Genomic DNA, 288,358 nt, shown 5'->3' on the forward strand with positions numbered 1-288,358 from the left:
AGCGAGAAAGGTATTTATTTATTTCATTCACAATTTTATATGTGCTTTAAAAAAAGCAGCATTGCTTTTACAAAATGTTAACCCAGGAAGCACACCTTGCTACGAAAAATCTCTCAATATAAAAGGCAGCATTTTAAAAAGTAAAATGCAATATAAACAGTATAATGACAAAAACGCACATACAGAACAGATGGAAGCTCTCCTGCAGCCCTGCCCTCCTCAGTATCTAGGAAAAAGCTCCCTCCAGATTAACCCATCGCCCCGGTTTTCATCCAGCCACTTCCCACAGGGAAATATGGTGGTCACGCCGGTCGCCGAGTTGGTGATCTCCACCCGCTCCACCAGCCAGCCCGGCGCCAGACCGCTGTTGTCATGTTCAATCCGGACTTTTTTTAGCTCCCCCATGTCCAGCGTTTCCAGGTAAAACCTGTTGGTTTTGCCCCGCTCAAAGAGGTTCCTGAACTTCTGCTTCAGCGCCCGCTTTCCCGAGTCCCCGTTCAACCCGAAGATGGTGATGAACACGTTGGCATCGGTCCCTGCGCCCTTTTCAAAGCCTGTGACCACGATGGTCTCGTATTTGACTGGCACCAAGCTCCGGGCTTTGCTGGCAAAGCTCTCAGTGACCTTGGCACACTCGAAGACTTTGTAGTCCCGCCTCTTGTAACGCAGAGGGATTTTCACGTTGCACCTGAAATAATATCTGCCAAAGGAAAATTAGCAGCATGTTAATGGTGTGGACGGCCGTGTTATTGGGTGTGATCAAGGTGTTCAAGGCCAGGTTGGACGGGGCTTGGAGGAACCTGGTCTAGTGGGAGGTGTTCCTGCCCAGGGCAGAGGGTGGCACTGGATGGTCTTTAAGGTCCCTTCCAACCCAAACCACCCTGTGATTCTATGATTCTAAATGTTATGGACATTGCTTCTAAATTGCCATATATAAATGCTTCAGTCCTTTTCCACGTATGTGCTAGCACTAGAGTTTCTCTCTAGAACGACAGCCCTGATTGAACATCGCAACTGCAACGGGCAAACCCAACGTCTCTCTAGACAGCCCCAGACACCCTGCTCATGGGAGGGATGGTGTGGGCCACTTGTCACCTCTTTTGCCTGCGCAATGGCATCTCCATTTACACACCCACCGAGGCAGGACCATCAATCAATCCTGCAGCCAATGCAGCCCAGCGCCGCTGAGTTTAACTGATCTGAGAGCAGGGTCTCATCCCTGCAGCTCTCGAAGGGAGCTCAGCCAATTATCCTCACCGACAGCACAGTAAAGGTTGGGCTAGGAAATAGGGAATAGGAAAGATGGGAGGAGGAGGTTTAAATTTCCCCCTTTCCTCATCTAGATCAGCCAGCCCATCCTTAGCAGGCAAAAAAAAAAAAAAAAAAAAAAAAAGGCATGGAGCACAGAACTGATAGGTACCAGATGCTGAAAGCCCTTGGCTCGGCAGTGCTGCCTGTGGGGATGCGCAGGGAGCACACAGCACGTCCATAAATTACCACGTACCTGGCAGCCGGCCAGAGGCTGGAGCACTCTGCTTTTAATGATGTATTTCATTTCCAATGATGCAGATCATTTCCAAGCGAGGTTTTTTTTTCCCCCTCCTCCCTCCCTCCCTCCCTCCCTCCCTTCCCCCTTCGCCAAACTGCAGCAGGTTTTCCTGGAGGGAGCGTAGCTGGATTGCAGCGCGTGTGCGTAAAATAAACACCTGGAGGAAGGGTTTACTGCAGCTCCAGCAGTGTTTCCAACACTTTTGACGTTTTCCGCAGCCAAAGGAAAGCACTTCTTCCCCTGGGAAGAAGCTTTGTAAATGAGAAATGCTGGTGGGAGCAAAATTTTAGTCTCAGGGACAGAAAAACTGCATGAGGGTGGGGTGGAGGTGTTGCCCGACACTGCAGTTTTATTTCCTGGGCTATGTAATATCTCATGGTCTGGAGTTATAATGGAGCGTGCCAGTTTTCAAGAGGGGCAAGAACAAAAAAGAAGAGGGGCAAGAAGAAAAAAGATGACCTTTCTGGCCCTGGGATTTGCAAGAAAAAGCTCCTAAAAGCAGCCCTTTCACATACTAAGATAAACTATTAAAAGGCAAACAGCCCAGTATAATTCACAACTACTGCTGTAGCAGTCTCATAACTCTTTTAATTTGGTCCTCGGCTAGACTGGGTGGGGTTTTTTGGAATGTTTGGGATCGGGAATACCTGGAGCAAGCGCTTGCTCTAACGGCGCAGTCCGCTCCAGTTGATGGTTTGCAGAGCAAACACCGCTGAGAAGTGCTGCATCTGCAGAGCCGGAGCCCCGCTTCAGTGCAATGACAGGCTTTACCCGTATCTCCTGGCTGCCCTCTTTAATTTAATACAGCTTTAAAAAAGCTGGGGGTTTATGAGAAGACCTCTGGCCCCTTCAAAACATACTACTTGAGCAGTTTCAGAGTGCTCCCAATGAGTTTAGTGCATGGATTTGATTGCACAGCTGGACTTTTAAGGGTTCCAGGCTTTTCCCCACCAGGGGAAAAGAACATGTTTTAGTATGTAATTGACTGAGTTTTCATTCAGCAAATATTATTGTGGCTCTTTTGCTGTCTGATTAATTTGCTAGGAGAGACTCTTAGCTTCTAAAAAAACCCAACCACTTCAAGGATTTCTTCTTAAACACTCAATTGTCTCAGTTGGAACAAACTCCTTATAGTTAAATTCTTTAGCAGCAATGGAAATATCAGAGGGAAGAAAAGAAATCCACAATGAAGTGGTAGATATTTTCTCTCAAGAGGAGTTTATTTTGCAAATGGATGATCTTCTGCGGCTCCTGCCTAGTCCCTGAGCTATCTGCCCCCTGAGTTGTGAACGTCACCCCTTCAAAAGACGGGGCTCAGACCAAAGCCTGTAGGATCTGACGTTCTCGGGGCTTTTCAGACATGTTCATTCTTCAACCACGGCAGATTTCAGTCGTATTCAAACCAGAGTAGCTGAGCTGCATGACCTTTCCAGTGGGCCTTTTGGACCACACCAGAAGGATCTCTCATCCAAACTGGTGTGAAGTGGAGGTTCAGGTTTTGTCTTACTCTCAGCTTTTTTCTCAGAGCTCTTTTTACAAGACTTACCTAAAGGCCAGTGTGTGCAGAGCATCTTACAAACCCCTTAAATTTCAGTCAGTCTAAGTATTTTCCACAAGCGGAGGCATTAATTTGTCATAGCTGCAAGACTGACCCAAGCCAACTTGTTTATAAACTTATTGGCACATGCAAATTCCCTCTCTAACAACTCAGAAATCGCACAGGCGGGTCAGGCTGGGGTGTTCTGTACCCAACACACAGCTTGTCCTTAGCTTTCAGAAAGGGAATAAGATTTGGTAAGCCTTTCCACTATTGCTTAAGTCTGAAGTGCTTCAGGAGGACGCATGCAGAGCTGCTCAGCTTCCCCATGCCCTCCTGGAGCGGCTCCTTGCAGATGTGAAGGCACTTACTTGTTGCAAAGCTCCATCTCCGTCACAATAATCTCTTGGACGTGCCAGAAGACATCAGCTTTTGCAGATGACTTCTTCCCATCTTTTGGGCAGTGACCAACACAGATGGCTGCAATATCACCAACGTTCTTTGAAGAAAACTGAAATGTGTCTGTTGCTCCCCTACAGGAAAGAGGGAGCAGTTTCAGTTAGTACCTTGAAGGCTGGCAGTGACTTGTCTCATACGGACATTAACTAACTTGCACATAGCCACGGAAGATAGAAGATAAGCCTTCATTTAAAGTCATTTGATTTAACCTACAATCATTCAACACAAAGTATAATTTCCATATTTAAATTTAGTATTTTCTCTGATTAAGGGTGACATTAAATTGTTGCCACTAGGACTTTCCAGGATAAACTTGAGCTGTTCCACACACAAAATCAATTTGCCTCATTATAGATAAAGCTAAAGAATGACTAATTTCCCCTCTGGCACTTACTCATTCATCCTTGACAGATACTGTATCTGTTACACATCTACCCACCATAGCTGTTTTAAATTTGCTAGTTCAGCCACCCTTCCTGAAGCTCAGCTTGGAAACAGTTTAGAGAAACAATAGGCCTCTGCCAAACCCTTGTCTGACTCCCTGTCATGTCCCCCGCGTATCTGTTAGGTTTGTCTCCTCGGACTGGTCCTTGTTCCAACCTGCCTCCAAGGATGGGCTGTGAGTGATGCTTTGGAGAGTGGTGTCTTTAACTCCACTGTAGACACCATCAGCGGAAGGTCAGGAGGAAGCTCCCCCCGATCTCTCATGAAATCTCAGCCATTCATACTAGAGTCTACATCAGCTGTCATTTCACCTTCCTTTACAGAGCCGCAAGAAAAACCTTTCCTCCCTGCAAAGCAGCAGAACATCAGCAGTGTCCACGACTTTGAAGAGGTTCCCGTCTCCTAAGGACGTGCTGTGTCCTTAAACAAAGTGGAAAACCCATCTCACATCCGGAGCACTTTGGTCCCGCATGAGAGAAGGAATCACCCCCCCATTACATGGATGCGCCTCCAGCTCGTCTGCGCACGACGCTGATATTCAGCTTTTCCCTCACGCGACAGTGATCTTTCAGCCTTACCCCCCGCCAAGATTCATCTGGAAAGTCAAATCTGAGCAGCTCTGACAACATTTAGCCTCCAACTATTTTTACTTTCTCTCTGATTCCCACTGCCAGTGAGATGCTGTAAAAGGAACTAAAAACACCTCCAGCTTCCTTCTGCTCCTCCCAGCTCAAAAATACACAGCCTCCCCAGGGGCTCGCCAGGAGCCCATTTGTATTTACTAATAGAAAAGGACACAAACACACACACATGCATCATCTACATTTCCTTTTACCAAATGCCTTTTTCTTATAATTTTTAAACCTGCTTTGTGTCTGCCCAGCTGAAACTAATTGTACATCTTCCTTTTGAAGTTCAACAAGACCTCACAAAGTTCAACACGACCAAGTGCAAGGTCCTCCATCTGGGAGGGGCAATCCCAAGCACCGATACGGGCTGGGCAGTGACTGGCTTGAGAGCAGCCCTGAAGAAAAGGACTTGGGGGTGCTGGTGGACGAGAGGCTCAACATGAGCCATCAGTGTGCACTAGCATCCCAGAAAGCCAATCGTATCCTCGGCTGCATCAGGAGAAGCGTGGCCAGCAGGTCGAGGGAGGTGATTCTCCCCCTCTACTCCACTCTCGTGAGACACCACCTGGAGTACTGCGTCCAGTTCTGGAGCCCCTACTACAAGAGAGATATGGACGTGCTGGAATGTGTCCAGAGAAGGGCCACGAGGATGATCAGAGGGCTGCAGCACCTCTCCTATGAGGACAGACTGAGGGAGTAGGGGTTGTTCAGTCTGGAGAAAAGAAGGCTCCAAGGACACCTTCTAGTGGCCTACCAGGATCTTAAGGGGGCCTACAAAAAAGATGGTGAGAGACTTTTTAGGATCTTGGGTAATGGTAGAACTAGAGGGAATGGATCAAAACTAGAGACGGGTCGATTCAGACTGGACGTTAGGAAGAAGTTCTTCCCCATGAGGGTGGTGAGACACTGGAACAGGTTGCCCAGAGAGGTGGTGGAAGCCCCATCCCTGGAAGTTTTTCAGGCCAGGCTGGATGGGGCTCTGAGCAACCTGATCTAGTGGGAGGTGTCCCTGGCCATGGCAGGGGGGTTGGAACTAGATGATCTTTAAGCTCCCTTCCAACCCTAACAATTCTATGATTCTATGATTCTTTTACTCCAGGTGAGAAGCCATTACGCAACTCTGTAGACCATCCTGAAGAAGAGGTGGCGTTTGTGGAAGACACACCACTGGTGGGGAGTCCATCTAGCCCACCATGCAGTCCCACTACCTTTCAAATCTCCTTTTCTTGGAGGAGTTTTCCATAAGGAATTCTTTCGAGCGGCCCATCTTTCCTTCTAAGATGATCCAGATGTTTTCCTTTGTTTCTGCATCCTCTCTGTCGCTTGTTACTGTGACAATCTCATAGGCTTTAAAGCATAATTAACACACACGTTAAACAGAAAAGGAAGAGCAGATGGCCAGAAAAATTTCTTAATTTGGCTGTCACTTTGCTTAAAAACTCTCCTCCTAATATTTATCACAGCACACAAGAAAGCATTTGCAAAATAAGGACGGAACCACACTGAAATCTGTGGGACTTTTGACTTCTACGTGCTGTGGATTTCACGCAGGGATAGAGTACATGAAAAATATGAGTCCTGCTCAATCAGCTAGCAGGAGTAGATGGAGCTGCTCTTGAACAAGCAGTGTCCAGCTCCCTGCTGTGCTAAGCATCCCCTTTTTAACACAGCCCAAATCCTACAGTTTTTGTGCCACCATTCCTAACAGGAATAGTGAGGGTATCCATGTACCCCTCGGGATGTGCTCGGATGCTATGGTGGCATGTAAGTACATAAAATGTTAACCGAAAGGCTGTTTTTTTGCAGGGGCAGAGTGAAATCACACTGAAGTAATGTGATTATTGACTCTCCAGGACTCTCCTGAAGAAGTTCACCGTGGTGCAGGAATTCTGGAGATGCGCTTTGCATATCATCAGTGCAGTTAAATAACTCCTGCTCACCTCATTAGACACCAGTGTAATTACCTTGGACTCGGTGGAATTACCCAGAGCAGGCCCAGGGCTATGGGGTGTTAAGCTTGGCCATCGTGGTCAGCTGGGATACTTGAGCTAGTAGCCCAGAACATGTTAAGGAGGAAGCTGGAGCAATGTTACTTTGAAAGCTTTAAGGACTGAACTTATTTTCCACCTCAAAGACTCAAGCCCATTATTTCTAATGAGACCATAACCACGTGTCCTTATGGCTCACTGTTGGATTGAACCGCTGCAGATGGGCCCCTCTTAAGTTTCAACCCCAAATGAGATTTTTTGCTTCCTCATAAATCCTGATTTGTTTCTTTCTTATCACAGCGTTGCACTTTTGAACTAAGGAGAATCTTAAGTAATTCAACCCTTAAAGCCTGCAAATACAAACACCAATTGCTGGGGAACCCTTAGTGGAGCAGTGTGTCAACTCTAAACTCTAAACTCTTAGTCAACTCTAAACTTACCAGTCCGTTCCTTCAGTTCCAGGATGTCATTATTGGCACAAGCCAGTTCCCTTATGAGCTGGCCATCGTCTTCACCTTTAGCCAACCAGCGATCGCACTGGAAACGAAATGTCTTGTCCATGGCGGAGTCTGTAACGTCAATATATTCCAAGTGCCAACCTGGTGCAATTCCTAGTAAAACAACCAAACAAAAAATATTTTGATATTTACACATAGCTTGGGTAAGAAGGTGAGACACCTCCCCTCGGGAGCACCCGGCTGGTGCTAGAAAATATATGCTTCAGATAATGTCACCAGTGAACATGATGTTGTTCTGATACCAAAAGCAATGATGACCTGCTAAAGACCATAATCTGATCCCTCTTCTAGAGTCAGGCCATGCTTTTCAGGGACTTGCTGGCTTTTGACCAGATATAAGGAAGTTGGAGCGTGGTCCCAGATAAGCCAGATTTCAAGCTCTCTGGGCAAGGGGCCACCTCTTGTCCTTGCCCAGCACTTCACACAAAATGGGGCTGCTGCAATACCAGTAACAGCAGCAGTGAGCAGGGAGAGATGGGTCTGGAGTGCCCCCTCTCAACACACCAACGCAGGGACCGTCCCAGACAAGCACTGGGCTTAGGGACAACAAACCCTTGTTATTAAACAAGACACAGCCGTGTATGCATGGTTTGTGGGTGTCCATCTTGGGAGTGCTAGTGGACGACCAGCTGTGGGGTTTAATGTCTTTCTCTATGGCCCCCCAAACCCTTCATATTTGGATTTGAAGGTCAGAAGGTACATTGCAACTTGCTCTTTTGACCCTGCCAGCAAGGAAATTACCTATGTTAGCCTGATCTTGCCAAGCAACCACAGTGAATTCACTAATGCTGCAACTGGCCATGAACGCAGGACAGACTAAAGGATGGATGCTCTGTCAGGGACCACCAAATCACCTAACTTATGTCTTTGACCCTTCTGAGGAGTCATAGCTTCCTTATAGTTTTCTACTTCCTTTCTTTTTTTTTATTTTCCCCAGTGGAAAAACAACTTGAAAATGAAGAAAAGGGCATTTGGGAACATTTTCCTGATCTCTGTTGAAATAGAAGAAGCCCTTGTTGAGCTTTGGTGGGCAGAAGGTTCTGACAGTTCTACTTACAAGTGCTCTTATTAGTCAAACAGAGAAAGGTTGTGTTCATGATGAGAGATCTCTGCTGACTTATTTACATCCCAGAGACACTAAACAGCTCTTGCGCTTCCAAGAATTCACTGCCATGTGCTTACTTCCTTAGTTTGCAAATATTAATCTTCTTTAGCCCTGAAAAGAAAATGATGGTACCTTTTCGAGTTATGTCAACAAGTCACCCTGCTCCTGTGGACTGCGATCCCTCCACACCATGTGTTGGTAGCTCTCTAACAGCCTCACAGCCATTCTTGTTTTGTACTTTGGCTTCCTGAACTTTCTTCAGGCTAGGAAATCACCTGCTACAAAGCACAGACCTCAACCAAAGACACCACTTGCCCCTTAAATTCCAATTTAGGGGTCACAGAACTGCAAAATCGTTGTGGCTGAAAGACACCTCTGGAGACCTCCTAGTCCAACCCCCTGCTTAGAACAAGGTCAGCTAAAGCAGGCTTCTCAGGGCTGTGACCACTCAGGTTTTGATTATCTCCAAGGATGGACACTCCACAACTTCTCTTGGTAACCTGTGCCAGTGTTTGATTATCTGTGCAGAGAAAAAAGCTTATTTCTTGGGTTTAAATGTAATTTCCTGTATTTCAATTTGTGCCCATTGCCTCTTGTCTTATCACTGGGCACTGCTGAGGAGAGTCCGGCTCCATCTTCTTTATTCCCCCCATCAGATACTTGTACACATCAAGAAAATCCCCCTGAGCGTTGTCTTCTCCAAGGTGAACAGTCACAGCTCTCTCAGCCACTCCTCATACAACAGATGCTCCAATTCATTAGCCATCTTTGAGGCCCTTCTCCAGTACGTTCGTGTCTCTCTTGAACTGGGAGGACAGTGCCATGTGCCAGTGACAAGACCTGTGCAGGACCCAGGCAGGGGAGTTGGATGCACCACCCAAACATGTAAGACCTTCTCCAGGCTCCAGCAGCATAAGAAGGGTATGAAGGGGTTTTGGGCATGAGCTGGTGTGCCATGCCCTCACAGATCCTCACCAGTTTATTGCCTCCTGGGCAGATCTTATCAAGTTCCTCAGGCTCCCACCACTCTCTAACTGGGGCAACTCGCTCTTTGGTGCTGTTTGGAAATTTATTCTAAACATGTTGGCAGTGTCAGCCTTTAATCTTTTTGGCAGGCTCATTTCCATTTAAGTTCAATGAACGTCTCTGCAGCATATTCAGGGGGCTGCTCCGCTTCCATCAAAACTTTAGTTAAAAAAGTACAGGATGAAAGAAAGAAAACTTCCCATCCTTCTCCAGTGAGAGAGACCAATGTCTGCAGACCAGGATAGAATAAATTGGTGATCTTAGTCCTGTTGACAGCAGTGAACAGCATGACTGGGACAGGATCAGAGATAAGCAGTGGTATGAGGAGAGAAACTGAGTGAGACGCAGCCTCACTCCCTCTTCTCCTCCCTCTTTTCTGGCCTGGTCCCACCAGCCGCTCACCAGGAGAGCTGCTGCAAAAAATCTGCTTTTTCATTACAGGGAGAGATGGGCCAGGGCTGACTTTCCAGCACGTGTTGGAGTTGAAGGCCAAGCAAGCACAAATTGCAGCTTTTCCTGGTGTTTCCTGCAAAAGGTGCATTTATCAGCTCTGGGCTATTTAAAGACCAAGCTCTGGGCTCTGTCAGGGGCTCAACACAGGAAAGCAAATACCAACAGGGTGTCCCTTTACAGCACAAGGGTACCTGAAATCAAGGAGATGGCTGGTCGCTCTTAAAAAAGCATTGCTACAGCCTCAAAGCATCCTCCTGCCTGCTTTAAGGAAAAAAATAGTTCTCCTCCCCCTCACTAGAATCGGTCTATCCTTTTTCCTGTTTTTCTTCATGATGATTAGCAATTTTAACTAGACTGGGAACCCTGGAAGCTGTAGGAGTATCCTCTATTGCTTTTCATTTCTCGAGATAAATGATTCACCCCAGGTGAACGGTTATGTGCAGAGCAGCACATCTTCCTGCCCTGTCCATGCCCCCCAGTGCCAGGAGTGGTGTCACACCAAGGCTTTCACTGCCACAGCATTAAACTCTCTGTAAAAGCTGATATGGAATGATTGATGGATGAAATGGATGATGGATGGATGGATGGATGGCATGGAAGGATTGGTTTGGGGCTGAAGAAAGACAAAGTATTGGTTTCCTCTTGTTTCAGTTTGGGAAAAGATATATTTAATATCTTTTTGCATTGATCTAGACAAAAGCACAAAGCCCAGTTATGCACAGAGCCTAAATGTGAGACTTTCCCTCCACTGAGCTGGCTTTGTGTGCCATGGGGGCCCATCAGCGGATGGAGAAAGAAGAAACTGTGTTTGCAGAATCCCTTTTCAGGTCATGAAATCCTGGTTTCGGGATATTACCCTGTTTCCACCTTCTGTTCCTGTGCAGCTTTTTCAGAGCAATGGTCTCAGAGATGTTACAGCACCTAAGAAACATCAGGAAAGGAAACTACATCCCATACAGATGTAACACCAGAGTCATCAAATCCTCAGCACAAGCCGGTTTATGGAGTGGACATCAGTGAAGGAAGAGGAATCACAGAAGTGGTGGGGATGTAACAGGGTGGAAGGACTTTCCTAGGTCCTGTCCACTGCTCACAGAACCTGGCCATGCTGGAGGATCTCTGCAGGGATGGCTCACCAGCCTTTTCCCTGGATGCTGTTGGATGGTGGACCCTGGTCCACTGTGAAAGCCACAGCTGCTCCATCATTTAACTTTCATTGCCTGCCGAAGAGCCAGAGCAGATCTGTCTGTATCTCTGGCACCCTGACCAACAGCACCAGGAGAACAAGGGCTTAGGCACAAATCAGCTACACAAATGCCTTGGAGGGCATCATGGGCTTTCCTGCAGTGTAGTGTACAAACCAGGACCACTACATTTGTCTCCGTTACTCTTTTGGGGCAGAAGGGAAGAAATAGCGCATATCATAGAATCATAGAATGGTTCGGGTTGGAAAGGACCTTAAAGATCATCTCGTTCCAACCCCCCTGCCATGGGCAGGATATCTGAGCAGTCCTTGCTTTATTATGCAGGTCTCGGTCTTCAAAATGGTTTGCCCGCCACTGTGCCTTTGTGGAAGATCCCTTATCACCATAGCAAGTGTTCAACGTTTGTAACAAAAGGTACTTTGCTCCAGGCCTGGTTTGCTGCCACTGAAATCCCCATCAGCAAACCTGCCCTAATAAAACCCGTGGCTGTGCCACGTAGGCTCCTTAATGGTCCGCAGCTGGAAGTGACATTTTCAATAGCGTGGAAAACATTTCAAATGTAATTAGAGGAGAAGAGCTTTGGGGAAAACAGAATCACTTTGCTTGCTTGACTCTGGCAGTTGTATAATTTAGTGTCGTGTAGGGAAATGTATTCTCTTCCCCAAGTGTCCTTATCCAAAAGAGCAGTTATTTATCCCATTTATCCTCTTTTCCAAAAGGGCTGAAGCTGACAACTGGGTGATGCTGGGCGAGGACCCTCTATGTCTGTCTGCAAGGTCTTCATAGGATCATTTTCCCCTTTTCCCAGGCGATGCTAAAAGTCTGTGCTTTCCTGACATTGGACAGACAGGTTGGAGTGTAAGCTCCTTGTCATGTATCTCTGCAGTGATTAGCACAATCGAGTCTGACTTCAGAAGCGGTAGATGTGACACAGATAATGAAGTTACTGCTTCATTTAACTAAAACCCCAATCTGCAGCACAAAAATTTCCCTTAGCCCCTCTTGGGAACAGCCACCGCTTGCCCCAGCCTATATTCACCCCTAAAATATTAAGCTGTTCTGACACATGTGGAAACGTGGGAGGATGGGAGAAAAAGAACGAGAACGAACCGAGTCTGGTGGGTTCTCAACTCACCCACCGGGCACCTGGTCACTGACCTTGGTCTAGTGAATATTAGCTGTTCCTTGCAAAGCGAGAGCTGGTGGGATCCAATCCCTGCTGGCAGAACCACACCCAGGCTTGGATGAGCACACGTCCATGGAAGTTTAAACCGTCTCCACTCTCCAGCCATATTAATCGATTTTCCTTTCTACCCCTTGTCTATCTGCAGCAGATCTTCTTTGGTTTGGTTTTGAAAACGGTTGATGCCTGATCAGGGATAACAGTGGTCATTACTGGTGCTTATGTTCCCACAGGAATAAAAGAAGAATCCCGCTCAGGCCATTGACTGCTGAGGGGCCAGTGAAGAATTGCTGCTGCCCAGCCATTCACAACCATCACCCAGCGCTGATCAGCACCCTAATTGCATATTTATTTTTTTCTTATCACGTTTTCTGAAACATAAAAGTAATGACCATTGCAAAGACAGTTCATCAGCCTTGTGTCTTCTGACATTACTTATCCCCTGCCTGGTTAGACTATCATCCATCCCTAAACCCCACCGCATGAGACATCACCCAGAAAGTGGTGGGAGTTTTGATAGCAGCTTCAGATTGCTAGAAACGGAGCGTTAATTGTGAGGTGTTAAAATTGTAGCATCTAGCTTTGCATCAGTACATCTCAAAACACTTTAAGAAGGTGAATAATTTTTATCCCTAATTTACATAATTGAAAATGAGGTACGGGGATGTGATTTACGCAAGGTCATTCAGCAAGCCAGTGGCAGAATAAAAATAGATCCATTTTGTATATCTCTCCTTTAGGATCATGTTAGTTCACACCGCAACCTTTCTCATCAGAGCAGACAGGCAATGCAAAACCTCTCACAACCTTTGACAAAGGAAAAGCTTAACACTTGGGACAGTTTTAGAAAATGGGTCTCCTGCCCCACCCCACCCCCCTCCGTTGGCTATGCAACTTGCTCAGTCCAGGATTTGACTCGGATCAAAACCACCCCTAAATTACTCTCAGACAAAAAACCCCACTCCCATATCTTACAGATATACTACTCCTGTGCAAAACCACTTCACAGCTCAGAGCGAAGATATAGCAGTTTCTCAGATGATATTCTTGCGATTGAAGCACATTTTATGTTTTAGTGAGGCACACTTCATGCAAAAGCATTTAACAAGGGTGCGGGATAATTTGTCCCCAAGAGGAGCAAAAGAGGCTTGTAGAAAAGAGAAGCTTTTACGGAATCAATAATTATACAGCTACATCTGGCCTTTTGGGCTCTTTCTACTCTGTAATGAATGGTCTGCAGTTACAGGAGATTGGGAGGAAATGAATGACCTGCGCAACGTAAACACTCAAGTCTTCACCTTCTCTCCAAGTCTGATGTTTTGTTTGCTTACATCTTTTCTTTTTTCTACTTTATGTCAGCTCTGGACTGTGAGATCTTTTCTGCGTCTTCTGCTTGTGCTGTAATGCCTGTAGCTCATCTTTGTGATAGGACGCGTGAAACAGGATGATACCATGGATACTAATTTGTTTTTTATCATAAATCTGTGAAGGTAGCGTAAGTGTTTCTTCCTGGCTCTTCTGCTATTCTCATTATGGAGTTGTTTTCCAAAACCAATAGTTGGCTTCTATTGCTCATCCTGGAGGGTTGTTACCCATGTTGGCTCTTTTAATGCTGTATTTAGTGCTTTACACAAAGTGAAGATACTTGGAACAGATTGTGATGCTTATCAGCTGCAACAGACCCCATAAGTCAACTGCTCAGACTGAGGTAGCCTGGCTTGTTCAGTTTAGAGAAGAGAAGGTGCCCTCATCGCAGTCTACAACTTCCTCACCAGGGGCAGCGGAGGGGAGGGTGCTGATCTCCTCTCTCTGGTGACCAGCTGTAGGACATGAGGAAACGGAATGAAGCTGCATTAGGGGAAGTACATATTGGACATTAGGAAAAGGTTCTTCACTAAGACGGTGGTCAGTCACTGGAACAAGCTTCCCCAGGGAAGCGGTCATGGCACCAAGCCTGTCAGAGTTCAAGAGGCATCTGGACAATGCTCTTAGTTGTATGGTTTAGTTTTATGTAGTCCTGAGAGGTGCAAGGGAGTTGGACTCAATGATCCTTATGGGTTCCTTCCAACTCAAGATATTCTGTGATTCTATGACTCTGTAACTGTTGAGCATAAGGAAGAAACCTGCCATTGAAGAGAGAGGAAAATGCATGGCATGTGAGGAGGGCTCTGCAGGCTGGTGCTGGGATCTCCTGAGGGCCTGAAGCCAGATTTGGGCAATCTGAAGGACTAAGGAGCCACGGTGCAGTTGCTGGCATGCTACACCGGTCTGCAGCTTGCATGCCCATTTGTGCTTTATCTAAGGTGTTGACTTCAGTCCACCCAGAAAGATGCAGGAGTTGACGTGGTCTTCCTCTGTACTGAGCCACCAACAAAAACAGGGGGGATGATGGACTCTCCTCTCCTTGGTCAGTTTTACACATCTATTTCTCTTTCTCTCACTTTTTATTTAAAGCAGAAACTATTCAACAAATCTGCCCCACGGATCAACAGAGTTTATGAGGCAACAGTCAAGTGCAGAGAAGAGGGCTTAGAAAAGCCCTTCTCAAGTCTGATAGGTGAACAAATCCTTACAAAGGGCTAAAATGGCAGATCTTTAGGGTTTTTTAACAATTTATGGCCTACAAGTGCCCAAAAGGCTGGAATCATGCCTGCGACTTGCAGAAACATATCTCTGGAAAAGCTGTGTGCTGCAAGTTCAAGGCTTGTGCAATTTAAGATCTGATCTAAGATATTGCTCCTTAAAAAGGTAGTTCATTCAGAGAAAGGAAAGGAAAAACAAGGGTATAGTAAAGTTTTTGACTTGGGTCCGGATCAAGAAAGAGGAATAAAATACTTTCTCCACTGGAAGAGCCACCCATAAGGAGTCAGTGGGGCAGTTAGGCTACTTAAAACTCAATTAGACAATGTCATAGCAGTTGGTGTAATTGAGAGAAGGGCCCTAATGAGGCAACGAAGAAGTTGGGCTGAATAACCTTGGTATTTACTTCTGTCTTGGCTCCTATCATAACACAGAGAAGTCTAGTTTATCCATAATTAGACTCTTCCTGGCTCGCTTTGGCTGATGGCAACTGAGATAATCAAGAATCTGAAATTAATGACTTTAGAAAGATTGCTTATCATCCGGGTTCAAATCTACTCAGGCAGACGAGGGAGCTAAATCCAGATTTCCCATATCTCCTTGTTGCAAGGAGAAAAAGGCAACTACAATTAAAAAAAAAAAAAGGAAAAAAAAGCTTTCTCTAGGTAAATAATTCCATTACTGAGATACTGAGAAACTTTAAGCCATTCTTCCAGAATGGTGATTTAGTCCTTAAACCAGAGAAAAAAATTGAGGCCTATATTTAGAAAGCCAGCATTTCTACAGACCTACAGATACTGATCTTGCATAAATGTAGAAGTAAATGAACTGAGATATGAGAAAATACATAGTGCCTATCTTAGATGAGGACCTGGGGAGTCTGGAAACGATTAAATTTGCTCAGGGAGTCTAAATATATTAGGTCGAAGATCAGTATCTCAAAGTAAACAGGGACAAGATAAAAAGGCATGCGGCAAAACTTAAAACTAAATTTCATTCACAGCAATTCATTGTTACCAGACTCTTGCTGGTGAGCTCTAAACATCTGAAATATCACGAACAAGTTCCTTGAAATCGCAGTTGCGTAGTCTTTAAACTGCCTGTTTTCAAATGAGCACCGACTTCCTCCATAATCAATTTTACTGAAGTCAGAGGAATTAAATGGGGGCTTCATTCCTCCTTTATACCTCATACAGAGATGCCACTCAGCAATTTTTGTGGGGAAAATGTCATTTAAAAGCACTAAAGTGGGACTATAAAACTGACATGCTTTTCCAGAGGAGGCAAATGCTGTGTGTTTGCAATTTAAAGACCTTCTGACAGTCTTTGCCATTGCAATTACTGCCTCTTCAACTCTGAACACCCCACTGCAGTCACATTTCAGTGAAAGGATAAACAAAAGTGGGATGTGAACTGGGAGCGATCCACCAGCAGCAAAACTTCGCCAACGGGGATGGATGCTGAGCTGGGCTTCACGGCAAGTTGCCACCTGGGGCAAGCCATTTAAATGCATTTTATCCTGAAATAGGGGTGGGTTCATTGACTTCTTGCTAGGACGAGGTGATGTCTGAATGGAAAGGAAGCCCTGCGATGGCTAGTAGTTCCCTTAACTAGCCCATAGGTGCTAAAAGCACCTAATGCGAGTCAAAACAGGCTGATGCCGTCATTGAGGCTACTTATTAAGAAAATTAGGAAAAGAACATCAACCATGTTCCAAGAATTCAAGTGAGGAGCAATGGGGTAGGCCAGTGTGAGGTAGAGTCTTCCACAGACCATTGGCAGAGAACCATTTAGTCCAAAAAAGAAAAAAAAACTAAGGAAAGAACAATCAACATCTGGTGCCCCAAAGTAACGGTAAATACAAGCACATTTTTATTTAATACCCAAAGTCCCCCAAGCATCTGACAAAAACCATGCACGACCCTTGACCCCTGACCCCACTACTCCTTTCCAAAAAATAGAGCCAGGAATTTCTAACCAGTGGCACAGCCAATTTATATAAATTATATAGAGAGCACAGGCATATATGCAAAGGCTAGCTATAGCCTGGGATCCCAGCAGTAATAAATACTCTACCCACCCAACAAACTGTCAGGCTGCATTGTGTGAAGTTTGAGATAGGATATGCCTTTCACATGACTAATGCAAGAACAATGAAGACAACATATGTTATGATTTAAACTGCAGTTGTCCTTCCTTCTGGGGGGAAAACCAAGTACATTTTTGCTGAACAAAACCTGAGCTCGTTGTTTGTCCAAGGCTTAACCCTGCAGTCAGCTAGGTCTGGCAAAAGCCCTATTATTTATACATGGAAACCAGTGATATTCAGGAAATAAGGAAAGAGAATATGAGGTTGCAATGTGTATGTATATTCATAAATAGGAAGTACTTTTTCAGGTTCTGGACACATGGTTTACTATTTTAGATGACTTGTGGCAGCTATCTGTGTACATGCTCTTAGCCCCCAGCAAATTTAAACTAATTGAGCCTTTTTTACTGCTTAGCCTAAGGCTAAACTCTGTTCCTTCCCTTTGCCACTAACCAAGAGCATGCAGACAGCAATTGCCATAACTCAGTTGCAACGCGGTAACTCCCCAACCTGTATCAACAACATCATCAGTGGCACGGAGAAGGTGAACCAGGATCACTTGTGCAAGAAGGAAAAGGCCGCAAAACCACCTAGATTAACAGGGTTCGCTTGCCATGCACCAATGAGCAGACCCATGGGACTCATTGCCACGGGATGCCGTGGGTGCTAAATGTCTCCTGGAGAGTTTGGACCAGCACTTGAATGAGAAAATTCACTGCGAATTACTTAACGGGCAAAAGTTATACCCAGTTCAGGAGATGCACCGAGCAAGATACCCATAGCAAGATGCAGAGGATTGGGGAAGGATTACACACGCCTGCTCAGTTCCTCCTCTCCCTCGGGCACCCAACGATGCTGCTGTTGGAAACAGCTGCTGGGCTGGACAGACCCTCGGTCTGACCCAGTTCTCATCATCCTACATCCCAGCCTGTTCACGTGCCTGAACCCTAAGGATCAGCTCCGATCTGGTGGGTGGTTTTCGTTCTGTTAGCATGACCGGGGAGCCACAATGCCCCTTGAGGAAAATGTTCTTTTCGTAGAGGTTTTAGCTGGTAATATATTTGAAAACAAATCTGCAAGTCCACGTTGATTTCTTGCTGCTCTCAGAAGGACACCTGAACCACCCTTCTAACTGCAGAGATGCCTGTTTGCTGAGCTAAAGCTCTAGTGGGTATTTTGATAGCCCTTTCCATTTCGGCATCTACACGGCAGATTCAAAGAATAAGTGTTTTGGCAACTAAAATCAGGTAAAAGCAGCTCCCTTACCGCATTCAGCACTGGCTATATAACACGATATTACAGAGGTTAATCAACTAAATTGTCCTGTGTTGTACAAGCGATAAATACAAGCCCAAAGCTTGCAGTGGCTGGGAATAAACAATCATGTTAGGTGGATGGTTGCATTTCCCATATTTCACAACAGGCAGAGGCTACAGTAAGATTTCTTTTGTTTTCTTTAAAAATAAAAATAAGAAGGCAAACTTCCAGTGGGAGAGTCTGACCCAGAGGTAGAGTCTTTCATTAATATTGCATGAGATGCAGCCTTCCCCAGCTGCCACAACTGGGAGAAATCAAGATGACGAAGGCCAGGACGTGTCCACGCTGACATATAACGCCAGCTCAGCCATAAACTCAGTACAACCAGGTGACCACTGGGTAGTCCTGTTGCCATTCCTCCCAGGACTTCAATAGAATCATAGAATCATAGAATCATTTAGGTTGGAAAAGACCCTTGGGGTCATCGAGTCCAACCATCAACCCCACTCTACAAAGTTCTCCCTTACACCATATCCCTTAACACCACATCTAAACGAGTCTTAAACACATCCAGGGATGGTGACTCCACCACCTCCCTGGGCAGCCTATTCCAGTGTCTGACCACTCTTTCTGTGAAGAATTTTTTCCTAACGTCCAGCCTAAACCTACCCTGCTGCAGCTTGAACCCATTCCCTCTTGTTCTATCACTAATTACCTGTGAGAAGAGACCAGCATCAACCTCTCTACAATGTCCTTTCAAGTAGTTGTAGAGAGTGATGAGCTGAGGAGGCTCCCCTCAGCCTCCTCTTCCTCAAACTAAACAGTCCCAGCTCCTTCAATCGCTCCTCATCAGATTTATTCTCGGGGCCCTTCACCAGCTTCGTTGCCCTCCTCTGCACTCGCTCCAGCACCTCGATATCTCTCTCGTATTGAGGTGCCCAGAACTGGACACAATACTCAAGGTGTGGCCTCACCAGTGCTGAGTACAGGGGGACAATCACCTCCCTCCTTCTGCTGGTCACACTATTTCTAATACAAGCCAGGATGCCATTGGCCCTCTTGGCCACCTGGGCACACTGCTGGCTCGTGTTCAGCCGCTTGTCAATTAGAACCCCCAGGTCCTTTTCTGCCAGGCAGCTCTCCAGCCACACTTCCCCAAGCCCGTAGCGATGCCTGGGGTTGCTGTGGCCCAAGTGCAGGACCTGGCACTTGGCCTCGTTGAAGCTCATACCGTTAGCATTGGCCCATCGGTCCAACCTATCCAAGTCTCTCTGTAGAGCCTCCCTATCCTCATGCAGATCAACACTCCCGCTTAGCTTGGTGTCATCTGCAAACTTGCTGATGATACACTCTATGTCCTTATCAAGGTCATCAATAAAGATGTTAAACAGAAATGGTCCTGACACCGAGCCCTGAGGGACACCACTTGTGACCGGCTGCCAGCTGGATTTAACTCCATTGACCACCACTCTTTGGGATCGCCCATCCAGCCAGTGCTTGATCCAGCCGATCGTATGCTCATCCAGGCCATGAGCAGCCAGTTTTTCCATGAGAATTCTACGGGGGACAGTGTCAAATGCTTTTCAAAAGTCTAGGTAGACAATGTCCACAGCCTTTCCCTCATCCAATAATTGGGTCATCTTGTCATAGAAGGAGATCAGGTTCATCAGGCAGGACCTGCCTTTCATAAACCCATGCTGACTAGGCCTGATCCCTGCTGATCAGGCCTAGTCAGCATGGGTTTATGAAATACTACTGCCCAAACCACCTGGTTTGGTGGGAACCATCAAGCTTCACCTTCAGGCTGCAGCAAGGGCCTGCCGTTAGCAAGCAAGTCATCGTTAATGCAAGGTCCTCTCTTTTAGACGAAGACACGATGGGATGCCAGTGTGAGCGATGCATTTGTTACAAGGTGCTGCACGGTGCCTGAATAACACAAATGACTACGACGGTGGTACCGAGCGCTGCCTGGCTGTTTGTGAAACCAGTCAGGGTGTCCAGCAGCAGGAGACTGTCAGAGTCTCTCTCAGCAGGGCACTGCACACTCACCGGCTGATGTGGTGATTTAAATAAAGACAGACACAGATCTTTATTTCTATCTTCTGAAGCTCACTGTGTTATGCCAGGCTGCATTACCCCATGTGTCAGTGTCAGGCTGCTAGCATTAAATTGCGAGGAAAGTGCCGTACTGTCCTGTGAAAAAGGTACTGCATTAATAGAGTCAGTGTGTTGGGATAACAGGCTGGATGGCTCTGCTTTGGAGGAGCTATCATTATCCGTGCTGCAGCCGTGGCTGTAAGGTCAGGCTGAAGCTGGGGACCCATTAGAGGAGATATTACATTAGCACGGGGGGGAAAAAGGTCTCCTGCGTGAAGCGGGTATGTCTAGACAGGCAAGAAGGCTGGCTTTCCCTGAGTGAAAACATTGTCCCAACCTCTCCCACCCCCTCAAGTCACCACCCTGACCTTTGTTGTCGTGCCAGATCCGCACTTTGCAGAGATCTCCGAGGCTCAGCATGTCCGAGAAGCTGAATTCGTCCATCTGGTTCCTCTCAAACTTGTTAGATTTGTTGGACTCCTTCAGAGCCAAGGTCCCGCTGTCCCCGTTCTCCCCAAACAGGATCAAGGACACGTTGGCATCGGTGCCTGCTCCTGGAAGGAGAGAGAAAGGCACATCATCACGAGTTGACACCCAGCCCCAAATTGCATGGAAATGGAAGCAGCAAAGACAGGCTGGAAGAGGCTGTAGTGATGCTCAGGGTTCTCCGGGCACAGCCAGTGCATTTCAGTGAATTTGTTCAGGATCCTGCAAGGAGAATGCCCCATGCTAGCTAACAAGCCACCCTTCCAGCCTGTTCCCCAAATACAGCTGGAACGCTTCGCCCTTGCATTTGAGGTATGGTGACCATGGTGATAGCAGTACTAACGGGCAGCAGGAGCATCTGCTCCTGATGGACCACTGTGCGTCGCATCGCTTTGAAGAGGGTATCAGTGTTGTGACTCCCATTTTTCTAAGGTAGTTTGGGAAGCAAAGTGACTTACTCAGCAACATCCAGCAATCTATGAAAGAGCGTTAAAGAACATATTTTAATTTTTCTAGCTATAAAGTATTAATACGCGTTGTCCTGGGCTTCCAATTGGGGCCACAGTCCCTTTTCCACACTGTGGTCTTCTCCTGCAGTCCCACAACCTCCTCCAAGCTGTCCTGTGGCACCCAGGACACTTCAGCTGGGGCTTGTCTCGTGCTGCTCTCCCTGTGTTGTATGGCACAGGGATTTGAAAGCCAAATGCAGATCATCCACCAAACCACTACGGCACCTTGTGGCCCACTTTCCCCTCCCACAGGTCTTCCTTCTGTATTCCTGTTTCTCAAAATACTGTCCATGCTGCATTTAATGGAAAAAGCCCTAGTTTCTCATACAACAGTTTGCCCCACCAACTCCCACCTCTTCTCATGTGTATGTTAGGAAAAGAATAATTTCTAAGATGATCTTTATTACCTGACACTGAATTTTGCATGTCCATTACCATCCATATTTTGCTGCAGATGCTCTCTATTTTCCTGACTTTTGGAGAGTTCAAGGCCAAACCATCACCTGCAGTGACCTTACAAACATTTTAGCTGAAAGCATTACAACATTTTTACCTGGCACTATTTATAATCTGACCAAAATTATTGCTTTTTATTTTTGATGCCATAATAAAAAAGCAGATTATAAAAGAAATTTGACTCCACCTGGGCAGACATTCATTGCTTTGTCAGAACAAAAGCCCTTAAATTTTGGAAAATGAAAATGAGATCATCAAACTCAAATCTGTCTTACAAAAAACCTCAGCATCTGCTGCCCTCGGTTAGATAGCCCAGCTTTGAAAACTCTAACTGCCTGCCAAGCCGTTTCTTACACAAGAGTACCGTAAATCCACTTTGTGCCACACGGACAGTACTTCCCACAGCTCCATTCACCATAAAACGCAGAGACAAAGTTGCGGGGAATGAAAACTTTTTGAGAAAGCTACCACTTCTCTGGGATAATTATTTGAACACGGTAATTAGGAATAAATCACAACTCTTCTTACAGAAGAAAAAATGTCAAAAGGAAAAAAAAAAAGAGGAGAAAAAGAGTCATACAGAGAAAAAGCAAAGCAACATTTGGTGTCCACGTGAAAAAATTGCCTATGTTAAATTGGGGCTAATTTTCAGCAGTTCCCTGGGAAGGACTTAAGCAGGAAGAGAAAGCATCAGGGATTCAGGCAGTTCATCTGGCAGTACCTTTTATGACCCTAAAGCTTGCTGAGGTGAGGAACAAAGCAAACTGAAGTCCATTTCCTTACAAGGAGCAGGCTTGCAATTAATGCAAGGTCTCAAAAAAGCACAGAACCAACTGCTTCTTAGCAAAACCTTCCCTGCAGGAAGAAGCTTATGAGGGCCTCATGCCGTGACATTTCCCTCACAAGCAATTAGCAGGAGATGGGAAAGAAGAGAATGGAAATTGCCAAATCAATGTACATTTCACCTATTTGGGTCTCTGATTTTTTTTTTGTTGTTGTTGTTAATTCCTGGAAACTGTCAGGCACATTTAGGAACTGTAACAAATTTGACAAACGAAGAGATGAAGGTACTGTGGTTGCACAAGTCTTAACTGGCAATGAGTGCAATAGCTCACGGGTCGATACTGGGGTCTGCAGCACTGAACTTCATCACCAACACGCTGAACAATGACAGAGTGCATCCTCAGCAGATTTCCCGATAACATCAAATTTGGGGGAGTAACTGACATGCTGAATGGCAGAATTCCAACCCAGATGGACCTTGAGAAACTTGAGGACCGGGCAAGCAGAAATCCCATGAAGTTCAGTAAGGAGAAATGCAAAGTTCTGCGTCTGGGGTGGAACAACTCCCTGCTGGGGAGTTGACAAAGACCCAGAGGTCGTAGCAGTAACATTCACATTCAGGTTGAATCTGAGCTAACAGCAAGTTCTGTGTTCAACACAAATCACGTATTTGGCTACATCAGGAGGAGCGTGGCCAGAAGCTGAAGGGAAGCTCTTATTCCCTGTGCTCAGCACTGAGAAGCTCATACTTTGATCATGTTGCCAGTTTGAGTCCCTGGGTCATGTCAAGACGCTGAGGAGGGTTCAGGAGATGGTTGCCAAGATGGACAGGAGCTGGGGCATGTAACTGTGAGGAGATGCCAAGGGAGGTGAGCTGGGGCAGGTGAAGAAGGGTCCCTTGACCACATGGAGGGGCAGTGATAGCAATGACAGGGTGATACGCTGTGGAGATGTTAGACCATACCACAATGACCCACAGGCACAAATTTCTGGTGAGGTTCAGGTTGGGCATCAGGAAAAAAATATTTCTTAGGAATATGGTACAGGTCTGGATCGGGTGCCTGGGGAGATGGTGGCATCACCATCCCTGGAGGTGTCCAGGACTCGGCTGGGCAGAGTCTTGGCTGGCAACAGTCCTTTGGGCAGGAAGATGGATGAAATAACCTCCAGAGGTCCCTTCCAACAAAAGTGTCTATGACTTTATGATCCTTATTGAGCAGCTGCATCATTTTTAAACAAGCTGTAGGCTTGAGTCACAGCCTTCTGAGGCCAAAGAATGTCCTTCTTTTGACTTAACAGAGACTTGGATAAAGCACTAGGAACTGACATCAACTGTCCTAAATTATGTAATTTGTAGGCTGTAGCTGAGCTGACAACATATTAATTAATCTTATAACAGCAGAGATAAAAACCTCCTGCTTCGTTAATGCTTGAAAAATGAGAAAGCAGTATTTATTATTTCCCCATCTTTCTTGCATTAGCATGTATATGATGCCTGCATACAGAATAGAGAAAGTCTGTGTAAGTCAAAATTAATGGCGAGGACATTTTTGTACAACAGAGTCAGCAGGTGGTCTGTCTCTATTGCAGGTGTGTCTGTGGGTCATACCTTGAAGAAAATGGGATTGTGAGTTATTTCTCTTATAAGATCGAAAGTAAATCAAGATTTTGGTTTTAACCAAAGATTACCCATCTGACTTGGCATGTGTCTGCCGTAACGACCTCTTCTTCCCTTATCTGTGTGCACTCTGAGACCTGCCATCTGACATATTTTTGGTGGCCTCTGGATTTGACCTTTGAAAGAGAAAAGATTTGAGCTTTGCAAGAGAGGAGTCCTTCCCTCATGCAGCCTCTGTACGTTACATGATCATTCCAGTTGAATGACTTCTGGAAAGCCAAACTGTAACTCAAAGGTTTCTTTGATGAACAAGTGAAACAGGACTGTTGTTAAATATATGTGTATGGTGGGGAGGAAATGACTGATGCTTTCTAGTCTGCTGCAGGACATTTTTGGGATTCATTTTCCCTAACTTTAGCCATCTAAGCTAAGTTAATTGTGCTAGCTCTGTCTGAATCTGATGAAGACAGAGTGACAGAGACCATCCAGAGGATCACCCAGACCACCGATTGACTCCTCTCCCAGATGAATTGACCAGGGAGAGTCTAGACTAGACTAGAAGGAGTTAATACCACAAGTATAATTTTTTTGAGCGTGACAAGTAGGTGAGATGAATCCTACCCTACATTTTCTTTTTGTTTGTTTCAATGCCTCTGGTGCACTGGAAAGTTGAAAGCTATTGCAGAGAAAAACTTTATACCTAGAAACAAACACATCTGATCCTATTCACTGTGGAGCATTGTTGCCCCGAGACAATATTAGGGTGGCAGGAGATGATATAACATGTTTAAACTTACCATCAAGGATAAAATGTCTCTTTTCGTGAATTGGTCCAACCAGGAGTAATCGTGGAATACATAATGATCAAAGAGGGGAGATGGTTCATGACTTGTACCCTCTTTAGATAAGCTGGATAAAGTTCAGCATTATGTCAGTGTGCTGTGTGATCTAATCATCAACAGACTCTCTGAAACGTCTCCGTAATCGGCTCTTTCCTACTGGTTGTCGCTGCTCATAATGAAATAAAATGTTTCGTCATTAATACTCGTCATCCTTCATTCAATGGGAAGGGCAGATCTGTCCGCTGTTGCTGTCATCTTCTATTCTCCTCTCGTTTCTATTTCCATTGCTTTTGTGAGTTAGGGCTGGATTTCACAAAAAGGTCACAGAAAGATCTACCATTATACCAGATGGATTGCCAGATATATAAACAAATCTTCCTCTTCCTTTTTTTTTTTTTTTTTTTTTTTTGTATTTCACTACATGTTTTTCAGATGAGCAGCAGGCAGAGCAGATAGATAAAAAATGGTGAGGTGGCACGAAGACACTCTGCCAGGGGAATTTTGATATTCTCGGATCAAACCTCACAAGCTGCATAAATTATGACTGGCGAATCCAGAAAAAAAAAAGAAAAAAGAAAAAAGAAGAAAGAAAAAAGAAAAAAGAAAAAAAGAAAAAAGAAAGAGAGGAGGAGAGGTAGGGATCAGGGGGTGATTATGTGCATTGGTGTGGCAGAATCCCCTTTGAGGGTCAACCTTTCAAACAAGGTGTCTGCAAGATAATGTCTAACTTGCCCCATTTTGGCACCAGGCAGCCTGTATGCAGTTGCAGCTTTCATTCAGCAGCCTGACAGAAGTTCTCATGAAAAGAGGCAGCGATCCCAGGAAATGACATAGAAATCCCATTTCTTGGCTCTTGAAGCTCTGCAGCTTTCTTTATACTCTGTTCCACCTCTTCTATCTGGTGTGCATTTAGGGATGGTTTTTCATGGCCTGAGATAAATGGTCTCAAACCGCTTTGAAAAGGAGGGTGAAGTATTGCTCCTCTCTTGGGCCAAAGTAGATAGTGCTGACTGAAAACCTGGAGTCCACCTGCTTTGACCGTAGCCTTTTTTTCCACCCTGTGTGGATGAACCTGACCTGACCAAAAAGAAAAAGGGGGCTCCTGACCATTGCAACATGGTCTAGCAATAACTTCTGTTAAGGCGTCTTCAGAGGGAGCAACAAGCAGGCAAATCTAGGCTTTGTGTCTAAGTACTTTATGCCCAGTGCTCAGATGAGGATAAATCCCACAGCATAACAGGCATGATGAACAGCCAGCCAAACTGAAGGTCTTCCAGCATAGTAGGGATAAATTATTCTTTTTAAAATGTAATTTCAAATTAAGCAGGAGATATTTTCCATTGTTAAAAATCAAACTTCATACTAGAAAAGTCATAAAATATCCACCATGCACTTGCCTCCAACATCACTGGTTTTAACCTGAAGAGTGTATGTTGTGTCCTCCATCATCTGCTCATCATTTATCACAGCTGGCATCTCACACACAAGACTTCCCTTGGCATTTTTCAGCTTTGACAGCCATTCACCATAGGTAAATGTGGCCACTTCTTGATTAGTCAGGTTCTTCAGGATGATCTGTGAAGACCCAAAATAAGGGAAAAAAACTTCAGCTAAACTTGAACTACCATTTGAACGAGGGCAAAGATCAAACCTATAAAGCGCAGAGTGTGGTAGGACGTGGGTAGAGCTTGGTCATAGCTTCAAAACCTGTACTGAGTCTTTCTGGGCTAAACAGAGCTCTCTGATATGGACAATATTTGCTGTGGTGACTTATCCTGAGAAATGGTCTTCATAATACTGGGCCTTTTCACTCATAGGGCAAAGCATAAGAGGAAACTTGCTCCTCTCACACATGTTATGGATAAAGCTCATCTCTAAGAGAGTCAGACCTTTCCTGGAAGACAGTATGGAATTAAGTCTAAAGAGAGTTATTGAAAACCACACTACTTCTCCTTGAAGTACACAGTATCGTTCTTTTGCCTGCCTCCTGTGCGCAAACTCACAGCTATCATTGTAGAGATAGGCAAACCAACCCCAAACAAGTTAAAGCAACGCACAAGATAAAATTAGGCCAGCAAAACTTAATTCTTCACACTCTTCTCTGTCTGGGAAAAGGTGACAGAACAAACAGTATGCAACAGATATTAGTCACACTATCTAATGTGTCACGGGAAGGAGCTCAGATGCTGTGGTGATAAGAACAGAATAGGAACCTATTTAGAACAAGCCAGTGAGTTCCTCCAACAAACACCTAATAAAACACCCATCCTTATATGTCCTGTTGAATGTGGGCTCTGTGGAGCATCAGCCTACTGGGAGAAAGGCATTACACTTGCCTACAGCAAAAACCTAGCAGTAAGTTCTCACTAAGCTGGGGAAGTTGGAGGGAAGGGAGGAGACAGGGCTGCAAATTACCATTTCTGTTACCATCTAACAGAAATAGAGACCGTACCTGAGTGAAGGAAGCGGTGCATCAAGAAACACTGCCTTGCAAGGTACCTCTCTGCAAAGGCCATGGAAACACGAGCCCAGAGGCATCAGAGGAGTGTGACATGGTGTTAGGAAGAAATGAATCATGGACTCCTGGGAAATGTTAAGTTAAAAGGCACACCTGGAGGTGTCTAGTCCCACCTCCTGCTCCAAGCAGGGCTAACTGCAAGGCCATGTCCAATTGAATTTTGAAAATCCTCAAGGGTGGACATTCCCCTGGCACTGTGGGCCTCTATCCTAGTGCTGCATCACTCTCATTGGGAAGATTTTTTTCCTTATATTCGATCAGGACTTCCCTTGTTGCAACTTGTGTCCATTGCCTCATACCCTTTCACTGTTCACTTCTGAGAAGAGACTGTATCGATGGTCTCCGTAACCTCCCTTTAAGCAGTAGAAGACTGCAATTAGATTCCCCCTTAGCCTTTTCTTCTCAAGGCTTAAAAACTCCATTTACTTTAGCCTTTCCTAGTATGCCATTTGCTTCAGCCCCTTGACTATCTTAGTGACCTTCCGCTGCACTCTCGTATATCAGCCTCAGAAACTTATAAAACTTATCTTGAGATAAAATGCGCTCAAATCCTGTCCTCAAACTGCATGTGTCCCAGTCCATGCACTTCTGTTGACCCCAACCAAGCTTTGCTGGAGCCTTTAGCAGTTCAAAAGAAGAACATTGCTCCAGGTTATAAAAAATGATTTTAAAGAGGGCAGCAGCTACACCGAAGCTGAAGCAGGAGCTGCGCTATTCATGCATTGTACTGTTCCTTGGGTAGGACGCTCATCTGGGGTTTTCTCTCTGCCTGATGCTAAACAGGGATCTGTAACACAGCACCTTCATCCCAGAGGTACAGGACATTTTGGGCTGTTGAAGCTGTCCCACTTTTCTAAAAAGCTGCTTATTCACAGCCGGTGACACTATTGCTTTGTGGTCAGAAAACTGCTCTGTGAGTCAAGAGATGTTGAATCAAATCCTTGCTTTGAACCGAGCAGAAATCAGGTCTCCACCACCCCAGCTGGTGCCCTCTGTGCTGGGGCACAGACCAGAGGGAAGTCTCCTCGCTCAAGGATACGTGAACAATGTCTACGTCCTCGTAGGAGTCCAACCCAGAAACTTTGGCTAAAAATTGCCAATTTGAATTGTGAATCATCTCAGGTTGACTGAAAATGCCCTTTTTTTTTTCTTTCCCTTTGGTGCATAAACTCTTTGCTGGAAAAGGTTCAGCCAGCTCTACCTCTTGCCCTGCTCGGGGATGACAGCGACACTGTTAGCAGCAAAAAGGCCTGAGCAAAGCTTGCAGGGAAATGTCAGGAAAGCAGCGGGGGGTAGGAGCAGATTAGAGTTGCCAGCTGGAGTGCACTCGCAGACGGAGAGATCAGACCTCTCACAAATAGCCAGCCCTTGCCCAACGCTCCAGATGCTGTCTGGGAAAAACTGTCTGGCTACTAAAACCACCGGAGCAAAATGCCCTCTCTTTCCATCCCCAGCCCCTCACCCAGGATGGGTGATTTCACCCGCATATGGCTTCGTGTAAGCAGTTTACACAGGCAGAGCGAGCAGCCTCGGCCATCTCGTTCTGGGGTGGTGCTCCAGAGAGGAGCAGACAGGAGCAAGACATTCCTTTTAGGAGCTTTGTTTGCTCGGGAGAGATCGCAGCAAGGGAGCAGGGAACCTGTGGCAAACACAAGTTGGGGACGTTGCCTACCTTACCTAGCCTGAAACGCTGGGCATCCAGCCCCAGCACATCGTGTTGGCCCTCCCACGGTCAGTGCTCAGAGCTGGCTACCACCAGGCAAGCGACGCATCCCACCCAAGCTGGGGGCCATTCGAGGCATCGCTCCCTCCCTCAGATCTATCTCTCTGCTGACTACAGAGGAGGCCCAAAGAGTTTGGTAGAAGAGGTGAAAGCCGAACGCATCTTTTTTTGCTGACTAAAATAGCACAAAATGAATCCCATCCTACAAGGAGATGTTTGTGGGTGTTGCGCACACACAGGATGATGCACGATTTTGATTTGGATCATGAGGGTCAAGAAAGTCACCTCAGGGAGCTGAGTTGAGGATATTTTTATTTTCTCTCTGTTCCCCTCAGGAAAATTATCTACTGCTTGTCAATGAGACTGCTCCTTTACATTGCTTCTAAACTATCTTTTAGGATACCTAGAACTTGCTGTGGACGTCCTGTGCACTTTTAAGCTCAAACATTATCACTAATTACACATAGGTTTTAACTGGGCTGTAGAACACATGTAGAAATGAAAAGGAAGCGGGAGTGGTACCTATGAATAAAATGTTGGTAATTTGCTTTTTAGCTGAGCAAACATCGTAGCTGACAGGAACTTCAAACCAGCAACTTGAAATTAATTGTGTGCTGTACGCGGTAACAGAAAGGTTTGACACGTCCGATCATTTGATTTACCTCAACCCAGCCTTCTCCCAGCTGCAGTGTAAAACACACTCTGCAGGGGCTCACAGCCCACTAACATGAAAATACATAGGTCCTGGATTGTGTCTTTAAAGACTCAACCGCAGGTTTTTATAACTCTGTTGCATGTCATTAGTCTTAAAACCAGGGTCCTCTGATTGTAAAACAAAAAGACTTTTCCCCATTGTAAAGAACAACAGTCAGCTTCAGCTATAATGAATTGTCTCAAATTCTCTTAATCTCCTTTATATAAAGAAAAAAGAAGCGAATAAAGACCAAGTCCCACATTTGGGATTACTTGTGACGTTTGAATGCAATGCAATTAGTGCTTCATTAAGAGAGCTTCTTATCTGCCTGGCTTTGACAGCACAAAGTAACATTAAAATTCTGAGGGAAGCAACTCTGCAGAATTCAACAGCTTTACAATTCCTGTTATTTCACTCAGAGAGCCCTCATCCCTTCTTATTTCCAGCTTTTCAACTTTGTATCTGAGACACTGGGCAGTGGGTGAAATCATTGTGCGGACTGAGGAACTGGCCATCCCAGGAGGAGGTTTCCAAAGCAGGCATTTAGATAAGTTTCCTAATTAGAAGTCACAATTTTTTTACACTGAGGGTGGTGAGACCTGAGCCCAGGTTGCCCAGAGAGGTGGGAGATGCCCCTTCCCTGGAGACATTCCAGGTCAGGCTGGACGGGGCTCTGAGCAACCTGATCTAGTTGAAGTTGTCCCTGCTCATTGGGTTGGACTAGGTGGCCTTCAAAGGTCCCTTCCAACCCAAGCTATTCTATGATTCGATTTTTCAATTTTTCAGAAACACAGAGCAGTGTCGTGGTAGCTCGACGTGGAAGAACACGAGATTCAGCATCAGGTCAGCGGAAAATATCCAAACTCTGTGCCTCTCCCGGCAGCCGTGAGATCAGCGAGAGTTGCTCAGCTTTAGAGAGCTTTTGGTATGTCTTTCTGTGTACTGCAATAATCAATAATATTCATTCTGGCTCATCACATCACTAATCAAATTTCATCCCCTCTAGAGGCTTAAGTATCAGGGTTTAAAACTTATTGCCACTTTCAGTGCAGTTTGAATCTTTGGCTCCAAGTCCATTACTTCACCGAGATTCTGAATGAAATTTCAATGTATTTTATCTAGTCAGAAAAAAAAAAAAAAAAAGACTACTTCCCTCCTTGTAAATTGAATCTGCTGGCTGTGTACAACATCATTGATAATTCATGCATTTTAATTGGTATTTATGCGCTTCTATTTCTGGTAAACTAAAAGCAGTATACATTATGACCAGCAACGTTTTACAAAAAGACCAAAAGAGAATTAAAAAGATCATTTATTGTTATTTTAATAGAACAAGAAAACTGAGAATATCCTGTAGATAAATGGAGCAACAAATGGTTAATTACGGGGTTGATGGCTTAATCTAGCTTCTCATTTCACTGTGCTAGTTAGCACTAACTGTGAACCATCTGTCTGAGAGTTTAGCACTACCCCCACAAGTATTTCATTATGCAGTTTTAATATGCACTTTTGACAGAAATGGAAATGGGCTCAGATCAGTTTTCATGTCACACCAGGCTACATAAGTTTTCAAGGCTGGAATACAAATCAGAGAACGCAAATCCTTCCTCCCCTCTTCCGGAGCACTCCTGTCCTCCCTCTCTGCCTGGGAATGCAAATGCTATGTTTACCTTTGCAGGGAAGGTGGGAAAGAAAAGTAATAAATAAAGTTCTCTGCGTATCACTGGAGCTAGAAAATCCTCCATGCTCTGTTTCCCTAAGAAAAATAGAAACTATGGGTACATTATCCAAAAGCTTCTAAAATCCTGCTCTCAGAGTTGTGTTCATAGTCTGCCTGTTGCTTCTGTAGAACCACAAAAGGGCTATGAGCTCATCAGATGGGTCCACATGAGAGTCCTTTTTGTCTCCTTCTCTGGGAAGGCCTTGCTTTGGGTGGGACAGTCCACCAGGCTGGACTGGACAGAGCTGGCAACAGGAGCATGGGAAGGTGCTACCTGCCAATAAAGATGTCACTGTCCCTTGCCTTAAACCTATTGCTAATTCACGACTGCAAGATCTGGAACGTCTCTGGATGAATAAGCTTTATTTGATTTCATTTTATATGAATGTGATTTATAAAAGTCGTAAAAAGTATCGGGGAACTGGCAAAGGGAGTTTGACCAAGATAACTGAATCAAATCAGAGAACAGATTGAGTTATTCCTTAGGCACAGAGGGAAAAATTGTGTGTCTGTGGCATATATTCAGAAGATATATGCTGGAGGTCTAATGCTTTGGAAAGCTGCACAAAAGTTGCTGAGAAAAAACTTAGAAGTGACAATGCTCAAGCACAAAAAGATATTGCACCAGAGAAACACTTTTTAGACCATGCTAATGAAGGTGAAGAGCAGATCATCACGTCACTGGAAACCGGTGTCCACCTTGGACAAGTGTTTAGAAACACATTATTTATGGCAAAATGAAGGACAGCTTCAGACTAGTCAAAAAGGATAAAGGACGCAATAAAAAAATCCTACACTGTTCTTTTTGACCGTGGGTTAAGCTACTGGGTCTTAACCTATTCTCATAAAAATGTCAAGATACAGAAATCCAGCAGGATATCTACTCCAGAAAAAGCGTGCTAAATAAACATGGCAGAGATGTGTTCCTCCTTTAATGACATCTGCTGGTGTGGAATCAGCACTTCACTCCACCTCTATCTTAGAAATAAAAATATAGGGACCCGCAACAGGCAAACTACATTTTACTGCCCAAATATAAGTGACGTTTACATGGGGCTGGTGGTTTGGTAGAAATAATAAAGACAAGCACTGTGCTTTTTCTGAGAGAGGACGTCAGGGAAAAATACAATCAACAGAAACGGTAGGAGTCATTCTGCACACTCTATTCAAAATGGAAGAAGAAAACACCACTTTACTTGTAGGAAGAAGAAAAGAAAGAAATCTGGCTGCGTGCTAGAGGGAGAAGGGAAGGGGGGAAGATGTGATGCTTCACCTGAAAGGATGGATTATTTGGAAATGTCCCACCCAGCCCAGGCCCACGCTAGCTGTCCCTGCCTGGCAGAGGAGGGGGGGTCCACTCTCCCATCGGGTCAGAGCATGGCAGGGGTCTGAAGGAGCTGAGGCTGCATCCTGGGGACCAGAAAATACTGCAGGTGTCCTGGGTGGCAAGCCAAGGCTCTTTTGCAGGGAGGTAGAGTGAGATCCAACAGTAAAGCTTTACAGCACAGCTTTTGCCCTTGGAAAGAGGCAAGAAATGAATAAAAGCGAGTCATACAATCATAGAATAGAACCATAGAGTGATTTGGGTTGGAAGGGATCTTTAAAGGCTGTCTGCCACGAGCAGGGGACATCTTCAAGTAGATCAGGTTGCTCAGAGCCCCGTCCAACCTGACCTGGAATGTTTCCAGGGATGGGGCATCTGCCACCTCTCTGGGCAACCTGAGCCAGTGTCTCATCATCCTCAGTGTAAAAAATGTCTTCCTTATATCTATTCTAAACCTACCCTTTTGTAGTTCAAAGCCATTCCCCCTTGTCCTATCACAACAGGCCCAGCGAGCTGCCTTCCTCCTCTTCCTCAAGGGCTGAGAGGCTTCAACACAAGCAGGTTGCAGAGAGACATGCAATGTGAAGTTACCCTTTCCAGGAACCAGTGCGGGCGAGACCCCTTCCCGTCCGTCCGGATCCTCATCTTCCTGAGGGGTGCGATATCGGCGATCTCCATAATGAAACTGTCCTCCTGGCCTCGCTCAAACCTGCAGGGATTGAAAGATTGAGGAGGTTTCCTGCGGCTTTACAACATTGTCGTGTCTCGATCCTCTGTCCACGCTGCAACTCGCACCTTGCCAACAGCCTCAGATTAAAAGTTTATGAGCGCACGTTATTGGACTTGAGCTTTTCTCTCCTGCAATCACTAGCTACTGTGTTTTTGGCAAGACACCTCAGTGCAGGTTTGACAGGGATTCCTCCTCCCCTGGAAAATCAAGCCCATACGAGGCCCCTGGAATCGTTCCAGGCAGCCTGTAGCATCCATTATCACTCTGTTTGTGACCAGAACAATAGAAGCTCACAGTCAGGTTTCTGGACATTGCCTTCCTCCTGGCATCTGCCCACATGCGTGCCCTTAGCCCACCCCATCTAAAAGCCAAAGCAATTTCGCTTAATCTTCTTTCACTAAGACGCAGCACGTAACTTTGCATTTGCTGCGGTGGCAGGCAGTTGCTGCAGCTCAGCTACATACGGCAACCTGACTGCAAGTCGGAGCCCAACGCCTGAGTTTAGTAAGTGCAGGCAAATTGTTTTAGAAAGGGCCTAAAACTGACTGTCCCACACTCCCCTCCTGAATTTGGGGAATTTGGATTTGCAAATTAGCTCCATTATTCGTAAGAAGCAGGATAGGTTTGTGTAATGTCACATGAAAGATCTCACCCTATGCTTGGTTGTTGTATATACGCACAAGGATATGTTGGAACTGCTCATCCATAGCAATCAGCAGAAAGCAGGAAAAAGGGAAAAACTAACATATGCTTATCACAGAATCATAGAATGGTTTAGGTTGGAAGGGACCTTAAAGACCACCTATTTCCAACCCCATGCCCTGGGCAGGGACACCTCCCACAAGACTTGGCTGCTCAAAGCCCCGTCCAACCTGACCTTGAAGAAGACATTACACCGGCTAGGACCGGAGCTACCTTGCCTCCTTCTCAGCATCAATGGTGCTAGGAAGAAAGCCTTGCTTCAGTGCTTCCTCAGGCTCAATATTACTCTATTTAGAGCAAGCGTATCTTCTAGATTCATCCCCAAAATACTCTGGCAGACCTGCTGTGGGCTTGGAGATGGAAAGCCAACCCTTGCAGCCAAATCCAGGGGGTCTACAAAGCACCACCGTGACCATTCTGCTGCTGAGGTTCCTCCTTCTTGCAAACTTCTTTGTGTGAGTTACCTGAGTCTGCTGAGAGGTTTGGAGAGAGCTCTGCAAACTGCGGGCGCTACCATAATATAGACAATCCATAATGATGATATCGCATTCCTGGCAATGTACTACTTAGCCTCCTACAGCTGTGCAGTGCCAGGATCTGGAGAAAAAAAAACCCCACCATTTCTTTACCAACCTCTGCTCAGATTACACCCCGCAGCATGAATGTGATTATCCTCACACCATTATCTGAGCCCGCATAGCTGCAGATGTTAGCAATAGGGATTGGCTCGAGCCTCTCAGTTTTCATCCAGGCATTGCTTTCCCTGCACTCCCAGAGGCATTTGGATGGGGCGTTTTGGTCTCAGTCCATTTCTAGTTATTAAGGGTTATGTTTGCTCTTTGAAAAACTCCCCTCTCTTGTTATTTGTCTTTCTGTGGTACCGGATACCAAGACAGCCTGTCTCGCTGTGAGAAAGAGAATGTGCTTTTGTGCCTGGGCTGGATTGATTTCCACTTCTATTTAAGAAAAAGGTGTGACCCTTCCAGCTTGAATTATCCCATGATCCTATGATCAGTTTTCATTACAATCACTATTACTTACAAAGCTTCATAGAAATCTCTCACTCTGCTCCTTTCCAGACTGAGCAGCTCTAAGCTAAACACTCAGTCAGCAAAATAAACCATTATTTATCTTCAGTAAAAGCCCTGTTTACAGTTTGTAAGGCTGATACTCACCTGCTACTTCCGAGAATTCGTTGTACTAGAAGGAAACAATTGCTAAAGTGACAAGCTGGGTGACCCAAGAGCTCTTTTCTATTCTTAATTTATATGAACATGAACATAAGTCTGAAAAAAATTGAGAAGGGAAGAAGTACCCAGACAAGCTGACTGCTGCTATTCCTTTTCCAGGACACTGAAGCATTTATCTAAGGGATTTCATTAAGCTTTCCTACCCATGCCTGCACTTAGAAATATTTCTATTGCCCAGAGGTCTTGGCAATAACAGTAATGTAGCTAAAATTGCCTTAAATCTGCAGCAGGTTAGAGAGACGGTTCTTCGTAATGCACTAAGATGCTGTGAGTGAATTGGCGCTGGATGGCCCCAATAAAGACGAAGCGCTTTTTAACATTTGGTTGCAGTGGCTCTCACCCATCCCTCGCTGTTGGCCCAAAGGCTGGCGAGATTTCCGTGCGAAACAAGAGCCTGGGGCAGCCCCTGTTGTTAGGAGCTGGATGAAGGCTGGTGGGAGTGGCGTGGAAACAGGCAACGTGTGTACGTGGGGACGTGCCTGTCCTCTGCAGAGGGTGCTAACGACGGGACGAGAGCTCTGTACAGTTGGAGGTCTGACACAGAGCGTCTCCAGCTAGCAGAGATGCGCCAGTACATCCCCAAAGAATAGCACAGCATCCTGGCAATATTAAAATATTAATAGCTGTTTATTACGTGTCCTTCTTCTTTATACAGCCCCAATGAGTTTTCATCACCTTTTGCAGATCTTCTAAAGGCCGAAGACAGCCCAAGCAACTAATAACATACAATGTGGCCTTCCTTTATTGTGTTTCCATATCCTTGTAGCAGAGGTTATCCATCCCACCCATACAGACAAATGTGATGGTTTTTTATAGGCCACATAGTTCAGGGATATCACTTGCCTGGCCAGCTGGAGCGAAACTGCAGTCCCTCTCACGAGGGGTTGGAGATGTCTTGGTCCCCTTTAGAGATTTTTTGTTGATGTACCCTAGTGTGAATTTTGCTTTAATTTTAAATACAAACAGTCGTGGTCCATTTTCCCACCTACTAGAATTAACTGTTGGGCTTAAAACAGTGGTAGACAGATCAGTTCAGGATTGCCTGGGGTCTTGGAAGGAGGATGTCACGGATAGCCAGACACGGTGGCAACCCAAGTGCATTGTCCTGCACATTGGATGTCTCTCTGATGTGGAGCAGGGCCAAGAGCTACTCCTTTCTGCATGAGTCAGGGGTGTTTCTCATGGAGAGTTTAGTCAGCAGCACCTCTGCTAACATTTCTTTTTTTCAGAGCAAACAAGGCTCGTGCTTGTTACTAACTAAACACATGAAGGTTTCAAGCTTAGCTGAACACGCTTGCCCAGACATCCGCTCTGCTATGACAGCTGCAAGTAAAACATCCCCTGAGCAAACGCCTCTACCCAGGGAGCCTTATCTTCAATTATCCAGCCCACACGTGATATACAAAGCCGCAGCGGAGGAACTGCATCGCCAGGAGGCTGGGGGAAGGGCCCAGCATCACCTCAGCAAGCTGAGGTGGAACCACATGGCCAAGTGCTCCAGCCCTCCTGACACTCCATAGATGCTTTGCTGAATAAGATCAGAGGTAGTCAATTATTTACATTTAAAGCTGATGAAGCCCATCTCTAAAAGCTGGTTACTGCCATGTTCATTCTCGCCAAAGCTTTCAGTACCAAGGGAGGTGCTAGAAAGGAACAGGAAAGCTTGAGGAAACGGATCAGTGGTGTGTGGGTTTTTTTGGTTTACAGAAGTGCTGGCGTCAGACTAGGATTACAGTGTTTTCAGCTGTCCCTGCTGAAGAAAACATGAGATTTCACCTTTTTAGTAAAACCAGAGCATGCAGGGCAGCACTCCCCACATCTCTCTGCATGGTAAGGCCACATCACAGAATCACAGAATCTTCGTGGTTGGAAAGGACCCTTAAGATCATCGAGTCCAACCAAACCACCTACAATCTCTGCCACTACAGCATGCCCTGAAGTGCCAAATCTAGACGTTTCTTAAACACCTCCAGGGATGGTGACTCAACCCCCTCCCTGGGCACGCTGTTCCAGTGCCTGACCACTCTTTCCGTAAAGTAATTCTTCCTAATATCTAATCTAAACCTCCCCTGCCGCAACTTCAGACCATTTCCTCTGGTCCTGTCATTATTTACTTGGGAGAAGAGGCCAACACCCACCTCTCTACACCCTCCTTTCAGGTAGCACATCTGGGCAGACAGATGTCACCTTGTGTCCTTTTTGTGCCAGCTGCAGACAAGCCAGCTCCAGATACAAAACCGCACGGTTACATTAACACGGCACAGAGCCTGACCTAAGAAGCCCACTTCTCAGCAGGGCCCTCAGATACCCGCTCAGGCCCTGGCATCATCCCTCCCATGGCTTCTGGACCAAGCTAGATGACATCTGGCCAGCAAAGCAAACGGGAGGAGAGTCAGCACCTTCCCATCACAGCCACTTCCCAAGGCAGGTGTGTGCAAGTTGGTTTGTCTGTCTCTCATTATGCAGTTACTCATGCATTCCCATTAAATAATGTTTAAATTAAATTACTTATTTTTCCACAATTGCAGAAGTTGCACCTGTGGTTTCACGCAATGTCCACAGTTCCTCTTGGAGTGGATGCAGGACTCCACAATCCATATTTTTGTTCGCAATGCTTATCTCCATAGCCACTGAGGAATAGGTTAAACAAAACTTCTACAAATGACAAAGGATGGTTTCCCTGGCTACACAGTGCTCTCCCGTCCTCTGCTCTGCTAAATACATTACAATAACACTTACAAAGGCCCAGTTCTGAATCTATAAACACAATGGGAACTTGTCTTTGTGTTTCAGTGGGAGCACGATCAAGGCCCCAAGTGCTTCTTGACTTGACGCTAGAATCTGTTATTGCTCCACTTCTGACCAACAAAAATGACAAAGTTACTATACCTGTCTCCATTTTTTTCCAGTTGCATCTCCTCAGTGTTCCCGTTGGATCCAAAGACAGTCATGAAAATACTGGCGTCGGTACCACCGCTTTCGATGTCACCAGTCACAACCGTGACTTCATAGAGGATCTGGTGAGGATTTGAAACAATCAGAAGGTCTCATAAGCTGTCCTTAACCTATGCAAAAGCCTGGGCAAAGGGCTAGACAGGCTTTGCAGGAGATCTGCTTCTTTGCCAGAAATGGTTACAACACAGCTTCTTGGTTGCTCGCCACACTGTGGTTCTCATAGCCAAAGCTGGAGGTTGAAACTTGCTACAGGACCTTCCTCTTTGCATGATCTATGACCTTTTCTGCAGATTTTCTCAGCCTAGAGAGACTCAGAGTGAGACATGTTCATTTTGACAACCTTATGCTTGGGGAGCGATGAAGACCAGTTGAACTGCTTCTCCATGGAGTCAAAACGCTCACGTCAATGTGTGGATCACCAACCCTCTGCTACTGCCATCTCCTCCCAGCCACCTCCCAGCACTGCAGACCTCCATACTGCACCAAACTTTTGCCTTTTTTAACAAACTGCTCCCAAAGACACAAGTTTTTCTTTCCCTTGACTTCAAAATATTTCCCCCAAGTGTTCGGTGTCCATCTGGGCAGCATGTTGTCCAACAATAGTAACAGTTTTAAAGTCTATACATCTGAACGCTCCCTACAGCAGAAGAATGCAGCTTTCCTATTTCCCAGCGGGACACACCCCGCAGCATCGAACGCGGAGTGTTCCCACATCTCGCACATTAAAGGTATGCCAATTTGTGACAAGATGTTTTGCATCATTTTCACCTTATTAGCCTAACTTTGTTCTTTTCTCCTGACATGTGAATAATAAGATTCAGAATGAAACATTTCAAAAGCGTGCAAGTCCCAGCGGCTGTCAGCGGCATTAAGACTTTTAGGCCACTGAGATGCTTTCAAGATCGTACCTATGGTAACAAGACCCCTGGATGTAAGAGGTGGAAGAATACCAAGAAACAGCCCCAACAAAACATATTTCAGATAGCGCACTGCTAGGCAAGTTTTATTGGCCTGAATTGTGACTGCCACATAAATAAAGAGTGGAAAGGAATAAAGTCATAGAAAAATTATTTTCCAAGCTTGTTCCATCCTGACTAACCTGTCCATCACATATTCATCCACATACATTTTAAATCATAGCAAAGCATCATATTTGCTATAGGTAGGAGAAGAAAAACCCTTTTACCAATGCATTAAATGTTTTTAATGACCGTGGTGGACATTAACTAGTTTCTCTATGTATGGGGAGGCAAATACTCAATTTAAAGCACAAAGAGGGAATATAAAACCAAGAAGAAAATTAAATTGAAATAGGTATGTATGGCTGTGCAAGAGTCAAGCAAAAGCAAAACAAAAAAGCATTAACTTTCCCAAAGACATTAAACAGGTTAGTCTTCTTTGAACTCTAAGAAAAAAAAAAATAAATGCAGTTTCTGACTATAGCTATTTACGAGGGAACAGTCCCAAATTCCCTCAACTGGGAGACTGATCAGAAAGTCAAATGCACACTTCTGATTTCATGTCTCAAGCATCTCCCCTGATTTCCTTCAAACCTTTCAGCAAGTTTCTGGACCAACATCATAGGAAAAACAATTAGTTAGATGTGTCTATTTTTGGCATGCTTATGAGAATAAATATTCAGGACTGGGCTTTTAAAGGAAGACTGAACATAAGTCTTCATTAACATCCACTTCAATCTATGGGCAAGCCATCAGCTCACCGATAGGAGTTTGGAAGCCTTATCCAGAAGGCTAAACAACTGACGGGAAGTTTTTAAGAGATTAGGTTTTAACCTTGGTATTCAGTCTGAGGGAGTTTTTTTCCCCTCTTAGGTCAATTCTACCACTGAAACCTGCGTTGAGTTGTTGAAGCCTTCACAGATGCTAAAGATGTTATCACATTTCTGTGTGTCTGGGAAACAAGAAAGATTTCAGCAGAACATCTTTAGCTTGGGAATCAAGAGCGGCATAAAGAAAAATTAATGTACTACGAAAGTGTAAACTCACTGTAAATAGAAACACATCTATAGAGATTTTAAATTGCCATACAGGTATTAAACACAGTATTATTGTCCCATTCATCCAGACTGTTATTTCTGTTATAAATCTTACTTCCAAAATCAGCATAGCTCAGCTTTCCAATTTGTACTTGGTTGAAATATGGCATAGCACACATTACTTCAAATTTCATATATAAGGATGAATAGACTATACAGTTTTTTTCATTGCTTATTCAACTTTAATCACTTATTAATTTCAAAGATCGAGCTTACAAATGTCTCCATGTTTCAACAACTTCCAGTTATTATTAGTTTCTAACTGAATTCAGTTTCCCTCTCCTGCATTAGAGAAGATGATATGTAGCTACTCTATGCCGAGATTAAAATATCTCCACTACTCTAATTTAATGAGTTAGAAGTATCTCCTCAAACAAAACATGACGGAGTTAGATCGCACCAAGGTGTTCACCCAGCAGCTGCTCCCACTCTATGGGGTGACGCAGTGGGTGCTCCCGGTGTGGTGACAAAATGAGGACATGCTGAACTGTGTCCCACCTGCTCTGCCCTACCCTGTCCTTCTGCCTGGGCCACGGCTGCATCCAGCCAGTGCTCTAAGTGGTAATGACGCTAAACCAAGTCCTAAAGATTTTGCTAAAGAAATAACAAAGAAACCCTCTGCAAGTAAAAGGCTTAAACCACACGCAGAAGTCAAAGTAGGAGAACTGTTGACACACAACCTATATCAGCACAGGTCCGTGCAACAGCTAAAGATACAGGATGAGCCCAGAGCCTACCTTGAGGCCAATGTTAACACAGTCAGCATCCAGGATGTTGAGGATTCGTGAGGTGAGCCCATCACCTTTGTCTCTGGCCAGCCAGCACTTACAGACAAAGTTATACATGACGCCTTTGGTGGGCACGACGATGGTGAGTTCTTCCAGCAGCCAGCAGCTCTCAGGGGTAGCGCCATCATGCCCCACCTGTGAAAGTCAGCGAGAAAACGCCTGCTGGTGAAAGAGGATTTCTTCGGAGGAGAGACCCCAGCTGGGGGTTTTAACCAGTGATGAATGACTATGACAGTGATGAATGACAGGGCCACGAAGATGATCAGAGGGCTGGAGCACCTATGCTATGAGGACAGGCTGATAGAGCTGGGGTTGTTCAGCGTGGAGAAGAGAAGGCTCCGTGGAGACCTTATAGCAGCCTTCCAGTACCTAAACGGGGCTTACAGGAAGGATGGGGAGGGACTCTTTATCAGGGAGTGTAATGATAGGACACAGGGTAACGGCCTCAAGTTGAGAGAGGGTAGATTTAGATTGGATATCAGGAAAAAATTCTTTACTGTAAGGGTAGTGAGGCACTGGAACAGGTTGCCCAGGGAAGTTGTCAATGCCCCATCCCTGGAGGGGTTCAAGGCCAAGTTGGATGGGGCTTTCAGCAGCCTGGTCTAGTGGGAGGTGTCCCTGCCCATGGCAGGGGTTGGAACTAGAAGATCTTTAGGGTCTCTTCCAACCCAAACCATTCTGTGATTCTGTGACTAAGGGTGTTGACTATGCACGCGCTCACATAAAACACTTGCATGGTGGAATGGAGCAAGCTGTGAAATAGTTTGTGCCATTGCTGCCCAACAGGCAAGACATCAGTGTACGTGGCAGCTGACGTGGGCAGGGAAGCTCAGGTCATCAGCTGCTGAGCATGAGGGAAGTCCCCAAAATAAGCAAGGTAGACTGGACTGACCTACGTGAAAACAAGTCCAGTCTCTTACCACTCTACTTCTGCTCCATTGACTTCTATCTTCTAGATTGCTGATCTCTGTAGACACATCTCTCCAACCCCTTCCACTGCTGTTGCAACACTTAGAAGTGTCTATCCAAAGCTTCATAGCCAAGATGAACGATGCAGCTGGACAAACACCCACATGTATTATTCAAGTACTCCTTGCCTCACAAATCCACGCCCAAGTCAACTATATGTAACAGGCTGTTTCTCTGCTTCCCATCTCCTTAAACTGCAAAAGCTCCAGGTTTGCATAGGAGCCAACAGGTGAAGCTTACATCTGTAGCTGGTTGATTTTCAAGAACAACGTCCTCCAAACTCAAGAATGGTCCATCCTGGAGAGCAGGAAGCCACACAAGGGTGGTAGGAAGCCTGCATGGATGAACAAGGGCCTCCTGACAAAACTTTAATGGAAAAAGGAAGAATACTAGACGTGGCAGTAGGGAGAGGGGACCTGGAGAAATAGAGAAACACTGCCCAAGTGTGCAGAGATGAGGTTAGGAAAGCCAAAGCCCACCTGGAGCTGAACCTGGCAAGGGCCATGAAGAGCAACAAGTGATGGTCCTACAGGTATATCAGCAGCAAGTGGATGCCAATGGTGCAAACTTCTCCAAGAAACTGCATACATCCCTCTTAAAGAACATGGGTAATTCATCCTGGGGCAGACTTATAAGCATAATTATGTATCCCAGCTGCTGTACGAAACTCAGTCAGCTAGTCACGCCAATGAGCGATCTGTACATAAAAGGTTGAATAAGAGAGCTACCTACAGTTCATTACTTTCAGAGCAAGTGTTGTTTGTGTCATCACTAGGAAAATGAGGTCCTTAGCTCTCACTGGTTTTGTTTTTAAAATATCAGTATATTTAGCGTTGCTCAGAAAATAATTTTTAATAACAGGTTCATTGAGGGCAATATATCTGTGGTATCTTTTTTTCCCCCCAAAAACAAGTGATCTTTTTCATCTGACTGTCTCAGACATCACTGCTATTAGGAGTATTATTGCTATACTAATGTCTGTGCAGCTGCAGAAAATTAGAGTTAACCGCTGGAGAAATTCAGGTCTACAATGGATGCATTAATTCTCGGATTCCTAGGGTGTGAGGTGAATGGGAATATAACACTTGCCTTCCCATTCCCTCTCTGCCAGTTTGGCTGCCCTTCTCCCAACCCAAAGCGCCTCAGAGACCTGTTGCAGGATGGTGCAGACGAGGCGGTGGGGAAAGTTCAGGGCGACGGCTCTGCAGCGAAGCAGGGACAGAGCAGCCGGAGGAGAAATCCTGATGAGCCCATTGAAGTCTGCTGCTCTTTTGGGTTTGTTACAGCCACCTCCTAAGGCATCATTCCAAGACTTTGCTAGGTACCTGATTTTCACAGCAACCTTTAACTCCATTGGTATCAGTCACTGGCCGGGAGAACGTATCCTGCACATGCAGTTGCCTTGGGGAACCTGCACACAAGCAGATTTCCAAGGGCTCCAAGAACAACGTTGTAAAGCCTGGGATAAACTCACCAGTGCTGAGTCTTCCTTGTGGCTGGTCTTTTAGAGCAGAGCACTGGAATTTGTCTTACAATTCCAAGCAAATCTTTAGATAGAGCATGCCGATACAGTGAACGACCCAAAGCCGTGGCCACACCAGCAGTGCAGCCTGGACGTTCATACCACTATCACAACAAGTTGTTTGGGCTGAGATTTTCAAACTGGGTTAGAATGACAAAATTCCCAAGGCAGCTAGATTCTTGAGCTGTTTGAAAATCTTTGAAATTCGTTCCCATGGCCCTGAGGGACTGTTGAGTACTTCACATCCCCAAGACTAAGAAACACAATTTGCACTGTGCAACTCACAAACACGTTGAAACCGAACACAACAACAGGGGAAAATGGGAGAGAATTTGAGTGGTAGACAGAAGGAAAAGATGCCAAAAAATGGGGTTTCTTGCTTATTCTGGAAGGTGCGGAGAACATTAGAGAGACCCAAGGGTCTTCCAGGATCAGATCCCTAGTCAGTGAGGGACTGGACTTGCAACGCTTTGCAATCCATCACGCTTTGTGCTTGCTATGGAGGAATGCTCTGAACCAGAGGTGGTTTAGAAACGCAGACCAATGCAGGGCTCTTCTGATCATACCCGTGTCCCTCTGCAGCAACAGCAGTCTAGGAACAGACATGCTCTCACTAATTAGGAGAAGAAATATTAAAACTTGCTTTCAGAACACAGTATAAAGTGCCTATACCCAACAACTTTTATTATTTATTTTCATGTCAGCGTGTCTATTAAAGTACACCAGTACAGTAGTAAATATTATATCTGTGGGCTTACAAGACAGGTATAAATGGGCCCCTTTCAATTTACTTCACGTTCCACTGTTTCTGCCTTCACTATAGCATATTTGCAGCAGGAGAATAACACCAAACTAAAAGTGGCATCACGCTGCAAATCTTACGAACCCAATAAATCCTGCAGTCTGCTGCCTGGGTTATACAGAGGGCTTCTGGAAACTTAATCCCCATGCTGTGCTGTTTTCACATGGTAACTCATATTCACAACTTCTTGCCTTCTTCCAGAAGCAGCCAAATGCCAAATCTGAGCACGAACTGTTCCTTGCTTCTCCCAAGTAGATAACTAGCAATTTTCAGCAATGTCCCTGAACACTGCAATTTTCTACAGGGAAAATATGGACTGATTCCATGGCAACTGCAGCAGACTGGCGCATCGATGTCATCGCTGGGACGTGCATCAGCCAGAAGAGACCTTCCAAGCAGAGGGCACTGCATGAAGGAAGGCAGAAGGCCAGGAGCAGATGGCTCCTCCAGCCACGAGCTGGGGGGTTACAAACTAAAAGGGAAAGATGAGCACAAGGTGAGGCAGCAGACTGGTGAGATCACTGAGGATAGGGGTGAAAGAGGGCTGAAGATCACCACCCAGCTTGAAAGCTATATGTTATTTCTTTTTCTAACTCCCTGCATTTCATTTGCAACCTTTTCTCTTCTTTCCCATTTACAATACTTTTCAAATTATTTGTTGTCCTTGCTGCTGTCTATTTCCAAGCATTTTCTTCTATTTTCTGCTATTCTCTGCCCAGCCCTCACCCTACCTACTGTCACTTTTCCAGCGACCCTCTCTATTTCTTTCTTCATCCAGCCCCTTCTGTCTCTCTGACACTGAGGGGACATACTGACTTTTTCCTCCCTCTCTATCCCAGCCCATGGCTGTTCCCATGTGCACACCGTCTGGAAGAGAAGGATTTATGTACTTGCTTCACTTTCGAAGTTTGACCTAGAGATGGCTAGATAGAACATGCCGCTAATACTCATAATATCCAGGCACTTGGAGTGCATTAAGGAAATGGCTTGATAATAAACTCAAATCTAGTATGGAGACTTTTCAAGGTGCCAGAATCCGTTGCTTGAACAAAAGCTAATGGCAGTGCCTCGGTCTATCAGCTGCTACAACAGGACATACAACTGCAAAGATTTTTTAATTAGTTATGATTTCTCTCTTTATATTTCTTTGACTCATCTCCTTCTGAATACACAAGCATGCACACCGACAGGTAGGTTTACTGCAACTCAGGGCATGGGGTGAAAATAAAATTAAATAGGCTCTTGAAGTCCTTAGATGCTGTGGGTTTCAGCTCTTGGGGGCTGGAGCAGGCTTTTTGGAGTTGAAACTGCCATATGAAATGATGTACACAAATTCACTGGAAGATTCATGTGGAGTTTAAGCTCAGTGATGGAAAGTCTATGCAAATTCCGTCTCCCCAAGCCATAGCAGGAAAAATGGTTCCTGTACTGAAATTTATTTGTGTACGTTACTTATGAACAATGATTAATTTTCTTCTCTAAGCCTGGGTCCTCCAAGCTGTAAAAACAATTTTCATGTTTAACTAGAAAATTATACAAGATGTGTTTCTCACTGCAGACACAATTTATGAAAGCCAACTGGAAGCAGTGTAAAAATCAACTAGGAAAAAGACTGAGAGAGGACTGCGTCCTGGGAAGCTTCACTGCATCTGTCAATAACAGGGCTTGACTACGAAAAACCAGTGCCAGAGATGGGACAAAACCGGGATATATTACAACTTCCTTATAATTAAAAATTATCTTCTGCCTCCTAAGGGTTTTGTGAGCTGTAAAGCGTACTTATTTTCAGGTTCAGACACATGTGAAATCTCATTAGCACATCCCTCATTACATTCCTTTTAGACCCAAGTGCCTTTCCTTCACTGCTAAGAATAACAGGAACATGTGTTTTCTTCGTCCACATATTTCATATATAGTTATGAACACAGTGCTTGCGCTGCATTCACGAAGTACCTCCACTTTTTTGATCTCTCCAACGTCTAGGCCCCAAACAGAGAATTTCTCTACGGAGCCATCTGCAAACTCGTCTTTTTCTTCTGGGAGATCCAGCCACAGCCTCTCCGTCTGCACTTTCTGAGGACCCATGATGATGATGAACACTCGGCTGTCGGTGCTGGAGTCAAACTCCGTGCCCGTCGTGACGGTGATGTGGTACGGGATCACTGCAACAAACAGGGGTTTAATCATCAGAAAACCCACACACGCACGCATTCACACGAGACTTCAGAAAACCAGGGACTCATCCCATCAGAGGCAGCAGTTGCGTATGCTAAATAGGTCCACATCCCATTGGACTCATTCGGAGAAGGGATAACACCATGCTGCATTGGGCCACAAATGTGCATGGGAGACTACCTTCCCGTGCACGCTTGGGACTGAATTCATCAAGGGTTAACTTCCCTGGACAACCCTGCTGGCTGCCAGTCCACATTTCTCCCTCATAGAGAACAGAACAGCAAAGGGCTTGGATCTTTATTTACACCAGGAGACCTTCCTGAAGATGAGACCGAGCACCTAAATCTTAAATAGACTATAAGACCAGAGCGATCTTACGCTCACTGTTCAATAAAGGCAAATAAATCTATGCTGACTCCAAGGTAAACCACCGCTGACTGAATGTCCCAGCACAACTGCAAATGTTCTTTGTGCTTCATTAAAGGATTGCTGTGATCGATGGGGCTGCTCAGGGTTTCAGCATCCCTTTGCAAATCCAGGCAAACTAGGAATAAAGGTAGGTCACACAATATTTTTATATATTGCATAGTAATAGCAATTCAGAGAAAACCCTTCAGGCCAAGGCTTGGGACTTAGCAGGTTTTTCTGTGGTTTTCAGAAATTTCAGTTCAGCTGTTAAAAGGGAGGAAGTGCCAGACTTCTTTTCAAGTGCTTTCCAAAAGCTCATTTGGGTAAGCCGAGCGGGTGGTGCAGAATTAGACGCTGAATACTCGTTTGATTTCTCAGAACATTTGTGCAGAGCTGTTCAAACCGTTCTGACAAGACTCAGAGCTCTGAAACTTGCCTCGTCACAGACCTGAAACTCAGCGTGGCTTCATCATCGCTCTTTTGATTTAAAAAAAAAAAAAAAAAAGTTTATAAACCTTGACAAAAAACGGTTGGCTTTCAAATCATCCGGAATTGACATCTAATTTTGCCTTATGATAACTAACAACATTTTTGGGGTGGGGGTTGTACTAGGAGCTCACATCAAGCTCAGAATATGTGTGCAATATCAGGGAAGGCATGAATTCATGCTGACCAAATCTGTTCTTACCTCTGGAGACAGAGCAGAACCCAAAGAGATTCATTGAGCCCCAGTCTGAGGATTTTGTGTACCAGCACAACACGAACTGAAGATTAGGCAAGACTTTTTCTCCCCTTTCTGATATAATTTACATTTCAGTGTGCACATCAGCATAATGATATGCAGTGCATTCTTCACAAAATAACCATTGGAGCTGCTGCTATTCGCAGGAGAAAGGGTTTAGCTGTAGGCAAGACAGATTTTATAAAAATATGTTGAGGGGTCATGCTTAGAACAGCTCCAGACTCCTCTTTTAAATAAAATATATTTTGAATGGGGGCAAAATTTTCTTTCATACGGTTTTTACCCTGTTCTCCTGTGACAGACTAAGTTCACAGAAGTACCAGCATTTTCAACCGATGTTGCATCCTCAAGCAAAGTACTTGAAACACCTACATGAAAAATGAGAACTGTGAGAAATTGTTATCATTTCCCACTTTAAATAATGGATACAGAGACATAGAGTAGCTTGCTGCCAGGCGGCAGGAAACACTGTTTGCTGTTCTTTCCTTTAAAAACTAGAAAAATGATCCTTTAGTGTGTTTATCTCACCTCTTCATTGTCTCCCTCTTTCTCTGGGACTCCATAGTTCTACTTCTTCAAACATGGGAGAATACAAAACCCGGGGTAGGTGGCCACAGCAGGACACCACAGGTCCTCCAGGCCACGTCCCTTTGCCCCCTGCTTCCTGGAGTCCCTGCTCAGAGTTCAGGCTGTTTGAGGGCATGTGTCCCCCTGACAGGGGGTTGGGTTTCGTTGGGATGTAGACCACATCATCTCCGGCACTGCCTTCCAGCATGGAGCAGGGTTGCCAGTTCAGATCCATGCAGGTACCTAGTCAACAGGACCTTCCTCTGTGCTCCATCCTCACACCACCTCCTGTCCCTCAAAGGTATTCACCATCTGAGCATGGCAGAGTCAGAACTGGGCTGCTCGAACTGTCGCTCCCTTTCCCAGGCACCTCCCAATACCACTTCCCTTAATCAAGTAATTAACAGATGGCCTTTTATCCATCTCAGGAGGTGGCTGTCTGGCTCACAGAGCCCATCTTATCTGACATTCCTTCAAGAGGCAGTTTCCTTAATGAGGCCATGTCACTGCAACAGAGATAGTGGTGATGACAAGCTCCAGGACTCAGAGAAGAAAGACCACCCTGGCACAATGGGGATGATGGGAACTATCCTAGCTCTGCTGGAGAGGGGTTCTCATGGGAGATGCTGATGTTTTACCCATTATTTGTGAAACTACATGGAATGCCAACGTGGCAGATGTTATCCATTGTCTCACCACAGAAGTAATATCAGAAGGAACATGAGAATCACTTATTTCTCGTTTGAGGACAATATGGGATTACAAAAGAAGAGTTGCCCCAAGACACATGGGTTGCAGAGCAGGTTAAGAAATGTCTACTTCACAACTTAAAGGCGTGGGACACGCAACCCAGGTATCACATCGCAACAAGCTACTGGGCCTCAGCTGAGCTGCAGTAATCATTTGTGAGTTCCCTTGGACCATGTCAGTGAAAGCTATCTAAAACTCCTAAGCCAAATTACATCATTTTACACTTGGCTTACCACGGAGGTTTAAGTGTAATTATTTTGCACTTGCTGTGGACTAAGCGCACGTATACAGACAGTGACTGTGACTCAGCTGCTGCCCAGTTACTTGTTACAACACAGTATCTTAACCATACATCCAAAATCTTAATCTAAAGATAAAAGACCCCATGTAGGATGACAACAAACTGTAGATGCAATTTAGATGATGAGATTTTCCTAGAACACAAGGGTGGTTAATCAAAAGGCATATAAATACAGCGAAAAAAGCCTGTGTGGTAATGGAATTATAAGAAAATATCGACGGACTGGGAACGTTTTCCACAAAGGTTACTTCAGCTGATGGACATTGATCTTCCAGGCTTCCTTCACATCCAGGACAGAAATAAAACCTACACAACGTTCCCACTTCATATCAGCAGCAGCTGAGCATGACTAGCCTCTCTGCAGGAAAGCTGGCCTTTCAGACACAGTCCGGCATGTTTCACTTTTTATAAGATGCAATCCAGAAACAGCTGTCTCAGGAACCAGAGCCTAAAGATGAAGCTCTGCACTGGAGCCACCAACTGTTTCCATCTGTTATTTGAGCGGAAAACTCAGTCCAGAGTTTATGGGCTCCCTATCTTTCAGCAACAGCGCTCGCAGACCCTCCTCCCCTGCCCAGTTATAAGACAGACCACTTTCTAGAAAAGAACAAACTCACCTGAGCCCTCTCAGTCGAAGTTTGTTTTCTGAGAGCCGAGAGACCTATCTGTGCTCTTGCTCAGCCCCCCGTATCCCACTCTCCTCCCAACCCAACAGGTGCTGTGATGCAGCTACATGTTGTAAGGAAAAAAAACCTGGAGGGTTCTAAAATAAACCATTTAAATTCATATTAAACAAATATCCTTGGTGATGAGGCACTACTAGCTTGATCCTGAAAAAGGGAGATGGCTTAAGCATGACAAATAAAGTCTCAGGAAATTCAAAGCTTTCTTTAGTAATTCAGATCCAATACGCTACATGAAACATCATCTTGGGTAGGTCAAAGAGATATAGGAGCAAAAACACAACTGATATCAGCAACAAAAGTTACTTTAAGGAATCATGTGGAAAAGAACCTCTGACAATCCAAGGGAGGCTCTTTTGGTGATAGCGTGTCTGACTACGGTCCTTCTCACTGCAAAGGGCTTTGGATCCTTTGAAGGACATTTCAGACAAAATTATACAAAACTTGCATAAATTCTTCCCTTAACTCTATCATACCCCAGCGCTCAGAGGGTACTGTCACTTCTCCCCACTCTGAAGTGCTGTCTGCAATGAAGCTGGTGGAGGAAGAGGAAGAGGGAGTATGATTCTTCAGGTCCGTGGGTTTCTTTCTGGGGAACTCCTATGTATGATGTTGACCAGCTCCTTTTTCACATTGGGTGGTGTGGATACACTCATCTGACTTTAGGCAACATGATTTGGGTATTGCAGCTGGCTGGGAGGCCCCTGTGCCTTTCACCTCACCACAATAGAAAAGAGCGTCCCCTTGAATACCCACCCACCTAACGATATTGTCACATTGTCCAAAGCACCACACTGCCTGGAGAACGTACGTCTGCTGACAATGGAGAAGTTAATTCTGACAAGCTACAGCATCACCAATTTCCACAGGAGAGAAAGAAGAGGGTTGGAAACACTGAAGTTGATATGAACTTCATGGCTTATTTCACTGTTAGGGTCGGAGAGGTACAAGAAAAGCAACAAACACAGAAACACAAGCACCGTTCCAGCCTTTCCCAAAGCGGTCACAACACAAGGCGAAGAGAAGCAATTTGCTGTTCTGCCTCTCCTTGCTCTTCACCAGGACGAATGCAACCTCTCAAGCACTGAAAGCCAAGAGCACATGCATGCATGCAACCAAACACGGCGCTCGCTCACGTGATCCTTCTTCTGCTGCCTTGACCAAGCTGGATTTTTTCTTCTCCTTTAGGTTTGCATTGCTATCCTGACTCGACAGGCTGAGAGACGAGCCATCCAGGCTGTTTCGCTCACCATCATAGCTCTAGTTGGAAGGCACGTATGGGAAGGTAATGAGGTTGGGTGCTCAAGTGTCGTCAGCTCTTCCTAAGTGCCTCCAAGAACATGAGAAGAAATCCCTGTAGTTCCCCAGGTAGCTTTTTGTTCAGTGTAGCTCAAATAAATGTGGCTTGTGATTTACTGCAGGTCATTCATTTACTTCATTGGTAACCTTGACAGGCCATTTTGGATGCGTGTTATAATAAAAGAAAATATAGTGGACCTAATGGACTTTAATAGTGTGTTGTAACTTTCCTCTACTACCTGTGCGAGCAATAGCCACAGAAAAGTCAGATGAGTGGGACAGTGCCGGATTTGCTTATCAAGGCACAGACTGCGGTGTCAGACTAATTAACCTATTACAGGTCAAAGCGCGTAAGAGGGAGAGTACTGCAAAGGTGAATGATACAGAACATCTATTATATTTGAGGAGTTAGTGCAGATGCATTCGGTGTCATTGTCCAATAAATGTGAGGCTCTTACCATACAGCCACGTAATTAAAAAAAGAAGAAAAGTGATTAGGTTTTCCTCATTTTGAATTAATACGAGCAACGGGGTAAGTGTGACCACAAGAATTCCTAGCATTGTCTGCTGCAATTTTATGAGGGAGCATATGGTAATACTCATCCATGGTGTAACTCTTGTTACGTCCATTCTGTTGTATTCAGGATGAGTCTGGCCCAAGTTCATTGATGATAATTTTAGTGGTAACTGTCAATTAAAATGTCACTGCATTTTGCAAAGTGGACTCCTTAAATAAAACGGACTTATAATCAGCTGCTTTATTATGCCTCACTGTATAGAAGCAAGAGGGGTCTATTAATCTTGTTTGATAATTTTAATTAGTGTATGTACCTTGAATTCCAATTAGCTATATTAGCCTGATAAAGCCACAGCAAATGTGCAAGCAGAAAGTGCATTTCACTAAAAAACATTTGGTGCTTCGAGTGGTAGCAAGGAAACTAGGCTTTTTATGTTTGGCATTGGTAGAAGAAGTTGCTGAAAGATAAACCCATCCAGCCCAGCAAGGATGAAGTCAAAGGACCCAATATTTTGACCTGAGGACTTTGAATAGTGGGACCCATATCTAACCTACTTTGTGGGCACTACGAGGACAGCAGCAGGGAAATAGACTCTACTGTGCATCAGCAAGGTATTTGACTCTCAGCTGAAGAGTTTCTCTTAGGCTCCTAGATTTTCCTGTTGAAATTGCATATTAGAGAGCTAGTGATACTGGGCTAAGAGTGGCCATACCTTCGGCGCTTGTCTGAAAATCACAAATTCATTTTGGACAAGCAAAAAAGTTTAAGTCCCTAATGATGTGTCTTGGACTTCAAGCAGATATTCAATCATTTTATGTTTATTACTAGCAGGGGATTGGGATCACAGTGGGTTTGACCCGTAACCGTACCTGTTCATAAAGTGTACGCTCTATCTTTTTGTCCTCTTTCTTTTTAGAGAGCCAGCGCTCACACAGGAAAACAAACGACTCCTCCGTGGTCTCATCCAGGATCTCTACTTTTTCCAGGAACCAGTCAGGGCTGAACATGCTATTGTCGTGACGAATCTTGATCTTGTACAAAATGCCAAGGTCCACAGCCTGTATAGTAAATGTGTCCTCCTGCAGAGTGTTCAATAGCAGTAGCTTCTGTTAACGAGCTCGCAACAGATCATCTACCAGACAAAAGCAAACGGAGACTACAGAGCACAATATGTGTTTAAATTCCGTCTCACGTGATGGTGTTTGGTACACTGAAACTGTTCTGCAGGGAAGTGTTTTGAAGCCTGATTCTGCTATGAGGGGAGCTGCACAAAATATCAATTTCACAACCGATTACAATATTGAATGCCCGGAATTTTACATCCTGTTTTTTAAGTCTAAGTAAGATTTCTCTTTCTAATTGTGCTGGTTTTGGCTGGGGTAGAGTTAGTTTTCTTCATAGTAGCTAGTGTGGGGCTATGTTTTGGATTTGCGCTGGAAATAGTGTTGATAACACAGGGGTGGTTTAGCTGTTGCTGAGTGGTGCTTACACAGAGCCAAGGCCTTTTCTGCTCCTCACACCACCCCACCAGTGAGCAGGCTGGGGGTGCACAAGGAGTTGGGAGGGGACACAGCTGGGACAGCTGACCCCAGCTGACCAAAGGGATATTGCATACCATATGGCATCATGCTCAGCATATAAAGGTGGGGAAGAAGAAGGAAGGGGGGGACATTTGGAGACACAGCATTTGTCTTCCCAAGTCACTATTACGTGTGATGGAGCCCTGCTTTCCTGGAGATGGCTGAACACCTGCCTGCCCATGGGAAGCAGCGAATGAATTCCTTGCTTTGATTTACTTGCACCCACAGATTTTGCTTTACTTATTAAACTGTTTTTATCTCATCCCACAATTTTTATAACTTTTACTCTTCTGATTCTCTCCCCATCCCACTGGGGGGCAGTGAGTGAGTGGCTGTGTGGTGCTTAGTTGCTAGCTGGGGTTAAACCATGACACTAATCCAGTTAGATTTGCACGGACAACGCAGATAAAACAATTTTTGCCATCATTATATCTGAGCATGTCCATATGGGGCTGTGAATATGACTCATGGACTGAGTACAGATTACAACTTTCGGAGTTATTTTTCCAAACACAGCCATAGTTTAGGTCACATCAGTTTATCATGCTCTGCAGTGAATTGTGGTATATACTATGTACGTGCAAATCAGTTGCACAGAGGCTATGGGAATGAGAAACCTCAGGTTTTGTGCACTCTCAAATCTGCAGCTAACAATTCAAGCCAGTTTATATGGAGCAAGCTCATAATTTGTCTATCAGTGACTTCACAGAAACATCTACCCCATTTGCTGCAGTGCCGGTCGGTTGTAATACCCAGTTGACAATCCATACAAAGCACTTTAAGAGGTAATGAACATGGTAAATGGAATCAATCAATTCATCCCTCATAGGAAAACTCAGCCTATAAAGACAGTCATGGACTTGTTAGGTTAAAGACTGCGAAATGGAAAGTGTTATTAACCCATTGCATCTGTACCTTTCCTCTTTCAAACTTGTTGAAGTTTGTTTCAGATTTGCTGAGTTTTCTCTCTCCTGTGTCTCCCAGGTCTCCGTAGATATTTAGGAAAACATTAGCATCTGTTCCAGCACCGTAGATATCTCCGGTGAACACGCTGATCTTGTACGTGTGAACTGCAGAAAGAAACGGAGACGCGATTTCCCACCAGGTGAATTATCAAGGTCTATCTTGTATACTGAATTTACCTAAGAAAATGGTCCCCAAACTTTCTGCTCATCACTCAGTTCTTGTAGGTCTAAAATCCCATATGCTTTAAACTCCCAGGTTTCTGGTAAGGATCCACAGATTGGAGAATCACCGGGCTGAAACTTGCTGACCATCCTTTTCTCCATCTAATCAATGCCTGTGTACTGCTTTGATCACATAGTTCACAGTTAAAAATGCAAGGAACCATTATGGTGATTACTGGATGCAAAGTCGATAGAGGTGAGGGAACTCGGCACCTTTTCATACAGAGGCTCAAGGGACCTACATCTGAGAACAAGTGATTCAGTGTTGTGAATTCTTAATACTCCACTTTCCATAAACAAACTCCAGGGATTCAGATACGCAATTACTACCGGAGTTAATGGCATGTATCTCTATAAATTCCCCAAACAGAAAGAGAACAGGTTTGTGGGTCCTTTTGCTGAGACAATATTTAATTAAGGAAGTTTTGGAGCTGTACTGTTTAAGTACCCTTTCTCTTTAGCTTGCTCAATGACGATCCAATAAAACCTCATCAAATCTTTAGTAATGTGCTTTACTAAACCTGTTAAATACTCCTATTTTGCTGCTCTTTTCCCAATTACATAAGGAAAACAAACAGTTACTGAAAGCATCCTCACCAGGAAAACAATTAGGGGCTGATTACCCTGGTGGCATAGGAGCCTTGGAGAATGCCTCCTTGCAAATACCAGGGCAATGCAAATGAGGAAGAGGCACAAAGTCTTAGTTAGGATTCTTCTTTGTATGTTAACAGCATCAAAGAAAATGTCTATATTGTCTTTTTCTTCTGTACCTATCTTTCCCAGTAAAACAGGGCCTATTCCGCTTCATCGTCCATGACAGATTTCCATTGATTTCCCTAAGAAATGGATCAGGATCATCACCTGAGACCATTCACCAGTCTAGGTGCAATGCCGGGTTTTCTGGTTTACCTCTCCACATTATGTCCTGCAGTGTTACAGCTTCATATTTGAGAGAAAACTGCTACATTAATAATGAAGGAGGCAATGCTGTCCTGGTTCCGGTGGGGATAGGGTTAACTTTTCCTGGTATTCCATGCCATGTGAGCCACGCCCACCCTGAGCTGCCGGGGGAGGGGGCAGGAAGTTGCTGCTTAAAAGCGGGCTGGAGCGGCCCGGGTCCGAGCGGCGAGCGGCAGGGGGAGCGGCGGTTCCGTAATCGCGTTTGTATATTCCCCTATCCGTGTTGTTGTTGTTTGCCTGTTCCCTTTGCTGTTCTATTAAACTGCCTTTGTCTCAACCCAAGAGTCTTGCCTTTTCTTACGATTCTTCCTGTGTTTGGAAGGCACGAGCGAGCGACACGTGGTTCTTTGTTGCCGTCTGAGGCTAAACCACGGCAAATGCATATAGTCTAATTAGTCAATGAATCCCTCTTTGGTTTTTGCCTGCCGGTTCTAGAGACCTTCAGGACTGAAATGTAGTTTACTACTTGAAAGACGATCCTCAGAACACCACAACCTGATTTTCCATTGCTGTCACTTACGCTGTGTCACTGCCCAAGATGTATGAGGACTCATGGAGATGCAGAAGATAAAATTCCCATCCCAGATATTTTATATCTAAAGCAGAAGTTCCCAAACTCTGGCCCTAGCTCCCAGCCAAAAGAAACCTTCAGTTATCCAAAAATCCTGTTCCATAGATTGTAAAACTTGTTTTAAGGCTTTTCCGTTAGAAGGAAAAAATGAGTCATCCAGGTTAGTTAACACATGGTAACTAATGCAAGGCAAAGCAACAGAAGTTAGTAAGTTAAAGAAAATGTCATGCAGGCATCTAGCAGCCATGCCACTGACTAATTGGTATTAAAACTCTCTTTGCCTCTGCGGGAAAAAAATCTCCCATGAGCTACCATGTAGTTCCTAACAGGAGGAAAGAGCACAACTCTCTCCTCTAAGGGCACAGTGCAAAGGCTCCAGCCTTCCTTACAGCAAGGCACCTCTTCCCTTGGCGATGGAAAACACAATAGATATAAATCCCACCCTGATAATGGTGCACTGTAAATGCAAATCAGACTCTGAGAGAAAAGAAACAGGGAGAGAAATTATTTTCTCTGTTGAATCATCTTGTTGCCAGATGTAAAAACCAAGGATGAAAATGGCATCTGAATTCAGTTTGCTCTGCTGAGGAGGTAGGGAGGTTCACGACTTCTCTCAAGGGCAGAAGGAGCTTGGGTGGGAAAAGGAGTCCTAGAGGAAAAAGAGTTAGGAACAGCTGGGCATACAAAGAATCAACAAGTTTAGGATGAAACTTCCGTTCTTAGAACCACAGAATCATAGAATTGTTTAGGTTGGAAGGACCTTTCAGATCATCGAGTCCAACCATCAGCCTAACACTGACAAAACCACCACCAAACCGTGTCGCTCAGCACCAAGTCCACACATCTCTTAAATACCTCCAGGGATGGTGACTCAACCACTGCCCTGGGCAGCCTGTTCCAATGTTTAAGAACCCTTTTGTTGAAGAAATTTTTCCTAATATCCATCCTAAACCTCTCCTGGCACAATTTGAGGCCTTTTCCTCTTGTCCTATCTCCTGTTCCTTGGGAGCAGAGACCGACCCCCCCTGGCTACATCCTCCTTTCAGGGAGCTGTAGAGAGCGAGGAGGTCTCCTCTCAGCCTCCCTTTCTCCAGGTTCTTGTTCAGTTGCTTCGGTCACCAGGAGGGCCAAGCACTGAATGTGAACGCTTTATAAGATGGGCTTAGAGCTGCATAAGTATTTATTCTCCTCCCCAGAGACACTTTAATGAGGTGACGGTGGTTGCCTACAACCAAATTTTTAGAGGATGTCCATATGTACCTGAAGAGCAGCAGGAAAAAAAACTTTGACAGTAAAGAGGAGCATAAATCAGACTGGTAGGGTAGGAAGGGAAGGTGAAGTTGGGCAAAGAAGTAAAGATGTTTGCAGAGCCTGGAAGACAAGATGGAAGAATTTTGTTAGGCATCAGCGGAGACATGCAAACTATATCTGTGTGAAAGGGTGGCTGTGACAGTTTTGTAAATGCCCTATGGGAAAATAATGGCATTATTGCACAGAAGTACTTCAGGTATAAAAGAGGCCAGAGAACAAGAAGGGAAAGAAATGTGAACAGTCGTATCAGCATTGCATTTGCCTGAACCACACATCCACATGTTTTATTTGAAAAAATCAGATTAATAGGTCCCTACCTACTCCTAGGACTATGTTACCTTCTAATGGGTCTTCAACTTCTTCCTCTATCTGCTTGAGTGTCCTGTCCTTCATGAGTTTTTCAGTAAAAATATCAGATGGTACCAGTTCTCTGATAATCTCGCCGTCGTCTTCAGACTTTGCAAGCCATCTTTCACATGGAAATGTGATGGTTTCTGAGCCCTGAAGTAAACAGGACAGAGATAATCTCTTCAAGACAACGTGAACACATGTCAGCATTTCTCCTTTGAAAATACTCTGACTTACAGGCGAGGATTTTTCAACTCATGTATGTATGCATGTGTATGTAGATGCAGAGCTGAAATACTGTACAGAAATATATTTCCTCCAGAAAGAGGACATCTGAGGACTCTGAGAAGAAGCACTGAAAGTGTAGAAGAGAACAGTATTCCCACTGGCTGCGTGAGACTGGCTGCAAGATCCAGTAGATCTCTGCCCTTCCCAGTTTTCGATCTTGCAAATTCCTAATCAGGACCGCACCATTCCCGCCGAAGCCGTGTTTTACTGAGACTCCACAATCCCTCTTCAATCCTTATCCAGGCAGCATTCCCTTTGAAGTCAGTAGGGTTTTTTTTTCTGAGTCAATACTCAGGATTTTGCCCTATAATTCTGTGACTCAGGCTGGTTTCCAGGCAATTCCCATACGTGCATTAAGAGGAGAAAAACAGTGATTTAATTTTTGATCTTTTGTTTTTATTTCACTTTGGTGGAAACAAATATGATTTCTATCATCAAACAAACAAAAACAATAGAACATGTGTTTTCCACTTGGTAAACAAAATCAATCCCAGACTACTCATTAAGAACAGACTCCTGTGAGGCCTCCAAGATGGTAAGAGGCAGGCGGCTTTCTGAGTCCTGGGCACCCCAGGCTATGTCTCCATAAAGAAAGGGGCATGAGCCATCATGCAACTTGCAGAGCCCACAGATGAACTGAAGAAAAAAAAAAAAAAGTTAGTTTTAATCTCACAGTAGCTAAATAAAGGAAGAAAAAGACGGCACTGTCCTTAATGTCAGCTTCATCATTTCTCTCCCAAGTATCACAGGGGCTTTCTTTCTGCTGCTTCCAGTACTCTGTGTGCCACCACTTTCATGTATAACTTAGACATTAATATTGTCCACCTTAATTACTCTCATGTAATTATTTACCAAAGCAATACAGTGTCCTTTCTTCATGATTTTTACTACTTAAATGGCAAAATACTAATACATAGTGAAAGAAGGAAATTGCTCTCACTGTAGCAATATTGAATATAGTTATCGCTGTGTACTGCAGCACTGTTCTGCCCTAAGCTGCCGGATCCTGCCCTCCCTGACGCCGTCACCGGGGAGGAACAGGTTCTGCACCTACCATCAGAGGTGCACTCCAGTCACGGCTAACCTGGAATGAACAGGTTATCGTCCCACCGTGCACAGATCACAGACAAGCTGATCTGCAGGAGCCAAACCCCTCCAAGGATCTTGTGTGATCCAGTGTCTTCGGTCTGCAGCAGAACCATCCTTCGAACCCACATAGCACAAACCTTCTGCTGTCAATAAAACACCATTTCTCCTCCTCTTCGCTGCTCCCTGCGGTGCTGCTGTTTTACCCCAGGCTTGCAACACTTAACTCCATAAGGCGGTTTGGAGCATGACTTGTACAACACAGTGTGAAACAAAACCTGCAGCACTTCAGATCACAGAATCATAGAATCACAGAATGGTTTGGGTTGGAAGGGACCTTAAAGACCACCTCGTTCCAACCCCCCTGCCCTGGGCAGGGACACCTCCCACCACACCAGGTTGCTCCAAGCCCCGTCCAACCTGGCCTTGAACCCCTCCAGGGATGGGGCAGCCACAGCTTCTCTGGGCAACCTGGGCCAGGGGCTCACCACCCTCAGAGTGAAAAATTTCTTCCTAATATCTAAGCTAAACCTCCTCTGTCCCAGTTTGAAGCCATTACCCTTCATCCTATCACTACATGCCCTTGCAAAAAGTCCCTCTCCAGACGATTTCAAGTATTTTACTTTCAAGTGTTATTTGTGCTGTACAAGCAAAACACAGCACCTAATGATTGGCCACATGCCTATTTCTGCCTCCTCACTTCTGCCCGGGCTGTCTGACCACGTAACCTGTATAATCTCACTGTAGCTGAGCCGATTAATAGTGCTTATCAACCCCACCTACGTTCTGGGAAGAGAGGGCTCTCCAGAACGATGCTTCCGTGCTGAAACTCTCTCCTCCCGGCAGAGATCCCACTTCAATCATGTCTCTCGCTGAAGCTTTTAACTGCTCCTAAACATTCATAATGTTGTCTGTACGTGTCATTGATATGAACACTGTTTATTTGGTAATAGGATGTCTAGGGACTTGAGTGCCTGCACAGCGGGGCATAATATGCAGTTACCGCAAGAGTTAATTGTATCATTATTGTTAATCACCATGTCATTGCCACAGTTTTTATTGGAGTTTCCTTGTTAGTGATTGCATTAAGTGACGTAAAGTGCACTATTTTATGTTACCCATGGCAAAATCCTCTTGCAGCTCCGAACAGAATTTGTTTCATTAGAGTCTGAGTCTGGCCCTAAGCTGAAGCAGGGGAAGACAGTGTGCTAAAAGTCAGTGCTTTGCCCTTCTCCGAGTTGTAACAAATGAAATATAATTATCAGATATAATTGACGTGCCAAGACAGAGCTTTATTGGCATGCAACAATCCTAGTTGCCTACCCAAGTGCTTTCAATTTAATCTGAAAAGTTACTGACCTCATTTTTCTTTTGCAGCATTACAGTTACATCTAGACACATCTTAGCAGTCTGATCAGGTAGCACAGCTTTTAGAAGCGTTGGCAGCATATTGCTATCCTGTGGCAGGTCATAATATCCTGCGGCTGATCAGCGGCATCATGCAGTGCTCTACTTTCTTCTTTTTTCCCATGCCATAATCAAAAGATCAGCAGAATTGTAAATCTCTCCGTTTTTAAGTTGTTCATGGTTTTCCTCCCTTCCTCCACCTTCCTGGGTTTCTCGCTGCCTGTCCTTCAAAGCTGCTGTAATGACTGCAGGGGGCGCAGCCCCGAGACCCTTTCTAGGCTAATGGAAGAGTACCCAACATGGAGCTCTCGGGAGCTCCCCAAAGTGCTCCCAAAGTTAAGGGTAGATGTAGAAAGAGGCAGCTCAGGAATCTCTTTTCCCTTGGTTTCCATACCTTTGTGCATCCCTCTCTTCATCTTCCCTAGTCTATGACCAATAACAATATCTCTCAAAACAACGTCATCTTGTTCATTAACTTAATGAAGCTGTATGAGGCAAGGGTTGGTCAATACACAGATAGAGGGTCTGAAAATAAGAGACTGACAAAAAGACGATAACGAGAAACAAGCAAAAGGCTTGTGAAGAGGCTTGTACAGGAGGGTACAGGCTTGAGCATGATGAGGAAGGTTCAAGGAAGGCCTTTGATTTATCATGAGGCAAAGAGACGAAAACATATCCTGGAAATTTTGAAGGAGGAAGCAAGATGAGAAGTAGGTTCACAATGACTGAGCAAGCTGTGTTTACACCAACACTTGATATTAGAAGTCAATTCAGGAGGGGGAAGACCTGAGCATTGAGGTGGAGATGAAAGCTGACATCCCTTCAGAATAAGTGGAGAAAGGACAAGAGCTACTGCTCCAATTCTGAACTGATCCTGAAGAGGTAATCTTCTTCTGATCTTCCCTGCAGCCACACTCATTCCTGTTCCTACAACCAGCATGGCTGAGGAACAGTTTCTTATGTGGACAAGATCAAGATGACCAAGCTGGCTGCAGTGCCTTAATCCTGTTGACATGAGCAACCAAAAGTCCTAGGACCTACTTGATGGTTTTTATATGAGAGAGACTTGCACTGACAGGCATTTTTCATGTCTTAATTGTACTGGCTCCCTGCATTTATTCTTCCAGAATTAAGAGACTGATGAAGTGATTTCTTGTCTATGTTTAGCAACAATCCATTTTATTTTAAAATGGTACACCCACTTCCTTCCCTGTGATTGTTCAAAACAAAACTACACATGAAAATACGAAACTTTGGCCTCTCATGTCACCCAAACCCACCATTATCTAAGTTAGCCTTGGGCACTCTGGTGCAGTGCAGCACAGGGACATCTGCTCAGCCCTGTAATTCTTAGAAATGGGTACAAACTCCGTAATTTCCCCTCTCAGTCCAGCAAGCAAGTCATGACAATGTTGCCTCCAAACCCAGCAGGCAGATTCCTCCTTCACACAAAAGATAAAGGGTTGCAAAGGCCTCCAAAAGGTTGAGGAGCAACACCACTGCTTTGCTCCCCTCCACTGCCAGGAGGAAATAACTCTATTCTAGTCAAAAGGTACAACGAGAACAGCATTTTTTAAAAAGCATTGATTGCAGAGTCTTATAGTCAACATTTGAAGAATAAAACATGGTAATACATGTTTGTTGTCCCCAGGTCCCCAAGCTCTAGCAAGTTCATTAGTGTGCATTGTTCTTTAGGGAGTAATTTTTCACTGTTAATCACAATTTGTATACAGAAGATGCGCTTTGGGAAATGGAAGCGGCTGCTAATGGAAACATATTGCAGAGTGCTGGGATTCGTAGCATACCTTTCCATTTGGCAACAGTCTCCGAATGGCCACACGGTCCAGATGCCATCCCGAGTTCAGTCCTCCACCCTTGTGTCCTATGCGAATCTTTTCAATAATGTCACCAACATCCTCCAGCTACAGAAAAACGACCAAAAAAAATAGCATGAACAACAGGTGGCTTTTGAGACACCACCTCTTTAGCTTCTTCCCTATTTTTCCAGTCTGTATGAAGTCCCACAGGAGCAACTATTAGTGCTGATGCCAATTACACCCTAACTTGCATTTTGGCTAAAGGGTTTCCCTGAACTTCTGTTCCAAAAATTGAAAGAATCTGGCTCTACACAAATTACCCACCATATGAGATAGATTTTGTTGCGCAGCAGCAATCCTGCATCTCAGTCTTCTCTGTATGAGTGGGAATGAAGGTAATTTTTTAGAAATTGCAATGCTGCTGCATCTTAAATTGTTCTTTTGATATCCCTTTCCTTTTTAAACACTTATGTGCATTCTTATAACGCTGCAAGAATAGCTTTGAGGTCAAAATACAGTATTAACTGCCTGGCTTTTTATATTATTTCTCTCCTGTTCCTCTACAGCATCCCAATGCTATTCTGAGCAAGTCAACAGGATCACTATCTTACAAAGCAGTTACTGGGTTTTTATGCCTCACCTTACTATTTTAGTGATTTGTTACTAGTTCATTACTCTTAAGTCACCTTTCTTCCAAAGGCTTGGACAGGAAAAATGATATTTGCTCCTAAGTTCCCGGTAGCTTTTGGTTATTTCAGTGCAAGCGTTTATATAGTTGGCCTTTAAAAAAACAAGGCTGGCTGCAAACCTCCGTTTCATCAGGAGAAGCACACTGAGCTGTCTCTCTGTCCACAGGGTCTTGGAGTCTTTTTTTCCTGGAAACATGAGGAAACTGAACATCTCAATTTGCACCACTGGAGACTACTCCCTTCTTCTCTTCCCAGCTGACAGGATTGCCCCATACCGAAGCAAAGACATTCACAATTTTAGGAGACTCCCCAACTCAGTAAGACTGACTGCACTATTCAAGGAGTTCACACTCCGAACAAATGGGGTTTGACTTCACCAGCCCTGTCCAGACTTTAGACAGCATAAGCATCATTGCGAAATAATAAAACGATCCAAGCTCATTTCTAAAGCTCATGCATGCACACAAGTATACACCAGGGGGAAATCATTTTCTCCTCTTTTGTCCTGTCCAAATACTCATCTTTCAATGAGGCTTTTAGTCAATACATAGCAATAAAGTGTCGCTGGACCAGTAAAGATCCGTGTTAAAGAAGTGGTCTGTACCCTGCTGTAGGCATCTCCAGTAAATCATCACTTGGGACCATAGCTGAGACCAGTCTCTAATCTTTTTTGTCTCTTTTGTAAAATACAAAACGGTAAGGGCACTTAAAAACACTAAAACAAACGGGCAATTCTCAGTTGGTGTTTCCTGAGATCCCCAAATGTTTTTTAAGGTCTGCTGAAGTCCAAATTATGGCTGTACACAAGTAGGTGAAAGAAGAATATATTTTGCTTCATCCCCGCCTCCTGCAGCAAGAGGAACTGGTGAAGAGAGAATGAAGTTTGGGGACAGGTTAATATGATGTAAATCTGGAGAACAAACTGCATTTTCACTCACTTCCTTTAGGAAAAGCACTGATGCTTCAGATTCTACCAAACCTAAAATAAATCTTACGGAATAGAGAAATAACAATAACACTCAGTTTAAGATTTATACCTATGGATTAATGGAACCTCTGTTATGAAGAACTGTGTGGAAACTCCCCCAAAATAAATCTTATTCTTTGTTTTTAAGGAATCACACTGGGGATTTATTTTATGATTCATGCCATATAACAACAATGTGGGCTGGGAGCATTTTAACTTGTTTAAAAGTTTGGTTTAAGATTTGCCTTCAATTATTTTACAAAACCAAACCAAACTCAAAACACAGAGAGGTTCTGTGGTCCTCTACAAAGTCAGTGTTGCTGTTGCATCCAGGGAGGGAAGCTGAGGACATGAGGCAGTTCCAAAAGGTACTGCCTATATATTTTTTGCCTCTCACAAATTCTCAGCAATAAGAATATATTATGAATAGGAACTGCTGAATACCGTAGATGTAAATGAGCTCACTCGTTGATGTGCACTGGTTTACTATTTGCATATAGTTGTGCAAACACTTCAGGAAATACTTCATAAGATCTTTCAAATAGTTAGCCTTGGGTATTCAAAAATCATGGAGTCTGCAGCAAAATAATGGTCTCTCTGTTCCAGGATACAGAGAAAGAGAACACGATGCTTAGGTTGCCATAAAGTTAGAATAAATGAAGATACTTTTCACCCCAAAAGTGCTATGTTAGTAATGAGCACCATGGACCAGCCCCTTCAACATAATCTGCTCAAGTAGGAACATGAAATGATGCAAAGGGACTTGAAACTCAAGGCAACTAGTTTCAGCAGTACTGCAAGCCTTTGGATCCTGTTACCTTTCAAAGTATTGCAAACTGCAAGAGAAAGCAAATATCCAAAAAAATAAGATGAGGGGAGGTGCACATATTGGATCCAGCATGCATGGACACTGATAGCTTCTCTTTCATAGAATCATAGAATGGCTTGGGTTGGGAGGGACCTTAAAGGTCATCCAGTGCCACCCCCCTGCCATGGGCAGGGACACCTCCCACCACACCAGGTTGCTCCAAGCCCCGTCCAGCCTGGCCTTGAACCCCTCCAGGGATGGGGCAGCCACAGCTTCTCTGGGCAACCTGGGCCAGGGTCTCACCACCCTCACAGCAAAGAATTTCTTCCCAATATCTCATCTAAATCTCCCCTCTTCCAGTTTGAGGCCGTTACCCTATGTCCTATCATTACACTCCCTGATAAAGAGTCCCTCCCCATCCTTCCTGTAGGCCCCCTTTAGGTACTGAAAGGCTGCTATAAGGTCTCCCCAGAGCCTTCTCTTCTCCAGGCTGAACAACCCCAACTCTCTCAGCCTGTCCTCACAGCAGAGGGGCTCCAGCCCTCTGATCATCTTCATGGCCCTCCGCTGCACCCACTCCAACAGGTCCATGTCCTTCTTGTGTCGAGGACTCCAAAGCTGGATGCAGTGCTCCAGGTGGGGTCTCACCAGACTGGAGTACAGGGGCAGAATCACCTCCCTCGACCTGCTGCCCACACTTCTTTTGATGCAGCCCAGGATGCGGTTGGCTTTCTGGGCTGCCAGCGCACATTGCTGGCTCGTGTTGAGCTTCTCGTCCACCAGCACCCCCAAGTCCTTCTCCTCAGGGCTGCTCTCAAGCCATTTACCAAGTATGGTCTAGGAAATGGAAGATGTAAAGACCTTCCAAAGTGTCTCTCAACTTTACCTAGAGGGGCAAGGTTCCATATGTACGTATTGGTACATCTCAGCTCCATGACGAAATTGCATCAGCCTTTACAAGGCTCAACATGGGCCACAGGGACACTGCATGTTGATACCTTTGAGCTGCTACTAAGTGGAGGTCAGAGAGAAAAGATTTGATCCAGTCCACAGTAAGTCTGTTGCAGAACAGAGCTCTGAACCCACATTCTTCGAGTAAAAGAGCTGAATAGCTTTCCCTAAAAGAGGAAAAGTTCCCACTTCATTCCATTTTCTCTTCTTAATCCCCGTAGGGCAACCTAAGATGACAGCAAGCGTCTTTGATCTTACCTCCACAATGAACTGATTCACCGAGTTCCTTTCAAAATACATCCTTTGCTCTCTCTTGTTGAGGCACAGGGATTTCTGCTGAGTGCAGATCCCATCACTTCCATAGAGAACAATGAAGACATCTGCATCTGTGCCAGCTCCAAAGATATCGCTGGTGTAGACCGTGATCTCGTAAGGAACAACTGATTTGGGAAGCAGCAGAAAATTAAAACAAACAAACAGAAGCTAGTAAGCAGCATACCAATGCTCCTGAGAAAATTTTAATGAAGCAAAATTTGTATTAGAAAACTCAACGGTTAAAGAGGACAGGGTAGGAAGCACACACTTGTGGTCATTTATATATCAACCCAGTCAGTACTATGAGAATCGAGAGGAATTGCCTTTAACCCTATAAGGCCAATTGACCTCGATGCGTGTTCGTTTACTGAGATTTTGGGGTTAATCACATGGTCAGAAAGCACTCGGTATATTTATACCTGCCATCTAAAGTTATTGAAACAGGATTTACTTCAGCAGCTCATGTCTTAAAGGAAAACATGAATTGACAATTTTTTGAGCAACTAGGCAGATGGATGACATTAAGCCAACTGGAAGCAGTATATAAATATTCAAGATAGTCTAACTGATAAAAAATCTCCTATTATTTTCATTACTAAACAAGTGACAAAAATCAACAGTTAGGAAAAGAAATAAAACCCTCTGCTGTCCACTCTGATCTAGTTTTCTCTTAGTACCACCTTCTCCGTAACACCAAGGCAAACAGGATAACTACTACGAGATCAACAGTGAATGCAGAACAGTAAGGATCACACCCCCAAATACTTTCTTATTCTATTTCCTTGGTTTCTCTAGAATGTCCTACGACCCCAGAATCTGATGCCATCTTTTGTTCTTTTCTGCCTTCTCAGATTCCCAGTCCTGAGTCCTGATGGTGGAGCATGACTCAGACTTGCTCAGGAATAAGACTGACCCAGGAACAAGACTGGGGCTCTGTTCCTGGCTCTGCCACAGATTTGCGGAATATCCTGTTTCCAAGGTGAGACGGTGTTTAGCTCACAGAGTGAAAAACCTATGTTCAGATGTCTGCACGTCAAATAGGTGTGTGTACATCTCCAGATGTAATGACTACAGTCAATGCAGCTTGAAGAAAGAGTCAGACAAGCGAATGCGGGCATCTTCCTCAGGGTTAGCTGAATCATTCTCCAAATCCACCCTCTGTGAATGACCAAATATTTATTGATCATCATAGAATCACAGAATCATAGAATCAAGGCCAGGGATGGGGACAGGGCTCAGAGCAACCTGGTCTAGTGGGAGGTGTCCCTGCCCAGGGCAGGGGGTTGGAACTAGATGATCTTTAAGGTCCCTTCCAACCCAAACCATTCTATGATTCTGTGATAATGGGAATTCAGACACGCCACTGTCATGAGGACACGTAAATTCAGGCGGGGCCATTTGGTAAACCAAATCCTGTCCCTACCTCCTTTAAATCCTTTCTGAAACCTATAGATGAAAAATACTGGGTAAGGCTTGGGCACCCCTAATTAGCTGCAGGGACTTCTGCTGCCGCAAGCAGACACAATCCCTGTAGTCCACCCCGCGACCCGTAAGCACAGCCTTTGTCACCCAGCGCTGTCACCAGGATCTGCTCCTGGCCATCCCTCTCCCAAACACCACCCACCCAACTTCCATCGTTTCCCATCCCTTGCCACAATCTTCTCAGCCGCTTGTCATCTGTTTCCTCCTACACTGCAGCGACTTCAGTCATCTTTGCTATTTACACTACAGCACTTTGTGCTGTATTTCAGATTCAACATCTCTGCTAGGGTAGAGAGAAACTTTCTGGCACCATATCTGGAGTAACTCTGATTATGCGTATCAGAGACTAATCATTCATTAAAAACCCAGGCTCTCTAAATACAGTTCTCAGGAGAACAGAGATGAAGAAGTTTTCTTCTACAGAGAGTCAGCCTGGAGGTACTTAATATTCCTTCTGCCCAACCCAATAAAATCTGCTCTGCTGTGCTGCAAGTAAACTGGAATAGCTTCTCCAGTATGTAAGAGGGGGGTGAAAAAATCCCGGAGACCAAAAATCACACGCTACGCATTTTGAATTAAAAATTATCTTCTCTGCTGAGGTCCGCGGCGCTTGCTCTTGTTACTTGAATATTAACGTCAGCTTAGAACTGAATCAGCAAAGCGGCACCGTGACAAGGTCACCGGCAGCCCAACTTTCAGCTGTCAGACGCCCATTTCATGTACACGGCACTTTTAAAGTTGTGTCCCTACAGGGATGATTTTAATTGGACTGACGATGACATGTTATCATCATTTGTTCGGCGTGAAACAATTCTGGCACGAGTCATCACAAAACAAATCAAACCGCTTTAGTTACCTCTGGCAAACCGAAACCCCCAGGTTAGCAGTTAGGAAGCCAGAACGCAGTAAATAGCGCAGCGGGAATGGTTTAAACGGTGAAAGAGCCTAAGCTGACACCGAGCCTCGTGCAACCTTTTTGCCAGGGAGGCCTGAACTATTTTCCAAGGCTGAAGGTAGACTGATGATGAAACTCAGGTCTACACAAACTATGTACTCAAAGGCACAGTATGCCAGGAACTCTTACATCATTGTAATATACAGGGACATTAATAAATTATATAGTCAACATCTGCACCAAAATATATATTGACTGGGATAACGTGGAAAAACCGGATGAGAAGCACGTACAAGGTCTCTGGGTTATATTCACTCCTATGAACAGATTTGCTATATCTATCTACCAATATATTTTTTCAGACACAAGGACTATTACTTCTTCCAGTTGACTGACAAAAGCGAGGAAGGGAGCAAAGAGTAACTGTTCTTCTGCTCTGGACAGTTTAGGTAAAGAAAGTAAGACAGGAGAAATAAAAAATAGTTTGGTCAAAGCCAAGAGGGAGGCACAAAAAGATGACCTTGGCAGATCCTGAGAGAAGAAAGATGATTTTAGCTTACAGACTGCAGGATATGAGGATCTGGACGTTGCGGGGTCAGCCAGCCAGTGTGAAGGAGACCTTCAACAGGAACCACAGTGTTGACAGTAAAAAAGGAGCTGATCGTCTTCTGCGTGGTTATACTCACAACTACTTACAGAGAAGGAAACTGAGGCAGAAGAAGAGAGATTGGGCAGCTCTAACTTTTGATGTCTAAATAAGGAACTGCAGGAGATAAGGCTGTTGATACCATCGATGCATACAATGAGGGATGCAATGAGACAGGAGGCAGCTTTGGTGCGAACAACTCATCACTTGTTCAGAGCGACATAGGAAGCATCTGGCAGGGCATGGGGTGGAAATCACAGAATCATAGAATCAATTCTCAGATTCCAGACCTCATCCCTCATCATTGTGGCATCCAAGCTAATGAAGGGAAAAGGCAATTTTGATAAGTCTCCTGAAGGTGGGCCAGGAACTATTTGTCGACAACTTGAAATGAAGCAGGTCAGGGAGGGACAAGTCATACAAAGTCCCAGGGCTGTGAGTTCCCTGCACGCAGTCAAGGATGCACATGTGAAAAGGGAAAGAGAGGGCTGCAAGATAAGCAAAATAATGTTTCCAGTCATTTATTTCAGGAAAGCAGTGTTATCTGATTCTCGATATTCTGGAGACGGGAAAAGAAGTTGCCTGAATAGCAGAGTTTGATGTGTCATAGCAGACTTGAAAATTATAAACTTAATACTCAGCAGGAGCTCCCGAAAGACACTGAGTTTACCCCAAACATTTATTTAGAGGGTGTGAAGTGAAGAGTAAGAAAAAATTGGAGAACGCTAAAAGAGGCAATCTCAAGCAACACTAGCAGAAAAACACCACCCTGAAGACACTCTGGAAGAGAGACTTTCAGCAAGAGAGGGGTGTGCAACGCCAAAGGCACTGGGGGAACCAAGGCTTGGAAGCAAGACCAAAGTGTCTGCTTCGACAACAGAAACAGCAACATTAGAGTGGAGCAAGATCAAAGGGAAACTGGAGACAAGGAAGACATCTTGGAATGGGCTGAGGACTCGGAGATGACAGGGTGAGAGGCAGCAAAAAGACGATCATACACAGCCACATGGCTTCTAGTGACGCTTTGATTTGGCAAATACAGGAATCGTTAGTCTAGAGCACCCTGAGGAACCTTCTTGTAGTAATTGGAATAGCTGGCATGTGATCGTTTATAAATATTCCAAAGCCCGTTCAAGGGAGAGGCCAAGCCTATAAAGCTGCATGACCTAGTGAGATTTTATCTTCTGTAATGATGGGTGTATCCTGGGGAAACGGCATTCTGCTCACATGGGATATATTCTGTTGTCTGCAGTTCTGCAGGGAAGATAATTCTCTCAATGGCTCCATCGTCCTCCGATTTATCCAGCCAACGGCCACAAGGGAACTTGAGGCACTGTCCCAGCGACGGGGCATCAATCTCCACCCATTCCAGAAACCAGCCAGTTGAATTACCTGTGGTTGGAGAGATAACAGTGAATAACCCACAAAGCCTTTACAGAAAACAGCAAATGAATCATTGCATTCCAGACCGCTGAGAAATAAATCATCCTCTCTTTTGCCAATGGAAAAACAGAATAGACACCATAAAGATGATTGCAAGCGACTGTTCAGGTTTGAGCTAATGTGCTTTACATTTCTATATGTGTTGGGTTAAAGGTGTGCACGTAGAAGTGATAATTACTCGATCACTTGGATTAATTTGCCTTTGTAATAAGACAGAGGAGTTATCAACAGCTACGTCTCTTGGTGCCCCATAGGGAAGGAATCCATGTGTCCTTCCACTGCTTCCCTTGTTAGTAGTAGAGACACAGCCATGTCTAAAAAGCAGCCAAGACTTGATGAACAAAACAACAAAAATAGTGATAGAGAAATGAGACAAGTCTATAGGTCCCATGCGTGATGAGAAAAAAATCCAAGGTCTGGTGATGTATGAGAAATCTCTCTAAAGATGTGGCTGCAAAACTAAAGAGCCTCTTACAGAGAGAGCGCTGGCAAAGCTACCTGCAAGTTGCCACCACTGTGCTCTTATTGCCACAGCCATGGGAAGGGTATTTGCAGCAAAGACAGGAGCAGCAACAGCCAAAGTGACAGTAAGGATCCGTCACCAAAAGGTAAATTACGTTTGGGGTATCGGAGGCAGGTCATTTTATCCAGCAACGTGCCTAATGCATTAGAAATACTACATTACAAAGCAGGCTATCTTACCTTTATTGTCATGGCCTATCTTGATTTTTTTCAGGTCTCCAATGTCCACAGACTCCACTGTAAACTCATCTACCTTCCCACGCTCAAATTTGTTCTTGTTAATCTTTGAGGCCTTTAGGCTGACTATCCCTGTTGTGGCGATGCAAAAGGACATTGTTCAGCATGTGAAACAAATCCTCTGGGAATGTCAACAGTGGAACAGGGGAAGTGGCTAAAACGCGAAAAATGGCTTTTCATTTCAAGATCTGAGCTTTCTCCCTCCCTCCCCCCTGCACCCAAATCTGTATCAACACCCAAAAGATACAGAATTCCTTTCTTGAGTGATCCTCTGGCAGCGCCACAGGGACGATGCCGTTGTGCTGTGTTCACAGCTGAAGAAATTGGTCCTACCCCTCACTTCCCTGTCACTCTCACAGGCATCCGAGTCACAGCACACACAGCTCCGCTGCTTCCAAGAGGATTTGCTCATCAGCTGATTAAATACTTGTGGGCCACTCAAAGAGGCAGAGGAGAGCCGGGTTTCAGGAGCGTGCTGATTCATTGCTGAGGAAAGCAAATCATTCACTGCATTCACTACCCGGTAATGTAGTCCCAGTCAACTGTGCTGTTTCTATAATTGAAATTAAAGCCTTTGGATCGGCAGCTGGTGCAAATCAGCATCGCAGAGTTCGACAGTGATTTACAGCAGCTGGTGGTATGCTCCCAGTCATCACGAGGTATGCAGAGACAGGGAGAATGTGAAGTTGTACTAAAAAGGAGTACTAAGGGGTACTAAGGAAACAAAAGGAAACCATGACCTGTCTTCTCAAGTATCCAGCAGTGAGGTGCTATCCTGTTCCACCATGTGAAGCCATACCTGTATCGTCTTTACTTCCATAGAGAGTGATGAAGACGTTGGCATCTGTCCCAGCATTCTTCTTGTCCCCGGTTTTCACTTTCACGGTGTATGTTGTTGATTTAGCTGTCAGATAAAATATCTTAATTTAAGAGTGTGAAGTCTGAGCAGGAATTAACGCTACTTTTCATTGCATATGTGTGTTTGGTTTGGGTTTTGTTTTGACCGATTACAGCCGTGCTGTAATCTCTAATTCCTGTTGTATGCTGTGGTAGCTCCTGGGGCGAGCTGGGCTATCTGGTTGCAGAGTCTTCTACTGCTCCAGTCATTCAGTACATTCTCTGCATATCTACAGATAAGAAATGCACTCAAGCCTTCCTATTTGCTTCCTGGGAATCTGTAAGGCTCTTCAAATCTGTTTCTGCCTATTATGCTATTTCATTTAAAAAAAAAACAACCCGCAACACTCCCCCCCCCCGCCCTTTATTCTAATGGCACCAAATAACATATGTGCATATAACACATACCAGAAAGTATGTGCACATTGACATATACCATTCATATTCATGAACACACCCTTCACAATGGTTTCATTAGGGAGGTTTCTATTGCACCATCGTCTAGCAAGCGCAGTAAACTCGTAAAAATTGTGCTAAAGACAAATATAGTCTTCACTGCGCTGCAAAAACCTACTCAAGATTTCCAAGCCGGCACCTTTCTTCCATAGTTAGACATATGTTTCCAAGACGCTGCTCAGCCAGAAGGTCCTCCTGAACTGAAGGGCTATCCAATATGCGGAAATTTGTTGGCTGTACAATTTGTGGAAATTGTTCATGTATCCAAAAGCATCTGAGGGGGGAGTTTAAGACCTTTCACTGGCAGTGAAGCCAATGCTGGGCACTTCAGTATCAGACCCAGGAGTCTGTCATTGCTCTGCCGTTACCACGCAAAATTATCTACAAGGCAGACAAAGTTATTTCGGAGGACAACGGACACAAGCAGCAAGATGGAAAGAGAGACAAATTTAGGTCCCTTCCCTTTCTCTGGTCATGTTTGCTCTCTGCTTGGTTTCACATTGAAATGTTCAACCATTCCAGTCCATGATGTGAAATGGCTGGGATTTATGCCTTAGGTATTAGCAATGAATGTGCATTTCAGTTGAGAGGTGGTGACTGAACACGTTATCCATCTTCCTAGCTTTCTCACTTTGCGTCCAATCTTGCAAGACGATTAAATCACCTAAAAATGAGTGTGCGCTCCTCTCTGGCTGACACGCACTTCACACTTCATTCACACCTGAAAACTTGATGGTTGGGGCAGAATTCCAGCCCAGTGAACGCTAACTGCTAATGCCCTCAGCAGCGCTAATAACTTGGTTCCTTTTCAACCCCACACTGGAAGAAATACAAGGCTAACATAAACCTTTCTGTTCCAGGCCCAGCGTTGCAAGAGACTGGCCATCATTTTCCGAATCTTTCTTTACAAACGCTTCGTCCACTGGGACCAGCTCCCTGACAATCTGACCGTCATCTTCCTCAACCGCTAACCACCGCTGGCATGGAAAATAATACCTACAAGAATGACAGCAGCACCCAGCGCTTACACAGGACTTCGCAAGCTTTAATAACATAAACAAGCACAGATCAGAGGTTACTTAAAAAAAAACCAAACAAGATTACTCAAAGCTGAACAATACACCGGTTTTCATCCTCAAGTACTGGTATTGTTTGTGGGAACTAAATTCATAAATAGGGGAGTGAGCACTTACTGAAAAGTGCTGTTTCTAAGCTGTCAGACCGATATGATTGATTCCTTTTAGTTTTCACTCCCAGAAAAAGTTAAATAACTCGAGGGAACCTCCAGTCCCTCAGGCATTTTATGGTCATGAAGAGTGGACCCATCTTGGGGTCCTTATGAGCAGTCCCACCCACCAGAGCAGTGGGCAACTTTTAGGCATGTGACGTCCAGCATGTTCCAGCTCAAAGGCAAGCCTGCGTTCCAGGTTTCTAACAGCCTAGGCTTTGCTCATCCAGCTGCCTGTGAAAATCAGGGCAGTCTGCTTAGATCAGGACCTGCTTTTGGCCCAGATCTTTACATTAGGTGCAAAAGACAAGGAAATGTGAGGTCAGGGACTTCCAGAGTGGAGCCTTGCAAAGAAATGCCTAAGTGCAGGCTCTGCAAGGAGACCTCTTCAGGAAGGAGTCCCTCCCTGGAGAAACAGAGAAAAGCTGAGGTTGCCTTCCAAACACCGCTGGTCCCCGAACTGCAGAGATGCTGGGACAGCAAAACCCCCCACAGAGGTACCCCAGAATGGCCCCACACTCAGTATAACGCCACAACCATCACAAGGCTCCCAAAGGATGCCTGTGAGTTGGTGAGGAGCTGCGACGATGCCCTTCTGCATCTCCTCTGCCTTCCCACGGTTCTGCAGGCTCCTGAGAACATGGTCCCCTTTTCTGACCGTGTGAAAAGGGTGCGACAGGCTGCTCACGTGGTGCTCTCCTTCAGGTCAACAATCTCTACCCTCTCCAGGAACCAGCTTGGGCTAGCACCAGAGTTATCGTGGCGGATCCGCAGCTTCTTCAGCTCACCCAGGTCAACGGCTTTGATGGTGAACACATCCACCTGCACAGGAGGCAACAGGCAAATGACTGTGTTTCCCACAAAGGGGGACAGGCAGGCAGTAAATGGCCAAGGGTAGCCTTTTTTCCCATTAAAACAAAAGGTGTTTGTACGTCCCCCTTGCATTCTTTGGGTGGATGTACTAAAATAACTACAGAGCTGTGAGCTCTCCCATTAACAGTCATGCTTGGCTCCTACAAGGCAGTATCAGCCATGGAGCTGCTCAATCCTTCACCCCTTTCTTTACCTCATCCGCATTTCAGCTTCCTCTAGGTTTAACTCATCTCTCCTAAATCTCTTTCGCTTCACGCTTAGCATTTTCCTATCTGGAACTGGACGCGAACTCCACGGAAACTCTCCTGTGCACCTCCATGTGCTTTATTTCAAACCAGAGAATTTTTTCCTGTTGTCATTTACTACAACCATGAGGTTCATTTATTAGCTCTATTAGTGTGACAGGACGGACCTTGTTGTCATAACACTTTAAACGTCTTAATGTGATTAACTTGTTGGTAGACTTTGGGTTTCTACTCCCAAGAGCAGAGACTGTTACATTTGCAGCTTGGAGCTCTTCCCACTGAATGAAGAACCATGTGCAGGTTGCAGTTTCACCGGTGCCAAGCTCATAAATCACAGCTAACAGCTTATTTAACAACCTGAAGCTCTTTTTTTGTGATTGCGAGTTTTCAACAGCTGCTTATTGTTTCCTCAATTTTTCGTTATTCAAAATCATGCCTTGAATAATTCCTGGCTGTAATAGTAGCTTGCTAATTGTTCATAAACATTTTTATGGCAAATATTCAATCTACAAGAGATGCTGTTTAATTGGACTGGATTATAATGTAATTATAGCACACTGTGTAATATTGCTTTTATTCCCTGACTGGTTCAGTGGAACATTTAAAATTGTATTTGCAATCTAAATGCTGACATACTTGAGCTGCCTCACAAATACTCTCCAATATTAATTTAAAGTTTGTGGTTTTCAAGTATTCCTGGAAGGGAATGCTGTTACCAGAATGCTTACAGGAAGCCGATGCAGGAGGTGGCTCCGATGTAGGATCGGTGTTCAACTTATTATTCAAATGAATTTCCCTTGGAAAACGTTCTGGGGCATTTTGCTTTAAATAATATATTTAAGAAATAAAACACATTTGAGCTTTAAGTTGAAAGAAGCATCCGAGCCTCGCAGAGAAGAGACTTGTAATGAATGGCTGGCATGATAACCGAGAGAGCTCTGCCAGCCTTCTGCTCGCGTGAGTGAGTTGAGTTCATGCATTACCTGGCCCTTTTCAAACTTGTTGAGGTTATTCGACCTTTTCAGCTGGCGCTCACCCGTGTCTCCTCTTTCTATGCCATAGATGCTCAAGAAGACATTAGCATCTGTCCCAGCCCCCCACACATTCCCAGTGAGAACATGGACTTCGTACGTATTCTCTGCAAATAAAATTGCAAAGGCAGATCAGGAGGAGCCCAGAAATAACCATATTTCATCAGATCCATGGCTCACCATGAAAGCACGTAGCCCAAAAATGCTGGAATGGTCAGCTTTAAGAAAGATTTTGTCTGGACCTTGTTTGCATCTATCTTAAAACCTGAGCAGCTCCACCTTTCTCTAGCTTTTGTCATTAACCATATAAATAGTTAGAGCTTGCTAAACTCCCAGGAACAGTAGTAACCTGTGGGACTCATGACACAAGTGCCCCAGACAAGCCTTGGAGAATCCTACCGAAGTCCTTTAAGGTACTCCCATTTCAGGCTGCTTCCTCCACCCTCTGACTTAGTTTAACCATTGTCCTCTTCCTCCCCACAGCTGATCAACCAAACCACAGTGTGAGCCACATCACAGGCCTGGGGCAATGGGATGGCTGGGGGGGGGCATAAATGGTCCTGCAAAGCACCACAGCATGGTTATCATCCTTCACGCAACTGCAGTATACACACATACACAAACACACACATATTCTTTCTGATATTTACCCTCCAGGGCAGACTCTTCATCAGGCACCAGCTCCACCACAATCTCCTTATCTCCTTCATCTTTAGCCAACCAGCGGTGTGCCACAAATGTATAGACATCCATTCCTTCTTCCTCCTTGGTCTCCTCTTCTTCCTCCTCATCAGACTTCTTTTTCTTCTTCTTCTTCTTATCGGACTCCTTCGTCTTTGTGGCAAGTCGCTTCAGTGTGACACTCTCCAGGAACCAGCCATCCCCAATGCCTGTCCCATCGTGGCCTATCCGAATCTTATAAATCTTGCCAACATCTGCAGCCTCTCTCTACCACCAAGGGAAAGTCAGCACCCAGGAGGTTATAAGACATCTTAACTTCATAAAGTACATTCTTAAAAATGAGGAGCATCACCTCTATCACCCAAAATCATCTAAGCAAGGATAAGATCAATTTTTTATGCAAGTTTACCTTCACTTTTTCTTTCTTGTTTTATTCTTTCATAACTCCCATCACCAAATCTCATCTGAACAGACTGAGCCGAAGACATTCAGAACAACCATGGCAAGGACAGGAGCTGAATTCGTATTTACTGTGCTCTCTACTTCTCCATTGCTCTCCTCACTAGTATTGTCTCTATGTTGGCATTAAAGGTGAATATGCCAAAATATCATACTAGTTTATGAGATTCTCAGTGCCCGAGTTTTTTTTTAAATGAATAGGACTACAAGGATGTTGTGAGATTATGCAGGGAGAAAATGAGAAGGCCCAAAGATGAACTAGGGCCCAAAACTTAATCTGGCTACTGCAGTAAAAGACAATAAAGAATGTTTCTATAAGTACATTAGCAACAAAAGGAGAGCCAAGGAGAATCTTCATCCTTTATTGGATATGGGGGGAAACATAGTGACAAAGGCTGAGGAAAAAGCCGAGGTACTCAATGCCATCTTTGCCTCAGCCTTTAATAGTAAGACCAGTTTTTCTCTGGGTACCCAGCCCCCTGAGCTGGACAACATGGACAGGGAGCAGAATGAAGCCCCCAGAATCCAAGGGGAAATGGCTAGCAACCTGCTACACCACTTAGACACACACAAGTCTGTGTGTCTAGATGACATCCACTGGGCACCCACCACCAAGGGTACTGAGGGAGTTGGTGGAAGTGCTCACCGAGCCGCTTTCCATAATTTATCAGCAGTCCTGGCTAACTGGGGAGATCCCAGTTGAGTGGTGTCTAGCAAATGTGACGCAGATCTACAAGAAGGGACAGAAGGAGGATCTGGGGAACTACAGGCCTGTCAGTCTGACCTCATGTCAGGGAAGGTTATGGAGCAGATCATCTTGAGACCCATCATGCTGTACATACAGGAGAACCAGATGATCGGGCCCAGTCAGCATGGGTTTATGAAAGGCAGGTCCTGCTTGACTAACTTAATCTCCTTCTGTGACTAGGTGACCCTCTTAGTGGATGAGGTAAAGGTTGTGGATGTTGCCTACATTGACTTTAGTAAAGCCTTTGACACCATTTCCAAAAGCATTCTCCTGGAGAAAGTGGCTGCTTATGTCTTGGACAAGAGTACTCTTGCCTGGGTAAAAAACTGGCTGGATGGCCAGGCCCAAAGAATTGCGGTGAATAGAGTTAGATTCCAGTTGGTGGCTGGTCACAAGTGGTGTTCCCCAGGGCTCAGTACTGGGGCCAGTTCTATTTAATATCTTTATCAATGACCTGGATGAGGGGATCGAGTGCACCCTCAGTAAGTTTGCAGACAACACCAAGTTGGGCAGAAGTGTTGATCTGCTTGAGGGTAGGAAGGCTTTGCAGAGGGATCTGGACAGCCTGGGGCAATGGGCTGAGGCCAATGGCGTGAGGTTCACCAAGGCCAAGTGCCAGGTCCTGCACTTGGGTCACACCAGCTGCATGGATGCTACAGGCCTGGGGCAGAGCAGCTGGAGAGCTGCCTGGCGGACAAGGACCCTGGGGGTGTTGGTCGACAGCGGCTGAATATGAGCCAGCAGTGTGCCCAGGTGGCCAAGGAGGCCACCACCATCCTGGCCTGTATCAGCAGGATGGGTGTGTGTGGCCAGCAGGACTGGGGCAGTGACCATCCCCCTGTACTCGGCACTGGTGAGGCCCCACCTCGAGTGCTGTGTCCAGTTTTGGGCCCCTCACCACAAGAAAGACCTTGAGGTGCTGGAGCGTGTCCAGAGAAGGGCAACGGAGCTGGTGAGGGGTCTGGAGCACAAGTGTGGTGAGGAGCGGCTGAGGGAGCTGGGGGTGTTCAGCCTGGAGAAAAGGAGGCTGAGGGGAGACCTTCTCGCTCTCTGCAGCTCCCTGAAAGGAGGTTGTAGAGAAGTGGGGCTGGGTCTCTTCTCCCAAGGAACAGGCGACAGGACAAGAGGAAACAGCCTCAAGGTGCGCCAGGGGAGGTTTAGGATGGATATCAGGAAAAATTTCTTCAAGCAAAAATTGTCAAACATTGGAAGAGGCTGCCCAGGGAAGTGGTGGAATCACCATCCCTGGAGGTATTTAAAAGCCGGGTAGACATGGTGCTGAGGGACATGGTTTAGTGGTGGTTTTGGCAGTGTTACATTAACGGTTGGACTCGATGATCTTAACGGTCTTTTCCAATCTAAACAATTCTATGATTCTAAATGAGTAATAAGAAACATTTAATGCTTAGCATGAGATATGAACCAAGGAAGAATCAATAATGGTATGGCAAAAAGGCAGTAAACTTGGACTCAGATAACCTGATCTCTGACAGGGACCATGGGATTGGACTGCCATTCTCCTTACTTCTCATCTGGAAAATTAGAAGAGTATCTTCTCACTTTGCTAGTGAGCAGAGAGGATACAATCACTAGTGATTACAATGCATCAGTGGCAGAAGGCTGTATCAGGAAGATTTCCATCTCTCTAGTCAATACAGCAAATACGAAACCTTGTTGGTTGAGATTATTTGTCTGGATTACTACCTAATGAAGTAGGATAGAAGGTTTTACTCCATGCAACCCTTCAACAACCAATGACATGTTTCTGATGATTGCTTATGCTATTAGGCAGTGTTTATGTTATAAAACTTGCAAACATTTGCTTCAGGCTGAAATCTGGCAACTTGGCGTATAAGGTTTCAGTCTAGAGGCATTTTTTTCTATAGTAGATTAGAACAAAATCAATTGCACACAAGATGCTTATCAGAAAACTAAAATTGATCCAGCTGCCCTGGCATAAAGAATGTGTCTTTCTTTACACCGCTTTATCCTTAGATTTGCTATAATCATCCTGCATGCCCTGTCTATATCTGATGGCATTTCCTATTAGTATGTAGCTCACAGAATCTTATTCTCGCCCATATCTTTCTGTAAATATTAATATCATGAAAGAGATAGAGGATCTGCCTGTTCATGCTTCACAGCTTCTGCCTTGTGTGCTTATGAAAAAAAATCACAGAAAATGGGCAGAACTTTAAAGCCCAGCAATAAACATCTGAGAGAGGGCATAAACATGGCTATGTAAACAGAACACTGTACATATGACTTTATCATAAATCTGATATTGGCTAATGGCTTTTACTCGTAAATTTTGGAAAAGTTATTTCATTTAAAATCAGAGAAACCTAATCTTAAAATTATGAAGTCTTAAAAAAGCAAGCATTTATAAAGTGCTTGTCATCTTAAATCCCAAGGAACTCATTAAAAATGGATAAACATCACTAACTCCATTCTGTAAAGCAAGAAACTGAGGCAGGAGGAGGTGAACTGATCTCAAAAATACACGTTACAAAACTGCAGTAAAGCTGTGGATAAAGGCACCTCCATTTGGCCAGTGACACCGGGAAGGATTCCCCAATCTTTATGATTCCCCAGTCTTGATGATTCAGGGGAGCTTCCACAGCTAGGTCCAAGTAGGTGCTTAACTATGATGAGATGGATCCCACCTCTGTGGGACTGCAAATTCACAAGGAAACCTAGACACCACCGTGCTGAGCCTTGTGCTGTGAGCCCATACTACAGATGTGCCGTAAATCCTGCTTCCATCTGGACTCTGTGCTTTACTGTCCAGATGCTGGTGTCTCCTGAGGTTACTTCCATACACAAGTATGTGGATCTGACATGCACCGTGATTGTGAAGTGCTCACCAGACTAGTGCTACAGGCAGTAAAAAATCCATGGGGCACTCACACATTCACAGAAATTACAGCGGCAAACCTCTGCAGGGTTGGGCTGACAACATGTACCCGTGGCAAAAGGTATGTGTGACCACAGGCTAAGCCAGGATTCCTTATGTTCTGTATGGGGTTTCTTTTTCCCCAACTGGATAAAGAAAAGGGACAATAACATGTGGTCAGGCCCAAAATATAAGTTTAAGGTCTCTTGAGATCTAACACAAGTACCTCCTTTTGAAAATAAAGGTAAACAAATGCTGCTATTAGACCATATTCTTCCATGACACTTTTGCTACCAGTACGTCAGAAGATGAAAGTCACTCTGCAAAACACAGAACCTCCCAAAAGAAATGCAACACCTCCCAAAAATACAGAGAGAGGACAGCAGACACCAACAGATCTGGCAATTTTGTTAAGACATGAATTGTTTTTTGTGATTGGGCCAATTAGCCTATTGAGGTCTCAGTTTTGGCTGGTCATTTCTTTCCCCTCATAGAAGCAGAAACGACTGCCCTCATCATACCTTGAAGACGTCTGTGGCTCCCCGTTCAAAGTTGTTCGATCTGTTTTCTAAGATGATCAATTCGGTTTTGCCCGTCTCGCCATAAATCTGCATGAAGACTTTGGCATTGGTGCCTGCGGCCCGCACGTCTCCGGTGACTACAGACACCTCGTAGTTTATCACTAGTCCAAAAATAAAGGCATTAAATCAGCAGACGAGCTCAGATAACAACATTCCCGAGGGCTCAGGTTCAAAATTAAATTACCTTGTCTTAACAAATGACCATGTAGCCGACCATTTGCTCTTATCCAAACCAAATCTGAGATAACACAGCACTTCACTGAGGAATAACCTAACAGTTTTCCCTTTTACAAGTATTAAGCCAGTGTCAGAGGGGTGCAACATAGAGCCTTAAAAGGGAATTTCATTTCAATATTAACCATAGAGTGGTTAAGTGATCTCCTTAATGTAATAGAAGGGAGGGAGTTACACAGAGCAGGGGAAAACCACAGCATCCTTTCTCAGGATCCCAAGGCAAATTTTAACTGTAGCCTTAAAAGAAAATTAATCTACTGATAAAAGTCAAATAGACAGTAGGGATTTGGTCCTTATTTATCAAACAGCCTCTCTCTTCCAGATAATGGGGTAATACAAGCAGGATGGGACATGCTTGTGCAGGACTGGGGCAGGTAAATGTGAAAAAAGCAGAACCCACTGATATGAAGAAGCACCTTGTGCTGTATTACACTGCCCAGGACGTCAATTTTTCATACAATTTCAGGAAACTTAAATGGAAAACTCAGTAATGTTTTTCCAGTTGTTTTAAAAAAACAAACAAACAAAAAAACCCCCCCAACAAACAGCAGAATAATCTACTTTCCTCACCAACATAAGCTCTTTGGGACAGGGAATTTTTTGTTTTGTTGTCTAACACAGTGGTGTCCTGGTCCTTTAAGAATGCTGGTAATACAAATTTAGTCCTAGCTATAAGAAAAGCACAAGTTTCTCAATGTGTTTTATCTCACATTTCTCAATAGGCACAATCTCACTTGGGTAGACCTCCACCTCCACCCTGCCATCAGCCTCATCTTTGTCGAGCCATCGGTTGCAGGGGAACATGTACTGCCTTCCCTGGACCGGAACCGTGATCTGGACACTGGCCAGGAACCAGCCAGACCGGAGACCCACGTTATCGTGTCCGATCAGTATTCGGTTGATCTTGAAAAAAGCAAACAAAAACCGAGAGGGCAGGAAAAAAAACCCCAACACAACAGAATTTACTTAATGTATAAAAATCTCCTTCCCCCGGCACCCTGTTCTTAGACCATGTTCATGTAAATCATGCATATATGTATTTAACTACAAACGTAAAACACATTCTTCACATGCCAGCATGCACGCTAGACTGCCGACGTAATAGCCTGTATAAAATGTATTCCTTAATCTCCAATGCAAAGGTCAAAGATTCTCACATCACATTTAATCCTTAGCTATGTATTGATTCTGAATTCATCTGCTTGCACGACGCACAGAGCCACCTGCAATTAATTCTTACCTTCCCAATATCCATCGTATCTAGGGTAAACTCATCCACTCGACCACGTTCAAAATAATTGCCTAGATCATTATCAGAGACTAAGAGAGGCTCTTTGCTGGAGTCTGCTTTTTCACCGTAGAGTTTGATGAAAACTTTGGAGTCTGAGCTGGCACCTGGGATATCTCCTGTCTTCACACTGATGTGATAACTGACATCTGAAGCGAGATCAACATACAAAATGCAGAGACGTGAGTGGCATTTCCAGTGCTCAGCCAGGCTATTGCCTTCAAACAGATATCGAGGAGGGTGACTCCAGCTACAGACACAGAAAGAACTTTGCTCCTCCGTTCATCCATCCAGATCTTAGGACCACATTGTCACACCTTGGAATTATTTACCAAAACATAAGAGATGCAACAGTTACACTAATAAGCAGAAAATGTCCTGTACTCCTCCCTCGCACCATAAAAATGAGCTTAGGCAAGTGAGGTGATTTCACTTTTTTTATACTTACAATTTAATTCAATAGCTTTTGACTTTTTTTGCTAAAACAAAACAAAAAGCATCTCAACCTGTGCTGTTTTCTAAAGAAAATTGTAGTATTGGAACCCCGGTTCTCCAGAAAAGGACAGTGTAATCTTTTTGGTGATTTTCTTCTGGCAACACAAAGTTATTCACCAGAATCTACTCTATTAAAGCAGTGGCAATTCAAGATCCCTCAGAGAAAGCTATACAAGAAAGCAATTCTTAAACAATGACGTTAAAAATCAAAGTTTCTTTCTACATATATAATGTTGCAATTATTCTCTTTTATGCAAATTAATCCCTTACATAAACTAGGATTTAAGGGTCAGAGGCTTTTCTCCCCCAAGTGACCTACTGCAGCTTCTTGCATAACAATGGCAAGAAAAAGCCTAGTAGATTTACTGTGAACTGCCTGAATTTGTAAGTAGAATAAAGCGAGTAAATATGTGCGTAACAGCTCAAACCCAGACTTTATTTTTTTCCAAGCTAAACTCACTTTTTAGCATTGGTGACTCCCCAGCAGGCACTAATTCTCGGACAATCTGACCATCGTCCTCATTTTTGTCAAGCCATCTGGTTTACAAAGAGAAGTAAGTTATCTTTGAATAATTAGGACCTATTAGACCTTTCAAAATCTAGGCTGGCTCCACACATAGTAATAATTCCCACCACAGTCATAAAGATATTTTTACATGGCTCTGTGTCTCTGTTATGTTTGCAGGAGCTTGACCAGACCCTACGGCAGTCACACTTTAAACCTCCAGTTTTGCAAGAAGAGAGACCACGAGAGCCTTGTGTGTAGCACAGCAGGTAAGCATCTGCTGTGATGTCCATCTGTCCGGAAAGCACAGACGCCATAGGCACAAGTTATTCCTGGAAAGAGGTGATCTCAGTCTCTTGAAAGCATTGACCTTCATTGACCAGAGATGCTTGTAGCCTTTATTACTAACCACCTTGATTACAAACTTCAGGACACTGAAGTTACTAAAACTCCCTTTTTTGTGTGTGTTTCTTACACTGGTTCATCATCTCTTTTCCTCTCTTTACAAATGAGTGTGTAACCTTTTTGCCTCCACCAAGGAAGGGCTGAATGATGTTGTTCCCCATTTCAGGGCTGGGTATACATGGAGGCAGCTGGCACCAGCAAAAGGAAGGATTTCCATTGTTTCTCAACATTAATCTAATGATCCAACTAGACTAATTTGCCAGTCACAAAGCAAAATGTAGCGTGATCTCAAGGGAAAAAGAATCTGAAAGGAAAATGGAGGGGAACAAATTGCTAATCTGGTAGCCTTCACAGCTGCTCCTTGAGCCTCAGGGATGAAGGAATTACAACCCCAAGCCCATCATACGCTGTACAGCAATCGTCGTATGACAACAGCAAGGGCCCTGGCAGAGGTTTCGCACTTTCTACTTCAAACCCCAGCTGCTGCATCATTCAGGACATTCCTGTAAGCATCTGCTTAGGGTCAGGTTTCCCACAGCCGAGCACTTCAGTCCCTGAACATCGTGTCGTAAGAGCAGGTTCCTAGAAAGCCCCTTGTTCCCAGGTACGCAGCAACCTGCAGGAGCATCTTTTGCAGTTAAAAATACTGCTTGAAACCAGCGGGGCTGAACAAAGGACAAGTGAGCAAGCTCTGGCAGGTCATGCAGGGTATTTAAATTGCTATAATTAATCCCAGAACTAGAAAGAGAAAAACAAACCCCCAGAAACTGTTTCTTCTTAAAGAAGGCCACACAGCTATGTGAATGACACCAGGCCGCAGAAGACCTGCTTCTGCACAAACACATGCAGCGCAGATGTACGGCAAGCTTCCTGCAACGTCACCATGCCACGTGTGTCCTCCTTGGCCAACCCTCAACGCAAAAAAAGGAGGGGAGCTCACTTCCCAGTTAAACTTTCACCTTTGATTTTGCTGAGGAGCCGGCACACACGGCAACCAGCAAACGACCCTCACAACAGGGTCTTTGGGACATGAATAAGTGCCCACTGACAGCAGGATCAAACCGATGGTGTCTCACTGGTAATAAGCCAGCACAGTTTACAGTCATGACCAGTTGGACTCGCCATGGTGACCAAGAGGAAACCAGGCATTTTGGAACACCAAGGACAACAGGTCTCCATTTCATCCATCTGAAGGAACGTTATCTTTTTAGTATCCTCCTCTCCCTTCCCACCCAGAGGAAAACAATAAGCACAAAGAAACCATGCAAAAAACCAGCACGTGGAAAGGAATCCAAACGTGAGCTAGAGCCAGCCGGTCCCAGAAGCACTTAGCAGCAAAGTCCCCATGCAAAAGAGGTGCATGCAGCCCCACCACACAGACACATATCTTCACTCCCAGCTCCCCTCTAAGCTTTGGCGGGTTGTCGGGTATGCAGTCTACCCCGTATTCTTCCCTTTCACTCTGTAAAGCGGGTGGCCATGTGCAGGTGGCTTGAGAAGGGCTAAAAGCTAAGGGGGTCAGCATGAAGGTGGTGAACACGCGGACATGTGATGACCACACAAACACCATGTGAGGGCATCAGGTGCGGTGTTGTGCCTCAGTGGAGGCTGAGCGGTGTAGAGGGGATAAAGGAGAAGAAAAATCTGTGGGGAAGACCGTGAAATTGGTGTCAAGAATTGAGCAAGGGGGGAGTGTAAGAAGGGCAGAAGAGGAGCATGCCAAGACATCGCGTTGTCTTAAGAAAGAAAGCATTTATTGATGTTTTGGGGTTGGGGGATTATTTTTTTTTTTTACCTGTTAGAACTGGTCCTTAATACCTTTGTATCTTGTAGTTCTTGATGCTGGCTCAGGATTCACGTCCTTGGACAGGTATCCAATGGCTAAGGGATCACACCATCCCAAAAGTCAAGATGCTTCTGCATACATTGATGTTAACTGGGAGGACCCACAAAATTCCAGCCTGAATTCCACCACCCCGGGACCACTGAATGCAGGAAGGCAGAAGCCCACAAAGTAGATACACCTCTGCTCTGCTGCTGGGCTTTTTTTTTTTCCTGCTGCTTCTGTTGCCAGTGCACATGCTGTTGTTTTCTGTCACCTTCACCATTACTATGTTTTAGAGAAATGTGGAGTTTATCTGGGTGAACCGCTTCTGTGTCAAGGTGTCAGGATGAAAATATGTCCCACAAGAAACAGATCTCTGCGTGCGGCGCGGCAAATGCTAACTGCTTCGGCAGTGAGGATGGACAAGAAAAATTAATCCAAAAAGGAGGACGCACCCCTGTATAAAGGAATTCCCTCTATCAATGTTGGTAGCTACTGATAGCAAGGAAGGGAGCGTGTCTTGGACTGGAAAAGGAGGAGGGAGGTTTATCAGCAGAAGTGGCTTAAGGCTCCTTACTTTGTTTCAGCCAAGAAAATATCTAGAAGTGGCAGAAGCACGATTTTCTCAAGAAGATGACTTTAACTAGTGACAGAGGAAGTATTTGGATGAGCGATGCCATTGCATTCCTTCCCTTCAGCACATATGCTGCAATATCCTAATTTTACTTCAATGTAATTCCAATCGCGTATCACTGAGCAGCAGATTGCAACCAGGGGTTTATAGTCTTACACTGAACGCAAATGGATCGACACATTATAAACACATCAGGCTGCGGAAAATAGAAATTTTCAGCATAATGCAATCATATTCCTAGCACAAAAGACCTGTCAAAATCTTTTATTTTACCAGGGCTTCCGCGCAATTTCAGTGCATGTAATTCACGTGCCACTGTGGGGTTTCAGGGGTGTCATCATGTCCTGTATCAGATACTTAATTCTAAAGAGATACTGTACGTCCAATAACCCAAAATGGTCATAAATATGACACGAAAGCCACTTCACAGAGAATTTCTAGAAGATCAGAGTGTCAGGGAAACAGTGTAAAAAAATATGGTATGACATCATATTTAGCATTTGAAATCCTGCAGATGATAGCCTGTGTGCAATTAGAATGATTAGCCCATCCGTTAGATTCAGATACATATGTATTTGTGTGTCTTTAGATATAACCTATATATATAAATATGTGTAAAACAGATAGACATTTCAGTCTATTTTTAGGCAGCAAAAGGAGGTTTCTCTGGATCCTTTGTATGATGAACACTTTTGGCATTTGGTTGAATAAATGTTCTTTCACAGGAACCTCCTGGTGCATCATCCCATTCATGTTCTGTCTGTTGTTCTTCAGAGAATTACCGATATTCCCTTATGCTTGTGCTGGAGAAAAATTAGGATGGTGCAGTCCATATGCTTAGAAAAAAATGTAACGAAGTATCATTGAAGATTTCAGTGGAGCTGTAATGATTTATAGCATATAGAATTCTATCCTGTCACGAACTCACGACTTTGCCTGATTGAAAATTCATTTCTGTCTGGGATATAAATATTATTAAAAATAGACTATTTTAGAGAATGTCAGCTAGTCCACGCCTGGACTTCCACTGAGCCTTGAGGAGAAAATGGAATCTGAAGAACTCAGTTCTGAGCTTCAGAAAGGTTCAGCTCCAGTTCTGGGGCGAAAGGTGAACTCCTTCATTTTGAACTTTCTAGCAGTATTCATAATCACGTACGTAAACCACATCAGGTGTTATAAAGTATCAATTGTTCAGTTGTGCCACTGAATGATTCGGTGTTCAGTCCCTAAAAGCACGGATGTTATAATGTCCTGTGGTCATAAGGGAGGAATAACACTGCAGTGCATCCGAGTGACCTACTAGTAATTCTGCAAATAAGGCTCTGAGAAGTTACTCGTATTTACTTCTTGCAAGCACAGATCAAATGACCGCTTTAAAAACCACTGACTCTAGGAAGACCTACAAGCCATTCCCTTTACAGCCAACTGCTTTAAGAGTTGAAAGCACAGGCCTGGAACTCATTATTCCTCGATGCTTTTCCTGAATCTGACACCAACTCACAATTAATCCACTTAGCTTCTCTTTATCTCTGCTGGCTCCCTTGCACAACAAAGACAGTCCTTCTCATTGAGCTCTCATGACTATTAGGTAATAGATGTTCCTGTAGAGTCATAAAAAGGCTTTCAAGTTAAAAGACAAAACATAGCCATGTGTATGAGTATGTAAACAACAAGAACAGACACTTCAAGGAGTTATATGCAATGAAGATCTATAAGGATATCCTACAGAGCTTAGTTACAGTGGATGATGGTTAGCCAGCTCTTTGCTGTAATATCTGACCTCCACATGGTGGCACAGCCTGGTTTTTACAGAGGGAAGATGCCTGTGAAGCTTCCTGCATGGGTGACATGTGTTTCTGCGGGAAGGCATTTTGTCCTCTAGCTGTCTCACAGTAGAAGCTAAGCAGCAGAAAGTCAATGGAGTAGCTTTCAGTAAGGACACAGCAGCAGAAGTTTTTTTCTCCAGACCATGCAATTGTGCTGTGTAGAGGAGTGGAAGTTAATCAGGTCTTGGAGATGAAGGCAACGAGAACATCAACACGGCCACTGGCTGGCCACAGATTGGCCAAGCAGAAACAGAAGCTTCCCTGTTGTCCCCCAGATGGAGTCTATAACTACCCTCGCTTGCATTGGCTCACAAAAAGAAGGCCTCTCTTCTTGGCCAAGTCTTCTTCAACATCTTGACTCTGAAGAAACAGGTGAAGCAGGCCTCTCTGAGCGCCTGCCCATGCAGAGAGGACATAAGCTGTCCTTGGCCTACAGGACTGGAGGGGAACATCCAAACGCTGCAGGTCATGGAAACGTTTATCCCTCACACGGAGGATGCAGTGGGTGAGCACCTTCGCCCTCAGATATCTCCAGACTCCATGACGACACCCGTATACTGCGATGATGCCCCCGTCTCTCAAGAGACACAGGCACCAAAGATAGTGAGAGGGAGCAGCTGTCCCTGTGTTTGGAGGTGATCAGTCATGTTACCTTCTCAATCTGAGAGGAAGAGATAATGCTGGCACAAGGACAGCAAACAAAGCTGCACGAGCAACACTGATTTCACTCGGAAAAAGAGTCATTAAGAAAGGCAAGAAGAGTGGAATTCCATCACTTGTGTCTTGAAGCCTGAATGCACCCCATTAATATTTTGGGCATAAGAGGCTTCGGGGTTTTTTTCCCCTTCCTTTTTCAGTCCCTGGCCTGAGGGGAAATGCCCCAAGGACTCTGATGCTTCTGACCCAGAGTGCGAACCTCAGGGGCAGGGGGTCATCACTCCCAGCTGAGGGAAGACACCCAGTTATACAGTCAAGCAAAGAGACAATTCAAAAAGAAATCTTTTCCATGAGCCAGCTGCACGGTGCAGTCAGACACAGAAGTGTCTCTGAGGACTCTGAGCAAAACAGCTATTCACGTGGACACTCCATGTCCAAGTAAAAACCCATCTCGCTTGCCTGCCTAACTCAGTAAAGCATATGGTCGTTAAATATGTATCAAAAGGCAGCAACGACAACACGGTGGTTTGTTCTTTGAGAAGGGAGAGACTGGCTTGCTTCTCGCAGCCAGGATGACATTGCATCTGCCGCTCCGAGCTGTCTCCCCGGTGGGTTTGCTCTCTGATGTGACGGGGCTTTAGCAAGGCAGAGAGGCTGGGGCTGGCTCCTGGCATGTACTTGGCTGACTCCCCTCATTACAGTGGAATTCTTCCCGATTTGCAGTGACAGGAGACAAATAACCGGCTCTAGTGCTTTTACCTTTGTTTGCAGTTTTAAAATAATTGTGTCTGCATTTTACAATTCCACTTGTTCCCCGGGAGATGAGTTTTTAGAACAGGTACTTGGTGTTAAGTGGAGCTCGGTGGACTTCCATCTTACAGGGTGGACACCTTGAGAGGGCAAGTGGGGCTTTAGAGGACACTGGGCTACACTGAAGTTTGTCTCTTTATGTTTTCACCCAGTTCTCTCTGGTTTGTGCTGCGATGCTGAGGCAGGCCCTAATTAGTGCCAGGACAGATGGGGCATCTTATTCCCCATGGGAATGGGGCAGCCTTAGTACAGCACATTTCTTTTGGCCACTTGAGTGTCTAGGAAAGAGAAGAATACATTTATAACTCGCCCATAGGGGTGAGCTACAGCCCTCTGCTCTACCGCTGTCTCTGCTGCATGATGTGCGTTTCCCTGCATGCAAGGAGCTCTCAAGATGGCAACGTAGCAATTTTGCATTCTCCCAACACAAAAATAGCATCCCATTGCTCCTGGAAAGATGGGATGTGCATGTGAGGCACCAGAACCCCATCCCACACATGCAATAAAACTAGCAGATTGCAGAGCGTGTTCCTGCAGCAGGCAATTGCAGCGGCACTGGATGTGGTACTGGAAGGTTGCATTTTAGCCTTTTGGAAATTGTCTGTATTACTGAGCTAATTGCGGGGAAGTTCACAATTCATATTGCTGTTCATTTGGTAAGGGGAGTTAGAAGTCTTAAACCTCCCAATCCACACTCTTTGCTTTCCGGCTTAGCAAAAAGAAAAAAAAAGAAAAAAAAAAAAAAAAAAGGATTAAGCTGCGCTCAGAAAATTCCAATCTTGGAAGAACAGCTAGGCTCTTCAAAGTTTGGCAAACACATAGATGGAGGCATCCTTTGCAAGCATTTTTTCCAGTACCTGTAGCAGGGGAATTCCACAGCCTCACTTTCTGGCTGTCCTTCTTCCCTCACTATCACTTTGGCAAGGTACCAGCCACTGCTTCCTCCTTTGCCATCATGCCCTATCCTCACCCTCCTCACCTGCTTCAGCGTTACTGCTTCCACGAAGAATTCATCAGCCTTTGAGAAGGAAAAGGAAAAAGGTAAGGCAATAATTCTCCCTAAAAACAAACAGACCAACCAAATTTATTGTGGCAATCAAACCAACATCATCAGCATGCTGCAAGATAATTCTTCACAAGATGAAGGAGAAAGTACGAATTAATTTACCAAGGAATGAAAGCTTGAATATTTGTGCTAGATGTATAACATTAGATTTAGAAATATATGATCTGCCAGCATTTTAAATCTCCCATGTCATTGCATGCCCTCCGCAGCTGTAAAAAAAAGAAAAGTAATTTGATTATTAAGAAGTTCATACAGAGAGGCAGGAAATCCAAGTTCAAACCCCTGCTCAAATATCAGCTTTCTGGGAAACCTGGGGCAGGTCACTTCACACCACATCCACAGAAGAATTTAGAGTTACAGTTCAAAGACATTACTGCACGTTAAATTCAGACAACATGGACTACTGAGCACAATTTGACCCCAGCCATCCCCTGGCATGCAAACATCAGGCATGGTTGCACAAGGGCGTTCCCAGCTGCTCCATGAGTTGTGTTCAGAGGTTGGTGTGTACCCAGCCCAGCAGCTAAATACCCTTAATACCCTACAAGAGACATGAATTTTATGTCTTTTCTCTTTTTTAGAGTCTGGAAAAAGGCTCAAATCGCCAACCTACAGATTAGCCCAAGTGATGGCCCCTCAGGAGCAGAGCTCTGTTACACAAGAGCTAATGGGAACAGCAGTTCCTGATGGCTGAAGGAAGAGAGATGTATTAAAAGAGCAAATTACCCCTCTAGGAAGTAATACCAGATACCAGACAAGTATCTATGGTACATGTAAAGACACACACACGTGTATGGTAAATACCGTGTGTAAACATGCAGCATATCTGAAGCGTATAGCCCACCAAACAGACATGACTGCTGTGGTTACCATCAGGCCGAGATACCTCTCTAGGTAAGAGCAAGCTCATTCTTCATCTCCCAAAAGCCTGTGAAATACATATGGTGGTAGCATATATCCAGCTAGCTCCCAGAAATCGTGGTGGCAAGGCAATATTTACTTAAATATTTAAGTTTATTAAAACAATCTTAATTTTTCCAGCATTCAGGACTCCAAACTGACCTTTAAAATAAAGACAACTGAACATATTACCACTGATTGAAGTGTTAATGATGGGTTTACACACATGAACAAGCGTTACTTACATACTCAAAACTGCCGAATTGGGGTTTTAAGGTATCAAAACCTCACTGAGTCAGTCTAAGTCAATGAAGTCTAATTCATTAGGCCTGATGTTCATCTTATGTATTAAAGGTTGATGTAAATTAATGAGTAAGTAACTAACTGGAACCACAGCAGGGCAAACACCTAATTTAGAGGCATCTTTAAATGTTACCCTCTCTACAGGCTGTTAGTTTGCATCTGCGAGCAAACTTTTCAAGTTAAATTGGTAGTCAAAGCACTACTGGTTTAAGTGGCTGTAGATCAGAGACCGCACTGACTTTGCTACATTTCTTTTTAACAAGGTGTCTGAGTTAATCAGTGTAGATACACTCATTCAGTCACTTGGATATATGAGGTCTAAGTTCGTCAGGATCAGTCCTTAAACAGCTTCCAATTCATTCACCAGCTTTCAGCTCCTCATGCCCAGACAGCAGTTTTCCATTAACAGGTTCTAGTTTGGTTTATATCATCTGGACACTATTAATCGCATGAATTGGTTTCCAAAATTATTTCTTCTTCCCCCCGCCCCCAGTCATGCAAGTTACCCTATAACTCATTTTTAGGTGTAATAATAAAATAGCCATCATCTGTATTCAAAATATTGGTATCTTCTGTGAACCAAGCATCTTTCTTTGGAACTCCATTGAAATAGTCTTCAAACCACCACCAAGACATAACTCATTTTGCTACCATTTTGGCAAAACTAGACTTTGCCAAATGACAAAATGCTATCCTTTACTGTTTGGACCTAACTTTTAAAAATAAAAAAAAATCTATAATGTAATGTATAAGTGCATAGGCAAAAGGATGATGCTTGCAATGTCCATGTCTGCAAACATTTATATCATTTAGAAGTAGAACAAACTTTCACACTGTGTAAATCACACGTTTCCACGGATGGGTCTTACAGGCACAAGAAAACCTTGATGAAAGTTCTTTTAAAGTCTAACAACCTCAATGATTTCAGTGAAGAATTGGAAATTCTGGAGACTCAAAGGCAAATGAAACTTGTTAATGCATATTTCAGAAGCCTCAATTCAATGGTCAGTTTTGAAAACGTGACTTCCTTTTATCATTTTCTTTCCATTCCAACTCTTCAATCAAATAATGGCACAAAAGAGGGGAAATCTGCAGAGTTCTGTGATCAGATTCTCAAAATCTCCTCCAGGAGATACTGATTACATTTTACCAGTCTAAGCTGGACCCCAGAGATCCAAAATGTGCCTCATAATTGAATACATATTAAGTAGGTTGACCCCATAGATCAGATCAGCACACTATTTGCTTGTTAATGCTGCAGGGGCTTTAACTACAGTTTGACCTCTTCGTTATCTCCAGCTTTCCAGGGAACAAGCTCTGTCTTCAGTTCAGGCCATTTCCACCCCGCTCCATTCAGGACACGAGCATACAAAAAACATATTGAAAATAAGACACAAAAATTGAGTGCAGCATGGTTGATGGGAGACTGGATGAAACAGAAAGGAAACACGTTAGGCTTTCGGTTCTGATTTTCACATTAAATAAGACGCTTTTTCTTCCTTTGCCCCAGAAGCCAAATTTTTGCCAGATTACATGGAGGGGGAAAGGTTTCCTCTTGTTCTTGGAAGATGGACGGATTTTCTGGAAGCCTGGCCCAATCTGAAGATGCAATTTCAACAGTCAGGACGTAGCTGGGGAGCAAACCAGGAGACTCTTCTACGAACAGACCAATGTCAAGCAAGACCACACTGACCCTGACCTAAACCTCCCTCCAACTGCAACCTCTTATGATGCTCTGTGGACATGATTTATTTCTCCCTAATGCCCTTGCCTAAACAGGCAAGGAAATCAGCCCAGTTTACAAATATATATCTCAAAAAAACCTCAAACCAACCTACAAACTGTCACACGCTTTAAAACCCATCTTAAGGAGCTGCTGTGTGAACTTACATTGCCTTTTTCAAATTTATTGACAGTGTTGATGCAGTTGTAGAGAACGCGGTCTCCCGTGTCTCCCTGGTCACCAATGAGGCAGACAAAGACGTTGGCATCCGTGCCGCTCCCACTTACCGTCCCAGTGCAAACCGTCACCCGGTATTTTATCACTGTGGAGACATAAATTAATAAAAAAATTTCAGCAACACGATTAATTGTCATTTAAATTTACTGCATTTTCCACAGACTTGCAATTAATTTTAAGTGCTCGTACTTCCAGTTGGTACTTCTGCTGATGTATTGACTTTTACACTTAGGAAAAAAAAAAAGATAAAAAACAAAACAAAACAGAACAAAAAAAAATCCCTCCAAAGAAGGAGACAAAAATGCTATTCCCTTCAAGTAAAACTTTATGAATTGGAGTGTATAGCCTCCACGGGGCCCCAGCCCTCCTACCTCCCTTCCTGCCTTCCTGAGAGTGTCCCGGTGATGGGGGACCTTGTAACGATGTGTTTGGGGAAGACATCATTTTCAGCATCCAGGGGCATGGCAGGCAGACAAAAAGAGTTAAAAGGGGCTGAGCGCTCAGGGACCTGAGGAACGGGCTCTTCGTGTTGGCTTTCTGGGGCAGGACAAGCCCACTTGGTCCATCGCCTTGGGACCCTTACAGCGCAGGAGGTTGGGTGGTGTCTTGTCTCCTTGTCACCTTTGAGATCTTTATTTAGGATTTTGTCATATGGATTTTGAGCTGCCACCTCCTCCCCCTACCCTGCCCTCATCTCTGCCCTCCCATCCCATTGAGTGAAGGACTTCCAGAAGAAATTTCTCAAGGAAGAACCAGCCCACAGACCAACCTTCGAGAGAGAGAGACCTGTCTTCTCCAGCATCGGGAAGGGACAAGAAGCAATGATCCCACCCTCCCTTCCCAAAACCCCCTGCAAGCCCAACACACGGATGCTGTGTCTTGCCTCTGCTCGGCACAACTGCTCCACACGGGAAAGTGCCTGCATTTGAACTCAAGCAGCTCTCTCCACAGTTGATTAAAAATACATTTCAAAACCAGATTTATTTACATTTTAATAACATCTGCAATTACAATTACTCTTCCGCTTCTGAGGAACTGCTCAGCTGCATGCAGATCACTGAGTTCATCAGAAGTTTCACAAAACAGGGCACTCGTGGTCTACAGAGTGCGGAGCCCCATTGAGTGCTTCGGTGGAAATTAGAGAAATCCCAATGGCCACCTTGAGGTATTCTGCTCTCCAAAATTCCCCCTCCAAGGACACTTGATTCTTGTCACACAAGGTCAAGACAGGAGTAACCACTCCAGGAAGCCAACGCAAAGGTCTGTGGCTTTCCTTAATTAAATCACCAGTTAAAGCATAGTAAACCCAATAAACGGTTCGTATTGCTCACACATACTGAAAGGTGCCTATACTCTTGGACAACTGTCCTGTGCAGCATATAGCTGCATAAATGTGCGTATAATTATATAAAACATTAAAGCTCAAAAATGATCAATAAATTTTAGATTGCATTCCAGCTAAGCTTGCTTTCCGTGAACATCCCTTCAAACCTGGCATTTCACATTTTAAGGGAGACTGGAAAAAATACAAGTTTGAAAAAAAAATAAAATATAGATATAGCTCTGGAAACAATTGTGCTGTGGCCAGATCTCTCCCATCTCCCACCACAGAGAAATCTGCTCAGAATAAGAGCCTGGGATTTCTGAGGCTTCATGCAGCTAATGATGCACACAGAAAAGACTGCAGAGAGAAAGTGCCAGAAAGAGAAGCTAATTGAATTGCCTCGGTCTACCTGTACATCCCTTATACAAAGAGGGTTTCTTTCCATTCAGGTCCTAAGCAAGCCCCTGCACGGAGCCCGTGGCTCTCACCTGGCATGACTTCAGTCACTAGAGATCCCTCCGCAGGGAGCTCCCGCACGATCTCATTGTCGTCTTCATTTATATCTAGCCAACGGCCACAGTTGAATGAGTATTTTTCTTTCGTCAGCGTTTTCAGCAAAGTTACCTTCATTAAACCAAAACACTGCGTGAGTTCGGAGTCTTAAAGACAAAAAAGCAACAGGCTCCTGACAGGTTTTTGGGGGTTTTTTGGTTTGGTTTTGGTTTGGGTTTTTTTTTTGTGCCTGGGAAGGAAGAGTAGGTAGCAGTAGAGAAATAACACACATTGATAATGAGATCGTCATTCCGACTCATGCACCGCACTGATGCATGGAGAAAATTCTGTCATAGCTGATGGCTTTTCATTCCTCCTTTCTCCAGTCGCTCCATGATGTTGTGAAAATTTTGATGGACACCGTGGCTCTTAGTAGTTGCTTTTCATATGCCACTGTACAAATCCCAAGAGCAAACCCTGGATGGCACTCGCACTGCTGGTTCTCGCAGCTTAAAGTCAGTGCATGGCACATTGAGAAAACACCCAGAAAACGGCAGCAAGAATGATCAAAGATTCTGCAGTACCTTCCAAAGGGGTAATGAGCAAATAAGCTCTGCAGATGACTGTTGAAGCAGGTGAAGGGAGGGTATGATGAAGGTCTACAAAATCACAGGCGGCATGGAGAAGGCAGAGGGGGGTCACCTATTCACTCTTTTGCTACAAGAAATACAGGGCATCAAATGATGCTTGTAGACCGAAGTTCAAAGCAAACAAAAGGACACAATCAACCTGTGAAGTTCTTGCCAAAAGCTATTATGGTTGCTAAAAGTGTAAGTGTTTGAGGGGAGACTGGAGCCTTTGAGCAAATAAAAGGAAGAGAAACCTGCTCAGTGCTCCATGATTAGTAGATCTGTTCAAGAAGTAAGTCTCCAACTGGAAATAAGAAAAACTAGAAGAATGCTAGAGGTAAGTATCATAAATACTTATCCTTTTCTTACAGCTCTCTAATCATGCACTTATGTGACACAAGAGAGAGGATGTTGGGCTAGATGGACTTTTGGCTGGACCACTATGGCTGTTCTTGCGTTCTTCTAGTAGAAAATGGAAGCCTGCCCCGACATGAAGCAAGCCTCACATGAAATGTGTGAGGACTGGAACAAAGCATCATTAAGGCTTCATCTTAAGTTCCTAGGTGCTTAAATGGATGCACAAGTGATGGGATTCATGTACCGTGAGCCTGATGCATCCAGAAAACTTCAGACTGGCTGTATACAGGCAGATTTATTTCACTTCACTGGGTTTGCTTAGACAGTTTGGCCCAAAGTGAATCCTAGACATCCTATCAGATCCCTCTTATCCTCCCTGAACACAATTTCTGGGATGGGAAAGAGGATACCCCAGGGAAATGTATGGCTATAGAAGGTCCAAGCATTCTTGCTCATCATCTGTGAACAAACCAATAAAGACAATTGCAGTGGCCCCAAAGTCTGACCAGCTCCTTCTTTTTGATAAAGACCACCTTCTCCCACCATATGGTGAACACAGCAGTACTTGACGCCCTCTCCCCACTGGAGAGGTGTTTGACCACGTATGCTTTCACAGCTCCCCAACAGTGCAGGAGGGCAGGATCTGTCAAAGCACATTAGAGGCACGCAAGAAAAATCGCTTAGCGGTAAATTGTGATTTATCATCGCAGCTATTTATGGCTGCAGAGCAAAGTGTATGTTTTGTTAAGCGCAGAGAACCTCTTCCAAGCTCTGCAGAAGGAGTATGGGTGAAGCTTAGGGATGAACTTGCTACCTTGCAGACCCAGGTGAGGGCTGACAGCACGGTAATCATTGCTGGTGGAACAAAGGACGTGTGACTGAAGATCAAGATCACCCTTTTTATTTCTCATACAGCACAGTGCTGTTCTCTTCTGCACAGCCTCCAGTCTGCAAATGTCAAGCTCCTGCAATGGGCTGTCAGCACTTCAGGGCAGGTTATGCTCCATTGTACAACAGGTCTCTACCATAATCAGTTTTTTTTTGTTATGACCAGCCTAAATAGGCCGTAGAAGGAGTGGGTTTACCTCTCTGTCTAAGAGTAGGAAGCTTTATGAAGAATAAGGAACCCCCCCACCAGCAGCATTGAGGGGGAACTACAGTGGTGTGACACTGTAAGGATGGGGAAACATGATTTTCACCATCGATCTGGGCTGTTGGTAGCTGCCATTTCCCATTGCTCTCATTTCCCATGCATAGCTTGCCTGAACTGAGAGGGACAGAAAGGAGAAGGAATTTCCTCCAAAAAAATAGGCAATGAATCCTTCTCTCCCCGCATATTTTTGCAAAAGTTACGATGTGCTCTCTTCACAACCCATTTTCATGTAGGATTTCCACTTCCACCCCTCGGCCAGCAAAGGGCGGCACCTCTGGCCACAGCAGCTCACACGCAGCTGCCAGCTGGGGAACACAGTGACCCAGGACCGACAGTGCAGACCTTTGTGACCAATCTGGCTTTTCAGGTCTACATTCCCTTGCTGTTCCCTCACCTTATTCAGATGCCAGCCAGCAAAGGGATTTCTTTTCTCGTGCCATATCCGAAGCTTATAAAACGTGCCCAGATCAGGGAGTTCGATCTATGGTGGGGAAAAAAAGTCCGTTAGCCATTTCTGTAAGTCAGCAAAGCATGCCCACAAAGGACATCTCTGAACGTCTTTTAAGAGCCAAATCAGAGAGAAGTCAAAAGCTAAAGTAAAAAAAATATTGTGTCCTTTAAAAGTAAACCCTACTCTGCAAAGATTCATAGAATTCATAGAATGGTTTAGGTTGGAACGGACCTTAAAGATCATCCAGTTCCAACTCCCCTGCCCTGGGCAGGGACATCTCCCACTAGATCAGGTTGCTCAGAGCCCCATCCAACCTGGTCTTGAACACTTCCAGGGATGGGGCAGCCACAGCTTCTCTGGGCAACCTGGGCCGGTGTCTCACCACCCTCAGAGTGAAAAATTTCTTCCTGATATCTAATCTAAATCCACCCTCTTCCATGACTGCTCGTCCTATCACGACATGTCCTTGGAAAAAGTCCCTCCCCATCTTTCCTGTAGGCACCCTGTAAGTACTGGAAGGGGCTCTAAGGTCTCCCTGGTGCCTTCGCTTCTCCAGGCTGAACACCCCGAACTCTGTCAGCCTATCTTCATAGCTTGATGCCTCTCTTTTCAGGAGAGGAAAACATATAAGTTGAATCCATACACTTTTGATCATGAGATTTCCTTGAAACCACTCTTCCCAGTAGGACCTAAGGCCTCTTAGCCTTAGCTAGAAGTTCTCTAGCTTCAGCTTTTTCTCAAACAGGGCCTGCAAAGCACAGCCACGCTTCCTTCAGAAGGCATCTACAGCTGTTGATGCAAAGGGGGTAAATGTTTTGGCTACAGCCATGCATTAAGATGATTTTGTTTCTCAATTTTGTTCTGACCAGTCCCCAGTTAACGTTTAAAAATATTTGTTCCTAAACAGAAGACCCCCCACAGAAAGAGTGGTCAGACACTGGAATAGGCTGCCCAGGGAGGTGGTGGAGTCACCATCCCTGGATGTGTTTAAGACTCGTTTAGATGTGGTGTTAAGGGATATGGTGTAAGGGAGAACTTTGTAGAGTGGAGTTGATGGTTGGACTCGATGATCCCAAGGGTCTTTTCCAACCTAAATGATTCTATGATTCTATGATTCTCCAAACTCAACATGCTGTTGAGCTCAGTCCTGAACATTCACGGAGGCTCACGTCTAGGAGGCTGAAAGACCAGATCACCAAGGAGAGGAAACACCACTGCTAATTCTCCTGCAAATAGCCAATGACCACTTAGGCACTGGGGGAAAAATACATAAATTAATAGCTTTGGAGAAGCATGGTCTAAAAGGGGCTATAACATGAGTGGGGCTGTGCCTCATGGGAAGAATATCTGCTTCAGGAGCCACAGAGGAACATGACTTGAAGTCATCACCACCTGAGCACCCAGGAACACCAGCCTAAGCCCAGTTTGGAGAAGACAAGCCATATCCCTAGGTGGGGAAATCATTTGCGTCACCAGCAAACTGAATGGCTTCACCTCCACTTCAGAAGGATCTACTGAGGTCAAGACCTCATGCTGATGATTTTCTATGCAGAGCTGAAGCTAATGTGTTGGAAAGCGATACCAAGCCAAACTTACCACTTCCACAAGAGCCATACCATGAACTTGTCAGTCTGTCCAGTTTCAAAGTTGTCTGAATTGTTGTCCAGTTTCATCTCGTCTGACTTCCCCTTGTCTCCATAAATCTGGAAGAAGATGGTGGCATCTGTCCCCGCATTCTTAATGTCACTTGTCCAGATCCATAAAGACCAGGGGTTTTCTACAAAGAAAGGTTTGAGGGGTTTTGTTTAAAAAGTAAGTTTTAAAGGTGTCCTGGTAAAAAACATAATAATTCTTTGCCCTGGGTGGTAGAGAGGGCAGGATGGTACAAAAGAAGACCAGGACATTTTATCCTTTTCTGCACAAACATAATCAGCTGCTTCAGGACATACAAGAATGAGATTGCCTGGAAATATAGCTCTGTGTTTTCATTTAAAATAAAATGATAAAAAACATAAATCACCGCTTTCCAGGTGAACCATATTCTCCTATGTCATGCATAGAAGGTAATATATACATAAGAACACACATACAGACAGGGTAATCCAGGGATGTGCTCCATGCAGTTTCAATATACTTCTCCAACACCCACAACTCTAGCTTCGAAGACCATTTGAAAGCCAGGCAAACACTGTCAGCTTTCTTTTTGTTAATGAGAAAGTGCCCAGTTACTCGTGTATGGTGCAATGCAGCCCCAGGTAGCTCCTAAAACTTGCTCCAGGTGATCTGTGTCTGGAACAGGGAGAATGGATACAACCACGTATCACTTCATCCTGAGCTAATGAGCCTTCCTGAGGTTGGAATTACCCCAGTTACCCCAGATATGCCTTTTGCAGGACAGGCTGGCTCGAAGCCCGTTCAGGTGTCTCTAGCCAGGCTGCACCACGTGGGGCAAACATGCTCAGAGCTACGTAAAGGTATTTTTCAAAAGTGTTTAAAATTATTGAGACGCCTAAATCCCACCCAACTTCAGTTTGCACCTGTGTTACTCTAAGTGGCGTGCCCAAAGATCATGGCAAAGCTACAAAATTTTTATCTCTTAAGTCTTCACCCAACATTTTAACTGTAAGAGCAGTCCACCTGCAGCAACTTCACAGTGGTTTTCATACCAGAGGACAGTTGCGTATATAATGGTGACGTTATTCCCTCTACAGAGCCCCTCATCTGCATTCTTTATTCATAATAATGTGTTTCACTTCTGCAGGCCTTGCAGCACCTGCAGGAGAGGGAACGGGTTTCTTTCCTGGACTCAGACATCAGCTGAATTATTAACAAATCCTAACGAAAGAATTGCTAACCCTTTCGGTACGCTTGAGCCCACATGAGTACGGCTCGACCTTCAGAGCCCAGAACGGAATACAAAAATACAATGACATGCATATAAATTAGATTTTTTCTGATCTCCTCAGCATTTGACTGTCAAAAAGAGGTGACAGCTACTCAAAAAATGAGGGGGGACGGGGAGAGGGGACTCTCTTGTAGAAAAAGTTCTGCCCTTATTTTAATAATATGCAAAACGTTGATGGCCACTCCCTTCTGAAAAGCACCAGCAAGTCTTATCTGAGCAGAAATGAAGCAAAGGCAAGTTTGCGTACGGCATGCGATGCAGCAGCCCCGCTCTCCCCGGGGAAAAGGGCAAGGGCGATTCAGCCGCCAGAGACTTCCCTCATCGGTCTGGCTCGGCCTCCCCGACCTCTTGCTGAAGGAAAGGAGGAGCGATGCACGCAGGGAGGGGGGAAAGGGAACTTGTACCAGGATTAAATGCTGACAGAAGGCTCTCAGGGAGAAACCACCCAGGGAGAAACGTGGGTGAGATAGGTCTGCAGCTGCCGGGGGAGACCAGGCATTTCCCCAAATACCCATCATCATCATCATCATCATCCTCCCGGGGCGCGCTGGGCACACTCCCCTGCTTCCTACCCCTTCACATCAAGGGATCCAGGCAGTTTGGGAATTCTCAGAGCCAGAGCAACTATTCCCCGGGGCACGAACACCAGGGAGGGCTAGACCTGACACATCACTTTCCGGGATAACATTCGAGATAAGGGTGGTGGTGGAAATAAGTTTAAAAAAATAAATAAAAAGACTGAGAATTAATACAAGCTACACGTCGAGCTGCAATCCGCTGCGGGAACAGCTTGCAAACGCTGCGCAGGGAGCCATTTCACCATGGATACCCGAAGTGAGGTTGAACCGAGCTTTGATCAGCTCTAGAGAAAGGGACAGTCCTGCGTGCAGGGGGAGAGAGGCGAGATGACATAATAGGTCTTTTCTAACTCCAAGTCTTACGCTTCTATAATCTGGCAGCTAAAGGTCACAGATTTCTCAAGGCTAATGCTCTCTGTCTATCTCCTGCACTGCGGCAGCAGGGGAATTAGCCCGTCAATAACAATCAGAGCTGATAATAGAGGGTTAAAGGTTGCAGATGCTTTAGCTAAACGGTCCGAGTCAGAGGCACAGAGGTGGTTACAGCACTGACTAACATTTAGATAAAGCTTATTTAAATGAACTGCTGTTTAAGCAGGAGCCCACCCGAAGCATTCGGATTAGACTGTATCTTATTATCCTAATTAAAACATTCTGCTTACACATACACACTGGCACAGGCGAGACGGCAGCGATCCGTTCGGCTTCAGTAGGAAAGCAGCCAGCGAGGCCGGGTGCTGGAGCCATGGGCGGATGGATGAACGCCCCCGCACCGCACGGAGCAGCATCTCCCAGCAAACCTCTGCCATTGCCTCCCTCTAGAGAAGAGGCTTCAAAAGCAGTGCTCGTGTGCCTCCTCAGGCACGTTCAGCAGCTGGACACGACTAAGAGCTGTTTTTTCTTTAAGGCCAAGAATAAAAAAGATGAACTTAGTAGGAAGAGTTTGGTTTTTCTTCCTGCTTTTCCCCAGGTTTGTCTTTTTATTTTATTTAGGTTTTCTTTCAATCTGGAACCAGAAAACTTTGCTTTTGTAGTGATAAGAAACCTCGCTTTTTGATAGTGATAAGAAAAGCCTCGCTTTTCTGCAAAGAAGTGGTGGCTGAGACAGCCCTAAAGTCCGGTGGACCGAGGAAGGCTGCCAGGTCCAGTTCCTTCCCTTAAGAAAATGAGTGCAGTTCTTCAAGGGTATTTTAAAAGTTTCATTTTAAACTCCCCAAACCAGGATGTTCAAAGCTGAAACTCATGCAGGACTCAATTCACTTGAGCCTCTACCCGACCATGCCCCATCCCTGGAGGTGTTCAAGGCCAGGTTGGACGGGGCTTGGAGCAACCTGGTCTGGTGGGAGGTGCCCCTGCCCAGGGCAGGGGGTTGGAACTGGATGGTCTTTAAGGCCCCTTCCCACCCAAACCGTTCTATGGGCCTACCCATGTTGTATTGCATGGGTGACACTCAGGGTGCTGTTGCATAGCGGGGTGGGGTGGGGGGGTCACAGGAGGCTCCTGGACACTTGTACCTACTTTTCAGTCTTCTCTGGCGCAGGGAAACCATTTCGTAGAGCTCCCTCTCTATGAGACCATCTCCTTCATCTTCATCCAGCCATTTCCCACACGGGAAGGTTTGTTCAATACCAGTGAATGGGCAGTAAACCACCACCTAGGAAAAGAGACTGGGAAGGTGAGTTCGAATATTCTGTTACTGCAAGCCCACAGGGCCTTGATACTGAAAACTTAAGTAACTGAAGCAAAGACAGAGCTGGAGATCTTGGTACTGCTCTCAAAAGCAGGTTTTCTGGACCAACATGAATGGGATGGGTCGCACAATTCCCAATTTGGAGTATACCTAGGACCCTTCTGTCCTTTTATTCCCACTTTTCCAGAAGTACATTAAAATGAGTCAACCAAGAGGAGATAAAACACCATCAGGGCAAGGGAATGGCAACAGGCAGTGTGGCTGCAGGAGTCAGCGTTGTGTCAGTGTGCGGCACATAATAGAATCGTAGAACCATAGGATGGTTTGGGTTGGAAGGGACCTTTAAAGGCCATCTAGTCCAACCCCCCTGCCCTGGGCAGGGACACCTCCCACTAGATCAGGTTGCTCAGAGCCTCGTCCAACCTGGCCTTGAACACCTCCAGGGATGGGGCATCTGCCACCTCTCTGGGCAGCCTGCGCCAGGGGCTCACCACCCTCAATGTAAACAATTTCTTCGTTACACCTCATCTAAATCTCCCCTCTTTTATTTTAAAGCCATTACCCTTTGTCCTATCACTACAGGCCCTACTAAAAACTTTTTCCCCATCTTTCCTGTACGCCCCCTTTAAGGACTGAAAGGCTGGTATAAGGTCTCCCCGGAGCCTTCTCTTCTCCAGGCTGAACCCCCCCAGCTCTCTCAGCCTGTCCTCCCAGCAGAGGGGCTCCAGCCCTCCCAGCATCTCCGGGGCCTCCTCTGGCCCCGCTCCAACAGCTCCGTGTCCTTCTGCTGTTGGTGCCCCAGAGCTGGAGGCAGCGCTGCAGGGGGGTCTCCTCCGAGCGGAGCAGATGGGCAGAATCCCCCCCTCGCCCTGCTGCCCACGCTGCTGGGGATGTAGCCCACATGTCGTGCACCACACACCAGCGCACAGTAGGGTTTTGCAAGAAACACAAGATACAAAAAGCCCTCAAACACATCCTAAGCTGATTTTGCTTTCCAGGAAAACTGCATTTCCTCCCAGTTTCAGGTTAGGCAGCTGCTGCCTCCTCCACCCTCCCATTAGCTCCTGCTGATCTTGTACATGATCTCACATCACATATTTCTCCACTACCTCCCAGTGACAGCGGTGGTCAGCCACTTTGTAGATGATAACTTCAAAATGCTCAGCACAAACCGAGACTATTTCTGTCCGGCCCCTTGGGCGAATATCTGAAGGTGCTTTTGGCGCTGAGCAAAAAATAATCTCTATCTTTGTGACTGCAAAGGGGCAATCAACCCAATTAGCGAGTGATTGACTTATGCATCTAATGTGCCTTTGAGGCAATCAGCTACTACCATGCATTATGTATAATATTGACTTGTTAAACCGGAGATATTGTCATCCAAATAAAAGCAGGGGGGTTTTATTATTTTTTTTAAACTGCATTTGGTTGTTGGGGTCAGATTATGAATAGGGAAACAGTCTGAGAGCTACCTACAGACAAACAACTTGGTCTCACCTTCTCACAAAACCAGCCAGAGCTGACACCGCAGTTATCATGCCCAATGGTGACCCGGCTGAGAGGGCTGAGAAGAGCTGCTATCTCCACGTTAAAGAGATCTGTCCTGGCACGCTCAAATTCACCTCCTTCCAAAAAAATCTTCCCACTGTTCTTTAAGCCTTTGGAGCCGTGGAGAATTACGTGGATCTTGGAGTTTGTGCCAGCCCCTCTGATGTCGCCTGTCACTACAGCAACGTTGTACACAATACCTGAAGGAATCAGGAATTTGGTTAGAAAGAAAAGAAGGGAGGACAAAAGGCTGAGAGTAATATTTTTGATTGGATGTACATTGGGCTCTACTGGTTTCCCACCGGTCTTTTTAAGCTTTCGACTTACACAGTGCAATGCTTCATTTGTTTTTATCCCACACATACCTCTGAGAAATGCACAGCTACCTTCAGACTGTCGGAATTTTGTGACGACAAACTTCCCGTCGCATGGCCCAATGGGGTTTTTATCACCATGTGGTGATAATTAGGTGAAGAAAAGCAAAAATATTGAATTGGCAACTAAGTTGCTTGGTTTTGAGAGGTACCAATCACTAAACACATCCGAGGATGCTGAGAGGATGGAGAAGTGTCACTTTAAGCTGTGGTGGCAAGATCTGTGGCACCACAGAACTCTGAAAACTCAGGATCAGCAGCTTCTAATGCTGCTGAAGCCAGCAGGACCTTCACTGTAACTGTGAGATCCCAAAGATCTCAGTGAAATAAGGCTTGGGAGAGGTATTAGCCCAGCTGGAAGAAAGGAAAATATTTCTGAAAAGAAGTCAATATGCATGAAAGTTTACATATATATTTTTTTTTTCCAAGCTCCAACTGTTGGTCTAAGAAAGATAACACTTCTTTCTGCAAGCCCTTCTTGCTCACTTGCATCTCTCAGACCTGTGTCATGGCACCAAATAAAGAGACACTTCTATAACTATAACAGTGTTTTGGGGAGCCTGAATAAAACAATTGGAGCCCAAGCTAAGTTCTTCCTTTGCTTAAATCACCCACAAAATTTCAATAGGGACTTTGGATGAAGTAGAAACATCAGGACTTGCTCTCTTTAAAAAATCCTCTCTTTGAAGTTTATGTTACAAATCGTATTCAAGCATGGTTGACTGTGCATACGTCTTTAAAACAAACTCATGAGAGAAGGGGAAAAAATGCACAGTCATGAATGGTAAAAAATAAGGGAACCTTTTAGTAAATGAATTGATCTTTTTCCAGATTTCCTGCAGTCAGGACTCTGCACGCAGACCAGTCTCCTCCTGCACATGCAGGGGGGAGTACAAGGACTGCAGATGTTGAAAACCATACAATGAAGTGAAGACCAGCTGTTCTGTGCATAGTCAAAGTGTTGCCTTTATGCTAACAAATAAATACAGGCAGAACGCGATCCAAATAATCTTCTGCCTCTTGGTAAGTTCTTTTATCCACCTTTCTTTTGACAGAGGCATAACTTTTGATTGTTAAAAAAAAAACTTTCGTTTTTGTCTCTAGCCATGCTGGATAATAAAAAAAAAAAAAAAAAAGGAAAACAAAACAGTTTTAGGGCTCGGCACTGCCTTTCTTGTTTTGTAAAAGGATGTGTAGTTCCCTAGGCAAGAACCTGAAGTACAATATGCACTGTGGAAATTGCAATCCACTTTCAGAAAGCTGGTGAGCGACTTGCTGAAGTACAAGCTGGATCTTTCATCCTCAGCCCCTCATCCAGGTGCATCAGGTGATAAATCAGCACGTAGGTCCAGCGCAGCTTCACCAGTGAGATATGGAGGTGGGAAATGCAATGGTTGTTGAGGGACCCTCACACAAAACAGCCTCTGACCAGCAGATGCTCCACTGCAGGTCTCCCTAAGCATAAGGTGTTCAATCTTTAAAGAAAACACAGCTAGAAGCATTAATTAGGCCTTTGTATCATCACATTTCCCACCATGGATTCAGCCCATGACTTTACCTGTGGCTTCAGTGCCCCCAACAAGAATGTCCCTCTGGATTTTTCCATCATCTTCATCTAAAGCAAACCAGCGTCCAACTGGGAATTGGTACACACATTTATTGCCAATGTCTTCAATGATCACCTAAGAGAAAAGAAACGGCACTTTGCAAAATAATGTGGAAAAAGCAAAGGTGTTACACAGGGGGTGACAGAGGAGCAGAAGCTTAATGTACACACTCTCACCTGGTATTTAATACATTCAATACTCGAGCAGATCCCTCTCCGCTCCCTAATTAGTACTGATAGAATCTCAGACAATCAGTGAGTAAAAACCCAGGCTTTTTTCTTTTCTTTTTTTCTCCAGTGAACTCAATCTGCATCTCTCGCCGCGTATGAGACCAGATGTCTCTGCTAGCAAGACCAGCTGGCTGGCCTGTCTTCCTTCTCTCCAGAGCCCCTTTGCTGGCTACTCTTCTCCATCAGCTGAATGGCAGCTCTTTGTTCTGCTCTGGGAACAGGCTGTCTTCTTTCTCTCTCAGTTTTAGAGCCTTTTTATAAAATAATACTAAGGAGTTTCAGGACAAATCAAGACCATCGCATCAGCTTGTGCGACCTAGTAATATTGTGTTATCCCATTCAGTTACTCCAGGATGGAACCGTTGCAAATACAGCCATGAAACCATGTGGTATGAATAATTTCTAATTTGGAAGGATTTGACTCTTGGACCTATTACATACATCTTTTACTGAAACAAGCCAGGGAACAGTCTTGCCTTTAATAGTAGATTAAGCCAATGTTACCCACTTGGAGTTTCTTGCACCTCACAGAATCACAGAATGGTCGGGGTTGGAAGGGACCTGTGGAGATCATCTAGTCCAACCCCCCTGCCAGAGCAGGGTCACCTAAAGCAGGTGGTTTCTCTGGTTTCTCTTCAGATCGTATAAATCTTTTGCCTTTACCTCCTGATGAGGCATTTTTTACCAACATCTTCTTCTGGGTTCCTGAAGCTTGCGATAGAGTTACTGCAACGTTTTAAACAAGCAGTGAAGAGTACAGAAGAGTTTCGGACAGAAGAGAAGAAATCAAAGTTTCTACTCGCCTGCATGGCTTATATCTCAGAGAAAGAAAATCACTGTTAGGGATAGAAAGGCATTGCCACTTTTCTCTGCCTTCCCAGCAAACAAGAAGAATCTGAAATCTGTCCTTTCTGATAGATTTGTGAAACCGTTCTTCGGGAACCAGAGCTTCCTCTCCTGTCACTCATCCCACACTGTGCTGTTGCCTCCAGCATTACCGATTCTCGTTGTACCTCTGTAGACACGGACAGCAGTGTCTTCCAGGGCTGGGATTGTCACCATGAGAGAGCAGTGCTGGAATGTCCAACTAAAATATATGAGGTTCAGGAGAAATATCAACACTCAGCTTCCCCTCTACCAGCTGATTCTCTTTGGGTTCCTGTTAATATCTTTATTCATAGATCTAGGGGTAGAGAAAACCAGCTCTGAGTATAAGGCACACGGAAAACTAGGAAACACAAGAAGAACTTCTAATGATGTTTAGGAAGTTCATCCAGGAGTGACAATGCTAGAGTCCCCAGATATTGGAGCAAATTAGAGAAAAACATCTACCAACAGCAGAAGATAACTGGGCCATGTTTTAGCTTATTCCTCCAAGCTTCCAGTTGAACTTGGAAGGCAAAAGTTGCCTTTTACTACTTAATCACAAACATCTCGGAGGTTCCTGTGGCAGAACATGGGATTAGTGTGTTGGATGCAACTAGTCACTACTTTGGGCTTTAAGACTAAAGCAACCCAACCAACATCAAAACTCCCGTCATGCACATCTGCAGTGTGAGAATGATGTTCCTTTTCTGTGGGTTTTTCCCCCCCTAATTATTACAGGCAGCACAACAGCTCTGTTTTTCATCTTCTGCATTATTCAAGGACAACCGACATAATAACTTTTAGTGCAGCGTATGGTGATGGTGGAAAAGAATGTGCTAATATTTGCATTTGTAATATGTCAAACCACCCTGTTATCTAAGATTTACAAATTTGGGGTCAGCTCTTCAGTGGATTAAAGCCAGCTGTGTTAAACTACACCAGCAGAGGAAAGAAAATCAGATTAGAGGAAAGAGTCATGGATTTCTCTTAAAATATTCCTTCAACCATTTCACTAAAAGCTGCAATACCTTCACGCCTTAGAGCAGGAGATTAAACCGAGGAGAAAAGTGGAAGTGGAAGAAAAGGATCTTTGTGGCAGGTATATCTCTTTTGCTCTACCCATGATAAATCACTTAAATTTGGCCAAGCTATAAGTCTTTGCAAATTTCCAGTATGAACAGACCCCACAGGTATTTCTTAGACTGTGGTATCTTTGCCATCTTGGTAATGAGTTAAGTCAAGAGAGTTGGGGCGGGGGGTTGGAAGCCCCAGCTGAGAGAATTCCCTCTCATCTGTCAAAGAAACCACAGGGACTGAGGCAGAGGAAATCCTGTTAGAGCAGGCAAACTCAAGTCTTAACAACTGGATTTTCTCACTGCCACAAAGCTCCCTGAGATGCCCGACAATTTACCTAAACCCAGAGTGTCCCTCATTGTCTACCCACCCAACCTGAAGCTGCTGCAGCTGATTTTAGATGCCCCACACTGGCATTCACCGGGCGGCTGCCAGCGCTTCATCAGCCCCCCTTTGCTCTGCAGAAAAAGCAAGTGCTGGAGAAGACACTTCTGGAAAGGCAAAAACTTGATTTGTGCCTCTCTTAGTAAGCAGGACCTGTACCACCAGCAAACATCTTTGCATTTCTTGGCATCAGACCACCGAGAGGGTAAAAAGCGAGACATTTTGATCCTGCACCATGCTTATGTTAAACATCTCAGGAGCAACTAACCTTTGCGAGGAACCAGCCAGCAGAGCCACCCTTGTTATTATGCCCTATATTAATTTTCCTTAACCTTCCCAAATTTGGAGCATCGAGTGTGAATTTGTCCTCTGCTCCCTTTTCAAAGTTGTCTTTGTCATTGTCAAGTTTCCTCACACCTGAGAAAAAAAAAATAGAGAAGAAAAAGCAGGGAGGAAAGGGTTACTGGCATACGTGTGTTTTTAAGTGAAGAAATATTTAGGAATGTCACCACTGACTGAATCAAATATTCTCCAGGTACCAGCTCTCTGCAACCAGGATTCAAAGTAAAGGCAGAGGACTTTATATTCTAATAAAAACGGTACCTTTTCTTGAGCACACAAAAGACCAGGATTTTCACTCTAATGTCACAGTTACTTAGAGCTTCCAGAGTTTTCAGAAATATATATCCAGATGGCTTTTGCATCTTTTTTTTTTTTCATACCACCACATTTCCCTTTTATTTTTAATGTCTTTAAAAACCTCCAAACTGTTTAAAAAAAGCCTTCAGTCACAAACTGCAAATTTTGACATTTCAGGGCATAGGATTCTTTGCTGCATCACACAGGAAGGATTTATTTTCAAATTAGGACCCAACCAAGGGTATATTGCCTTTTCCTGATCTCACAGGAACTTGCCTTTATGAAAAGTATTAAAGCACTGACCCCGGTTGCAACCAAGGCTGTTCCTGTGCCGGTGGGACTGAACCTGCCCAAGATACCAGCGCAGGGAAAGGTCTCAGAGGGCAATTCATCCCATTTACCGGAGAAGGGGATGAATCGTTTTCCAGAGGTGTTATTTCTCTGTGCAGATATGACAGAGTGCCCGGGCAACCAGCTTAGATTTAGACTCCCACTTTCAGATGTCTCCAGTGAGATCAGATGAATCCCCTTGTAAAAGTCTGGAGAATTAATCAAGGATGAGACCCATCCACTAGGTTTCGTAATCTGTTCAAGGACACTTGGCAGACATCATGTCATTATTTCTTGAATTTGACAGGATAGGTGCAGTATAGAAGAGAGAGAATATTTGCTCTTTGGGTCTCCAGGAATTTCTGCCCACTCCTCTCCGTGGCGTGACATAGTGGTCTGGGGACACCTTTTATTATTATTCCATTAAAAATATTTTAAAAAAATAAAATAAACTTGCTAGACCACTGTTGTGGTACAATCTGCATTGAAAAAAGCTACCACCATTAATTCAAAGCCAGCTGATACAAACCTTGGTTAGAATATCTTTCTAAAAGGCCAGGAAGGCTCAGCCACAACCTGTGACACACTGAGAGGACAGCATTACCCGTCCGGGGCCACAGAAAGGTGGGACATGCAGCTCCCACTGCATGATGCCCGCAGATACACATTGGTGTTGGATCCCTCAGCGGGCTGCCACTTGCTGCACTGGTTTACGCTGCATTTTCCCAGGGTTTGGGTTTTTTGGTGGTAGGTGACTTGGGTCACGCTCACAGCCCAGCTACGACTGCTGCTCTGCAGACGCGGCTTCCAGAAGCAGTGGATGCGAGAAACCCCAGAGCTAACGCCACCATTTGTTGTGCCTTTCGCTCAGCCAAATTATCCTGCATTTGCCAGATTGCGGCTGTGTGTTGTTCAGATCGCAGGCCCGCAGAGCTGGAAGAAATATTTTAGGAAATGATTTGCATTTGAATACCTGTGTCTCCTTTCTCACCGAAGATATTAATGAAGACATCTGCATCTGTTCCACTGCCGCTAACTTCACCCGTAAAAACTCGGACCACGTATTTGTTGACTGCAAGGAGAGAGGCAGAAATCCCAATTCGTTAGTAACTCAGTGGTTTGACAAAAAACATGATAGTACAAACCAATTCAGCCTCTGCTGATGCTACCTTGAAAGCATGTCTGAACCATGGCTCCTGGTACACTGACCCTCTTCTCCATAAGAGGAATAAAATCCATAGGCAGGGCTCCGACCCTGGGCATTCACTGCCCAGGGCAAGAGGAACAGATCGCTCAGGTCCCAGCCTTGACATTGAAAGTTGAAATAGATGAGAGGAAAGCGCAAATTTTGATGTTGATAGACGGCCATTAAATGAACGCAGACCTACATAGCTGCCTTGCTTTTTCAAAACATCCATGAGTTACAGAGCCAGCCATCCGCCCAAGCTCAGATCTGACCCCTCTGGTCCAAGTGCTATCCTAGAGCTATTTTTGCAGCTTAGCTCATATTAAACCTAGCTGGTGACAAGTATTTTGAGGAAAGGTCAGTCACACTACACAAGCACAAAAATTTGAAGGTGACCACCCTGCTACTTTGCCCAGTTTAAGAAAAAATAAAATCCAGTCCTTCCCATTTAATGGAGAAACAGGAGTAAAGCCCTTGAGCTGTGCCACTGTGAAGCTACATCATGTGTGGCACCAAGAAATGCAAAAATCGCGTGGGTGAGCCACACCACAGATGTTTTGCGTGTGTTGTATCAGTGAGTTTGAGAAGCAAGTTCTTCAAAGGGATCAGAGTGGTTCTAACTTGTCTCCAAAGGGCAGCAAAGGGTGAGCTCAGCATCTTCTGAAACCAATGAGAAAATTCCCATGGCGTTCGGTGTGACTACATTTGGGGCAAACGTGAGCAACTTTCAAAAACTGCCGCTGAAGTCTACCTGAGTACCTCCAAGCGAACTCAACCAGGACAGACTTCTAGTACCGTATCCTCTGCGCGGAACCAGTGCTGGAGACAGACAGCAAGACACAAAACAAAACCGATCAAGATTAATGCAAAATCTACTACCGAACAGTACGTGATGTCATATATGCGCTCAACAAAGTATCTGTTATAGCCTGTATCGCTGGGCCCTGGCTACCTGATAGTCCAAGCCCTGTGCTACATCACCTCTTTATTCCTGACTCCTGGGCAGGCAAAAGGGACAACTGCACAGGCCACATCGCACGTACCTCCCTTGCAAAAATAACATTTTTTGCACCATGATCCATGGTGAGCAACTTTTTCCCCTTTGCCAGGCGCAAAGTTAGTGGAGAAGCTCGTCTGGGCTTTCCAGCCGACAGCAGAAATAAATTCCCTCAGGAGCTACAGACTGTCACAAACCCTGGGTCACCTGCGTCCTCCACGATAATCAGGGTGTATTAAAAATTATTCTAAAAGACAGCAGACACTTTGGTGCACATGCTCCCCCTGAGGCAGAGGATGTGAGAGCAAGCGTATGAGAAGCAGTTGTCGGTCCATCCCCTGAATTATAAAGATGCGCTCAGCTCCCAGGATGAGGATTACAAGGGCAGAGCCCAAACAGAAGGGAAAATCACCTGTCACGGTTTAATGAACGTGCTCTGAAAAGGCTAAAAATCAGGCTGACGGTCTTGGCGCCCCGTCACAAAACATGCCACTACAAATAAAATAATAATGATAAAAGTGCAATAAACACTAAATAACAAGAAAGAGGAGGGCAGAACCGGGCTCAGACTAGGGAGAAAATGCTTTAATGTCTCTCTTTAACTCTTTTGCTTCAGTTCGTAGAGAACTTGCAACCTGCTAGCGATAATGCCGACACCAAAGGATTTCATTTGCATTAGCCAAGGATGGAGGTGGTGCAATTTACAGCTCCCATTTGGCCACTAAGCTGCGCTAACTAAAAGTGACCCATTGTACGTCTTTAATCACAGCCCACATCTTTCAAGAAGCTTTGCTCCTTGCACCTCCTCTAGAACATTTATTCTGATGTCAGTGATTAATTTTCCACTCCACTTTTCAGGGGCCAGAAGGACCTGGTGGGATAAGAGGATCCACAAAAGGACAAGCATCAGCAGCTGAAGTTAGATTACCCTTGTAGGATCAGGCTTTATGCTTCTTAGGTATAGACCAGAAGGATGCCTGAACACATGCAGAGCACCGAGAAGGACAGGTAGAGAACAAGTCAATGAAGAGCAACCAGCAGCAGTGACCAAAAACAGGGCAGGAAGGGCATCTTGTTGAAGTTCTGCAGAAATACATCTGGCCAGCAAGAAAAACCCTGGTAACGTTATTTACCGGATCTAACGCCTTGAAAGATTTTTCAACATCACTATATTTCAAATCTAAGGTATATAATGACATCATTTGACAACCTGCTCAGGACGCCAAGTGCTCCCAAGGGCTCTTTACGTACACGCCATCGCTGGCCGTGTCAGACCCCATTGACGGAGCTGGTTCCTGAGCCCACGGAGATGGGCGGTGCGTGGGGTAACCGCTGTGGGCTGGCGGCAAGGCTTTTATGTTGTCCCCTAAAATATAAGCAAAGCTGGCGTGCGTGGTATGTACTTGCGTGTCCCTTCTCCGTGCTCCTTGCAGATGTGTTTCCACAGGCAAAGCTGCTCCAAGAACGTTAGAGGTCCTTGGCTCAAGCTCACAGCACATCTTTCCTTCATGGACCACAGGCACATGACGAGTTTGTGCTCACCAGGTTTTCCCATTAATTTTTTTGGTATGTTCCCAACTGTGAAGCTGTGTGCGCCCAAGCCAGTCCCTATACCTGCCCCACTCATCTCTGCCTACAGGACAATTTTAGTTCCTGCATCTCCAGGGAACAAACGGGATCAATCCTGATCCACGCTGAGTTTTTGCCAGTGCCCTCTCCCTCTCTGAGCAATTCAACACTCAGCTGCAGCAGAGAGAGTAGCTCTTCATTCTGCTCAGGGGTCCTTCTGTGCTTCACACATCAGCACATCTTACAAAATTACATGGGGGGATGTGCAAATTTAGATAGAAAGGGAGGCTGCATCTCAAAAAGTCATCGAGGATTCAGCTGCGAGAAGCATGCAGGGAAAGGCTCTCACTGCAGCCAGGCAGAGATCTGGCTGAAGTCAAGCACCCTTCATTTTAGGCATGGGTGGATGTTGTGCCCTGTTCTGTAAGCCCTTAATCATGCATTATTTAAAACAGTAACATCACCTTTTCAAAAATACCCACTCGGCTATTTTTTAGTCTCAATACATGGCTCTGAATTCATCTGCAAAGCAGAGCAAGATGTTGCCTAGATTTTTTTTTTCTTTTTTTTCTTTTTTTTCCTTTTTTTCTTTTTTTTCCCTTTTTTCTTTTTTTTCCTTTCCTTTTTTTCTTTTCTTTTTTTTTCTTTTTTTTTTCCTTTTTTCCGCCCCCCCCCCCCGAATGCTTCTTCTAGCACCGGGAACATGCAAGATGCTAATGTACGGCTGGTAAAAGCTGTGACTCCATCTAGCAGCGCAGGCAGGGAGAGGGGAGCTTTCCTAGAGGCGAAATTAGCAGCTTCAGAGGCACGAACTGCACGATGCCAAGAGCGAACAAAAATTTAGTAGCAAGTGCGGTGACTATTTTCTGCTTTCTTTCCTCTCCCCGTTGCAACACAGGAGTGCAAATGTCACGTACGGTTACAGCACCTTCCTTTTCCTTACAGCTCTGTTAGAGGCGGTCCAGCTCCTCACCCAACACGCCGACACACACAAAGCTGTCCCAGGAAGGCATTCGGAGATGTTGCCAAGATGCCATCCCAGGGCAGCAGCGGGGTGGCACTAACTGATATGACCCTGCCCCCCCCCCCAACGTTAATTCAGCGGAGGTGTGAGAGTCAGGCAGCTTGTCTGTTACTGAGTCAACTCAGCCCGAGCTTTCAACAGCTGAAAGGGAAGATTAATACTGCAGCGTCAGCGCCAGGCTCTTTCCACTGAGAGCCCAGGGGTTTATTTTGGTGACGGGCTGTGATGCCACGGGCACTGCCAGCACTGATCCCAGGGGATGGTGGGCATGGGGATGGAGCCCTCCTACCCCCCATGTAGCCCTTCGAGGCTGGCCCCGCTGCCACCTCCATCCCAAAGAGCCAGCACTAGCCCAACACCTTGCCCAGCATTTTTCCATCCAGCCCCAGCACCCCTGGGTGCTCTTGTGCAACCTCTCTCCCTGCCTCCAACCATGGAAAACACATGGACACATCCCAGCCAAATCCTTCCACCTGCAACCTGCAGCTGGCTGCTCAGACATGCAATATGCACCTGTTAGTGCCATTTATTTAGCAATATGGTCACCTGAAATGCCATAGGGTGGAATTGCCTAAGGAAATCTTGTAGCTAATATTATTTGGGGCAATGGATAGGGTGTTTAAGCTCAAGCTGCTGAGTTCGTAGCAGCAGGAGCGCCGGATTTAGGCAGGGAAACAAAGTCAACCCTATTTCTTTACCTAGATTTACCAGGGCACGTTGGATTCCCTGCTAGACATCCCTGCCTTGTGCGTGACCCGTGGTGGTGCAGGGCAGCGGCACAGCGTCCAACAACTAACAAATGTCACAGCCTTCAGAAGCAAAACACTCTGGGTTAGAAGCAGGGAGCTAAGTCGTAGGCAGCGATGGATTCTTCTCATGAGGCACCTTTTAGCAATTATCCTTCTGTTTTCACAGTGCTCCCAAGGGTGGCAATGTTTAAGATCCATCCTGTTCTGCTCAGCAGTGGAGGCAACGCTACTGTCTCTGAATCGCTGCTGGCAAAGAAATACATTTGTGGTAAGCACGAGAAGTGAAAAGAACTGTTGCCGGAGGCAGAGGGCTGGATCTGCAGGCAAGGTGCAGTTTCAACCCGAGTCTGCCACAGCCTTTTTGCAGGCGCTCAGGAAGGTGGTTCCACGTCCATATGCCTCGGTTCCTCGCTGTCAGAACGAGTCAGGCATTCCAGCCCACCAGAAATTGTCTGACAAAACCTCTTCTTGATGGAAAGCACTGGCTTGTCAAAATGGAAGCTCCTTTATGCCACTTCTGACAAGCATATTCCTCAGTGACAGCTAGACTTCTTGGTCAGAGCAACCCTAAAATGTCAGACAGCCGATGGTTAGGGCATGAAGCTGGGATCTAGCATCCCAACATGCTTGATTCAGAGCAAGCATCTGAATTTAGTTCTTGTCTGTCCTGGGAAAGAGCTCATCCCACCAGGCTACCACCTCTTCCTAGATCAGCTTCTCCCGACCTTCTGGTGGAGATGCCTTACTGCATTTTCATACGCAGCCCTACCTCAAATACTGTGTTCAGTTTTGGGCCCCTCACCACAAGAAACACACTGAGGTGCTGGAGCGTGTCCAGAGAAGGGCAACGGAGCTGGTGAGGGGTCTGGAGCACAAGTCTGGTGAGGAGCGGCTGAGGGAGCTGGGGGTGTTCAGCCTGGAGAAAAGGAGGCTGAGGGGAGACCTTCTCGCTCTCTGCAGCTCCCTGAAAGGAGGGGGTAGCCAGGGGGGGTCGGTCTCTTTTCCCAAGGAACAGGCGATAGGACAAGAGGAAACGGCCTCAGGTTGTACCAGGGGAGGTTTAGGATGGATATTAGGAAAAAGTTCTTCACTGAAAGGGTTGTCAAGCGTTGGAAGAGGCTGCCCAGGGAAGTGGTGGAATCACCATCCCTGGAGGTATTTAAAAGCCGGGCAGACGTGGTGTTGAGGGACATGGTTTAGTGGTGGTTTTGTCAGTGTCAGGTTGATGATTGGACTTGATGATCTGAAAGGTCCTTCCAACCTAGGCAATTCTGTGATTCTATCTCTGGAGTCTCTGCAAACACTGCAGAGAAGAAAACTCGCCCAGCCCTAATCATTACGCCTCTCTCTACTGCAGTATCAGGGACCCTGGAGATAGCTACGCAGAGCAAAACATAATGAGAACCTAAAGCAACTCCTGTAAAAGCGGAGGAGCCCTGCTGAGTTGATCAGGAGATAGCTCTGTCTCAAAAGCATGGCCTGTTCTTGCACAAAGAACTGCACAGTTAAGGAAGACATTTTTTCTCCCCGTCCAGGAAAGGGTTGAGTTCAAAGGGCTGGTTTAGAGCTTGAGAATGATTAATCTCTGTCAAGAGTAGTTGACAACTATCTTTCTTAATCAGCTGCCCCTTCAGAGGGGTGAACACCTCCTTAAACCAAGGGTTCAAACTGGAAATGCAGATTATAAGCATGCTTGGAGTGCAGGGGATGGTGGTGAAGAAAGAACTTCACATTGCCTTCAGCCAAAAACACAGAAAAACCTTTGCATGGCTTTGGGGTGTGCGTCATCAGAGGCAGCACCAAGGATGCAAGGCTGGTGCGATCCCGGATCGGCATTTCGTCAGTCTCGGAAGACCTCTCTAAAAGTGCGTGCTTAAGAAAGAGATATTATTGCTACCACCCAAGGAGGCATAACGCATGGAAAAAGGAAACAATTATGTTTGCTCTGCTGAATATTGCATTATCCTCAACTGCTGCCTCACGCCTCCTATAATGAACTCGACCCCTTGGATGGGGATCCAGCCCAGGGACCACGAGATTCAGCCCATTTTTGGGTGGGTTTTATGTGAAATCAAAGTACGCATCAAAACAGTTAATATATTAGGATTCAGCCCAGATTGTCCCTCTGCAAAGCCTGTGAGAGGCAATCTACCACATGCAGGAGTCTTTGCTTGTAGGATATGCTAAACTGATGTTCCTACTGTGACTTCAAAGTGATGATGACATTTTGAAGTGAGCTTTAAACGACCTTGCCCAAGAGACAATAGCGGTTTAGTTGCAGAAGCAGGGAGCTTAGCACAGAGCAACTCACCTTGTGACAGCGGCACGGAAATCCTTGTTCATCTAATTCTCCAAGATTTCTCATTATTTTTCATTAGTTCAGCCCCAAGGTGGGAGCCCACAAAAAAAAAAAAAAAAAAAGAAAAGAAAAAAAAAGAAAGGCAGACATTTCACAAAAGAAATATCCGCTTCCTGCTTTCCCCAGACCTGCTATTATCAAAATTGAAGAAATAACTGAAAATAACCTCTTGGGTAAAACATCTCTGCTCTGAACAAAGAGTGAAATAATTTTACAGTGTTGTTTATAACCATATTCTTATCACTGTACATCAGTCCCGCTTTGTATAAATAAGATATTTAAATAAAGTTACTTTTATTTCAAAACTGATTGTTGACTTAATTAAAATATCCAGACATAATTGGTGAAAATTATCCCCCATCTTCACAAACACGCTACACTGCTTTGTGTTGGATGTACGTAGATCTGTGTACCAGCCACACACACAGATGTCTCATGCCTCTCCAAAACGTTTTCTCTTGAAACACGAGGCCCTTTATATAAATTACAAATCTCTTATTTCCATCCCATTTCTGAGGTCTGTGCATCTTGTCTTCCTTGTGGTTTACAATTCACCAGCGTTTCTTTTTATGTCTACATTTCAGTTTCTCACTGCCCATCTTCAGAAACAAAACAACAGGCAAAAAATGTGCTGTAAGTAAAATGCCCACAGCTGACTTGTTTTAGACATGGTGGTATAAGATGGGCAAAGTCTGCAGGGAGAATAAAATCTGTATTAGACCAACTCAAGTGTTTTTGGAAAAAAAAAGACATTTTTGGATATTCAGCGTGCCAGATAGCCTGACAGTTTTTTTCCAGTGACATCAGCTGGGTAGTAAAAGATATTACTCCTGCCACAAACCTTCTTTATTGAATATCTCAGCATGCAGCAAGGCCTCATCCTTAATACAGGGTATTCACCATTATTCAAAAGTAAACAACTCATATTTACTTCATAAATATATTTAGCTGCATTTTCCTGTGCTGATTATACACTTCCAGTTCTCAATGTAAATAAAGATGAGTTTTGATGAGCAGGTAATATCTATTAATATTTCATTCCCCCACCCCTTCTACATCCTCAGAAATGTTTTTTTTTTAGTTTTTTTGACCGTGGAAGTTTCCAAAATGTGACACCTCCTTTTGAATCACGACCCAGGGGAGACAGGAGAGAGACCAGTCTCACTCTCCAGACCTGGCGCTTTATAAAATGAGGCTGCAAAGCCCACAGGGCATCATCGACCGGTGCCTCACGTCCAAAATGCTGCTCCTTATCAGAGCTTCCAGCACCGGTACATTATTGAGAAATATTGGCCACAGCTTCAGTTCGGATCCAGTCCAGCCCTGAGGGACATGCGTATCCCGCTGGGACAGGAAGAATTTAGCTACCGACTCAAAGCCAAGCATGTGCATCAACACCTGCTGCCCCAAGTGTTTGCTCGAGCCACAGCCATGCCAGTGCCTCATAAGCCTTAAGTCAGCCAACATTAAAACTCTGGACAGCGGACTGTGAAGTCTTAACAGAAGCTTCTCTCGCAGAGGAAAGAAATAACACAGCTTACATTCCCAGCTCAAATATATGAGTTTTAGGTCCTAGTGGATCAGAGAATCGATCATAGAATCATAGGGTTGGAAGGGACCTTTGGAGATCATCAACTCCAACCCCCTGCCATAGCAGGGTCCCCTAGGGCAGGTTGCACAGGAACGCTTCCAGGCGGATTTAAATCTAAAGACCTCAGAGAGTACCTAGGGCACTTTAACTCTACGTGTACTTGCACAGATGCCATCAAAGGCACACCAGGCAGGGAAGTCCAGCACAGGGTGCTTCTGGGTAAAAAACTGGCTGGATGGCCGTGCCCAGAGACTTGTGATTAATGGGGTGAAATCTTCTTGGCAGTTGGTCACCAGCGGTGTCCCTCAGGGCTCAGTTTTGGGGCCAGTTTTGTTTAATATCTTTATCAATGATTTGGATGAGGGGATTGAGTGCACCCTCAGTAAGTTTGCAGACGACGCCAAACTAGGTGGGAGTGTTCATCTGCTTGAGGGAAGGAAGGCTCTGCAGAGGGACCTGGACAGGCTGGGTCAATGGGCCAAGGCCAATGGTGTGAGGTTCACCAAGGCCAAGTGCCAGGTCCTGCATTTCGGTCACAACAGCCCCAAGCAACGCTACAGGCTTGGGGAAGAGTGGCTGGAAAGCTGCCCGGCAGAAAAGGACCTGGGGGTGCTGGTGGACGGCCAGCTTAACATGAGCCAGCAGTGTGCCCAGGTGGCCAAGAAGGCCAACAGCATTCTGGCTTGTATCAGGAATAGCGTGGCCAGCAGGAGCAGGGAAGTGATGGTGCCTCTGTACTCGGCACTGGTGAGGCCTCACTCAAGTACTGTGTTCAGTTCTGGGCCCCGCTGTACAAGAGGGACATTGAGGTGCTGGAGCGTGTCCAGAGGAGAGCTACCAGGCTGGTGAGGGGTCTGGAGACCAGGGCATATGAGGAGAGGCTGAGGGAGCTGGGCATGTTTAGCTTGGAGAAGAGGAGGCCGAGGGGAGACCTCATTGCCCTCTACAACCACCTAAAAGGAGGTTGTACAGAGGTGGGTGCTGGCCTCTTCTGCCAGGTGAATAATGACAGGACCAGAGGAAATGGTCTGAAGCTGCGGCAGGGGAGGTTTAGATTAGATATTAGGAAGAATTACTTTACTGAAAGAGTGGTCAGGCACTGGAACAGCCTGCCCAGGGAGGGGGTTGAGTCACCATCCCTAGAGGTGTTTAAGAAATGTCTAGATTTGGCACTTCAGGGCATGCTCTAGTGACAGAGACGGTAGGGGGTTTTTTGTGTGTGTATGGTTGGACTCGATGATCTCAAAGGTCCTTTCCAACCATGAAGATTCTATGATTCTATGATTCCTGTGCACAGGCTGCCTTCATAATACTAGCACCGACTGCCCGTCCTGCCTTCGAAGGAAAGTCTTCTGTAGCTCTCTCCGCCCACGGTGTTCTCCTCTGACCCACCATGAACACAAACTGTCCAAGTCTCCTCAGGTGACCTCATTAACTCTGCCCCAGACGAGGACAGACCAATGATTCAAAGAAAGTTGTGAAAGACTAATGGATTGGGGCTGACCTGCAACTTGCTCGGCTGAACTTCTCTCATTTGTAATTATAATAAATATTGCTCTCCTTTTTTAAAGGCCAGAGTACCCTCTGCATGCACAAGCACATGGACACATTTCACCACTCATCTGCCTTTACAGCAATCCAGTTGCCAATCACTCAGTGTGACCTCACAGCCATTATCCTTCAGGGCGTATCCATGCAAACTCCCAGATGCACCACCCAAATCACGACAGAATTGACACAACCACTGACCTTCCATTTCAAAGCTGATTCTTGTCACAGCGAGGCAGAAAACTCATGTCTGCCTGCAAAAGACCATGCAGACTTAGCCCAAGATACAGCACAGCTGCACCTGATCCGGTCTTGCGATCCATTTTTGACATAATATTAATAAAAAAAAGCAATAAGTGATGAATGCCCAGCAGTTGTATGTATGGAAAAAATAAATGCAACGCAACTGTTGGATGCTCCCATCTTCAAGGTGTGTCTTGCGTTGGGACTGGCCTGCTCCTCAGTGCTGAGCTGTGTAATGCACCCATTATAAACACGTTCATTACTAATAGACCAAATAAGACTCAACTTTACCCAGAAAAGGCAGAGAATGGAGTTTTACAGTTTGAGATCACCCACGCGGTTCTGTCCTACCATGAATATGCAACCTTGAAACAGCGTGACACAAGCTGCTGTTCCCATCCACATCTGTAGCCCATTGTGTCCAATCCTAAACAATTTTGGAGTACTGATGGCCAGCTGGAAATCAGTCCTTGGCTCTCAGTCTCATTTGCAACAGGCAGGTTGGCAAGACTTGACCAAAATTTGTCAGGTTAGCATAAATTGCGGTCACACAGAAGACTGAATTATTTTTCGGGTATATGTGCTGTTGAACATGGTTTTAAGGACCAAGTGAGTAAATGCTCCCCTTTCAAATGAATGTTCCTGCTTTCTCTCAGTAAAAGAGCAAGTACAGATAATTGTTTTGATTCGGGAGAGATTTCAAGAGTAATCAAGAACAGCCAATATGTGTCAGTGGTACCTAACCACACTTGTTTCCCTCGTTCTTAGGAAAACTGGAGGTCACACTGTGGAGAGCCTAGACTAACCTCGACCAACTAAACAGTGACAACAGCCTGTTGTTACCCCAGGGAGAAGGCGACTCATGGATAATTAATATATCATCTAACCCTACCGAACTTCAGCTTCTTTTATGAATTAAGACAAAATGTAGCCTTGCAAAAAGTATTCCAGTATTACGTCTTGAGACACCCTTCAATCCACCTGAAGACCAAATCTCAGGACTCCCTGCTTTCTGGCTGGGTGATAAGAGCTGTACCCATCACAGGGGTGGAGAAAGACACGGCCCTGGTGTGCCACCGGGGACCTGCGGCGGGTGCAGAGCAGCTCTGGGGCTGCAAACCCCCAGGGAAAGGGGAGTAAATCCAACTAAATGAAGGTCCCCATGGGGTGGAAGACACAAGGGCCTGTCCACAGAGTGGCATGAGTGATTCATTACCAGTCGGTAGATATCAGACAATGGGCTCGGAACAAGTTCCAAAATTTCATTTACTTTTGCATCTCCATTGAGTCAGTAGTTCTAATTAGTGTAGCTACAAGATATGGTCTCCTCCTCCACCGCGTTGGTAGGACATCAGACACCCTCAGAGTGATCCAAAACCCACAACACTCAAAGGAAAACCAGCGCCCGAGTTCAGCTTTGAGCCCGTCCCTTGCATAAAGGCTCAGCCACAGTCATACAATTCTAAGGCTTCATAAACTCAAGTGAAGCAGCGTAAGACCGAACAATAGACCTTCCTTGTAATTAATACCTGTAATGTAAATTAATCCAGGCTGCCAATAGCGGCTGTTGGGTAAATAAGAATCTGTGGCACTATCACTGTCAAAGGGTCATGGGCATATGATGCTGTGGATGTGAATACAGGGAACAGAGGATCATTCAAGCAGGAACACTTAAAGCGTAACCTGTTCTCCTTGAGAAATGTGTGACATTCAACAGAGAACCTGACAGGAGCCATTTTATTCAGATAAGTAAATGCAATTACTCAGGCGTCTGCAATCACTAAGTATTCCTGCCATCCTCGGAAACTCTGTTTGGATCATGAAAAGAACTCTACTTTTGTTTTCTGTGCATGTCCAATATTTCAATTATATGTTGACTATTTTTTGGAACATACTCTTTTCTACATTTTTTAATAATGCCTTTAGGGTTTTTTTTTCCCTTTAAAGCTCTCAGCCCTGCAGGGATTCTCTCGCTGGCCTGTGCTTTGCACCAAGAAAGAGGCTGAGTCTCCCCATGACTTGGTAGGTTTTGGTCCAAGCACCAACAGTCCCCTTCAGATATGCTTCAAATGCCTCTAGAGAGCTTCAACAGAGCAAAAATATGACCAAAAAATCATTTAATTTTTCTCCAGTCCACATACCACACGTATCACAGAGAAGATGAAGGCCCCAGCAGTTCAAGAGAGGAAGGTGAATCCTCATGACAAAGATGGGAAAGCTCTACAGGAGAAGATCAAAAGCTGAAGATGTTGCAGGAGAGGGAACATGGTGGAAACTTGTTTGGTTACCTCCAAAAACATACCTGACTGTGGCAGCAAAAGGAGCATGAAAGCAAAGCACAAGTCTAAGGTCTGTAACAACAGTGCCCAGGTGTTTTACAAAGAAGAACTAAAGGAAAAAAGGGAACAGGGAATGAAGAGACATGACCAACAAGGAGAAGAGAATGGCACTGAACACTGCTAATGATGGGAACATGGACTTTAAGAGGGAGAAACTAATGTTTCTTTCAAGGCACATAAAATCACCAAACCACATAATTATTCATTTGCCTAGTAGCCTAGAAAATGTTAATATTCAAAGAGTAAACCCCACTGTTTAATCCATTTGAAAGAAAAAAAAAAAAAACGCACCCAAATTTAGGGCAAATGACTGGTTTGTACAAAGAAAATCATATCACAATCTCATTTCAGACCTTTACTGATCCAGAGGGAGCCAAATGAATTCGGGTAAATTTACGTTTTCAGTTGACAGTTCACCTCAGCAGCCTGGGAATGTTTATCTTGCATTAATTATGGTTCAAGGGGAACTGCAACCTGAGATAGCTGAGCTAACCCTCTCCTCTTACAGATTCAGACCTGCCGCCTGGAAGGCATCCAACCCTTCACCCGTGCTTCTGGCCTCAGCCCAGCTCCCTGCATTTATACGGACGGCCACAGAGCATCCAGCCTGTGCCACTCAAAAGTGGGCTTTTCTATCTGATAATGGTGATGAGAGCAGACGCATTTCTGACAAACGCCTGGTTAAAGCTCTTCTTTCATATTCTTAAGGCAGGAGACAACCTTATTTGTATTTGTCCTGGACCAAGCACATGGTGAGCAGTTGATCTATAACCCAAAACCACTTCTCCGGGAGAGCGAGCGCTCGGGACTAGCTTTTCGTCTGGTGAAATGCAAAGTTGCTGCAGCAATTTCATTGGAGCTGCACTGATTTTTACCAGCTGAAGGTTTAGCCCACAAATCTTTTCCTGCTGAGAGGCAGGTGTGGAACAGGATGGAGAAAATCACATACATTCCTATGAAACAGCTTTCCCAGGCAGGGGCAATAATAGATTCAGGGAAACTGTTGTGTCATTTAAAGATCTATTAAGATTGAATGGCTGACTTTCTCTCGTTAATTGTGTATTGCTTTGACTCATCCACTACCTTCTTCAGTCACCTCCTGCCCCCTCAAGTGTCCTTAACTCTTCCATTTTACAAACTGAACAGATAAAAGAGCAGCAAAGGACTTTGGCACACGCAGCCCCAGCAGTAACTGGGTGGGTTTTTGGCAGAGCATCTCCAGACGTTATCTCATTCCCCTGTGGCATCCACCCTGGAGAGGTCTGCATTTATAAAATGCTCCCACACACACTTCTTGTCAATGGATATTATTTGTGCATGCTAACTCACACGCAGTATCCCTTAATACTTATATCGTCAACGTACTGAAACGGTTTTAGGACGTCATATCTCAATAGAGCATAATTATTTAACAATTCAGGAACAAACAGTGTCACGATGTACTGTTTCACTTCAAACAGGATCTCAATGAAAACAACAATACTTTGCCCTTCTAGAGCATCTATCAATGCTCAAAGCATTGTATTAAGGCTGGCAATAAACTGTTTTTACCAAAAAAAGAACCCGCTCCTAAGTGTTAACATCAACAACCCTAGTGCAAGACTCAAGGGGCTGGGTGGCAGTGGGGGTTGGACTAGATGATCTCTGAAGGTCCCTTCCAACCCCTACAATTCTATGATTCTGCGAAATCTACTACTTATTTTCAAAAAGATGTGATACTAATTAAAAACACAAGTTCTCCCTCTTGTGCACCGAACTATACCTGTCCTTTCCCTCAAGCCTGTGGCTAGAGGCGGGTATACTTCACTTTCCTTGCCCAAAATTAAGCTCCCAGAAAGGAGTGGTGCATTGGTGAGATCATTAGGAAAACACAATTCGGTTTCCTCATTAGCACTTGCAGATAAACTGCAGACATACCACCTGAGGCTGGTTTGCTGGCTCCACTTTCACATCTCGATCGTCTTCCCACTCACGTTACATGCACTATACATCACCACATGGCCTACACACCGATATCAATTTGGGAGTACATGTCTGGTTTGCAAGCTGTCCTGGCTTCATTTCAACATCATTAGCTTAAAACCACTCTGAAAAATAGGCACCGGTTCAATATGGATATCATACGCATCCAGTAAACCGGCGTAGAATTACAGCGAGACGGTTGGCTTGTTTATGGAAATTTCCTGCAGGTCACCACCAGAGGCTGGAAACACTTTATACACAGGACTGCAACCACGCTGCCTCTTCGGATAGCACACAACGATACCGGCTACATCTTCTGGGGTAGGATGCCTCTCATCTACACGTAGCCATTTAATCTAATTTTAAGTAGTAATCGTGGATCCTTCAGTACTCAACCAATGAGCAGAGCTTCTCCAAACAGTGATTTATCCCACCCTAAGATGTCAGGTCTAACACCGGAAGAAGGAATTACCCTCTGGAGGTATCTTGCATCTTCCTCTCCACTGACTACAAAAAAACCCTCTCAAATTAGCGTAGACTATGCGATTACATTTTATGTGCCTGAAGTCATCTGAAAGCAACCCTCTCCTTTCTGACAAGGCACCAGACACCAGAGAACCGAGCTTTTTGGAAAACCCTTACTTTTGGGCACGTCCATGGGATTCAGGCTGCCGATGAGGTCTCTGACGTACAGTCCGTCCCCGTCCTCCTTGCTCAGCCAGTTGTTGCAGGGGAAGTAAAACCGGAGGTGAGGCCTGTTCATGTCAGTCACGATCACGCGGTCGAGGAACCAGCCCGCGTTCAGCCCGGTGTTATCGTGCTCAATCCTAGAGGAAGAACAACCCTAAACTTGATATTTTGATTAAGACTGGCCAATAGCACTGTAATTTTGTGGAATATGTTATATTAGGCAAGGCTAGAGCAACTATACACAAAATGCCTGGCTATCCAAAGTGGTTTGTAGGATTTCTGGGTTTTTACAGAGTATTTTGTAAATAACAACATTCCTACATATATATATATATATGTACACTGATATCATAGATGCATATGTGGGCTATTGTCTGCAAGGGGATGCACACAGACGTACACACACCTGTGTGTTCATACAACATATGCATTCATTCACCTTACCCTGCATATCCAAAACATAAGTGACTCTCCTCCTGCCCTGTATCCCTCCTGCTCTTTTTTCTTCTTACTTTGTTTTATCCACCTCTTCCCATTTTCCCAGCTTCCTTTGTACTGCTTACTAATTTTTAATTTTATATAGGTCAGTCAGATGGTGGTTAAACATAATAATTATCATTTACATTACACTAATTTAGCAAAAGAGGATAGCAAACCTCCATTGGAACATAAAAACAGTCCTAAACGCCTTCCTCCATGATTGCATGTGACAGAAATACAATTCTTGGTGGGGAACGTGGATAGTTCTAAGCAATACTGTAGGTGATTTCATGCTTCAGTTCAAATCTTAGTCAGTAAACAAGCTTTTACCACCTCTTAACTTCACCTTGATAAGAGCACGTTAACGAATAATGAATAAAACATAGCAACGCTAAAACCTCTACAGCCTGTCATTCGATTAGCACCTCGCGGAGCCAGTTGTGGTAGTAACATTGTGCGGGTACCTGATTTTCTTTATTTGTCCGACGTTGTTGGTTTTTACTCGGAACACATCTGTTTTGCTCCTCTCAAAGGCCGTGCTGCTCCTGTAATACACACGCATCAAAAGCTATGGTAAAAAAACAGCAACCTTGTCAGCAAGCACGCGTGGTGGCCTGACAGAGCGCTAGTGTTTAAGGAAGGATGAAGAAATGTCATTCCTAGCACTGGAAAGACCTATTTTTCAATGCCCACTTTCCTGTGACAAGTTTCAGGTGCTCTAAGTACTGACATTTAAGAGACTTTTTCCCTTCTTGAGGTCTAAGAATCCTTCCAGAAGCTGAGACGGAAGCTTTGGGGGAAATGCAATGCTGGCCCAAGCAGATGCAAACCTTGGATCACATTCCATATCGCCTCCAAGAATTAAACATGACAAAGGTTTTTCAAAATCCTCAACTAAATCACCCATAGAGGTAAGAGCTGGGGCAGCGTGTAAGACTTTCCTATCAGCGAGTGGCTTTCAGTGGTGTCTAAAAATAATCTTCAGCTAAGATATTTCAAGGCAGCGCCAATGAAGCAAAAATTTCATGAAGAACTCCAACTCTTTGGTAACACCTCATCTGTGGTTCCTCAACTCTGCTAGCCCACCCATCGGTTGCTAAAACATAGAGGTAACAGCAAAAGACACGGGGATGTTTTCAGCTGCTTCCCTCCAGGGTGGCTGGAAAGTGCTCATTTGTAGCGTCAAGTCAGAGTTTTGTTTCACCCTTATCAACCAGCCAACTACTGTGGAAGACCCTGGTGAATCTGGCCCCCTGCACGTCCACCTCAGTTGCTTTACAGGGCCTCAATATGCTTTTCGTCCCTTTCCCGCTCCCAGACGTGCCCTCTCCTGCCATCCTACCTCCCAGGCATTGCGTGGACCCACCCTTGGTGATGGAGCGAAGGGGCTCCATAGCCCAGCAAGTTCCCTGAGGAGCCACAGATCTGCCCAGAGTTCAGCCAGAGATAAAAGCATCCAACCGTATCAAAGGTTTTTCTCCATGCCCATCTTCCAACATTTTTTTAATGATCACTGAAACTTCCTTTGCAGCTTTCTCCTACGATTTGTATCTCACTCAAAGCACAATGACTGTAGGACAGGGACTAGTTTGATTTTTTTTTTGTGAAATGTTAAATGTATGGTTTGCATTTCACAGGTGTGAGTGGAAGGCAATACTGGCCCAGGTCAGGGCAAGTAGAATTTAATTCCCAGTTCTGGCTCTAGGCTGCAGCGTGATCTTTGGCAAGCACCTCCATCCTTTTTGAGCTTGTTTTTTCCACAAAAACGCTATGAATAACATCAAGGCAAAACCCATCCTTGCTCTGGAGACACAGCCTGTCCCACCTGCCCTCCCTGAGGGGCCCCCATTTCACCTGGGGGGTGATGATGCCTAAACACAGCAAAATCCAGAAGTCATATTAAAGTGAACGAGAAACCACAGCACTTCAGCAGCATAAAGGCCCAGTGACAAGCAGCTTGTACTCAGAAAGTTAATGAATATTAATAATCGAGCAAGGAGGTTCAGTTTTCTCGGCTCTCTTCTCCATGCCATTGAAGGATCTGCGCGCACCTCTGTTTAAAGGTTATTTTGTGTGTTCTGCAAATGCACGCGCAGCCCTCCCCCTGCGTCCTGCCCTTCCAGATGTCGTGCCAGGAGCATCGCCGCTATACGAAAAGGCTAAAATGGTTAACCTTGCCGTGAAGACAAGAGACAACTCCAGCCCAGCCTCCCTCAACCTGGCTGTTGGAGAGAAAACAGTCAGCGAGCGCCAGGCAATTAGTTTGTCAGGCTTGAGAGAGCATCGTAATGACAGCAGCTTCTCCTCGCATTGGCTCCGGAGATGGATGCAGTGCTGCAGACTGCTACAGAGATGGCACAAAAGTATTAAGTGAGACTAATTAGCCCAAAAGCTTTCTGTGCACCAGTCCCAGTGGCTGCTGGTTTACGGCAGTCCCACCACTCTGTGGGGCTGGTTTGGTTTGAGAGAGACGGGGAGGAAACCTGCTGTTGGAGGGGCACCAAGTGGGCATCCCAAAGTGCCTGTCGAGCAGATGCTTCGTGCATCTTGAAAGAGCTTGGGGAAGAATTGGGAAACGTGACTGAGGTCCAGGAGTCAAAAACAGGGGAAGTCTTGCTGTTGAAAGGTAGGAAGAACTTGAGTCTCTTCCCTTGAGGTGGATACGCAGCATTGACGGCACAAAAAAGGGGAATGTTTTAAGGAAAAATATAATCCTTCCTTCTAGCATTGTTCTAGCTTCTCCAATTACAAGGAAACAGGGAAAGTGAGGGAATATCCCACAGTGAATGTCTACACTGAACTTTATCCAAAAAAAAAAAGAAAGAAAGAGAGAGAGAGATGAATAAATTACAGCTGGGCTTTGTCAGAATCTGGTCCAGGCTGGGGCTGGGGTAAGAAATTCACAGCCTGATTACCATAAGGAACTCGTTACCCTGAACAATGCGGCACGCTGGCTTGCACAGCTCCGGTGACAAATAAAGCAGGGAAAAATCTGACTTGGAAATTGCAGCAGTAAATTTCTAATGCTCAGGCTTGACTGGATTCAGACCCAGGGACTGGGCATGGATAGCCATAAGTTTGGTCTAAAGATCAGCAGAATTTCACTTGGAGCTCTGTCTTTCAGCTGGGATAGCAGGCTAGAGTAACTTCAGAAACAGATTTGAATCAGCTTTTGTATTTCACATCTTTAATTGGCTTTGGCAGCTCTATTTTTTATAGTCCGTTGTGGTATTTTACCCAATTGCTTTTTAAGAAACCTCCAAGGAACTTCACCAAAGATGAGTATATGATATTCTCAGATTTTTTTTGTATGTGAAGCTGTTTTCAGATTCTTTTGGTTGAATGATTGCCTGCAGGCTGCAGTGCTCGTAACACAGATGTACAGTGATTTAGAGCACTGTGTCCCCTAGTTGGGTAAGTCATGTTGCTAAAAAACACCACAAGAACTGGTGCATATTCGAGCATAGTATTTATACATCCCTGCGTGTATCTCTTCTGTAGGACACTGGCGCAGACAACAGAGCCAGTGCCATGAGAGTTTCACTACTACTTGGTGCATTGACAACAAGAAACTATCAATGATGCAGTTTTAAACGCAAAAGTACATAAAATGAACATCTTCACTAGTAAATAACTTTTTTTTTTTTTAATAAAGGGGAATTAACAAGAGCTAATCCCACCACCTAAATGAAAGTCACATTTTAAATGGAAATTTTGAATATTTGCAGAAAATAATCTTCGCTTCTGATCAGCTAACAGCACCCTTTCCAGAGCTGAGCTCTTAGGAAGAGAGGGGAAACCTGGGTGCTGATGACAGCAGAGGCATAAAAATAATAACTTTAGCAGTGACGGAATAACCTGAACCGATTTCACTTTGAGTCACTGCATTAATGATCATTAAAAATTTTAAAGATGCTCCGTTAAATCATCAGGAAGAGTCAGTTCTTGGTGGCATCTCCCTGCCATCTCTCCTCGTCTACCTGCTTCTGCCATGGATGTGTAGCAGGAGTTGGGCACCAGGGGCCATTTCAGAAGGTCGCACAGCAAAGATCGTCCTACAGCCTGTCACTCTCCAGGGAAAAAAATAACGCTGTTTGAATCACCTGCTATCTCATGGGAGGCCAGTTTCTAATGGACTAGGGGTGGACACCATAGTTTTGACATATAGAGGTGTCAGGGATGAGCACTGGTCTATCCCTATTGTTCTCCTGGCTTGAAAGTACAAACAGCTTTGCTCATCCTCAGATTATCCAATATACATTATGGGCTGGGTGAATCTGTGTTATCAGCCTTCTGGCTGTGACGGCGGCTTGCCACAAGATGCAAAAAAGATATTGGAAAAATGTTTCTTCCTACACATCCACTATGGATCACTTCTGGAGAGAGAACACTGGCCTGGATGGATTTAGGGACAGCCAAACTGCAAAAAAAAAAAATAAAAAACGTATGTTCAAACATATTTACTCTTAACATGGAGCTCCAATAGCAGCATCGTTAACATCCTTCTTGGAGCAGCAAATACTCCAGGGAGTACGGTCTGCAAATATTTTGCCAAGACTGTTGTCATGAAGCTGACAACATCAGTCGGCGGGCGGCTGGAAATACCCCATAAGGCAGCGCACATCCAGAAATACTCCAGATGGAAAAGAAACCAGCCGAAAAGCACAGCGACTGCAGATGTGTCTGTATCAAGGACATTATTTTCTTTTTCTACAAACAGCCAGTACAGATAACCAGATAGTGCCGTTGATAACGGTGCAAAGGTTGCTCAGCATTTCCCAGTATTAAATTACATTTTGAATTGCATCCGCTTTGCCAAAATCTGGGGGCAAATTTTACTTCGCTGAAAATTTCTACCCCAGTCCCGTGGAGAAATATTTTTTGAAAATTTTAATGAGAATGAGCTCAGACCTTTTTAAGACTGAGAGTAACAAGCTGGGTGTAGGGGCAGAAAGGGTTTTTGGCAGAAAGGTATTTTAAGCAAGGCAGAAATGTTGAGTTTGTTCCAGGAAGGCACCTTATACTCATCCCATGGGAAAACTGGCCAGGTTTTACAGTCGGAAAAACGCTGCTGGCAATTATCAGCAGGGATCTGGTCTAGAAGCTGAATTCCCTTAGAAGTCTGCCTGTTTGGAGTAAATTGCTGTTTCTCCCTCTAAGGCTTGACCTTCCTTGTAGTTGGTACCGCCAGCTGTTACATGCGTAGCTGCAGGTGGATTATAATTTATACATACACCAGTTCTACCAGCTCTTCCCTTTATCTTGCCCAACACCGCTGCCTAAGCACCCTCTCAGGTGGTTTTGTTCCTGAAATGCTAAACACAGGCTAGCCAATACGCCCTGGAGTAAGAGAGAGAAGAAATTTCCCACTTCATTTCTTTTTCAGAAGCTAATACAGACTCCAAAGTGTGCCATCACTTAACGCTGCCCCGGATCATTAAGTCTTCAGAGTGCGGTGTAAGTGCTGCAGATTTGTACGGGCATAAATCAGAGTACGGTTAGACACATAAGCAGCTTTAAAATAGGAAACAACCCATGTCATTAAAGGAAAAGTATTGCAACTCATCTGTGAAGAAGAGCTTCAGCAGTGATGCAAGAAGTCTTCCTCCACTGCACTTGGGGTTTGTTTCCTTCCTAGCCTCAACAGCCCCTTCTATACCAACTTTCTGGCAGTTTCTAACTTATTATATTAACCATTCAGAGCAAACAACCTTGCTTCCCTGTATTTGTTTATGTATTCCAGAGCAGTTAAACAACAAAATCAGATCTTCTGCAACTCGGTAAGGCTCAGCCGTACTACAGCTACAAACATTAACATCATCTAAAGACCATCACGTACGTACTCTGCAATTCGTGTGTATTTGTTGGCATTAGGAACAGGAAAAGCTCTGTATAGCAACCCAAGGCCAGGTAGAAGGGACTGCCAATTAAAGGCATTCAGCATAGGAAATAAAGATTCAAAAATTCCTCAAACGCAGTTAGAAGCCGGCTGTCACCTACCAATTATTTCATCTTTCTTTCAGATTGCTGTAGCTGCTGCTTTTTTTTTTCTTTTTTAAAGGAAAACTCTCCCCATGAATATTTATTGCGGTTGTCACAAGCTGGACTAGGTAAGCCTGACACAGAAAAGTGGATTCCTTTGTACTAACAACAAACAAATAAATTTGCTACTAAACACTGTGAATGAGCTGGCAGCTGAGTTTCGCAACCGGTCCTTTCCTACCTCTGCCCCAGCGTGGTGGAAGGCACATGAGCTAGGAGAAATAAAACGCTATGGAGGGTCAGCGCTGTCTGGTCAGCGTTGGACCATGGAGAAGAAGCTTGTGCCTGTAGGAAAGGTCTCGGCCGCTGCCAAAATGCCACCAAGCAATCCCTTGGTGTCCACCCATGTGCCTGTGATGGAGTCCATGGAAAGAAGCTTATTTGTGGTAGGGCTTTTAGCTTCTGGCTGAGCTGTAGCTGGTGCAGGATGGCAGGTGGGGATCTGGAGAGTTTCTGAGCTGGGTTTTTAAGCGGGATTTTGCCTGGGCTGAGCAGCGTTTTGTCAGCACCCATCCACCACCTCCGGCACTGGCAGGGAGGTGTTACCGTCCCCCAAACTGGCAGACAGAAAATGCAAAGGAGGATTCGTTCCAGTCCCTCCTGGACCCAAACACTACTACCTTGGCTAAACCTCCTGGCCTAAATAAATGCATCTTTTGGGGAAGAATATGGGTCCTGCCACTTCCAGAACTGATGTTCCTCCTGACAAGTCACGATGAAAATTTGTGTCTGTTTTTCACAGTTACCTTATTGTTGGCCAATGTTAAAAACACATGATATTTCATCAGCTTGCCATGCCTTCCCTTTACCGCACATGACAAAAAGATCTGAAATGTCATGTATTTCACTACCAGCACACAATCACAAAAGAAATAAGAAAAACCTATTGTAACCAGAAGCTGAAACGGTAGTACCGTCTTTAGGCAATGCATGATATTTTAGCTTTCTGTCATACACGGGGAAACGTAAACACCTATAAAATGTCATGCATCTGCAGTCATAAATGAACTCGTGTAAACATTTAGTTGAAAGATGCATGAGATTCCATCCTTTTGCCATATTCACAAAGCTGCATAATAAATTTGGGGGCAAACTGACTAGTTCATGGTTTGCTTCATATTTAGGAGACAAGACTATCAATTAAACAGATCCGCAGACAACTCCTACGCTAGGACTAGCTTTTCCCTCTCTGTTCCTCGACGAAGCTCTGTAATGCACCAGACTTTGCTTAGAGATGCAGAAATTTCCCCGATGCTTGGGAAATCCCCAGTGGAAAGTTGTAGTTGCAGTTCTAGCGGTCACCTCCTACGGGATTGGTTCTAAGAGCCCTGAACTCCAGAACGTTGGCTTCCCATGCCTTTCATCCTTGCTTACCAACACCTCAGCCATCTGCTCTCTGCAGCAGCAGGGACCAAGCCCAAAATGCCAACCCGGGTCTGAACAAGCTCAAATTGCTCCTGCTGCAACTTAAAATCATCCCTGCGTGTCCCTTCTTGAGGCTTTGAGCAGCCTGGTCTAGTGGGAGGTGTCCCTGCCCAGGGCAGGGGAGTTGGAACTAGATAATCTTTAAGGTGCCTTCCAACCTGAATCATCCTGTGTGATTCTTTCCTTCTTTCACAAAAAAAAAAAGCAGTGAGGAAAGAGCAGGCATTCACCAGTGCCAGCAAAGATGACTTGTGCAACCAGTCACAGCTGATTAAGAAATCTATTATAGGGATCTCATGACTTCTTCTCTAAAGAACACGCGGTTTTGGTGTTCCCTTTTGGAAGGTAATATTTGGATTCTTTCCATAGCCACATGCAGAAGAGCGCTTGCACAGTGAAATGGCTCTCTATGTAAATGCTGACCACAAGAAAACTCCCTGGAAAGCAGATGTTGCCTTGATGGCTTTGCCAAATACTACAAGGCAGGTTTGGGTGCTAGAAGCAATTCCTCCAGCAGAGCTGCTGCTGCTCCCACCTCTGCCACTGACCTGCTATGGGACCATGTCGTCTTTTACCTCCTTGCCTCGGTTTCCATCTCTGTTAAATCAAGAGAAATGGTATTCAGCTTTATAAGTTCATTGGGTTGTCTGGATGAAAATCACAGAACGGAGACAAAGCACTTTTGTATAGATGTATGATGACATACAATCAGCAGGTTCTCGCTGGTGTTTCTGGAGATGCCAGGATAATAAAACACCTTTGCCTTGCTCTGATTTCTGAATTTCAAATATGGCAAACAGGGCTGAAATTTCATGTATTTTCTTTACCATTCCCATATCATTTTCTTTACAGACTCTCATGTTTGAGTTGCTTCACTGGGAAGAGAGAAGCTCTTTTGAGGGTAAAATTTAAAATAGCTGCAGGTACCTCTTGTCGGTGCTGTAGAAATGGAGAAAATGTGAAGTTACCGTGTGACATTAGAACAGGATTAATAATTTCCGAAGCACATTTTCAAGAAAACCAAAACAATAAGAACACCGAAAAACAGAGACACACAGCCTCTCCTAGACCCCACGGAGAAGGGATTTCTGCTCTTAGTGCAATTGTCTGGCTAAGGGAAAATTAGTACATGCAGAGCTGGGACTTTGTTAAAGGAGTTGAGCACCTGCTGGCCCTGATGCTCGCTTTTTCTTTTTTTTAAAAAAAGCTATGGAGAGAGTCAAAAGTTTAATAGTAGCTTGTTAAATTATAAAATATGGTTTCCACTAAGTTCAACATAGTCATAAGAACTGAGAAGTTGCACCCAGAGGGTGGCATTGGCATCAGCTGGAGGAAAACAGAGCAGTGCCACCACAACGGTGTGCGACCAAGCACACAGCAGATAGGGTGGAAACAGCCTAAATTAGGAAACAGCTTAAATTCTTCCATTTCTGCTTGCCTCAGATTTCCTATGGCTGAGTGTGGGTGTTTACCCATCAACAACATTGCTTCAAACCCACTGAGTTACTCTTCAGAAACGTTCAAGGACACTTATCTCGGTACCTGACTTAGCATGGAGACCTCAGTGGGATTCAGGCATGCGAACATGGCCCATCATGCCCACTCCAACAAGCAATGGATATTCTCAGCTCCTAAATTGGGAGCTCCTAATTTAAGCTTTAAGAAAAGCACGTATCCCCACACCTTGCAAGTGTGAGCCTTATATAATATGGATCTGAACACATATTTCCACCTACAGAAAGGAATGCAGGTTTGCAAGGGGTTTGGTAAGGAACATGCAACAGCAAAAACTCAGATTTCCCTGGTGATCTCAAAACACCTTTTAGATTTATCCCCTCTGCATCCATCAGCACAATATTACGTTTCATCAAAATGCAATAAAAGTTACTGAAGAGCAGGCCTCAAAGATAGAGATTTCCTTCCAGATACTCACTTGCTTGTGAGATGAGTCTTGGGAGTAATCCCATGCTCTCCAAAGAGAGTAACGAAGACGTTGGCGTCAGTTCCTGCTCCCCGGACATCTCCCGTCACTGTCACCACTTCGTAAACTGTGGAAGGAGAAAAGAAAGATCAGGACAACAGGAGAAATCCCTCACCCGATAAGCTACAGATCCAAGACATCCCCAAACCTGAGCTGAAGACCCCAGAGACAGATCTCTGCATCCACCACCGAAACAAACCCATCTCTGGGGCAAGGCATGATCAGTGCTAAGGGTCAAGAGAACTGGTGAAAAACTTCACATCAAACGAAAACTGCTGGAGACGCTTTACATGGGCAGAGAGGGACAGAGTTAGGAAGGATTTTGCTGAAAATAAAGCACTTCTCTGTGAATACATCGCCTCCCCTACCATAACGCATGTGCATGTCTTATGTATAACAGATGAATTTATGTGAAGTGTTAGAGTAAAGCTGTTGAGCCATTTTTCGTGTATGCACGTGTCAGTTCAATGCACGCGTCAGTGCAATGTACGCTTTCCTGTTTGTTCTGGTAAGACATTTGTACAAAGCTGAGAAATCACTACAGCCAGAAAGTTTGCATTTCGGTTGTTCTGGAGACTTTACCAGAGACCAAATGTAAAATCATGAGGAGAATAAGGTAGGAAGATGCTTAAATTAGAGTCTCAAAGCTCTATCAATTGATCTTTCCAAGCAGTAGATTGAGCGGTGACTTTATTACCACACATCGATATCTGCTTGGGAGAGACACGAGTTAAAAAGAGCCTTTTACTCAAGTGGAGAAAGGTATGACAAGACCCGATGTCCAGAAGGTAAAGCTAGATAAATTCAAATTACAGTCAGACACGCAGTTCTTAAGCAGGATGACGAGTGGAGTTTGAACAGGACTTAAGGCTTGGGAAGAGGTTACCTTTCTGAAGGACATGTCTCGGTTGTCTCAATACAGAAGGAATTGGAGGAAATTATAAAACTTTGCCTTTGGCCACACCAAGCATCCTGATGGCCCCTTTTGGCTTTAGAACACACAATGGTCATTAGCTAGTGACAATATTTCAGTCTCAGACCTATAAGTGGGAGGAAACGCTAAACTTTCATCATTTCATCTTACCCAGCCTGACTAAGTACATGATTTCTCAGAATTAATGCTGTAAAACCGCCCTTCTTCACAGGTGCATCAGGACTCATGTATTTTGTTAGCGTCCGTCTTTCCCCCACTACACCTCAAATATATTCAAAAGAGACAAAAACCGTATTGGGACTCCTTACTCAAAGCACCAAAGTTTTTCCCCACTAACACTCTTCCCTCAAAGCACGACGGAGAAGAAATTAAATCCACATTTTAACTGAAAAGGATGTAGACAGAGTGCTAGAGCAAAACCCAGGCCACTCATGTAACACTGATTAGAAACCACTCCTCATTTCCAGCGGCTCTATTGCACTGAGACAGAAAAACATACCACAATATTCTCCTAACCTCACCTTTCCATTAATGTAAATAGGACAGGAAGGGTACATTATTATAATAAATACAGTACGTTTGATCTGTGCTCAGCTAAATTTTAAGAATCCCTTGGCTTGGCGTATTTCATTTATGGGCTGAAAGGAAGAGAAGGTTTCTTTGCAAAAAAGAATATATGAAATCCACAGCTTGCATATGAGTAATATGTAGGAACAATGTTTTCATTTCACCTTCCTCCTGTTAGCGTTCGCACATGCCAACGGGAGATGCTTGGCATAGAACGGAGAGACAGACGACGTCCTCGCATTAGCCATTAACAGGAGGAAGACTCGTAAGCCACCCTGCCCCAGTGATTCACCACTGATTGCTTCGTGGCTTTCCAGCGCCGACTCGACTCTGCTTTGGAAACAGCGAGCTTACGTCATTAAGTTATAATATTGCTGCACCCGTTTATGCCTGGCCATCTCAAAGCGTATGACAACTTACCTGTACCATGGATGTACTTATCACTGCCAGAGCATCCTACAGGCACTGCCTGTGGCCACACCAAGCATCCCGGTGGCCCCTTTTGGTTTTAGACCACACAACGGTCATTAGCTAGTGACAATATTTCAGTCTCAGATCTATAAGCTGGAGGAAAGGTTAAACTTTCATCATTTCATCTTGCCCAGCCTGCCTGCTAAGTACTTGAGTTCTCAGAATTACTGCTGTAAATTGGCAGTTACAGCTGAGCATCCCTCTCCAAGCTTTCATTGGATGTAAGGTCCTTTAATGCACCGACCCCCCTCTCCCCACAGAAGCTCCGGAAAATTTGGCCCTGTTCCTCCTTTCAGGGGGTGAGGTCAAGTTGTGCCCTGCTTCTTGCTGGCAGGCAGGTGGCTGAAGGCGTTTTCCCCATGAAAAAGGAGGGAAAAAAAGGGTCATCACAACAATCCATAAGTTCACAGGTTTTCTAGTAAGTGGGTGTTTTTTCTTTTCATTGTTAGAGAAGCGCTAGGACTAATAAGTTACGTGTGGCAGGCAGAGTCTGTCGTGTTACATCCACTCATGTTACATCAAGTGAAACCCATTCCTGAACCGGTCTGTTGCACCTCTCTGGGTATTGACATCCCCTCATCTATACATCTAACCTTAATTTCCTCACAGAAGGTGTAAGTCAGGCAGATCTACTTTCACTTTCCCACTCCTAACAAATGAGATGATGGGATACAAGGAAATTAAGTGTCTAAGACAACACCATCAACAAGCCACAATACTCCCCCCCCCCACCAAATTAAAAATCAAAACCCTTCTCTAATTCCCGCAATGGGAGTCTCACAGTTGCAAGAAAACACAAGCCATGAACACGTACAAATTTGTACGTCGGGTTCACAACCCTACATTCACCTTACACACACTGGAGTGCGCACGGAGCACGTGGATGAGCAGTTTTTACCAGGACAGATGTGCTGAGCCTTGCCCAAGTAGCACAGGTCATTACTGAGCATATGCTGCAGTTAACATCATTTTCGTTTCGTACCCCAAGCCTCTTTGCTGGGAACAGGGTCCATGATATAAGACGACAAGAACTGTAGACTAATGACATTTCTTAACCACCCCAGGAGTTTGCTCCTGAATAATCGGATATTCTGACTTTGAGAGAACGCGTCCAACCTTAGCAAATCCCAAGCATAAACATCTTGTACTTTATGACTTGGGACAATAAAGCTGAAATAGCCGAAAAGCTTGAAATTGGATTTCTGGGGAAGTCACGCTTCTGGAATCTGGGCTGGAATCTAGTGGAATCTGGGCTAGAAAGATCAATTTTGCCACTTCAGTGCTGCAGCTGTGAAGGTGAAGATTAAGAAAAGACAGAAGTTAAATATCTCAAGTATTCCATGTGTTTCATCATGCAAGTTAGGTCTTCCCTTCCCACAAAGTTCCTTTTTTTCTGGATGGTCTCATGGGATTTCCAATCTTCTACTCATTTTGAGTCCCCATGTTTCAAACCCCTCTCCGCCACTCGAGAGGTCTGAATTACCTGCTGAGGCTTCACCTCCATCACTGCTGTGAATATTCTCAGGATTGTGGGCAGCAGTATTCACCAAAGATTTATCTCTATGGTGCAAAGGTGCCAGCCCTTAAAACCCTTCCGCTGATGGAAAATAGCTGCCCAAATTCTCCAGAATCTCCCAATTCATTTAACAGGAGCAGTGTGTAAATAAGTTTGGCCAACTGTTTATTCACTTTGCTTATCCTCCACCTGCATCAGTCTTGTAAGGAATATATGCTTATCACCAGGCAAAGTTAAAAAAAAAAAATCCATCCAGTTTATATTGTTATATTGAAAGGTTTAAAAAAAAGAAAAAAAAAAGCCAACAAAACTGCAATATTTCTTTGAAAACTAATGAAGTTCAAAGGTTGCTCTTTTCCCATCCTTTGACACTGATGCACACAGTCAGTTCAAGATTTCTTTCAGGGCTGTTGCTTGGTCCAACAGCTAAATAGAAATTATAGCAAGTTTTTTCAGGATAGAATGAGGTTTTGGTATATCACTCCAGATTTGGCTGTATCTTACTATTTAGACTCCTCCTCAATGGAAGCAATCACTGAATGCAAATAAAGAGACCATCTGCAGGGATTTTACGGTTACCCTTGAAGTTTCCAAGTGCATCCACAGTCTTCCTCTTCCCTTACTAATTTATGAGATGCGAGTATGTACGTGGCTTTGCTTTTAGCTGTCTGACATCAGCGAGAGACATACTGGGGAACCTTTGAGCTCCTCAAAGAGATCTGCTCTCGAAGTGGAGTTTGGGATGGCTGGTTCAACCCCACTGACATCTCCTCCACTGAGTCAGTTGAGAGACCAGTTCCAAACAGACACTGCATTGTTTTACCAGCTGCTCACCTCAAGAGTTTCTGGTTTTCCCGTCTTAGTCAGCAGGACTTGAAACAAGAACTTTCTTCAGAGCTTTGCAATAAATTTCGGCTTCCATAGTGTGAAAAACAGCGCCTTATATTCATTCCTGCTGATCTTACACAAAGAATCATAGAACAGAATCACAGAATCATTTAGGTTGTAAAAGACCTCTAAGATCAAGTCCAACCATTAACCTAGCACTGCCATGTCCATCACTAAATCACCTCCCTCAGCACCACATCTACCCATCTTTTAAACACTCCAGGGATGGTGACTCAACCACTGCCCTGGGCAGCCTCTTCCAATTCAGTGAAGAATTTTTTCGTAATATCCAATCTAAACCTCCCCTGGCACAACTTGAAGTAACTTGAGTACATCAAGATGTGCTTTGGCAGAAATCTCTTAGCCTCTCCATGAGTGGATGGCTTCACACCCACCATATCCCTATTTCCTTCTTGGTCAAACATAAGGTGTAAACCATGACATACCCCTGCCCCTTGTCAAATATTGGCACTGATCATCCGCCTTCCTCCAAATATGGACAGGGTGCCCCAAAAGTCCATGCCTCTTCACCTAAGCTACTGCTCAGTCATTAAGCCAGTGTTAAGGTGCTTCTGCCCATCTCTGCTACTCCTTAATGCTTTTCCTACCAGTGTTGGCTGAGTTCATCGCACACCATGAGTATAGGAGCCCCAAAAAGGTCATGAAAGTAAAAGGTAGAGTACAGGATCCCAGCTTGAACATAGGCACGCTGCGTGGGCCACTGCTCCCAGGAAGACACCTACATTTAGGTGCTTTTAATTGGCAAACAATCTCACCCTCAAGGTCAAGGTAAGTCTATTCTGTGTGCCCAGAACATGGCCAGGTTACAGTAATCTAGAGTGTTAATATAGGAATGCTTGACTTTCAGGCCAGTCTCCAAATCCTCCTTTTCTCCCACTGGGCTAGGCAGAGTCAATATAAAGCTTTTAATACAGCCACTGATACAGACTCTTTTGTTCCGAGTATTGTCTCAATCAAGTGGAATTTTGTTCACTTATCTCATCTGGTAGATATTGAATCTTCAGCTGACTCCAGTGTTCAGCTATCTGCCATGAAGTCTTCGGAAACCAGGGAAAGTTTCTGCAAGCTAAACAGAACTGATTTGCTGTGGACTGCAAACCCATTACCGCTTTTCATGGGCATATACAAACTCAATAAAGTAAATAATAGACACGAGTTTCTTTTTGCTGAAAATAATCATTCCAAAATGGTCATTTCAAGCACAAGACACAGCAAAATCAGTATCGGGTTACATTGAAGCATCGCTGGAAGAACTTACATCCATTTCTCTGTCTTGCAGGAAGAGCTGATACTATAAACCCATCCATCCAATGGCCAGAGTAGAGAAACACTCACTTCAAAATGGTCGCTAAATGACTGTAAAGCTGTAAAGACTGACAAGTCTAGCTAAAGACTGACAATCCTCTAGCTAAAAGCATGCAAAATTCCCTTAGCTCCACAAGGAAGGAATATCTTCAGGGCAGAAGAGTGCTTTGGCTGATAAATTCAGCTTTTTCTGACTCCAACGACGTGGGACTGCTTAGCACCAATTATGGCAGTGGCTGCAGATCCCTTCAGGTCACATTCTCATACAATGAATATGGAGAACCGGGCTGAAGATCATGCCGGTGCCTAACTGTTTTCTAGCAAGAGTGGTAGAAAAAAAATTAAGGGCTATGCCACAAGAGTGATTAAACAAGTGGAATAAGACAGCAAAGCTGGTGAGGAGTCATCAAAGAGTTTGAGTAAGGAAGAGGGAAAGCAGAAACAAGAGCTGAGCCATGGATAGCGGGTGAAACAGAACGGGTGAAAGTCCCAAAGTGTCTGCAGGCACGAAACTTCCCAGTGTGGACAGAAGCACTGGTGTCCTGGAGGCAGCCTGCAGTGCACTGACACCCTCCAGTATCTCTGCCTTTTACACAGAATCGCAGAATGGTATGGGTTGGAAGGGACCTTCGGGGATCATCTAGTCCAACACCCCTGCCAAAAGAGGTTGGACAGGAACGCATCCAGGAGGGTTTGGAATATCACCAGAGAAGGAGACTCCACAGCTTCTCTGGGCAGCCTCTTCCAGGGCTCTGGCAGCCTCAAAGGAAAGAAGTTGTTCCTTGTGTTCAGTTGGAATTTTCCATGTTCCAGTTTGTGCCCGTTGTCCCTTCTGCTGTCACTGAGCGTCACTGAGAAGAGTCTGGCCCCATCCTCTTGGCACCCACCCTTTAGATACTGATCAGCATTGATGGGATCCCCTCTCAGTCTTCTCCTCTCCAGGCTGAACAGCCCCAGGGCTCTCAGCCTTTCCTCATCAGAGAGATGCTCCAGTCCCTGGGTCATCTTCATAGTCCTCTACTGGACACTCTCCGGCAGTTCCTTGTCTTTCTTGAACTGGGAAGCCTAGAACTGGACCCAGTGCTCCAGATGTGGCCTCACCAGGGCAGAGTAGAGGGGGAGGATTTACGTCTCTCTGAGCCGATCTACCACATACCAACACTGCACCCATGGCAAACCTTATCTCCCTCAGCACCACAGGCTTCCTCGAAGAGATCTGCAAATCCGTACCTCCAGGTTGCACGCACAAGGTGGGCAAGAACTAAACCCTCCTAGACCAAGGCAGTAGAAGAAACGGGCAAGATGCCATCTGGATCTTGAATATAAACCCAAACCAACACACACTCCTTTGAAGCTGTCTATCAGAGCTACCTTAGGATGCATCGGTTTAGCAGGACGCATTTACCTCGGCAGTGGTAATGGTTGTTTGCACTTCACCGTATTTCCAGTTGGGAATTCACTGATTATTCTCAATATTCACTTAACGTTGATTCAAGCAAAGCACTAATCACTCTGGCTCCTACTGAAGCACTTCAGCGTATGTTTGTCTCGGAGCACCTGAAGAGTACCTTGACATTGATGCAAAATACTTGGAAGTTTTTAAGGGTCTGTGCTGACTGTTACAGGTTATGTTTGCTTAAATGATGTTCTACGCACATGAACACGGCAGTTAAATACTTACTATGGTTACAGTTTTATCAGGACCATCCTTTACCCACGGGCCTTTAAAGTCGGCACTTGTTTGTTTTTATCAAGCCACAATTTGAGTAATAATCTTTTTTCATACACAAAATGAGTCAAATTCTTCTCTCATTCACTCTGGGGCAAATCATGACTAACTCCATTGACTTGAGCACAATGACTTTGGATTCATATTGGCAAAACTGTGAACAGATTTGGGCCTCACACGCTATGAGAGATTGCTGCTCTTTATATGCTTTAGCGAAAGCAGCTTTTGAGTCCGGCATGGATGCCAAATTAATTATTCAAAGCAAAAGAGAGGGATTTTTTCCATGAATATTTGGACTGTCTGCACACCATTATACATTCTGTTATTCATAGATTATATAAAGAATTGCAGAATTAGTAGTATCTTGCATTCTGAGACACTTCATGGACATGAATTAGGGAAGTTCCCTGCAAACTTACCACTAGTAGACACAGATAGCATCATCTTTAACTGAAACGTCATTTATCTCCGAAAATATAAGTCCAAAGCTGAATACTGTCCCGTCTGTTCCCACAGGCAGAGTAATTGTGGTCTGGAGTTTGTTTTACTTCATCAGCTATTGCAAAATCAACATTTCATTCTCACGCACCGTAGGAAGCCAAACTCGATTCATCTGGTGCTCGGGCTATCACTTAAAAGTGCTTTTGCCTTAGCACCACCAGGAAAAACATCTCAGTTCTTTGCTGGAACAGCAAAGTAGAATTAGCTTAGCAATCGACATCTTTGTTATTCAAGTTGAAATTGCGCTGGAGGAAAACACTGCCTCGGGGAAGGGAAACATTTGCGAGAAAAACCTGTTCCATTTCTTTCATTATCTTCTGGAGACAAGGAGGGCCTGGGTGTCTCTGAATCACAACTGTGGACAAGAACATTAGACACTGCTGTCCAGTGGGAAGCGTATAATGCAGCCTGGGCAAAATACGATATTGATTTTACCTGCAGTCTGTGGGAGAGCAAACTGTCTGCAGAACGCAACTGAAAGTAATTCCCTGCTGTCTATCACGTCCCCAGGTTCAAACAAGAGCCCCACTTTCCTCTAGTTGTCCAGGCAGCAGGACAACCAAGACCAAGGAGAGACGCTCTCGCTGCCTGCTCTGACCCCCAGCACCCGGGTAGCAGGAAGAGCAATTTCACCAAAGATCACATTTTGGCTGACTCCCCCCCGGCCCCAGCAGCCTCGGCCCAGAGGCATTGCAGCTGTTGGATGCTGGATGCTCCCTCTTCTCCCCAGGGAACAGCTGAGTTGTTTTTGCAGAGAAAAACACACCGACAGTGACATGTTTCAACACTGCCTGGCCTGAGGCAGTGAATCCAACAGGACCATATTCAGGAGCCAACGGCTGGCAAAGCCACCAAGGCAACAGCTGGCAAAGCCACCGCAGGAGAGGACGGGATGATGCCATGAGCAGGGGCAGTCGCCCCATGGCTGGCACATCGGAAGGCGACACTGCGCCCTTGGCAGCTCTCAGCTGAGGAACCAAGACCTGATTTCCAGCCACGCTTCAGGCCAATGCTTGGCATGAGCAGGGACTGACACCTGTCAGAAGCTCGTTATAAATACAAGTTACGTGTGTTACCTATATTTACACGCACGTTGTTAGATGTCATTATGAATCAAGCATAACACGACGACGTAATCATTCACAACAGACAGCTATTACTATCCAACCAGCACCTTAGAAAGGATTTTTTAAGAAAAAAAAAAAACAAACACAAAATACCCAAGTATGAACGGATACAAACTATGACCTTCCCACCTCCTACCTCTTCCTTCTTTGCAAATATCTCCTGATTAAGACTTGCAGCTGACAGAGCAAGTCTGATGGAGTTACTACCATGATATAAAACGGAGGACACCAAACTGATGTGGAAAAATAAAGCAGATCTGAACATCAGGGGGTGAAGTGCCGGAAAGACCAAGAGTTTTTAGACAGCCACATCCAGTTACAGCAACGATGGACGACTGCTTTGTGATATGTGTCCAGTGAGTCTTGCAATGCACATAAATCCATCAACAAAAGCCACAATTATTGTTTTCAGGCTGCTTGCTTTTTAAGTGTTGCCACTCAGGTGTTTGTGACATTGTGTTGCAGAGCAGTGTCCAGCAAGGAAGAAAAACCAAAGGCAGAAGAAAAGCTCCTCTGGACAATGCCTGGGGAAACATCTGTGCCCACAAGGCACTGAGAATAAACGACTATTTGTTGGGGCGGCAATAGTCGGCGAAGAGGACACCATAACCAGACAAAAAAATATCTTGTGAATCTGGAAGTTACGTCCTGGTCACATCCTCAACAGCTGACACAGAAACCCCCGGTAAATCATAGCATGCCGGCAGCAGTCAGATGTTCTCAACACCAACCCCACCGGGACTCTCTGCTTTCCTGGGGCTCAGACAGGTAAACCGCCTCACCTGAGGCTGTGCAGGGGATTGACTCAAGCTGGAATAAAAATCGGACTTTCCCCAGTTCCCTGTCTGTGCTTAGTCCCTTGTAGCTCGGTACGGTTTTCTGCCCAGGCTTCCCATCCAGCAATCCTGCTGTTTAGTGGCACAGTATTCAGATACTTGTCCAAATACCCAGGGACATGGTGATAAACAGCTTCACGGAGAGCCTGGGAGATGTTTATTTAACAAAGTATAATGGGAACGGAACTCATGATCCTTAAATTACCAATGCAATCCCGAAATTTGATGCACCAGTGGAGGGGACTGCTGTACCTGGGAGCAAAAGCAGCTCCTCAGTCTTCTTTCTGCAACCAGAGAATGAAAAAACTACCCAGGCAGAGTTCGGAATTTCTGAAAAAACTTAGGAATCACAATTAGTGCCTTAAGACTTCAAAAACATTGTAAAAATAAAAATTTTTTACACTGAAAGGGTTCTTAAGCATTGGAACAGGCTGCCTAGGGAAGCGTTTGGGGCACCATCCCTGGTTGTATTTAAAAGACAGGTAGACATAGTGCTTAGAGATACGGTTTAGTGATATTTTTTGTCAGAGTTAGGTTGGTGGTTGGACTCGATGGTCTTAAAGGTCCCTTCCAACCTAGGTGATTCTATGATTCTATGAAAAGAAAAAGTGAAAATCACCAAATCTTCTTGAAGCAGTCCACTATGATCAAGTTCGAGTCCTGCATCCTCTAAAGGTCACCTTCTTCAGAAAGGACACTTTGCCCTATGCCTTGGATGCTACAGAACATTAAATCCAGGGTGATGGGACACACGGGTTGGGGGGAACACATCTAGAACTGAATATATAGATCTGCATTTAACATCTGCTTCTCAGCAAGATCTTGTACAGATTCTCTTCAGGAACTCTCAGATATTTTCTGTTAAAGTCCAGAACCCAACATTCAGTCTAAAAAGTAGCCACAGGAAATTAAAGATATAAAACTGAACTTTCCATTCCATTCAGATTTAAGTATTTTGGGTGTGAGGAGAGCAGCAATGCTGGAAAACTGCAGTCCTTACGGGTGTGAGCATCAGCCACACTGTGGGTTTGGCAGCCTGGTGCCTACAGCTGTTCCTCGATGCTGGTTTTGGTGCTGCCAGCTGGGCTGAGCCATCCCAAATGGATCATGTGTGCCTAACAAGGATGGATTCTTCCAGTGCTTGGGGCTGCTAGGTCCTGCCCGGGCAGAGGGAGAGGTGGGAGATACACAAGCTGCCCCCTGCCCCGTGCCTGAACTTGGCTCAGCACACACCTGCCAATGAAAGGAGACACCTGCAAGGGCCTAAATCTTCCAATCTCAGCTAGGGCTTGCTCCAAAAGGTTTATTTGCACTCATCTGCTTTACAGTACCGATTTTCTGTACCAATGACTAGCGGCAGCCCTCCTGCAGGTCACAGAATCGCAGGATGATGGCCAGCTATAGTTGATCATATGGTTGATGGTCATAGGTCATAGTTGGTTGATGGCCAACTACGGAGGTCAAAGATGAAGAGCCGCTGTGATTCCTTGCAAAGCCCCATCCACAGCATTTTGACGACTCATTTCTAATTTGTAAGAACTCATTTCAGCAGCACACCTCCAGGCAACTTTAACTCTCCAATGGGACTACACAGGTGTGTAGTGAGGGGTGTCTAATAGCCAGGCCCAAAGGTTTTTCGGTGCCTACGTAAAAATATTAGCAAGTGCTCCTGCAACTTAATCAACACTTGGAGGTCACAATTAGTTTAGTGTTGGCTTGTTCAATCACACGAGCTAATAGTTCCTGTATACACCCATCTAACAAACTCTAAAAGTGATCTAAACTTCTCAAAATTCTTATTTCATCAGTCATTTGTAACTACGGAAAATTGCAGTATGGTGCGATCCACATCTCCAAGGCAGGTGCAGCACCACCTTCTCTTGGTAGCGTGTTTTGCACGTCCCTCTACATCACAAGACATAAAATTGCCACTGGTACAAAACTCTTCCCTGAATGTTTTAAGCTTAAAACCAAAGCTCATTTTAGCAGTAAGGAGAAAAAAAAAATCTTTCTTCCAAAGAGGAGTCCTTGTTCCTTCTGATCTGGAATATTAATCAAAGCCTCGGTTCGGGAAGATCAGTAGGAACAGGGCTAAGACGAGGTGATTTTGCAACTGATGATCATCTGTCATAAAAGTATGTGATACATCTCTCCAGTTCTGTATATAGCACAGGAAGAGAGCTGGCGACCACACAGCACTTGCCCTCCTCCTCCATTCTGCTGCTAAATTACATTAAGCAGAATTTAGCCATGAACTCAGCATGTCCTGAATGCTTTTTCTGTGTAACCCTTTGCTGCAGTCGCTAAAGGAACATGATAAACGTAGCACAATCAAACGGATGGTGCTCATCAAAAGGAACAAGTGGCTTGTATACCTATTTACAAATCAACAGTGGAGATTCCACCCCTCCCATCACCATTTGAGACAATGTGTTAACAAAAAACATGCATTTCTTGAGTAGCTTTCTTCATTTTACAATTGTCAGCACTGCCAAGATCACTGAAGTCCACCTTCACCCATTGTTCCATATGGATAAACCAGCGGTTTCATGCAAAGTACTCGGCATATGTCCCTGGAAAAGATGACTGCAGCCTCAAAGTATTGCATCTCCCGGGAGCTAATCCAAGCTTTGCTACCTTGCATGGGAGTGTACGTTCCTCATGGACCTCTACAGTGTCTTGATGATCGTGAGTCACCCAAGCTTTCCTAGCTATTTACTGTCACACACACCTGCCATTTAAGAGACTGCATGTATGGAAGTGCCTTATCCTTCATCCTCTACAAAATATCCTGGGAATCCTGGCCCTGGAGATGACGAGCACCTGAGTGTAGTGCAGCACGTGTGACTGCATGCTACAGTAAAACTTCCAAGAGACAAGAAAAACCTACTACAGGGTTTGCTTCTCTTTAAAGGAAAGATAGACGCTTCTTAATATCCAGATCTGAAATTTGGGAGGAAAAAAAAGAGGGGAGAAATTTAAAAAGAGGTTTCTATCATCAATAGGACCCCCAAAAGACTGTTTTCTTCTGAAATAAGATACACCTCTTGATGAGCTACAGCTGTGCAAAGAGGGATACCCCAATATCTGCTGAGCCAGCAGCACTTTACTGTGACACAGGAGGGACACCATCTCCCACAGCCCCTGGATGTCGGGGGGCTGGAGTCACTAAGCCAGCAGCTATCAACTCGGCCAGAGGGAAGCCTCCATTAATGGCATAAAAGCAAATTTGGGGAAAGTAACATTTTCTTTCTTCCTACCAACCCAGAGATATCCATGGCTTTGGCAGAGGCAACCCAGAAAACATATAGTGACTCTTGGTCCCTTCCTCCCTGGTTCTCTGACCCCAGACCCGAGCAGGAGGATAAATAACCGTGCCACACTCCATAAATAACCATGCCAGGTTGGAAGGGACCTTGAAGACCATCTAGTTCCACCCCCCCCTGCCCTGGGCAGGGACACCTCCCACCACACCAGGTTGCTCCAAGCCCCGTCCAGCCTGGCCTTGAACACCTCCAGGGATGGGGCAGCCACAGCTTCTCTGGGCAACCTGGGCCAGGGGCTCACCACCCTCATCATAAAAATTTTCCTCCTCGTGTCCAATCTAAACCTACTGTCTTGCGGTTTAAAACCATTGCCCCTTGTCACGTCGCTACAGGCCTTGGTAAAAAGTCTCTCTCCATCTTTCTTATAAGCCCCCTTTAAGTATTGAAAGGCTGCAATAACATCTCCCCAGAGCCTTCAGTACTGTACTGTGGAAGTAACTTTGCAAATACTTATTAATAAATAACTAATCTTGTTAACACCAGGATCACAGGAATGGACAACAGCTGCAATTTAGTTAAAAACGCCTGCTATCTCTGCTATAATTTTGCCAGATACCCTATCACCGAGTCACTTGATATCTTTTGTTTTCCTGTCCCCAGGAGCCGGGATTGCCTTGTTCTTCAGTCATCGATCGAATGTGGTGGTGGGGGGGATCCCTTCTCCTGTTTGCTAATACAATAAGATAAAGAGGACATCAGATGACACAGGCACCATCATCTCCCTGCTCATAAAACATTTGCAGCGGCTCTCTTTTCTTTTTACCACAAAAGGAATCACGTCTTGCAGACTGAAATGTCTCTCTACTGAATATTCACCATTACCGAAGGCAGCTGACATGCCCAATGCTTCTGGGAGGCTTTTTGCAGAGGTCACACGTTTCTCAAAAGCCTGACCAACAACAGTCCCTTCACTCAATGGTCCTTTGGAATAAAAGCAGCAGTGGCCTCCAACTAAGTTACACACACACAAAAAAAATCTACTGTTTTGAATCAAAATACGAAGAGCGCAGTGGATGGAGAGGGAATAGCTGAAACTCAAGCAAGAGGATATGGCAGTCAGGGTTTTCTCCTGAGCCTTTGCTTTTTGATGCCAAATGGCCCAGTAAGAGGTTTTCACTGGTGGAAAACCTCCGTGGCTCATTGGTTGCATGTGTCCTACCTCACATCCTTCTCTTCTCGCTTGCCCACCATTTCTTCTCTCACATACGTGTGCACTCACTTCCATAAATATATGGAAATTGAGGGTGCAAAATACTGAGCCACAGATCAAAGAGGAGAATCCATGATCTAAGGGAACAACCAGTGTTTTGCCCTGGGGACTTTCGGCCACATGACAGGTTTCTTGGAGGTCCTGGTGCTATCATGGTAGTAAACATTGTGAGTTTTAGACCCAAGATTTTCTATTTCTGACAGGGACTAGAAGAATCAAGTCCTGGCTTAATTCATTCCCCAGTGTTTCAACCACAAGCTAGTACCTTCTCTTGCAGAAACTCTTGAGAAATTAAGCAGAAGACCACGTAGAGATTATTATAAATGTTTGCTGGAAATTCTCTCTTTAAAAGTGCAACAGTTATTATTCCTCTACTATAAAAAAAAAAACATAGTATAGGGGGTGATAACCTCCCTCCCCCAGAAGAGCCATCACAAATGAAGTAGGTTTTGTGCATGATCTAAATACAGCATATATGGGAGGGCCCCGCTTCTCCTGCGGAGCAGTTGGATCATTTTTCTTTTCCCGGTACAGCCATATGGCACCATTACAGAAGGCATCAGTTATAGTTAACCTATAACCACACCGCAAGCGTGAGATGCTTTACAAGGTTCCTTAGGCACGCTCAGTTCTCCAAATTGCCACATGCAAGACGTGTTCTTACTCTAATTAACCGATGGGGAAACCACAGTGCCGAGAGGTTAAGTGTCTTACCCCAGTCACGCCAAGACCCAGTTTCACAGGTAATGGGCCGCTGGTGTCACCCCTCGGTGGTCCATTGCCTCTTTGCTGCCCACCCCTCTGATAAGGAGATAACCTCGCTGTGCTTGGGAGCATCCTCCTACCTATTGAGGGCTTTTTCTTTCAGTCGTGGAGCTACACCATGGGTCTCCGCTGTTCGCCTTGCAGTTTCCTCACCTCTCTGCCACAGCGCTGCAGTTTTGCTGGAGAGGTGGGGGGATGACTAGCTGCCACCCATCAGATAAATGCTAAAGTACAACCTTTTTCCACAAGCTGTCTAGACGTTGCCAGGCTGATGGCTGCAATCATTCTCCAGACCATGGCCTTCTAATGATACCACCTAAGACTTTAAGTCACTGTGCGACTCACAATGCTTTGAACTAAAGCACCCTGTGCGAACAGAGAGAGTGGACTATTTATTGTACCGACACAATATTAAGTTCAGAGATGGCTAGCAATATTTCCCCGGCTCTATTTGGTTACTTACAATGGCCAGAGAGAGGTGGCGTGCTGGACCTCCTGCTTCTACATCAATCCTAGATGGTCCGCTGCCTGCCCATCCGATTGCTGAAGCCACCGGCACGTTCCTGCTGCCTACGCTCGAGCAGGACCATGCATCTTTGCTACCTATCCTGCTTACAACAAGGGGAGTCTGCCAACTGCAGCTTCTGAACAGCACCACAACGCAGATATTAATTAGGAGAATGTAATTACAGCAGAACCATGCACACGGCAAAGCAACTTCATAAACTCGAAAGCTCGTACAGAAGCAGTCTGTCAGTGCCACCTCACATAGTAAAAATCCTTATTTAATTAGAAATATTCCCCACATAGGAAAGACAGAGCACCTACACCCCCAGGAAGGGTCCCCAGACAGGCATCCGCAGGGCCGGCAGCGTAACTGCCTGCCCAGGAGGGGAGATGAGAAACGATGGAGCTGACCTTTTTTTTTGTTGTACTCATCTTCTGTCGCATTGGAGGAGTCCGAATGATAGTCCCGAAGCTCCTGTTCGTACATCTCCAAAAAATTATCGTCCGTCTTTCCTTTCTTGGACTTGTCACCTTTCTTCTTCTTCTTTTCTTTGCCTTTTTTGCCTTTTTTCTTCTTTTTTTTTCTGCGCTCATAGTCGTCCTCATCCTCACTGCTATACTCTCTTCGCTTGGTTTTTTTCTTTTTCTTTTTCTTTACGTCTCCATCATTCTCTGAGTCCTCGGACTTTGATTTCTTTTTGCTTTTTCTCTTCTGGCTTTCATCTTCCCCGTCTTCCTCAGCTACCTCCTCAACTACCTCTTCCACTACCTCCTCTTCCTCCTCCTCCTCTTCCTCCTCTTCTACTTTGTTCTTTTCGGTCTTTTCTTTCATGTCATTGTTTTTCACCCCTACACTTTTAACAACACAATGATTGCCTTTATCTGACTTCTGCCACCAACCCTGGATCCTTCTCCAAGTGCCGAAGTCCTTTAGTCCTCCCCTCTCCCTGCCTGAGGCTGACCTCGTTTCACAGTGTCCTTCCTCCCCACCGGCTCAGCGTAGGTATGTCCTGGAGTCCCTTGTCCTTCCCAGTCCACAGGTGCCAACAGCTCACCTCCTTCTGACTCTTCCTTCACCTCCTTGACTGAGGCACCTTCCTCTCTCTTCTGTCTCTCCTGGTCTTTGGGTTTTCTCCTTTTCGTTATTATTATTTATTCATTGGTCCGTGCTGAGAACTTTCTCTTTTTTTCAGTGCCACCTCAGCCTCCGCTCAGGGTCAGTTGACAATCTGGGTCTACAGTATCGGGACATGCCAATCAAGGTTCTAGCTCCCTGGAAAATCAGTCAGATGAGGGCACATGGTCAAGTCGCTTCTTGTCCTTCACATGCCAGCTGAGGACAGGATAAAACAGAGGCATTTCTCCTCCTCATAACATGTACCAGCTTCAGAAACCTCATGAAAAATTACTTAGTGCTATGCAGTCATGTGGTTATAAGACAGATGGGCAGGTGAAAAAGGAGACCCACCAAGCAACCATATCGCACTGGTCTGCATTTCCTCTCCATTATTCATGGTGTCAGGATCACCTTACTGATAACAAAGGTCTCAACTTTACATGGATTTTTTTTTTTTTTGACCAGCCAAGCCAGTGACCAGAGAAGCAAACACCTTCAGGATCTCTGCCTGGAGACCTTCAGCATCAGCAACGCATTCCTGCATCCAGCTCCTCCGTCCCCCAATTATTGTGCTGCACTTTGAACCAAATGAAAAATCAATGCTCAATAAATAAATACAACAGTCAGAAGATGATACTGAACACGCTTTGCACAAGGTGCCTTTATAACAGCCCATCTTGGCCAACGAAACAGAAATAAACCTTATATTAATAACTGAGCACAAGCACAAATACACCCATCGGGCAGCTCTCATGGGCAAATACTGAGGTGAGATAGGTGGAGGATGGGAAAAATAAATATGTAACATCATGGTTGGAAGGACAGCACAGCATGAAGCATGCCCAGCACCCCGCTTGTGCCCAGGGATGTCAGCATGGGGCTCACCTAGCATCTAGTACCTGCAACAAGGGTTTCATTCCCATGCCCCGAGGTAGATATGCCAGTGGGACATAGGACGGGGCTGAGGGTCCTTCAACCTCTCTGCTCCCACCTGAGCCACCAGCACAGCCATGGTCCAAACCCCACGATGGCGTATGTGTACAACCCCAACTGTTGAGCCTGGGTGGGCACACAGCCCTGCAGAGGCTCCGGCGGGCAAGGGAAGGACAAGCACCACGAGACCAGGTCAAACTCAGCTGCGGTCAGGAGCAGATGATTTAAAGTCTGACTGCACAGGGGAAGAGAAAAAGAAGAAAAATGATTTCTTCTTACTCAAAGGTGCTGTTATGGGTTTTGTTATAGAAAATGAAGTTTAATTAAAAATTGCGATATGGAAAACCACACCGAATTTCTCTGGTGTAACTCAAGCGTATGTAAACCAAGCAGGGCAGTCAGCCTGGCACTAAATCACACTAACAGAAGAAGCGAGAGCTGAATTTATGGCAGGGTGGTAGGATGATGATACAGAGCCTCCTGCTACCGCCCGCCCTGCCTGAGGGATAACTCAGCCCACAGCTTCCTCGAATGATGAATTAAGTGCGATTTGCTTGACGGTGTGCTGCCCAAGTTAATGATACCGTAAGTATTGTGTGGTACATCAGAGGGTTCAGCCGTGCTAAGTCCTTAATGCACATGATCTAAAACTCTTCCCAGCTAAATTTGGGGGTTTCCAGCAGCCAGCCTGGCAGGGGAGGATGGCATCAGTGGTGGGTTATCAGGAACACAAGGAACAGATCATAGAAGAGTTTGGGTTGGAAGGGACCTTTAAAGGCCATCTAGTCCGACCCCCCTGCCACGGGGAGGGACATCTTCAACTCGACCAGGCTGCTCAGTGCCCCATCCAACCTGGCCTGGAATGTCTCCAGGGATGGCAGGATGGCAGTGGCATTGCCCCATGGAGCAGATGAGGAGCACCAAGCCCAGAGGATTCAGGGTTGGAGAGGGTCTGTCCCACCCTCCTTAGCAGGTTTTTGGCACCAGTCTCCAACAATTTCATGTGAATAATAATATTTTAAAAAGCACTGTATTTTTATGGCTTCTGATGCTGAACGGAAATCTTTCTATTAAGCATCATAAAGTGAATTATTCAGGGACGGCTTCCAAGTAGGTTAAAGCACAAGTCTGGGATGAAACAGAAGAATGGCTTTTCCAAAATCTTAAAAGCATAAAGAAAAAGAAAATAAAAATCACTGCCCTTCCTCATGATACAGCTCTCACCTGCCAAACTCCTGGGACATCAGCACCACGGGACCTGCACGACGCCTGAAATCCCGTTTACTTTTAGGTCTTAATTTTCTGGAAAGCGGCAGAAAGGCACGTTTCTGCATGGCACTTCTGAGAGCAAGCAGGGGATGGTTGGCTCAGCAAGCACCAAGGGCACACTGATCCAAAGGGAACCATCCAAACACGTGGATGCTGCCGGTCCCAAGGAGCTCGGGAATCCTGCAGAGATATTTGATGATGCAGCACATTTTCTCAGACAGATGCTGCTTTGCAGCGCACTACGTTCATAACTGTTACCTCTCCCCTCTCTGGTACAGCCATCAGTCCGCAGCAGAAATCACAGGCACAGACATTTCAGCTTAAAGCTGGATTTAGATTTTTGCAGCAGAAAAGCCAGCCCCTTCCACCAAAAAAAAAAAAAAATTAAAAAAAAATAAAAAAAAATCCCACATAACAGGACAAAAACACGCCTTCAGAAAAAGAAAAATCATGGGACCTCTCAGAAAAGCAGAGCTCACATCTTTGTTATGCTTTCACAAAGTAAACTCTTCATCAGACTGAGTTCCCTGAGTGCTGCTGCTCCGAATGGCTCCAGCTCGGTGCAGCAAAATGCTGACGGCATCGACATCTGAGGCCAAAAGGCAGCATCACGACTACCCAGGACGAGTCATCCGGGTGCAAGATTGGTCCCTTCTAGCCCTAAAATAGTTTTCCTAATATCTCCTTACCCCCACACCCGTAGCACGTTACCTGCCTTTGGCAGCAGAGCTGTTGGGGAAATGCCTTTTCCTCCCCCACACTGTGAGACTCAGTTTTAGGATGCTCAGGGCACCCCTGGGAGAAACCTGGTGCAGCCCCAGTGAGGGCTGAGACCATGCGTTGGCCCCAGACACATTTGAGAAATACCCCAATTAATAAGCCATGCGTCGAGAAGAAAGATCTGAGGCCATAAAAGCACCAGTGGGACACTCCAGTAGTTGAGAATCACCCCTCTGAGCTACCTCTAGCCTTGCGCTTCGCTTTCTGCTGGGGCAGCAGAGCTGGACCTCGGGTATAAGCCAGAAATAAATCACCCCTATCAAATGAGCTCAAATGATGGGGGAGAAGAGATATTTACCACGACTCATTCAAACGTTGCTCCACACGCTTCCTTCGTCTGCTGTTTTAATTAAAAAGAAATGTGCCGAGAACGCTCCAGCTCGCTTTTGTTCTTTTTGTGAATAACAGCTGGGAGAAGAACAATGGGGTTTATTGGTGCATAAAGAACTACCGGGAAAGCAACCAAGCTATTGGTGAGAACCATTAGTTAAAACTGTCGACAGTATTTATATGGGTTTATATTCTTACCCTGCATTCAGCAAGAGATTCCCCCAAATCCTCCTTCCCAAAAAGGCTTGGGCCAGAACCTACCAGAGCACTGTGAGTCCGTGGTGACTTCTTGAATTATAACAGATTTGGTGGAGTACAAGAGGTCAGAATTTGGCTCTTTGGGGTCCCATCTCACCTGTAATCATTTTTTCCTGGGATGCTAAAACCTGTACAGTGCTTAACCTGGAATTATCACATTATTGCATCCTGGGATGCATCAAGAAGAGTGTGGCCAGCAGATCGAGGGAGGTCATCCTCCCCCTCTACTCTGCCTTGGTGAGGCCGCACCTGGAGTACTGCGTCCAGTTCTGGGCTCCCTGGCTCAAGAGCGAGAGGGAACTGCTGGAGAGGGGACAGCAAAGGGCTACCAAGATGATGAGTGAACTGGAGCACCTCTCTTATGAAGAAAGGCTGAGGGATTTGGGCCTTTTCAGTCTGGAAAAAAGATGACTGAGAGGGGACTTTATCGACACTTATAAATACTTAAAGGGTGGGTGTCAGGAGGATGGGGCCAGGCTATTGTCAGTGATGCCCGGCAACAGGACAAGAGGTAACGGGCACAAACTTGAACATAGGAAGTTCCACCTAAACATGAGGAGGAACTTCTTTCCTTTGAGGGTGGCAGAGCCCTGGAAGAGGCTGCCCAGAGAAGTGGTGGAGTCTCCGTCTCTGGAGACATTCCAAACCCGCCTGGACGCGTTCCTGTGCCACCTGCTCTGGGTGACCCTGCTCTGGCAGGGGTTGGACTAGATGATCTCCAGAGGGCCCTTCCAACCCTATGATTCTATGATTAGGTAGAATCACAGAATGGTTTGGGTTGGAAGGGACCTTAAAGATCATCCAGTTCCAACCGCCCTGCCCTGGGCAGGGACACCTCCCACCAGACCAGTTTGCTCAAAGTCCTGTCCAACCTGGCCTTGAACCCCTCCAGGGATGGGGCAGCCACAGCTTCTCTGGGCAACCTGGGCCAGGGGCTCACCACCCTCACAGCAAAGAATTTCTTCCCAATATCTCATCTCAATCTCCCCTCCTTCAGTTTAAAACCATTCCCCCTCATCCTATGGCTCCCCTCCCTGATCCAGAGTCCCTCCCCAGCTTTCCTGGAGCCCCTTGAGGGACTGGAAGGGGCTGGAAGGTCTCCGCGGAACCTTCTCTTCTCCAGGCTGAACCCCCCCAGCTCTCTCAGCCTGTCCTCCCAGCAGAGGGGCTCCAGCCCTCCCAGCATCTCCGGGGCCTCCTCTGGCCCCAGTCCAACAGGTCCATGTCCTTCTTGGGCTGAGATAGTGAGATTATTATTAATAATAATTTTTAGGTCAATATTAGGCAAGGCATGAAGACATCTTTTCTTTAGTTCATTCCCTTCTATTTGGTTCCTATTTTGCACCTATTACCATAAAATCCAGATGTCCTGTACCCAGGCGCCAAGCAACACAGCTGACGCATCCCAGAGAAACATTTGTTCTAGTCTCCTTCCCAAGGCAGATGCAGCGAAGCCTCTTGTTTCGGGAGAGGTTATTTTTCAATACACGCTGCTCTGCACTTATGCTTAGAGGAATCTGTCATCCTCTTTGCACCGTCTGGGGGTAATTTTAAAAAAAAGTTGGTGTCTGCATTTAGATGCTCTTTTGGTGACCAACATAACCCACGGAGATGAGGGTAAAGAAACTGGCTGTGAAGGACAGACAGCAAGACATAGGTCAGATATAGGCGAAGCAGTTTTCCAGATGTTTTATGAACCAGCTGGTTTAGTCTGCCTCCCTTACTGCTCTTCTGGGGTTCAGGTTGGGGTGCAATCCAGAAAGAAGAAAAAAAAAAAAAAAAAAAAGGGAATCCTTGAATTCTAGCTGAATTACCACAGGTAGCCGAGCTTCAGGGGGCTTTGAAGCACGCGATGCTCTGCCCAGGGCACCTCCCAGCCCCAGGGGCTCAGCCTCTGCTTTAGTACTGCAGGATTTCATATATTTTTTCCTATACACATACTTGGCAGCAAGGCAGGGTCTACCCCCTTCTCTGGATAGCTTCTTGAAAATACTCCCTGCAGCCCAGCACGCCGCGTACTTCTAATACATGGATACACATAGTCCATCACCTTCAGAAAATAACTGTATTTAACGCCACAGAAATAAATACCAAAGGATTCCTTTAATGGAGCTATTTCATTTCTCTCCCACGTACACGAGGAACCACACAAGACCGCTCCAGGCTGGGCCGAGGAGGTGCCGGGGGAGCCGCTTGCCGGTGGTGCGGCACCAGTCATTAAAGATTTAATCAGACCTCACGGTGCCTACTACGAGCTTTGCTTTTTCTTCCAGCCCCAGTCGGCTACTCGTTACTCTTTATTTATTTATTAACTCAAATAACAAAAAATCTGCATCTGCATTACAACCCCATCAGCCCAAACAGCTCAGCGAGAGGCGGTTGGGGATGCTGGGGTACGGAGCCCAATCCATCTCAAAAGACAGGCTGGAAAGATTTTAATATGTCCGTGGGCTTCAGTGGGAGCTCGCTGCCTTCAAGCGTATGGGCATGACGGCCTCTGCTGGTAAAATGGGGTTTAGCCAAGGGAAATATTTCGAAATATGCAAAATGCAGCGAGAGATGCTGAGTGGTCCCGTGAGGAGAAGGGGCAGCAGTTCTTGGTCCCTGGGAGCTGCAGGCATCCTCCAGCAGGGACACGCTGGTAGACCCCGAGCCCTCAAAAGCCTCGGAACAGCAGCTCCTGCAGCCAGCTCAGACTCAGGACTGGGGAAATTGCCGTACTCAAGGTCGTAAAAAAAAAAAAAAAAAAAAAAAAAAAAAAAAAAAGGCTTGAGAATAGGAAAAAAGCACGAGGGCTCTCAACAGAATTTGCCCAGAAAAAAAACCCGTACATACAAGCTCTTACGAGAACAGATGGTTGAAGCTGGGGGTCTTAAATCCATGTCAAGATGTGGAGTCGTCACACAAATCCCTAAGGCAGAGCACAGACCCCACCTGCAGCATCCCTGCTGGCACCTCCTGGGACGCGGCCGAGCGGGCCCCGAACATTCCCTACCCACCTTCAGGGGCCAGAGGAGCTGCAGGAGCACAGAACTCAATGTGGATTCAACACCCAAACATTTTCCAGAGCTTTTTTACCCTGATGACACTTCTGATTGAAATAAGGAGGTGTGGGGAGAGTGCCATGTCCTTACCTACTTTTCCTTGGGGCTGTGGTACCTCTGATTTTGGGGCTCTTGTCAGACATTTAGGAACTGCTTCAGATACCCACAGCTGGCGAGTTATATATGCAGTAATCCATTAAGGTTTAATCACAGCCATGCGTTGTTTTAAAAGCCACGAGCCTGAGAAGAAACAGCATCTTAATGCTGCTAGTATAAAACAGAGCCCTTGCAAGAACAAGCGTGTAAGGCTGGAGAAAGACGTGCTCTTTTTTTTTATTAATTTAATAACTCACAAGGATTAAGCACTGCTAAGAATCAATTAGCAACAATTAAATATAGATTGAGCTGTGATTATGGCTGTGATGATGTGTCCTTAGAAAGTCAAGCTGAGCCTACATGTACTCAGCAAGTACAAGCTCAAAAAATTATCTCTATTTGCAGCTTTTTTTTTTTTTTGCGTATGTGAAGCTGAGAAGTCAAACTCTGTCACCAAAGGAGTTGTGCAACATGGGTTTGGGAAGAACGCAGTCCAGGCCTTGTTCAAGGGAGTATTGCAACATGAGAAAAATGGGAAAGGAGCTTATTGCATTTTCACCTGCTTCTCCCACTGCCCTTTAGCAAAGTGATAAGAAAGTAAAACCCACAGAGATCAAGAATTTCAAGTGTACATAGATAAACTCCAACACATAAGGGACTAGACTATCAGCTAAACAACTTAAAGGACTTTATTTCTATTTAAAGCAGCTGTGCAGACAGCCCTAACTAAGGCATTAGCTACAATTACTAGTATTGCACGTGGCTTCCTTATTTCAGAGACTTTTTCCTTAAAGACTAACAACTCAAGACCTGCGGATTCCAAGAGAATGAGAGATTCAGCCCCGAGACTGTAATTCATCTATTCCTTTTGATCATAATATACATTAACCCAACCACCGAAAGCGGGAAGAGGGATTCAGAGCACCGGCCACTTCTGTACCAAGTGCTGAGCATCCCCTAAGATGGTGAGGCTCCTTCATCGTCTTGTGCAGGAGCTATTTTAAGTTTCCCCAAGGTGGGATCAACCTACCTCCTTGCATCCTGAAACTTTCTGACATATCTGTTCTGCCAGAAGGCTACAAAATCCAGAGTTTCTTAAAGAGACTGTGACTCACATCAGCTCTGAGTATTTCAAAGGACACAAAGGTTCTCTCCCCGCCCATGAAGAACACCACAGATCACAACGAGAGGCAGCAGCGCAAGTGGCTAAGTGGCAGGGACACGAGGAGAAAAGGAGCTATCTTCAAGCACTGCAGCAAGGGTAAAGAACCAAAAGTGTTCAGTTTTGCAAGGCATGGAGCACGGCGAGGTTTAAAGCATGAATAGAAACACCGAAGTCAGTGGGAGCAATCGACGCTTGAAGCGTCACCTGAATCAGAGGAGATCGAAGTAAACCCGAGAGCTTTGCTCCTATCCCAGTGACACGCAGCATGTCACCGCCGCCTGCGTTGCTGTGGCTGCCTCTCTCTGCAGAGCCCAAGCACAACTTTGCTCACTCCTGCCCAGCTCCCAGCACCCACGGCCCAAGAAACCAGCTGCAGCCCCAGGTCCTACTCAGCCAAGGCACAGAAGCAGGAATTTAAGCCCATATCAAGTCATTCCATACCATCCTGTTGAACCTACTGTCTGCGGTGGAGGCCAGGCACCATCCCAACCCAACATCCCCAACACCCCAATCTTCCCCCTTCTCACCCATTACCATCTTTAGCAAGATGAGACAGATGGAAAGAGACAGATGGACACTGCAACCATCCTAGCCCTGATATTCTTCATCCCTAGCTCAGGGCCTTTTTCTCCACCCAGAAGAACCATCAAAGCCATCCCTGATCTCCAAGGCGCATGCATTTCACACCTCTCCCCAGCGTGGGTTTACAACCCCATATCCATCTGTACGCAGAGCTGACAATTCCACCGGAGAGAAGAGATTTAAAGAGGAAAAAAAGGGAAGGAGGGCGTCAGATCCACGCTCTCCTGCTAATTCCTACCAAAGGACCAGGCTGCATTTCCAGACATCTTCTAGCTGCATCATGAGCAGCACATCTTTTCTACTTTGGTCCACCACCTGCAGAGATAATCATCCTTTTCATTAACCTGACTGCTCCTGGGACTAGATAGTCCCCTGAAAAGTGCTATAAAACAAGTTACAAGCCAAAAGGCATGCTTGAGGTGGACAAGCCTGCAAATGGTTTCACCTGAACTTAGCCTTCTCTCTTAAAGGCTTGAGGAAGACCTAAGAGCATATGGTGACTGCACTGTGTAGCAGCATCAGCCTAAGATGCACAAAAAGAGGATTTTAAGGATGGCTATGGGAAACACTAAGGTGAAGTCGGCATTTCCCTGGGGAACGGAGCCCTGTGCACAAGCCAACGGGACGTAGCGGGGCAGAGCCAACCGCAGAGGGACCGACCTGCTCCCATGTGTGCAAACACCCTGCTCATGGGTGGCCAAGGAAAGAGATTCTCCCATGGATTAAAACTAAAAACACCTCCTCCTTTGAAAAACATATTAATTAATGGCATTCATTAGGGAGCTAGCCAGGAAACTAGGTAATTTAATTTCTCAAGTACACAATGTTAAGAAAGATAAAGGGCCAAAAGCCAGTGCTGCCATCAAGGTGAAACCTCTTTCATTTATTATCTGAGAGGTGGGGAAGTCAAGCATGAACGTCAGAGTGTCGCTAGAGAAACCAGATACACTGAGCCAGTACTAAACTCTCCAAATGAGTCCATTATATCCATTGCTGTCACACACCACCCGAGGGAGATGGGAGAAGTCTCCCGGCTCACCAGTGATGCCGTGGGCCAGTGCTCTCCTGCAGGTGAGAGCTTTGCTGGGCTAGACACCACGCCGGGCGAGTCAATCATTTGAGAGAGAAATAAAAAGAAAAACCCACCAGCCAGCAATTTGCCATGGGAAATCATGAGCAAAGAAAAATTCAAATAGCATTCCTCTAAAAGATGTTGATGCCCGTGAAACGCTGATTTAACCAAGAGCTACAAATTTTCTTTTAAATCCCCAGACTAGTTTGCAGCGTTTAACACACACAGAGGCTGGGTCAGTTGTCCCTGCCAAGAGATATCCCATCTGGACTGTGTTTGGGGCAACAATAGAAAAAAAATGACTTTCTTGCCATCATCTACATAAAAAGTGATGGAAACAATCAAACTTAGTCATTTTGTTGTGTGTGTCTGGTTTTCTTCCAAACACATCAGAGAAACACAAATCAACCCCTACAGCAAGCAGTCAAGGCAGAAAGCTCAGCCACCCTCCAAACAGGTAATTTGGGGTTTGGGGCTCGGAGAGATAAGGTATTTGTTTTTATTACAGCACTTGCCCAAGCTGATTTAGCACAGCAGGGCCAGAGACGTGAGCAGAGGAGCCCAGTCTCACTCCTTCCCTCAGCACAAGGGTTGAGTGTTTCCTTGGGCTGCCGTCGTTTTTCCTTTCCAGGGAGCTCCAGGTAACTCCAAAGCACCAAAATTCAGCACAGGGAGGCACCTGGCCAGAGCGAGGAGGCTCGTTTTGACTTAGCAAGGCATGGCGGTCTCAGCTCCAGAAGTGCTTTATGGGAAGAGATTTATATGATTTTTTTTTTTTTTTGATTTTTTTTTTTAGTTTTATTTAATTATTTTAAAATACAAAATTAGAAATGGCAAGAGACGACACCAGGACAATCAGCCTAGGACGCCATGATTCTTTAAAAAGACTTGAGGCTCTGGGGGAGAAGAAAAAAGCCACACCACCACCACCACCCCCCCCCAATTTTAGAAGGTAGAACAGTATAAATATACCCATCTACTGGTTCCCAGTCCACCCTGAGGAGTCCAAGACGATGCTCTCAGCACACCCCACAGCGGTCAGTGGAAGGGAGACTGCCTCAACACACGCAATTACAGGGCAGTTCCCACTCCTTTCCCACCCCTAGAGAAATGTAAACACTTTTTTCCCCCCCACCCCCTTAAAGATCAGCCACGTCAGCACGTTATTTTTGGTAATTAACACCATTACAGCGCGCCGTTAAGTTATCCTAAATTCATAAATAGGACTGCACTGTAACACTGAATCCAACGGGGGAAATATATTCTTTCATTTAGGACAGGTTTGAAATTACTTTTGGATACATCTAACCCCTTTACAATTGGAACTCAAGCAATTTCACTGAAACCCCATTCGGTTTTTGTATTCAGGAACAGAAACCCTACCCCGTACACACCTCCAAGGGAAAACATTACCGCGATCCAAAATGGCATTAAGATTTAATCCAAACACCACAGTAATTCAGCCATTTAAAATTCAATAATGGTTCCTCCGATTTGACACATAGTGAAGCTGATTGCAGAACTACCATTAACTTCAGTGATTTGGCTGCGAGCTTCCTGACAAATTCAAAATTACATCCAAATCACACAACATCATTTATTATGATGCAAGCTATTATACAGCAAATTAAAAATCAAGGCTGACAGATGTTTCTACAGCTCTGTTTACTTAAAAGTTACGCAACTAAAGAACACCATTTTTAATTTTTTTTTTATTTAAACCTATACACAGGTTACCGAATCAAAGTACGCTTAATATTTAAGGCAAACAGGATGATCCCTATGAGAATTTAGCGAAACCAGTGCCACTGTTGACATTAGATAGCAGGAGTAAGTGTTTGCCGAGTTCAGACCCATAATTGTTGTAACGACAGTAAATACGCAGACCCCGATGCATGTCCTCCAACAGACTTAAGCTTCCGGGAGGACTTCTATATCAGATCCACGTATCAGAGACCAGAAGAGCAGCAGTGATTAAGGCCCGCAGCAGACAGCTTGTTGTTGAATTTGGGGACATTTGCAGCAAACGTGCCAACTCTGTAAGCTGCCCTCGCCTCCCTCGCTCAGAGATAAGGATCTGATTCAATAAACCCAGAAGGGCTCGAACGCTCGGCTCTTCAGATGCTGCCAAATTGGCTCTGCAACGGTCATTGGTTTCCTCTTCTGCATACCCACAGCCTCCTCGAAGTCAAAAATATCGCTCAGCATCCCCACGCTGCCTCCGTCCCTGGGGGACGGACAGGTTAGGTGGCCCAACAGCATCCCCGCGCATCCGTGGGGAGAAATTTCCCAGCAGCGACGCCCAGACACACCTGTGTGTTATACCTTAAACCCCTTCCTGCGCTGGAAAGGTTGTTTTACATTTTAAGGCAGTTGTTAGCAATGCAATCATCACGGGAGAAGCCTCTGCATACTCTGTTCCCAGATAATGGCGGGGGAGGGCGGAAATTGGTTTTATTTGTTATTTTTTATTTGCTCTGGAGCGACATTAGCGTTCCCAGCTGAGACTGGGTCCCTGCTGTGCTGAACGCTGCAATAACCACATGGAGGTGGAGAGCCCCAAAGGGTCTGTGCAAACAGGAGAGACGCAGAGCTAATAGGAAGAGGGCAGGAGCACGGCCACGATCACCGAGCAGGTCACCACAGCCGAGCTGGGAGCACCCCCTGACTCCGTTACCTGCCCTGCTCCGGTAATCACTGAGTCATCACCAACAACATGCTCCAAAAACCCAAAGTTTACTGTCTTCACGTGTTCCTTGCTGCGTGTAGCTACCTGCAGGTAGGAAAGAGGGCTCGGGGCTAATACGTGCTCTTCACAAACAACTAAAGAACTATCAAGGCAGTGGTGGCTCCCAAACAAGCTGATCATGAGCAATTTTAAGTCTCCCAACATCAGAGCAGGGAGGTTCTCAAACAGCTCCCCCAAAACCAGTAGTGGGCACAAACCCACAGATGGATCTGTCAGGGGCTTGGGGCCTTCATGGATTAAGTGCTCCATGGGTTAATCTGAGACTAGACTTGGTGATACACGTGGTCCCTTGCAACCCTGCATCCTCCAAAATAATCACATTGTGAGCAAGTGACGTTACAGTGGCATGTCACAAAATAAATACTTCATAGATGATCCAGGGCTCATCATCCTGGCATTGACTTATCAGTATTGTCCGTCTTGGTGGCACTTCACCATTCCTGGGGCCTGATCCAGCAATTATTTACACCAGTTACAATATAGCAGCACTTGCCTCACCGGTGGACTTGTCCCCACCACGGGCACGTGGTCATGGAATCAGAGAATGGTTTGGGTTGGAAGGGACCTTTCAAGGCCATCCAGTCCAACCCCCCTGCCACGAGCAGGGACGTCTTCAACTAGACCAGGTTGCTCAGAGCCCCATCCAGCTTGGCCTGGAATGTTTCCTGGTGACGAAGTCAGGCAGTCAGACAGAAGGTCACGGCTCCAGCTCACCCACTGTCAGGGCAAGCCTTGCAGATGAACACTTTGATGCAAAGGCAGGTCCTTCACATCAGCAGCTCAGCTACCAAGCTGTAAGTCCTGCTCCTCCTGCAGCCCCAGATGCTGCTGCCCTGTAACACACAGGGCTGCCCAGGTGGGGCTCATCTGAACCAAATGTGTGCTGTAGGTGTCCACACCCCAGCGACCCACCCCACGCCTCTGCCAGGGTTGATGGCTGACTGCTAAGACAAGGTGTCACCATGCGCAGGGATGAATCCCGCCCAAGAAAACGCAAGAGTGGTCCTGCTTTTCTGAATCCAGGAGATGTAGAAGTGCTAATGAAGAGATTGTCATACTGTGGCCACCTGCTGCCCAGACACTGTTCGCACACACCTTCACGCTGTTCTGCAACCCACCAGAGGGCTTCTGCTATTGCTATACAGATTGGCTCCCTTCTTCCTTTTCCTCATGGACAGGGTGAGGTCCCATCACCGATTCGAGGCAGGCAGATTGCAGTAACAGCTCTGATCACAGCCAGCCACAGCCATCGAACATGTTCTACAGAGAAAGTCAAAAACCCTACAAATACTTTACAAACATCTCCCAGCTGGAGGACCCGGCGCGAGACAGCTCCTTTCATCTCTAAATCCCAGAAAACATAATTAACAGCTCTTTGCAGACAGGCCCTCAAAGAGGGAAGGTCAAACATCTTGCCAAAAGTCTGGGCTAAAGATGGGGTCCTTTTTCAGTGCATGGCACCGTCTCAGCCATTACAAACCAATCACGTCCTTGCACGGCACCTTGGAAGTGAAGCACACCAAACATGCGGCAGCTTTTCCTTCAGCTCTGGGCGTTCAGCACAATGCATCAGCCCTCGATCGACCACGGCTGAAAATCCCGTGCGTTAGCCCTGCTCTAGGAGAGATCAGGGAGGATGGAGAGCTGAGAGCAGCTGCAGAACTGCTGGGTTTTTCTTTCCTTTTAAAATGAAAAAAAAAAAAAAAAAAAGAAAGCGAAAAAGCAAGCTTCGTTTTTGCAGTCCCGCACAAAGATGCGCGCTCTCTTCAGCTTTTCGCCCTTTCAAACACTAATCGTCCCCGGAAAGTTTATGGCACAGGTAAGGGCTGAATTTCCAAGACCTGCTGTTAGGAAGGAACCAAAGAAAGCCTTTTGTGGTTCTTTCACAGACTGGGAATGCTACCAGTCCTACAAAACCCCTCCAAATTATGACATGGGATTTTAAGGGGTACCTGTGAGTCTGCTTACCCACGCGTGGGCTGAGTGGGTTTACTTCTCTCTTTTAATTCGCGCCAAATCTCTGAGTCACCCCGGTAGCATTGCCTACCTCTCATAACACCACCCTCCTCCTCCTCCCAAGGATCCTTATATCTTGAAGAAGAACTAAGGCTTTGCAGCACACAAACTACTCAAGAGAGAAAGTCAACTTTTGGCCAAAGTTTCTTCACCCAGCTATTTTTTCACCTCCTTTCTTGCATCAGCAACAAAATTATCGCCAACAAGAATTTCTTTGCTAAGAGAATTAGTCTAGAAGATCTCCGTGCCAAGGAGGATCAGCGCCATTGTTACAAGCTGCCAAGAAACAAGAGTGCAAGTCTATATACGTGTGCCTGGGAAAGGGTAAAAGTAAAATAATTGCAGCTGAACTTGCCCAGATAACACCAAATAAATAAAAAAAAAAAAACTTTCTCTTAAGCTGACGTAAAAATAGAAAAGCTCTCAGAGTTACAGGGATCCAGACCAAACCCAAGAAATATTAATACCCCTTATCTGTCTGTGCCATGGATTTACTGTCAGGCTGTCAGAGTTGATCTAGTTATTTCCTGCAGGACTTGCTGCTTGCTATACCTTATCTGAACACAGCTGGAAGTAGCTGTAAGCACACACGCAAAAAAAATCTTCTCCAAAATGCGCTACACGCGTTCCCTCCCCAGGTATCCTCTGTATTAATTGTCCATGGGTGACTCCATCACAGCTGCACCAGTGGCCTCCATCCCAAGAAGGTGAGCAAGATGCAAGCGCTCAGGTCCACGCGTAACCTGAAGGAACCAGAGAACCAGCCTGCCCTGAACTTTATTTCTGAGCCCCCTCTGACATCAAACCGCCCTCCACCATCACCAACCTAATGGGCCACCCGGAGATCAAGCTCTGCTTCGAGACGAACCATGCTTGGCTGCCTCCTGCCAGCAGAAGGACTAATAAATTATATTAGAGCAGGGGTGAACAGCAACCCAAGTTTAACACCTGTTGGCACTGATGCTTCTACCTCTCATGGTAAACAGTTGGATTTTGGTCTGGTGATCCCAGGTCCTGCTTCTCCTACAGCATTGAGACTGGTCAGATTGGTATAACATATATACTTGTAGTTAATGATTTTTGTAAAAAAAAAAAACAAAAAAACCCCAAAGCTTCCCATATTGGAGAATTCAGCATATTCACAATAATGGTTCATCATCTCCCCTGGTGAATATCTCCCATGTCTGACTTCAGCTTCCAGCAACATCTTCTGTACTGATGCCTACTAGACTGAAGCAAGGCCAACTTTGGGCGCCCAGGAAGGCACCGGTGCACAGATACCACAGTGAGATAAACTAAAGTGCTTGACTTGTTAGTTTTCAGGCACATGTCCAAGCTTTTCACCATTCTCATTTGAACTCTAACATTTGGCATGCTTGGCATTGAGACTTTTGCAGGGGTGCTGTGTCCGAGCCACACGGGGAGGTGTTCCCGCACAGGGACCCGTGTTTCCACAGGGACGCTGCCCTCTGCAGTAGGAGTTCATGGAAAACCTGCTTTAGAATCACAGAACGGTTTGGGTTGGAAGGGATTTTTAAAGGCGATCTAGTCCAAGCCCCCGCCATGAGCGGGGACATATTCAACTAGATCAGGTTGCTCAGAGCCCCGTCCAACCTGACCCGGAATGTTTCATACCTATGGACTTATTTCACACCACTGCATGTATTGAACATCAGCAGAGAGATTATATTTCCCGCCTGTAAAAATGCAGATTAAGAGCCAAAACCTAAACTGAGAGTGTGACTCAAAACCCAACGCCCTGAGCCTTCTGAGAAGGTTTTGCACCAGCCCTGGCGTACTTGACACGCAGAAGTACCTGGGCAAAAATCCCCACTGCTCTGCATTGTAGCACCAGCTACACAGCTGTCAGGAAGCAAACAAGCGACGATATTTTTCCATGCTGTTAGCTTTGAAATTACGTTCCTGGAAGCAATTTAGGTTTAAGGGCCCGAGCCCCAATATCTACTGAAATGATCCTAAATAAGCACTGTGACACAGCTAAACTCCAGAAACAAGAGGAGAATGACAGTTTCTTGCATTTGCTTTCTGCTAGGAGAAAGGGACAACATGGCAGGAGCAAAGAGAGCTTGTATATGTGCATATATATATATATTTATATACACACATATATATATTTATATACACACATATATAAAAATACAGAGAGAGTATACAAGGACCAACAGCAACTGAAGCACACACATAAATAGAAAGGAGAGAGAAAAGTAACCCAGCTCAGCCAGTGCTGTCCTTGCAATGGACTACGGCACACGAAGGAGGAATGTGAACGAGCAAGGCAGATGTACACAGAATCACAGACTGGCAGGGGTTGGAAGGGACCTCTGGAGATCATCCAGCCCAACCCCCTGCCAGAGCAGGGTCACCCAGAGCAGGTGGCACAGGAACGCGTCCAGGCGGGTTTTGAACATCTCCGGAGATGGAGACTCCACCGCCTCTCTGGGCAGCCTCTTCCAGGGCTCTGCCACCCTCAAAGGAAAGAAGTTCCTTCTCATTTTTAGGTGGAACTTCTTATGTTCAAGTTTGTGCCCATTAACTCTTGTGCTGTCGCTGGGCACCACTAAGAAGAGCCTGGCCCCATCCTCCTGACACCCACCCTTTAAGTATTTATAAGTGTCGATAAGATCCCCCCTCAGTCGTCTTTTTTCCAGACTAAAAAGACCCAAATCCCTCAGCTTTTCTTCATAAGAGAGGTGTTCTAGTCCCCTAATCATCTTGGTAGCCTACAATATCAAACAGGTGAAATAATCCACTAAAAAAAAACCCAACCACCAACATAGAGGGCACCTTTATGAGAAGGGACGAAGTAACGGTGTTACTGCACGTTCCTGCTCTGGGAGTCATAAGTAAGTCATAACCCACGCCGAGATCAGCTCTGCCAAATAATTGAACTGAAAACCAACTGAAAGCAATCTAATTCCCAGCAATTTCTAGGGAGCAAAGGCTCAGTTCAGAAAATCCTGGCCTTCGTGGCAAATTGTTACTGAACCGGATCAAGGCAGGATTTTGTTGGACTTTGTGAGTGCCTGGGGGCTTCCCTGAATCCAGACGGGAATTTCAACTCTTCACAGAGAAAGCGTTTGTGCAATTTCTTTCTGTTCCCTTCACAAAGAAGTTGCCCAAGTCCAAAATTTCCAAATTTGGTGTCCTAATCCAAGGCAGTTTTTGCCCTGTTTTCACCGGGGCTGGGCAACTGCAGCTCCCATCTTCTCAGACCCATCCTGCCATAAGCCAGCACCTTGCAACCAGCTGTGGTTCCCAGCCTTAGCATCTCAGGGGGGACTTTTTGAGACTTAATTTCATCAACCCATCAAAATATTTATTATTTCCTTCACTGTAAACCCATCAGCAGTCTCACTCGAGCCAGCACATGCCGAATTAAACTGCCCTCAAAGTGTAATGGTGGATGAACTTCACTCTTGCCTCCTTCGTGGGCAGCGTGATGCTCTTTGCAGCACATAATAGCGTTGGATGTGCAGCCGGTTAATGCATCCAGCTGCTCGAGCGGAAGACAAACAATTTTTTCCCCTTTGTGTAAATTCTTCAAGTCATAAGGTTTTCTGGAAGAATTCCGCAGGATGTCTCTGATTGGTTGGTGTTTTCTTCAGACAAAGGCCACCAGTGCTTGCTGGTGTCACTACAAGAGCAGCCTACGCGCCCTGGGCAGAGCTTAGGACATACCTTCCCCTCGCTGTCTCTTCCCACAGCATGAATCAGTCTCCAAGACATTTAAAACCCCTCAAAAAAAAAAAAAAAAACACCCTGCCTTGGAGGTGACAAACAACGTATGATATTTTGTGGGCTTCTTAACGTTGAGCTATCAAAAAACGCTCATAACCTGCATACTTCAGCCGTAATGTTTTTGCAACACACTTAACCAAGGACCATGGTCAAAGTGTAAGTTTACTCAACCTTGACCATGGCATCCCACCCACCGTGGGAGGTCAGCGATTAAGAACCATGCAACACTCTGCCTCTTCCATCCCCTGCTTGGGTTCCAGGCCAGCAGCGTACCTGAGATGTGCTTAAAATTCAGCCTCAGACCCCAGAGTCCAAATTAGGGATTTCAGTGGTGACATTAGAGCTGTTCAAAGAACAGGGCAGTGCTCCAAAATTCCACCTTACGTTGTCTCCGACACATAAAGAACAAGTCATACCTTTATTTGAAAGGCACACATCGTTTCATGAGAAGCTACAAAGCAGAATAATTCAAATATACGTTTAATAAAGGGCTTGTGAAAGTGTAAGTCGTCTTGGTCTTTTGACAGAGACTTTTCAGATTTACCAGCACACCATTTCACATGCAAATAAAGAGAAACAAAGCAGGGAAAGCACAAAAGGCTCCTCACCCTTTATCGTTTTACCATCATGATTTTCAAGACAGTTCAGCCCTCATTGCCAGGGTCCCATCATAGAACGGTTTGGGTTGGAAGGGACCTTCAAAGTTTAACTAGTCCAAGCCCCCTAGATCTTCAAGGCTGTATTAGTCTGCATTATTTCATTTGAAGTATTAAACAATAAACCTCTTATTTCATATTGCAACAGCCTAGCCTATGCACCCCCCAATCACATGGATTTGGGGAAGCTTACTATAATCATAAGCTATCAAGTCATCACATAAGCTTTTATTTCCCCGTCATTAACTTATGTAAATTCAGCTCCTTTGGGGGTGAAGCTGTGGCAGGGGAGTGAACAGGGCACTCTGCTACTCTCTTTCCCGATTTACACATACTCTTACAGATGCCCTCCACCTGTCTCCTGAAGAGGACAAAGCGGTGAAGCTTTGAAAAAATAGTGCCAGTTTAGGTTTTCTACCTGACTGCAAAATATTAGCATCAGGCTCAAGATAAACAGAAGCTGTTACTGCATTCCTTTGCATACCTCCAGCCTCAAGACTTCTCATCTCCATATTTTTAACTATTTTCTCCTTACAGAGATAAAAGATTCTTAATTTATTTTTTTTTTCCCTCTGTAATTATGGCAGGTAATTATACCTCAAATTGATTTTGTTGAGGCTCACTTTCTGGAGGGAGGGGAAAAAGGGGTCTGTGTGCATCTAGAGTTTAGGGTATAAAAGACAGAAAGATGAAAATCATTACCCTACCGGCACACCCAGGCCATCTTCCCCCACCACTTCACTCCAGTGGTGCTCCACCCGTTCCCTTCTTCAGCTGTTGGTTGCAGATGGTTAAATGAAGCCACCTGGGAGAGGGAAAAGTTCTTCCTGAGGTCTCAGGTGTCCTCAGCAGAGGAACCGGCCAAGGCAGTGGGAAGGGAGTTCGGTGGGTATTTATGTGCCAAAAGCAGACAGCTGAGAGCCCTGTCAGAGTTAATGAGGGCTTTAAAAAAATATGAAGCCATCAAGGACCTATTGGCCTCTGAGAGATGGTGGGGAGATGATAACAAGAGGTGGGGGGAAAGGAGGAATAACTAACTGCACAGTAACCAGATATTCTGCCGTTGCAGGCTTCACCCATAATGTCATTTCTCCCATTTAACTCACCGTGACTTTCCCCATATGCTACGAACTAGATCCATTTTATCGTTTCGTACAAAGGATGAAAAAACCTCCAGTTTCTGACTTTTAACGTCAACACAAAGAACAGCACAATCCCCTTCTCGAGGCACAGACCAGCTTTGTTTGATGGAGTCTGTCCTATATAACTGAGAATATCTTCAGCCGTGGAGTTAAACGGACCTTAAGGTATTTTCTTGCTTTTCAGTATTCAGACTTGAGCACAGATATCTTCCCTCTTTCCCAAGTATTTTCTACGTGGGTAAGGGAACAAAGGATGGCCAGCTTCTCCTGCGCTCGACCAAAGGGCAGGTCATCACCGGTTCGCAATAGAAACAAAATTAGGTCAGTGCAGAAGCCTTAGGAAAATCCGATGCAGAAACCCTGCGTTGAAGACACCATCTGCTGTTCTTCCTCAGGTCACAACTCACCAGATGCACTTCCCTTTGCAAAAGGCAAAGTTTTCACTGTAATTAAAATACTACATTAAGATTTACGGAGCTGGTTTCATCAAGATCTGGCCAACACTGCAGGCCAACACCAAACAAGTGATGTCTCACGATGTCTCTTTGGAAGAGCAACCTTTAAGGTTCAATATTGAATTTTGAAGGCGTTGAACATATCAACCCTGCCACAGGGTGCTGTGGGGGGTGTTTCTGCTCCAGCACTGTCTGGGGTGGCAATGCCAGCCTGCGAGGCAGCATGGACCAGCAGGTCCCAGCCGGGCATGTTCAGCAGACCATGCCTCAGAGAGAAAATATTGAATTTAGGCCTTGTTTCGGTTTACTTATAATGATGGCAAAGCACTTTCCCACAAATGGTTGTTTATGAACTTGCCCCAGTTTTCTAAGCCTGTGTATAAGTGAGCACATATTGAAGTATTCTCTGCTTTACTGGCTTTTTTTAAACTCGAAAAGACAAACCTTGAAACAAATAATGGAGCCAGTCAGTGAATTCAACTGCTTCAAAGAGCTAAAGGACCAAAGCTTGGAGGCAGCTGGGAAATTTTTTGAGTCAGCAGTTCAAAGCCTATTATTTCAGATATAAACCATAAATTAAGGGGGTGATGGGAGACATACTCCAAAAGTCAGCCTGAGTTAGACGTTGGAGTTTAATAAAGAATAAGATATTGCAACATGGATTTTCTAAACAGAGAGGGTGCCTGACTAACCTGAATTCTCTCTCTGATTATTGAGTTTTTTAAGAAGCAAAAACGTGCCAGCTGTCTCATGTTTGCAAGTTAGTCTGTTATGGAATAAGTTGCGAAGTGGAAAATAATTGAATTCAAGCTGATTCAAGCGTCACTGGGCAGTGAAGAGGAGACAAGGAGTTTTTGCTGAAAGGAGAACAAATGAGCCAGAGCTTATCAAATGGAAACCCGGGGTGTGGGTATGTGTGACTGAGAGGTATGGAGCTAATTAAAAAAAAAAAAAAAAAGGTTAGAAGAATAATCAATATGAAGGAAAATGTCGTTTCATTCCGTTGAATCAAAATATGCTCCAAGCACACGGAGGAGCTCCAAGCACATGGGACCAGCTCCCAGTGCCAGCCTGCCCACCTCACCCTTCTCACCTTGGGCTTCCTATCGGGCAGCTAACCCTTGGGTTGGGTCCTTTTGCTCTTTTAGGTGTTTTTCACGTCATTCCCATTGAATGGGATAATGAGAGGGAAAATGCTACTCAGGTGCCGCATCGATATCCTCATTGAATGATAAAATTTATGCTTGGGAAATTTTTCAATTTTTAAATGTGGTTCACTTGGCATCCCTTCGATCTGGCAACAGTTACCCCTTCTAGGTATACATACATGTGTAGGAATGTGTCTGAGAGAAAATGGTCATGTGAGCCAGCCTCCCTACTATGAGAGATTAGATTAAGGGCAAAACAGGTGGTAGAAGATGGAATTAGTACATGGGAAAAACGGGAACTGAGAAGGTAGAAAACATGTTGTGCTAATGACTAAGTAATTTACTATGTGAATTCTTGTAACCAGTCTGATCTGTGAATGAACTGCATGGACAGTGCGTGAACAGAGACTGTAAGCCAATCATATAGCTGCCGCTAGCGCGTGCTCTTATTGCCTGTCTATATATACTCTGTGGAAACTGGAATAAAGGGAGAACGATCATACTCATATTGAGATTCCATCGTTACTCCGGGTCCGTCTCCCACTCCGACATCCTCCGACATCTGGTAGCAGAGGATGGTTCAGCGCGACTGAGTTCTCCGAGACTGCAGTAAGCAGCTAGAGGAGGGGAGTGGGAAACTTCGGCTGGGAGACGTGCTGCTTGGGCGCATCAGCGGGAGCAGACAACGGCGTGAGGTCGCTCCTCACCTCCCAGGCGCAGCTATGGAAACAGAAGCTGCGGCCACGCTACTCGCTGGGATCCTCTCTAAGAGAGGGATTGAAACACCAGCGAAACTGTTGCTCAAACTGATTAAGCCGGGGCAGGAGATGGGGCAACAAGTAACAAAAGAAGAAGGGGCTATATTAAGACTTCTCCTGCATATCCTCTCTAAGAGAGGGGTGAAATACGATGAGCGTATGCTCCGAAGGTTGTTAACCTGGTGCAGAGAGAACGGATTCGCACCAGAGCCCCAGACAGCTTTTAAACCAGAAATATGGGAGGCTGTTGGGAATAAACTGTGGGAAGTGATAAGCAAAGGAGACAAAGAGGCATCACCGTTAGCGACGACATGGTGGTTGGTGTTATCGACCTTACAAGATATGAACGCGGAGCGAGCCACAGCAGCCGGGGCTTTTGCAGCGTTACAACCCACGGGAGGGGGATCGAACAGGCCAGGTCCGAAGGTCTGGGACGATCCCCTGCTGATCCCCTCTGCTCCACCTGAGGCCGATGGAGGAGGCAGAATGTCAGCAGAGACGGACAGAGCCGGAGCTGTTTGCTCCTGACATTGCCTGCTTCGCCCCCTCCCCTCCCCTGTCGTCCCCCTGAGATAAAAGTGCTGTTTTTGTATGTCTGCTGTGTAAGTGTGTGTGGGCACCAGCTTATACCTGCTGATCAGCATGTGTGCTACTGTTTGCTTTTGTTGTGTGCAGTGTCGTTAGGTGACTCCACTTGAGCAGGTGTTCTGCCCGGTGTGGTACTGTTCTCGTATGCAACTAGGGCTGACACTCCGTCAAGTGAAGAAGTTTGTGTATACACAATGTTTAGACATAAGGCGAGCGCACCCCAGGTAGATATACCAGGATGGGCTGTAGAACCGATGGAAGTCCTGAAATATTGGGGGAGTTTTCATGAGCCGACACGTTTACACTCTCGGGAACGGCTCGCCCGTGCAGGGCGGATCGCTGGTTGTTTGTTGTTTGTCTATAAGGTCATGGTTGATTGGGAAAAGGAGTTGAGCCAAAATCTATAGGATGCTCTGTATGAAAATGAGAAACTTAAGGAAAAATGAGAAACTGAGCTCTTGTTGCAAAGGCAGACTTTTATGTCAGTTGTAAGTGATGGGAAAAAAAAAAAAAAAAAAAAGAAGAAAAAGAAAAAAAGAAAAAGAAAAAAAGAAAAAAGAAAAAAAAAACAAAAAAAAAAACAAAAAAGAGGAAAAAAAAAAAAAAAAGAGAAACCAAACAGGAATAATTAGATGGGAAATGTGCCACGTTAGCACAAAAGTATGCCATACGCGCTAGGAGAAAGCATCAGAAAAAGAGAAATAGGACACCTGATTCAAAGCAGTACCATAGAGATATGTTTTTGGTTGTTTCCTATATGTGTATATGTTATTGCATGCCTTAGTAGATTGCTCTGTGTTATACCCTGCGAGACTAAAATGAACCCAGCAGAAGCAGTCTCTTGAGCAAGGGGGTGGAATATGGGAAAGCAACGGAAAATCGGCGAGGAGGACTGTAAATACACGCAAGGGACTCGCACCTGGGTGCTGGAAAACACAGATATCACACCAATTGTTATTCAGTCTCGGGTGCTTGCAAGAAAAACATTTGGATGACATAAGCCTGTAATGGACTCACAGACACCTTATCCAGCTGCTTGAGAATCTTGGCCTGTTGTGGAAGAAGATCAAAGCACAGTACCAGCAAGAACAGGGAGTCCGCATGCGCTCTTGCTAACAAGGACTCTTTTGCTGCCAAGGATTCGTGAGAACAAGGACTCTCTTGCTGCCAAGGATAAGTTTAACAATGCTACTAGTACCGCTATTTCTGAGGTATTGCTAGATGTAGATAGTATTCGATATGCGATGTTGCAAAACAGAACTGCTACTGGTTTTTTGCTTTCAGCTCACAGACATGGTTGTCAAGATTTTAAAGGACTGTATTGTATGAATCTAGAGTGACCACTCCAAATCCATCCATGTCCAGCTGCAGGAACTGCACCGACCGAATCAGCAACTTGTGGAGACCACTGGGTGAAATGTCTTTGCTGGATGGACTTGGGGGTGGGGTTGGTTGAAGCAAATTATACTCATCGCCTGTGTGGAAGGAATTTGTCTGTTATGTTTAGTATGCTGTTTGCCGTGTTTAATAAGCATTATACGATCAGCTGTAAATGCCGCTTTGCATCGTACCCTTGTACGAGTTGTAGAATATGTTGCTCTAAAAACTATGTGTGTATCCATGAGAACCTGACCTTCACAGAAGAAGATAACAAGAAGGGATTACAACAATGTGGTCATGTATCAGACAGCCGCTGTTAGCAAAGCTGGATCATGAGTTTGGTGAGACTCGCTGCATACCCTGGCCACGCATGCAGCAACTCTAGCCTGTACTTTTCTACTCAGTCCAGTGCAGGAGAGTCTGGTGGGACTCGCTGCATGCACTGGCCATGCATGCAGCGACTCTAGCCTGTACTTCTCCACTCAATCCAGTGCAGGATATAAGGGGGCTGTCTCGGGTCAGGGACGGGGAGAGAGACATGAGTGAGGGGGAGAGAGACGTGAGCGCACTTTGAAGATACAGGGGATGCCCGGAAGCACTGTGTCTGCCCCTGCCCCCCCCCATAAGTTCTATGTTCATTAACCCCAACAACTCCGAAGGCATTACAGTATGTTGCAAGATAAAATATAGTCTACTACTGCTGCAAGACGCATTGAACACCTTCCTACAAGAATTTCAACTTTATGCCCTCATAGGACAGTGGGATGATGCACTCGCAAAGAGCCTGACTGCGTTAGAGTGGGTATTTTTGCCACATACCTTTTCAAAACCAGTAACTATGATGATAGAAATGTTACCACGATTGTTTTTCCAGGGTCGCTTGTGCTGTCAGCAACCGCAATGTATTTGAAATATTACAAAAGGATTTCTCGTGGGTAAATCCAAAGAAATTGGCTTTCTGGGCTAAATTTAGGAATCAGGGTATTTATTGCCTTAGCAGGGTTCTTTTTGATTCTCTTTTTAATTGTGTTTAGTATATAACCTGCTAAGAGCGTCACAACAAGGATAACATGTCCAAATTAAAAGCGGTCAAAAATGGTTTCGATGATTGGTCAAACTCATGGGGTATAACGGGATGGTTATCAGACTTACTAAAGCAAGGGCTCATGCTACTGTTGGTTATATTATTATTGATTATGGTAGCCTCATGTGTTCTCCGCAAAGTGACTGACATGATAGAAAATGCCATGCATAAGGTCTGGCTGGCTCAAGAAGAAAAAGGGGGTATTGTAGGAATGTGTCTGAGAGAAAATGGTCATGTGAGCCAGCCTCCCTACTATGAGAGATTAGATTAAGGGCAAAACAGGTGGTAGAAGATGGAATTAGTACATGGGAAAAACGGGAACTGAGAAGGTAGAAAACATGTTGTGCTAATGACTAAGTAATTTACTATGTGAATTCTTGTAACCAGTCTGATCTGTGAATGAACTGCATGGACAGTGCGTGAACAGAGACTGTAAGCCAATCATATAGCTGCCGCTAGCGCGTGCTCTTATTGCCTGTCTATATATACTCTGTGGAAACTGGAATAAAGGGAGAACGATCATACTCATATTGAGATTCCATCGTTACTCCGGGTCCGTCTCCCACTCCGACATCCTCCGACATACATGACCAGAGAAAACTCCCCCAAAAGAAAGGAACGTGGGAAAACTTGCAGACTACACTCGCTCAAACCAGAGAGCAAGATAATGGTGGGGTGAAGATGATGGTTCATGGCACAAGCAGCAAGGACATTGCAATCTTGAGCTGTTGAATTCAGCAAAGAGCAGAGGAACTGTGCTGCACCACCCTCATTTACACATTTACACCCACCTAAATCCAGTACAGCTGACTGCCTTCTCGACAATATCTCAGATATTTTGCCATGAAAGCCAGACTTGTTGCATGGTTGTGAGCTAATGACCACGGGAGCCAAGCTCTCTGCCTGCACATCTAGGACGGGTGGCCCAGCAACCACAATGATGGACCCACAAATGCCATGAGAGGGTACCGACATCCCAAACTGTCTGGCATTCAGCCAGAACTGGGATTTTTTTTGAGTAGCCTCCATCCGACACAAGCATCAGTTACCTCAAACTATAGTCAAATATCTCAAATGGTGGTAGAGGTGATTGCCCTTATGTGCCTTAGGGCTTCCCAAGTGCTACAGGTGGAGATAAAGAAAGGTGAAGGACGTGTCCTTGGAAAGATAAAGACAGGAAAGATATGCTTATAGCAAGGAGAGCAATGTATGGGTGGTGAGGTGGGACACAATCAGCCTTAAACATGCACAGAGCATGTTACAAATGGTGACCAGAAACCTCTCTGCACGGCGCTCCCCTGCCTTCCTTCCCTGGGCTTTTCTTTGCCCAGGCTGGCCCTGCCTCCTCTCGCCAGAGGCCATGGAGAGCTGAGTACACCCATATTTTGAGTTAGGTTTTAAGCCAATGAAGCTCCTATGCTCTCCCCCAGCCCATTCCAGTCTGTAATTTCACTTTGAAGAAAATCGGAGTAATCTGAAATCTCACGCCAACAGTTTTCTGCAGGGTGATATTTTTATACAGACAATCTCTGGGCTGTGGATCGCAAAAGTATTAACTGAAGCTAGTGAGAGTTTGAAGAGTAACGTTGCCTCAGTCACTGTTGATCAGATCATCTTTGGTGTGCACGTCTTGCTCTGTTGTCCCTTCAAGCCCTTCTCCTGAAGAAATACCTATGAAACATGTAAGACATATCTCTGTGTTATAAATAAAGCAGCAGCATTAATACTTAAAGTACTTAGTAACCACCTATCAAGATATGGCCATAAAGTAAATTAATACTGCAAAGTCCTGATTTGGATCTCACTTACATTGGTGTCCCAGGACTAAAACTATTGGTTTCAGCTGGGTCATCTACAGACGAATAACTGGGGTTAGCCTGACCTTGCATTGCTTTAATAAATACATTAGAGTAACAACAGATCCGGAGTCGAAAGGACTTCGCCACTGGTTGCAACCGTAGCATAGCGTAAATAATACATGGATATTAGAAAAGCAATTACGTCCCAATATCAGAGCCCAGACCACGAGGCGCGTACTGCTCTGCAACACAAGCTGGCTCTCTCGGGCTGAATGCCCTTTCTAAATTACAGCACTACACATCAGCTAGATGTTCGCTTGGTTTCTCTAGTTACACAAAACAGGAGACTGCTCCAAGTCTAAGGTCAGCCCGTATTTTATTTTTTTTTTATTATTTTTTATTTAAATAGATCTCTTTAAGGACATGAGTTCATCTTTCAGAGAAAACAAACCCCAACCTTGGCCTTAGGACGGGCGCAGGGTGATGTCTCCGTTTAGCTCTAGTGCCTCCGGGGTGACGCAGAGGAGGGAGCGGAAAGGCAGGATGAGGGATGCTCAGGAAAACTGGGATCATTCTGATGCCTTTTTGGAGGAACAAAACCAACACCTGGACAACGCTTGTAAATCTGGGGTGTGTTTCTACAAACAGAGCCCTGGCAAAGAGCTCACCCATAGGCTCTACACTGGAGATGCCTAAAATTAGGAGAGATTAATTTCACGCTAAATATTGTTGTTTTCTATTTGCAGGAGGTGCAGACTCAACTCTTCTCTGTCGCTGTGCTTCCATCTATACACCAAGAATACGAATAAGACAGAGTTAAATTCATTAGTGCTACTCAGGCTGTTGGACATCAATGGCCAAAGAGACAAGACAAGTTCTCACCTCTTCCTTTGTCAGGGTCTCACCATGGTGGGGTTGCGTCCCAAATGGTCAACAAGCGAGACCTTGACCTCAGCTTTGGACAAAAGCCATTTGCTACTTGGCTGAGATCTCATTTGCCACTCAAAAAGGATGAAACTGAACGCTCTGAGATGAGGCACCTTCAGTCTTCTTGTGCAAAGAGCATGACTGGCCTTAAAAAGAGCCGGTCAAGGCTCACAACCCAGCCAGACCCATCGAAGTCTGTATGATTTATGGTTGGATTTCCGGGAGACTAACAAATATTTCATAGCAAGCCCCTTTAAATAGACATAATCATGGTATAAAATTATGCAGCAGAAAACAATAATTTTAAAAATCAAAATAATATTGGCTAGGATAAGAGGGCAGGGACAATTTAATGTCTTCTGAAGCTCTGTAAAAACATATATTTGATATTCACTCAATAAATGCATCTCGTTTGCTTTTGCTGCTGGTTATTATTATAAAATAAACAACCAAAGGCTAATAGATGAAAAAGCTGTTAAGGTATAGGTTAATTAATCCCCAGCAATGAAATCTTTTTCTCAGTCAGCAACAAAGTTTGCTAACCATAAAAAAGAAATACCTTTTCCAAGCAAAAGTGTGGCAATGCTTACTAAAATGTCGCACTAGGGGTGGTCAAAAAGACTCGGCGCAGAAGATGGAAATGAGCTGTGCCGCAAAGACCCGCAGCTGATGAGAGCTCGGCGCATTAAAGCCCCTGCGGAGGACAGTCAGCATGTGGGGAACTGGTTGAAAACTCCCCCAAAAGCTTCAATAATAAGAGCTTATAAAGACGCAAATGCTTGCCGCTTTCCCAAGAGAATCGCCCAGTTCCATTTGCATCGCGCCTTATCAGCCTCTTCTCTTGTGACAAGCAGTTTAGCATCAGCCCGGCAAAGCGTCTGCAAATTCACTGGGATAAAAAAATGTTGAGATAGCAGAGCAGTTGTCGGGCAAGCACTTAATATTTTGGGGTCAATATTGCCTGTTGACACCATTTCTTAGAGAACGGGTTGTGTAAACCTGTGTCTGTCTCTCCATCCTTCCCTCCTGCCTTCCAACTCCTGTGCTAAACTTCAACCAAGGCTGAGAGCAAATTGGTCCCAGACACGGTCTCTTCTTAGATAGTTTACAGAATATTTTAGGGAAATAAAGAGCTTTTGTGGCCGGTGCACCTATACTTGTGCCTTCATTATACGGGAAAACTTGCAAAGCGGAGAAATCCCAACCAAGGAGGAGGATCTCCGCGGTCTAACATGTCAGAAAATCTGGTTTAATCTCTTCTGTTCATTCATAACATCTCTTCTGCTGGGTCAGGCCTCCAAGGTCTAATATGGGATAAACCCACTGCTGCGCTTATTTAAAAAAAAAAAATAATTTGCCCACCGTGATCCATAAATCCAGAGGGAGACAATTTGCCTCAGCTCCACTGCTCGCAAAACTGGTTCGGATGTGGTTCAGATGTTTTCAGCTTGTGGACACGCACGGTTCCTCCTGCGGTGATGTGTAAACGTCCAATTCTGCTAACAGGCTAAATAAAGTGATGCCAGCAAGTTTGTTTTACAGAATAAGAGGCCTCTGCAGACACAAAGTCAAGATCTGCTCTCTGTAAAATACTGTATAAATTGATTTTTATTAATTATTCTTTATTCTGATGAGCGAGGCAACGCACTGATCAGATATAATCATCTAAACAGAACCAGATAGTCTGAATGTAGCAGTGGATAAAGAAATACCGAGAGGCAAAAGATGTCGTTCTGCCAGTGTTAACAGGTCTGTGATTTGAGATGAAGCAACTCCAAACTTTAAACGATTAAAGCAGCGACTACTGAGCTAGTCATTATGGTTGTCCTTCTTTATCCCTAAGAGTTTATAATAAATAAGAGTGTCAAATTAGCGTATAGTTCGAGGAGAAGTGAGTGGTTTTGGGGGAAATACAGAGTGTTTGTGCCTGGGTGAGCTGGAGGTTGGGCTGTAGCCCTGCAGCCTGCCTGGCCCCAGCAAGCAAGGGGACAACCCTTACATTCACCAATAAATATATAGTACTGGCTTACGTACTGCTGTCGCAGCTGGCCCTGAAGCAGCAGGAGGACAGCAGGGCTTCTCTGCTCCCACAAGGAAAGTCCATCTAATCCCAACATCTGCGTTGCTGCGTACAAGTCATTGTACAGGGCTGCGAGGCAAGAGACATGCAAGAACCATAAATCTGTGAGTGTTAAGTAGAAGAAGAAACGCATTAAAAAAAATCCCGCCTCTTCATTAGAAAAGAAGGCAGCTCAAGCAAGACCAGGAACATCCTGAGGCAGGTTGCAAAGGTGCCAGGTGAGATTGGCTTTTAAGTTTTCTCCATGGCATGCAGCAAGGCAGAAGGTCAGACCAAGTCTGGCCCTGGGGCTGGTCTGAAGCTGGCGCAGTGACCCGCAGAGGCTCTGCAGCATCCTGCCGCCTTCCTTTTCATAACTGCTTCCGTATTACCTTGTTGTAGGGTGTTATGGTTTGAGGAACCCACAACAATTTATTGTTATTTAGACAGTTATTCTGCCACCTGATGAGCCCAGGAAGGGGAATCGGGGAAAAAACAAGGAAACCCGAAGGTTGAAATATAAATGGATTTAACAGGATAAGACTAAATAATGAACATTAATAACACTAAAGAACCAGTATTGATCCCGATACCAATATAAAATATACGAGGACTATACTCAGCCCATTCCATCAGCAGAAGCCGTGCACTCCCCGCACGGACAGCAAATGTGGGACACTGCGAGCACTGCGGCTTTGGGAGGAAGGGAAGGGCTCAGGGCCCCGGCACCGGGGTGAGAAGTTCTCAGGATCGCAGCCATCAAGGAAGAGTGAGCACTATGCAGCAAACTTTCTATTTTATATTGAATTTAATGTTCACGGTATGAAATAACCCTGTCGGCAGCTTGGGTCAAGTGCCCGGGTCTCACTCCTCCTCATCCCTGCACCTGGAGAGCTCGGAAACACTGAGACCTTGAAACCTCTATGCTTGGCTATAGAGTAAATATTTTCATTAATTCAGACACTAAAGTCTTCTAGTGTCCCCCCCGGGGATCTCCTCCCGCAGGTGGCAAATCTGTGTCCCACCATCCATGGGACCTTCAGTGGAGGCAAGCCAGTCACAAAATGGGCATGACAGGTAAACAGAGAAGGATATTCAGCTAAATTCCCTCACTGCTCCAGAGACACGGCTGTTTTTTCTCCAAAATATGTTTATTTTAACCAGTTTTATCTCCAGGATACTTGGACCATCAGCATTGGAGGGGCAAAGGAGACCACCTACTCCGGTTGCAAGGACAGCACCGGTTCTGCATAATTAATTGATACGCCATTAAAGGAGAAAGAGGAATATCTGATGGCGGTTAAATTTCACTTTTGCCATCATTCAAAGAGCCTATTCAATCAGTTTTCCACGTAGTGCAATGCTGAAATCCATCACTGTTCCATCAACCTTTCCCAAATGTTGCCATGTGAAGCAAAGTTTCTGAGAGATTTATTAAAGATGCAATTGAGGAGACACTTCTGAAACAACAAAAACCATTCTCAATACACAGTGTTTCATGAAACACCTACGTGGGGAGTCAAAAATGCCATTAATCTTTTCAACTGCACAGGACATATATTCCGTATTTATCATCCTGCACCACACGCCGACGGAAACATCCGAAGAGCACGGCATTAGGGACTCAACTATTTTATTTTATCGCCTGACGGCATTCGCCTCGAGCAGCAAAGATGGCAAATTATTGGCGGAATTATCAGACTCCCTCAGTGCCTCAGCACTTCTCAAGGGAAATAACGTGCTTAGAAACACTGGTGTTGCCAAGATCGACTTCCCCTGCCTGAAAGGCATTTGCCTGCCTGACCTGACGGCAGCCTGAGGTTTTATCGAGTGCTGCTAAGCAAACAGGCAGTGAGACGAAAACGCTCCTGCGAAGCTCCAAGCGTCATCTCCGAGGCCTCGACGGCATTTCGTTGGCCTCGTCTGGGAAAAGGATGAACTTCAGTTTCCAAAAAGACGTGAGTCTAAGTCCAGCAAGGCAGGAAGACTGCTAAAACTGACAGTGTGACAGCCCTGGCCGCTCGTACACCTGACAGGATTTATTCTGTGTTCTCCCTTCCTTGCAAAAATAAATAAAAAAGATGCCCTGTGAAAGGAAAACAGTGGATTTGAGCCCTTTTTTTCTTTCCAAAGATGCAAAGAAGCCCAGAGAAAGCTTTTTTTTGTTGTTGTTGATGAATTTTATCATTCATACCTGGCCTGGCAGCAAAACTTATGTCTGGGAGATCCTTCATACATTGACATGTCTGGAGGTCTCAAAAGGCAGCACTGAATCCCAGGAACCGGGATGGATGGGGGTCCAAGGGCCCCTTGTCCTTCTCCTGCAGGACCAGCTAGTCCAACAGCAAGGACATCCCTACAGCCTGATTTCTGACGCACCGGTGACAGAGAATTCAGGAAACCTTTTCACAGAATCACAGAATGGTCAGTGTTGTAAGGGACCTCTGGAGATCATCTAGTCCAACCCCCTGCCAGAGCAGGGTCACCCAGAGCAGGTTGCACAGGAACGCGTCCAGGTGGCTTTGGAATATCTCCGGAGATGGAGACTCCACAGCCTCTGTGGGCAGCCTCTTCCAGGGCTCTGCCACCCTCAAAGGAAAGAAGTTTTTCCTCATGTTCAGATGGAATTTCCCGTGTTCCAGTTTGTGCCCATTGCCCCTTGTCCTGTCCCTGGACACCACTGAGAAGAGCCTGACCCCATCTTCTTGACACCCACCCTTTAGATACTGATCACCATTGATGAGATCCCCTCTGTCTGCTCTTCTCCAGGCTGACCAGCCCCAGGGCTCTCAGCCTTTCCTCAGCAGAGAGGTGCTCCAGTCCCTGGATCATCTTGGTAGCCCTCCACTGGACTCTCTCCAGTAGCTCCCTCTCCCTCTTGGACTGGGGAGCCCAGAACTGGACACAGTACTTTCCAGTGCCAAACCCTTTTATCTTTCTGATAAGTCCCTGCCAGGTGCTGCCAGAGGAAGAGGAATCACGGGCAAGGGATGGAGCAGGCAAAGATGTCCCCATCGTCCCCAAGGTGCAGGAGGATGCAAGCAGAGAAGGGATGCTGTCAGCAAGGAGGGAGGACACTAGCGCTACAGTGGTTTTCTGCAGCTTTGGGCAGAGAAGAGTAGGCGAGGTGTTCTGGACCTCTGATTTCACCTCCACGAGTTGGAATGAAAAGCAAAGCACAGCTGGTGATGACGAGCTGAAATAATTGCCCATTGATGGCTTGTGAAAGGATATCTGACACATCCAAGACAGGAAAAGACAGTGCCTGTGTACGGGGTACAACTGTGGGTTTAGGGGATAAGAATAATCTGAGCGTGTTGGGGGATACATATGTCATTCATTCAAAAGGAGAGCAAGAAAAGGATTATTTTGTTAAATATTTCAGAATTCAGTTTTGCATCTCCGCCTTTCTACACGGAGATGTCTACTTAGGGCTATCACAGTAGCAGACACCTAGTGAGACACCCTCCGGTAGCATTTGTGTTGCTTCAGTGGTAGGATCTGAGGTTTGTATCATTGTCTCCGAGGTCTACATAGCCATCTATTTTCTACATCCCACCTTCAACACAACACTCATCCTCCCAACTCTTGGTTGAGACCTGAACTTACTAATTCAATAGTTTTCAGGTGTAGCAAAAATTTAGTGGGGTCTGAGATTCTACAACTAGGAAGCTTTGGCATTGACGTCAAAGAATCACAGAATCACAGAATGGTTTGGGTTGGAAGGGACCTTAAAGATCATCCAGTTCCAACCCCCCTGCCCTGCGCAGGGACACCTCCCACCACACCAGGTTGCTCCAAGCCCCGGCCAACCTGGCCTTGAACACCTCCAGGGATGGGGCAGCCACAGCTTCTCTGGGCAACCTGGGCCAGGGGCTCACCACCCTCACACCAAAGAATTTCTTCCTCAGATCTCATCTAAATCTCCCCTCTTCCAGTTTAAACCTGTTCCCCCTTGTCCTATGGCTCCCCTCCCTGATCCAGAGTCCCTCCCCATCTCTCCTGTGGGCCCCCATCTTTGTAACCAGGGTGTCTTCTCCACCTGAAAAGGTGCCCGTGGCAGCAGTTATACACACTTAATGGAATATTTTCCCTCTGTGTGGTGGACAATAGATCTTTTATGGATTTAAATGGTTTATTTCTCTAGCTATACACACTGGTAGAGCTTAGAGGTGACCGCAACCTTAGAGCAAGAAAACAACCTAAGTGATAAAAATTACCTGACTGCTAGCACTTCGCAGCCCAAGAGTAGATTTTGGTTAGCAGTGCTCATCACAGACCTAGATCTGGTTGGGGGGAAAAAAAAAGAAAGAAAAAAAAAAAGATAAGTAGAGATTTATAAAGTTTTATTCCGAGAGTTGATGCCTGTGGTGGAAGAAGGCAGGTGATTATCTGCCTTGACTCCACTTAGTAGGTCCCACAAGCCAAAGGCATCTTGCTGGGTGCCCTTGGGAGAACGGAGCAGCTCACAAAAGCAGAAGGAATCGCTTCGTCACACGAGCGCGGAGCTAAAATCTGACACTCAGTAGCACGCAGCGTTGCTGAGGCCAAAGTTAGAAACCAGCAATACCAGTTTGAGGGAACACCAGCAGAAGGGCCATTTATTACTATTACTTACCATACTAGAATGGTATTTATTATTATTACTTTCCCTATTTCTTCTGCTCTTTCCCTAAGTATCCACTTCTGAGCACTGTCAGAGACAGCCTGTGGTGAAACATCTCCGTAATTCCCTTTTATTGAGACTTTCTCAGAGGAAAGGCTGCAAACGCCACGAAGGAAAATGACGGATGCTGCAGTCTTTAGGAAATGAACCATTCTTTGATTGCTTGCTTAGCTGAGCAATTTGCAACGTGATAGACAGCAATTATATCATCCAGTGTCAATTTGTCTATTCATTTTTCCCTCTCCACATGTTTCCTCTTCTTGATTGAATAATCACCAACAATAATCACAAGCAGCTGGGGGAAGGAAGTACATCCATGGGTTTTAATGTCAGCAAGAATGAGAAGTGATTCCTCCAGCACTCACCGCAGCTCTGCCTCTTCAAAGTCATTTACATTTTCCTTACACCAGTGCTAAGATCAAGACCGTATTATTTCCATTACCTACTCCTATTTCGGTTTATAATCTAGGAACAATGGAATGCCGCGGGAAAAGACCCAGTTTCAAAAAACGCATGGTTGTTTCATCTGCTATTCTGTATTCCCAAATACAAATATTTTTTCCATTTATGTTTTAATTCTCCTGATGCTGAGAACGTCGATGGAAGTGTAAGCTTGTAAGACGGCGGCTACGTTAAGACAGACCAGACCCAAGGAAGATGGGTTTAAGTAAAGGGTGAGGACAGTAAAGGACAGAGCTGTTAGGACGGCGTGAGCAGGCAAAACCCCAGGGACTGCAGAGCTTTTCAAAGCTTGTCTGCATACAGATTTCTACTTCTAGCAATAAATTACCCTACTGTGCCCATATATATCGTAGGCTACAAACCAGCATGCAACCTCGTATGTCCAGTGATCAAAATACCAAGTTCTCAATTTATATCGTCATATAACCCTACATATACTTGTACATACCTGTGCACACACCTGATATTATATCATCATGTAATTCTACCGTGGTATTCTCTAGTTACACGAACCAATTGCTATCCGCTGAGCTTCCAACTCTCTTTGCTTAGAGACGCAGAACAGCAGAAAACACCAAATGAGTTTGAAGGCACAAAAAAAGCGGCCCAAAGATTGCCTTTCCCATAAAACTGTAAAGTGGTTTATTCAATAGAACTAAATCATCTTTCAAACACAGTGACACAGACCCAAAAAATACCCTGATTACTGGTTTAGTTATGGCTTACATCAATTGATAGGCTTTCTATTACAACCATAATACAGCTACAGAAACAATAAGCAAAAATTACAGGGTGGAAGGTTGACAAAAGAAAGGCGAGTCAAAGGACACGAGGGATTAACATCAGCATGAAACTGCCACGACTCCGCTTGGATTTCTCCACCCCGACTGTCACCGCCTTACAGAAACAACAAACATGAAACAGGCTTTATTTTTGTAATAACCCAAGCTCCCTTGGCGTGAAGACACACGGTTTTGCTCCAGTATTTCCAAACTAAGGTTTTTTTGTTTGTTTTTTTTTTTCTTTCCACCAAGCGATCACGGGGGACGTATTCGACAGGCAGCAGCTGCTCCATACAATTTACATGGGCTGAACACAGAGGTTTGATCAGGGACCTCATGGTTGATAATAAGGAGGACCCAGAAGTGAAGCAAAATTCACCATGTCCTGTCCCAGGTGGAGCAGGTCCAGGCAGCTTTCCTCATCTCTAAGGGGACATTAAGTGTATCACTTGGCCAACACAAGGTTAACAAATAGGGATTAATTCAATTCTGCTTGCTTCCCTCCGCTAAAACGGGTAATAATCACAGTCTTCATAAGTCGTATGGAGCACTGGAGATACCTCGGTGTCTTGGTCCGTCAGACAGTTTCAGGTAGAACAGACATTTCGAGAACTAGCCAACAGAGTGTCTGATTTTACTGGCTTTAGCTTGTCACCATTTTACATGCTAACACATTTTACAGTGATTAGTACAGTTAAAAACGTACATCAACTTACCCAAAGATCACACACCGAGAACATTTATGGCTTCTAAAGGGAAAGTCAGACACGTCGGTAACATATTTACAGCTTTCAATCCTCGAAGCGCTGAGGCAGATTTGTCTTTCTTTAAGTTTCCCACCACGGCCCAGTCCCACATTTCTGATGTTTCTCAGATGCTCAGGGCTTCGGGGAGCGCTGGAGGTGCCGACAGCCTGGGACTCAAGCTCTCTCAACTCTAACGCCTAGCGTACATTTGGATTTCCCTTAAGTTTGTTGAAAAAAAAAAAAAAAGCACTTAAGTACAATTGCTTGTTGATTTTGAATACCATGCAGACAACACAGGGATGCCCAGCAGCCTCACCCACATTAGACAGGATGATAATAAGACATAAAATGATAATAGTCTGGGAGGGGATTTGGGGAGATGCGGGTTATTGGCTTGACTTACAAGCACCGTTCCCCATGGTTTTTTTTCTATCGAAGCCAAACACGGATATTGTGCTGGCTTCAAAGGGAACGGGCCAAATCCTGCCTTGAACACATTCGTATCCCTGATGAATTCCACGCTGGTATTTTAAAGCAAGCAGGAAAAACACCTCTTCTCTCGAGGCATGTGATTCACACGCATACAGATAGGTACAGAGGGCTCATTTGTCATTCGATACGGTGATTTACACTGCCACGGTGAAATGCTTTGCATAGATGATTTTGAAAAGATGAAAAGTGCCGAAATCTGGAAGGGAGAATGACAGTCACAACGTTTCTGCTTCCAGAGAAGTTTGTTCTTTACACACGCCATTAAAAACACAGGATTGCTACTGCACCGTATCTACAATATTTTAAAAAATGTATCTGAAATCAAGCGCGTGAGAATCAAGAGGCTGCTCTTCCTGCCCATGATCGGGGCCCGTTTCTGGAGGCTTTCTCTGAAGTACACTGCCCTTCCCACGGATTTTTGGAAAAGGCCCTAAGCATAAATACCGTCTCCTTTATTCCTAAAACCTCAGCTCACTCCAGAAGTTCCATGGGAATTTGGCCTTTAGGGATTGCCGAATTTCTCTGTTTCCTTCTTCATATATGTGTGGATGCGAGCGAGACGGGGGAAAGGACTATTTTCACTACCCAGCCTTGTGCTCTCTGCAATCAGAGCTTTGCTGCCAAGCCATCAGACCTCAGGAGACTAAAAAGGACATGTTCCCTCTCGCTCCACACCTCGGTGTTTTATCCGCCCTGGTTTCCCTCACAGGCAAACCAGAGTTTGCTCCTTCCTGCCACGCAGCTGCATCACCACCAGTGTTTTTGCCTTCAAGGTCTGAGGAACATTTCTACTGATTCACCAAACCACCCCAGAGTGGACTATTCTTAGAGTTGATTCCCTTCCGTCTACTACATCTAACATCTGAAACGAACACCACCTTTAATTTATCTGCATGGGGGCAGCTTTTGTCAGGGACTAGAGGAGCTACTCCTGGCCATTGGAAGCGGAGAAGCTTCATCTGTCTTCGCTGTCATGTTACTGCACAGCGCCGAAGGCTCTGGACAAAAGTTGTTCTTGCAATTTCCAGTATTCCCTTCACATCTCTTTTCCAGGCGATGCCAGACTTACTCACCATGATGTCTCTCCTCCCTGAAATCACAGCAGGAGGAGCTGCCACGGCATGGCTCTCCCTTTGCAATTCATGAGCCGGCTTTAACAACTCTGTTGCAATCACAGACAATATGCTAAAATATTATAATGGCCCCATCACCATTTAATCCATTCTGTCCAACAGCAAAGTTGGATTTCATAAATCAAAAGCAAGCAGCTAAACTATTTCGCCTAAATACTTCCTTCCTTTTGATGAAAGCACTGGCAGATTCATAAGCCTCCTCTGTTGACCTGACAAGAAAGCAGTCCTAGCTATGTTTTTCCGAGTGAATTTGCGTTGCCAGACTATGCAGATCTCAGGAACTTCTTAAGAGACTCTCCTAAATAATATGAGAAGTTGGGGCTTAAACCATAATATTATCATTTTCTCTCTCCCTGTCTCAGATTTCATACCCTCAGCAACAGAGCTGGGATTACGGCCTGAGCTCAGGATGTGCCACCAGACAGCTGATGGCGCTTCTTCTCCGACAGATCAGATTTTTTGTATCAAGGGATTTCTCTGGGGCCTGTAGCCTTTTCTGTGGGAAAGCATGACACGCTACGCATGCCCTTTACTTGCCATGGCAGGGTGCTGCAAACACACCCGGCTTCCTGACAGTCACTGCTTATCACTCAGGTATCACGCTGTTCAAAGAAGGTTAAGATTGGACATTGGACAAGGGGTAATGGTTTTAAACTGAAAGAGGGGAGATTTAGATGAGATATTAGGAAGAAATTCTTGGCTGGGAGGGTGGTGAGCCCCTGGCCCAGGTTGCCCAGAGAAGCTGTGGCTGCCCCATCTCTGGAGGTGTTCAAGGCCAGGTTGGACGGGGCTTGGAGCAACCTGGTGTGGTGGGAGGTGTCCCTGCCCAGGGCAGGGGGGTTGGAACTAGATGGTCTTTAAGGTCCCTTCCAACCCAAACCATCCTGTGATTCTATGATTTGGAGCTCTGACAGCATGGGAAAAGGGAAAAAACACTGCCTCAAACTCAGACAAATTCTTGACGTCAAAAGAGCATTTTCTTATGCTCACTACACAAAAGAATGATGGCAGAAAACAAGGAGGGTCCTTCTTTCTGCAACAGCCCTTCTTTTAAACTGCCCGTTTAAGCAGGACGGGCAGAAGCTCAGGCTGGTCACTGCTGGCTCACCCACCCCACAGCGCCATTGACCTCCACGGAGCTAAAATCTCCTGGGCAGTATTTATTTGCTGCCCATGGAGAACAGAGCAGCAGGTAGGATCCATCCTCAGACCCTGCTCCTGCAACCTGCCACCACGTCGTTTCCACTCAGCCCCACAGACGCCGCGGTACAGCAGCAGGAATCTGATTTTCCAGCGCCCAGTGCAAGGTAAGGAGGCCAAAAAATATCTGAAAGCTTCTGCATATGGCGTTTCTGACAAACGCCATAGTTTTTCAAGCATTTTCTGAGCAACACCTGAAAAAACGAATCAGAAAGTAAACGCGCTGCAACATGCATTTCATCTCAAGGAATATTTTATATATATTTAAGTATTTTTCTGGCTTGGAAATCACTCCTTATATCTAACTATACACCTATGTACACCTTCACAGGCACGTCCGGGCGTGTTTCTGCAGTCCCTACACAAATAAAATACCCATCCACTTGAATGGGAGCTCTTTTCAGATAAATGTGGCAAGATTGGGCCTTTGGTGCATACGTGCGAGTATCCTGCACACACATTTTAAAATCCTTAAAAAAATATAGTGGCTATAGATTTCTAACCCATCAAAATCGACACACAGTAAAACTGTACTTATTACAGTACAGCCTGGGTGAATTTACATTGCTCATTTCTATGAAGCAAACGAAGGAAAGGAAATGTCTGTGACTCTGTAATTACAGTTTAACTGTAATTACGGTTTTGCTTATCCTTATCCTAAAGTCCGAAAGGATTTTTGCAACTAAAAACGGGGAATCGCACCATTTCTTTCCAACACGTGGATGCTTCTCAAGTGCCTTCCCAGCTTTTTGGAAGTATCTTTCGCAACATCGCAGACTCCTTTCGCTTGCTTTTGTTCACTTCAATCACCACAGCAAAGAAAAACCCCCTACTAAAGAAGGTAACCTTCGCAAAGCAGCAGCAGCAAAGCAATACTGAAGTCACTACTAGTCCCGTACTCAGGCAGAATAAGGAGTAAGGGCCCTAGGTACCAGCTTCAGTGTCATTCCCGTTATCATAAAGCTTAACGCACAGCAAGACGGCCAACCCACAGGGTCACATTGCTCTCTAAATAGCACTTTCATTACAGCACTTCATTATCAAAGCCCTTTGCACATACATTTACAAAACACAGCAAAGACAGAGATCTCTTTTGCATATTAAATCAGGGAAACTATCTCAGCGACACGTTCATTCTTAGTGTGCTGCCTATTTGACAGCTAGCCGATACGAGGTGGTGCTCAGTGCTACACGGCATACCTCTAAGACCAAAAGCACAACACAAATATATAAAGCTTAAGCACGGGTCCTTCACCTACCCCTGGCTGGTATTTCCCAAGTGAGTTCTGATATCTTTATCAAGGATACGGGTTGCTTTTAAAGCAATCAGACCTCTGGAATCCAGCGTAAAGTTAAGGAAATGCGCTCTCACATACCGTCCAGGTCACTGCTGGTCAGTAGGGACTTTTGAAATGGTGACCATTGTGCTTCACTTCCTTTTTGATCATTTTATCCGCAGCGTGAGCGACTTTCACAGCTCTCAGCATAGCACAGAGGCTTTTAAAAGAAGCTTTGTGCATTCATGCATTGCAAAAACAAAATCCAAGTCCAGGTTTGGATTTAAACCCTCTCCTAAAAAAAGAAAAAGTTTCCCTCATATCGAACTAGCACTTCAAACTCCAAATCCTTGACCAAGGATCTTGTAATCTAAGTAAGACAAGACAAGGCACTGGACAACAGCCCAAGTGCTTCAGACTAAGAACTTAGACAAGGAAACTCTGTTCATTTAACTACGCCAGCGGAGCTGAAACAGCAAACCTCACCCTCCTGTGTCCGCAGTCATGTCAGTATGAAAGGGCATCTGCCAGCAGCCTACTACACGTAGTCAGCAGCCAAAATAAACGCCGGTAATACGTGGCATCTTTTCTGCGTCAGGATTCGGCCAGTTTAACTGTATCTGGTGAAAAATCGAGTTTGGCATAACTGACAGAGTGACATTGGTAACTTTTTAAAGAATACACCAGCCCTTTTACTATCCTAATAACATTCTCAACATACAAAAATGCCACGTTAAGACATCTGACATCTTGAGATGCCTAATTTTAAAATAAGCATCATAATCCAAGACACAAAGTATCTTCACTGTATTTTAACTTCAATTCCTGCCAGTACTTAGCACAGACACCTGACAGTATTTAACTCGACCTGCACAACTGTGAATCAACATTCAGATACTCCTACGAAGTCTTTAATAAAAATCAAAGAGGAAATGCCTTTTTCTATCATACGCTGTGATATTTGAACCGAACAACCAACTCAGAAAATATAACTACGTAATCTCCTTGCTGTTCAGCCCAAGAAAAGCTTGCAAAAGTGTGAAAGGAGAATGCTTCTTCAATAAAAGACTCCAATCTGAAGCTGAGATGGTCACTGTAGGAGGAAGTGGATCCATTAGCTAGAAGGAAAGCATTACAGACAATGAGAAAGAAAACATGATGGGCAGAGGAGACCAGAAATATAGGACACTAGAAGGAAAAAGAAAGAAACTCTAAAACAATTGCACACCATGATCAACACAGTTACTTGATGCTGTGAATGGGGGGGTTAACATTCTCTTCTACCCTGGCTGAACAATTTCATAAAGTGACCTTGTTTATTCCTATCGCATCTACCTGCTATTTTGCACCAATACTTTGTGACATTACAGAACAAAGACCTCAAGTTATATACTTCTCCTTAAAACTATAACGCTAAAGAGTATCGTCAAAAGCCCAAATGCCAGAGGACAGTGCTTTCAATAAAATCTGGCAACACCCCAAGGTACTCGACTGAGGAACCTATGTAAAGTCACACAGTCTACGCTAAAATTCTCCACCACTGATTCTCCTCAAAAGTTTAGTGCTTTTCTTCATAGTGAAATGATAACTATATTAATGTGCTCTGTTTATCCCTAAACCTATTGGAAATGTGCTTCTTCTCTGACTTGCTTTCCAGGGCAGCGTGTACCCTGGGACGGAGGAGTTTTGCGTCTCCCACACTGTTACGGACCCAACTCTGCTTGCAGGAAAGATGCTGGTATCCTAGATCTCATGGGATGCAATGCCTTGAGGAAATTTATATCAAACAATTATTGCATAATCTCAGGGTGTAATAAAACCTCCTACATCATACACAGGCATCGAGTTCCTGTTACACTTTTGCATCAGGGAGGAAGAAGTGTCCCTGTCAACAGCAGCCACAGGTCCCTGTATGAACCCGCAGGATCCCCTTGCTGTGCATGTGGAGGAAGTTGAAGATTTCTGAGGGCATAGCATGAAAACCGGGGCGAGGTTTCACATTGTCATAGTAGTGGTGAGTTATAAAAATCCCTGAGGGGTTCATGGGGAAGGCCCAAAAGCCAAAAAGGTGGACCTCTTCGCAGAGCTCCAGGGCAGCAGTCACCAGGATCAGTCCAGTGCTAATCCGCTTGGCCCGCACCCCTTGGCCGAGCCAGTAGCGTGAGACGTTGATGAGATACTGGGGATGAAAGTAATAAACAGCTTGCTGAGATTCAAAATCATCCAGGACGTATTTGACCCGGATCGAGACGTCCGTGTTGCGAGTGTTGTAGAAAGCTGGCAGCAGCACGGAAGCGTTCTCGTAGACCTGGAGCACGTCGTAGAAAGGTTTCCTCCATTTTTCCAGCTTATGAAATCTAAAGGGAAAAGGACGTGAGTGATGGTCAGACCAGCATGGACTCAGTCGGGAGCCAGCAGACAAGAAACCTCCAATGGGCTTTTACTGAAACATTTCTGATAGAGACATAATTGAAAGGGGAATATATTTAGATTTGTAGCTAAAGTATCAGTATGAAATGTAGGGCAAAAATGCAGGGGATAAAAAAATACATTTTCTCTCCTCTTTCGGCAATACATTCATTAAACCGTGCACAAACTCTGTAGACATTTCTGATCATGTCTCACTTCTCATTTTATTATGAGAAGTGTGCAATTTTACTAAGGTTTGGTTAGCTCTATAGTGCGTTATGCAGTGCAGAACGGTATCAAAAGTGGTAAATACCAAAGTAGAGCAATAACACTTCTAAAATTACTAATATTTAAAAGAAATCCACAAGGCAAGCAAATGATTTAATGTTATTCAAGAAAAGAAACATTCCCCCAGCAAGAAAGGAAATCCGGAATTAGCCCCATGGTCCCAAACCTGTCAGGAAGGCGGTATTGAGGTATTGAAAATTAAAATCACTCAGTCACTCCTGGCTAGAAGGTTTAACTGGCATTTTTTTAAAAACACAGGACAATGTGTGCTACTTTATTTAAGCATTTAGGGTGGCAACCAGTCGCTTGCACCCAAATGCGTCCAATACATCTGCCTGGGGCTTGCCAGCATGCTAAAGGACTTCCAGGGGAAGGATGGCTCTGCTCTTAATGATTTAGCTCATCGGCTTCCCACTTTTTATTATCAACGTGCAAGTCTAAGTGTTTACCACATTTCTATCAGTTGTCACACATTTCATATACTGAATAACTTCAACTCAGAATGAAACGTATGATTCACAGTGTCAGCTTAAAGTAATATTGGGGGAAAAATTCCCTGTAACAGTTAAAATTTAGTGAAAAGTAGACTTGGAAAAGCAATAGGAGATGAAAATACAAAAACCAGAAAAGACCTCTCAGTAATTATACTGGGATTGACTGTCACGACATCCGTCTTTACCCCAACGTCCGTGAAGTATTTCTCAGATATAGGAGGCAAATTGCACCTATAAAGGAAAGAAATTAGTAAGAAAGTTAAACGATTCCTTGCACCTTTGCAGGACTAGAAAGTAGAACTGGTTTAAGCACTTCTTCCAAGCAACAAATCTAGAATCAGATCGAGAATTTAAGATTGTATGAAACACACTGATGCCCAAACTATGCATTAAAGTAACGAGTACTTCGGGGCTGAACGAAAACCTCGATTCTTCCCTGAGTCTGTCAGAGCTGACCCCTTTTTGCAGACGTAGCCAGTGTTCACTCATTTTGCTTCCTTAAGAGCAGTACAGCGATTTACTTTGGCAATTTAGGACAAGAAATGGCATGAAGCCCCAAGCACAATCGGTCTATAAAATCAAAGACTTCCTCAGCAACACCCGAGCTGTATTCAATAATTAATAGATAAACTACATCTATAACGTCGCCTTTAAGATGCTTTGTTTTATACCCAAGAGAATTGAGGGGAAATACTTCATAAGAGACATATTAGTCCAGTCCTAAATAATCTGAAACTATCTGCTTCCCTTCCTTTTCCCTTTATAAACGTCTCCCAGCGCAGTGTAAGAACAGCAATTCTGACTCTACGGATTCACCAGAGGATGTCAAAGCTATTAGGAGCAAACTTACGAAGATTTGCAAACCTTGACTTTGCTCAGCCTCCGCTCACCTTGGCCTTGACCTAGATCCATCATCTCCAAAAATTCAGAGCATCCCTCAAGAGATGCTGAAGTTACTGAAACACACACACACACACACACACAAGCTATCGCACAAGCTCCACTTCCATAGCAAACCCAGCTAAAAAAAAGCTTCGGCATCCATCATCAGAGAGAGGGGACGTAAGCGGCCATGCAACTAGTTTTACTCTCACTTTAAGCTAGCCTTAGGTATTTGCTGACGTTTTGAAAACTTTTTGAAGTGATCTACAAGCCACAATAAAAGCCATCACTGTTAAGATCCCCACATCTCAAAAATAGTGCCGTGCCTAATTCCCAAACTTCATATTTTTGAAGATCGGGGCTGAATAGGAGAAAACTGTGAAGGTATTTAGGGTAAGTGATGCTCAGCGTTTTCACAGTACTAGAGTTCAGCTGCCATCATAATTTCTCAGCCACAGGAAGAGAGCGAGCAGGGGAGCAGAAGAATGCACAAAAATCCTTCCAAGTCCTTCTCAGACTCAGGAGGTTCACATCTACCTCCCAGAGAGCCTCTCTTTATCAGGTCAGAGAATTTATTTTAGCCACCTCATCTTTCTCATAGGCAATGTTATTTCCAGCATATTCCTCTGCTAGGTCACGCAACGTCCTTCTGAAGTCCTCTAGAATCCTCAGTTCTACCTAGCACTGGGCACTGCGCCCACTAGATTATATTTGAAAAAGGTTTCTTTCGAATATTCAGCTTCGATATTTTCAAACAGCAAACTCCCACCAGGATCAAAAAAGAAGGAATTTGTTGAAAGTGATAATTCCTTACGAAGACGATACAATCTGCATAAACTGTAGTTTTGTCGTAGGACTCCAAAAATTCAACCCTGCAAAGAGAGTAGTCCCATCTCTAAATGCGTCTCATCACAGATCTCCACTTTGGCCAGTAGATGGAGATACACCCTAACAACTAGTAAATGCAATTCATGCGTGTGTATTTTATATATTGTATTGTAATAGAACTCATTGTTATCAGTATTTATTTCATAGAAAACTCTTGGTTGCATCCTGCTGGCCACCAGTGTCCTGACAATAAACGATTTTCCCAGGTGTCCTGAAGGTATCACTGAATGTTAGCAGTGGTCCACGGGCAGTTTTTGAAATATTTTAAAGAATTACTTCGTTGGCGACCAGGATGGTGATTCCTGACAGTTTGGTGAACTGGTGTTACACTGGAAAGCGGATGTGTTCGGACCTGACCTTAAACACAAGCTTTACTTTAAAAGCGATGATTAATGTATTTTAAAATTGATGTCAGCAGACCTTAAACTCTTAAACACTAGCACATCTTTGTGCGTAACGCTGGTCCCACGTGTTTTGGAGATGGTGAACCGTGGGTTTCTTTTGCACAAGTACTGTTTTATTTATTCATTTTTCAGTTCTACTTAAGCCTCTATTTAATTAATTACTGCTACCAAAAGCAACCGATTTTCTAGGTTCTGTAGTGATCTGATCTGCTCTTTTTAATCAGTTTTGGCGCCGTTCAAGGTTGTGAAGGTAAAAAGGGACCTCCACAGAAAGTTCTTATACATAAATGATGAGATTTGCTGCCCATATTTCTGCTTCCACTCAACAGCTTCTCATCTCCACATGTAACACGCATCGTTCCTTTCAACCATACTGACAGCTGTGATCCCACACAATAGTAGGGAATCCACAATAATTATTTAATGTATATGGGGTATACTAGGCTTTTCAAAAGCAAATTATATGAAGCCTTATATGAGCTAAGACAATAGTTTTCTATAAAGCGGGCACAAGAGGAGGCCACAAGGGTCTGAAAACAATGAATTAAGAATGCAGTTATTCTAAACAGACAGCAACGTACTCAAGATCAGAAAACAGGCCAACAGAAGTAAAAAGATTTATCTTTTCTACAGAACAGGTCGTGAATCTGTGAGTAGCTGTCATATGCCATGACCCAGGCAAAGAGCTTAACAGGATTTAGACAGGGATTAGTCATGCATACGAATAATAAAAAAAAATCTTTCCCATATATATTAAGGATGAAAAAAGTGCTGCTAAACTCCATTATCCAGAGACGCCAGTCGTGGGACATCCCAGTCTATGCAAAACCTGGGTAACTCCACATGTGGTGGGGAGCATAATATGAAGACACTCAACGTTCACACTCATCCAGGTGTCTCTGCAGACCCTGGAGCCTACGGTACTCATTGCTGTAACGCCCAGCACTTGAGCTCTGCACCACTTCAGAAACACACCTCTGAATCACATGAGCTGCACAGCGTGGAGATATTGACATAGAATCATAGACTCATAGAATGGTTAGAGTTGGAAGGAACCTTAAAGACCACCTCGTTCCACCCCTCTGCCCCGGGCAGGGACACCTCCCACCAGCCCAGGTTGCTCCAAGCCCCGGCCAACCTGGCCTTGAACCCCTCCAGGGATGGGGCAGCCACAGCTTCTCTGGGCAACCTGGGCCAGGGGCTCACCACCCTCACAGCAAAGAGTTTCTTCCCAATATCTCATCTAAATCTCCCCTCTTCCAGTTTAAAGCCGTTCCCCCTCATCCTATGGCTCCACTCCCTGATCCAGAGTCCCTCCCCAGCTTTCCTGGAGCCCCTTGAGGGACTGGAAGGGGCTGGAAGGTCTCCGCGGAACCTTCTCTTCTCCAGGCTGAACCCCCCCAGCTCTCTCAGCCTGTCCTCCCAGCAGAGGGGCTCCAGCCCTCCCAGCATCTCCTTCTGCTGTTGGTGCCCCAGAGCTGGAGGCAGCGCTGCAGGGGGGTCTCCCCCGAGCAGAGCAGAGGGGCAGAATCCCCCCCCCTCGCCCTGCTGCCCACGCTGCTGGTGATGCAGCCCAGGCTGCGGGGGGTTTCTGGGCTGCCAGCACACGTTGCTGGCTCATGTTGAGCTTCTCATCCACCAACACCCCCAAGTCCATCTGGACAAGGTGCTTGTCACGCAAAGGAGGTTGTACCTCTGGTTCAGAACTGCCACAGAAAATCATGACCGTGTGCATAGAACACTGCTTATGGGATAATGTCCACGGAAGGATAAATCCACAGCCCGAGTAACAGGGGATGTCCTGAATGAGGACATCAACTTTGTCAGTCAGTCAGTGGATTAACCACATTAGGCAAAATTGATACCTTCAAGCATAATTTTTAAATAATTGTTATAGAGTGAGGTGGGGTTTTTTTGGAGCGTTGCTTTTTCTACAAGAAGCGGGCTTGATATGGCCAGGTTGTCAAATCCCATGTTTCCATGTGGGAGAGAACAGTTTTATAATCCTTTACGTGTCATTGAAACAGGCAAAAAAGAAAAATGGTGCTGTGGTGATTACCGAAACACGAAGTCTGCGCTGTCAATCTCCCGGCCACATCGGCTGTTCTTCAGAATTCCTCCGTTCCCAACCACCGCACACTTCTTAAACTGGGAGCGGTGGTACGGCATATCCTGCAACAAGAAAGCAAGGAAACAGTTAAATATCCCGCAACATGGAGGCAACAAGTCTCTTTTTTACTTTTTCCTTTTTTTTTTTTTTTTTTTTTTTTTTGTGCAGCTGCATCTTGCTGCAGATGCACTAATCAGAGGAAGCTGACACTGGTTCTGGCCTGCAATATTCCCATAGTGTGCATAAATGGATGGGTTTTGTTTCTGCGCAATTAGAGATAGTATGGGCAACTAACTCAGAGGGGAAAAAAAAACCCCAATAACCTGTTTTTTTCCAGACTTAATAACGGAAGAAGTCGTTTTAGAAATTTGCTTTCCCTTCTGGTTTCCACACGAGGGCATGAATCATAAAATTAGCGTTGCCTTCTGAGCTGCCGGCAGACTGCTCGCTCCTCAGGCTCTGATGTCCCGCTTTTTGAGAAGCCTGCACGCGTAGTTCCAGAGCAGCTAGTAAAGCCCAAGAAGTCGCTCTAAGTCAGACAGCACGTTACAGCTATTTATCAGAACCTAGCCCAAATTTTAGAGCTTGCAACACTATTAGTATTAATGATTATTAATTGGCACTTGTACTTCCTAGAGCCTTTGGTCAGGCACCTTTCTGGACTTGCGTAGGACGCATTTTTCTGTAACCTTTGGGCAAAATTCTGTCTTCATATGCAGACATGCAGCTGCTGCTGAAGCCAGAGAGAGTGAAAAGCACATCTCCGGGAACAGAACTGGGCCATTAGGGTGAGAGGGTTGTGACGCAGAACCGAGCCGCGCTCCGCCTTATGAATATGGAGAGATGGGCTTACATAAGCATGAGGGCGCTCGTTTTGGTACATACATATTTTAACAATAATTTCATACCGCAAACTACAGAGAGATGCGACGGTGGTGTGACATTTCTAGGCGATTATTCCCCGGATCTTTCCGTAGCATTCGTAAGCCATGAGGCAAAAAGGGCATGCAATTACACCTGCCTGAGAAAAGCAGCAGCTGCCTAACAGAGGCATTATAGAGTCGTCTGTGCTTTATCCAGCGATTTCTTAACATGAAATGCCTTGATGGTTCCTTTCAGGGAGATCAGAAGCCAGGTCTCAGCACTCAGCACAAGTCTCTTGCCCTTACAGTCTTGCTCCCATGCTTTTAACCTGTTCATCTCCTATATTTGCTGTGCTGCAGCCCTGCTCCTAGGCAGAGGGTGGCTTTGGCCACATAACTGCTGCCCAGTGAATCCCAAAGGCACTTTGACTCGGGATAGAGCCTGCGAAGCATCCTCAGGGCGTACCTGGATAAATACAACAGCAGCCATAGGACACTCCTAGCAAAAGCATAGTCTTTCATGCGTTCATCTGCGCAATCAGGCCGGGTTTTGAGGATAATACTCCCGGGGTTAGATGTACCCACTCTTTGCATGTCTCCAGATGCTAAAGTGCTTTCCTGGATCTGAGCCTTTCCCCTGCTCTGCCCCAGTTCCCCATGTGCCCATTTCAATAACATCACTACCCTACCTCTTAGTAGTGCTCCGAAAGCAAACAAATTACAAGCGGTTAGACCCTGAAGGACAACTTTAATGACACAAATCTAAGTGCTTAACCTGAATATTTTTCTGACTTTCCGAAAGGGATAAATTTCAGTTACGCCCTGCAAATACGCCACTTTAAATTGATGAGGTGTGCCCCACGATTAATCAGTGGTCACATAAGCCCATTTCTGCACATCAGTCACTATGTGCAAAGGGAATTGCCCACTGGTTATACCTTTGAATGGCCGTCTGGTCAGGGATTATTTGCTGAAAAGGTGTTGAATAATCATTACGATGAATATATTTAAAAATTGGGCAGCCTGTTCACAGATAATCTGCGAACCGAAGTAAGTATGAAAATAGTCGGTCGCTGTGAACATGAATTATGAAACAATCATGCCCCTAAAAGTGCAGACCTACCCCAAATGTTGGATTCATCGTTTATGAATACGTGAATGTTGTATTTTTAAAAGTTCTGATCAGTAAGAACTGATTTTTGATTCAGCTTTCCTAAATTACTTAACTAGCCACTTTGCTGCTAGGTCAGTAATATTCTGCAGGAAAAAATATATATATATTGCATACTAGAGCAGATGACCACTAGAAAATAGGATAATCATCTAAAATACCGTATCAAAAATAAACATCTTCAAAGCATAAGCACTGAAGTTTGTAAAAATGTCAAACCGCCAACTGCTAAATGCTTGGCTACAGGATAGCATCTAATGCAACAAGTAGAGTGAAGCTGACTCTGCAAACGGACAGAGGCACGAGGCACCTTTGGAAACATCTTGAAGATTTCTTGGTTGATATGGAAGATTCCACTAGTATCCACTTCATATTTCAGTTTAGTTCCCAAGGGAGTATTTTTCTGGGTGGTGAACAGAAAGGCAGGGGCATTGCAACACCTCGACAAAGTAGACCTGTAAAATGAAAAAGAGAGAAATAAGATCAAGGAGCTTGATCGCACGCTTTAGGATTTCTAATTACTATTACTCCTGACAAAGCAAAAAGAAACTTTTCAGCTGTAGGAGGGGTAAGATGGTGGTTCGCTGGATTTTGCTTTAGGAAGTTTCATATTCAGTGAAATTTTCCTTGATTGAGGAACACAGAAGAAATGAGATTCCTGTACCTGTCTCTTCCAGGCTGCAGGAAATACGTGTGCAAATTCTGCCCTGCTCCAGACACCAAAGTTGAGCTTCTGTCCCCAATATCCTGGGGAAAACACCCTAACAACTTAGTCCCTCTCCACTTTTTGTAAATTACTTACTCATCACTGGGCAGGAAACGCAGGGGTTAAAGTATTCATGTGGGGATGTGGAAGCTTGGCAGGGCAAGGACTTAAACACAGCAATACCAAGACACTACCGCATTTACCAGCCTACTGTGGAGCACGGCACGCTTTGATTACAAAAAAAAAACTTTTAAAGGTGTTACTTTTGCCTTTGACCTTGCGTATGTGCATCAGGAAGACGATGGGGCCCCGACAGATGGGTGCAAGGCGGAACTGGTCATGGCTCAGACAAAGGGCCAAAATGTTCTTTGTCGCTGGGACGAAATGGCAGGTATTCCAATGTAAAGAAGAACTGGTTTGAAATCTCAGAAATGGGATTTGGGGCATGAGAGAAAACTCATTATATGAAATATAATATTCTTTTATATGAAATGTAAATAGGAAAAGTGGCTTTTCAAATAGTGGTCCATATCTTAGCTCCCATCCTTCCCTGAGCGCTTTACTCCTTTTACTGGTGGAACTGAAAGCCCTGACCCCAGTTTATTCTTACTCCAGAGCCAGTTTGTTTCTCAGTCAACGCGTCTTATACCTTTAATGAAAAATACATGTCATGGCAAATGCACTAACATGAAGACAAAGCCAAATGGCTCTCAAATAACCCAGATTAAATACCTTGCCTCTCGGGTTTGTGGCCTCATCATGAGTTGGAAGAATAAGCCAGTCTTCTTTATGGGCTTTATTACAAGCACCAGAAAGCAAATACAGAATTACGCAAACATTTCAGTGATGTCCAATTACTATTATATACTTGACTCATGCAGAATGACACGATATGATGATCAGATCGAGGCAGCAATTGAGACTGAATAAGTCAATGAATAATTTCTAATAACTAAATCGTTAAATAATTACAAGCAGGCAGCGGGACTGAATTGTGATATTTGAGCTATGAAAAAAACTCGTCATTAGTTCTGCATTAAGGAATTGAAAGAGATGTTGTTCTTTAATCTGATGTCCAACTAGGGTTCCAGAGGCACGTTCCTTAATGTAAATGTCTGATCCATCATGGAGGAAGACTGTCAAGGGAATTGTTTTCCTTAGTCTCCAGAGACAAACGCCAGTGGGATTTTTGTGCTTCCTCCCTCCCTGCTGCTTAAGTAACCGCCATTTAACTTTTGATGGATTCTCCCCAGCTCACCTGGTGGCCCAGAAACAACAAAGTTTGAAAGCGCAAAACTCAGTGTTGTTAGACCATCTCCTTTTAGCCTCCCACTAGCATTACCTCCAAACTCAGAGACTGTGGTCTGTTTTTAAGAGACTACAGTTTCCCCACACATTCACACACTGAAGTCTCTGTCTCATAAGACAAAAATGAAACAGACTTTGAACTTCTTTTTTTTTTTTTTTCATGACTAGCATGATTATTTTTTCTGGAACCAGTGGGAGTTTCTTAAGCAGATATCATATCAGTCAGGCAGGTATAGCCAGCGATCTGGGTTTTTCATTTCTTTTTTCTCCCAATGCACTGTCTAGGATGGAGAGCGGTTCTTTTCTTAATGTGCTGGTGTTGGTGGCCTGAAAGAGAGCGATTGTCCTCCTGCTGGTCTTCCTTAGATAGTCCTTTCTCATTGGTCCCACCTCTGGGCTGGCCTCCATACTTCAATGTGCTCCACGCACTCTGGGCACAATCACTAGTTCTCTTATTCCAATCAGTCTTTAAGATAGTAATCCTGAATGGCTCTTGTCTTCAAAATCAGCTCTGATAATTGCCGATCAAGTAATTTCCAGAAAAAAATATACTAAAAAAACAAAATCTAAAAAACCTTGTGTGTGGAGCTCGTGTTGGAAAAACTCATATAAGCCTGGGACTAACAATTAGTTCTTTTTAAAGATGTTAATGACTAACTCGGCACATGCCTTCTCACATTCTCTCATTAACTCATGACAGCTATTTCCTGAAATCATGCAAGAGAATTTGGGAGAAAGTTGTGGGGCCTTGTTCTAAACAACAGCTCTGAATCATGCCGGTGACTTAGAGACTTAACCAGTCTATATTCCACTTACTCTGAAATAATGTGGCTCCTCTAGACCTACTCAAATATGGCCCTTGAACATACTAATATACAGCATTCAAGTATTGTTCTGGCTTCATTCTACTATTGCCTTCACAAGATCAATTTCAAAAGCTGTAGCTTGAACAGACCATGGAGGACCTTCAGCAAAGAGGAATTCACTTGAAGAAAGACAGAGTGCTAGAGAAACAAACTGCAGAGGTCTCCGAAGAACAGAAAAAGTATCTAGATAGTCAGGGAGCAATAGCCGTTAAAAAAACAAAGGAGGTGATAAACAAAGTCCGACAGTACCTAATACACCACAGAAAAAATCCAGCTTGAGTACTTTGTAGGCCAAATTTGCAGTGTCACCAATGATATGACCATTTTACACCACCAGAGAGTTAGGTTGATGTAGTCAGTGCAGCCATTAAGTCTTGGCTCCGTCCTTATGTCTGCCACCTTACCTGGAAAAGCCTTTCTCAAACCAAATTCCCTGCCTTTCCTGGGAAGACCGTGCCACGTACCAGAAGAGCTTTGCCAGAAGAGCTGTCTTTCACTCTTGCTGTTGACTTTTTTAAAGTAGAAAAAAGTCCATATTTATTCAAAAGTATGATACTCAAGCAGTAACAGTGTTATAATGCATACTCTTGCTACCCATATGAAAGTTTGATCTCTCTACAGGAAGTTAAACTAAAACTAAATGCAATCTTACTCAGTCTCATTAACGTAGACCATTCTTACTTGAATAAATTAGCTTCTGTGACGTTCATCTCCCATTTGCACATCTGTAAGCTCTTCCATCTGTCAAACAATTCAGTTTGTTTCACCCTAAAAGATAAAAAGAAAGAAAATAAAAATTCACTTTATTACAAGGGCTTAATTTCCTAAAATAGCTGCGACCAGGGTACCATGCAGTAGGTGTTTGATAGGGCAAACCAGTCGGTCTATCAGTATAAAATTTCTCATTTTTATTTCTTTTTCTGCTCAGACATAGCAACCTTAAGCCACATATACAAAGGTGGAGCTCTTCAGATATTTGGGACTGATTTCTGTTCCCTGATAGGAATTCTCCATTTCTTCAGGATAAAAAATGCAATATTGAGCAAGAAGCATCTACTGTACCGAAGTCTGTCCAGAGTCTGCTGGGAAGCTAATGAATGTCTGGCAACTAGAGTGGTTTTGGGGGGAAAAGTTGCACCTAGCAGAAGGGCCCAGTACAGAGGGTACTGGAAAAGATACTTCAGATAATTTGGCCAACTGTCATCATATTTGGGTGAAGTCACCTTAATCCATGAGATCCTACGGAACAGCACTGTTGGGAAATCCATTTTATAAACTGCAATAGGACACGTGTACGGTTAAGCATCTGTGATGGTAAGAGGACATGAAAAGCTCTTTACACAAGGATCTCTCCCTCCCTCTCTGTTAATAAATATACTATTAGCTATATCCAAAAATTACACTCCTACTTCCACTAGGCTGATACAGGATGACACATTTTTGGTGACAGCATCAATTCCAACAACTTCTACCTTCGAGTTCATACATAATCTTCTGTATTTGGACAACAGAGGTAACGAAGGCCTTGCAAATATGTAGAGCCAGGGAGCAATATCCTAATCTGGCTGGGAAATTTTGAAGTCTGAGATTTCTTCAAGACTGATAGGTCTTAATGAGTTCTCTTCAGGCTTGAGGGCTTTGAATGTTTGAATAAAGCAAAGACTTTTAAGATAATTATATATTTAAAGTGAGTAGAACTTAGGATTTCCCAGGCTGTGGAAGTTACAGGAAGGAATTAGGTCAGATTGTACTTTTTGTAGCCCACCAGAGCACATTAACTTGGAAATCTTCCATTACCGTAAGGGCTGACTTAGGAAATGTAGCGCATTAAAAGCAAGCACATCAGAAGAACCCAGCACAGGAGAAGAGATGAATGTCAAATGACATCTACCGTAAAAGTAAGGCTAACTCGATCCAGCTGAGTAGGAGTCCACTACCTTCTATGTGCCATCGGATAAGATGAAGAGAAATGAGTAATTCTCTGTACCATCTGATAAATATGCAGACAAGCGATTCAAAACTCCCCATCTTCAGCAGAGCACTGGCAGAAGTGTCACATTCTCACCCCTTCTATTTATTTTTAAGCCCTGCAAGTCAGCAAGCGGTGCAAAGTTGTTACTCGTGTATCCTTCATCCAGTACCAAACACAGAAGACAAGGACGTAACCTACATTTTTCTGTGCAGAAAAGTCAGCGAGGGAGACACGCTAAAAAATTCATGCAGACCGGGAGCAACACATTGTATTTGCTGTCGCCTTGATTGCTTAACGTTGTGCATTTGTATAGCTGCACTTTCAATTGAGATTCTCAGTGCGCTTTACAGACCTTAATAAGCCTTGTGGATTGTCGATAAGATTACTAAACCACTGGGTTTAGATATGGTAAGGGATTAGGCATAACCTAGGCACCTAAATTCAGTGCAATACTGAAAATGCAAAAAGGCAACACAAAAATACCCCGCTTTTGTGTGTCCAATAAGGTCCATTGGCAACCTCCCTTTTTTGCCTGATTCCGTCTCTACGGCTTCACGGATACATCTCATTCAACGCATTAGTTTCCTGATGTGCATGTTGGACCACAAAAGACAAAACACAGACATTTTATTATTTCTCAGAATTGCATTTTCCTACATTTTAGTGAGCGTTATTAACTCGTGAAACTCACTGCTGCAGGAAATTGTGGAGGTCAAAAAAAGTAGAAATGGTCTCAGAAAAGATCTAAACAAATTAACAGCGAGGTCTTTTGTCCACCCTGACTACTGTAGTCTGGTCACCACCTACCACTCAGCAAGTCCCCATGCCAGTATTTGTTACCAGGAACCTTTTTGCTTCATTTCTTAGCCTTCACTACTGGCCACTGCCAATGATAGAGCCTTAAGCCAGATGGATCCTTGCTGTGAGTCAGTCTGGCTGTTATTACTCATCAGTTACCCTGAGTAGAGGACATAGAATATAATATTACAAATAATATAACAAACACTGTATTTAATTCCAAATACTGCTACGGGCCTAACCAAAATGCCTCAATCTATGTGAAAAGCTTCCATTTTTTTCAAATGGACCTCAGATCAAATTCAAATGTCACTACTTGAACATAACAAGCATTGGAACAGGCTGCCCAGGGAAGTGGTTGAGTCACCATCCCCGGAGATATTTAAAAGACGGGTAGATGTAGTGCTGAGGGACATGGTTTAGTGGTAACTTGGCAGTGCTGGGTTAACGGTTGGACTTGACGATCTTAAAGGTCTCTTCCAACCAAAATGATTCTATGATACTATATAAGAGAATCCCTGTTGATGGGATCTCTTGAGCCTTGCATTTCTGACAATCTTCTTGTAGGTTATCATTTTCATTCTGCCTGAAAAGTAACCTTTTAGCAAACATTCATACATACTTACATAGACAAAACCTTCACCTCAATGATGTCCTGCCGTAATTCCAGGCATTTGGTAGAGTTGTATTCCAAAGGCCCTTCATAAAACTCAAAATACCTGAAGAAGGACAAAAAGAAAGATTATAAACAATCCTTAGTCTGGCATACTCGTCTTACACATCAACAGAAATTTGCTTAAAATTGTCATTTATGATTTCTGCTTAATTTGAGACTCCACTGTTTGGCCCATAGGCAGGTTATTATTTCACAGGAAAACACAGATGTCGTTGCTGATGGTACCCAGGTCCAGTTTGCCCATCTCTACAAGAGTTCATCTATCTTGCAGGCACCAAGGACCAGCTACTTTTTCCAGCAGTCAGCACATGGCAGCTGCCACTGAAAGGGGAAAAAACACTGATCACTTAAGGAACACCGTTCCCGTCCTTCGGGTGTCTAAATGTGCTCAGAGTTTAAAAACCAATACCTTAAATTTTGCTCTTAGGTGGAAAGCAAAGTGCTGGAGGTTGCATCTTGTCTGTGGGGACTGTGGCGTAGCTCTACACAACTGAGCTTTTCATTGGGATTTACTCTTCTGAATATTTGAATTTTACTCCCAAAAAATTCTTAAAAAAATTGAGATGGTTTTGACAATGAATGGGTTTGAATGCTCAGATGCATCCCGAGTGACAGGGCTATTCTTAATGAAAATATAGACATAAATATTTACTTATTTGGTTAAACTCCTCCACCTTAGCCATCAGACTGGAGCAAATGGAAAACAAAACACAATGATGCTCGTGTTTAGGGGCCAGAGAAAGCCCAGGCTGGACAGTGAATTTAATGAGACAGTACCGAAATGACAAAAAAAGATGTAGGCTTTAAACAAAGCTCTGTATCAGTTTCACTACTTATCATTAGAAGTCTGTATTAAAACCTAATACCTAAGAACTTCGCATACTCATAGAGCAGTTATGAGTATAATGAAGAAATACCAGCAGACAACCTGGAGGAATAGGCATTATGGCCAAGGCTAGAGCAAGTTATTTTGATGGATCCTTTAAAATCTCAGAATTCACGAGGCAGTAACTCCAAACTATCTTTTGAATTTTCAACACGAAAGAAAAATACAAGGTTCCTGGTTTATTTACACCATCATTGGAAATGTAATATTTTGGTATTTTGGGTTTGTGTCATCTTAAAACAACACCAAAATTCATGTTTGACCTGAATTCATGAATTCAGTTCTGAATCTATAATCCTTAAGCAGGAAAGCACTGTTAGTTTCCTTAGTAGTTCATGTTTATAGTTAATATCAAAATTGTGGGAGACCCAAAGTCTGATCTGTTCTGGAGAAGTATTAAGCATTCACACCTCCCAGGGGAACTGTAGGAAGGGAGATTGTCCAGAAAACAACCTCTCCAGGTATCTCCAACAGGGTCTCCAAAGGCCAGAAGCATCTAAAAACAAACAGCTTCTGAATTTTGCCTTGTAAATACATCCAGAAATCAATCTGATAAAGCAGGGAAGAGATTAACCTATAGAAGGGAGGCAGGGACTATCGTACGTGACTGGAAAAAGCTCAAGAGCTTCCCAAAGCAATCTGCTACCAACTGGGAACGTTCCTATCCTGTCAAATGCTGCTTTAAGAAGTGTTTCCTTCACCTCTCCCCAAGGTTTTCACCATCCCAGCTTTGCCAAATCCCAAACCAACCATTTCGGTGATCCAGTGAGAGGAACAAACCTTGAGACTGAAAGGAAGAAGGCCATGCCTAGATGGTGGAAGGAGAACATCATGAATTCCTAATAAAGGAGTAAACTGATTATCGTCAGAAAAAACCAATAGCTCAGCAATCTTTAAAAAATGTGACTATTTGGAAATGTGTTTGCATAGTCTTCAAGGCAACAAATACATTTTTATTAGTTTTGTAGAGGAAAATATGTATTTAAAGCCCTTCATAATCAGTGATAAATCTGGGAAAAGCCTTCCTCAGCCTCCAGAAGGGAGATAAAGTTCATGTAACGTGAACCTTCATCTGGTCTCTCACCAAAAGGCTTGGGCTCTCCTTCCAATTCAATCATTCACCTGGACATTCAGCCTTTACTAAAGAGTAGCTGAAATCTGAAATCTAGCTGAAATCACTGGCACATCTCCTGCGTGCTCAGCTTGTTGAGCTGGAGCTGAGCACCTTGTGCATTTCGAAAGCTGCTCCAAGTGAAACTGGATCAAGAGCTCACCTTGTTGCGCCAGGCCAAAGCCCTCTGTGAATGTACTCCAGATAAATTCCCAAAACTAAACTGAATTCTTTCTCTGTGGAGCCAACACCATAGGACTTCTTGCTGCTCACAGCATTTTACAGCAGTAAAGGAGTCCCCTCTGACTATCAGTCCAGACAACTTTTTTGTCCTTCTGCAATACTCCTTTTTCTTACTGTATTTTGCGGTATCCATTCTTTACTTTGGTTCTTTGAGTCAGACAAGACTGGGACCCTGAATGCCCATGTTCTACACAATAGCTGGAGGCAGGTATACATCCCCACGCAACACTCAGCATGTTACACACCAGTCCTACCTCTTTGGGAGTATGGGGGATAGCAATGGCCATCAGCCTCATTAACACTGGATTTCAATACCTCGTACGTGCCTCAGGACAGCTAAGAATGGCAAAAATCTAGATTAAACACGTATTTTGATCTTTCCTGCACACTTCTGGCTCTGCTGCTAAGTTAGAGAACTGCGGCTCAGATGTCGAACAGCACATGCTATCACGTGGGAACACCGCAGCAGGGGAAAGCTGGCTTCAGCCCGTGGCACTGGAGACAAAGATGTCATTTTATGAAACAGAGATGAAATTTCCTGAGTCCCAGCCATTCCTTTTGATCATTGCCCGTTTACCCAATCCACAAACCAAAAATAGAAATGAAAAAGGATGTGGTACCAAAGAGGCAGAAGGGTAAGGAGGAAAGGATTAGGTAAAAAATAAACCACTACCGGATCTGAAAGGAAACCCATGCGACAGCGTTGCATTTGTAGGAGAGTTATTCCATTAGCCTACATCTTCGAAAAGCACAGGACTGTCCTGCAAGCCTCTAACACTCAAACTACCTCCAGTTTTTCCAGCAGAGTCAATGGGAGCGTTGAATTCACGATTTGGCACCTTGTGGAAGTGCAAAGGGAGGACTCGTGAAACAGGCTGGATGACACACTGCTGATGGGACACACACGTGCCACCTGCAGCAAAGGCAGAGACATGGACAGTGGTGCCTCTTCTGCACTGAGTGGGGAGAAGATGCTACTGGCCATGGGGTCAGCTTGATTGAAACTAACTCATCCTGTCTGAGCTGGTGAATAATCATCATCTGGGCTGTCGTTCATAAGCCCTGAACCACATCTGAAGCAGCCAGCCACACACCGAGCCTCCTCAGTGTCAACGTTACCGATGCTGCAGCACTTAGGTTGTAAGCATTAATGATACTACAACAGCAATAAGGAATTTGCAAGACAGTACCTGGTCAACAGACTGGGAGGAAAAAAAAAAATTTCCTCTCTTTCTGCCAGGCGTGTTCATGCTATTTATTTGCTTCACAGCAAGCCCCCTCCTGCTACAGACATCGGGGCAAATTAGCAGAGGCAGCTCCCTGGAGCACCGGACATCCTCTTCCCGTAGGAAGTGCTTCACGTTGTACTTTCCCAGAATACAGCTCTTGCAGAACACCAGGCTCTAGCACAAGGAACACGGATTCCCTCAACCCCCGCGGATGTTCTTGAAACCCAGCTCCTCCGCTCGGCAGGGTCTGGTCTTGCTGGGAGTGTTTGGAGACCGGTCCCCCCCCGCGCCATGCTCTCCCAGAGGAAGCATCAGTCTCACCCACTCCCTGGGCTCTGAGTGCTGCTTCTGTCTATTAACTCCCACTCTAAACCACGTAGTTCTCTGTGAACGAACATACATTTGCCTGTCAGAACGCTTAATTAGCACAAATGGAAGCTGTCCTCCTCATCGTCTTCCTCAGTCTGATATCCAGCTAAGAATCAAGGGTGCCGCGCAGTTTATTTTGATTTATGCTTTTGATTAGCGACGAGTGACAAACCTGACTACGCTACTCCTTTTGCTATGGAAAAGGGCTGTGTTTCAGCTTTACAAGAATGACAATCGTGTTTTATATCCATAAACCAGAGTTGATATGTCATCGCCAGAATGACCTCTCCCTGCATTGCCTTCGCTTCCCCTGCTTGAAATCTAAATAACTCTTATCCCTCAGAGGTCACAAGTCTACGGGAAAACCAACACAAGAATTCATGATTCTCTACAGCAGGGAACACAACTACAACGGAATCACAACAAACAGCTCAGCTGCACGTGGGATTGCATTTTCCCAGGGTACGGGGCACTACACACAACCCACAGCTCAGATGTCCATTCGGGTCAATGGTAGCTCTCAAATTTATAACAGTTTTCCAGGATCAAATCCTGCATCTGAACACCACACAAGCTGCAAGTGCTCAGAGAGGACTCTTTTTTTATGGCTCTCAGTACTGAATGCCCAGAAATGAGATGCTATTCACTCTGTAATTTTCCATTTTTGACTAACTGAGACTTTCTTCTTTTCTAACCTTCGTGTCTCCCATTGCAACCGCACTTCCAGCTGAGCAGCTTACTGAGCTCGCTGGTGAGAGACAGATTTGGTTTCCCAGTATACCAGCTAACTCTTCGGTCTTTGATCATCTGCAGTTGGGCTGCTCCTGCTTTGATCAAAAGCAAGCTTTTCTTGATCATGCTCCATGAATTAAAAAGCCTGAGACTTCAATCCTGCCTTTGAGTGAGCTTGGATTGAGGCACTGAGTTGTCTGATAATATTGAACAAAGTTTTTAAGATATAATTGAGTGTAATTGTCAGGCGTCTTTTAAACCGGGCCATTTTGTCCTGCATAAAGAGGTCTTCCCATTCGCTCGTTCCCGCAGTGCCAGATCTGCGCCGTTAGCGGCGAGGCTGCAGCACTTACGCTGCAAGAGAGCAGAGTATCGCAGGAAGGATTCCACCTACCCTGCAGGAAAAACAAAGATCTTTCCAAAAATATATATTATCCAGTGACTAAGAAATGAGAATAAATGAACCAAGCCCTGCAGGTTTCTGCTAAATACTTACTAAGAGAATCGTCCAATTAGCAGTGCCTGCACTCATCAGGATGGGCAGATCCATGGCCAGCCTCGGGTCTAGCGTCACCTTTGCTACTCAGGAATCTTGCAAGTGTGTCAGAGCACGCACCTCAAAGCACATGGGGACTCATGTTCCTCTGGCAAGGCCAGCATGGGATCTCCAGACCCTTGTAGCAAAAATACTGCTGAGGTGGAACATATCCTGGCTACAGAGGCTCTGGAAAACTCATCCAGAGCAGAGAAAACTGGGTGATGACTTCACGTGAATGAGCAACCAAATCCCACTAGCTTTTGTTTCTATTAATATTTCTATGTGGCAACATCAAAAACTACAAGATTCGGTGAAAAGGTTTAAGGGCCTGACAGCAATGCAGTGATTTTTTTCCCTCAAAGACTACATCCTACCACTTCTCATGGCATATTCACCTAAGATTATTTTGGCCCCGTTTGGAAGGCACGACCCCCTTTTGGCAGATAAAGAAGCTGATGTAGAGGCGGATTGACAGGTAAGTCCATGGCAGGCAGGAACAGGGACCTTGGGCTCTGCTCTCATGGACACTCCCTAGATTACACGATTACCACCAAGAACAAGAGCAGCCGCTGAAGTTGATGGAAATCATAATGACCTTTCACACTACACTTTGCAAAAGAAACCACCTGTGGACGTACCAATGTTAAATGAGATGCCCCCTGCCCCGAGAACTGGCAAGTGAAGCAGACACGTTTGATGCCCTCAGATGAATTTACACTTCACCGGGGCTGCAGCACAAAAAAATCACATTGCTGCATGCGTTGTTTCTGCTGTTTGAGAGCCTGTGTTGACTTGTCAACACCAGGATGGTGCTTGAAAGACTGAACTGAGAGAGAAGGTGCTGTGGGCACAAAGGAGAAGGCTGAAGAAGGAACAGTCTTCTCTTATACAGGTTGGTGAAACTATTTGTTTTCCTCCTCCTTGGGGACAACAAATATAAAAATAGATGGTTCACATTCCTCCTGGCTACCACCTGCTGATGCCAATGTCACTGTCATTAACTGGTTTAAATCTTTTACCATCTTCCTCTCTAATGCTACTAGATGTAGTAGATGTCCGACTGATCACGAACTTTCAGTGTGCGGCCGCAGCTAGGAAAAAAATGTGTCGTTATGAACTGCGTCGTGTAAAAAAAATGAAAATATAAGCAAGAGAAAATAGTCATACATCTTTCTATACATTACGTGGTGATAGCTCCTCTGAATCACTGCATCCAGTTCTGGTATTTCAGGTTTGAGGGTTTGAGACACTAGCAAGAGTTATGAAAGGACCTGCAGAAAGTATCTGGGTTCCAAAAAGTAGGAGAGGTGTATGAAGCTTAATCTAAATATATCGGGACTGAGTAGGGAGACGCTGCGCCAGGAAGCAATTACTAGTGGCAGGAAGGTTTTTCAGTACAGTGTAGCAAGGAAAAATAGTATCCAATGCCTGGAAGTTAAAGATAGAAATGGCATCTTTAGTTCAAGGCTGGTTTTCTTTCTAGAAGAACCAGAGTAATCAAACAAAAGTCAGGATCTGGAATTCTTGTACAGGGACTAATGCTTCCCAGGAGATTCATGTAGCTGAGGTTAAAAGCTATAAACTCATGAACCTCTTGATTGTCCACCTAGGGTATTTTGAAATGTTTGGCTTGATTTGTCTCCTTACGGTGTCACAAGTTTTTCTGGGTTTTGATAACAGATGGCATGAGAAATGTCCATCCACCAAGACACGGGCAGTTTTCCAAGGTACCCTGCCTGTCTTCCAAATTAAAGATTTTTCTTTAAAAAAAAACAACAAACCAAACGACACGAAAGTGCTTCCACAAACCAGCCCCAAATTCATAAGTTTGATCTTTCAAAGTGGAGTGGCATTTATATTTCTGTCCTTCAAAGGCAGTTCATTGATAACTCTATGTACCTCTTAAGTAACCTTAGAAAAGCGCATGCATCCATCTGTCATATCTCGGAGCTGCCCCTTTTCTGGATTCCCTGTTTGATCTGGTCCCATGACTTCACAGACAGTTTGCACAGTTAAGACGATAGCTGTGATACCCCGAGGATGCGTTTTTCATCACAAAAAAGCTCCTGACAAACTGGCCCTGGCTGCTCACTGCCATTCTGATTTTGGTCTCCTGTCTTTGTGTCTCAGCACACATTTGGGATTGCTTGGCTCTGCTGCCCAATGACACATCAGTAAGTTTGTTGATGACACCAAGTTGGGTGGCAGTGTTGAATTCCTTGAGGGCAGGAAGGCCCTGCAGAGGGATCTGGACAGGCTGGATGGATGGGCCAAGGCCAATGGCGTGAGGTTCACCAAGGCCAAGTGCCTGGTCCTGCACTTGGGTCACACCAACCCCAGAGTGGCTGGAGAGCTGCCTGGCAGAAAAGGACCTGGGGGTGTTGTTCAACAGCTGTCTGAATATGAGCCAACAGTGTGCCCAGGTGGCCAAGGAGGCCACCACCATCCTGGCCTGTATCAGGAACAGTGTGGCCAGCAGGACTGGGGCAGTGACCATCCCCCTGTACTCGGCACTGGTGAGGCCCCACCTCAAGTGCTGTGTCCAGTTTTGGGCCCCTCACCACAAGAAAGACATTGAGGGGCTGGAGCGTGTCCAGAGAAGGGCAACGGAGCTGGTGAGGGGTCTGGAGCACAAGTCTGGTGAGGAGCGGCTGAGGGAGCTGGGGGTGTTCAGCCTGGAGAAAAGGAGGCTGAGGGGAGACCTTCTCGCTCTCTACAGCTCCCTGAAAGGAGGGGGTAGCCAGGGGGGGTTGGTCTCTGCTCCCAAGGAACAGGCGATAGGACAAGAGCAAACGGTCTTAAGTTGCGCCAGGGGAGGTTTAGGATGGATATTAGGAAAAATTTCTTCAACAAAAGGGTTGCCAAACATTGGAACAGGCTGCCCGGGGCAGTGGTGGAGTCACCATCCCTGGAGGTATTTAAAAGCCGGGTAGACGTGGTGCTGAGGGACATGGTTTAGTGGTGGACTTGGCAGTGCTAGGTTAATGGTTGGACCCGATGATCTTAAAGGTCTCTTCCAACCATAACGATTCTATGATTCTATGATGAGCAGTGTGAATTGACCAAATATCCATCCACTCCTGCCAATGCCATGTTGTTCCCTTCTCATCTGTCCACTTCTTTGGGACCCAAGTCTCTCCAAAATTTCAGTCTAATAACCTACCCAGTACAGCTCTACTGCAACAGCTGTGGGTGTAACCGCAGGAGCTAAAGCAGAAACAGCCCTACAACATGTCGCCCCCAGAATGGTCTACTAGAGATTATATTCAATTGGACTTTGTGGGAGACTTGGGTGTTTCTTTTCTTTCACAGTCACTGTGTCAAAACAACATTGGCTCCTGACAAGCAGCACTGGGGTATGCTGCAGGGAGTCCTATTTTACCAATGTCACTTCAGAACTCTTCCAATTTTTAATAAACCACTGTTTGGCTGTTTTAATTCAGGCCATTCCCAACACTCTGATTGAAATAAGCTGCTGATGTTGCTATACATATGACCACCCGGGAGGCATAACAAAACACATGACAACACTTACACATCGATAACATCTCAAAAACCACATTTTAGTTTACCATTGCAAGCAATGGCTTTTTTTTTTTTTTTCTTGTGGTTCTCAAGGTTTTAGTATCTTTGTACGAGAAGTTCAGCACTATGACTTAGCTACAACCTTAGCTACTGTCCAGTCAAATGAGGTCTGATGTCTCAAGCCCTTACGTTCATTCTTGTAAAATGTGTATTTGATGAATCCAGTTGATTATATTTTCTATTTTGTAGCCACTGGGGACAAAGCTCCAGATTTGTCATACTGAAGAATTCAGCCTACAAATTGACAGGCCCAAAAGTATAAAGTTCACGTCTCCTCTGACCCGTCAAAGGCTTCTGTGGTCTCACCACCTAAGTCCTACATTGAACCTTATCTTCAGCTCAGATGGCCTGATGGTGGCAGGGAACACCACAACCCAACTAGTATGGCAGATAGATCATCATATCATTAAGGCAGCTTCTTGGCAATGAAAAATGAAGACTTAAGCACGAAGACTCACAATCCCAGTAGGCTGCAAAACATATTAAAAAAGAACAGAGGAATCAGGGCTGTAGGAAGTAGTTTTATATTATTTCTCATAACCAGAATCAGATAGAATCCTTTACCTGATTCCCCATAAGGACGTTGTAAGATTTATAATACTTGGCACAAGATTAAAAGCAAAAGGTAGAAATCTGAGCAATGGCTGATACGGAAGAACCAAAAATAAGCCAGTATTCGACAACTGGTTGACATTGAATGGGTGTTTCAAAGAGCTTGCAGCCCCTCTAGTCCGCCTTTGTTTGAAAGCACACATCCTTATGGCTTTGGGGAGTTGTGGACTGTTTCATTCTTACTCCTTGCAAGTATTCACAACTTCTTCGCTAGCCAGAAGACCTGCAGCAATGCAATATGCACAGAAATTAAGCTTTTGGTCCCCAAAAAAGCCCCAGCAGAGATCTCTGTCAGGCAGATGCCTCAGATGCCACAAACATGATCCACGTTCTCGGTTGCAACAGATGCTGAGCTGAGCTCATGATATTACCTTTTATCTCCATAATCTACGTAATCTTTTATGTTCCATGAAATGTGCAGAAGTGGCTCATGCAGTGGGATGAAAAGCCTTGGTTAGCGTGGTTACCCTGGCACAGTGGAGCTGTCTGCAATCAGGGTAGGGCTCGTTCTCTGAAACCGAGTCATGAGCTCCCCTCGACGGTTAAAAACATTCCAATTGCAAGCCACACTTTAACTTTGTGTATCAGTTAAGGTCTGGGTTGGTTTCTACTGAAATCAGACAACATGACATTCTTCGTTTCTGTCCTACTTGATCCTTTTCATGCAGTGTTTAATCTTCACTGTTCATTGGCTTTGATATGGCCACTACTCTTGTGAAGCCTGGCCGTCTTGCAACGCTAATGCATTTATTCTCTCTTTGCTTTGGAATCCCTTCATTTTCACCTAATAAGTCACTCCTACAGAATGTGCTGTCAATGCCTCTACACCATTACATGACTAAAAGGTAATTATAGAATATACACAGGTTGATACCACATATGTATGAATAAACATGTATCTATATACATATAGATCTATAAATGATATAAAACTAATGAAAAGCATATCAATATCTATTTCAATAAATATCTTTAAACACCAAACCTTTCACGGGGAGCTGATAACACACAGTAAACTGCAGAGCCGTGCAGTGAAAGGCATTTACTCTGCATATGCTGACATGTAATTAGTATCGTGCACTTTAGATATCTCTCTGGAGACCTGGGAATATATACAAGTAAAATCAGGTCGATAAAATGTAGTCTGCAAGTTTTACATTTGGTGGAAAGAATTATTCATTAAAGGAAGGTTTTTTTTCAATTGATATCAACAGCCTGAAGTTGGGTGGCAGATTAAGACTCTCAGGAGGTGTCTAGTGATAACACAGTAAGAAAGGTGATCAAAGGTACACAGGAAACAATTTATGACATAGCTCTGCAGTTATTCACCACACAGTCTCACCTCCACATTTATACAGTTCTTTCTTATTGTCCTGTATTCTCAGCTTTCAGACAGCAGACAAATGGATAAATAATATCTATAACGCATTCAGGTGCAGCTAGACTCATCCCTGACTCAAAATCCCCATCTTTCAGTGTCACAGTCCTTAACATAAATGACTTTGAAATTCGCGTCTTCTATTGATATTATAACCTTTGACATTTACACCTAACTTGTACAGTTTGAGCCTGTTTGTATAAAAACCACTTGCATCCTCAACCTCTTTGTCTTTGAAGGGGCTAAAGCGACTGAGAATAGTACTGTCTTTCAGTGCCTCGCAACTAGCCTGTATTTTGCAGTCCTGCAATCAAAGATGGTGCCGAGAGGGAGAAACCTACATTCCTTAATTCTCTCGTGTCTTCAAGAAGATATCTGTCATAGTGCCACGGTCCTTTTACACGCCAAGTGCCTAAACTGAAGACTTTGCATATATAGGCTGTAGGTGCATACACGCACAAGGCAACCAAAGTAAAGACTGACAGACAGACTGATAGATACACACATACGTACATACATAGAATGAACCATTTTTCCCTTGCTCTGAGTGAAAAACGGCTGCTTTGGCTGCTTCTTTTTACAAAGAACCTTAACTAGTTAATCCAGCCGAGCTGCGATCCTCATACAGGATCACATTACGGCGAAGAAGAGCCGTAACAGGAATTGCAGCATTGCTGCCGTTCAGTGAGACTGGATGATTTTTGTCAGGGCAGACTCCATACTTCCGCTTGCCTTTGAAATGGTATCTAGCTCCACAGCTGTAGTGGCATACGGTTACCAAAATTAGGGTATTTTAAATAAAAGATGTAATTTGTCCAGAGTTTTATTTATACATAGGTATTAAAAGTAAGCTTCTTTTAATTCAGTTTATGTTTTCTTTAACTTATAGCCTTTCTAAGATTTCCCTGCTACGTATTGAGCTTGATGCTACACATGATTCAGGATTTTTACCCTCTATTCCAGGAAGATACCCCAAATATTCACCCTACGCCTTTACGCAGATTTATGCAGCTAGCCCATGATAGCTGTGGAGCTCTTTAGGCACAACTGCAGCCCGGTTCCTGCCTCTGCACAGGGCTCTTCATGACCCTTCAGATACATGTCAGTCAAAAGGATCCTACCACAAATTAATAAGTACGAAATGTGCAACGGCACATCAGTGCTTCTCATATTTTCAAAGCAGTGTAAATAAATTAAATACTCCGGTCTTATCTTGACAGAATGCTTTTCCCCTACTAGGCCCTGGAAAGATTTCAAGTTAAACTATGCTTTCTTAGAACACATAGAATTCTATTATCAAGAAAGCCTTGGGCCACATTCTCCAACGTGCTCTTCGTGCATCAATACTGTCGTGTTGGGACGTTCCCCACCCAAGTCCCACTGTCTCACACTGCCACGTTAATACATGGCATTGGTGGGGGAATGGAAACAGGAGAGAGACATGGATGCTTGTGGCATATTCCAAAATGTCCCCCAGGCCTTGAAGGGGGAAAACAGCACAGGACTTGGGCACCCCTGGCATCTTCTGTGCCATGAGGAGCAGTACCCAGCAGCCAAAGCAAACTGTAAATCTCACTTTTCATTCAGCCTGTGCTCACATTTGTGGTCCATACAAAGAGAGAGAGAGATCTCTGTAGTCATTCCCTCGGGTGTTGGTACCTGGTGCCTGTGTCACTGCCACTCTTCACTGCTCCGTCATCCGTGAAATTAAAGGTGCCGGTCCAATTTGCCAATTCCTCTCCATTCTGCCAGCTAAACTGCAGCCCTCTAGCAAGAAAACGAGGCAGTTGATATTTGACATCATTCATTAGGTTAAGTCTATCAGCATGAGTTCTCATGTCCTTTTTTTAACACAGATATGTGACTATGAGACATTCACCAAACACAATAAAAAGATACCAAGAACCGCAAGACATCACCTTACTAGTGGAAACAATTTTCAGTTCCCATAGACTCTAAAAGTCCTTGGCTGAAAACAACACCAGGGTCCCCAACCAAATTGGAAGGCCGGTAATCATCTGTGCTCATAAACAACATACATATGTGTGGAGCAAGCTGGAAATTTCATTCCCAGAGACCCAAGTGCAAAAAGCTGGAGACTTAAGTGAAAAACTACAGGGCTAAAGAAGCAAACCCTCCAAGTTTCAATTTTACACCTACGGTAGCTGTTAAATGTGGTGAGCTCTGGGTCCTTCTTCTAATTTGTTGGCTGTGCTAGCAACGGATTTGTCATTTGATGACTTCTCTAAGTCACACTATATTGCTCTTTTCCCTGTTTGGGAAGACAGTATTTTTTAAGCCAATGCATATCACAATCACCAGAACACCCTGTTTTCCAAACTTTCACAAATTCATTCCAAGATCCACGATGCTTGCAGTCTTCTGGAAACTCCACCTATAGTTGGGTAGAAATCTCACATGCATTTAAAAAAGCCGGGTCGGAAGAAACTTTTGACAACACAAGTCAAATCCTTCCCTTAGCTCAGAAGTCAAGGAAAAAGAATCGTGCAGATTGTTATTTTTAACCTTCTCCATTTTAACCCAATTTCATGATTTCAGAAGCCTGGCAGCTGAGTTGTGAACATTTGATGCTGCCAATACTGAAAGTTAACTTCCCGGCTGGGTTGTGCGGGGACAGTCAGGAAGCAATCTGCCAGCCCGTTTTGCCCAAAAGAAAGGGCATCCAGGAGACCCTGCCAGTTTTCTCGGTCAACACGCTTATTACAACGACTGGAGAATCTCTCAGACCACGTTCATCCTCTAGTCTAATTGGCAGCTGTTATAAGAACTGGAAATTAAAAAGGAGCAACACGGGGTGTTAAAATAAGGCCTTTTTCCTTCCTGCAGCAGAAAAGGGGAGTCACTCTAAACAGCTCCAAAAATGTAAAGGAGGAATTTATTTGTTCTGTACTGGGGAAATGTGTGCACATAACTTCTTGTTGTCATAACTGTTTTAAGACAACTTCATCTAACTTCAAGTACCTGCAGTCCAGGCATTTCCATGTGAACTAATTGTCCATGTTCTTAAAAATCAGTAGAGACTGGCTCAGTACAGTTAGTTTAGGGAAAGATTCACCCGATCAATGGACCAATGCTGTTTAACATCTTTGTCGGCGACAGGGACAGTGGGATTGAGTGCACCCTCAGGAATTTTGCCGATGACACCAAGCTGTGTGGTATGGTCAACACGCTGGAGGGACGGGATTTCATCCAGAGGGACCTAGACAGGCTGCAGAGGTGGGCCCATGTGAACCTCATGAAGTTCAACCAGGCCAAGTGCAAGGTCCTGCACCTGGGTAACAGCAATCCCAAACACAAATCCAGGTTGGGCAGAGAATGGATGGAGAGCAGCCCTGAGGAGAAGGACTTGGAGGTGTTGGTGGATGAGAAGCTCAACATGAGCCGGCAATATGTGCTGGCAGCCCAGAAAGCCAACTGCATCCTGGGCTGCATCCCCAGCAGTGTGGGCAGCGGGGTGAGGGGGGGGATTCTGCCCCTCTGCTCTGCTCGGGGGAGACCCCACCTGGAGTACTGCGTCCAGCTCTGGAGTCCTCAGCACAAGAAGGACATGGAGCTGTTGGAGCGGGGCCAGAGGAGGTCCACGAAGAGGCTGCGAGGGCTGGAGGTCCCTCTGCTGGGAGGACAGGCTGAGAGAGCTGGGGGGGTTCAGCCTGGAGAAGAGAAGGCTCCGGGGAGACCTTAGAGCCCCTTCCAGTCCCTCAAGGGGCTCCAGGAAAGCTGGGGAGGGACTCTGGATCAGGGAGGGGAGCCACAGGATGAGGGGGAAGCGTTTTAAACTGCAAGAGGGGAGATTTAGATGAGATATCAGGAAGGAACTCTTTGCTGTGAGGGTGGTGAGCCCCTGGCCCAGGTTGCCCAGAGAAGCTGTGGCTGCCCCATCCCTGGAGGGGTTCAAGGCCAGGTTGGCCGGGGCTTGGAGCAACCTGGGCTGGTGGGAGGTGTCCCTGCCCAGGGCAGGGGGTTGGAACTAGATGATCTTTAAGGTCCCTTCCAACCCAAACCATTCTATGATTCTCCCGTTTTCCAAAAAAATCAGAACAAGTGGAAGAGACTATCCTGATTGCTGTAGGCAAGATGCCATGATATCGCACACTTCCATCTTACATTCAGCTTGGAGAGGGCTACTTTGGTGATCAATTTGGAGAATCATGTCAAAGGGTGTATAGGTTATGCTCTAATGGCTATAGGGTAATGCAATGCTACGGTTTGCCTGGGAGTCCCATACCTTCTTCGTTGCTCTGACAGTTTTTAATCAGCTGAGGCTGCCCAAGGTACAACTTCCGAGTAGAATATTGGTGTGAAAAAAATATGAGAAAATTCTCACTTTCACTAAGACACCTTCACTTTTAGGCTTGTTGAAATAAACACTTGATTCCCATCTACCACAGTCTAACACATTTTTTTGCCACACTGCAATTGGTATGGAAACATGTATCTTTTGAATACATATGTATTTGTAAAAGGCATCTAAATATATGACCTTAAAAATATGTTTAAATTGCTAAGGGCAGCACTGAATGACACATGGGGAGAGAGAGCAGAAGTGCGGGAAAACCAAGTTGGAATCATACCTTTTAATTGGATTTAAATTAGATATTTGGGGCTTAGATATTTACTTGCAGACTGAAATAGAGAGCATTACTCTAGATAAATAGCTGGTGTTGGTGTGTCCTTCAGAGGTGAACTCTCCTAAAGCATAGCCAGTATTTAGGCAGATGAAATGAAGAATTAAAACAGTTCGTAAAGTCCCGTCCCTTTGTACATCTTCACTCCACATGTAACAGCTGGAAGGAAAGCTAAGTAAATGCTCAAAGGTGGAGAGCGGTGAATCAGTCCATAAAGCAAAAGAAATGATAAAACCGCTCTTTAATGCCCTCCTCTCATCAAGCCTTTTATTGGGAACAGTGTGTACTGCAGCTGAGGCACCAAGTTTAAAGGAGGACGTGCACATTTTGGGTAAGATCCAAGAGGAGATCAGGAAGACTAACGCTGAGGAATGGCAGATATGTCTTACGATGAACAGCTTAAAATACTTAGCTTTGAAATGGCAGAATGGGGGATCTAATTGAGGTACAAAAATATCTAACGAGGGCAAGCAAGGGCCCGGGTATGACACTTCTACGTGGTAAGGACAAAGTAGAAAGTTGAGCTTAGGGTCAGGAGCGAACTAAGTGTCTGACCCTGAACCAGACGGGAAAAGCGGACTGTACAGTGCTTTTCTTCCAACAAACAGGTACTCGAGAGTTTAACACCATATAGATTTACATACACACAAAACACACCACCGAAGAAACATTACACAGGTCACAGGGCTGTGTGTCTCGCTGTTGAGTCTGCAAGACCAAGACCAAGCTGCTGCTCTGCATTCGCTGGAGCGATGGTACAATAAACCTCTTCCTCCTAGTAAGAACAACTCCCGAAATAATGGTTTGTAGTATTAGGACTGAGTAGAAATGAAGGACAAGATGTTTAAAAACACTGACCTGAAATAATTCTGTTCCTAAAAAAAAGATTACTGAGAGTTTTACCATTGATTTCGATCAGCCTTGAGTTGGGAGATTTCAATTTTAAAAATAAAAAATTTTCTAATCCTCTCTGTTGTGAGTCGTTAAGTGTTGATAAAAGCTGTCTGGCCAAATGTGCAAACAGCCTGAGAAAATAGAAAAGACACTTGAACGGCTCCATCAGTATATTTCTTTGGCGTATTATGGTAGTTAAATTCAGAGAATTATAGAATGGTTTGGGTTGGAAGAGAAAACTCTACTACGTTCACTCTCAGCGCTAACTACATTTTAACAGGTAAACAACGAAGAGGTAAATTAAGCTTCTGTGAATCAGAATCGCAATAGAAAAGCACGCGCAGAATGGAAACACAGGAAAGGAAGAGAAAAAGAAGCAGAACAAAAAAGAAGGGAACAAAGAGTAAAAGAAGGAAAGCAGAGGAAATGACTTACAGAAGCGTCCCATGTATTTAGACAGTTCGTGTCACAGAGTTTTTTTAATTAAAAAAAAAGTTAAAAAAAGCTAATTTTAAGCCTGGGATCATTACCAATTATTACCAATGGTGGAACTTTGCCATTTGCTCAATTTGCCCTAATGCTTTTTCCTTCTAAAATTAGTACGTTTCCCCAACGTGTGATGCTGACGATGACAAGGGAAGGCTTTATAAAAGATGTAAGAACCAGAAACACTCAGTGCAGAGATGCTGTTTTGCCCGTTCACTGTAAGCAAATTTCTCGTCAAGGTTTATGGACATCATTAATCACAGGACTGACCCCTCACAAATAAGGGTATGCGCAATGTCGCTCCTTGCATTAGAGAAACTGTTAAGTTGGATGTCTTAGCAATAAAGACCTTGAGTTTCAAGTAAATGTCAAAGCAATATTTTGATCCTAATTGTCAACTGTAAATGTTGAATCAGTATGTGGCCAAATAAACACCGGCGTAATATAAGAATAGCGGGAGGGCGTGAAAAAAACCCCAGAAAATTAACGAAGCAGCAGTAATTCTGAAGGGCTTGTCAAGACCGGCTGTCAAGAAGCAGCAGGAAGCAAAGTAAAAAGCCTGTTGTGGCAGTCCAAACAAACAACTCCTGCACAAGCAGAGGTTTTAATAGCTGAGGAGGTCAAACAATTATGAGGTTTTTTGAACTATAAGGTGAGAATGAACAAGTGGATAGATTGCAGCAAGCAGCTTCGTATCCATGCTGCCATCACACTGAGGTCCCACCTGAGGAGTGTCTCATTGCCTTTCTACAGCGCGAAGGCGACGTGAAAATTAAGCTGAGACGAGAAGGCAAGGCTTTTAAAAGGGAGCTATTCTACAGCGAATAAATGGAGAAGACCCAAAAGACTTTAAGCACAGCTGGCAGTTCAGTCTAGGCTCCAACCAGAGAGCAGGCCATGACCATGTACACAGTGAAATTTATTCAGGAGAGACCTACGTGAGGCATAAAAGCAGTTTGGAGCAAGTGGTTGAGTGATCAGCATCTATGAGTAATGAGGACTGAGTGGCAACGGGGGCATGGAATCAGAGAATCATAGAATGGTTTGGGTTAGATGGGACATTAAAGACCATCTAGTTCCAACCTCCTGCCCTGGGCAGGGACACCTCCCACCAGACCAGGTTGCTCCAAGCCCCGGCCAACCTGGCCTTGAACCCCTCCAGGGATGGGGCAGCCACAGCTTCTCTGGGCAACCTGGGCCAGGGGCTCACCACCCTCACACCAAAGAACTCCTTCCTCATATCAAATCTAAATCCACCTTCTCTCAGTTTAAAACTGTTCCCCCTCGTCCCATGGCTCCCCTCCCTGCTCCAGAGTCCCTCCCCAGCTTTCCTGGAGCCCCTTGAGGGACTGGAAGGGGCTGGAAGGTCTCCCCGGAGCCTTCTCTTCTCCAGGCTGAACCCCCCCAGCTCTCTCAGCCTGTCCTCCCAGCAGAGGGGCTCCAGCCCTCCCAGCATCTCCGGGGCCTCCTCTGGCCCTGCTCCAACAGCTCCGTGTCCTTCTGCTGTTGGTGCCCCAGCGCTGGAGGCAGCGCTGCAGGGGGGTCTCCCCAGAGCGGAGCAGAGGGGCAGAATCCCCCCCCTCGCCCTGCTGCCCACGCTGCTGGGGATGCAGCCCAGGATGCAGTTGGCTTTCTGGGCCGCCAGCGCACATTGCCGGCTCATGTTGAGCTTCTCGTCCACCAACACCCCCAAGTCCTTCTCCTCAGGGCTGCTCTCCATCCATTCTCTGCCCAGCCTGGATTTGTGCCTGGGATTGCCCCATCCCACGTGCAGGATCTTGCACTTGGCCTGGTTGAACTTCATGAGGTTCACACAGGCCCATCTCTCCATCCTGTCCAGGTTGCTCTAGATGGCATCCCTTCCCTCCAGCGTGTTGACTGCGCCACACAGCTTGGTGTCATTGGGAAACTTCCTGAGGGTGCACTCACAGGTGGCAGCATAGAAGAGCATCTGCCACTCCAGTGCCAACCCATTCCCCAAAACCACCAGCTCTTCTCATTTAGAGGAGAGGAAAAAGGCTATTTCCACTCATCTTTCACCTTATCACTTCCCCCATCCTGCCTCTACCGGAGGCAGACTAACCCCAAAAGCAAGCAAAACCAGACAGAAACCAATGTCATTTTATTTCGGTGAAGCTAAGCCAAAATCTGACTCAGCTTGCTGGTCTACCGCAGATGGTCAAGCAAGGGGAAGCAGAGGAGTCTACAGACTCCTTCTCTGAAGGCATGAAAGGAAGATACGAATGTCCCCAGGAGCAAGGCAAATTACTGCATTTTCTGTCTGAGCTCTGTCCTTTATTTGTCTTCACTTTCCCTGCTCTTTCTTTCTAGCAGTTCTCCTTCTCCATATGCATTTTCCCTAGCAAAGAGGCCATTAGGAGATGACAGCTTTTGTGACTCCCGCTCCTGTTTAAGTTATAAGCTAATACTATATACATTAATTCTGTATACATCATTAATAATTTTATAATCATATTTCTACAGGCCTGGTCATGGTGCTGCACTAGACTGTTACATACTACCCAAACACAGAAGCCATATACAGTCCCTGCCCTGACAAACAGACAGTCCAGGGTATGTATAGGCTTCCTAAAGTCAGTGGAAAATCACTTACTTTCACTGTACCTCACTTTCCCTGTTTCATAATTCCTGTGCCCTTGAGAGGAGGAGTTGAAGACTTCAGTGTTAAATGATCACAGGATTTGAAAATGGAAAGTGATGCCCCTAGCCTGCTAACAGGGATGTCACAGTGGCGTAGGAAGGTCAGATGGTTAATCTCGCTGAAGATCCAGTTCCTTCTTTCTGCAAAAATAAGGAAAATATGACTCACTGTGTCCACAGGGTGTATGGAAAATAAAATGAAAGCAGTGGTATGCATGAATGACCTGCAGACCAGAGTGATCAGAAACACTCACTAAAATGGAACAGAGAGTAAGAGAAGCTCACTAAGAAAGAGGAATATCAGGAGTCTCCAGTGTGGGAGATTGCTGCACAAGTGAAGACAACCATAGGAGCCAACAGAGGTATAGTAAGAGGAGTTTGGGAGAAAAAACAAGGATCCTTTTTTTTGTCACGCAGGCCAGAAACAACAAGTTTATTTACACTGAACCTGAAAAGACATCAGAGGGGCTTAAATGCAGTAAAGCATCCACTCGGTAACAATGAGGTGCTGAGATCAAACCCAACCCAGCAGAGTCAAAGCAGCCTAGTCTCCGTGTCCATAAACTCCCCTTTCCTGACAAAAAGCCCAGACTCAGGCCCTGAAGACAATGAATTTAGACGACAAGAGAAAGGCAAATGCTTACTTGAATAGTTTACTATCACTTCAAACACTCTAATCCATTTTGAAATAAATATTCAAAGCACGGCAATCTAGACAGACACAGCACAGATGAAAGAAAGAAACGTAAATCTGCCTATAGCAGTCCAGATCCAATTCACCTGGGCTATAATGCCAGAAAAATATCATGTGCGTATCGGCCTCTTTCGGTGGAGAATCCATGGGCATAACCCTCCCAGGCACAGCACAAAGAAATAAAACATTTCTGGGGACAACTCATGTACATGAGCAGGACGCTCCCCTTCTTATGTGAGCCCGTAATAAAACTCCTGTTTGCGTTCAGTGGAAGCAGGGTTGAATCTGACCGGTTCAGTTTAGAAAAATACTTATTTCTCCAGTAAAATGAGCAAAATGCAAGTTTTAGTCTGGATACATAGACATACATACTTCTGCTCGCTCCATTAACAGAGACCATTTTTTGTCTCATTGACCTACGGCTTTGCAAGTTGACTGACAGTGGGTAACTGCTGAGCTGATTGCTTCCTATCTTATCGGGAAAAAAAACCCTTAGAAAAGGTTTTGAAAACGTAGGAAAATAGGTGGGAGGGCAGGAATGGAGTATTCACAACAAAAGGAAGAAATATGGGTCCCACGAAAAGCAAACTGTGGGTGGAGGATGTGGGAAATGGGCGCGTCTGGTTACACCACACACTTGGCCATACCGTATTATACCAGGGACAAGCTTGGCTCGGCATGTTCGAGGGAAATAGTAGTAATAAAGTGGTGGAGGAGTATATTTTGACTAGCACAAAGAGCAAAATTGGAAACATAGGTGGGAAGCTGCTGGATTATAACCACCATTATACAGAAAAAAAGGTTTTGTTTCACGTCGCACATTTCACATTTGGGTTGAAGCTTGTATGAAATATTCACATGCAACATCTGGAAAACCTGATCTAAAATCAGTCCCCAAGAAAGATAAAATAGAATCAACACCAAAATTCAACTAGTCAGCTTAAATGGGCTGGAGTGTTGACTAGGACATCAAAGGATACCTTTCAAAACAATACAATCTTTCCTTTTCTCATCTGTGGCTGGAAGATAAACATCCAAGGAGTAATAGATAATCAGTATCAATTCACTGTTTAATAAATATTCATAATTAAAATATTATTTGTAATAATTAGGGGCAACACAAAGCCCGCAACAGAATGAGCTGACAGTGAGGCGGGTTGTTTTCTTATCAAGAAAAAAAAAGGCCAGTCAAGCCCTGAAACTCACAGGAAAACCCAAATATTTTAAGATACCAGGAAATTCTGACATTTGAGATGGTAGCTCAGTGCAAAGACACCTGACACAGGATGGGCACCACGAGCAATCTCACCATAGCATTAGAGATCCGGCTGAGCTCATTGCTTCGCATCTCACGTTTCCAAAACTAATATATTTAGCGCCAGGTCAAGTGTCCCTACGCTGCCCTGTATTCTTCTGTGTAAACATGCCCACAGAGCCCCAGTTTCACTGGGGACTTGTGCTGAAGACAATGAGCAAAATGCCATTTAGAGTTAACATGTCTGTACCCCGTATCAGCCACAGGAGCAGGCAATATTCCCTCTCTCCGTGCACGGAAGTGGAAGGCACAATCTCCTCCTACTATTTGTGCAAGACCTCCAAACTGTTGACTGCCTCAGATTTTCAGCTGGGACTGTGAAAAGCCTAGCCTGGGCTGTATTTGTTCTTACAAAAAGTGCCATGAAACTACCAGAGAAAACTTCAAAAGTTTTCATCGTGAGAACTAAAGCATAAACCTAATTAAATAAAGAGGACGTGGAAGGACAGTGACTATCTGCAGGGCTGATGAAAAAGGAAAATGGATGCAAGCAATGAAGGGCAAGGATGCCTCAAAGAAATGAGAGGTTAAGTCCACGACTTTCCCAAGGGAGGCACGGACTGCTAAGCAATGAATACACTTGAATTAAAAAATGAGAAATGAAATTAAATGAAAAAGCAATCAAGGGTAAGAATGAGGCACAGCGAAAGGAAGAAAATACGAAGCTTTGCACAGCGATTATGTCTGAACCAAACTCAGCAAGTGTAAGAACGATCAGGAAACTCCAATCAGGCCAAAAATAAAAGACGGAAGTTACTAGGTCTGCAACACTGGCCATGGAGGACAGCGGTCAAGGATGTGATCGCCCACAGCTGGGGCCATGGTAGGCACAGGTGTAGAAAAACTCAAAAGAAGACGACTGGGTGCTGGGTTTGACTTGCTACAAACGTAGGTAAGCTTGAACTTTGTACCTGCCCGTACACACAGAGGGCAAGCAGCTAATTTTTTCAAACCGACATAAAACATGTCCAGGGCAGGTTAGAACAGAGACGTTTTGGAAAGAAATGTCACGGGGTTTAAACCACTTTGGATGAAAGGGCTTTGATTCACCGGTGTTGAATGCTGGGCGTTGGCAAAACGCAACCATTATTTTGTTATTCGGAGGCAACAGATCTGTGTAAAGTGCAGAAAACGCAGTTAGCCTTGATACTCAGGCAAATATTAAAAAATACCTGTTGGCATGGACAGAAGCAGGCCTAGATCCCCGCACAACAAAGCCAGAGACTGAAGCAAGCTGCCACTGGTTATTATTTGGATTAGAATTAGGATTTAATTGTCTCTGTATTAATCAGTGATACTAATCAGGGCGATAGCCACCTCTCGGCTGGTAAACGGGACACCTACAATTCACTGCTCCAGGGCAAGAAACTTCTGCAGAGCTCCCACAGCCCAACATGATTCAAACCCTAAGGAAACCAACCATTCCTGTGCAGGGTGGGCTTGTGGGAACTGGATTAGGGACTGCCGGATGGCCACAGCCACAGCGAAAGGGGCAACCATCTGTAGGTCACCCTGTAGTGGCTCACATCCCCTGTGGTCTGAGCTCAGGAAGGACCACAATGTAATACACCATGGGATGACACACTCAGGATAATGCAACTTGCACATGCGAAATATTGAAATAACTGACTTTCATTACCCTTAATTTACTGTCATCTGGGGAACGGAGAAGAACTGGCAATTCGCAGACTAGATCTGCAAGTGGTTTTGCCATCTTAACAGCAGAGCTGCAACCCAACAATGCTAGAAATAAAGCAAGTTTAGAGAGAGCAGGGATTCAAACCCTTCTGATTTCTGCACCAGAGCCATAGAGAGCACTGCCAGGGAGCACAGGAGAGGAAATAATAGGCCCTCATGCTTTGGTTCTAAAATATCAGCCCCTCAATGCTTTTCCTTAAAAGCAAATTAAAATTATGGATCAGGAAAAAAACCTCCAAGTAGCAGAAGGTAAGATTTTGGCTTTGGGATGCTTTTCGCAATACACGTCTCTGTTGCAGCCACGATAGAGCTGTGATTGCAAATTCTTGCAGAGCTTTAATTCAGCTGCCGTGTACTTGTGAGCTCTCTCCTTCTATTGGATGTGGAGAGACAGGAGCATTATGGAAAGCAACAAACAGCAGCAATAAGAAAGGGAATGGGATGACCAGTGGGGAATGACTTTAGAGGCAGCTGAGTTAATCTATCAGCTCCCTGATTGTTCTGCCCCCTCCGTCCCACTGCCGTCTCTCCCCCAGCACAGGCTCCAGTGCTGCTCTGACCCCTCGGGGAGCTGGTTCGGCTCTCTGCCTTTGCAAGGTTAGTTAGGCACGATGGGGATGCCAATTCCCAGATCCCCAACCTTTTGAAATGCGGTTCGGAATATCCCGTAACAAGAACAGCATGGCTGGAGTCTCAGCTTCTCCTGCTATGCTAGACTAGGATCCAGTCACTTTAAGGTGATGGCCATATCCCATACATACATGTATTGGTGTATATAGCTTCAAGACTTTGCTGTCTCCTGAAGTTTCCAGTGCTCTTCTCCTCTGAAGAAAACAAACCAAAGCCAACACCTGCTCTACAGCCCCATCAGGGATTCAGCGAGGTGACTCGCAGGTCGTATGTCATTTCGTTGGGATAATATTTCACTCTGGTTAGTAAAGCAGGGGGCACGGAGCTGTGTGTTGGAGAGATGACTCATTAGGTGACCTTCGGCATACGTCTCTTGGGAAAAAATATTTCAATGGAAAAAGACTTTTAACACTGGTCTTAGGTTACGGTTAACATCTTCACAGGGTGTTATGAATAGGACAGAGGAGGACATACCAGGTTTGGGGCCGGATCTCTCAACTGATGTGAGTTGGCTGTAGTTCCTCAAGAACCCAAGCTGAGTATAAAATACAACTCAGGCCACATGCAGCCTCCGTGTCCACATCGCAATTACTGCTGTCGCTGGTATAAGTAAGATCTGATCTTGTCTCATAGCATGGTACAGAGTAAATGATCCCTCAAGGTATAGTCCAGGTTTATTTTCTGTGTGTTTATTCCTTATTTGCCCATACTGTGTATAAAAGGATCATAAGCCACCTTTCTTATGAGGGTAAGGAAGGGGTAAAGATGTCTGGGGATTGATTTGCAACTGTTGAATAAAAGCTGCTTCAGAAATCCCCAAATGGTGGTATAACCTCAAGTTATGAGAGTCTGATATTAATTACAGGGTACACACGCATAGGAGTGATGTTTTATTCTCATTTCAAAGATGAAACGCTTTCAAATAATGCAGGTTGCTTGCATGGGAAGGTTTGCTGTTTCTTGCTGTGTGATTTTTTTGAGTTATTGTACACACTCCCTCTGACAAACCCCAGGGTAATCTTTGTTTAAAGTCTTTAATAGCTTTGAAAACATGTTCTCCTCACTTGGCTGAAAAAGAAATATTTTTAAAGGGGCAGATTCTCTTCTTCAGCTGACTCGCACCCTGAGCAGAAATCAGGCTTTTTTAAAAAAAAAAAACCCAGTATTTAGTGAATCCCCTGCCAATAGAATATAGGTCTATAGCAAAGTATTGCTCTGATATTTTTCCCTTGCCAAAGCAGGCAAGGACTGTCCTGTTGATCTCTCCCATACAACAGGTTGGGAGATGAAGACAGGGACTATTTCAACATTTTTTACTGTAGTGGTAGTTTCCTGTTGTAATCCAGGATTACGCCCTGCTGGCCAAACAAGAGCTCACAAAAAAAAAAAAAAGGCCAGCCCTCAGCTGAGCATCTGATTCAAAAGAAAATTCAGCTGAAAGCCGAGAATTGGAAAGATGAGTCAATACAAAAGCAAGCGGCAGCTCTGGATTTAAGCAGAAGTCCACAGCATTTAACCTACTTTAGCAGATCAATGCAGCGGATTTTTAATCATCACATTAATCCTAAAATAAAAATAATTACCCCAGAGATCCGTATTAAAGTCCCTTAATTATATCTCATTTCATCATCCTTTTTACTCAGGATCAGGAGCTACAGAGACCAGAGCTTCCCAATGTCATTCTCCAGCTTGCAGTTCAACTCTCTCGTTAGGAGTTTAGCTGCTACTACGGGGACGATGCGTTGGCCTTGCTGAGAGCACCCACATCCATCCTACGTGGAGGAAAACTGGAAAAGGGCAAAAAAAGGTGGGCAGGATTCTGCTTTCCAATGACACGGTACAAAACAGCCAGGGAAGGAGCAGAGAACATTATATAGTGGGTGAAAAATGTGTGAATACCTAGAAATTCAATCTCTACATTTGCCCCTTCCTTCTTCCAGCAATGCCAGGAGCTCATTAATATCTCATTAAGGGGAAAGAGAGGACTTGACGAGAGGCTGGGCCCCTTGTCAAATTTCACTGAGCAGAGTTTCCTTCCTGGAGCATCCTCTCCTGCCTGCAGTCCTGCCATCCCCACAGCCAGGCTTTGGGAGCATGGCCATGGGCAAACACAGGACCAACAGCCTCCACGGCACCCTCCATGGAGAGCTTCAGGTGGGTTTTTATGGCAATAAAACCTTGTAAGGGCAAGTGGCATGGCACAGCTTATAGCCATACAGCTAATTTTTCCATCTTTCACTCAGAAAAGCGTGCCTTTGTCCACACCGCTTATTGGGACCAGTCTGTAGTCTATGCTGTCCCCTGCGCTGTGGCCAAGCTGCTTGTTTTAGGTCCGATTCCCTCTGCCTTGCTGGCCTTTACCCATTTCCACCATCTTCTTGCAAGAAACAAGCTAGCCCTGTGTTATATTTAGCCTTAAAAGCATTGTAGATTTACTGGAACAGTATTTCAGGGCAATCTTCAGGTTTCTCTAAATACATGAGGGAATTTCTTCCCACTGCCTTGAGAAGACGCCCAGAGGCCTGTTATTGTTGCAGATGTTGGGATGCAAGCAAAGGCTATCGTGACACAAGCAGCACGTTGAATCCTAGCGAGTAAATGGCTTTAGGTTTAGGCAGCGTCCCCAAGCTCCAGCTTGGCAAGCGGCACCGGAGTTATAAATATCCCACTTCTCCTCTGCAAGGATGCTCTCCAAAACCACCAGCTCCACCGTGATCCCTGGAGGTGCAAGCTATAATGTGTCCAAGGAACCTCACAGACAGTATCAGCTTCTAACAGGGGATTTAAGACCGGAGGTTTGTCAAATAAAAGAGTAATTAAAGGTTACGGCTACCCCTGCACGGAGAAGACTGGCAATCAGACTGCCTGGGAATGGTCACCATAACGCACTGCAGGGCATGAAAGCGAGAGAGGGAAAGAAAAAGTGAAAAAGTACCTTCATGATAATATTATGGTAACGATGTGGGCTGCTGTGTAAATCACCTTTCTATCATTAATAACCGACAGCCTGAGACTGCCACATCCTGCATTTTTATTTCCATGAAAGATGGGGACTACCACTTCCCAGCAGAAAGGAGGCAAAGTGCTTTTTCCCTGCGCTGAGTCAGGGGGAACCCCCTGAGACTTTTTCATGTGATTAAAAAAAAAAAAAAAAAAAAAAGGAAAAAACCCAAACCATTACAAGCTGGAATAAAAAAAGAATAAATAAATGAACTGTGTTTTCCAGCCAAAGTGACAAAACGCATGCACATCTCCCTGCCTGAGTCCCTTTGATGGCAGAATGCTCAGAACCAGACTTTGTCCAAGCCAGGGAAACAAACATCAACCTTTTTTTCATTCCTTGCAGCTGTCTGATGACTGGAGAAGCTCCCAGGGCATGAAGCAAGACAGAAAGTGGCCACAGAGGTCACCCACTGGAAGAGTTTTAGTTGCATCTTCTCACCATTTTATCTTTACTTTCCTATTTTTTATTTCAGTCTATACTTTGGATTTATTTTTCACTGCTGTAATCCTGTCGCAGTCACGTCAACTTAGAAAAGCAAGTATTGGTAGGGCTGCAAGGCCTATAGAACAAATAGGAAAAACTGAGAAAATAAGGCAAGATGAGACCTGAACTGGTCATAAAGTCACCTTCTCAACACCAAGGCAGCTTGGTACTACCCTTGTCTACCTAACAGATTCCTGAAGGCCCCAAAGATGGAGATTTTATACCTCCCCAAGCAACTTTTTATTCTTTAAAAGTTTCCCTTCACGGTTAAAGCCAAATTTTTCCGGCTGCAACTTAAGCCCATGACTCCTTGTCATCTCATGAGTCTTCACAGGGATGTGTTTATTACCTTCCTCTTGGCAGAAATAGTTTGGGCATTTCAAGACAGTTATATCTCCCCTCAATTTTCTCCAAGCCAAACAAGCACACTTTTTCTACACCTCTGCTCGTTCTTGCTGCTTTCCTTTGGCTCCTTCCAACGGAGTCACGTCTTTCTGGAAGTGAGGTGCCCAAAACAAGATGGAGTCCCCCAGCCAAGGCCTCACGGCTGAGCAAGGCACAGAAATTGTTCTGTGGATAAACTACAATACTCCTGTCTATACATATTAATAACATGCTTGTTCTTTCCCTCCCAGTGAGAAACATTTGCTGATTTGTCAGCATTTTGCTTGTTCTTGGCATAAGGCAAACAACTACATGAGTTGCAAACTAGGCAAGAATCAAACCATTGATCTCTCCTGGCAAAATGCAGCTAAATTCCAATAAAAAATTCCACAGCAGCTACCTACACTACCGAAACCCACTTACCTCAAAGCATGTAAGAGAAACGTTCCCCTTTATAAAATCATACAAGCCATAACACCTCAAACTAGATTTAAGTAAAATAAACTCTGCATGGGTCAAGGTCAAACACTTGGAAGATCATCCCCACTGCTGTCTGCCATAAAAAGAGCGGTACCGTTTTCGGATCAAAGGCTGATGTGCTCTACAATAAAGCAGCCTCAGCAGCAAACTCATGAGAATATGGCAGTGACAAAATAAAGTGCTGTTATTTGGAACACTAATATTGCCACTTTGATTTTAGGAATTTCATCAGCATGTTTGTTTCTAAAGACATTAAAGTTCAGGTAATGAACATACTGCCTTACTTCAACCTCTCAAGCCATTTCAGTTTGAACTTACATAGGGTGAAGAGCCTATATCAGGGGCAAATACTCAGCTGGTATAAGTCAGTCTATCTTAAGTTAAGCAAGACTTAGATTTTTACAACAGCTGAGGATTAAAACACAATCTAACAAACATACAAATCATTACACTCCGCCTAACATCCTCCTTTATTAATGATCTAACAGACATTACAGATGCTGGATGCACCTTCCCAGATTGACAAGATATTAATATTGTCAGCACGACACCGAGAAGTGGTTTGAACCGTTATAATGGTACGGCTGGATCTCTTTCTCCATTCAGTCCGATCAGACAACTTTTCCTATTCCCTCAAATCCCCCCTTACCTTTTGAGATAGTTTCTCCCATAGAGGATCTGCTGCAGCAAGGTGACCACGGCAAAGGCGCAGATGAATATGAAGAACAAAGTTCTGTTTCCCAGCAAATCCCTGCTTGACGAAGGGTCAGTGTATCCCATCCTTAAAAGCCACTGAAGCTCCGCTGGGTAAAATTCAGTTCATTGTCGCCTTCATGCCCCTTTTGCTGGGAAGCGGAGGGGAACGCTTGCTGGCTTTTCTCTGAGCAATCCAAGGACAAGGTATCCCATTGTTTGGCCCTGCTGCCCCTTCCTTGCCCCTTTTGGATGTTAGCTCCAGGATTGTGCGCAATGGCTTGCTTCCACGGTAAAGTTTCCAGGAGATTCAGACGTGGGTAACATCTAAAATCATCTCTCAGAGCTCTTTCAGCTCAGGCAGCCTGTGCTGTGCAAGAGGCATTCTGTTCCATCTAAGCCTCTCTTGAAAACCCGCTGCTAGCAATTATCTACTTCAATCCCATTTTCATATTCCAGATGGGGGAAGCTGCAAATAAACCAGAAAACTGCAGCCAATGGCAAACACAGGGCTCCGGCAACCCGCGTTGGAAACACATAGTCGTCAGCTCTTCTTTGCTTCTGCTCAGCGATTCCAACGAAATGTGCTTGCAAGGAGACGTGACTGGGGTGTGCTATTATTGAACAAGCGTGTAACGATCATGAGGATTTCATTCAGCCCCCTGCAAAAAAAACAACAGCAGCAATCTGGTCAGGCTAGAAAGGAAAGCTGCATTTTGTGTAGCAGCGTGCTGTCCGTACCGTGCCTTCGGTACTTCAGCATTTGCAGGCAGAATGCAGTGCCTTTAGTCATAGACCGCTCACTAGTTGGGCTCCTGTATTTCCCCCCGGTTATTCCTCCGGAGTAAGCGTAAGCAAGGTCACCGTGCATCTCTTCAAGGACACGGCTCTCAGTTCCTGCATGCTGATTTATTGGAGGCTCTGAGTAGCCTCACAGCCGCAGAGAGGGAGACTGCATCTCCGTGCAGGCTCTAAGAACCATTCATTTAAAGAGACAAATATTCGGATTGTTCCTCGACCAGAAACAGTTCTCTTTTGAAAGGGCAAAGCAACAAGACCTTATCCACGGCCATCGTAACTCCTCTAAAAATCTCCCCATCGTCAGGAGGGGCTCGATTCAGCTCCCAGGGAAATCAATGGGAGTTTTGTTGCTGATTTCTTTGGGAGTAAAAGCTTCCCCCAACCCTTAGCTTCTTAAAACAAGTTCCAATAAAAGCTTTATTCATGAATGAAACATCCTGGCTAGAAGGTTGTTTTGCCCCAATAACAGATGGGAAAAGGATTTTGACAACAAAATGCGGGGAAAAAATTCTTCGTCTAAGAGAATGGGCAGATTTTTGTGCGATTAAATTCTCCAACAGTCAAATCAGCATATGCAAAATGTTCCAGTGTGCCAGCAGCCCAGCTGTGTGAAGCAGCAAACAGGGACAGTTCCTGAACTCTGTCTCAGCTGTAATTGGTGCTGCATGGGAAGAAGGGCCAAAGGTAACTTTGTGCAACCCTTTCAACCCAGTTCCTGAAGCCAAGGCTAGTCCTCAGCATCACCTAGGGCAATTCAGTAAAGAAAATTAAGGGCTAAGAAAAAAACAAAGCCTGCTGGCTTTGCCCTACCTACTTTTAAGCAACAGAAGTATCAAAAGCGTTTAAGGTAGGAATCCGGTCACCCTGAACTGCAGGCAGGAACCCCCTGGGGACATCCAGCCTCTGACGCTTTCTTCAGCCCCTTTCAAAGCTCTCACACATGCACTTGTCAGTCCCGATAAAGGCTCCCATTATCACCTGCGCATATAAAAAGAGTGGTGATCCCTGGTCAGATCAAAGATTATCCAGCGCAGAGCCTTGTCCCTGACACTGGCCAGTGGTGGATACACAGGGAAAAACAGAAAAAAAAGGCAAGGACATACTGATACTTCCTTGGAAACACTCTCCTACTCTTTTGTGGTTCAGGGTCTTCCTGAACCAGGGGAAGAATCCCTGGAGGTTGCCCCATCCCTGGAGGGGTTCAAGGCCAGGTTGGACGGGGCTTGTAGCAACCTGGTCTAGTGGGAGGTGTCCCTGCCCATGGCAGGGGGGTTGGAACTGGATGATCTTGAAGGTCCCTTCCAACCTAAACCATCCTATGAGTCAAAGAAAAATATTTTGGTTAAGAAAATAACTGAGTTGGATGCACTCATTTTTACTGTACTGGGAATAATACACATACCAGGGGACTGCAAATTAAATAGCAAAAGCAGTTTGATTCCCTCTTGTCAAAGTCTTCAGCTCTAGGGCCAAATATGTTTCTTTTAACAATCAGTTCGTGAAAGCCCATAGAATACGAGAGTGTTTCCATACAGGAGCCATACCATTTAGATGGATCTAACCGCATAACCTTCTCGGTAACGGGAGAAGCACTACAGCCATCAGAAATCTACTGCCATCAGAAATCCCAGGTTGGGACCCAAGATACTACACAAGTAGCTTTTTATGGGGAAGCTGAGAGGTAAGGCCAGTCAGGGTAGATGTGAAGAAAAAGGCACTTAATGCTTTGATTTGTTAGATTTTTACTCATAGCTTTGAAAATCATCTCCAAGAAAAGTGTCTCAGTTGCTCCAGGAGTTATTTTACAATAACACCAAAGTATCAGAGCATAGAATTTGGCTACTTATGACCTTCTATGGGTATGATGGCAGTTTTGCAGATTTCAATTTTCAATCACCAATTTCACTTAGGTTTTGGTGAAAACACTTTCTGCCTTTTCTCTTCTATTCCTCTTCATTCAAAGTGATTTTTTGCTTCCGATATCTGTGCTGTAGCGCACCAAACTCATGAGCCATGAGATATTCTTTCTCCTGGACTGATGGTCAGCCTGAGCTGCAGTAAATAGCCTGGAAGCGTCGTGTACTCTCAGCCAGTCTTTGATTTCGTGTGTCCTCTCAACCTTCTCTGCTAAATCGAGCTGGCCAGAAGATACAGCACCTGAGAGGCCGATGAGCAGGAAAGCTGCACGCGTAAAGCAAAAAGCAAAGTACAAACATATATATTGTAATTGGAGAGGGTTTTCTGCGCCAGATCTTGCGCAGAAACCGTTCCCGATGTCACATGTAAAAGAAATCTGTTTGTTGCCTTCAGCCCACAATAATACTGCAGAACTGGAAGCAGAGCAGCTCTGTGCAAGCATAAAGAAATAGGATGTCTATCGATAAATTTTCAAAATATGCTCAAGCGTTGTAAGTGAAAATAATCATATAATGCATGCAGAAGGGCTGAATGAGCAATGCCAGCATTCATTCCCAGGGGCCCTTTGCGAGTTTGACTTGTCAAGGACAGGCCTCCTTGAAAGCATCAGGCCTCTGCAGAAAATAATTTAAATTTCTTAAATTATTTTACATCCTGCATTTAAGCAAGAAACAGGCAGCAAAAGAGCCCCTCCAGATTTTGAGAAGGGCTTGGGGAAAAGGACATAACAGTGAGTTGTGTTGCAAACACAGATTTGCTGGGCATGACTGGGCCCCAGGCGCTGTGTACAGCACTGACTGCTGGTCACGGAGGTATTGACCCTGCAACGGACAATGTAGCTACAGTGGCACTGGCAGCATACAGGGAGTCGTAGAATCATGGAATGGTTTGGGTTGGAAGGAACTTAAGACCATCCAGTTCCACCCCGCTGCCCTAGGCAGGGACACCTCCCACCAGAACAGGTTGCTCCAAGCCCCGGCCAACCTGGCCTTGAACCCCTCCAGGGATGGGGCAGCCACAGCTTCTCTGGGCAACCTGGGCCAGGGGCTCATCACCCTCCCAGCAAAGAATTTCTTCCCAATATCTCATCTAAATCTCCCCTCTTCCAGTTTAAAACTGTTCCCCCTCATCCTATGGCTCCCCTCCCTGATCCAGAGTCCCTCCCCAGCTTTCCTGGAGCTCCTTTAGGGACTGGAAGGGGCTCTAAATTCTCCCCGGAGCCTTCTCTTCTCCAGGCTGAACCCCCCCAGCTCTCTCAGCCTGTCCTCCCAGCAGAGGGGCTCCAGCCTTTGCAGCATTTCCGTGGCCTCCTCTGATCCTGCTGGAACAGGTCCATGTCCTTATGATGTTGATGCCCCCAGAGCTGGAGGTAGTACTCCAGGTGGGCCACATCACTCTACACTCCAGTCAGCCTCATGCCAGAGCACAGGAACACACTAAATAAGATCTCTTCCGTCATCAGAGGACCACTTAACTAGTATCAGCTACTCAAAATGCCTCTTACAAAATGGTGAGAGAGAGATGGATAAGCTGCATGATATGCACAAGCTCAGAAAGGGTATTCCTTTATTATTTCTTGGAGTATAGACTTCAGAGGCTAAAGCAAGAGTGGCAAAATGGAACTGCTCTTAGCCTGTCATAATATGAAGCTGACAGAAGCAGTTGGGCTTACACGTTGCTGGCCTTTGTTGTATGTGAGCTCTTTGCTAAATATCATCAGAGACAATCTATCATCAGAAACTCCCCCAGCCTGAGCAGCGAGACTCTGACATGACAAACACGAACATGTTCCACACGGTGATACCCTCCAATGGGAGCTCATCACTTGCTCTTAAGTCCAAATGAAGCAGAATGAAATGAAAAAATAAAAAGAAGAAAAAAAAAGAAGAAGAAAAAAAAAGTTAAAATTGAATCTCAAATACAAAGATGTCTTGGCTAACCACCAAGACCATATTTCTGAAGCTCCAGAGAAGGAAAGCGGAATTAGCAAAAGGACAAAACCTGGACAAAATCTTCTCCCTGCATGAGAGAAGACTCTTCTTCTCTCATGCAGGGAAAAAGCACGCCTCTGCTGAAAGGACAATATTCAGTCCTTATTTCTAAGTTGCAGTTTATTTTTTAACGCAAATGAAAGAGAAGAATTCACTTTGGATGGGCAGGCCTGATTGGGAATTTCCTTAAGTACCTTTCACTGAACCTGTCATTTGAATCAGCGTTTGACTGATTGCACACTCTAATTTCAGCTGAAAGCAAGGGCATTTGGTGTCTCGGAAAGCAGGATCTGTCTGTTGGTTGTTTAAATCAAGGGGTACATGACTGAACATGTTGAACTCACAGTACTGTACAGGTTCAGAGTAAAGCAAAACATGCTTCATGTTCCCTTTCAGGAACTCCGCCACTCTCCACTCTTCTTCAAGACCATTATGCAGGTTGAAGAACTTCACACACAGCACAGCAGAATACTACAGGCTGTAAAAGGTTTTAGTAGAACACTTTTTACATCCCGATCTAGTATCTTTTTTTCCCCCTAAATTAAAATTAAATGAAGCCTATTTGCCGTTTCTACGATGCCTGTGTCAACAGATCCCTGATTTTGCAAAGCACTGGCACATTAGGTGTATGCCTGGAAGGTTCTACTGAATATGAAACTCATAAACATATGCTTATCAATATTAATTCTTTTGCAGATATAAAACTTGAATTTATTAGCATAATCTAGTGGTTAACACAATGTCTAGTCCCCCATCACTGCCACAAATCCATATGTCTTAAACTGGGATATTAAAGGAAGCTGAAAGGATTCAGCCAAGATGTAAACATTTATTTCCTCCTGAGTAGGGCTAAGCCACGAGGAGATGACAACATCTACGTTGGCACCCGGCCTCCTACCTGTGGAGCTGCCTAAATAAGAGGAGGTGTCCTGACAATAACATATGGTCTGCACAGTGGATATACATTACATCATCTATTGAATCATGACCAGTTTCCTTCCAGTTATGGGTCACATAAGCACTGGAGAAGAACTGACCTCGGTGCATAATATTTTTTACACTGCTGACACCATCTCTGTTGGAAAAGAAGCGAGGTCTTCCTCTCGCTGGTAGGAAGCTCTAAGGCAGTGGCTGCCATGGCTATAGTGCTGGACATTTACTCTCGACAGTTCCTTATAGCTTGCTAAAACATATAGCAAAGTGTAAAATTAATCAGGGCTCAATGCTAGGGACAGCCTTGCTTTCCCAGTGGCGTTTCCAGATTCCTAGAAAATATAGGAAGCTTAGCATCATTGTCATGATCCCGTACAGGCTCACAGAAACCCTGCAGGTAATTGAGAAGGATGGAAGCTCAGTTTCCCTGCAGGGAAAAAGAAACAGGACCGAATTGCTTTTACAGGAATCATCTCTTAAAAGTTTGATTTCGGAGCACTGCATGGGAGCCTTGGCTTTAGCGCCAAATCAACAGGACTGAGGTGTTGGCAGAACCGTGGAGGGGTCAAAGGGTTTCCATGGCCAACATTTGCTCTCAGAATGGGAACATGATCCTGCCTGTATCCCAAGCAAGTCATAACTCCCACCTAGCTCATCAAATCCAAAACTTAGAACCTTCTTGTGAAAGTGCTGGAGTCAGTGACACTCACTTTATAAGTTTAATGGCCATTGAAAGTTTTGACGTTTCTTTTCCCTGGAAGTATTCTAGCATTACCACTACAACGAACAAATATTTCCCATGGTCAGAATAAGGATCACACATTACCTAGTGCTGAAAAAGCCAGTTAATAAATATTTCACTATTTTAACAATAAATTCTAACAGCAAAAATAAAAATGGTAATCTGAGATATTTAAAAAAACCTAAAATATGGCATATAAAGTTAGATTTAATTCACAGAAACAATGAGTCTGATCTTGTATTATGTTCTGCTGTGTCAGTCAGTATTACTAACCAGAATGGGGGTAAATATCCCTCTGAATAACAAGCTAATTAAGTACTTCAGAAATTTTACACTACGCTTATAATCAAGATGTAGAAGAGACATATTCTAGAAAATTATTTGGGCTGTTGTAAAGTTACCTTTGCCTGTTTACCACAGTTCGGCATTGATTTTCGAAGGAAGGAGGTATACTCCTCTTCAATTAACCGTCAGCTTCAGTTCACACAAACTTGCAAGTAGTCCAGACATTCAGCTTTCAAACCATTCTTCATGGTGTCCTCCTGCAGCACTGATTACGTGACTAAATACACACTGGAGGCAACGAGCGTTGCCTTGGGTAGTCTACCTGCTTACTTGAGTTACTCTTCTAGGCAAAGCCAACATGTTTTCAGACGCATTTTTAAAATAGTCCATGCTAGTCCTGGCTTAGTTCAGTCCATGACAAAAATTATAAATAAAAAAAACAAACAGCTGGCTTCTGTGGTCTTCAAAAATCCCCACTCTTCCTGAAATACGTTTTAATTTCCTCTTCTGGCACTGTGGAGGTGCTCACTGGAAACGTGGACAACCAACCCTAAAGGAACAAATCTCTGCCCCTACAGTACTGTGACCAGGCACATCCTTCTGCGCCTCCTGTGACAGTGTGGATTCAGCTTTTAAGCTCTGCACAGTGTCCGGTCTGACCTGCATGCGGTTACGGAGATAGCTATTAATAAAACTGGCGACCCTTTCAAATTCCTTCCTTTGCATCTGTGATCGGCCGTGAATTCCTCAGTCATGCTTATTTGTCCTAAGGTAGCAAATAGAGACCAATCCTGGAACAGGACAGTGTTAGATGCTGAGGCGGGGCATTAGCAGAGCCAATTTTTGACATGAGAATTTATAATTTAAGCAGGCAAGAAAGGAAGGGGAGAGAGAGATTTGTTAGCCTCTTTGACAGAGGGCAGGAATTGTGATTTAGGGGTGATGTTCGGCAGCATGCAACTTGCTCAGCTTGCAAACACATACTAGGATGCAAACCCGAGGCGATGATGTCCCATTTGGCTGACAAACAAGTCTGAGAGTCCCAAGGGGACATCTGGCCACCCAGACCGGGAAACTCATCCATAGACAGGGCCTGGATCACCCCTCACCTCTACCAGCAGTTTGAGCTTTGCTGGATCTGCAACAGTAAAAGTCACTGCGCTGTCACAGGCAGCGCCTGACACGGGCAGGGAGATTGAGGGCAGCAGCTAAAAGGGTATTTAAGCATCTTCCTCCTATTGAAATTTTGGGAGTTAAATGAAAAAACTTGTTTGGCTCTTGGCTGCAGTGAATTGCCCAGGGCTACAACTCAGATAAGGACTTACAGTGAGATTGGGGCCTACAGGAGGGATGAGGAGGGACTCTTTATCGGGGAGTGGAGTGATAGGACAAGGGGGAACGATTTTAAATTCAAAGAGAGTGGATTTAGATGAGATCTGAGGAAGAAATTCTTTGCTGTGAGGGTGGTGAGCCCCTGGCCCAGGTTGCCCAGAGAAACTGTGGCTGCCCCATCCCTGGAGGTATCCAAGGCCAGGCTGGACGGGGCTTGGAGCAACGTGGGCTGGTGGGAGGTGTCCCTGCCCAGGGCAGGGGGTTGGAACTGGATGGTCTTTAAGGTCCCTCCCAACCCAAACCATTCTATGATTCTATGAGATCTTAAACTCAACCAAAGCTTGGGGCTAGCTTGGGAGTTGTTCTGACCTAAACAAGGCATAGCCCTTGGGGAAACTGCAGCTTCCCATGACCCATGGCATGAGTTTAAAAATACTCCCCAGGCCAAAGGTAGTGATCTGTGCCTTCCCTGCTCGCACACCCAAACACACCATAAGCATGGCTGACATACTTTTAAAAGTACCACTAGTTATCACTAATGAATGTCTGACCAGACTTCCATCCTCACAACACACTGCCAAGAAGAAACCCCATAATCTACCCCATTGACATTTGCTATATTCCACCTACTCCCAGTGCTTCCTTCTCTCTGGCGTAGGACCTCCTTGCCATCGGCCAGAAAGTTCTGCACATTTATCAGCAGTCTTTGGTGGTGGTGTTGACCTTTTGCCAGCAAACCTGGAACAGGTTATTTATTTAAATAGCACAGTACAGTCACTTGATTGTGTTTTTTCTTTGAAAACCTCAAATGGGGAAGCCAGAGTGGTAGTTTATCCACAGCCTATTATTAATCTCCAACGCAGGGAGTTGCGACAGCATCTGGCCTCCGGGATCCAGTGCTCTAAAAGTGGGAATTAAAGAAATGCCTTTGACAGGGAGAGATATCCCCAGGAGAGCTCTCCTCTGAGAGAGGGAAGCACAGCACAGCGTTTAGCCAGAATAGGGGGTTTTTTGCAGAACATTCCCATCATCATCACCTTTATTTAGATTTCACTTTGAAACAGCTTTTTTATTTTCTTCCAGGTGCATCCAGCAGCTCCGCTGGAGCTAAGAAGTTTGTGCGTGGGGTTTTTTTCATGCAGTGTGGGTAGGAAGGTATGTGGGAACTGTAATTCAGTCACTTTAAATCACATGGAGCTGAAGCCTGAAAGGAAAAATAATAATAAATGGTTCACATTGTCAGGCTCAGTGCAATTCTCAATCAATTAAAGCTTATTTTAGCATCAGGGCAGCTCATTTTTAAAAAGTTCTCCTGGCGCTTTGATGCTTTCACGTTACTGTGTAGCTAGAAAGGTCTTGCTGGGAACCAATTACTCTTGGTAAAGCTTTTCTAAACTGCATTTTTAGTTTCTGTCAAATGACAATAAATAAGATCCACGTGAGCGAACGGCAGCAACAAAATAGCTAGTGGCAGTGAGAGAGTAAGGCTTTGGACCCAGGCAAAGGAGGAAGATAAATCTGGGGCTCAAGCACAGTAAAAATATGGTTGTTTGGGCTCGGAGTCTGCAAACGTATTCCTCAATGCATCTAACTTTCAATTGTGCTTCAGTATGTTGGGACATTAAACGGTGAAAAGTCAGCAATGCAGGTATTCTACATCACATAGCTGCTTTTTTCACCATTCGTTTAAAACTAAATATTATATCGGCATTTTGGATCTTTATTTTGTGCCATTATCGTGTCACGGATGTGGATGACACAGGAACATCCGAATCAATATTCCTCTTTTGCAAGCCATGCGGCACTTAAGAAAATGAAACACGATGCCAGATTCACACTGAAAGTTCCACTGGTCCCAAAGTTGGCTAATTGATGAGGAAAGCTCTTCCCTGATGTGCTAACAAAAATCATAACTAGTAGCGTTTGTAGCTCCTTGCAGTCTATGAGAGTAGACGGCAAACAAGGACAATGCTGTGAGTTCACCTCCGCTGGAATCACTGACAAAATATTTGCTTAATAAAAGGGGCAATGATCACACTACTTTCCATATTTATTTTTTTTACTGTGGTGAAGACAAAAAGATTGCGGAGGATATATGCTATACCATTGCATACTGTCATTATAAACTGATTAAACTTTTGCTCTAAAGTTTAACAGACAAGAAAATTAAAAGAAAGGTTGAAAGGGTCTACAAAGACTGTCCCTTACTCCTTTTTAATTTCCAGCTTTCTAGCCTCCCACTTTCTCTTGCTTTTCCTCCTCGAGTCCTGGAGCCGTCCCTCACAATACACCACCCTTGGTAGCATTTTTTCATTCACTTTTCCCAACCGGAAAAATGCACGATATCAAATACAAAGCAATAGGGGATTTGAGACCTTTCAGCACAGCAGGGAACTACAGCACAGTCATCAGTTTCCCTCTGACAGCTGATTTTTGTGCCCGATCTCCTCACCTTGGAGACCACTACAGGTTTGGCTTGGGAATCCAAGGAAGCTGTAGTTCAGATCGATACATACAGCATCCATCTGCTTTGGGTGAAGGAAGGACGTACCTTTTCCCTCAGCATTGTTCCTTCCAGTTGATGAAGTAGAGGAATTGGCTGGCACTGCAAAAAACAGGGTTTCATGATAAACATTCTTGCTGTGGCACAGTGGTGGATGAGAAGCTCGACGTGAGCCGGCAACGTGCGTTCACAGCCCAGAAAGCTCCCTGCATCCTGGGCTGCATCCCCAGCACGTGGACAGCGGGGTGAGGGGGGGGATTCTGCCCCTCTGCTCCGCTCGGGGGAGAGCCCCCTGCAGTGCTGCCTCCAGCTCTGGGGCACCAACAGCAGAAGGACACGGAGCTGTTGGAGTGGGGCCAGAGGAGGCCCCGGAGATGCTGGGAGGGCTGGAGCCCCTCTGCTGGGAGGACAGGCTGAGAGAGCTGGGGGGGTTCAGCCTGGAGAAGATAAGGCTCCGGGGAGACCTTCCAGCCCCTTCCAGTCCCTCAAGGGGCTCCAGGAAAGCTGGGGAGGGACTCTGGATCAGGGAGGGGAGCCATGGGATGAGGGGGAACAGCTTTAAACTGCAAGAGGGGAGATTTAGATGAGATATTGGGAAGAAATTCTTTGCTGTGAGGGTGGTGAGCCCCTGGCCCAGGTTGTCCAGAGAAGGCCAGGTTGGACGGGGCTTGGAGCAACCTGGTCTGGTGGGAGGTGTCCCTGCCCGGGGCAGGGGGGCTGGAACTAGATGATTTTTATGGTCCCTTCCAACGCAAACCATTCTATGATTCTATGACATGATCTTAGTTTAGATGGTCACCAACTTCACGGGAATACATATCTTGCTCTGGGCCATGAACCTGGTAAATCCCTGCAAGCTCTGACCAGCCCTACCCAGAGCAGAGATGGACTTTGAATGTTAAATACATACTTGAATTCACCAACTGCTGCCTGCAAGCGGCATATCATCCTTCCCTAAAATATGCAGGAAAGCCATTAACTCTGTATTTCATGTCTGTTGCCCTTCCTTGCCATCCCCGCTCTCCCATCACGGCACATCTGTGCTCCAGAACTTACATGTTCCTGTTAAAAGTACTATCTTCCCAGCAGCTAGTGAAAAGTCACAGAGCCACAAAAAAGTTACAGCTCAACGATATCCATCCAAGCTGAGTTCAAACACCAGCTCCAAGTGTTTCATACCCCATTGGTTTTAATAGGTTATTCATATTAAAAGTAAGAGATTCAATTAAAAAATCATTAACTATTCCCTAGTTTGCTGCTTTTGCAGAACTATCCAGTCCTTTTTTAATGTAAAACCCTAAACTTCCTCCCAGCAGGCCAAAAGCCGAGTTCATCCCTATCCTCATCCCAGTGGGGACAACAGACCTAACTCTCATTTGCTAATTAGTAGGAGGTTTGGTCTCAGCTCCGTGTTTCACCAAGCTGCCTTCGTGACTTCAGGCAGAGCCACACTGCAGTGTTGAGGACTCCAAGCTGGCTTGGGAAGGCAAAACGGCACTTCTGCGAAAGCGCGGCTGCTTCCAGCACTTGATCTGTGATTTCTGCCTGGTGCGGTGGAGTAATCTACTGCTTAGTCACCTCATCGTACGCTCCATATGCCACGCAGATGAGTATCTTTACCCTCCTCAGCATCTCCTCCCTTATTTCTGAGCTAGCAATCACAGCATTTCTTGGCCTTGCAGGTGTATTGCAGGAATAACAAGGACAACTGCACGAAGCTGTCCACTTACCGTGTAAGGCAAAAAAACTCTTCTGCCTTTTAACATACGGCTTTGTCAGAGAACTGCAAGAGCAGGATCCACCTGACTCGGCACAGGATTCAGTTCCCTAAGCACTGCCACCCTGAACCACTTGAGGTGCCCCAGGAACATCTGGTTAAGTGTCTTGGTTTGAGCGACACAGGATTAATTTCTCTTTCAGCAATTTCACTTTTCACTAAGGTGTCTTCTAATGCTTGGGAACACTGCACTTTTAGAGTACACTAGTGTCTGAATTTCTGAAAATATTTATTTCATATCCAGCTACGGTATGTGGGTTTCAAGGTCTCAGTGTTTCCGAGCTCGCCAGGTGCAGGGATGAGGAGGAGCGAGACCCAGGCACTTGTCCCAAGCTGCCGACAGGGTTATTCCATACCATGAACATCACATTCAATATAAACTAGAAAGTTTGCTGAGGAGTCTTCTCTCTTCCTTGATGTCTGCCATCCTGAGAACTCCTTGCCCTGGTGCTAGAGCCCTGAGCCCTTCCCTTCCTCCCAAAGCCGCAGCGCTCGCAGTGTCCCACATTTGCTGTCCGTGCGGGGAGTGCACGGCTTCTGCTGATGGAATGGGCTGAGTATAGTCCTCGTATATTTTATATTGGCATCAGGATCAATACTGGTTCTTTAGTATTATTGTTGTTAAGTATTTAGTCTTATTCTATTAAATCTGTTTATATTTCAACCTTCAGGTTTCCTTGTTTTCCCGATTTCCCTTCCCGGGTGGGGAGGGGTCATCAGCTGATAGAATAATTGTCTAAACTTGACAGTAAATTGTTGTGGGTGCCTCAAACCATAACATTAAGACAGACACGTATCATACACAGCTCATGGGAACCAGGAAACCTAGGTATTAATATACCTGTATACCTGACTCCCACCATAAATGTATGGACCTACAGCCTACCGAAACCCTCCATGCAGTTGGCTGAGATTTAGTCAATCTGCTCCACAGAGACTAGCAATTTTTTCAATCCTAAAGTAAATTTCTAAGCTATGTCAAATGAAGCACATCCTAAAAACGCCTTTGTCCTTCCTGACTATAGCAGGAGCTTGGGATGACCAGTTCAGTTGCAGGTATGTGTATGGTGGATGCCTGAACGCTGGTGAGAGAGAGGGTCAAGTGTGCAAACATCATGAAAACAAGTTGAAGTTAACGCCAAGTAAACAACATAAGGAAGTGAGCTATGAATGTTTCCCCCTTAATATTTAATCTGCTGAAAGTGGATTATTATATTTGTCACCTATATTAATTCCAGCGAAACTGTCAGAGAAACTCGCATTTCCTGCAGCCACCTGCCATTGAAGGGAGACAAAGCTACAGAATTTCACCTCGATTTCCAGTAATATTCTGGTCTTTTTTTTTTTCTCTCTCATACCTACTGTAGACGATCATCAGCAAATGAATAAAACATACTTTCATGCGAAGGAAACAACATGTGCCAGCTTTGCTGCTGGCCTTCTGTCCACATGACTAGCCCTCCCCTTCTCTAACCCTTCTTCCCACTTCCACCATTAACCCCCCTCTCACAGTCAAAAGGAAGACAAGGCAAATACGGGAGTCGTGATATTTCTTCCCCCCCAGTAACATTCAAAAATGGTCTGGGGTGAGGAAAGGGCGAGTTATATTTCCAGACAATTTAAGAAAATCAGATGCTTTAAAATACGGTTTCTGCTAGAACTGAAAGAATTTAAAAAGCAACAAAAATGAAATAATTTGAAACTATTAAAAGGGAATGGCCAGTTATATCGCGTATAGCTTTTGGAAGTCCCTGCCACGTGGCAAAGTGCTTACCGAGATTCAAAAACTCCTTGGACGACCCATGCAAAGGCAAAGAGAGAGAGCATTGACAGCTTCACGGATCGCGTACTAACACCCCAGAATCACTGTGTGAGCCACCCAAAACGTCCTCAGCTAGGCGATTCTGTAATCATCTGTTAGGAAGGTGAAAGATAGGAACAGCTTGCATAACCTCAAGCATTTATTATTCAACATTCCCTTATTTTCATGCCCTTCGCTAAGATGCCTGACCTCCAGGTTCCCCCACAGGGATGGCAGGGAACAGTGACAGGAATATAAAATGAAAAAAATACCCGTGCTTGCATAATTTGACCCCTGGATGAAATCTGAGAGTGAAATCAGGGAAGTTAAGGATCGTTAACAGAATCTGCCCTGGTTTTTAGGTTATATTTCACCCTTTGGTCATGTCACCTGGCTGCAGACTAAATACCACCTGATATAATAATAAGAAATACAGCTTACTGGGGTTGCGGTTCTTGGTACACACACTGCTTTGTTTCCTATGAAGACTTCAAGAAAGGGAGTTAAAATGCCTACAAAAGAAATCTTCACTTGCTGCACCTTTTGAAGGTTAGCAGAGAACCCTCGAACAACAAGCAGCTAACGACTAGGTACACGCCAGATTTCACTGAGTTGTGCCAGGGATGAATTTGGCCATGTATTTTTCATTTGTACATCCCCCATAAAGTTGAATCATCGGGCAAATTCTGCTTAATCAGAACCTAAGCCAGTACATGCTTAAATCAATGGGAGGCAATCTCGATTTCCAAGGGAGGAAGCAGAATCTAAATCACTTGAGTATCAATTCAGATTCACTTTTCTTTTTTTTTTTTTGTTCTTACAGCAAAATCTACTATGCAAGTGGCTTTAACCCACCCCCGTTACCATCAGTAATAGAGATCCTTAATCCAGCAACCGGCCAAGCACCCACAAGCTCTTTTAAAGCCCTTCGGAAAGCTTAGAGCAATCCTGGGAAGCATCCAATATCATACTGGACTGATACGTAGAACAGCTATTTCAAGCTTTTTTTCCCCTATCTGTTACCATGCCGGATAAAAATGGCATTAACTAATTATTTTAATTGCACTTTTTGTAGTATTTCTCATGGGACCTGGACTGCAGCTGCCTCAGCTTGATCCCATCTGGCTGGGGGATGGGAAACTATTATAAAATGTGTTTTCCACGGAGCGAATAGGACTTTCTGCTGCAGCTGTCTTTATGGAGGTGGGGGAGCTATTGGAAACAGGTGTATCGCACAGAAATGCTCCCTGGTTTGAAACTATCTAATAGACTCCATCAGGAAAACTTCAATCAACTCCACAGGATCAAAACCAGCCGAACTCCCACCCTCCTTTTGTGTGCGCATGGGGGAAACACACAGTGACTACTTTTAAAAGAACAAATATCTTTGCGGGGCTGATGTCCTGAAAAGTTACTTATGGCTTTCCAACACGAATTTATTGTTTCTGAAGGCAAAATATTGCAACTTTTCGGAGCAGTTGTTATCTTGCAGGCGATGAATTATCCGCAACAAGATCAAGATCACTTATGAAAAAATATGCTGTTACAAATGGAGTGAAGGAAAACACCCCCACAGAAACCTGATTAATCAAGTACAATTGGCAGCAAGCACAGAAGAGAGACTGTGTTCTTTAGGAGACATTTTTTAGCGCGGATGAGTTTTTGTTTGGCTCCAAGCGACGTTGTCTTGTTTTCTCTATTCCCATTCCCATTTCAGACCTTGTCAAAGGCTCTGTCGGTACCTCAAACCCCACATGTCCTGACTCATTTTGCTTGGGCTCCAGTCTTTTACGGATGCTTGGTGACAAGTAAGAGGGAAGGTAACTGGGATCTTCTTTGGTTCCAACCAGGCTATCGCTAAAAATCTGCATTTCCCCCTAAAAATCCTGCTTGTGTTAAAGATGAACTACATCAGTATAACAGGCACTGAGCTGGGTATAAGGCATTCCCAGGAGGATTCCCGGGGTCAGACCCCGTTCTCCAGAGCATCCATGATAACATAACCTCCTGAACATGCTACTGGGAACCTCTTTGTGCCCAACTCTTTTGGGGTGGGCTAGACAGTGAAGTTTCCCCCCCTCACAGTTAGAATTTGATAGCCAGAAGTGGGTATCACTCCTTCTCCGTGTCTGACGTTAGGGAGTTAACTTTTTTCCCCCTGTGTTATTTTAGTTCCTTTTCTGAACACATAACAGATGTGCCCAGAGCCCAGAAAAGGAGCTTTGGGAAACATTTCTGTTTTTTCACTAAACAAATTCTGACAAATCGAACATCCAAAGTACAACAGCTCCCTTCCCCTCTCTGACCTCTGCCTCACAGCTTGGGGAGGCTGTCAAAGGCCTTTTCTCCTCCCAGCACGTTTTCCGCATCCGAAGCCTGGTCTGTGCACTGCTTGCATGCTGCCCTGGGGCAACGCAGCATCTCCTGACTCTGGAAGAGGCTAAATTATATAATTTTGGGTACAGAAAGGGTTTTCTTTGACTCTTCTACATCTGCAAAATTGCTTAATGAAAGTGCAGCAACCGGTCTAACGGACTCTAATTAAAAAAAAAAAAATACCACTTTCTGAAACGTTTCCAACTTGCCGTTCCACACTAGATGATCATGGTGTGCCAGGACAGAATGGTTTTTTAATGGCTGAAGATAACAGGATGCTGCGGTATTGCAAGTACTACAACCTGGCCTAAGCTGGTCTTCCCAACAGAAAAAGCAAACCTGTCCTGCTCTCAGCTACTCGTCTTTGCTGTTGCACTGCTCCTTCCCTCGTACAGCATTAATGTTTGCACAGATGCGTCACGACTATCAGAGAGGTAATTCAGTTTAGAATTTAGAATAAACCCAGCAGAAAACAAATTTAAAAGGCTAAGTTTTCACATGGATCAGCCTCCCAGTCCGGATTCGCTGTACAAGCACAGAAACACTCCCAGGAAAGAGGAGAGGGGATGCTACACAGGAGGCACGTGCAGGGAAGCCGGAGATGAAGGGGTGAGAAGAACGGACTCTTTTGGCAGCTGTGCTGGCTGTTGTCAGCGGAAAGTGTTTGCGAAATGATGGCCTGAATAAGTGGTATGTGGCATTTTCAAGAAAGCCCTGCTGAAATCTTTGGACAACATCGTATCACGTCTCTCTCTATTTTTACACAGCACAGGCTGATTTTCCAATAAAACCACTCTGTTCAAGTAGGCAGAAGGATAAAGGCATGTCACACAAGTGGCCAGGACAAAAAAAAAACCTAAGAGCCATGTAGAGATGGGGGATTTTAGCTGCCGGAGAGCTACTGCCTCACTGTGCAACCTTGGGAGAGGCGCTTGACCTCAATTTGCCTTAGCTGGAAAGCTGGTGGGGAGGGACGTGCGGGTGCACAGGCCTGACCGCGTGATGTTGTGGCAGGGCTAGGCTTTGCTGGATGTTGTGTAGCTGCTCGTGGGCAATTATGTACTAAATCACAAAAGTGACGCTAGAAAGCTCCAGGCATCTTCACCAGATTTTGCTGGCCATTAATCCAGCAGAAGGCTGCTAATGGCATGTGATTGCTTTCTTTGTGCTACTGCCATTTAAGGTCACTCTGAAGGACACAAACTCTTCTTTATTTTACAGCAAGAGATTCAGGCAAAATAATAACCATGGGTTTCAGAGAATACGTCCTCAAAATGCCAATAAACTAATGAGATGTGAATTGTATGTTTTAAGTCTACAGCCATGAACTGAAAAGGAATAAACTCTTGAAATGCAAGGCGCTCTGATGATAAATGAAATACCACCTAGTGAAAGCAGATGAAGAATTCATCTGTGGCGCTTCCATAACTAAAAACCTTTAGAACAACCCTCTCTCTGATTATGAATCCCACCCACTGCAAAGCTCTACTGCACTGCAGCTCCTGCGCGTCCACCTGGCATCACTGCACATGGAGAAGTGCACACCATCCACCGGGCAGCTCACAACGTGCCAGTGTGCAGCAGAGATTTTCCATATGAATCAGAGACGGATGCACCAGCACAGGAGAAAGGGCAGCCAGCAGCGTCCTTCACGTCATCCATGCATAGAGAGGACCAGACCTCTCAGCTCCAGCTGGGCAAACTTTCAACACTAGGAGCTGGTATCAAGCTTAAAAGTCTTTCAGTCCAGCCTTTGGATGATGGCTTTTAGTGTGGTTACGTGATGGCCAGCGCTGGCTACGGAGGGCTATTGCGATTTGTAACAACCCTTACGTTACGATTTGTAATAATCCCAGCAAAGATAACAGACACATCATTCATTGCCTGATTTGAAAAGAACTCACACAGCAACATAGAGACACCGACTTTGAGTGTTGCTCAAGTGTTGGCCTGATATCAGAGGGTAACAGCTCTTTCTCAGAGTCCAAAGAGTCAACTACCATGTGCAAAAAGAGCAAAACCAGAGCCAAGCTATTGAGGCAAGGACTCTGCCTCTCTTGACACTTGGGCAGTTCCTTTCAGCCTCAAGGAAAGAGTTAATCTGACTCCGAAAGGCTGGTGAGCATCACCACATGGGTTAGTTAGCAAAGAGATGTAGATTCCCTGCAGCTAAAGACAGTGATGATGAAATCGTGTCACTTGGCATGTGTACCACCACCTGCCTTCCTGTTTGTCCTCAGGAGGGATTACGCTAGAAGCCCAGTATGATCACTCCTGCCTTGCATGAGAAAAACTCTGAGGGAGTAGGTGTAAGAAGTTAGGAAAGTACCTGGAAGTCAGAGGCAGCAGCTAAGCAGCATGAACCAGCCAGACGGAAGAATCCCCCATCCTATGGAACGGCTCCAGTACATTTTAGGAACAACGACTCAGCTCTGCCCAGATCTCTGGGCAAAAACACATTGAAAATACATTTTAAAACACTGAAAAACTGGGGGGGAGGGGGAGGGGTTATTACAGACTAGTGAATGTCCAGAGGGAAAACTAACCAGCTTAATATAGCAAGCGAGTCTCACCATTTAAATCAAATACAATTTTTCATATGGCTTGCAGTCAAAGGAGGATCCAAACGATGTACCGAATCCTACCTTTACAAGTACGTAGGTCAGCATTGTAGTTGGGAGAGAAAAATTTGATTGGAAAAGAGGAGTGAACTCCAATTGAACATTTCAATCCCTGCTGTAAGCATTCCTGATTAACCACAGCTGATGGTTTTAGAACAGTAGGTCTGAGGATTAAAGTATTATGTAGGCTGAAAACTCCACATCACATCTCTAAAATTACTTTGCTTTGTATCATTCAATACTCTGCATGCTCTTAGGAGCAATTCTTAGGTCCCGATTCACTAATGGGAACCTCCACCTCAAATCTAGTTAATGTTTAAGGTTACTCACTCTCTCTCAGAGGCTTTTATAAGAGATTCGGCCTCCAACTCTGCTTTATGACATTTTCTCATTGGTACTCTTCAAATCCTACCTTAATGGTTTCCCTGGGAACCAAGGAATGTCCCACATGTAGATTAAGAAGAACTACAAGCCCTATTTTTTCTTTACATGGATAATTCCTAACACAAAATAGTAACGCAATGTCCATTCATTCAAATATCTTAACTGTAAATAATATACCAGACTATCAGACTCGCTTCTGAGGAAAAAAAAATGCATAAAAATGTACCCAGCTCCTAAAGTTCATGATCCAAATGTCCTCTTTTTACATGCTCAACTTCCAGAGTTCAAGCACAGGACTGCTTTACCTGTGGGACTTCACTCTGTTTAATGCAAATAATAGAAACTAAATTTAAATACACAGAAAGAGGGGGAAAAAAAGCATATTTATTAGAAGTGTCAAATAAGAAGTTTGATTGATGCTCAGTCTTCATAGAATTAATTACATCTACATCTAATTAAGGACACGTATTGTGCTTTTTCTGAACAGAAATTTTAAAAAAATTAAATTCAGCTTCCCTTCTGGAGGAAACATGTGCTGGCTCTTGCTATGGGCCTGCTCAGAACATGTGTGTGGTGTGTAAAACGCAGAACTCATTTGGTCGAATGTTAGCTCTCTCGGTGATAGATCTCTAGAAGAGCTGTTCACCTGACTCCAGCTATAGCCGGCAGATGAAAACAGGCATCTCCAGACATGTTTCATTGCTCTTTAAGGTAGACAGGCAGACAAATCAGTCATTGGGTGTGCTTCTCTCCCCCCACTGGCTACAGAAAGTGCTTAAATGACTAGCTTAGACTAGAGAGCTCGCTTCTTTACAACTAAAACTAAGTGAGATTAATCCCAGTTTGATTCCAATATTACCAAAGACAACGCAGAAACGCCTATTCACATTCTTGAGAGGTGGATAAGGCCTCATTCAGTTCTTTTTGACACTTCTGTAGCTACTTTGATTCCTGCTTAATACCAAAATGAGGCACCATGAATCTACACAATGATGTAAAAGAGTAGAGATATAGATACGTGGTGATAGGAAATACATTGCAGCCTCCTCCATCGCTATGGGCCAGGGTTCAGCTCAGCCGTTCTCTGTCTTTTTAGCCTGGTGGCTGGGCTAAGCTCAGTCTGCTGGTAAATGAAATCCCGTTCCCCTGACCTCCCAGCTGGCTCGATGCCCACAGCACGGATTTATCTGTTGAAAGCTTCGCCCCCAAGCCATGGGCAGGTTAAGGCATCCAGAGATATCATGACTTGCTCAAGACCCTGTAATGTGGAAGTGGCAAAGCCAAGACTACAACACTTAACACGGATCGAACCCAATGTACAGATGACATTTTCACCCATCCAAATCACCTTCTTTCCTTCTTATATCTCTGTTTTCATAGAATTATAGATCATAGAATGGTTTGGGTTGGAAGGGACCTTAAAGATCATCCAGTTCCAAACCCCCTGCCCTGGGCAGGGACACCTCCCACCAGACCAGGTTGCTCCAAGCCCCGGCCAACCTGGCCTTGAACCCCTCCAGGGATGGGGCAGCCACAGCTTCTCTCGGCAACCTGGGCCAGGGGCTCACCACCCTCACAGCAAAGAATTTCTTCCTGAGATCTCATCTAAATCTCCCCTCTTCCAGTTTAAAACTGTTCCCCCTCATCCTATGGCTCCCCTCCCTGATCCAGAGTCCCTCCCCAGCTTTCCTGGAGCCCCTTGAGGGACTGGAAGGTCTCCCCGGAGCCTTCTCTTCTCCAGGCTGAGCCCCACCAATTCTCTCAGCCTGTCTTCATAGGAGAGAATATTGCTTTCATCTTTAAAAAGCACTCTAGTTGTTACTGGTACGGAAAGAAACCAAGAAAACAGGATGCTTTCATCTAAAGGTCATCATTTAATTTAAATGTCATCATTTAAAATTTCATCGTTGCTTAAAAACTCCTGGAAGAAAGGAGGGGTAGCAAGTTGGAGAAGCTTTATGGAATGAATGGTGAACACAGAAGGACAGACTGGGCGCATCAATACTGCTCACATATTGTCTGAATACGTAATGGGAACTAAGGTCAAGGTGACACATCTACTCAGCTCAAATTATGAGATTCCTTGGCTGAACTGGGATTTAAACTCATTCATAGAGTCCAAAACTCATACAATCACAGATTAATTTATGATAGAAGGAACTTTTGGAGGTGTCTAGTCCAACCCGCCACTCAGAGCAAGGCCTACTCTGAAATTGTGAGAGGTTGCTCAGGGCCTTCTCCAGTGAAGTTTTGAGTATCTCCAAGGATGGAGGTTCCACAGTGTCTCCCAGCAGCCTCTTGTAATGTTTGAATGAATGCTCCCAGAAGTCCACTTAATAAATTTGCTTTGAAATGCTACAAAACTTTAGTGATTTGTCTCACAGCAGATTTTCTTTCCTCTCTATCTATCTATATAAGGCTGCCAAAAATTAATCAACAGTGAAAAAAATCATACGAGAAATAGTTTGCTAAATGACTCAGAAAATCTAATGAGTTTAGAGGCCTAGGACCACAAGCAATTCACTTTCACCCCTAACTGAAACTATTATTTTTTTTTCACATAATGAAAAGCACTGCAGGTGGGATTCCTTTACCTAACTAATAACACCTCTCATTCTGTTCTAAGCCTTAAGAGACGTCAAAAGCTTAGATGAAAAGCAGTAGGAGCCATGCCACCTTTCCTGAGCTCAAAATGTTTTGCAAGAAACAATATTCCTGGTTTTCATGTGATTTTAATGGCACTAATAGCTGTGGATTACTCCAACGCATAACATAGCAATATTTTTCTTCATAAAGAATACAAACTCCTTGGAAAATGTATCTATTGAGGGGTGGAGGGAATAGATCTGCACAATATTTTGGATCTGCTCTTTGAAACTGATATTTTTATTATTAGGTGTCTAACTGGAAAGTGTATAAATTTCAGCTGGAGGTCTAGGAAGATACCAATGCTAAGAATATTCCACTGGTTGTAGTCTTGTTTCCAAAAATTAGATGTCCATTGGACTGCAGGATCTTAATATATACACGCTTATCTTTACATCAATAAATACAAACATAGACATCTACTAAAATTGCTTTTCATCTACTAATAGCTGCTTTTCTTTTCAGAACCGGATGTTGCGCTTCATTACTCAAGCAAGGAAAGAATATTGATAGATACGAGCCCCTTTCTAGGATACTGAATAGTATATCAGAATTGACATATTAACAGTAATACAATTTTAAAATTAACTCTAAAATAAATGGGATTGAAAAACAAGAAATTCCTTTAAAAGAGGAGATAACAATAGTTCGGGAACCACAACACACTAAATGCTTGCCAGGATCACATGGAATATAGAGTGCCTCCAACAAAGATGATCACGCACCATTTTTACACGTAAAATCACATATGGGATATTGACAGAAGCAGCAGCAAAACAGAACTGGTAACTGAGCACATCGTTCTCACGTTGCCAGTAAAAACAGGCCAACAGATATTTCTTTGTCAGATCTTGAGTGAGGATGGATATAACTGAGTTCAAACTGGAACTGCTGATTTGCCCAGTGTTATTGGTCCAAAAAGAGGCATTTTGCTAAAACTACACAAGTAGCTAAGAATGCAGAAATACTGTCAGTGTTTAAATTTGTCACACAGAAAGATGCTCTTCTAACTTAGCATTCAAGGGCAAAGACAGTAGGGTGAGATTTCACTTCAGAGGTTGTACTTCTCTTTCTCTTCTTGAAAAAGAGACCTAAAAGTTCCTTGGTGGGTCTACATCCTTGCTGGTAAGACCCAGTGGGATTTTTTAGTAAGCTATTTCTCTTGCACCAATTACAGCTGATTTTCCTAACGGAGACTGTAATGACAGTTATAAGCAATACATTTAAGTATTTTACAACAATCCTTTTCACATCTTAATGCTGAAATAGTAAGAATCATGCCCTTGAGAGTTTTGTAAAGCAAATACATCCTAATTCTTTGGGGAATCATTGGAAAGTTGATAAATGAATGCTAAGGGTTATAACTGATGATGATGAGCAAATGCAATAAAAAGTCATTTTCTTGGTCTGTGACCCTGAGTCCCGTCAGATCAATTCACCTGACCTGCAACACCTCCTCTGGCACCCTCTTTCCCAGTGATGAACTGTTGATTGCATCTCTACTCTGTCACTCTCAGTGACCTAATAAGCCTCCCGTATCCCAATTTAAAAAAAATACTTTCCAAGTAAACGCTGGTCTGAAAAGGAGCTAGAGGTAAAATTAGCAAGCTGACACTCCCAGAATTCAATAAAAAGGGGTTATTCTAATTAAATCCTATACCAATACTGTCTATGGTACCAAAGCTGTACTGATCCAATTGCCAAAGCTCTAGACAGTTAAACTTGAGCTCTAAAGGTTATCTGTCAACTTTACAACAATTTAAGGTTGTCCCTTCCTTCATGCGTGGCCCCCCAGGTATCACCCAGAGTATACCATGCCTATGGGTCAGAGAATGAACGGCTGAACTATTTAATGAGACAGATCATTTTCCATTCTTCCAGGTTTCCTTTCCTATGTAAATCCCGGAGTTCAGCGATTCCTGGCTGCATTTCCTCCGTCACATTCGGTGATTGACTAGCAAATATCACACAACTTTTTAAAGAAAACTCCCTGGATCTTGGGCAACTTACTATTTTCAAAGTGTTTCAATATCCTTTGAGAGAAAATGCTATATAAATGCAAATACTAACAACTCCCATTTTCTCTCTTTCCCCGACAGGAAAACACTGCTGGTTTTCAGTACTTTAGAAATACACACTTCTGCCTGAAATATGAAGTGAACTTCTAAAAATAAGTTAATATTACAGTAAATAGAATAACAGCCAAGAATAAAATCACTCTGCAAAAGCAGAGATTTAGATCTGGAGGAAACCAACGCTGGTGGTCAAAGAAACCTGTAGTCTTTAAATATCTTAGTCAAAAATGGTTGCAATCTTTCAAAAACACGATGCATTCACATATTCACGTGCTTCAGAAAGCTTAGAATTGTTCTAGAAACAAGTTTAGGTGCTTCTGTACATTCATCCTAAACCAAGCTTATTTTGGCCCTGTGCATTACAAAATTTGGATAATTTTTGAGCAAAAAATCAAGTTGTTTGGCTACTGTTAATTTAAAATGCTACACCTAATTACTCCATCAAATACCTCATTCTGCTATATCGGTGAAAAAGTCTTTCAAGAACTTTTGAGTTACGCCCAGAGGCAGGGTGCAAAGCAGTGCTGAGCACAGGGCCGAACGGGCGGCTGGGGAGTCATTTAGGTCTTCAAGGCAAAGCTGCAATCGGACATGGGCGATGCATCATCCCTCTGTAATGCAATGAATTGCAGCTACTGTAACCTGTGTTTGTGGCTTCTGCATTCCTGCAGGAATAGCCAAGTATTTTTTTTTTTTCCTCGCCCATGAAACAAGCTCAAAATGAAACAAGCTGCATTTTCTCTATTGGAATTTATCCTGGAAGTCCTGGTCCAGCATTTTTTGAATTCTTGGTTTTTTATCTTTTTCTCTTTTCTGTGATGTTTCAGCACTCTTAAAAACCTTGCATGTAATTAGAGCGTGTAATGTCAGAGAGGTGCCATGCTGCTAGCAGCCTCCCCTGGATGTGATGGAAAGATTCATTATTGCAATCTGTCAACATATTGGTGGATAGTGGATACTAGATCCTAGATAAGAGATTTACTTGGAAACAGGAAATAAGATCTTAAATCTCTTTCTTCAAGGGCGGAGCCACGGTCACATTTGTAGGGTCAGATGCTAAGATACAGGTTCCTTTCTTTACCCATTTCCATCCACACACTGGATGATTTGCTCTGTTACTTAGTTTAATGGGGTCCCGTAGGACCTGCAGCCTCAGCAAATGCCCTGATCTCTCATCCCTGAAGCTCATCTGTGTGCTCAAAATAATATTCGTTTCGTTAACTTGGCAGCATCTGCACAGTGCTCAAATACTATTTAGGTAGCACAAGAAAAAACACGCTGCAACCCCAGAGAAGTCAAGTTGAGGCAAATCATATCTGAGCAGATTTAATTTGACTTCTGATTTGTTTACACTTCACCACACAGTCAGTTTCCATTACGATCCCTCTTTTTTTCCTACTTCTATCATTCCACGCCATTCTCTTAACATATGAAACTATTATGAGAGTTAGTTAAATACTCCAAGATTTTTTTTTGGCAATTATGTTCAGTGCAGGTGTTAACAGCTTGCTAACACATCTAAGGGAAACAATCTAAAGCACACATGAAGTTCAGCAGCTAATTGCAAGTGATGTATTGCTTGCAGTCCCCCCTCCCATAACATGCATGCCTCTTACAGATGTTCCATGCCTGTCTCTGAACTCTCATTTTCTTCGATACAAATGTATTTTCCTTTAAAAAAAGAAAATAAATTACCATTTGAAAACAAGTTCTGTTGTGTTCGAAGCTGATTCACAATTTTTTAAAAAGCTTTTGGGTTAATGCAAATCACTAAGGAGCTAGATTTCCTGTAAAGGTTTGCACAAATGTATCGGAAACGTGCTGTAGGGAGAACAGCACATACCAGCTGCAAGAAATCCAGCCAGATCAGGAGCACAGCAGCAACCAGACGTTTTCCAATCAAATTGCCCCTTATTTTACTGCGATTACTTATTTACCTTCTACACGTGCTGTGGCTGCCCTCCTATTATGCCAGATTGCCCCTTGCTCTCCGTTTCTCCTCCACTGCCACTCATGGACTCCTGCTTCTTTCGCTCTTTGAATCGCGGGCTGTCCCCCTCTTTCGCCTCCCCTAAGCGTTGAGCCAGGTCCAGCCTTCACCTCTGCATCACAGACAGCTTCCACCAATGCTGGGTTTCAATTTCCTCCTGATGACAAATTTCAGCCCAGCCCACCAAACCCACCCCCTGCCTCAGCTCTTGCATCACGAGCTGGAAAGCCCTCCTATGCTCAAGACTTTGTAAGGGATATTTGCAGGGAAGCAGCAGTTTTATTCCCTCCGTCCTTTACATCCTGTTTCTTTTGCAGCTTTTCTCTCTTACGTGACAAAAAGCAGCTGTTTGTGTCGGGGGAAGCCTCTTTCTTGAGATAAATCCTTGCCTTTGCTGGAAACAGCTTTTTCAGTTGCTCCAGTGGCACTGAAATCCCCTGGAGTCAATAAAACTTCTCTAAGGAGCGTTTCTACTATCAAGCTTTGGGTTTGTATCTAAAAGAAGCGTTTAGACTGCCTTTGAAGAGGTTTATTTCTCTTAAAATATGAACACAATTCTAAATCAATGCAACTTTTTATAGGTATGACTCCTGAAAAGCAAAGGAAAAAAAAAAAAAAAAAAAAGGGCAGAACACTTCTTTCCTGTGTAATTTTGAGTTAAATGCCGAATCTACAAATTAATCCTGCAAACTGTCTCATGAGTAACTCGACTCAAACACTGACCTGTTTGAGGCCACTGACGCGAGTACAGCGGTAACAAAAAATAGGTTAAAATTTGCAGAATATGGGCTATTAGATCAATAGCTAATTGAGGACAGGACTGCCTGCTGCTGTTTGTTTAACACGCAGCACAAAGCAGCTTTCTGCTCCCGCTAAAAGCCTCCAGGTAGATCTCCAGTAAGACTGAACAATAACAACAGATTGCTGATGACATCTGGAGCAATGTCCCTGCCTTATCAACTCTCCGTCACGTTTTACACCTCAAATCAGGTCTGAAGTTTTAAAGCTGGATAAATGTGCAAGCTTGGTTGGATACACTCACGCAGATGAGGTAATGTGCAAGACGTTACACTGCAGGACTTCTCTATTTCTGCTACAATTTCCCATCTCTGTAATTCTGTCATAACTTAGTTTACTTGACATTTCCACTTAGAAAGTGCTTTCCCCAAGCTCTGGGCAACGCATTCCGTTTAAAAGACACCACCACTAAATCTGGACTTTAACACAGTGAAATTCATGGCCGTGTCATGCTCCAAATTTCCCACTAGTAGACTAGAACTCCCAAACCAGATACATTTGCAGGATTCCCTGGGAGAAAAGGGAATAGGAGGGATAAAATGTTCCTCTGCCACCCAAGTATGGAGAAGAATCAGTGGTCATAAGGAGCTCGCAGCACCCTTGGCTCCACCATAAACTCACCTCAGAGCCCTACAGTTTATGGGACCATTTCTCAAAACTTCTCATGAAAGAGTTGGGTTTTTATCCGAATTGTGAAGGTTTGCTATACATGTTTCTTCCTGTGCTTTTACTCCTTACTGCATTTACACTTACAGAAATACGACTTCATCCTTTATTTACCACCACCATCACCACCATATAACAGGAGGCCAGCAGGAGTTGGGCAAAAAGGATTACGAACTCCTTAAGGTGACATTTCTGAATTTTTCAGAATTTTGTGTCCTCCCACAGAAAAGGCAGTAAAAAGGAAAGGGAGAACACTCTTTTATCAGATCCTGAGATCAAGGAGAAATTGCAAGTTCAGCTTAAGTATCTCAAGAGTGATTATTCACAGACAGATATCCCTCAAAAAAATCAAAGTAGATTAAAAGACATCAAGGTTAAAAATGCTGTAAAGGTGCATGCACAGGCTACTGAAGAGATCTGCTGCTTAAGAGCAGGGAAAAGATGAAGTCCTACTGCTTCCAAGGGATATTGTTATCAATATAGCAGTGTCCACTGTTACCATTTGAAAACCTTGCTACCTGCTTTTCCTTTGGTTGTGGAGCAGTATTCTAATCAAAGAGAAAAACATTAAACTATAAATCACAATAAAATTAAAAACTCAGCAGATGGAAAGTAGTAATAGAGCATGCACTTGCCGGGAAAGCAAGATGCTGCTGCCATTTTGCTATTAATGTCACAAGTGACGTTCCCATAAATGTTTCCAACTCTGCTCTGCTCAACATTTCTGAAGTACGAGAAAGTATTTTGTCTAGGACACAGCAACGATGATGATGATGTCCAGTTCTTTCAACCAATATATACCGGTGTCAACAACAGCACTGCAGCAGGGCAGAGAAACAATCTGATGAATGCTCTGCGTGCCACTGCCAAGTCACACCATTTGCTGCCTGGAAGCGCACATCAGACTCCACTTTGTAACAGAATCTGCAATATTTGTTTTGCATCTAGTGCACATGAGTTCAAGTTAGTTCGCATTACTTTGCATTTTCAACTTCTGGGGGCAAGAAGGAGCTAAGGCAAAGCAAGGGAAGAAAGGGAAAGGAAGAGGGGAGAAAGGGGAACAGCTACTGTTAGGAACATAGCGAGCAACTCAGTATTTCAGCCCTGTAACTTATAGCTGTACTACAACCACACCGCAAAGCTGGCAGATGACAGCCTTGCCCAAATACGTGTCCACAACTTCCTTTCAGCCACGCTGGCTAACACGGCTCCAAGTTGCTAACCGTTTGGACGCCACAGTGCAGAAAGCCTGTGCTGTACAAGCACCCTCAGTGGTATACGTGCAGGGAACTTTGTAAGGGGTTAGTTTTGCTCTAAGGGATTTTGAGCAGACAGAAACCAGAGAGGTCAAAAGCCTAATGGGATTTTTAAAAAGGATTGGACGATGCAGATACCCACAGTTACATTAGAGGTAATAATGATGTGTTTTAGGAGACATAAAAACCCTTCCAGCTTCAGAATAGAAACCAGCCATTAAACTGCTTATGATTACAGACAAACTTCCCTGCACGGGCTTCTCATTTCAAAACTGCCAAGTGCCTGAGATTTATGCCTTTTTCCTCAGAAGCCGCAAGCAACAGCCTCACTCAGAAACCATATCGTATGCTGACTTGATACTGAAAGATGACACTGAGACAAATATAGCTACCACTACTTTTTGCTATAGTCTCTGATTACACATGTATCTGAGGCATTTCACTGGATTCCACACAAATGAAGGCCCTGGAGATGTGAAGCGCTCTGTGTAGTCCTGGACGTGCCTGGCCAAGCACAGGAGAGCAGGATGATAGGAACTCAGGTTTGGTTAACGCTGCTGCAGCTTCATGCCCTGAAGAGTGCACTGAGAAACTTAAACAATAAATAATAAATTCTGAAATGCAATACTTCCCACGCAGTCACCTCCAAGGCTAGGAAGGAAGTCTTGAGACCAAGCCAACTGCAGCTTAGCGTTACTGTAGGGGCACAAAAACTGGCTGAGGACCAGCACTGTTTTTCTTTGGAGCAGCTACTGCTTAAGATGGGAAGAGATCCCTTCTCCTGGAATTTCAGCATCCTAAAGTCTCCATTAAGGCCGTTGAAATCCAAGCCTCTGTAACCTCTTCCACATTTTAAAGGTGGTTCGGACAATTAGTGAGGAAATTTCTCATACCTCTTCTCTGTTTCTTCTGGGGTTCTCTCTGAAGTGGGACTTGATCTAATAGGTAGTTTTGAAGATGGAGGAGCACTCTATTCCTAGGCACAAACAGAACAGTTGAATATATATTAGAACAAACATATTTGCCGGAGAATACAAGAGAAGGAAAATTCACAGTCAGAGCTGGAACATTATTGCACCATATGCTTTCCAACAGCCAAGCACAACAGGGTCCCTCCACAATCCTTGCCCTACTGCACCCTGTTGATTTCCACCTGGAATGGCATATGGCAGTGCCTAAGAAATAAATTCTTCTTTTTGTCTTTTTTTTTTTTTTTTCTGATGTTAATGTAATTTCCCAGCTTTAAAGGAACATTTGATTATGAAACACGCTCAGGCCAAGGATTAAAAGAAGTTCCTATCTGTTCCCGCTAATGACAGAAACAGGTCCATTGACCTGTTGGCATTATGACCAAATAAAAACTTGAAAGAATGCTTGGAGCTTGGATACTACTTTGTCTCATGCATCACTGACAAAATTCTCTGCTCTGCAGAAACCTGATGCCTCACGGTTATGTCAGAGTCCTATTTTATTTATTGTACTAAAGAGTACCAAATTTTATTATTCAGCTCCCAGAGAGCACTAGGGGAGAGAGACATTATAAAAATCATCCCTCTGCTTGTAAAATGAAAAATACTGCTTTGTAAAGAACTGACCATGAAGAAATGTTCAGCATCACAACAGACACTTTTACCCCTGATTACAGTCAGTTTTTATAATGCCATTTTTTACTATGCACACATTTATCATTACAGTAAACTGCTCATCGCTGATGCTAGGTGAGGGAAGAAGTTATGTTAGAAGATGGGAGTCCCTGGAAGAATGAAAGGCTACACAAAAAGCTCTTATGACTATCCTATCATCACTCAGATAAGAAGAAAAATTTAACAGTGGTGTTATTGTAGCAGTAATGCTTTTCACCTCCCCACAGTAGCTCTAAGACAGTTATCTTCTGCTTGAAGAAGGCTATATTGAGTTACCTTTTCCAAAAAAAACGTTCATAAAGGTGATTATTACAAGCCTCACCATAGTTGTGGTAAGAGAGGAAGATGGTGAAACTCTGGATTTGCTTCATGAGCCCAGATTAATATGACCATTGTGGCGGGTTGTTCCCATCCCCTTTAGTGAGGGTGCACTTCCTCTGGCCGTCTCACACTGTGCCTTGGGCCTGTGATATCCATTGCCTCAAAGGGGCACATCTACTTTGGCAGGCCGTAGCCAGAGATAAAGTTTGAATGCCCCAGGCAGCTGATCCAAATGGGCTTCAAAGTGTCAACTCCTCCATCCCAGACCTGAAAGTGATCACAGTGGTTTTACCATTGAAGGAACCCGGCTGCTGGGTCTGGCTCAAGCTGGGAGCCTTCTTCTTAATCTGTTCGCTTCCTGAGTAATAAAGATACAGAGATTCCTTAAAGACTTCAAACCCTCTACACGTGGGTTCACTGGGACTGCTCGTTCCCGATAGAGCTTCTTCAAATTGCGTTTACTTCCGCATTGGCTTTGCTCAGGGCAGACTTATTGCATTGCCACTTGGCCTACGCCATTCTTTTCAATCAATTACACAACATATCCTGCTCCCAGATAAAAAAAATGTGACCTTTTCAGTGCAATTTGGCAGATGTTCTCAATGTAGCAAAGTTACCAGAAAGCTGAGTGGTAGCCCTTATTTAATTCATCGCAGAAAATCCGCCTGCCTTCTACCTGAAGCAGAAAAACATTCTTTGTACTTTCCCTTCCTCTTCATTCTGTTTTACAACCAGAATTGAATGAACACAACAACTAAACTTTCTTGAATCTTTGATAAAACATAGCTACTTCTCCATCCATACCACCATATTTAATATTATACTTTAAAACAATCATACTTAATTATAAGAAGCATTATAATAATAAATTAGGATAAGGTAGGGAAGCATTATTAATTTCATTCACAAGCACAGATCTCGTGGCAAAGAGACTGTGTAATTTATGAGACCAACCCTCAACTCTAAATGAACTTGGTTCAGTTACGTTCTTGCTCATTTGGGGTGGGTAGACAAGCAAGCATGTTTCGCTAGCACAAATGATCACACAATCCATTTCAAATTTACACTGGTCTTTGCAAAATGCTCATTTTTACAGCTTGGGTTTTCAAAAAATAGTCATTTGGGGCCAAATATTTCAAACCAATGACAACAGCAATCTCACTGATTTACGGAGAAAGGAATAAAGGCAACACAGAGACGGTACTTTTGAAACAAGTCATAGGTGCTGCTTTTATGTGTTACTATCAATACTGGATATTCTTGCAAACCACCCAGTGAAGGAGCAGAAATTATATCATGTGGCATATTCTACTAGTCATTCAGTCACAACAAATCACAGGCGATCAAAAAGCTGAAATGCCTTCCTGAAGTGCCTGTCTCTCCTCATTGCTAAGTAAGGCCTCCAATGTAGATCTCTCTGTTAAATGCCTAATATTTTGTGAGATGGACCCAAGGCATGCCCAAAGTGCAGGCAAAATCTGAAGAGATTGCTTGACTATAGCCAATGCATAATATAAAAAAAAAAAAAAAATAGCTAAAGAACTCATCAGCTTTCTGATTAATAGCTTAAAGGAATTGCACGCTGTTAAGAAAACGCCTATGAGGAAAAGAAAAGTTAAAGTCACACTTAACACATAACTATATACCCTTGGTTATCTGAATCTCAAGATGAATTTTAGTCAAAGGTTCAAACCCCCAGGCTGCTTGAGAAGAGAGGTTACAAAGTTAAAAAAAAAAACTATGGCAACAGATTAAGGCAACTTTCAGCTTTAAAAGCAGGGCTGCCCTGGAAAATCCCAAAAGTTTATAGTGAATTTATTCATTGCCCTTCAAAAATTATTATACCGTACAGCTTCAACTTACAACTCATAGGATTTTCTTTTCAGAGTCCCGAAAAGCAACACAAAGTTTAGATTTTTTTCTGCTCTTTACAAGGTTTACTGGCATCACTTTCACAGATTTTCTAACACTGTATTGGTCAGGTACCTTTTTGCTGCCATAAGCACGTCCATCACAGGCTTTTATTCATATAGAAATATTGTAATGCAGAAAATCCGTAGTGGTATTTTGGGGTAAATGGTCTGCAGCTTGCTTGACGAAAAATTTGCAGGACTGGTCCCTGCTATTGATCGAAAAATTATGCAAATGATCTGTTATAAAGAAACAGTTGCCTCATCAGACATCTTATATCAGCAAAAGCTTTTCTTGTAGAGTCACTTAGTAATAAAGCTGCATTTTTTTTTTCTTCTCACGCATCATTACTAGAAATCAGATCCAAATAGTTAATTGACTAAAACATGAATAAACATGCTGTCTTCAGAGGATCCCCTCAGAGGTGGTAATGGTAGGTTTAGAGAAGTGTAAGCGGTAAATAAAACAAATAGGCTACAGATCAATCCCAGTTAACTGCAGTGTCTTAACTGGCACTGTTTAACATCTTTATCGGCGACACGGACAGTGGGATCGAGTGCACCCTCAGGATGACACCAAGCTGTGTGGCTCATCCAGCTCTGGGGCCCCCAACATAAGAAGGACATGGACCTGTTGGAGTGGGTCCATAGGAGGCCACCAAGATGCTCCAAGGGCTGGAGCCCCTCTGCTGGGAGGACAGGCTGAGAGAGCTGGGGGGGTTCAGCCTGGAGAAGAGAAGGCTCCGGGGAGACCTTCCAGCCCCTTCCAGTCCCTAAAGGGGCTCCAGGAAAGCTGGGGAGGGACTCTGGATCAGGGAGGGGAGCCATAGAACGAGGGGGAATGGTTTTAAACTGGAAGAGGGGAGATTTAGATGAGATATCAGGAAGAAAGTCTTTGCTGTGAGGGTGGTGAGCCCCTGGCCCAGGTTGCCCAGAGAAGCTGTGGCTGCCCCATCCCTGGAGGTGTTCAAGGCCAGGTTGGACGGGGCTTGGAGCAACCTGGTCTAGTGGGAGGTGTCCCTGCCCATGGGAGAGGTGGTGGAACTAGATGATCTTTAAGGTCCCTTCCAATTCAAACCATTCTACAATTCTATGATCAGTACTAATACTGCAAACGAGAAAACATTTTAGTCAATCCATTTGAACAAGACACAATTAAGACCCTGGATTTACAGAACAAGCTAAGTTGCTGGCTAAGGTGTTGCCATTCTTATCCAAGAAGGGTTCAAATTTGAATTGTTCTGGGGAAAATCCTATATACAAGCAGGCGAAGGCAGACTTGCGCTCTTCAGGCAACACCAGTGTAAAAGCTATATAGTAATGATAACTGAGTGCCACCCCTGAGTCAACACAGTCCCTGAGAAAAGACAGACATTACTGGCTCAAAACCAGACCAAACGGGCTACCTGGCTTTCACGTCAGAGCTGTCTTCTGCATGGCTAACTTGGATGACAGCAGAGGTGGTTCTCCCTGCCTACACAAGTCCATGTACAAATAATCTTTGATAACGCCCATCCTCTAAACAACTGAATGTTATCAAAATTAATTTTTATAGAAAATAGGACCATGCGGCTCAGTTACAGCCAAGGAAAACCAAGTACTCCATGCACTGGAAAGCAAGCCAAATCTATCTGAATCGAATAGAAAGCAGAATCCGGAACTACATAGGAAAAACCTATGCATGTGTATGAAAAAGGGCGGATCCAGAGCAAAACAGGGCAAGCGAAAATGGATTAAAAGCTCTAATAAACACTGAGAGCAGGAAATGGCTCCTCCTGTCCCATCACGGCTTCTCCTGACCAACAAGTTTTAACTAGCAAAACAATCTTTTTCCTCTTCCAATACATCTTTCTGAATAAGGACTCTGGCTTTTTGTACCCTTGATACAACAGTGAAGCAATACTGGGTACAGTTTGGACCAACGTCTTTTCATGAAGCCTCAGCTATGCTTTTACAAACCTCTCGTTTCCAAGTTTTTCAAACTTCCAAAATTTTCTACTGTCTACTTTTCCTTACACTGCTGTAAACACAGAATAATTAATCACTTACATGAAATCATTTTAGATTCTCCTAGGCTGTATCACAGCATATGAAAAAAATTCAAGTGAGTGAAGAAGGCAGGTACAAAAATAATATATCACTTCGATTTCACTTATGCCCTTAAAATGTGTGCTGAATGGCACAGAGCCCTTGGGCTGAGCTATTTCTATAGGCACAGCTTTCTTCAGGCAAAATTTAGTTGGCTCTATTGATTGATTTTAGTGAATTTACAACCAGAATGGGTGTACACCACTCTCCATACCCATGGCTGAAGGTAACGCTGTGGAAGAGAGAATAAGGACAGTAATTGCTCCCGAAATACAGAAGAAGGTTGTGCTCCAAGTAAAGAAAATGTAGGAAGAGGAATGGTTAGCACCTGTAATAAGATTTTTGTAGGTAGTGTACAGGCTGAAAGATACTTGGCGTAAAAGTAGCTATTTTTAAATGGAAAGGAGGTCGTGTAAAGAACAAAATGCCCATAGAGATGGCAAGCCAGTAAACACTGAGGGTTTTTTTTCAGGGAGCCTGTTAATTTGGAAACCGTTCAACAGTTTTGTAAGGTTTGTTTTCCTGCACAGATTGGCATAAATTGGAATGCAATAAAAGACAGAGAAAAATAAAGTTAATTTCAATGATATTTATAGGATCATGGCTGAGCACCAGCAGTAGAAAACAGTCCTAAAATTTTGTGTGCGCATGCACGCAGGCACAAGGAAAAGGTTTTGTAACCAGCCATCAGGTCTTCAAAAAGAACTCTCCATGTTGACAGAGAACTGTGCACAGGGCTGAACCTCAGCCTGCGGAAGAAGTCCATACGAGTGCTGCCCAGCCCTTCAGAACAAAACAGCGCTGCTTTTCCTCTGGTGTAACACAACAAGCTTGATGAAAGGAAGCTATCCGATACCTGCTTCACAACCCCTGGAAGACATGCTGGAAGAAAAATGAGCCTTTGGGTAGAAAAAGCTTGCCAGCAAAATATTTGGTGGACACTTCCTCTTGTTTGGGGAAAAGAGATGAGTAAAACAGCACATGCAAAGTCACAGGGGCTAATAGGCCAGAAGCTCTCAGCCTTTTTCTTTCTTGGCTGAGTAAAGGACTTTGGCCAAATAGATCATTTTGTTTCTAATACAGCCTATTCAATGCGAAGTTGCTAAGCATCTGGCCAGAGGAGGTCTGGAGCTCTCGGATCTGGCATTTCCTCTGTTATAGTATCACTTTGAGGAGTGTGGCGTAACTAATACCTGCTCTTTGATAAAACGAGTAATGCCTTTGAGGTAACGTGTAATTCTGAATGCCTGCTGGCCATTTATGACCATTGAAATTGCTGTTTAATAAAAAAAAAAAACTGCAGGACAGAATTTCCTAATCACATTCTCACTCTTCTGCTCCTTCTTGAGTGCTTGCTCTTGCTATTTTCATATCTTAAATGTATTTGATTGTGCTAAACTTTATCTAATTGAGTAAAATCCTGCAAGTTCTGCGTGGGCAGAAGCTCTATTGGAAGTAACAGTATTTTTCCACGCCTGAGGCTGGAAGCGGTTTCTGACAAGGACCATTCATTCTGTATGGCCGATACGGCTGTTTATTCCATCTATAGTGCTTTATATATAATAATATGCTTACACAATAGTTTGATTTGATGGTCGTCTTTTCCGATCATCAGTCCTTAGGAAGTACTACTATATAAATTTTCCTTTAGTTTGATCCCAGAAGTTGGTGCTTTCAGTGAAGACATCCACGCGCTCACTCTGCGCTTGACAATTTAATTACCTCATATTTCTAAAAGACAATTTTCGGGTGAAAGTCTGCATTGAAAACCGTGAAGTGCTGTTATTACTTTAGTGCCTTTCACGACAGCAAGTTATTTTTAAAGGGAGGCAATGCCACCTTCACGTTCCAACAGGGAGCTGAGCAGTCATTTAACCTCTTTTTAAAAGTAACTAATAAGGGGTTACGGCACCCAGACTGACTACCTGTTCCAAGCAAGCAATCAAACCTGCCACTAAACATCTTATGAGAGAAAAACCTCCTCAGCAGCAGCGGCAGAGAGGCAAACCCCCACGGCCGCCTTCCCTCCCTCGCTGAGGGGAAGGGACGGGGCTCCACCTACCGTTTACCCGAGAGCTGACACAACCCGAGAGAATTCGCCTGATGGTCGAAGCCGGGACCTCTCCTCCATCTCCGCACAGCACCCTGGAGTTCAGAAGCCACGGGAGAATTATTGGTGAAGCCCCTGTAGTAGCGGGGCAGCCGCCGCCCCTCCGAGACCCTCGGGGGGCCGGGGCCATGGCTGGAGGGGGTCACGGCGGCCTTCGGGGCGCGGGGAGGAGCGGCGGGGAGGCTGGCAGCGGGCAGCTCACCTCCGGGGAAGGGTCGCAGCGGCAGCAGGCGGTGGCCAAGCGGGGCAGGGACCCGCCGCCGTGAGGGGAGGCCGCCCGCCCCTCAGCACACCGCGGGCGGCGGCTCAGCGGGGGGAGCCGGGGGATGCTGGAGCCCGGCGGCAGCTGATCTCGGCTCGTTCCCGGCTGAGGCGGCAGGTAGGATCCGCAGCCGTATGCTACGATGGCGAGTGCTCCCGTGGGGAGGAGGCCAGCCCGCTCTCAGGCAAGCCGGGCTCTGCCCCCACCTTAACGAAGGGGACGGGGCGGGGGGGGCGCGGCGGCCATTTTCCTCAGCGTGCCTGTCAGGCGCAGGGGGCTGGGGAAGGGGTGGCGGGTCGGGGGAAGGCAGCCCGGCTGGCTCTTGCCGGAGTGTGACACTTTCCAGGAGTTTCTCTTTATTCTCTCTCAGCCCCGGGGGCTGGCCGAAGCGGAGAAGGAGCCGGGTGGGAAGGCGGTTCCCGCCCTCCCGGTGCTGACGGGAGCCCGGCGAGGCGGCGGCGCTGAGGCGGTCCTGGCCGCGGCGGTGGGACTCGGGCACCGCGGAGCTTATTAATTTGTTTTTATCTCCCCCCCATGCTCTTTTATTAGAAGGGTGCCAGATGGACGGGTAGGGAAGGTGCCGCTGTTTCTCTTTTTCTCCTCCTTTTGCAGGTGTGAGGAGTGCACCTCGTCAGTGTAGCTGACAACGTTTTGCCAACATGTGTAGGGAATTCAAGTGCAAGATTTGGGGTAAAATCCCGATCATCGGTGTTTGTAAGGATAGGAGATAAAAGCATTACTTCAAACGAGGCTCGGAAAAGGCTGTGAATATCTGTATTATACAGTGCTGCGCGGCACTGATCCTGAGGAAGGGTGGTCTGACCTGAATCAGATCAACAGCATTTTCTCAGGGAAATCAATCTGTTAGAAACACTGCAGCGTGGGTTCTTTTGTTTTGTTTTAAATTTATTTTTCCCCTTAGTAAGCCTGCCCCGTTATTTTAAATCGCTGCCGTTCTGGTAATGCATTTCACCTGCTTTGAGTCTCTCCTTATTCTGGTGAATCGGAATTTACCAGCCTGTTTCTGTGACAAACAGGTGCTTGTAAATCTTTGCATTTCTTGATGATTAATGCTATCGGAACCCTTTCCTTTTATATTTTTTAATTCTTTTAATCTTTCATTGTATACCTATTATTATTTACTGAAATGGACGTTCTAGTTACTTAAGTCAGCTTCAATAAATGTTTTCCTTTTTCTTTGTTTTTAGAATATGTATTGCTGAATTGAAGCTCTGTAATGGTTCGTTACAATCAGAATTTGAACATCTTTAGGGGAAAGAGGTTACCTGCAGAGGAGGAAGGCAGACTACTCTGGAGGTGTGACTGATGCTGATAGCCAGGGATATGGGCTACCCAAAGCTAAAAGGAGCAAAGTCATTGTCTGGCTGTAGTGGCCATGAAACTTGAGGGTTTGGGCAAAACTGATGTTCTGTTTGTAATAAAGCGGTGATGTTTCTCCCTTCTACAAGTGTTGCTTTCATCTCCATCGTTTTTTGCTTGCTGTTGCACGCGGAAGACCTTAACCCCTCTGCCTGCCGCAAGCATTCCATAGCAAGGTAACTTTGATCCGGTTGCTGTCACAGCAGGACATAAACTCTGTAACAGCTCTTTAATGAAAAACATTTAAAATTAAAATTGCTATTAATTTTTAATCTGGCTTTGTGTTTTCAGTTGTATTTATGACCCAAAAAGAATTGTGATGCCAATGCCTCCGTTACAGAACAGCACATACGGTAAACTCTGGTTTGGCATTTGTGTAAATAAAGTGGTAAATAAAATGTTTGGAAGTGGGTAGCATTTATTAATACATAATCCTGAAGTCCCTGCCAGGAGGCCTGGTAAGACGTTAATATTAATGCTTGAACTGAGCTCTTTATCTTTGCTAATATGCTATATTTTATTAACAAGATATTTGGCAGAAACATAAAAATGGTTTACCCCATTGTATTAACAAGAACAGCTGCTATGATATAACAAAGTGAATTAAAAGTGAGCCAGCGGTGTTAAGTTCTTAAAAATAGTCATTTAGGCCAAGGGAGGAACCAAACAATAATAAAGGAGTGCCACTTACCTAAACTTGACTCTTAATATTAACTTCCTACAGGCTGAAGGCTTTGTGCCTTAAATTGTTATAGGCCTGGCAAAAAGTACTGATACAGTAACATCTGAGACACCGGACCTTCAGTTTCTGGGAAGGGTTGCAGTCTTGTCATTGAGGAAAAGGATGGAAAGTTTGAAATAAACGTGTTCATGCTGTCGGCATTGGCTTGCCGTGAGACCTGTGAGCAGAAGCTTTGAGGTCACTTAGGGAGGCCTCTTCACCTTCCAGACTGCGATGACGTCTTTTGAAGTATAATATTGGAGAGCTTTGGGTCCCACGGTCTGTCTAATGCCTTAAACTCGGCTGTAGATTCCCCTTGTCTTTGCCTTTCCTCCCACCCCTGTTCTTCCTGACCCCGCTCTCCTCTCACGGTGCTTCTTGCCTCTCCTTTCCTTCACCATGACTTAAGGATTCTTCTCCATCTCAAACCCAAGTTGCTCCAGCTCCGCCACAAAGTGATAGTAATATATTAATGACTTCTTGAAACACCAAGCAACTAAACCCACAAAACTGACATTTTACATCCATGTCTTGTATAATGGTCACTCCATGTCTCTGTTTTCATTGTACTTTTTGTAACAGACATAATTATCCCAGCTGGAGAGTAAGGCTCCATTGTTTTTAGGGACAAATCAAGGATTTTACAACTGCAGTACCATTCTGTCTCAGATTATATGAATAGCTTCAACACAGGAGAAAATCCAGCCCTGTTAGAGGACCGTGTGCGTGAAGTTTATGTTTAGAATTAATGTAAATGGACATGCGTAGGAGACCTGTATGCTTAAAATATAAGGAAGAAATATACTGCTGTGGTCACCTTGTTCCTTGCCCCAAAAGAAAATTACAGCGTAGCCAGTGTATATAACTATATTGGAAACTTGGAGACAACGGAAAAAATACAGGTTTCAGTTAAAAATGTGATATCTGTGCTTGTTAAATGTTTATCAGAAGTAAATTTTGCTTGTTCCTTTAAGGAACTGTATAATTAGCAAACACGAAGAGCGCATAGGTATAATTCTCAATACTTATTTATTTACATTTTGAAATAAGTGTATATAGCACAGCTATAGCGCTATACTTCATTCTCGCTGTCAGTACAGATGTATTTTTTTTCTTTAGCACAGCACAATTTAAAAACAGAAAAATTCTAAAAATAGAAAAGAAAAATGGTGATGCTGTTTTCTTTTAAGTGGAAAAGAATGAGAAGACAGAAATATTTCAAGGTCATCTTCTAAGTGTGTAAATTTTGCGTGAGTGAATCTTTGAATGCCAGAACACCCTAGAACATTGTGGAAAAGAAACACTGTTTTTTATTCAATTGAAGAATAACCAAACAGAACAAATTAAGAAATAAAGTGCCTTCATTTGAGGTGGATCAGTGACAAAACTGGAAGCACGCTCTAAAAATTTTCTTGTTCTGAATTTTCTTTAGCAGAAAAAAAAAGGGGTGAGTTGGTTGTCTTCTCCATTGCAGACTTTGAGATGGAAAGAAACTATAAATGTAGGGGAGAGTGGGGAAATAATACATTCTGGGGGGAAGGGGCCAGGCTGCTGCTTAGTTTGGGTATTTCTCATCTCTAAAAAGAACTTGGTTATTTTAATTAGAAGTATTCCTTTTTTTCATGGTTTTCTTGAGAAAATGCATAATGAAAAAGTTGAACTGAAGATCCAAAGTTAGTATGAGAATATGCAGTAATACTATATATATCGAAAGTGTATCTGTTCGTGTAAAAAAAACCCCTGTTTTGTAATATAATAATATTTTTAGCTGGGGTGGGTTGGTTGTTTTTGTAAAATTAATATCTTATCTGTGCAAGAAGACAAGTTCCCTGTTTTCAGATGCGCTCGCTAAGCCCCAGACTGTTAGAAACTTTTGTTGGTGTAGCGACAGAAAAGCGTGTTTCATTATTTCTCTGTCAGTTGCAACTCAAACACAGATGAGGAATCTATTTAAGTGCTGGTTATGCTATATTTTTCTTTACTTGAGCAGTAGTATAAACTAGTGATGTGGTGTGTGATTTTTATGTTTGTTAATACTCCCCATCATTTTTTCCTCACAATTCTGTCTTTTTTGGTGTCCCGGTGAAGCACTTCATGCATGAAAGGGAATTGCAAGGATAACCACATTACCTGCACTCCTGTGACCTACAGGTGACTCTCGTTACAGAAGGAGACAGGCTGAGATTAGTAAAACTTCATCTTCCTTTGCTAAGATGTCATGTTTTTAACAGTTAATTTCCAGGGCTTCTGAGGGTCAGGAATTTTTTTTATGCAAATTGAAGGAGGGTCCAGCCTGCTCTAGGGGAACCTGCTTTGGCAGGGGGGTTTGGACTAGATGATCTCTGAAGGTCTCTTCCAACCCCTACCATTCTGTGATTCTGGGAATTGTGCTTAGCAAGAGGCAGAAGGATTATGGAAATGAGAAAAATTTCTGGGATATCATTTGTGAGAGGGGCTGTGAAAATGTTGCTTTTTGGTAATTAAGTCTTTAAAGAGGTTTTTGACTGAGCTGGACCACCAGTTTCTAGAGCTGGTTTGTTGGCTACAAAAGGAGGAGACCCAGCCTCTCCTTGAATGCCCCAAAAGTGTGTCACCTGAAAATCCCTGGGAGATGGAGAGCAGGAGTGGGAGGGAGAGGTGGCCAAGTGAGGGGCAGTGGTGGGAGGAGAGGAGAAGGATGTGTTTGGAAAAGAAGGATGCGTGCGGAAGCTGTGATGAGAGCTACCCCTTGCAGTTGCGCGCACTATCCCTCCTGTAACGTTTGGCAGGGTTGAGCTGTTCTGTCTCCGCAGGTGGATTCTTCATTTTGGTGGTAGTTGACATTTTGTGATGTGGAATCTGAGCCGTATTTTAAGTTATGCCTCCGTTCTTCGTACTTACAAAATCATGCCAAAAATGTGAACAACTATGTGTAATGCTAAGCTTAAAACTATGAACTTCCAGTGCCTAAAGAGATCCTAGAGGAAAGACGGGGAGGGACCCTCTCAGGGAGTGAAGCAATAGGACGAGGGTTTTAACTGAAAAAGAGGGGAGATTTAGATTAGATATTAGGAAGAAATTTTTCACTGTGAGGGTGGTGAGCCCCTGGCCCAGGTTGCCCAGAGAAGCTGTGGCTGCCCCATCCCTGGAGGGGTTCAAGGCCAGGCTGGATGGGGCTTGGAGCAACCTGGTGTGGTGGGAGGTGTCCCTGCCCAGGGCAGGGGGGTGGAACTGGATGATCTTTAAGTTCTGTTCCAACATAAACCATTCTGTAATTCTATGAACTTAATTTATTCTTTAGGTTGTGAATTTAATAACAAATAGTAAAAGTTTAGTTTCACGTATACATTTGTGTACTTTAGAAGGAAGCAATAGCTGTTTTTCTTTTTTTCTTTTTTTTCTCCCTCATCCAGGTGAATTTCACAATAGACCAGATCTGAGCAATCATGGACAAGAAGTCCCATATTAGGAATATGTCTGTGATTGCTCATGGTGATCATGGCAAATCAAACCTTGACAGACTCCCTGGTGTGTAAAACGGGCGTCATTGCTTCAGCCAGAGCCAGAGAAACACGATTCACAGACCCACACGGAAAGCTGAGCAAGAAAGATGTATCACAATCAAGTCTACGTAAGAATTTGTTTGTATCTTTCTTTTTTTCCTCTTAGTCTGAAGAGAGGTTTGCTCAAAGCCTTGCATCTTGTCAGATCTTTTTGAAGTTGACATATGAATCAAACTGTGCATTACAGAAGTTCAGTCTTCAGAGTGCAATCTGGGCAGTATTGGAGTAGAGCTCAGAAGTGATATCTAGCGACCACTCTTACCTGCTTCTCACTATGGAGAAAGATGCTTTCAGAAGGATTCTTAGTAGTAACCTTCATTTTTATTGGATTCCTTGCAGACTAACACACTGGTCCTGCAAGCCAGTGTGGTGGGCTCTGTTTTATTAGTATTACCTCTGTCTATAATGTCTGCAACTGCAAAGTTAAGTTGGAAAGTGATTTGGAGCATGACTCTGCAAGTGTTTGACAGTGGCATTATGCTGTGACTACTAGCTTGAGGTGTTGATTCTGAATAAAAATAAAAATTAATTACACTCAAGCAGAATTTTAGATCCTAAGAAGCTTGTAAATTGAAATACTGAAGTCTCCTTGTGGTTTTTCCTTTAAACACATCGAGAAATATTGGCACTGTAACAGAGGAGGTACAGGTGCCTGACCAATGCAAGTTTTAAAATCAGTAAATTACGAGACATTATTAAAATGCCTTATCTTCTCTTACAGGGCAATTTCTATGTATTATGAACTCTCAGACAACAACTTGGCCCTCATCAAAGGGATGGTTCAGGTTTTCTTATTAACTTAATTGACTCCCCTGGACATGTTGATTTCTCCTCTGAAGTTACAGCAGCTCCGTGTGTCACTGATGCTGCCCTTGTTGTGGTTGACTGTGTTTCAGGTAAGAATGCTCTTCTAATTAGAAAGACCTCAGTGTATTTTATTTCCTTCCTCTTAAGGAAAAAAAAATCACATGTAATGGAAAAAATTTCTTTCTCTGGAAGTTTAACTTCTAATGGTATGAATTCCGATTTGCAGCCTTAGCCCATGGCTTCTCCTGTATCTTAGAGGATTATAGCCACTTTGTATGCAGCTTGTGGGTTGAACGTAGAGGAGCTGAGGAAATAAAATCAATCCTTCAGCAAAATCCTAGGGAGTGGAGCTGCCCATCATTCTCCTCCTCCTTCAGTTAGAAGACAGAGCGATACATGTAACTGAGTAACGACAGTTTTGGAGAGCACCAAGACCACCACCAAATTCCCAGCTTGAATATCCCAGTCGCTGCTGTACAAAGTAGATTAGAGGTTTTGCTTATATATATAACGCATGTTTTAATTGCGCTTATATTTTTTAAGGGGTTTGTGTACAGACAGAGACTGTTCTGTGGCAGGCTACTGCAGAACATGTCAAACCAGAATTGCAGCTGGAGCCTGAGGAACTCTACCAGACATTTCAGCGTATTGTGCAAACTGTCAGTGTCAACATTTCCACCAATGGTGAGGGTGAAACTGGACCAATGGGTAATATTATGGTAAAGAAAACTTTAAAACCTTTCCGTGATTGAAATCCTATTTTAGAGAATACCAGCCTTGATATGAAACAGTTGCCTGTAGGCAGTTCAGATCTCTGGCCAACCTGAAGGAGCGTTCTTCAGTCCCCTTCCACCCCCACTGTTTCATATGTTTTCTTTTGGGGATATTATTTCACACCAACCAACTGGGGAGCGAAAGCAACTAGGAGAGAGGAGAGAATTCGCAAAGCAGATGATCCTCTAGTGATGCTTTCTCACTAACGAAATGTGTAGCCTCAAGCCAGTTGCTCGATGTCATTCAAACATCAAATGTCAGACATTTGCCTGGGGGAAACTGCTGAAGGGAAACTTTGGCTTGAAATTTAAGGCAACAGACCAGAAACCAGGAGATTAGCTTTCTGTGCCTGACTTTGCTGCTTATGTCTCTTACGCGACAAGAAACATGGCCTTTCTGCTATTCCTGACTGATAAGACATTTAATTTGCTCTTTTCTGATCCGAAGATGTAGGTCCGTGTTATCCTACCAGGAATTATATCATAATATGCTAGATATCTCTGAAACTAGAAAGCAAAATAGTATTTCCTATGTTGCAGCTGAGAATTGTAAAATAAAAACACAAAGTCAACCGAGAGTCTTCTCTGCTGGTCCAGCTTTTAGAATAAGGAATTGTCAGAATCAGGCTGCTTCAGATATTATTTTTTCCACCAAATATCTGCGGGATGGACCTTCTCACCAGAACCTGGTTCCCTTTGTTTAAATGTGATCATAATGAACTAGCTAGTTGGGTGGCTAAAATTGATTGCAGCATAATCTAGTTACTGAAACAAAGGACTCTCAGCTAGGATTGTATTCTGAGTGTTATATTCCATGAATCTCAGCCATTCCTAAGTCAGACCATGTTTATCGGTGTGGCAGGAATGACATGGCCAATATTTTCATTTCCAGAGAAAGTTCACTAACAATTAATTTCTTTACAAAGTCGTAATCCTCCAAATCCTACTTAGCACTTTACAAGTATGTTTCTGAAGTTTTTATTTTTGCCTTTGTTACAAATGAGTTCACTGCATGGGACAAAGTAAGGCTCTTGCTTTAAAGTAGTATTCAACAGACCCATCTTAGGGGAAATATTTCCTTGGTTTATGTTTCAGAAAATATTTGACATAATTACTGATCCTGCCTGTCACCGAAAGCAATTCATACATTTCAAATCAGTGTTTAGTGAAATGTGTTTGCTTTTTTTCCCCTTTTAAAGATCAATCCAGCTATCAGTACTGTCAGGTTTAGGACCGGTCTGCACGGCTGGGCATTCACTGTGAAGCAGTTTGCTGAGACGCGTGTAACCAAATTTGCTGCCAAAGGTGAAAAAGCACAACTCCCTCCAGCTGAGCATTCAAAGAAAGTGGAAGATAGGGTGAAAAAACTCTGGGGTGATAAGTAAGTAACACAGTACGTGTGGAAGGAATGTAGGTATGTGCTTAGATACCTCGCTCTAAGGACACTCTAAGGATGTCAGTGAGGCATACCAGAGCACGTTGAGTTTGTGCTTCTGTAAAACTAAGCTTTCACAGGCAGCTTAGAAAGCTAATTAGAGACACGAGTTTTTAACTCTTACAAACAAAAAATAGGTATGTATCTAAGCAAGGCAATTGCTTGTAGTGCAGATATGCCGTACGTGCCTTCTGTGGTGAGTTCCGATAACCTGCTCTGTGAGAGCAGAGAGAGAAGATGCACTCTCAGAACTTCGAACGTAAATGCTTTTCTTGAACTGCCTAGGTAAAATTAATACACAACAGGTTCTGGAGCAAATCCAGTCATTTGATACCAATGAGTATTTTTGTAAATTTAATGAACCTTAAATCGTATCTCATAAACGACGGAGTTAATTTCATATTAGACATGTACACATCTTGCTGTTAACTGAATGCTTTACACGCGTGTGAAAGCTTAATCTATTTGCCTGTCTTCTGATGCCTTATAATAAATTAACCTACCTTGACTCATTTAGCTCACAGCGTACTCCAAGATTTATCTTGTGTGGTATTTAAATGATTTTAGCAAGGCTTCAAAAGACAGTTACAGGTAACAGGGTGGAGTAAGAGAATTCTTGGCAACAGGTTTGCTTACAGTGCCTCGTTCCTTCTAAAAAGCCTGAAAATGCATGCTGATGTCAGTGTTTCTAAGTGTAGTAAGAAACCTCAAAAACCTAAACCAACAAAAAGCCATTCTTTGCCTCCCCAAAAATCTAACAGTTATTGCTACATTCAAATAAGCATTAGCTGTTCTTCTGCTATTTTAATCTCTGCTTAAATGTGAGACTTTACAAAATGACTTAAGTGGAAATTTGCAGGAAAAGTGGATACTCCTCAAGTTCAAACTGGATGAGTAAAAATAAACTTCTTTAGGTATTTTGATCCAGCAACTGGAAAATTCAGCAAATCAACCACTAGCCCAGATGGAAAGAAGTTGCCAAGGACATTTTGCCAGCTAGTTCAGGATCCTGTCGTTAAGGTAAAGCAATATTTTGTCTTGATTTGATTGCAGGGGCATAAGGGGAGACGTTTTTTAGTTTAGCAGGTTATCCCTTAGGAAAGCCATCCCTCTTCTAAAGTCGGCCCATACTTTCTGTAGAGACTAGAAAAATTTGGCAGTGTAAGAACAATGTGCAAAAGGTGGGACAGAAGGAGAAGGCAGAAAATCGGAATGGTACTGAAAGAACATATTCTGCGTATCGTTAAAGATTTGTGTGCCTCGTGTGTGAACCTCTTCTGACAGGAATTTGGAATTTCCTTTGGAATAAGAAACATTTGATATAATTTGTGAATCTTGAGCTGTGTGATCCTTGCAAAGAGTTTTTCAAACAAAAGCCCAGAACAGAGAAACTGGAGGGTTTTCAGATGCGCAACATGTTTAAGATAAACGGTAAGCAAAACCTTTCTCTGTTATATTATTTACTCCGGTCGCTTGCTTCATATCTTTGATGCCATTATGAATTTTAAGCAGGAAGAGGCAGCCAAACTGATAGAGAACTTGATATCAAGCTAGACATTGAAGATCGAGATAAAGAGGGAAAACCCCTTCTTAAGGTAACTCGGCCTTTCTACTTCGTGAGAATTGCCAGCGTGGTAGCTATTATTACCCTTGAGCTATGTAACGAGAACAGTCTTTTAGGTCTGTCTAAAATTTGCAGAAACTTATCTTACTTGTCTTTCTATGATTTGTATATATATAAAAAAAACATTTCACAGAATCATAGAATCATTTGCTGGAGAGATAAAAAAAAAAAATAATAAAGAAAACAGCTGAATTCCAGACAACCTTTTGAAGAGTAATGTCTGAGAGCACACGGTCACTTTCTATGCAGGACTGAATGTTAAAAGCAAAGGCTTTAAGAAACTGCCCAGTTCCTGTGCTAACTCGTGTTCTCCTCAGGTGTATTAAAACCCACATGAAAAGGGGGCCCAGGGGATACATGTGGAAACTTCTTGAAATAATCACTGGCGAAGGGAAATCCAGCCGCACCACTGTGGCAAATGGCCAGAGATTTAATAAAACATTTGGTTTTATTTTTATCTTCCGTATATGGAAGATACAGCCATAAAATATGACTATCCATGGACCTTTTTCCTTCTGCTGTTGTAAACTGTTGTCAGTAGGGACAAAGGACATTCATGTTTTATTTTAGGAGTTTAACATAATCCATGAGTCCTAACATTTCTGTTGAAGTGTAAGTCACTAGCCCAAGGAAAAAAGGGAGTGCTGGTTTTCACTAATTCAAACATACAGTGATGGTCAAATTGCTTGTTCTGGATAAGTATTTTACTCATAGCTTTTAACAAGATTTAAGTAGTCATACGGAAATTTTAAGTGGTTGTTGTGACTTTTTACATTGCATCCCTGAGTGTAGCCTTCTACATGCTATCCAGAAGGTTTATTTGGGGGTCAGTTGTTAATCATAGAATCATAGAATGATTGGAAGGGACCTTAAAGACCACCCAGTGCCACCCCCTGCCCTGGGCAGGGACACCTCCCACCAGCCCAGGTTGCTCCAGGCCCCGGCCAACCTGGCCTTGAACCCCTCCAGGGATGGGGCAGCCACAGCTTCTCTGGGCAACCCGGGCCAGGGGCTCACCACCCTCACAGCAAACAATTTCTTCCTCAGATCTCATCTAAATCTCCTCTCTCCGTGTTTCCACATTCTTTTCCAAGAAACCGTGACAGCTCCGTTCTACGTCCTTTAGATCAGTGATGCAAATAATTTGTTTGAGAAGAGGTTTTTCATTCCGAAGTTAGGGAAAGGTTTAATGGAAACAGCAAAACATAGGTGGGGAGGTGAATTACGCTGTTCTTTATGAATTGTCAGTACTTTTGGGAAAGTTATAATTTGGGGTTTGGTTTGGGTTTTTTTTTT

General features: G+C 44.6%; 2 protein-coding genes and 1 pseudogene across 5 annotated transcripts; 1 reads left to right on the forward strand and 2 right to left on the reverse strand.

Annotated features, from left to right (window-relative positions):
• Positions 1–219: 219 nt before the first annotated feature.
• Positions 220–153,874, reverse strand: LOC128902657 (lipoxygenase homology domain-containing protein 1-like). The gene is made up of 42 exons (XM_054186019.1): positions 153,454–153,874; positions 137,292–137,406; positions 136,286–136,297; positions 128,356–128,436; positions 127,364–127,548; positions 112,128–112,226; positions 110,454–110,602; positions 107,582–107,705; positions 105,599–105,849; positions 103,930–104,065; positions 100,545–100,705; positions 98,872–98,958; positions 96,335–96,470; positions 94,453–94,607; positions 91,151–91,311; positions 84,092–84,168; positions 83,089–83,285; positions 82,559–82,751; positions 81,555–81,715; positions 76,900–77,197; positions 76,202–76,356; positions 74,789–74,922; positions 73,720–73,868; positions 72,319–72,423; positions 71,463–71,591; positions 70,545–70,709; positions 66,238–66,419; positions 62,553–62,669; positions 57,957–58,119; positions 54,505–54,659; positions 52,879–53,088; positions 51,329–51,452; positions 46,520–46,728; positions 41,223–41,408; positions 38,364–38,491; positions 33,384–33,501; positions 26,211–26,388; positions 20,488–20,673; positions 7,047–7,217; positions 5,827–5,965; positions 3,458–3,619; positions 220–700 (listed from the first exon to the last, which is right to left on the reverse strand). Exons 1-42 carry the CDS (start codon positions 153,872–153,874, stop codon positions 220–222), a joined length of 6,945 nt encoding a protein of 2,314 aa, XP_054041994.1.
• Positions 153,875–190,129: 36,255 nt separating this feature from the next.
• Positions 190,130–265,817, reverse strand: LOC128902976 (alpha-2,8-sialyltransferase 8E). Of its 4 annotated transcripts, none has more exons than XM_054186779.1 (9): positions 265,674–265,817; positions 239,509–240,214; positions 223,144–223,251; positions 210,752–210,844; positions 208,037–208,123; positions 204,786–204,930; positions 202,391–202,503; positions 198,296–198,388; positions 190,130–197,323 (listed from the first exon to the last, which is right to left on the reverse strand). In XM_054186779.1, the coding sequence occupies exons 2-9, from the start codon at positions 239,637–239,639 to the stop codon at positions 196,855–196,857; spliced, it is 1,239 nt and encodes a 412-aa protein (XP_054042754.1). In that variant the 5' UTR covers positions 239,640–240,214; positions 265,674–265,817; the 3' UTR covers positions 190,130–196,854. The 4 variants fall into 4 exon arrangements, with proteins under 4 accessions (XP_054042754.1, XP_054042756.1, XP_054042755.1 ...); XM_054186781.1 differs by lacking the exon at positions 265,674–265,817 and adding an exon at positions 265,353–265,393; XM_054186780.1 differs by lacking the exon at positions 265,674–265,817 and adding an exon at positions 246,338–246,819.
• Positions 265,818–275,623: 9,806 nt separating this feature from the next.
• Positions 275,624–288,358, forward strand: part of LOC128903092 (elongation factor 2-like) — a 13,780-nt pseudogene continuing 1,045 nt past the window's right edge.

Source organism: Rissa tridactyla, chromosome Z (genome assembly GCF_028500815.1).
Source record: "Rissa tridactyla isolate bRisTri1 chromosome Z, bRisTri1.patW.cur.20221130, whole genome shotgun sequence".
NCBI classification, from domain to species: Eukaryota; Metazoa; Chordata; class Aves; order Charadriiformes; family Laridae; genus Rissa; species Rissa tridactyla.

Coding starts and splice junctions, on each gene's coding strand:
- LOC128902657 (XM_054186019.1), bottom strand. CDS start 153,874: ATGAAAGAAAAGACCGAAAAGAACAAAGTAGAAGAGGAGGAAGAGGAG. Junction 137,407..153,453: donor TGAGTACAACAAAAAAAAAG/GTCAGCTCCATC, acceptor CTCCTTCCACAG/TTTACGAAGTGGTGACAGTG. Junction 77,198..81,554: donor GAGCCACAGACGTCTTCAAG/GTATGATGAGGG, acceptor CCTTGGTGGTAG/AGAGAGGCTGCAGATGTTGG.
- LOC128902976 (XM_054186779.1), bottom strand. CDS start 239,639: ATGGGATACACTGACCCTTCGTCAAGCAGGGATTTGCTGGGAAACAGA. Junction 204,931..208,036: donor ACAGAAGCTAATTTATTCAA/GTAAGAATGGTC, acceptor TTCATTTTACAG/GTCTACTTTGTCGAGGTGTT. Junction 198,389..202,390: donor AGCGCAGACTTCGTGTTTCG/GTAATCACCACA, acceptor TTTCCTTTATAG/GTGCAATTTGCCTCCTATAT.